The sequence below is a fragment of the Lipophrys pholis genome (assembly GCF_963383615.2).
Source record: "Lipophrys pholis genome assembly, chromosome: 1".
NCBI classification, from domain to species: domain Eukaryota; kingdom Metazoa; phylum Chordata; class Actinopteri; order Blenniiformes; family Blenniidae; genus Lipophrys; species Lipophrys pholis.
In genome coordinates, this window is record NC_137635.1 from 45,527,615 (window position 1) to 45,815,972 (window position 288,358).

Here is a 288,358-nt window from a genome sequence, read left to right on the forward strand (position 1 = left end):
GAAGAAGAAGAAGAAGAAGTTCCTGCTGCTGATGGAACAGAAAGAAAACACCCCGGACCGCTGGAGAGACTTTGAGGCTACATCGGAGGAAGGCAGTGAAAACCTAAAGAGCCTAATGTTCAGGGCGGCGGTACAAAATAATTTACTCTACATGGTTCTTAGCGTTCTAGTAGATTGTACTCTCTAGCTTAATAAATGTTGCTTTTAAGGAAGAAAAGAAAAACACACTTAAATAAAAAAAAAAAGAAAAAAAAAGAAAGTAATACGAGATGAAAAGCACCTTGTCCTCATATAAGTCGATATATATATATATATATATATATTTATATATATATATATATTTTTTTTTTGGAAGCGAATGGCTCACAGTCATCAAAACGCTTGTCCTGGAATCCAGAGACTGAACCCACCGAGCGCTCCGATCCTCGGACGTTTGTGCCGAAATCAGGAGATTTCCCCGATTTGATTTGCACCAAGGGTCGGCAAGAAGAGAGGCTTCCGTCAGAAACTGGGCGTGAAACGAGACGCTTCGGCCAGAACCTGCCGGTTCACTACAATACATCGATACTTTGGTGGTAAGGGAACTGTAAACTCTTGGGCTGATGAGGAGACGATTGGAAGTCGATAAAAAACCGTTTCAGACGGGATGATTTCATCTCAAATCTGCCCCACATGCAGGTGGAAGTGTCTTTCTGATGGACGTATGGCTTCTTGGAATCGTTCCGGTGAGATGAAACTGACTGAATTTGACGGGGGCGCTCAGTTCTGGACCTTTTTCCGGGTCATTTCACTCAAGTGTAAAAACATTATTTGGAGATCGGCACGAAGAAAAGCGGATGTGATGTTGACTTAGTGAAATGACACATTTCACTTTCAGAAACATATTTCTATGATTTAGGATCGAGCCGTTTGGCTTCGGTCCCCCGGTTCCGTGCGGCGTCTACCTTCATCTTCAAAACATCCAAATCCTGATCAAGGATGAAACACCGAAACATTTAACGCGTCATTTTGATTTGATCGAGCCTCCAACACTCTCATCAATCCTTGCGTTTGGTCACGATTGGACCATTTTAAATCTCTCATGATGACCAAAGTCGATTCACACCTGATCTGACGTTAATCTGACGGGTTTGAAGGTGTGCTCATGTGACGTCACTGTCGTGACGAGTCATTCACTAACCGGCACGTGTTTCACAGCGCTTTTTATAGTTTCAACGAACCAAATAAGTCAAAAAAAAGTCGATTTCCCTCTTCTGCACTCGTTTTTGTGTGTGAGACCGTTGGCGTGTGCGTGTGCGGAGCGCGAGCTAGAAGCTGGACGAAGTTCGTACGGATTCCTTGAGGCGGCTCTCGGGTTAAGAGGTTCCAGCTCGGTAAACAAACTTTGGGTGGAGGTTGCTACCTGGCGGTCGGACTTGTGACGTCTGTGCAGCGGGGGTGCTGGAGGTGGACCTCCGACGTCGACTCAGCATTTCTAGTGCAAATCAAAACAAAACAAACCAACAAAAAAAAAAGAAAACTGCCAACATTTGGTCTTCAAGTGCGACGACAGAGAGCCAGACGGCCGACGTGGAGCTTTAAGATAATAAAATCAGCACTTGAGATCCACTTCCGGGGGGGGAAAAAAAAAAAAAAAAAGAGTTGGAGAAAGCGAGATGCAGGAGAACTTGAGAAGACGGAGAAGGTGACACGGCGCCCTCTGGGCTCTCCGTGGGGAAAGTGTGGCGTGAAACCGGAAAGAGAAAGCGGCGATCTGAGTGGGTCCATGTAACAGAGACTCCAACGTGAACACAATCCGGGAGGAGGGTGGCGATGGCGGAGGCGGCGGCTGGTGTGGACGTGGCGTGATGGAGCAGAGGAGAGAGTCTGCGGGAGTGGAGGAGGAGGAGGAGGTGACGGAGGAGGAGGTGACGGGGGTCTAGTAGAGGAGGATGCGCCGCTCGATGGCCTTGCGGCAGATGGGACACTCGCTCATCCGGTCGCCGCACAGCTGACAGGTGCCGTGGCCGCACATGAAGATCATGTTCTTCAGCCGGTCCAGACACACCGGACACATGGTCTGAGGAGACGACAGGACAAGGGACGACACGGTTACCATCATGATAGCGAAGCAGGGAAAAGAGAGCCAGAGCGTCTATCGGCCTCATGCAGACGCAGTCGCATGCTGGAGGTGTGTGGAGGCGGTTCAGGCTTTCAGTATCGTTTGGCGTATAAATGAAGCTTCATGGCATTTATCATAGTACTCATATTGGTACTGGGTTAGTAGCTAAAGATTAGTACTTGTCTTTTAGAAACTGCCTAAAACTGTCAACTTGTGTAACTGTAAATAACTCACAAAAGTTTTTTTTGTTCAAACTTTATTTCTATTAAATTCTACAAATCACAAAACAGAGTTTTCAAAGGACATTTATGTAATTAAATTCAAAAATTCAAATGGTGTCGCCACAAAACATCTGTACACAATCACGTCAATGTTGGAGTCCCCAGATGTTTTATCGATTTGAATTTGTTTTTAATGTTTTGGTTTGTGTCCATTGAAAGGGCATTCCCCTTCATTTAACACCACATTGTTGCAGTTTTGTGCGAAAAAGGTGAATAATCAATTAAGTGTCACGACAGAAAATAAGACCTGAAGAAATAAATCTGACTGAAATATGGATCAGATTTGTTTCCGTTTCCTCTTGCTGGTTGGTTCTTCCAGTTAATCTTTCCAAGAGATCACGACCGAGTGGTGAAATGTCCGATAACAACAGGCGAGCCTGAACGCACCACAAGTCAAAACTGGTTTATTTCGTATCGACGTGACTTTTCACTTCATTACGCATCAATGACGCCTCAACTCTGCTGCTCGTCCTACGAATGCACGCTCCTCTGAAACGTGGGGGAAATGAGCTCGACGCCGCGGATGTTTACGTGTTTGTGGGAGCGTCCGTCGCCTGAGCTCACCTGCTCCTTGATGTCTTGGAGCTGCTGCTGGAGCTTCTGTACGTCAGCGTTGACGTTGGTGTTGTCTTTGTCTCTCTGCAGGGCCGGGATGTTTCCACTGGCTGTTTGAATAGAAGAGAACACGCACACACGCACACAGAAAGTTACCGACCTCAACATTTAACTAACCGCGATTCAAATGTAAACTTTCCTGGTTTGATGCTGCGATGAATGGAGGCATGGTCACAGTGAGTCAAACCGCTGGTTTCAGGCTGCGAGGCCCGGGAGAATTGTTTATCTACTGAGCATGTGCAGAAGAACTATTGACTGTGGCCGTGGTACACGTGCGCAGTAGCAGCGTTTCCACACTGGACATGGAGGCAGAGCCCGAGCGTTTTGCGATCTCACTTAAACTTCTTAACTTTTTGATCAGAAATCGTGATGGAACGAGAAAAAATGGAGCGTAAAACTCAATTGTACGATTTTTTGATATCAGGGGAATAAAAAATTTGCGATAATTAATCTCGAGTATAAACGACAAAACTACAAACACCTATGCAGATAATTTGACTGTTTTTATGCTTTAAGAGTTGTTTTTCAAAATAACGGTGCTCTTTCTCTTGCCTATTGATGTCACGTTAATGTTAAATCTGCTATGAATCATGCAGCAGTACTCCATTTACTGCAAGATAAAATACAAAACAAGCTTTAGTCCAATATATTGCAATTTCAATTACTTATGTCAATTGTAACTGGTTGACCGTCGTACTGTTGATTTGTTCATTATCTAGTTTTTATGCTGCTCCATTTCTGTGGTTGCCATGGAAACACACATTGTTTTCAAAATATTGCCACGTAAACACCAAACTTTTCTAAAGGAAAAAAACGTAAAAACCATGTAAGCGGGGCCCTGTGAAAAACCAGATTTCACTTTATTTTAGTTTCATGACACTTGATTTAAAACATTCTAAAATATAGCTAAAGTCAAAGCATGGTGGCGGCATCATCAGGCCGTGGGGGAAGCTTCTCAGCATTGAGCCTCGGGAGGTTTGTGATGCCTGTGAAGGTGAAATGAGGAGGAAATCAAAGTGGAATCCTGGACTCTGTGCAGGAAAGTATTTCTTCCTTAAGCCCCTGAAGCAGACGGTGAATATCCTGGAGAGGCTGACCATGACTCCATTTATAAAAGCGACACAATAAAGAAAGAAAAAAAAAAAAAAAAACCTTTTTTATCAGCCCTGTGGCCACAGCAGAGGTTCACCTCCATTCAGAGAATGGACACTAAACATTGAAAAACAAGCTGGACGCTTCATTCGAGACGACACTTCTGCGTCCGAACACATGCACTTTAAATGTTCCTGCTTGGCAGATCAAACCTGGCTCTCTGCACTCAGGAGCATCTGCAACACAAACCAGTCCGGGACAATATCCACTCGCTCTGCACATGACGGCTTTAACATTCTGCCTGTACGGACTATTAGGAGCGCTGGATTGCAGATTTCCTGGCCCGAGCCGGAGCCAGCCGGACTCTTGACTCCGTTCCATCCTAACATCTGCCAGGAATGGAGAGCGCTGCTGGGATTCCTGAGATAGGCTCTAAAACAAACAACCCCAATCCAAACGAGTTGTGCAAAATGAAAATGAAAAAAAATGAATGTAATATAAACAATTTAAACCAGATCCATTTTGGGATCAGAACAGAGAAATATAATATATTTTCTAAATTCACCGAGTTAAATTAAAGTGCAGTTTGAACCCGAGATCAAACACAAAACGAGTTTAATGGCAAAATGGTGACGTGGAGAGAAAGAGATTGTCTTTTAGGATCAATTAGCTTGAATTAAAACGGAACCTTTTCATTAACCTCAGCCGTTTTTATGCACAAATAGGAAAATATGTCGATTTAAAATGTCAGTAACTGATATTTCAGTTCAAAACACGCTCATGTTTATGACTTTAATAGGATGTATGTCTCATATTCTGTGTGGCGCATGCTCGATGAGCACATGTCACCACACACTTATCCTGAAATGTCAAAGTGTTTTTTTCCCACCTAGTCTTAAGTCATTTTTTTTACATCTATATATCTCTAACTCTTTTTTGCCAAGACAAACTGACAACAAAGTTAATTTTAATTGAAAATATAACATAAATGACACATCGGCTATAGAGTTTGACAAGAGTGATTTATTGTCTATTTTAAACATTATTAGCATTTTTAAACCCGTTTAAATATTTCAAAAATGTAAAAGTTGGGAGAGCGTTTTGTTGCTCAGTCATGGTGATGATTTTTGAAAAATCAGTTTGAGCATTTTAATGTACAATAATAGAACGTAAACTGAAGGAAAAGATCCATAAACTATTGAGTGTTTTCTGTAATGTTTCTTATAATAGAGGAAACATCCCAGACTTTGAGCAATTATCAACCATTTCCAGTTGCAGCACCTGATTAATGCAGAAATGAAAAAAAGAAAAAAGAGAAAAGTGATTGAACATCAGCAATGTCACCCGAAAAAAACAATCCAACTTGGTCGTCTGTCCACATTAATGTCTGTGTACTCGCCATCGTTAATGTTTATAGCAAATTATTATTATAGTGCTAAAACGATGCATTTTCACTCGAAATACTGTCGTTTAAGTATGAACTCATATTTGTGCATGCAGTGGTGAAGTGTGGGCTCAGAAAATGGACTTTATTTATTATTTATTCAAATATGACAATATAATGAGTTTTGTGTCATTTAACTTTTTGCTAACTTCTTCTTTAAAACATTTATAGTCTTTTTTTTTTTTTTTAATGTAATAATGTTACTGATCCGTTGTTGATTTTAGTTTTGACAGTTTTTCGGCATAAAAATTTTACGGGTAAATGTTGCTGCCAGTCGATGTAAACATTTGATGTGGCAAATTCAAACTTTTTATTTGCATTTTTCTTTCAATCATTTATGAATCAGAGATCATTTTCTGTTGTGGGGGAGAGAGAGAGAGAGAGAGAGAGAGAGAGAGAGAGAGAGAGAGAGAGAGAGAGAGAGAGAGAGAGAGAGAGAGAGAGAGAGAGAGAAGGCAGCACTTTGAGAGTATGTGTGTGTTTGTGTGTGTGTGAAGGGTCCTTACAATGTAAACAAAAAATACAATAGGAAGGCGGCTCTGATAAGGGAAGGGATCAATGGAGGTATACTTACACCAACTTAGTGCCAGATTGTTGGGCTGGAGAAGATCCTGCGATCCCCCTGCCATAGTGTTAGAGCTCCCTGCTGGGAATAACCAGTCACATTGTTATAGGCGGAGCCCTGGCCGGCTCCAACCGCTGGTCTGCTCACCAGAAACTACTCACTACGGCCTCCCAGGGAGGCTCAGAGCAAGAATTTGAAGAGGAAACTCACAGGTTGGAAAGGAAAAGCAAAGAGAGTAACTTCTAAGCACAACTTAAAGCGGCAAGTGATTTTCATTTTTTTTTTTTAAATATATATTTGAATCTATTTTTTTCTTTTTCGTTTTTTGCAGTCAGCCAATGCTAAAGCATGAGTCTAATGCCCGTGATCACAGCGGTGGTAAGGGAGTGAAACAATCAGACAGACAGGTGCAGTTTGTGCTCTAGATCTGCTGTATGAAGGGGGGGGAGAGATAAACAGGCAATAATGACCCTTGCATGAGTGCGTGTGTGTGTGTGTGTGTGTGTGTGTGTGTGTGTGTGTGTGTGTGTGTGTGTGTGTGTGTGTGTGTGTGTGTGTGTTACGTCTGCTGGTGGTGACTGCGAGGAGGGAGCTGCCGACACGTGGGCCAATTAAAGCAACCGACTCATGTGAAGACAAAGTGGTGAACTTACAGCAGTTTCCCTTTTAACTCAACATGACATGTAGAAAACACGGTACAGGTAACCGGCGTCACGCACCGCTAAAATAAGGAGGACACGAAAAGACGATGGACCGTGAATGCAACCCAAAATAAATGGATTCTACACACTGCGGCTCCCTCCTTTCTCCTGGTTCACTGCTTCTATTGTGGGACTCCGGGCAGACGAGACGCTGAATCCACTCGGAAACCTTTGTTACAATGTGTGGTATTTACTGATGGAAGATTTTCACAATCAGATAACTCCAATGGTAAATCTGTTTCATCTCACTCAATCAGTTTGTGTTGCAAAAGATCTATTGTGAAATGAGGACCGACTAGACAAGAGAGTAACCAACTAAATCAACCTGTGGAACAAAGATGCCTTTCAAAACGGGATTAAACTGAATCCAACACAACCTTGAACTTTTGAAGTTTCAGAAAAAACACTTTGCCGCACTGAGTTGTGATGGAGAGTCACTGTATCGTCCAGTTGGCCCCCCGTCCCGCTCTGTATTTGCAGTTTGCTGTGAAGTTGGTAGTTCCCGACAGCTCAATGTGAAATGACCCAATAATTCCACTTGTTGTACTGAGGGTCGATTAGATGCTAGGGGAGCTTGACTTACTTTTTTAAAAACATGAAACTTGCTTCAAGATTGATGTTGGTGATATTTCGATGCTCGGTAACTCTGTAATTTCGGTAAAGCCACTTGGGTACATTGAGATGAATCTGAGCAGGGAGACGAGTCACTGTTGCGTCCAGTCTGTCCCAAGGCCAGATCTCCATCATTTTTGTTGCTTTAAAGCTATTAAATGAAGCAGAGTCTCAGCATTGGCTTAATTTCCTGTTTGAACTCAGTGGCTCTTGATACCACCTTGTGGTACAAAGTAGTACTACAGCTTTGAGGCCAATAGGTTTTTTGTTGTTGCAATTTTAAGATTTTTCATATTTTAGGTATTTTATATGCATCAAACTATATTACATCCTGTACCTTTAAACATAGGTGATTCCACAGGTAAATAGTAGAATTTGTTTACAAGTAAGTTTTGAAATTTCAAGCTTGTGGAGGTTACAGTGACATGACAAAAGGTAATCACGGGAACATGGATACTCAGATGTTGTCGTAGTACTCAATGGAACTCAATTTGCACATATCATATCCAATTGTCACAGCTGTACAATAATAACATGCCCAATTCAGTTGTGGAAATGAGTTTAGAAAGTTATTCTTAACTGGAAGATCTAAGTTTCTAGCATGCTCACTAAGATGGAAAAAAAAAATACAAATAATCAACAAAACAGTGATGCAAACTTAATAGTAAAATGCACAAGCAAGCAGCAACTAAAGCAGAGGATTGAAGGAAAAGAGTGGAGAAAAAAAATGAGAAAAGAAAGAGAAAAGTACAAATAAGGAGAGGTGGATTAAAAGGGAACGTGTGGAAGATTCACTCACTAAGGTCATCATCATCATCATCATCATCATCATCATCATCAGCGGCATCATCCTCCATACCTTTCCCTCCACAGCAAAGGACGAAAGGGGTGCGGCGTTCCACCACAGCCCGGCACTGTACGCACTTCTTCATGAGGCTGGCACAGTCTGGAGGAGGGAAACACACACAACGCTGAGCACAGTGCTTCATGGTGTATACCAATATAAACCCCCACCACCACCACCCCCTCCTCTGCTTGCTCATGTGGAATTGTTGGTTTGTCTATGTAAAAGTGCCTTGAAATGACTGTGCTGTATTTGGCGCAATACAAATAAACTGAATTGATTTGCCGCATTTAAAACCCCATCAGAGTCGAAGTGGAAGAAAGTGATCCGGGTGAAACTTACTCTCACAAGCGCACATGTGGCCACAGGGCTGGAACAAGACGGCGGCCTTTTTGTCAGAACAGACCACGCACTCCTCGATCTGTCGGGGGGAGGGGGACAAATGAGACAGCGAGGGGATGAGCGCGCCCCCCGTCACCGGGTCATCGGCTTGCGTGCTGCGTTCAGGTACCTTGGTTCTGGACTGGACCTGCTCTTTGCAGATCAGACACTTCTTGACGCGCGGCGAGCACAGTGAGCAGGTGGCGATGTGTCCGCACGGCCCGAACAGCGTGTCCCGCTTCATGTCCGAACACACCATGCACTCCTCCAGAGACTCCATGTTGCTGTTCAGAGACGGGCTGCGGGTGCCCACCTGCCCACTGCGGAGGGAGGGACGGAAAAAAAACAGACCCTCAGACACCTCATGTCAACAAAGGAACAACACAAAACATCCTGAGAACGTAGAGATGATCTATAAGATAGTAAAAGAGCACAAGATTTCCTCCTTCACCTCGCCTTTCATCAGTAAAATATACTCAAGACAACATAGATTGTAGACTTCACCAGTATAAAGTTTTAATATATTCACAAAAAACTACAATTCATAACTGCTGATGTTTTATTATCGTATTTAACGGCCATTTTAGCTGGAAAAAAACTACTTACAAACCTCTAATGAAGTTTTACTATATTTACTAAAACAGGAAACAGAAAAAAAGAAAAAGAGAAAAGAGAAAAAAAACCTTGAAATAACTTCTATTATATCGTCTGTGTTTTTTGCTGTTGTTGGAAATAGTTAGAAATCACATCATATTTCCACTAATCTTACGGAAACATACAATCTACTACGAGGGAACAGTGATTTTTCATTACTTATATATAGTTTTGAATGAAAAGTTCCCCTTTACAAGTTAAATATAAATTCTGGAAATTCTATTGATAAAATGACAGATTCGGGGTAGTTTATACGACATTGTACATTGCGTTTTGGGGGCCTGTTTACACGACAATGAGCTCGAGCCGCTGAAAACTAAACTTTTTGAAAATGTTCCCGAGGTGGAGTGTTTTCGAAAAACACTGTCTCGGTGGAAACCGCAATTTTTCTGCTCATGCCATAATGGACAATAACAACAATGGCGGCCTCCGGAGCGGCATGACAGGTTTTATAGTCGAAAGTCACCAGTAATGGCGATACAACATCGTCGTCTGTTTGAACAAAGGTTCCTGTACTTTCCATTCTTAAGGTTTATTTATGATTATCCAGCAGCACCAACGTGTGGCCTGGCATGGTGCCTACATCATTCTCAGTGCTTCTGCCTCTTCCATGGAAATGCTTAACTTTTCTGAAACTCAAACGCAGAAACGATGCATTTTCTCTTGAATTGTTGCGTGAATGGATCTTTATTGCCCAACTTTCCTTCTCCTGTTACCTCTAGAAAAGCTGTGAATGCATACATCATTAGCTCATTGCCTTACATTAAACCTAAAAGCTTTGCAGTGTGAAATTGTTTGTGTTTTTCACATTTATTTTCAGGGAAACAAGCCTTTAAAGTAATTTTTGGTTTTCAAGACAGTGTGAAACTCTTTCACCTCAGATTTTGTACCGAACAAATAAAGGTTGCAACAGTAGAGAATTACAGTTAACAGACAGCTGGACTTTTACAGCGGTTTCCCTGTGATTTTGCGTCGTGACACTCAAGTTTCTCCCGTCCTCGGCTCCATATTTACCGGGTGGGAGCAGGAGTAGTATTGATGTTCTCCTCCAGCTCACTGTATGAAATGTCAAAAGGATTCCTGGAGTGTTTACCTGCTCTTCTCTTTGTGACATTTGGCCAGGGCCTTGCAGAGGCTGGGGTCAGGACACAGGTCCAGAGGGGACTGGCCCTTCTTGTTACGAATGGTCAGATCCGCTCCGTTGGCGGCCAGGAAGCAGGCGATGGATGCTGCGCTCTTCTTCTCTGCCCCCTGGGTGCCCAGGCCCATGATTAACTGCACAGAGCCAGACACACAAACAGATGAAGTCAGAGGAGGAGCAAGTTTTTGGCATTTCTTTTGCTTTGAGAAATATCTAATAAAAAATAACAGTAATAAAACATTTTTTTGTACATTCTGATCTGATTTTTAAAGCAACTTACTAAAAAAAGTCTCTTAATCTAAACAACTAATGTTGGTTTAATTAGTCCTGCAGTACCACATTCGACCACAAAGTTGCATAGTGAGTCATTACACATCTCCCCGTTGTCTTGTCAAACAGCGATAAGGTTGGTACAAATTTGCCATTTAAAGAAATCCTGTCACAGTGAAGATCCCAGATCCCATTACCTGCCCCGTCTATCTCCTCACTCAGTCTACCCCAGCTCACAGCTTGCCCCCCTAACAAGTTTGATCGTCTTCAACCAGCAGCTTTTACATCTCGGCTGATGCAGCCACCGTTCCGGCTAATTCTATCCTCGTCTAGACAAGAGGGGAGAGCGTCCAGTGCACAGATCTCAATTAGTCCCCGCTGTGTCCTGCACTCCTCCAGAGAGGGCAGGATCAGTGTTGTGCTGTGAGAAATTAAATAAGCAGGAGAATATAGAAGGTCGTCTAAACATGCTGAGTGGGGATAAAACACCCCCAGTGCCCACACAGTGGATGGACGGAGATCCACCACGTCACATTTGTATCTGCGTCACGCTTAACAACAATGTGTGTGTGAAATCATGTCATTCACACTCCACTCTGCGCACTAAACACTAACACGCTGTCATTTACATCATGTCGGGCAGTTTTAGTGTCGTTCCCGCTGCACTGCGAGAGCTACATCGTCCCTGATGTCACGTTCCTGGGACTCTGTGAATGAGTCGTTAACGTCACACTGAGCGACGGTGTGACATCATGTACTCTCTCTGCGTGTTTTAACTATCTGACATTTCAGCACATTCATCACAGCTATGATGACATATTTATATGAGGATTTCACGTGTTTTTGAAGGAGCTGAATCTTTAAAAAGTTCAAAAAGAAATTGTTGACTCCAATTGTTAAGTGCAGTTTTAACACCATGCTGCGTTTACACATGGTGAAACAAAGCGTTCTTGTTCACGTGTGTGAGTAGATGGACAATAAAAGCAATGGTGGTCTCCAGAGTGTCATGACTTCAAGTCCATATTCTCCTGGGACGAGGAAGTTTTATAGTTGGCAGTTACCGTAATAACAATGCACCTTGGTCTTCTGTCCATACGAATGTCTTTGAGCTCGCCATTGTTTATGTTTGTAGAGTATTCTTCTCTGTGTGCATGTTTATGTGGTTTCATTACAAAAACAAACAACAGCACCCACCCGTGGCTCATCACGCTAACTACACTCTCTCCAGCATTTCTGCCGTTTCCGAGTAAACAAAAAGTGGATGCATTTTCACGTGAAATGTTATCGTCTCAATGAGGCCTAATGTCAGCAGTTTGTCTTTGATGCTAATGCTACCTGGCTAGCATTAAGGTCTTAATTCGGTGTTGTGTATCGTCTGTTACTGACTCTTTAGATGTTTAACATCTCTGCTTTCAATCTTGGAAATAAAATGCGAGTCCTTCATAGGACTATAAGCATTGGTGGACCATCACTCTGTCGCAGGGTGACACTTTTTGATAATTATCTCAGCAAACTCGTTACACCGCACAACAGCTGCAGCTACAGATGTTATGTGACAGTTCGTACACTTGCCACCTCAGATGCCTTTCTAGGGAGAGTGTCATTCATTTTGCATGTCTGTGGTTTTTATGTTATGGCTGATAGCTTTGTGCAGCAGTACATGAAACACCTATTTAAAAAGGATTTATACTTTTATACTGCCAGGAGAGATTTATTGGCGTCCGATTACGCAAACAAATTGGAACATTACAGTATCCTTATCAAAAACCTGAAACATCTTATGAACTGCATCATAAGCGATGACTTCAACTATTGTGATCTGGTTCTTCTCTAATTCGTGCTTGATTACTAAATTATCGTGAGTGTTCGCCGCCAACATAAAGGCGCCTCTGGTAATAATATACCAAAGTGGCAGTCAGTAGTTAAATTAGATTATAGCAGTTAGTTTAATTCCCATGGCTGATTGTATATCTCTAATTTTAACCATCATCTTAATTAAGTAATGTACTTGAAATGATCACCAGAACATATCACACACATGCACAATATGTGGTAATTGGTAGCCAGTTGAGTACTTGGGCAGCCTTAGGTTCAAATCTTCACCTTCTGTCCCTCGGTACGCTGACACATGTAAAATAATGTCTTCTTCAAAGAGGCACAGTGAGATGAATAATAAATGTGCAGCTACCGTGTTCTTGGAGGGCTCCCAGGGCTCCACTTTGCTGACATCCTGCATGTCCTGGAGCTGCCTCAGCTGGGACAGCGTGTGGTGACGCAGCGCCTCGTGAAGCGGCGTGTCCCCGTCCTTGTCCTGCACGTCCAGCTTGGCCTCGGCCCGCACCAGCAGCTGTACAGAATCACAGACACGCTCAACAACCGCCGTCAAAACCACCTTCATTTTATGCTGCGGCGCAAATGCCAGTGGCGCTGATTTATTAGCCCTCCAACGGTTCAGCATTGTGCTCTCCCAATTATGGAGTGCATTTTTTCCTGGAGTCCACAAGATGGCAACGTGGCAATCCCAATGCTCTCTTCAGTCAGAGGCAGCAGCAGTCAACTGCAGGACATCCAGCCTTTTAATGAAGTGCTGCTCTGCATTGACGGTGGAAACGGGGATCCAAGAGGAGAAGGAAGAAGAGGATGGACTCACCCGAACTATCTGGGTGTGCTGGCGCTCCACCGCCAGGTGCAGCGCCGTCTGCTGGTTCACATTCTGGATGTCCAGGCTGGCGTTACCCTGGGTGGAGGAAATGCACACGCACACACAATCAACATCTAGAGTACATCTTGCAATTTTGCCTTTTGGAGGGCTTCATTAATTGTCGTATTCACTGTTAGATGCACAGATGGTGGGATTTTCTTTCTCATCTGAAGTGAGAAATGAACAGCAGCTTAATGTGACATCATTTACCCAGAGACGCTGTGATCCTGGAGCGCCTGAGAGATATGTGGAATGTGTTTTTTGAAGAAAAAGAAATTTTGAAATCAGTATCAATTAACAGCATCACAGAGCTAAATATTGATTATATAGCGTACGAAAGACTGCGGCAGCCTCTCTGGCGTTGTGCGTGACACATTTCTTTCTGCCAACCAAGTGTGGGGGGGGGGGGGGTAAAAAAAAGAAGCATGTGATTGTCATTTCCAATTGCAAACACCTCAGCTGAGGAGATGAGCAGGGTAGATAAGCATTGTGATCAGGTAGTGTGTGAAATCCCAAAGTAATAAGACTGAGTGGCTGGGAATCTGCAGTGCACCTTGTGGTGTGGTGCAGTTTCTGAATAGAAAGCTGAGCCATCACTGCGAACAAGCCCATTTCAGGAAGTTGGAGGTGGTGGTGGGGCTTGAAAAGCAACCCCCCTCCACCCCCCAATTCATGCGTTGTTGGAATGTTGCAGCAGCGTTACTGCCTTGCACCATATCCTAATTAACCCAGATCTTGCTCGATCAGGTGACTCTGCTGTAAACTGCTGTTAAGTCTTTGGGGAGCTAAACCTGCAATCTCGTAAGGGTGGGTATAAAAAGAAAAAAGAAAAAGGGAGCATGAACCTGTGATTGTTGGAGGAGGAGGAGGAGGAGGAGAAGGAGGAGGAGGAGGAGGAGGAGGAGGAGGAGGAGGAGGAGGAGGAGGAGGATGCCCCTCCGGAGGCCGTGTGGACCGTATGGATTCAATAAAATGAAAGTAGCAGTTACAGGAGCTTCAGCTGGTCCACAGCTTGGAGGCTGCGGGGAGTGCAGTGGAAGCTGCTTTTAATGCTGCGCATTCCAGTGCAGTCTGCATCGTAACTGTGCCCGCTTGGGGAAAAAAAAAAAAAGCGTTTTCTGTCTCTGGATGCATAGAAATGCATTTTTTCAGACGGCAATGTTTTGAAAACAATGTCCGTTTACACGGAAACAGTGGGAACACTGAAAACGATGTAGTTTTCATGTTGGGCCAATAGTGGTTGCTGTTGCTTGTTTTTGTAATGAAACCACACGCGTGTCCAGAGAACAATATGCTGTCGCAGCCGCAGCATTCTGGAAAGGTTGCGTTTTCCTGTTTCCACGGCGATGGAAAAGTTACACCTTGGGCAGCCATTTTAAAAATGTTGCTTTTTCAGTGGCTACAAGCAAACTGACAACCTCAAAATAACAAACGTTTTGCGGTTTCAATCTAAAATGTTGTCATGTAAACTGGACCTAAGGACATGGACGTTGTTCTCCTCTCTTAACTCCTAAAACTTTGCATCATGTAGAATCTACAACAAGTCAAATCACGGTAATCCCAATTTTCATCAATTTTAGGTGTTCCATCGACACTAAAGCAGTAAAACCTGCCAGAGCGGGGCGGTAGTGAGAGCAGCATGGTCGTGTCCGCCCAAAGGGAAGTTCTTTTAGATTCGAGCATCGACTGGAGAAAAATGAACTCAACATCCAAAAATGTGCCTCAGGTTGCAGTTTAAGTCTCCATCTTCATCTGTCAGAGTGGCAGTAGGCATTAAATGTTACCAATGATTGCATCTTTGGCATTTCATTTTGTAATGACGATTAGTTAATCTTTACTTGCATAATTTACTCTCTAATTCAGAGGTGTCAAACTCATTTTAGTTCAGGGGCCACATACAGCCTTATTTCATCTTGAGTAGACCGTACTAGTAAAATAGTGCCATAATAACCTTTAAATTTAAACTTAAAAGCTTTTCTTTATTGTTGGTGAATAGTATATGTGATGAAAATGTCTATATTTTCACAAAACCAAACAATAAATACTGAAAATGACCCCAAAATCATCATAAAGCCAATTTTATTGACACTTTCTGGTGCAAAATACAGTGAAATGTCTGTGAAACAAGTTGGGCTCGGAGAGTCAACTGTAATGTACAGATGAATGGATGTCAAAGGCAAAATGTTCTGTTGACAATTATGTGAACCATGGAAAAACACAAATAATATAATCGTGTGCAATACTGTATTAATTTGAAATACTGTAGTTTGGATTTTAAAAAGCTACAAATTAAAAACCTTTAAATAGATTTGATATTAATACAAGCTTCAAAGTAGGAAACACATTAAAGAAAAAAAAAGAACTTTTACTTTATATTTAACATTTTTTAAATGCACTAGTATGTAGAAAAGCTACAACGTCTCTATCGCCCCCTGGTGGCAAATTAAGAAGCTTTTATTATGCTCCTCGTTGTGGTTTAAACGTTCAGATTTGATCCAGAGAAGACCTCAGATTGAAGTTGTTGAATTTTTTGTTTTTTGTCTTTCCAAAAGTGTCTGCAGTGATTGTGTATTGTGGCTGTGAGCCTGAAGCCCTGCAGGGCTGAACACGGACGCTTGTATCGGTGGGTGATTTAAATGTCTGTCCTACCTGGTGCACCAGGAGCTCGGCCACCTCCACGTGGTTGTTGAGTGCAGCCAGGTGCAGCGCGGTGTAGCCGTCGTCCTTCTTCTCGTCCACGATCCAAGGCCTGGGCAGTTTGGACAGCAGCACGCGCATGGCACTGCGAAGGAAGGAGCGAGAGAGTGAGCACACACACTCACAACAACAAAGTATGCAATTGTGATGGGATTGAGTAAATTCACCCATCTGTGACCGGGTAGCTCAGGCGCGCTGCGTTGCTACACACACTTGTTTCTCTTTACAGCAGAGCATATCCCACTTTCCCACATGGCGACAAGAATACTAAATCAACTTAGGGAGGAGTTGCTTTACCAAGCAGAGTGTTATTTACATCAAGCTCTGAGCGACCCCCCCCCCCCTCCAAACCAGCCTTCCCCTGATGATGCGCAAAAGCTCCTATCATTCAGAGGCATAATAGTAATTACACAAGATTTTGCTGCATTAATTCAGGTCTCTTCCTGGGAGAGAAATGGACAAGGTTGGAAAAAGAGGAGGAGGAAGGGGTGTCCATTGTTTAAACAGAGCTCTTAAAGCAGGAGTGGTCTGGTGTGGTGGAAAGAGCCAGTTTTGTGCCACTGAAGGTCATTTGGAGGGTGCGTACTACGCGGCGGCTCCACTGCAAAGGCAAACGTGCAGAAGGAGTCGCGGAGTGAGTGGGCACGGAGAGGGGGGCAGCCGCAAACACACCACACTGGATAGAATACGCACAATTAGTGCCGTCATGCAAGTGAATCCACTGAAATCACAAACCGTTTGGCTCGACATGCTTTCAAAGGAAGAGCTCATTGCATGCTGACATTGACAACCCCCCCCCCAAACAAAACCTGGATAAAGCGAGAAATTGTTTTCTCTTTCAAGTTCTGGAAAATATTAAAATACCTAAAAAATGAACAGGTTTTACAAAATAGCTGGGATGTCACGTTAAAAATTTTTTTTCGACAACTCAAGTGAGCACGCTGCCGAAGTAGCTCATCTTGTCTTATAATATCTGGTGTTTATCTAGTCTGTCCTCATCGCAAAAGAGGGATAAAGTGATGGACGGAAACTTTTGGCAACTACTAAGAAAACAAGCTGCAAAAACACAGCTGGTGTAACATGGTCTCGTTGGTCCAAAAACATTGCATTTAAGGTTTATTGCCCCAAATCCAACTTTTTCTTAATTTGTCTTGATTTCAACCTCGGATCATAGGAGCTGCATTCAGAATCTGCTGTGTCTGTGTGAACTTGAGTGGCTCCGCCCACACATGCCCATCTTGGGAAGAGGAGGAAGTACTTCCTTTCATGGTGCCATGTGCCAGAGCAGAGCTGCCTGGTTGTGGGAGGGTCAAACGGAGGGCCTACCTTGATCAGGATTGGCTAAACCATTGATGACACTATTCACAGTTTGTTTTCTGATTCGCTCATTGGAGCGTACACTTTTTAAAAAATGGAAACAAGCCAGGAAGAGAGTTGACAGACTAAATTCACTTCTGGGGCATCATTGCCAGGTATAGGGACCCATATTACCGTTGGAAAACCATTAGAATATGACCTTTGCACAATATAACCCCTTTAAAACTTTACCAATATGTAAAAATAATTAATAAAAATTTAGGAACAGATAAGGAAAAGAACCCTCAGAATAAGATCTAAATTCAAATGTGACTTGTTAATTTAAACATTTTTTTTTTTGCAAAGCAGCTACACATCTTACTGTGTGATACCCGATTTCACCACAAGATGGTGTGGTGAGTCAATCCAGCTGGTCAAATGATAGCTGTAGAAACGCTAACTAAGCCAAACCTGCACCGACTAGACACCACAGTGGTTCCTCATCACCAGCTAACACACACACACACACACACACACACACACACACACACACACACACACACACACACACACACACACACACACACACACACACACACACACACACACACACACACACACACACACACACACACACACACACACACACACACACACACACACACACACACAAAAGCAGTAGAGAAATATAACACGTTTTTTTGTTCGAAATACAAGCTCTACCCGACTTTAGCCTCCAGGCATGCTTAATTAAACTTCTTACTATCATTATTCAGGTAACATAGAAAACATTAGATTCAAACAAGGAGATGAATTCTAAATTTTGTGAGAGTAAAAGATGAGATGAAGTCATTAAGGGGTGAATTAGAGAGAGAGAGATGTTGAACGCTGTCCCTGAGCTGGTCTTGTATCTCGTCTGTGGCTGGGTACACAATGTACCTTCAATAGGCATGAAAGCAGCAGTGCAGGAGGGAACGCTTGTGACCTTGTTTAACCCTGAATAATCTTTGAACTGCGACAAAAGGAGGCAGATAGTTTTTTTTTCTCTCTTCCCCTACTACTGACTTTGATATGGTCACAGCGTTTACACCCAACAGGAAGGTAACATGAGGGGTCGTGCTGGGGAGGTGGGCTGGGGCACGAGAGGCCACAGCCAAGGCAAGTCAATGGAAAAGACGGAGAGAAGAAGAAGAAAGGAATGCAAAGCAATGTGCCGGCGAGCTCTCAGAGTGAAGATAATGGGGACGGCTGGTACTCTGCAGGGTTTTGTTTTTTTTTCTTCTTCTTGGCTGAACGTACAGCTCGTCTCCCTCCTGCTGGAGTAATGAAAGAGAGCATCATCAGCACAGCCTCTTGAGGAAAGCAGAGAGGGGAGCAGGGGAGGCTCGGGGCAGCAGTCAGCACCTCTGTAACGGACCGAGCGTCTCTGCTGCTGCTGCTGCTGCAGTGATGAACAGCGCAGCACACTGATCCCGGCTCCCTCACCCTCTCTCTCCCCACACACACACACACATACACACAAACATACACCTGCATTGCTTGCAGCCATCTTCAACCACTTAATGCAGAGCAGCGCTGGTTAAAACGTGATCGCGGCCGCGCCCATGCCCGCCTGATCTCACATTCATAATATGTCGCCGCTGTTATCGGGGAGCGATTTGCTTACACGCTGTAGGTTTTACATCCCATCGGGGACCCGCCAGTAATTTCATCTGTGGCTCACTCCGCTGGGTAGGAGTTGGAACTTAAACAAGCAAATTATTGGGGAAAAGACCTTGCCACATCAGATTCTCGCCTGGAGCGGCAACATTAAACTTATTCCCAGTGGTTCGCCGCATCACACTGAGCCTTCCTTTATAGAAACAATACAGGGATGTGCTGAGTTTTTTTTTTTTTTTGCACCACAATCAAGGGCAACTCTTCCACATGAAGCTTTTGTTCGGGAAGTTTTCCCATTGGTGGGATAAGTTACATTTGTGAGAACTGGATTGGTGGAAGTATGGACCATCCACAGCAGCGCTGGCCAATGGGAGGAGCAGGTTGGCGCCTCCTAGTGTCAGTAGCATGCGGCTGAGTGGTGGGCAGGTGCAGGAAGCCCCCCTCCATTATACGTCTAGATTGACAGGCTCCCTGCCATGCTGGGGCGAAATGGGCGGGCATTAATATTAATGCCCCACACTGGCACTGCTGCAATGCAGTTAAGCTATTTGCTGTAATAGCACGTCAAAAAAAAAGGAGAATGAATTAAGAAGAATTCAATAAGTAGTTGGAAAATTGAATTGTATAGGAAGAATGTTGGGCCTTGACGTATGATGAGGAGAGAAGGACAGAGGGAGGGTTAGGTGGCTTGACCTGGGAGCAAACCCTTCATGAGTCAGGTTATCGGCGAAAAGGAGGAGGCAGACTTTGAAACGGTGTAAACGCAGGAGGACGAGATGGAAATGGGTCACACTGCAAGACGTCACAGGAGTATCAACCCCTAGATCAGACGTGTCAAACACGCTTCAATTCAGGGGTCACAAACAACCCAATTTCATTTTGAGAGGGCCGCACTGGTAAAATAATGCCACAATAAGCTTAAAATTTACACTAATTTAAAGACTAACACCAGTTATTTTTTATCAATCTTTGTTGTTTCCATCGACCCCAAAGTAGTAAAACCTGCCACAGCAGGGCGATGGTGAGAGCAGCATGATTGTGTCCGCTCAAAGGGAGTTCTTTTAGATTTGAGCATCGATTGGAGAAAAAAAATGAACTAAACCTCCAGAAATGTGCTTCAGGTTGCAGTTTAAGTTTTCACCTTCATCCGTCAGAGTGGCAGTAGGCATTACATTTTACCAGTGATCGCATCTTTGGCATTTTATTTGTAATGACCATCAAATTAATCTTCACTCTCTAAAGTCAGGGGTGTCAAATACATTTGAATTCAGGTGCCACATGCAGCCCAATTTCATCTCAAAGTGGGCCGGACTGGTAAAATAGTGCCAGAACAAACTTTAACTTTGAAGGTTTCTTTGTTGTGGCGCAGAGTATATGTGACGCAAAAATGTCGATTATTTGGAAAAAACCAAACATTTAAAACTAAAAATAATTACAATCTCTACATAAAGCCAATTTTAATGAAACCTTCTGGTGCAAAATACAGTGAAATGTTCAGAAAACTTCTCCTACAGCCGCTGCATTGAGCATGTTCTTACAGCACTCCTGACAGCGTGGCTTTTAAGCCAGTTTGACAGCAACGAGGTCGCCATCTTCTCATGGCAGCATCACTGATATCTCAGCTCGGGTATCAGTCTTGGCCACTGTTCAAAAATTTGTTGGAAAAAAAAAATCTACGTTTTCATTGACATTTTTTCCAATTTGCCTTGTGGCTTGGCCAGATTGGAGCCACTTGCTGGGTCGTTTTTTGTGCCACAGGCCTTATGTTTAACACCCCTTTCCTAGGGAGAGCCACATCAGGTCTTGTTGATGCTGTGTGATGCCCGTGAGCTCGTAGAGGGATGGAACTGGTGTCAAAAGGGTCAACGGCCCCCACCCCTCCCGACGCCGCCCTCGCCATGGCTGACAGCCATCTGCCGGGTGGTCAGCGGCTGTGAATACGAGCAGTGTCACAGGACGCTTACTTGGTGTTGGACGGGGGAAGGAAGCAGCCGGAGATTAATGGCTGCGCACAGACATATGGTTACGCTGAAGTGGGAGACGTGTGTGGCATACAGTCGTCCGGTAACTAAGGCGTCGGGCGGGGCAAAGGAGGTACCAATTCTGCATCGGGAAGTTTCGTCCAAGAAAGATGCCACCTGCCTCGGGCAAATAAAACACTTTGCAGACGTGATAATGGAAAAGGATCCGTCTTGCAAATGTTTCAGCCCGACATGATCCTTCACCAAAACACCGTCGAGAGATAATGAAGGGATGAATGATCTTTGACTCATTTTCTAGGCTTCTTACTGCCCCTTCAATTTCTTCTCTGAGAGAAAAAGATAAACATTGACACCCACCTCCACTAAAGGTGAACACTTAAGGGTAATTGCCATTTAAAAAAAAACGAAAGAATAAAGTTTGTGATCGTTTATCTAAGATAAGATTTACTGGACTGAACCGGAGCTAAGATCAAACTACAAGCTGCCTCATATAGGAGATAATAAGTACAGTTTTTTGCAATGAAAATCACCCTTGAAATGTTGTTCAATGTCAACGCAATAAAGTGAAAGCAATATAATAAATCAAATAAATTGATCTAAATATAACTTGTTAATTAATTCAAAATGCCAAAATGTTTATAGTTTCAAATCACTACTTAATTATGATCATTTTAACCTTGATAGAAATTCATGACCTTGGACAAGAGTCCCAAAAACCTAAATTAAAGTTATTAACTGTATTAGTAGTTCATAAAAATTATTTCATCTGGATTATTTTTCTTTTCTTTTACAAAAAAAGGAAACAATAACAGACGCGGGGTCCCAACGGAGCTGTTAACCAGTCATTGGGATGATAAATGATCCGTCTCCATAACAACTGAGCAAAACTGTAATCCCCAGTGTTGACCTTATTATCGAGCCACAGTAATGTTGTCTCAAATGTTTTGTACTTGCTTAACCTGATCTCACTGCACTGTGAAGTTTGTCTTTATACACATTACTAAGTACCAGTAGGGTTTTGTTTTATTTTTTTTGTTCCACCCTGGCCTCTGATGTCGGCTCCTTCTTGGAACGGCCGTTCCAGATGAGACGCCTTCAGACGATACACGAGGTGTCAGCTCATTGGGGAAGGCCGGATCGATACCTTCAGGTCCTTTTGAAATAGTGGGACCCTGTTCCCAACAAATCAGTCACAAATGCAACACGCTCCCACCAAATGAGCACCCTCTCATCCTGCACCTCCTCCCCAACCTCCCCCTTTCAGTCAGAGCAGGGGAGCGCTCTTCATCATATGTGAGAGGTTTGGAAGCCACCGAGTCTCTAATTCACTCGCAGCTGGGTGGAGTCGTAAACCTGTTTCTCTGATGATAAAACATGCTGCTTTGAATAGGAGAGCTTGGCCGCCGTTTCCCTTACTTTGTCTGAAACTCTCCCAGGGTGTGAAAAAGACAAACAACACTATTGAAGATTCAGGGCCACTAATGTAATTCCATTTTTGTACATTGGGTGACAGTAGTGAGTTGATTTTCTCAGAGGTTCGTCAATCTATTTACTGTTGACGTTTTACGTTTCATTCCTCAACAGTGTTGGGACTTGCCTTGTGTTCTCATTTTGTAGCTGCCTTACTCCACCATCTTGTGGTGCAAAGTGGTATTACAACCAGACGTGATGTCATGGTTAGCCTAACTCAATATCAATCGATTTCCGGAGCACAGAACTGATGACCTTGAAACAATGTTTTTCTTGTCATAGATCATTTTTAAATTGAAAATTCAAGCAATTGCAGATTCAATATTGAGAACAATATTTCAGTAACGGCCCTTTCGTACGCGGGGATGTTGTTGAGCCTTGGTTTAGTTTGATCACACGTCTACCATCGTTAGCGTCTGCTGATGCTGCTTTTTTACTTTGGCCAACTCTGTGAACTTCATGACTGAAAGTTTGTCTGTTTAACCTACAAAATGATAATAGCGCAGCTTATAAAGCCATGTACAGAGATTTGCTATGCATATAACAACTATAGCTTAGGTTGTACTTGCATGTTTCTTGCAGTTTCATTTTATGTAGAAGGTTTAGATAAATTGCTTTAGGTTGTTTTGGTCATTTTAGCTCTTTCAGGGGTCTGTTGCTCTTTTTTCATTTCTAGTAAGTTAAGCGGTTCTCTTGTTTCTCTTTGTACCAATTTTAGCCCTTGACAGCAGTTTTGCCTTCGTTTACCTTTCTGACTGCTTTTTCTTTTCCATTGGTTATTGATATTAACATAGTTTTTAGTCATTCAAGCAGTTTTTACAGCCCTTTTTATCTGGTTACGCTGTTCCAACTTTCTATAGCATTTCTATTATAGTTGTTTCAGAGCTTTCAACATAACCTTTTTGGTTATTTCTCTCCACTTATTGAACATACACATGAACCAGCTCCATCTCCATTTCTCTCAAATAATTTGATCTGCAAATTCAATCAAAAGCTTCATGGAACCAGGGAGAGAAGGCTAAAGAGTCAACTTCTGGATGAATAGTAGACTATACCTTCAGTCTTTTATGGTGCTTGGTGAAACTGTAAAATGCCCAATATATGTCTCTGAAGTAATACCACAACATTTGTAATTCTATCATTTTTGGTTATTCTTGAAAGCTTTCTAAGAAAATAAAGTGCACATTGCAGCTTTAACAGTCAGGTCCACCTCTGTCACATTACAAGTAGTCTGGAATCTACATGCAAATACTACTTCATCTGGGCCATCAGCTCTCTCCTAGATGCAATTAGCCACAAGTTCACTTTGCCTGGACCGTCCCAGGGGTATTAGCAATCCTGCTGTGGACGGAGTAAATACACACAGGTAGTGTCCAGGCCGGCAGTGCAGCACAGAGTTGAGGACAAGATCCTAACTGGCTGCGCTCGATAAAAAAAGCTTTCATTACCATTCCGTGAAGAGAATAATTTCCTCTTACAATGTGACCTTCCCTTGGCTGCCAGTACCTGAGGCCCCTGAGTGAGCATGCTTTTATTATGGACTATTTGCATAAACCAGGAAGGGGGGGTGGGGGTGGGGGGGTGGGGGCACATGTTTTGGTTATCACTATAGAATTGCTGCGGTCTTGAAGGTTGTCTCTGAGTCACCGGACGCATTCTCAAACAACTTGGGTGCAGTTCTCTGTCCATTTGGGGAGTAGGCGGGGCACATAAAGGCCTCGCTTTAATTAGACCTAAATCACCTGGTGGCATGGGGTGTCCTGATTCATAGCAATTTATGAAGAAGGCGGCAGTGAGACAGTCGGAGAGGCCCAATGGCGCGTTAATATCCCATTGGTTCGAGATGACCCAATTATTTTCCCATGCTGCTCTTCCTTTGCACTTTATTCTGCTCAGCACCTTGAAAAAGCCTCATTCTCATTTCAGCAGCAGCCATAAGAGTCATAATATACATCCTTTTACTCAAAAAGTGAACAATGACAGAAAAGAAGAGACAAGGACATGCAGATTATAAGAGAATGAAAAGGCGCTTAAATCATGGTGATGCTTATGGAGGCATTGCTCAGCAGCATCATTAGCTATAAAACAACAATGTAATTACTGAACGCTGCTTTTCACACACTTGGATGGGCAGATAGGTCCAACGCTAGTTTCTACTCTGTTACTAATGCAACTCTGGGGACAGCTCAGCAAAAATTGAAACATTTCGGTTAAATAAGTCTGCTGCATCCAAAATGACTTTGAGGTATTTGCCCTCCGAGTGACTCCAGGATGCAATCAACAATAGAACAACAATCAAAAAAGTGTGAAAATAACTGGAGGAACTGTGAAGCCATTATCTGAAGGATGTCTGTATGTTTTGGCAGCTTTTTTGACTTAAGTCGACAGACTTCGATCAGATCGTACGAGGTGCAGTGACTCCCTTCAGAAAGTCCTTGATCAATGCAGATGACCATAAGCTGAGGGTGAGAATCTAAGAAACATTGCAACTTGAAGTCTACAGGAACGGGGAGTGGCGTGGGGGTTAGCTCGACTGGCACCACAGTGAGGAGGACATGGATTTGGACCGAGTCCGATGTTTCTGGACTGGAAGGAATCTGCATGTTCTCCACGTGGGTTTTCTTGTTGACTTTCCTCGGGGTATCCCAATTTCCTCCGCGAGTCGAAAAATCATGCATGTGAGGTTGATTGATGACCCTAAATCTCATACGTGTGAGTGTGCGATGGACTGAAGACCTGTGCAGGGTTAACCCTGACTTTGCGTGACTTTCACTAGGCTAGGTTCGGTTCCAGTGAGGCTCAACTAAATCAAATCCCAAAATATTAAGGATTCTCTTTATGGAAGTTGCAAACACAGCTTTTGTCAATGCTTGAAACGTCCTTCAGTTGTGTCATTTCTGTCACTATCAACCAGGTTTGGGGACTTTTTGATCACACAACACCAGTGCGATGTTCCTTTCAGACTCATATTCAGAAACTTAACATTTAATAGTTATTTTAACATGTGTTATTTGGGGTTTGATCACATATCAACAGTAATTAAAGCGAATGTGGCTGAAGTAAGAATGTAATGGGAGAAATTTGACATTTAACTGTTGGTCGTTGATGCATAACCGATCTTCAACTATGCGTGTAAAGAGAAATCAGGGGGAAAAAAAGCGAGAGAACCCCCAAACCACTTGTTTATGGATATGAGGGGGAGTTCTGCTGGAAGAATGTAATTGGATTTGGTTTATCACTTGAGTGAAAATATTGAGTGTTGGGCGAGAGCGTGGATCTATAAAAGATAAGAGTCTGGAATTGCCCCACAAATAACTGAATTCTGAGAAACCATTTGAATAGCGAAAAGAATATGAAGATATTTCTGTTCTTTGTTTATGTAATTTAACTAATGATCCTTTGCATAAAAAGGATAAAGTGGGCTTAAATTATTAATGGGGGTTTGTAAATGGAACTGGAGCATGGCGGGAGTCGGGCCGCAGAGTGAAGAGGTGTGTGTGGGTGAGACTACAGGCTAATGGTGTCTCCAACGCTTCGTTTCTCTGATGGAAACCTGGCTTTGCTGTGTAGAATCACACACTCGTGTCATTATACCGCTTGCGATGGGTCCTGTTTAACGCAAATAAGCCAGTATCACTGAAACCCCACAGAAAGTTAAAAAAAAAAACTTTTTCTAAGTACTAGATTTTTACCCAAGGAGAGCAAAACTTGCTCAATTTCCCACTTGGTTAGAGCTCCCTCGTGGTTTGCAGCTTGATAGGTCATCAGGAGTCTGTGCCGAGCCACAGCGTCCTTGTTACATGAATCATATTCAGCTTTTCTACTCGCAAACGCGGCATCCCGACAGCATCTAAATGGCTTCTTATCTGCGAAGCCAGAAGTTTAATTTCTGACTGACAATGACTCCTTTAATTGTGACTGACATTCTCGACATTTCGTGATTACGAAGTTCCCTTCACAGGCACTCAGGAACAAAACTGGACTCGCCCCTTAGTTGGTGAAATTGACTGCAAATGTTTCCACACACAGAGGAATGAAGGGATGATTGGAACAAGAGGCAGAGCGCCGCGGAACGTGGCCGCTCTGAAGGTCCTTCGATCGACAGCCACTCAGCTGCCTGCCACCGTCTCCGAGCGGGGGAGAGAGGGTCTGAGGGGCGCCCGTGATCTACAGCCTCACGACAAATCCGCCACTTTAAATCACTCCTCAGCGGCTGGCCCACCTCCCACAAACGCATCCCCCTCACATTCCCTTTGAAACTCATCTCTGTGTGCTTGCTAACCTGTGAGGCAAAGTGATGAAAAATCGTCACCACGACACAAAAAACAATATTCATATCGTCAAGTGAAATGCCGACGCATACGACGCTGTGCTTTTGAATGGAGAGCCAAGTGGCATCGCACCATTGTGCAGCAATGTGAATTGCAACATAACATTTAGGAGTGCAGTATGTCTGACATCAAATCTCTGCAGAGTACAAAGTGAATGACGTATCACAGTTGTGGAGAACATAAATGGACATTTCATTGTTGCGGGGCGCTACCAGTAATCTTCTATTGCAGCTCAGAGCGTAAATCACATTGTGCAGGATTATGTGAACGGCAATGTGGTGCTGCACAGATTGGAGGAAGGAACATTTGACATAATTGTGTTTGCACCATTCACACTAAAGTGAAGCACCAAACAATACAATGGTCGGACGTTAATGACACACATTTGTGGGGGATGATAGAAATGGTATCACATCATTGTAGTGTAACAACAGCATCATACGACTGCAGGGCACCTCATCACATCACCGTGCAGAGTGACGCAAAGTGACACGGCACCATTAAGGCTAATTTAGAGTAGCTACGCACGACTTCCGCGACGCCCGACCCACACCTCCAAAAACTTTCCAACTACGCGTCGAAGCGGCAGAACGTTCTACTATGTCATAATGCATGTGAAGAAAGATGATGCAGTGTTCATCACACCAACAATCCTGTTAATGTTTATCAAGAACGTAAGTAGTTTTAATCATGGGTACTCGAAAGCGAAACGTCTCCTCTTACATCTAAATCTATATTGGTTATGGGCACTTTCTAATAAAAAGTAAAATATATTCTTATTCTTTTCCATTGTTATCAAAGCTACCCCCTATGTTTTATATGCGATGTAACTTCAACCTCACTTCAGCAAGGTTTCATATAAAGGGCTCCTTATAAGAAAAAGGATTCTCTCTCAAAATAATTGGCAGAGGAGCTTGAAAGAGGCAAAAACAAGGCGCCATATTGCAGCCAATGAGCTTGACTTCTCTGGCGGTTACAGTACTCAGCACATTTGTAGAGAAAGAGGCTTTGGCTGAAAAGAGCAGGGTGGTAATTACAATCTTTTGTTTGGGGTGGAAAATAATGGGGATCAAAAGGAGCTTGTATCAGCCACTGCCTCCCTGAAGTACCGAGACAACAGGCCATATGCCCCGGAGCCACACGGAAGGTGTTTACCAGCCGACTTGTTAATGGCGAGACAACTGAGCCTTTGTGGATGTACTGTACATCACACACAGGCCTTTCAACAGGTTCTCCACGGGGCCAGGTACAGAGACGCTGCAGTGAAGGTTTTCCAACATAACTTTTCACCCACATCCAATCCAAGTCATGTAAATATATTTTGTTTCAACAAAAAGGCTCATCTCTCCTTGTTCGCCATCCACAAAGCAACTGTGCCATAAAGACACCAACAAACACACATCTTTATCCTCCCTGACCTGTCAGAGTGCATTTACATGGGAGCCACTGACTTCAGTGTCCGCACAGGTTACCAAGGTAACACGGCCTGCATTATTCAACAGCGGAGCTCGGTTTAGATCTGAACACTGGCCTGGATGTGTCCCTCGGAGTACACTGGGCTTTACTAATACCAATTCCACTCACCAAAGATGCATACGACCGCACACAGACCGTGGAGGTAAAAGAAGAAACTGTTTGAGCAAGGCTCCCGGTTGTGCTTCACTCGACTGGTGTTTTTCCAACGAGAACGCACGACCACCACAAGGTTCACCGTGTGACCACGCATAGCCTCATTTTGTTGTCTTGATAGGAAAGAAACTTAGATTTTTCATTGTCTAGAACAGAAATATTGGTAAAGATCAAAGTCACTAGTAGGTGCAGTTTCGGTAATAACAACCACACACACATGCGCTAAGAGGACAATACGCTATAAACATTAACAACGGCGAGGAAGCGGACATTCACTTTGGTCGGTGCGTTTTTCAGTGGCTCCGAGCACCACTGTCGTGGAAACAGACGCCCAAAACAAAAGGAAGGTTTTCCATTTTCCATTTTCTGCAAAGCCTAAATAAATAAAACAGGACGTCAACTGGACGCAACTAAATTCAACTTTCACAATAAAAAACAAAACAAAAACAAAAACTAAACCTTTTGTACTGTTTTATTAAATATAGGTAACTTTAACAAGAGGGACTAGGCCTTGTATACATTTGAAGGTGGTATGAAAATAAGAATTTTCATCAGAAACAAGATGTTTTGATTTGAAATGTGGAGTTTCATTTTGACTAAGTTTGGCCATTAATTCTGCAATCTTGACCACTTGCAGTACAAGATCAAAATACAAGGACAATGTTGGATTAGAATAGAAAATATTACATTAATTCCAGGGGGAAATTTGTTATATTGACCAATGACCTTAAAGCACAATTGATGCCAGTGCAAAATCCAACTACATGCACAATGAGCTCAAATTAAATCCTACAACTAAGCCCAGTTTAAAGCTACACAATGCAGAGAAAACAAAAGTTTCCTTTTTTTTCTTTAGAGGATGTTAACTTGCAATTAGAGCTTACATTAAAAAATAAAAAATAAAAAAAAAAGAATATAACTACATTCAGTTTCATCATTTGTAAAACATGATCAAACAATAAGCACCACAACTCAAATAAATCTAGAACTTAACCTTGTAGAACCATGGGCATGTTTTGGGGGAAAAGCCCTTCATTTTGAGAAAGTGAAACAGGAAGTTCAGGCATCAATTCGGTAAGAACTGGTTAGTGGATGTTTCTTGGACGAAGTCGCCATTAATCCACTAAAAGTTATAAGTTGTATTAAATTAAAACAACTACACTCCAGACTTTGTCCTCACAGAACTGAAAACGCATTTTAGTGCCGCAACTGTTCAGTCATGTCAGACAAATGCAGCAAACCTTCTATTATCACATAAAAACACACGCCAAGGTGATGTCGATGATGTCTGAGTATCAGCCGACGCGCAAATAAATGCTATTATTTATTCCAATACATCAGGCGCGTAGATAAACTACAGTAGTTTTTAAATCGGGGGGGAGACGACATTAAAGATGCCTGACAGCTGTGCTGTGGACGTTCATCACCTTGCGCTGTCATATTTATTACCTGCATTGCTGAGGCACTTAAAGTCCTACAGATAAATCCTGCTCTTTCTAGGTTTGGCAAGTAGGTAAAAAACACCATCAGTGATTACAGCGGTCTCACACAATGCAAGCTTTTTTCCCCTCTTTGGATGCTATAGTCACTTTCCCAAAAGCTCTTTATGTCCTTGAGTCCCTTCGTTTAGGGCTGCACACCCCCCACCTTCCTCCCCTTCCCCCCCCCCCCCCCCCCCCCCCCCCTCTCTCTCCATCAATCCCTCATTTCTTCTTCCCCCTCCATCTCTCCACCTCTCCCCTCCCTCTCCCAGCAACATAGCAGCCAGGACTGGATGTTTCAGCGTGCCACGGGACAGGCGGAGCATTACGGTGCGGCCGAGCTTATCTATTGGCCGGGAGCCACGGCTGGGAGGGAGCGTGGGCGTCCTGATTGGCCGCGGGGGGATTGGGGGCTTGTATGAGCTTGTCCTCTGGCTGATCCGCTGGACTGAGGGGAGGTGGACGCTGGGAGGGCCTCCGCGCTCAAATCGGACGCTTTAACAAACCCGCCGGCGGAATGGCGAACGGCGCTCCGCTGTGTTTTAAGAAGGAATAACGAGGAAGAAGAAGTGAAGGGCGGCAGGATGAATCAGCCCAGAACACACAGCAGGAGCTGCGATGATTGTGTGCCTCTAATTGCGTATGCCAGAGAATACTTTGAAATATCTCTGTGATCACTTATCTTTTAATAAATTACAGATGAGCTGCGCTTTTTCTCAAGATTATCAGCATCACTACCCTGCCACCCCCTCCCCCACACCCCCCACACATAATATCACTCTGTGAAAATGGTGAGATCAAACACAAGCCGAAATACTCCTTCTCTCCAACTTTACTCCCAATATTTCACTCCGAGAAGTAAGAAGGAACTTGTGTATTATACCCAACACTTTCCCTGCTGACAGCACCATAAATCAGTCTGGTTAACTCAAAAATATTTGCTGTCCAGAATGATAAACTATCCAATCACTAAAGGTTTAAATGATTAAGCAATGCCAGTTAGAAGCAGTAGGGGGCAGTTTTGAGGTGCTGAAGCCGTCTCAGCTTGACGTTAGCTAGTAGATATTTTTATGAGTTTTAAAAGTGTGAGATGGGAGCAGAAGAGAGCTTTAAGGGAATGCTATAGCAAGGAATCGGGGCTGTAATTTAAAAAAGAAAAAGTACATTTGAAGTCAATGGTGAGTAAAAGCCTTTATCATTTCAACAATACGGATACAGAACTTTTAGAAAACACTCCAATTCTGTCTGTTGCTCTGAATACGGGGAAATTGCCACTTTTCTGAAATGCTGCTACTGCGCATGTGCACAAGGGCCGTACTAAATAGTTCTTCTGCACATGCTCAGTAGATGGACAATCACAACCACGGCAGCCTCCAGAGTGTCATGACTCCCAGTGCATATTCTCCTGGGACTTGGTAGTTTTAGAGTTGAGAGTCACCAGGAATAGAAATACAACTGAGTCGTCTGTCCATACGAATGCACTCCCATCATTAATGTTTATAGTGTATGTCGTTTCATTACAAACAAAACAACCAACAGCATCAGCTCGTGCATGGGCTTTCAGCTAAGCGGCTTGTGCAAACCTATAAACGAGTTTTGTTTTTGTTTTCTTTATAATATGGTAGAAAAACACAATAACCATTCACCGTTTGAGCTGTTAACGTTGTCAGTATCCCTCCACAATGTCAATGACATTTTCTAAGTTAAATGCAATTTCAATGTGCCTTTTTTTCTTTTGCTTTCTTTTTTTAAGTGCGTCTGCAATTTTCACTAACAGTATTTCAGAGGTGGTAAGGTTCTTTCTTTTTTCTGAATTCTGGATCTAGGTGATCTTGGAATAGTGAAGCGTAATACGAGTCGATCGTTGGCATAATCTAGTGCAGTTGGGCTCCATCTTATCTGGGTTTCTCAGAAAAGTCACAAGCTTCCACCAAAAAGAATAAAAACCTCTTTGATTTCATCCAGGGCACGCACATGCTCCTATAGTTCAAAAAAATCAGGTTTCCATCAGGGAAAGATATTTAGATGTGACAAATTGTAAAGGAGCTTCAGGTCCTGTATGAGACAGAGGAAGTCCCATTTTCTCTTCATCTTTAAAAGAGAAAAATACTCAAAATCTGCTTTGGTTTTGATCCTCGAGGAGCACAGCTGTGATGTTGAATGCGTCCTATATAAAGTGGTGGGAAAATGTTCCTGCACTTTTTCCTCGCTGCAGATGAAGATTTTGTGCCATTTGTCTGTTGAGACTCCTTTGTGTGCAGGCCTGACGAATACAACCTGTGCTGTTTGCATGCACTCACCTGAATGGCATGTAAATAAACACAAACCCAGGCTGTATACTGTGAGAAAACAGTCTACACACACACACACACACACACACACACACACACACACACACACACACACACACACACACACACACACACACACACACACACACACACACACACACACACACACACACACACACACACACACACACACACACACACACACACACACACACACACACACACACACACACACACACACACACACACAGGTGGTTGTGCAGTTTGTGAGTCACTTAATGGTGAAATGCGGCGGTGGCGAGGCGCTGTAAAAGATCAGAGGCAGAGGGAGGATGAGGAGCTTCCCCTGCAGTGAGGCTGGAGGGAACAATGGGCTGCTGGATCACAGAGCCTGGCTGCCACTGGCTTCCCCCTCCAGCACCCAGGTAGGCTGGCCCATTCATAAATCACTTTTATTCCTGCGAGCGCTCAGCAGCCTCACCTCTTCAAATGATGCACTGTGTAAAGGGATGAGGAGGCGACCCGGAGGGGGTGGAGGACGGGAGACAAGGGGGAGGATGGAAGCAGAGGTGTGTCCATATGGAGGGGATGGAGATTTGCCTATTTCATCACTTTTGCCATTGACATTTGTGCACTAATCAGTGTGCGCAAAAAAAAAAAAAAAAGAAACCCACCCTCATACCTTATGTATATATGTTGCTCTACAGCTGAATGACCTTCTACCTTTGATACACTAATGCAGCCGTATGCTCAGCCCAATTACGATCAATAACTGGGATTTGTGTTAATTTATACAATGACATGGTGATTACAACATGCAGCTGTTCAATGGCTCAATTCCTGAATTAAAAACCCAGAAAAATCAGACCATTCAAACAACATGTGGACAATTGGATAAACCGTGAATAAACCTGACATGAAGACATCTACAACGTTCTAAGCTCAGTTAAGGGAGTGACAAAATTCCACACTCTGGTGCATCTGGTAAAAATTAAGTTACGTCATTGTGAGTGACAGGGTCACACCTGCAAACGAGCCTTGATTAGACTTCCCCTTGAATTCTGTGTCGCTTCAGCGCAGGTTTTGAGATGTTTGGAGTTGGGCTGCGTAGAGGCTCTGTGGAGATGGTTCACAGCGACATATCGCCTTTGCTTATGGAGTATAAATCAATCTTTAGCGTCACACGTGGCAGCAAAGGCTAACCAACAGGTGACCGATTCAGGCTAGCAGGTTAAAAGCCAGCAACAGGCAATATAAACCGTTGTGTTTGCGCCAAGACTGCAAGCTGAATTAAACAGGTGGACTGAGAAAGATGGGAACTCATTCGATCCAAAACAGACAAAAAAATATATACTTTTTTTGGCGAATGGTTTCTAACTAGTTGTGTACTTGTTTGGAGAGAAAGAGAAATGTTTGACTGTGCTGGCTCTACCTCTTGAGTCGTCACTCATCGGGGTTTATAAACTGATTTCAGATTTAGTATTTACTGTTTTTTGGAAGTTTTTTGGATTGTGCTCAAGCTTGTTTGTACGCTGCATATAAACTACTGTATTTTCCAACTCGCATCAGTTTAAAAAAAATAATCATAATAATGGCATGAAGAGGGGAAAAAAAAAAAAGAAGACTTTTTGGACCGTTGCTGAATTAATCGCAATTATTTGTCCAGATAGAACGTTTGATAATACTGCTCTCGCAGCTGCTGTTCCAGAACATTCGGTGAATTTGTTTCTGGTGCTTTTAGCTCACGATTCTTTGTTTTCTTCATCAGTTTCACTGCTTTTCTCCTGTCCTTCACAAGTCGTCTTCAAACAGTGACATCTAGTGACCCCAGATGGTATGTACCTTATACACTGAAATCTAAAAAGTCACGTCTTGTTAATCAGCCAAACTTCTGGAAATGGTGGAACAAAGTCCCTGTCCAGATGCAACTGTTGACAATATTGATCCAGCAGCAGGACATTCTCTTGAAATCGTTCTTCGGTTAGTTTCTCACACATTTTAACGTCTTTCTGTTGTTCTTTGTTTTCCGATGCAAATTTTATAACTGTTGTCTGTACTGTAGCAGCATTCTGTCCTCATACAGTGACATCTAGTGGTCCTCGATGGTATGTCCTTGTATATTTTCATATTCAAATTAATTTTTATTATAAGTTGCATGATTAGGAAAACTAAAGAAAAATGCAACTTAAACTCCAGAAAATGCAGTAGGGTAAGGTTTTTATCACACTGTGTAGCAGATTCTTCACCATTTAATTTTTCCCTCAGCCTCAAATATCCCTTAAGAATTTTTTTAAGACTGCACACAGGCCCCGTTCAATACAGATTTGTTGCTTTGAGTGAAAGTGTGGTGAAAAAGACCAGACTAAAAGGATGCAAAATGTTGTGTATTTAGACAGCTTAACCCAGACGTACGGGTAAGTACAAGGCGAGGCTGATGGAGGAGAAGTGTGGAGATTTAGTCAAAAAGCCCAAACTGGACTCATTAAAAGCCCTCTAATCCCTTTGCGACGGGTGGACTGGTGGACAGGCACAGAAAGATGAAATCGAGACGGGCAGAAAAGAGTGAGCGGGACTTCAGCGGCAGTCTCCGAGCTCAAAGATGAAACAGATGTTTCCCCATTATAGGACGCTAACAAGAATTCCCAGTCCAAGACTTTCCAATACAAGAAGCCACCTGCCTCACACTTTAGTGAAATCAGAGTGCTCTCAGCAGGACGGCACAATATGTGAAACAACCGAAAAGACATTACCCTTGTTACCACATATACAAGCGTTTTACCACTCGAATTTCAAGGCAAATTACCGTAACTTATCAACTACGGTGGCCCAACAGTTTCCAAATGAGTCTAAAGTATTCATACACTTTCCATTATAATAACACTTGGGTTTTTCCCAAAAAGCAACTGCATCTCCACCACTGTGTCTCAGCGTGGGTGGGATTTTCTTTTCTCCAACACTTACCCAAACTGACCAAGACGAGCTACATGAGCAAGAGATCACTTACAAAGTCAACCTTTGGTCGCCTCGGGCTTTCTCTGAGGGTATACATTTTAAATGTCAATATGGCCAAATGCACAGCAGAGTTGCTGTCAATAAGCTGTATTTATGTTAATTTTGTGGGATGATGCAGTGATTACAAAATGAGGCTTTTGGCCCTGCATTGCAGCACGAGGGAATGGCTACTGGGTTGCTCGCTAACACTGATTCAACGATGTTCTTTCCAGAGAACATGGACTGGGAGCCATGACACCATGGAGGCTGCCACTGTTGTTATTGTCCATCTTCTCGCACGTGTGCAGAAACAATAGTTACTATAGCTGTGGTGCACATGTCGCAGTGTTTTCGTAAACTTCCATTTCCAGCAACTTTGGGCACTGTTGCTGCGTAAACACCCATAACACAACATTATCGTGTACACAGGGCTTAGATCTAAAAATCTAAAAAGAACAAAGTCATTAACATTATTGACGTGTTCCCATTTATCGCAATACTCCAAGATGATCGTACATTGGACACTCGCCCTCGTCTCATTTGGAACTTTAAGCAGCCTAGAATGATGGAAATAGTTTGGTTTTATCCAAAGCACCCATTGAATTTAGCACATTTATGCCTCTATTTAGGAAATCGGAATGATTATAAACCCATAATTTTACAAAATCTTGTGAAAAACACATAGATTAGTTGAATCCCTGAAGAAAAGTAAAAAAAAAAGAAAAGAAAAAAAGCTTTTTTCCCTTAAACAACTAATTAAATGTGGTCTTTTGTATTCATTCTGCATCCAGTGAACAAAAGTAAAGTGTGATTGAAACATGCAAATGCTCGATCCCTTGCTGATGAGTCTTCTGTACATTTTTGTTTAACGTGAATGGAGACGCGTTTTAAACGGTGGCCAATGGAGAGAACAACTGGCCCCGCCCCTTTCATCAAGCGAAACAAAGCACATCCATTAGTGGACCCTTTTCTTATTGATCGATTAACTGCTCAGCTAAACATTGGTGCCTGCGCTATTCATCATGGAGGGAAGATGTGAGCCATGCTGCCGAGTTTCGGGGTGGGTGGGGGGTGGAGGGGGGCGGCAGATGAGATGTCGGGATCTAATTGAGATTAAACTGGTGAGTTGTGTGGCTGAAAGAGGCAAAGACGAGACCCGGGGAGGGGCCTACAAAAAAAGTGGCAACACAAAATATAACTAACTGACAGTGAAGGATACAAACAAGTTTACACAAGTTCTACTACAGTTGGGACATCGTGAAAATGTAATGCAAAGTGCTAAGGGACAGAATGGGGTCTACTGAAGCAGCATTTAGCATCCAGCCACAGTCAATATATTCCCTCAACTGCCCGAAGCCTTTACCTTCAACTAAGTCATGTGGAAGCAGATCTAATAAGGTCATGGTTGTGATGAGCAATGTTATAGTCTCAGTCAGCGAGAGATAAGAATTTAAACCATGTCAAATTAGCCTCAACTGGCATTGCCAGCAGCAGCTGTCATTCTGTGCAGGTTAATATACAAATCCTTAGGTTGAAAGAAGGGTGTGCATTGCGCCGTTGGACTGATTTTATGTCCGTTGTGTTTTAAGGTGAACTATCTGACGAACAGCGCTGGTTTAATGAGACAACCTGTCCTTGTTTCCTCACAGTGCCATTTTAAAACTACCGTTTCCTCGGGTAGTGGGGTTTGGGAACCCTGTCTACACGTTGTCCTATAGATATGGTCTCAAATGAAAACGGAAAACTTTTGACGTGTTTTGGGTGTCCATTTACACAACAGCGGTGCTCGGAGCCACTGAAAACACAACTTTAAGAAAACGCTCCGTCCGTTTACTCAGCATTGTTTATGTCTGTAGCGTATTGTTCTCTGCGCTCGTGTGTGTGTGTGTGTGTGTGTGTGTGTGTGTGTGTGTGTGTGTGTGTGTGTGTGTGTGTGTGTGTGTGTGTGTGTGGTTTCATTAGAAAAACACACCAGGCCAACTCATGACCCGACATGCTATTTACATCGTTTTCAGTGTTTCTGCCGTTTCCGTGGAAGCGGACACCATTTTGAAAACATTGCCGTGTAAACGCAAAACTTATCTGAAACTAAAACACAGAACGGTTTTCACTTGAAATGTCATGTAAACATGCCCGAACATTTGTGATGAGGGGGGAGCTTTTTTTATTTATTTTTTATTTTTTTAATATCGCTCAGTACCATTCTGGAAGGTCAATTGCACCAAAGCGGCTTCATACTTGAGGTTGATGTGAGAATTTTCAATTTAAGTTCAATTTTTGCTCATATACTACAGTTTGAGTTCCAATTGTCTCTTTTCTTAACATTTTTTTAATATGGCTTTCTCCTGAACGGCTGTGTCTTGTGAACAGTGGTGTAGCGCCTGTGGAGCAGGTGGACTTTGGTCTTGCTGTGATCGGACACGTAAGGTCAGAGGCATTAGAGCTCGCAATCCATTTCACCTTGCAAAACGGTCATTCCCGTGTAACAGCCGTAAAGATAATGGAATCGAAAAGCTATAATTTGCGGCGACAATACATTAATTAAATTGCTCCGCTTGAATCCGTGTGGAATTATCTCCGCCACGAGATGTAACTGCCAGTGAAGGTGGGATGACTGCAAGCTTGTAAAAGGCTTATCGAATTAAGTAACGGAGAACTGCGTGACATTTTCCACGAGTGTTTGTGACTTTTCGGCGAGCTCGTTTAGATTTCTTAACACTGTGCAAAGGGCCTGCTGGCGAGACACCGACAAAGGCCGCGAGAGGTCTGAGGAGGACAGGAAGAGTGGAGGCTACAGAGGACGTCGCTTCGGTACGGTATAGATGTGTGCCATGATGAGAGCAACTAATTAAATAGATCCTTCAGTGGGCGCGCCTCGGGAAAGCTTGAAAAAAAAAAAAAAAAGACACTTGAAAATTAATGAGAGAAGAAAAAAAAAAAAGAGGAAAAGAGCAGTTCAAACTTTCTCCAGCCGGAGAGGAGAGGTTGCCACTCGCCTTCCTGCATCGCACGCAGATAAATAAATAAAGGAATAAAGACTTCCTTTTTATTACACAATAACATTTCCCGCTGTCTAATAGCCTCTGTGCTTCTCTCCAATCCCCGTCCGACACGCAGTCCTAAGTATAGCAGAGAAGATAGAAGCTCTACCTTAAGCAGTGAAAAGAAAAGAATGAGAGAGTTGGGGAGGGGTCAAAAGGACATAGAAAGTGTGTGTGTGTGTGTGTGTGTGTGTGTGTGTGTGTGTGTGTGTGTGTGTGTGTGTGTGTGTGTGTGTGTGTGTGTTGCAGGGTAGGTGCTATCAGGGGAGCCTGCCGAGCCGGTGGTGAGGACGTAAAGCAGGGGACTGGGAGGTGGTTTCAAGAAGATACAAGTGGAAGCACGAGAGACCACTTTATTTGGCGCTGCTAAAAATAGAACGCAGCAAATGGTAGCGGGGGCTCGCTGTGCCGGCCCTGACGCTCCACTCCGCACCTCTCCCTCCGGTCCAGCGCCGGTGGAATCGATAGGCAGGGAGCCGGAGGGGAGGCTTCCCAGAGCCGGCAGCCAACAGTTGCTGAGAGGAAAGTGGAGGGTGGGGAGGGGGTTAGGAGGGTGAGAGATATGGAGACGAGACGAGCAGAGACAGAGGGGGTTATTTTTTGCACTGCTTGACTAAATATGGTCAGGGAGGTGGTGAGACAAGACAGAGGAGCAGGCCAGGCCTGGAGAAAAAAAAAAAAAGAAAGAAAGAAAGAAAGTAGGAGGCGTGTTTCGAATGCTTTTGCTTCCCCGCAAAGTGAGGGAGCGCTTAGCGTAGCCACTCCTAACACCTCGCCGCCGCGATGTGGAAGACTGTGACGGTTTCTGTTGACCCCCTTAACCTGCCACCACTCCAGCTTCCCTGAACTCTCCGTCCTCTGAACTGCTGCAGCACATCCACACCAGAGGAAGAGACGAGCAACGATGTGAAGAAAGTCAAGTCAAACCAAGGGCAGGACTTTCTTTTTCTTAGGAGTCTGATCCTCTCAGGAATATAGGCCTTGATCTATATTCTCTATTGATATTTTGTAGAAATGTCACACAATCTATTACAGCTGCAAATGTGTACCAAAAGCACAAAGTTTGATGCTTCCTCTGCACCTTTTACATGGAATGTGGAGCAGATTGACTGGAGAAACAATCACACTGAGAATATCTGAATTTGGTTCACCAAGAAGGATTTCTCTTTTTCCCCTGAAATTCTGGAAGTTCATTTTCTGTTTTAATACAGTGATTTATGACTCCCACAACCTATCTTGCACACCTGGAAAAAAGGCTTGTAATCTCAGTGGGATTTTCCTCTGTATGACATGCCGAGATTAATATGCAACTATAGCACATTCAGACTTTTTATCCCTCTAAGGTCTCAGTACCCAGGCATATGTTTACTTCCGTTTGCTACAGGTATGAAGACAGAAAACCAACAACGGCTTTTAAAGCTGTTTTCACACTAACCTCTACTTGGTGGGTGTGGAGTTGAGTTGAGTTAGTGCGTGCGTGCAGAAAGCATCTCTTCATGAATCCCGAGCAAATCAAATTAAGTCTGGGGTTGTCACAACATTGTGTTCACAATTCAATGTCAAAAAGATTGCTTCAAAAACTCTCTCCGACGCTCCTCTCAGGATCTGTGCACCAATAAGGATCTTCTAAGAATGGGCAGGTCATTTTCCAAGAGATCTGATTGGTCAGGAGGCGGAGCTTTTATTCTGGTTGCTCTATTCCAGAACATAATCTGGTCCGGACAAGGTTCGACATTCAAGAGTAAGTTGCCAGGGTGATTGATCCCGGTAAGAAGTGAACGAGCGTCGCAGTACAGACAATTCAAGGTCAGGTTTAGGGTCTGCTCTAGAGAACTGCAACAGAGATCTGCCAAAATACATTGTACCACAAAGATGTGGTCTGTCAAAAAGTCCAAAAGACTCTTCTTCTTCCTCAAGGCCAGAAAGTGTCACTGTACATGGCAAGGTGAGGAGTTTGGACATTCAGTGGGATACGAGAATCGAACAGTTGTGTTGTTTTGTCATCCGATGAGGATGGATGTCTAGAGTAGAGTCCATGTTGGCGGAGGACCTGTTGGGGAGTCCTCTTGGTTGATGAAGGAGAGATTTGTGGTGCCCCACGATTTGTTGGAAGAAAATCATCTACACTACTCATCTACTCTCCATACTGCCACGATGACCATACGTGCCTAAACAATCAATTTATAGATAAAGATATCAGTGCTACATTGACTCTGATCAACTTTGGTATATTTGTTAACACTTTTGGAAACAGTGATATTAGTCTGGATTTGCTGCCACTCCTCCTTATTGCTCACTGGATTTGGAAATAAGACATTCCCCTCTTGACCTCTCCTTGTTCCATCAGGGGTTGTCTGATATTTGCAGCAATGGTTACAAAAATGTGTATTTGTGAATGATTCAGAATCAGATTTAATAGCCTTATAGTTGAATGCCTGATCAAGCAAAACAACCGTAAATCCATAGATCTCTATGTTGGATCAGATGCCTTTACTGATGGTTGCCGTGTGAACTAACTTCTGCACAGAACTCAATAAGACTCGCAAAAACTACAACTGTCTAAATGCACCGGACAAAAAATTACGATATGCTGCATTTCTGGGTGTGTGACAAAGGTAATCTAATTTGCATGGATCACGAGGGACTATTAAAAGTACAGCTGTCTCCTACCGCAGAGGCACGGCCGCCTCCTGCTCTCAAACATTGGGTAAACTCCCTCATCTGAGCTGCTGTGTAAAGTTGCACTGAATAATAAACGTGCATTTTAGGAGCTGGATAAAGCTCTGGGGTTGTGTGTGTGTGTGTGTGTGTGTGTGTGTGTGTGTGTGTGTGTGTGTGTGTGTGTGTGTGTGTGTGTGTGTGTGTGTGTGTGTGTGTGTGTGTGAGAAAGAGTGGAAGGGGGGAGAGAGAAAAGGAAGGGTAGGAATGCGTTTGGTACACTTTCTGCCTCCTCCTCTGGTCAGGGCATCCTCCCAGCACTCTCGTGATGGGCGAGGAGAGTGCTGCAGATTTTCCCTCCACCCCTCCATCCTCCTCCACCCCCCCCCCCGCCCCCAAACGGCAGCTCTTCATGTCAGCTCTTCCTCCTCTAAAGGTATGACTTGTATTTGTGTGGGAATGTGCTTGCTCCTTTTCCTCTCCTCCGCTCTCTCTCTCTCTCTCTTCCTCCTCCCTTTCCTGACTCTTGCACTCATCCCACCAGCCCGCCATCACCCCCCCCCCCCCCCCCCCCCAAATCATAGAAGCTGATTCAGCGAGTCAGGCGTGCACCCAGCGCACACGATGGCTGCAGCAGCTGGAGCAGCTCTCTAGGTCATTATGGCTCTCTTCACTACGGGAAGAGCAGCAGGAGCGAGAGGAGGAGGGAAGAGGAGGCAGGAGGAGGAGCGCCTGGAGATAAGAAACTGATCTGACAGGTAATATGTGCCCTTCCGTCGCTTTTTTGGACGGAGTTTTTGCCCCTGACGGGCCTTGACATCTCCCTCCCCGTCCCGTCTCTTTGCTCCCTCTCTGGCTTGCTCTCTCTCTCTCTCTCTCTCTCTCCCCCTCGGATGCGATCAGTTATTAACCGCATGGTTTGCCTGTGAGTCGCGTAGTCGAAAGAGGGGGGAGTGGAATGCACTGTGCTGCGGCGGTGGCGGCAGTAGCAGTACTGGGACAGAACTTAAGCAGGGTGCAGCTTTAGGTTTTTTTTTTTTTTTTATGACTTAAAAAGAAGAAAGATAAGAGAAGGGGGGGAAAAGTGTGGAAAAGAAGAGGATGCAGCAGGAGGTGAAAGCCAGGGGAGAAAAGGGAGGTTGGGGAGTTGGTCCACATGGATTTTAGCCCTCTTTTCTTTTTTTTTTTATTGTTCGCTCTCCACTCTATCTCTCTCATCTTGTTCTTCCTCCCTCCCTCCCCTCTCTTGTCTTGCTCTCTCTGCCTCTCTTGTGTTCCTGGCACTGGCCGGACATGCTGCAGCAGCAGCTGCAACTGCAACTGCAGCAACAACAGCAGCAGCAGCAGCAGCAGCAGCAGCAGCAGCAGCAGCAGCAGAAGAGGCGGCAGAAGCAGCATCAGCAGCAGCAGCAGCAGAAGCATCAGCAGCTCCTGTCTGACTCATTAGGCTTCATGGTTGCAGCCCTGCCTGCTATCTAATGACGGACTTGTTACCTCAGACCTGCACCGGCATGGAGAGACATCCCCCTCTCCACAATTCGCCCTCTGCATCCTGCAGTGCACACCAGCCTTTTTCCATCTCCAATGGATTCTACCATTTCTGGGAGTTTTGATGTGTTTTTTTTTTTGTTTTTTTTTTAAATTGTTTAAACTTTCTTTTGCTCTTTTCCTTGATGGGTGTCCATCGGACCACCTCGCTAACCAAATCGAGAGTGAGTGTTAGGTGGGTAGGGGGCGAGGGAAGGTGGTCGCTGGTGCGCTTAATTGATAGAGGGGAGGTAAGTTTTTTGGAGGACGCGTTGCGCTCACTTGGACGGAAATAACGGCGGGCGGGAGGAGTGACGAAGCATGGCAGACGACGGGACGGCGGAGGGGCAGGTCAGGAGGGGAGGGAAGGATTGACGGCACGCAGCTGGGAGAAGTGTATTAACACAGATGTAGGGGGTGGGGTGAAGGGTGGGGGTTTGGGCAGTGGCGGCTGGGCTGAGCGGATGTATGTCAACCAGCTGAACCGACGCCACTTAGGGTAGTAACCCAGTTTCTTCCTTTTCTCCCTCCCACTCTCTCTCTCTCTCTCTATGGAGCAGATTGCTACAAGCTAGGCAGGGCATGCAGGGCACACAGTACTGCAGTGCTATCACCCCACCACCACCACCACCACCACCAACCTCAAACCAGAAGAGACACAACAACACGCAGGGCTTAACACGACAAGAATGTTCCCCCTCTCTCGGGCAGCTGTGACATTTCCTAAACGGGACGTCACACCTTTAGGATCGGGGGTGGGGGGGGGTGGGGTCCATCCACCTGTCCGAGACGCCTCCTCCACTTTACGCCTCCTTCTTTTACCATTTCCTGTTCTGACAACAAACCACCCCTCTGACATCGACTTGTTCCCAAATGTTCGAAGTCCCAAAGCGTGCCCTTGGGTCAGCTTTAGCGCGGTCGGGAGACCGTGTGTGGACTTGTGGAATGTGCAGGTCCAGGGCAAAGATTCATTAGAGACTTGCTGAACAATCCCTCGCCACCGTGTAAACGGGTATCGATCAGCCACACTGGTTATCCCCAAGCCTCCACCCCATCAAAAATGCCAGCTACGGGACAGCCCATTTTTATCTGAGAGGTAACGTCATCTTAATGCTCACTTCAAATCCTAATATGTAAAGACTGAAAAAAATGTACAAAAAGAATAATATGTCAGGGAATATGAGAGAGACAGAGAGAGAGCGAGAGTGAGAGAGCGAGAGAGAGAGAGTGGCAGTGATAGTGCCGGGTGGGGTATCAACCAGGACCAATCCACGAGTGCTGAGTGGGCATTAGCGCCTTCATGTGACCTCTGGCCCTGCCTCTGCGCCTAAAGCCCAAATCCTGCCTCACAATAGCTTCCTGTTCAACTCGGATCACCCGCTCACACCGGCCAGCCACCACGGACAGTGCTGACACTACCGGGAGAGGGAGGGAGAGAGAGGGACGCATGCCGGTGTAAGGGAAAGAAAAGGAGATAGAGGAAAAGTTGGAAGGGGTGGGCTGGAGTGTGAAATCGGAGACGGAAATGATGGCGAGGAGAGCCGAAGTGGGCGGAGAGAAGCGGAAATGTTCAGTATGTCAGCGGGGGACCGCCGGGCTTATAGGTGCACCTCTGCTCTCCGGACACACACTCTCACACACACACACAGGAAGCTGAGGGCACCTTACTGTTGGACTTTTCTTCCACCAGCTAGGAAACTCTTTCCTTCCACCTCCTCGTCATTTTTCCTGGAAAACTTTTAACTTTTTTTTTTTTTAATTTAAAAGAGGGGAGCTGGAGCTGTAATCCCCCAAACAACCTACAACTAGCTGGAACCCCCGCCCCCCTCCCAAAAGGAGAAGGAGGAGGGGAACTGCGGGGGGGTCACTGGGACAGGCGGCTATGGTATGGACTGCGAACCTTGTGTTGTGTTCAGGGGCGGGGGGACTCGGCCGCTCAGCCTTACATGGCCAAGCAAAAGGAAAGCTCTGTGTGTTGAACTGAATTTACACTCAAAGTCACCTTACAGAGCAGACTACCATACTTGGGAGACACAGAGAGATAGAGAGAGAGAAAGAGAGAGGGGGGGGGGGGGGGGGGGGTGGAAGAACTTCCCGACCTTGGAGAAAGGTGAGAAAATTTCCTACCTATTACCTCCTTGGTGTACATACTTCTTTATGTACCCATATGAACATATGATAGCTATGGAATGTAAAGAAGTATGTATTCTTGGTGAGGTGTGAGTCTTCGCTGTGGGAGCAGCAACAAAAGGAAAAAAAAGATGCTTGTGCTTGTTAATATGTGTGTGATGGTTGGCGGTGGAGAGAGACGGAAGAGAGAGAGAGAGAGAGTGTGTGCGCGAGTGGTAAGGCTCATACATTAGCTATACTGTCTCTGGGCAGTCTCACTGCAGCAATAATCGCTGTAGGGGAACTTGCTGCTTTCTCAAAACCAACCGACTGGGCCAATGAGATGCTTCCGTCCACGACACGAAGGCATTTCATTGTCCAATTGCGTAAGTTCGCGTGAGGTTGTAGTAGCAGCGGTTTTTAGGGGAAAGCTTCGCCCGGTGACGTCATGTCGTGGGACAGGGACTCCTGTCACTATCAGGTGTTCTTTTGCTGCATTACGGCCTCAAATTCGGTCGGGCCTGCAAACTTAGCGTTAAAGCATGGGCGAACGACGTACCCGAGCCCTGCCTGACTGTTAATACCATAATCTCCCCCGCCCATACCGAGCGTTTGTACATGAACTCGGGACAGAGAGCAAAACTAGGTGACCAAAAGAACCCCCCCCCCCTCTATTGTTGCTACATATGCAGTTCAAAGAGGGGTAAAATGTTGCTGAGGAGGCAGAATGACTGCTGCTGCTGCATGCTGCAGGCCCGCTCTATGCTAGCCGCACATCACTTCCCAGTTAACGATCTTGTGTGTTTAACTACCCTTGCCTCTGTTTCCCCCCCCGACCTGGTTGCACCTCGCTCCCACTCCTCCCCTCTCTCGCATTGTTTCACGTTTGCTACGCTTGCCAAATGCTTTGGCGGCCCGCGTGGCAGCCAGATTAGGCCGTCAAAAAAAAGTGACAATGCAGGATCAGGGTCAGCTCTGGCCCGTCAGCTGATTCCAATTGTCCACCCAGCTTCAAACGCATAAAGGCGACAGGGTGCGGGGAGTTAGGGGGGGGGGGGGGGGGGTTGCATAGAGAAGTTACAGTGAGGGGCGGGTGAGCTATTCATATTTAGCCCTTTCACCTATTCTGACCCCCACTGTTTCTATGCACCAGATCTACTACTGGACCAGTTTAAGTATATTCTTTTAATATACCCTCTCTTTAAAGTAGAGCCCATTTCTAAAGGTGGATTTCTCTCCTGCTGCACCACCACAAGGTGAAAAGGTCCTTTACTTTAACATTGGAGCAATAAATCAGCTTAAAAAAAAGTTATTTTATTAAAATAGAGGCAGAAAAGCCAAACCGCATCTGCATATCAATATTAATAACCTGTTATTTCTTCAAAATGATTTTCTTTATTGGACAAATCATGTTGTTTCACCCCCATAGTATGACAGCTTTTGTCAAAAGTGCAACTTATATGTGTTATTTGACCAAAATCCTGCCTTAAATATCAAATATTTTATATTCTGTTGAGTTAAACGGGGGAAAAAAAAAAACCTTTAGAAAATGATTATTTCTAATCTATCCCATTGGAATCAGTGTAATCGTGTACACAGAGTACTGTAGGAGTGCAGCTGAAGGCACTTCATTCTGAGATGATTAATAAGCAATGTGTAGGCCTCGTTGGTTTGAATGCACTTCAAATCAACTCATATCAAAGCTGAGAAAAACATGACTCACGAGGCTGTGGCTCCTAATTTTAGGTTGACTAACGACAGTTAAAAACAATCAAGGTCGCACCATATAAAATCGGATCAGAACGGAAAAGCTGTCTGCAAATCAAATGCTTTTATGATTAGCTGAGTAGAGGAAAAAAAATTACTAAAAGTTCAACACCACTGTTGGTCTAAAAATGTTAGAAATTGAAGCTCAACATCAGATTTCCCCTCTCTGCCTGCGCTGCTCTTTTGGCTGCTGTGATTTCAGCCCGGGCCCCTCTACAGCAGCGACCTGCTGTCTGAGTGACAAACACAGCAGATGCTGACATTATCAAATGCTAAGTTCCTGTCACCCCCACCCCCCAACCCCACCCTCCCCCTTTTTTTTTTCAGCTTCTTTTTTCTTTTTTCTGATTGCCCTGTTATGGCGCTGGGACGAGGCGCGGCCACCTGACTACGCAGTGGATGATACAAATAGCCCTACCTCGGGTGGGCCATATCAAGCTGGCCCTGTGCTGACCTCCGTCCTCGTCTACGAGCAGCGCCGTATATCCCTCAGCTGTCGCCGCACGCTCAGAGAACCCGATTCGGGCCTTGGTAGGGGAAGGGTGGGGGGGGGCGGGCAGCAAGTCAATAATTATAACAGCTGACTGGGTGTCAGAGTCGCCTTACAAGTGAATGTCAAAGGAACACTCATTAGGAGTATTAAAAACTCCAGGCTGAAAAAAGGCCAAATACACGGCGCTTTAAGCTGCCGGCCACTTCGTGTGGACTTAGGTAGCAGCGGGAAATCACTGTAGTGTTTCCTCTGCACACTTTTTTTCCCCTCACAACTTTGTGACTTTACTAGGTTGAGGTAAAGTTTGGCACTTCCAAGCATTTTGTTGATGGCTGTGGTGAGTTGCTGCATTGTCCCGTTTGTCTTCAGTCCAGTTCTTAAGAGTTTCAGAAGTTTGTGTATTCTGTAGGTTGTTGCTTTTTTCTTCTCAACTGACGTTTTTTTCCATCTCTATCTGCTTCTTTTCCTCCTTTTTAAGAGTATATGCAACAGTGACTCACTCCATTCTCTTCTGAGAGAAATGGCATTTTCAGCTTGTATTTTCTAAAAAGATATACTTCTTGTTTTGTCCATTATGCCATGTTTAAACACACATTTCTCTACCCTGTCCTTCATTTCATCGTGGGCTATTAGCTTTTTAGTGCATTATTGCCAGGAGCTTCATCTTTTTTTGTGTGTGCAAGCATAGGTAAACTAGACTAGCAGTGGTTTGAAGTTGGGTGCATATAAAAGTACGATGTGTTGTAAATGTGGTGCTGGTGGGTTGCTGTAGGACATTGTCTGTCCTCAGTTTAACTCAGATTTTAAAGAGTTTTGCCCAAACGATTTACCCCCACTGGAATCTGGCGTGTCTTCCATTCTTGTTGGGACTGATTACTAACTCAACCCGAAAGTTCCTCGCTGTACCATCTGGTGGCACAAATTGGTACTACAACCCCACAAAGGTAAGATAGAAAATGCAACCCAAAGGAGATTTAGTGGTATTTTGGTATGTTTGAAATGTTTGAAACACAATTGGTAGCATTGAGAAGGAAACAAGGCCAGAGTTTGAGCAAAGAAAGACAAACAGTCAAATCAAATATCTTTGTGCGGTTGCTGCTCTGATCATTTGTGCTTCTGAGGAAAAGGTTTGAACGCGGTACTCGAAAGCAGCCCTGAAAGAGCTGTGAAGTAATCTGCTCTGAGTCGCTGTTCGAACAGGACCCTCTCCACAGAAAATCAGTCCCTGGGCCTTAAATGACTGCTTGAAATTAATGTTGTGACTTGACGCCCCTGAGCGCTGCCGCGGGAGCTCGGCGTGCGCCGCTCTGCCTCTGCAGTTTGTCTGCCGGCCGTCTCGGTGACCGTGGACGGCGGCGTGCTTGCAGCGGAGGGGACCCATCTGTCAGAGGCTGTAATTGCTTCATGACTCCGGGACATTCGACTCAAGTACGGTGCCACAGATTATTATTATCCTTTTGCTGGGGGAACAATTTCTCTCACTAGCTGAGGAGAAGGCGGAGGGCGAGGGGGAGAACTTAAAAAGATAGCGAGGAGGATGAATAGACTTGCCCGGGGAGGAGGTGAAGAAGAGAGTTGGGGTAAGACTGTGGAAGTGTACCTGCGTGTTGGTGCTGTGGTTTGGGATGAGATGCCGGTATGAATGCAACATTGCTTTTTCATGTGAAATTTTCTTGCAGCATTCCCCTTTCACACCGGAAACCACAATGCTTTGCTAAAGCTGGTAAAATGGAACCAAATCACCTCTTGAATGGATTTGGTCCCCTTCAACCAGCTGTAGCTATGCTTTGATGACTACAGGAGTGGCCGCGATCTCTGGACGACACCCATGTCATCTCACTGCGCCAACTTGTCTCCACTTTATTTGATTTCTTTTGTGCAAATAAAAAGACAAAAACCCACCCTGGGAACTCTTGTATGGTGCCCCTTTACTGACTCGAGTGCTGCGTCTCTGCTAACAGAAGGCATTGATATTCTGACCAGGCTGTTTCAAAAATAGCAGGGAGGGAGGGGAGGGGCTGGGTAAGACGTGCAGAGTGCGCTAGTTCAGAAATACTGTGCTCACATGTCTGTGCGAGAATGTGCGGCTGTCTCGCTGTGACACTCTCCAAACCGACTGTCACTGGATGCTAATAGACAATTACACTGTGGGTGGGAACAGGCCGGAGAAGGGCTATGAAGGAGACGGATGCATGCGACTCAGCGGGGGGACTGTAAAGAGTTCTGAGGAGGAAACGCAACAATGAGAGAGCCAGAAAGACGAGAAGAGAAAAACTCCTCGGGCCTCTTGCTGGACGAGCCAGTGTCGATGAGAGCCACAAGCCCGGCTCGCAAATCACAGGAGCAGGAATGGTTAGAGTCTCTTTGCAGAGGCAAGGGGAGAGAAGCAGGCGGATCACACTCCCCTCCCTCCTTTTTCTACTCTCTCCGAGTCTTCTGCCTTCCTAATTTGGCACTTAATGCCGGGTCCAACGCTTTTTCAGCACGGCAAAGGCAAGACAGGAGCACAAAAGCCCCCCTGAAGCCTTTGTTCCACAGCTGATCCACAAAGTTACCACCGATCTAATTACTCAGACCAATTAGAGGATGCAGGTATAGCTCAGAGACGTTGAGGAAGTGTTTTCCATCAGACCAAAAACCATAAAAATCCACACACGCATTAAAACAAGGTGACTAGCCTGGTGTCATATTAAATCAATGCCAACCGGTCTGACAGCAAACATTACATGCAGGATGAAACCATTAGCCGAACGTTCCACTTTTGTTTGTCATTAAATCCGTTTGATTGCCACGCGGTGGAAAACTTCTCATAAACTCAAGTATCACAACAGACTGCAGGTGATTTGTGAGCCATTAAACACGGCTTGCCTTCCTTTTTAGTTAGGTTTTTTTTTTTGTAAAGTGAAAAGATGCAGAGGAAGCAGCTGCGTGACAGAAGCATGTTCACCGAGCAGCTGACGGATCCACAACCAGTCCACTTACATCTGCTTCAACACTGGAAACACTCCTCTCAATTCAACAGCCGTGGTTGAAGTTCAGCTTTCGCGGAAACGTTGAATTGACGTTAAAAGTGTTTCAATTGGGGATCTTTGAGCATCAGACGTGGAGCCACATTTGCTACATTAGCCTCCCTGTAGTGGATTTTATTAGATTACGCTACAGAAAGTTATCTTTCGACTGGAATTTAGCATGCAAGTGATAATAAAAGAAATGTTGCTTATGACGAGCTTTTAGCGGGAAATCATTTCTGACATCTTGGTGCAAAGTCTCCATATCGAGAAAAATTACTTGGACACACTCATCTGATTTGACTGTGTAGGATTTACCTGTATGTTCGATATGTGGAGAAAAATAAACAATAAGAAAGTGATAAATCAGGCAAGAGAAAGGGAAAAAAAGGCAATAAAATGTCTGAGTCATAAACTCAACAGCAGCTATCTTTGGTAAAAACGGCAACACTTTTTCTATATTCACTTTGAAAGTTAAACATGTTATTTAGCTCGAGAAAAAGAGTTTTTGATGATGATGTAGTTTCAAGTGCGGCTACGTTTTCATTTTTAGATCACTTTTGTACCTAGCGGTAAAAGACAAAACACAGATTACCCCGAATGATACGATTTATTTTCTAAAAAGTGTCATGTTTTCTTTTAAAAAAAAACTGCCAAGTGGGCTGTTCAGCTCTGACCTATCCTGTGTAAGTTGGATTATCTTCCAGCATTTAAGGCAAGAATTTGTACTGGTTTTAATGCCAGAAATGTTATTCTGATTGTAATATATACAACATGTCTTAACTCATGTATTAATACGTTTGGCGGAACTGTGTGTGATTGTACTTCTGGTTTTCAAATAAAAGTTTGTGAAATTAAATATTTGTGTGCGTCAGTACTTCTTCGATGTATTTCAATTCTTGAAACACCAATAATGAACATTTAGGGCCGCCATTGATTGTTACTGTCCATCTATTTACGCATGTGTACAAGACCTAATCACTACGGCTGTGGTGTGCATGCACAGGAGCAGCTTTTCAGAAAACCTGCATCCCATTTCCACGGAGAGGCAGTCAGAGCGTTATCCAAAAAGTTGCATTGTCCCCAATTCCACGTAGTTGGGAGTATTACGGAAAAGTTGTGTTTCCTCCGTTTTCCACAGAGATGGTGTCGTCGTGTAAACGGAACCCAAGTGAATGTTTATACTTTACAGCCAGATATGTAGTAGAACTGTGAGCCCAAAAGTATTTTCAATGTAATATTTAACACTTTTATAAGGACTATCAATATGAAACCGACTCAAGTTTTCTCTGCGTTGTCGTCTGTGTTTCAGAGAGCCGTGCGGCCCTTTTAATATACGAGAATTGCCATATTAAAGCAATGCTGAAACCTTGGCGAGAGGCGCGGGGGGGGGCAAATGTTCTAAGTAGGTGAGCGGGAAAAGGGGTAGAGGCAGCCGCTGCGGGGCTTGTTTAAAGCCCGTTTATGAGTCATGGGCTATTAATCGTATTGTTTACAGTATTGTAGCAGCTACTAGCTGGGAGCAGCTCGAGGGGGGGAAAGTCGGAGATGAGCCAGGCTCCCCGAGTGGGCCGAGGTTGGTGGGAAGGACAAGCAGGAAAAAAAAAAGCCCGCACCTCCAACACACCACTGCTGGTTACACCAGCGCTCCCAATTTACTAGCAATTGTAAAAGTTAACAACGAGGCTTAATTTATGGGGGGGAAAGGCCTCAGCACTCGGCAGCGGTGTGTGTGTGAATGTGTGTGAGTAATGAACGAGGTGAAACATGGTAAAGCTCCCCGGCTCCTGCCGCTCCCCCGTTGGTTAGGGTTGATTTGTCTCGGTGTTTGGGACTGCGCGTTGAAAGATTCATCCGTCACCCACAGGGTTCTTCCTGTGTGTCTTCCTCAATCTTGTTCCCACTGCTGGAAGAGCCGCCCACGCTCCGAAAACACCGGGACACACAACACATTACACACTCACCGGGGACCCTGCGGCACTCTCCGACTGGACCCGAAAGCTGCCGTTCGACGGTGATAACTAACGCCACTTAAGATAAGCTGAAGGAACACAAAAGGGGGAAGCCGCGCGCTCGACGGGAGGCGTACCGTAATGGTGAGTTGTGTTTCGGACGTCGTACCAGTAAAATGCTCGTCGCCTTATCAATATGGTGCATTTTTTATTTATTTTTTTTACTACATGTATAATGAACCCGCTCTTTTCTTAGAAAGCCCAGCGCGTATCAACCGGTTCTCAAAGCATTTCTGCACAAACTAACCTCTGCTCCCTCCCACATAAAGTCATTGAAACGCGTGGGACTTGCATTCAAACTCATACCAGATTTAGACTGAATCGGACGATCCGAGGTAAATACAAAACAACTTAACGAGATGATGTAGATGTCTTTGTGTCTCCCAAATAACAGTGCTCTTTCTCTTGCCCCCTGATCCACAGCGGATGTTTATTGACTTTAGAGCGTCCGCCCTGCGGCTACCAGGTACGAAACAATCCTGTTTCTGAAAGGTTGCCAGTGGAAAATACTAACTCGTGTTATAAAAATAAAATAAAATACAGTACAAGACGTCAACATCATGTACTTAAGTGTTTATTTATTTACTTATCACCACATTATACTACATCAGCCCTAATGTTACCTTCAGATTACTCATTTGATTTTCCTTACAGATCAAATAGAAATGTGTTGGGGGGGGGGGGGGGGGGGGGGCAGATTATTAATCCTTTTAAATCTTTGCAGCACAGTTCACCGAGTGTATTTTTACAGATACAATCCTCCGTTAGGAATCCTTCAAAGCATCAATCAAAGCGGCCGCCTCTCGGCTGGAAAACACACGCCGGACGAGGCGCTTTTCACTCCAACCTGGGGAGAGATTTTCCCGGGCTTTAGGACTTGCGGACCGTCTCCCCGATATTGCAGGAGCTCGAGCGTGAAATAAAAGTAAATGGGCAGAGTGGAGCAGGCGACATATATCTTCGTTTCTGTGAAGGCGAGGGGACGGCGCGTGGACTGGAGCGAGCAGGCACACACACACACACACTCACACACACGAGACGCGACACAACAGGGGACCAGCTACAGGAAAAGTCTGTACTCAAGCACTTTTCTGCTGTAAATCGATGGGTCGTACGGCGGCCCGGCTTTCCAGCTGCATGCCGGGAAGCCCGGTTTACATAGACGCATTACTCTGCCCGTGCTTTTTAATATTTATAAAGCAAATAATATTGTTTAAACCCTGCCATTCTGTGACCTTTCTTAAGTATGTTTACTGGTACTCATTAAAATTTAAAAGCCGGCCAATAAAAGACAAACAAAGAAGACCTGTAGTTTTTTTTCCTCTCTCACCCAGCAGGGACTGCTGACCGCACGCTTTTCTCTTTTCCGTCGCTGATTTTACATCTTTCAGTCATTTCTGAGCGACAATCTCAAAAACACAATCACACTTTTAATGATATAACTGAATTAAGTGAGAGAAATCTGAAAGCTTGGGAATCCTTTAATTAAATATCGCTTATGTATTTCAAACGCTCCATAAAGTAATGCTTCCATTGTACATTAGGTGGCAGTAGTGAGTCGCTACATTACCCAAGTTGTCTTCAAATCATATATTTTTGATATTGTGGCTGTGCTTAGGTTCAGTCTGCCTTTTTACACAGAATCCAACTGATTATATTTGAAAGCGCCGGGGGATAAGAATATAAATAGTCATTTTGGAGGAGATACAACTTCCTTAACGACGATTTCTTTGCTATTCCAAGATTTCAGCTAGAACATCCTTTGTGATCAAAAGAGCCATTTTTGCGTTTTTTTCCACCAAATGAAATCTGGAGCATCAAAACATGTTGATTTTCTGAAAGAAAGGAAAAAAGAACATCTAAAAATGTTTTCTTTCCAAACTAAAAAGTGATGCTGCCTTCATGAAGGGTCAAAGCTATCATGTAGATATATTCTGTTACATTATTTTGCTTTCATAGCCAATCTTTTTTTTTTGGTATTTTCCCCCTTTAGCCATTTATATTTTTCCGAATACAACTTTAACCTTTTTTGACTGATTTTAATGATTTGACCATTGCAATTTTAGCTGTTTTTCCCGTATTGTTTTCTTTCATTCTTTTACATTCATTATTTTTGTTCTTGTCCAAATCTTTAAAAGAAAAATTAAGAAAATCTGGAAAGAGGTGGGAAACGTATTATCAGAAAATTCTTCTATCACAATGTACCTTTGAATATTTCCTGAAAATCTGTGTTAAAGAGAATCACACCTTTAGACGATAATTGTCGTTGCAAGTAAAAACCAAAAAAAGCAAATGCTGCTACAAGAGGATGCACCCACCTTGAAAATTCTTAAACACAATATAAACTTGTACATTCTGACTTTTACAAAAGGAAGAAAAAAAGGAATCCTGTGAAAAATGGGATTACCACAAAGTATTCTAAGAACTGTGTATATTAGACTTTGAGTCATCCACTGTAACCTGTGCGTTATTCTGTATTATTATGTTACAATTATAATTCCTCCCATGTATAATGTTGGAAAATTCCCCAAAATGAAGTTTAAATAATACAATCTTTCTTTTACACTGAATGGACTGAGTACATACTATCTGTAACACTGGAGGGGCTGGGTCTACCTAGTTAGCATGCTCATTTCACACCAACAGCACAACAGAGACATAAATGCATGTTAAAGATCTAGGATTGTGAATTTGTGCGTTGGCAAGCAGTGTTTAATCACTGCGGCAGAAGAAATGCAGCTTCTCTTATGTTTACCAGGATATTTAAAAGTTGTGAAAACAGACTAAAGTGTGGTAAAGTGTTGTACAGACGTGTGATCGGAACGAGCGTCTGCATGGACTTGATCCAGCTTCATATCCAGCGACCTCCGATCGTGTGTTTGTGACGGGCTTTCTAGACGCTTCAGCCACTGTGCAAACAAAGCAACTAAGTAGGCGTTGTACCACGGTGCGTGTATTCTGCGGCGCAGCAGAGGCGGACTGCAGGGTGCGTCCAGGCTTGCGGCAGGTGACAGGTGTGTCCGCACGCTTCTGACCTCAATTCCGTTTGTCCTCATGCCAACGGAAGGAATGCCAGAGAGAGGGGAGTGACATTTATCCAGGGATGACCGCACTACCACACACGCACAACACCGCCAGAGCCCTCGGCCCAAAAAGCAGCTGTTCGCTTCTCTCCAGTACTTTACATCAATATCCATCACCTTAAAAGACCCTGGATCACCAACCTGATCCAGACAGCCATCTCTCCCGGCCGTCTTTAATATGCTCGTGGTTGAGCGACAGGAATAAACCAGTCAAAGAGTGGAAGTGCAACCTGCTGTCCAGAAATAGCAGCAGCCAAGGACAAAATGAACTGCTGCTGCTGCTGCTGCTGCTGCACAGGGCAGCCACTTCAGGCCGGCTCACACAGCACAACAGAGAGGAAACAACACATCCACTCTCAGGGCTGTTAGCTGTGCTCATGAAAAAATAGACTTAAGAGGCATCCATGAAAAGGAATCTCCACAGAGCCACTCACATACTTGGTTTTAAATTCAGATTCTGGAGCCTTTATATCTCCTTGTTTTAGTTTGTTCAAAATGGAAAACGCACAGCAGGTCCTCCGTTTCCAGACGGATTTATCCGCTGTCGTTAGAGTCGGCTCCGGGGCCACATGTGGCCCTTCGGCCCTTCTGTAGCGGCTCCCTGAAGCTTTCACTAAATTATACGTCAATGAACAACACTTAACTCTTGGCTAAAAAGGGCTCTAAAAAGAAAAGAAAGAAAGGCACAGTAACTTAATAAAACTACTAAAATAACTTAAAACGAATAGAAGCTCTAAAAGAAGAAAAGCTTAGAAAAAGAAAAAAAACTGCTTTAAAAAGAGCCACAGTGGTTAAAACAGCCGAAATGTAAAACTAGTCTAAACAATGCCGAAACAATAGGAAACACCAAAATCTGATACAAAACTTTATCAGAAAATGAAAATTAGGAAAATGTAATGAAATGTTTACCATACTAAATCGGAACTGAAACTTCACAAACGCAACATAAGATACCGTATTTGAGCATATATCAAACAATATATATGAAACATTATACGCTGTGCCTAATTCTAAAGGTCAGACATGTTTTTCAACTCTTTTGGTCATAAAGGTTCCAGAACTTCGGGCAAACTGATATAACAGCAAACTATAGATTATGAGTCAACTGTAATGTTCTTGTGAAAATCTGGGCTGCCAAAATGTTTGTCATTTCCCAAAAGACTGCAGGTCGTGTTTCAAACCCGGGACATAAGGCTATCCAGACATTTGCATTTTCACCATCGCGCACAAGCTGCTAGACTAAGGCCTGAAGCTGCTGCAGGTAAAGACGTTAATGCACGAAGCACAAAAACAGTTCTGTGTATTTTAATTGAAGAAAAATTCATGAAAACAAAACAAGTGAAGCTCCTGAAGTGGAGATGTTAAGCTGAGACATGTCCACTATTTTGCTTTGTTTCATAAGTTGGTGCGTTATGTTGAGCATAAGGCGGGCCTGACGCACATCTGGTATTAAATTCAGTCGGCTCCAGTCAGTGATCAAAAATATATATATTTATAAAAAAATACTTTTATTTGAAGACATTTGGTGGATTCTTTGGCAGATCTTGGCTCTTGTCATCTGTGACAGACATGTTTCACCACTGCCAACTGTTGGAGGTAAATCCGTCCGTATGCTGCCAATCTCTGATAATTCTACAGAAGTCAATTGAAAAAAAAAAAAAGGTTCTAAAGAATCCTGCTTTCACTTGGGAGTTTTGTCTGAAATGTAAATGTGCTCACTGACTCAGTTTAGTTGTGTTTGATCCCTCTTTCAGACGGCCCAGCTCTTTATATTTAATGTTTAAAAGTACTATAAAGCAGGAAAAATCTGTGGACATGATGTCGTGGGCTCCGTTTACACGACAACGCTTTAAGCGAAAACGCATCTTTTTTTTTTTTGTTATTGTTTCAGAAAAAGTTTGTGTTTACACTGCAGCATTTTGAAAATGATGCCCATTTGCAATGAAACGGCAAAAACACTGAAATCGATGTCGTTAGTATGCCAGGCAACGGGCTGGCCTTTTGTCTTTGTAATGAAGCCACACACACGTGCGAAAGCAGGGCCTTAGTTAAAGGAAAAGGCTTCAGGACGTTTATGGGAGCACGCTGAAAGGAAATATGTTTTCTGAGGCCACATCCCCATGAACCCAAATTATGTTTTTTCTCCCCGGGGTTCCCCAAAAAATTCCCGTCCAGAAGTCACTATGAACACGGCTCAACATGAGGCTCAAGGGCATGTAGTACATATGCCAGGCCTTTAGGGGTGCTGTGACTCACCAAATACAACAAGAAAGAAGACAGAGCACATAGAAATTTAGATGTAGACTCCAGCTCATAGACTTATATGTCATATTTAAAATTATAGCTTCATCCCTAATTAGCGTACCACAAAAAAACCTTGATATACAAAAAGTGTAACCTCAGTCTTGTGCTTATATGGCAGAGCCCCGAGTTACTCGCCTCACTGCATGAAAAGTCTGAAAGTGATTGAGTTCACCGTGTTAATTAAAGCATTACACACACACACACACACACACACACACACACACACACACACACACACACACACACACACACACACACACACACACACACACACACACACACACACACACACACACACACACACACACACACACACACACACACAAACAAACAAACAAACAAACAAACAGAATCACATCCTCTTTCTTTGTAGATACTCGTCTTCCCCTCATGCTGCCAGAACCTGTGGTACGATCAACAATTACAACAAACAACCGGTCTTCATCGCTTCATTCGCCAATGTACCAGCCAATCGTGTCTTCAGGGAAAGACGCAGCAGCGTTGTATAAGGTTGGAAAACCATGGAGTACAAATGTGCCCGTGGTTCTCAAACTGGAGCTTGCACTGAGAAATCTACACATGTTTGAAAACCAGGCGCACAATTCTCGCTCAAAAGTGGTGGGGAAATGGAATGACTGGTCAGACTCACCAGGAAAAGGTGAACAAACACTATAATATGCTGCATGTTGACACGTGTTGGAACCTGGCTACACAGACAGCATCAATCAGACGAATATTAAGGTCCTCCTGCACAGATTTGAACCTCCAACATTCCTCGCAGACTCGGCAGTAGAGCATGACGTACCTGGGGTTTCCTCGCAGGGCCGCGTGGTGCAGGGCGTTGAAGCCGTTGTTGTTGGTGATGGTGACGTCGGCGCCGGCTTCCAGCAGCACCGACAGCATGTCGTCTCTCTTCTTACTGATGGCGTCGTGCAAGGGCGTGTCCCCCTCGGAGTCCTGGTGGAGCGGGAAAGCATGCGTTACACGCCACTTAGAAAAGGTACAGTGGGTACGGGTTGCCAACAAGGGGCAGCGAGGAGGCACTGGCGCATCTACAACAATATTCTCAAGTGAAAGTGGAAAACTTTTGTTGCACTTTGAGGGACAATTGACACGACAACAATGCCCGGAGCCACTAAAAATTCAACTTTTTGAAAACACTCCGACCCCATCCCCATGAAAAAGGGGTAACTACAAATTTTTGAAAACGTCCTGACTCTACCTACAAGGAAAACGGGGGGAAACGCAACTTTTCAAAAATGCTCACTCTGTGGAAAAAACGGAAAACTTTTAGAAAAAGTTGACTTCACGTACAAGCAAAGTGGGAAAAACGCAACGTTTGGGAAATGCTCCAACTCCATCGTCTGTCCATACGAATGTCTGTGTACTCCCCATGGTTAATGTTTACAGCGTATTGTTCTCTGCATTCATGTGTATGCGGCTTTATTACAAAAGAAACAGCACCCACTAGTGGCCAAACATGAAAACTACATGGTTTTCAATGTTGATGCTGTTTCTATGTAAAAGGAAATCGTTTTCAAAGCGTTGCCATGTAAATGCGAAACCTTTCTGAAACAAAAACAACGAGTTTTCATTTGAAATGCTGTCGTATAAACAGGGCCTGAGTGGTTTGAATTCGACAAGAGAGAAGTAACAACGTTTAAAAAAGAAACACAACCACAGCCCGGCCTGTTTGTTTCTCTGGCTGGGATGCCATGGCGTCTAAGAGGGTGAATTATTGATGATTACCTGGAGGCTGGGGTGGCAGCCAAAGTCCAGCAGTGTTTTCACCACCTGTAGGTGGCCCTTATTGACAGCTATGTGCAAGGGAGTCTGCCTCCGCTTGTTCCTGGCATTCAGATCAGCCCCGCCCCTCTGCAGCACCTCGATGACGGAGCCCTCGTCCCCGAAAGCAGCGTGGTGCACCGCCCGGTCTCCATCTTTGTCCTGAGGACAATGACAGTGGTGAGAAGTGACATCAACGAGGCAAGTGAACGCTTTGTGACAGGAGGTCGTGCAAACCTCAGCTTCCAGGTCCACGTTGTGTTTGAGCAGCAGCTTCAGGACGTCCACGTGGCCGTTCTGACTGGCTGCCTGCATGGCGGTGTGTCCAGCACACTGCCCGTTCACCTGCAGACACAGTTCACGTTTAAAATTCTCATTCTGATTCAAGAGCCACGAGAACAGAGGTGTCAAACATTTTAGTTCAGAGGGCCACATACGGCACAATTTCAACGTTGAGTGGGCTGGATGGGTAAATTAGTGACATAATAAGTTTTACATTTAAACTTTTACGTTTTCCATTGTTGTGGTGCAGAGTATACCTGATGGAAATGTCAATATGTTCATAAAACCAAACAATTACTACCAAAAATCTCAACATAAAGTAAATTTTTATTAAATCTTCTGGTGTAAAATACAGTGAAATGTCCATAAAACTTCTCCTATAGTTGTTGCATTATGCACGTTTTTACAAACTCACCCTGACGTCATAGTTTTGAGGCTAATGTTAGTTTGCTGGCTTTCATGGCAGCATCACTGATATCTCAGTTAAAGTCTCAGTGTTGAGTTATGTCCACTACTCTTATGAAATTTGATAAAAAAATAAATAAAAAAATCTATTTTTACCTTGGCGGCCGGATTAGAGCCTCCTCCGGCCCAGTTTTGGTCCATGGACCTCATGCTTGACACCCCTGCTCTAATGTTATCTTTGCACCGATTGTACATAAAAACATGCCTTCATTGACATTTTACACTCCTGGGTAAAACTGTGATGTCAGGCAATAAGAAATTGAAGATGAGTGTGTCTTTAAGCATTTGTATGTGTAGACGTTATGGCCGTGTGTGTGCGTGTGTCATCACTAACTGCAGCACTGCAAAAGCTGCGAGCATAAATATTAATGCGGGGTCCTTTGGGAGTCTCGAGACGTCTCTTGTCCTGGCAGCCGGATCACTTGGCCGGGCTCAGTGTGCTCAGCTTTAAGCAAATAATTCCACTGAAAGGCAATAGGGCATCTGGCCAGCATTCGCCAATGACACACACACACACACACACACACCACACACACACATTCACTCTCCTCTGTTTCGCAGTGTTGCAGACTTGACGTAACCGTTTTTCACAATCTATACCAGCCACCGGCAGCTTCTGGCCTGTGGCTTTAACACCGTCTCCCATCGTGTGGGGATGATTCAGGGAAGTGTGCCGGGGTCTGTGCTGCAGTGCACACCACTGCTCCTCTGGGCCTCCTCCGGGCCCGGCCTAATGCTTTTCTGATGGAGAGAGGAGCAGGAGTGGGAGGATCTGCAGACCTTTCCTGGGCCACTCTCAGGATCCTTGATGTGCCGAGAGGGAGATTCGAGGACAGGCGCGGCGTCCCTTCCTCCCGTGCTAAAAGCGCAGAGATTATGCGAGTGGAGGAGCCCAGAAACAGAATACTGGAGCACTTACGTCCACGTCGGGCCTCTTCAGGATGTCCTCCACTTTGGCCAGGTCTCCGTTGGCGGCGGCCTTGACCAGCTCCTCGTTGATGTCTCCGGACTCCTGAGTCTCAAATAGCTTCTTAAGTAACTGGGACAGACGCTCTAGAAGCACAAAGAGGAATTACATGAGAGATCAAGCCTGGAGATGAAACCGGTTTAATACTAAACCACAAGTAACTCCAGCCTTTTAGTATCGAGCACCTAGTGAAGCTGACAACAGTCTCCCGAGTGTCTTTTTATTTTCTCACCAATGACAGAAAAATGAGAGGCCTGTGGCTCATTTAGAAGAATGGGATCTTTTAAAACATCTTCACATTGTGGCAGATGTTACTCCACACTAGAGAAATGTTCCATTAATAACTAATTTGTGCAGAAACACTCGTCGTTCCAGCTTGTACAGCTGTGATGTGTTATAATAGAGAAGATTCACGTTTTCTAGTCACACTGTCCTGACTGGATCGATTTTAAAATTATTTAATAGATCTTCTATCTTCAGCTGGACAATATATCTTGATATTAACACAACATAGAAATAGCAACAGACTGAGTGAACTGTCATCAATTCTGTTTCTGTGCACATTCAAAATGACAGATTTTCAAATTTACAATTGCATATATAAAATAATAAAAAGTTCCCACTGCAAGAGCATTTTTATTAGGAAGAACAAATCTCAAAGCACAAAGAAATTTAGATGGTTCATGATCATAAAATCTGGTTTCAAAAGATCTCAGGGTTTCTGCAGAAATCAGCCAGTTAAATGTAATGCTTTCTAATGCCATTTTAATGCTATCCTGAAAGATTTTTAATACCAAGAAACAGCAAACCGGTTTGGGGTTTTTTTGTTAAAGAGGATTTTTATATGAAAACTGCCAGAATCAATTATTGCAATGGTTCTGCATGTTGAAGCGAATGCACCTATCTGGACCTATAATATTATTAAATACTTCTTCTTGAAAACAAGAGAAAGCCTTTTTAACACCTGTGAGAATCCAATTTAATGATTTTTGATGTCATTTAAGGCTTTCATTTTCACAAAATCAACTTACTGACTATGAATGCTTTTCAATGAGGTGCAGAAACCCTGGATCTCATCGAGTGAACTTGTCCTGTAATAAACACTGCGACTCTCATAAATGTGATGCTTCACACAGAGAAGCTGCTCGTACCTCCGGAGGCGTTGCTCACTGCCGAGCCGGACGGGGCGATCTTGGTGACGGCGGCGGGGTTGTACGTCCACGAGGTGCCGCACACCTCCACCTTCAGGTCGCTGTCGGAGTAGATCTGCTGCACGCGGCCCACCTTGCCCAGGGTCTGTTTGGAGATGCGGAGGCAAACTCATTAGTGCGCGTGCTGGGGAGCGGCGTGTGCACAGCGGCAGAGGACAGACGGAGAGGGGACGAGGGGGCGAGGGACGACAAGAAGACGGATGTGAAAGAAACAGACTCTGCTCCTCACTTTAGTTCAGTGGAAACATTCAGATCTCAGGTGGTCCAGTAAAATGACAGTGTCATACACTAGTAAGACCAATAACTCCAAGGTTTTCTCTTAATTTTCCTTCAAAAAGACTAAAGTATGTTCCGATAATTTCTTTCTCGACTCATACAAACTATATGTAATCATTTCTCTTATCTTTTTAAATCGTGGAAGTTTATTGAAGAGATCCAGAGAGAATTTGAGTCTTTCTTCGCTATATTTCTTAATTACCATATCATTTTGATCAGTTTCTCACTTCAGAAAAAAAAATTCAATGAAATATCTAAGCAACATTTAGTTATATATATATATGTTATTTGAGACTAACTCTAAAAATTCAACACCAAAGTGTTATATCAATATCAGTATTCCATCTCCCAATATCTGCAGAGCGGGTCTGCCTTTTCAAACAGGAAGTGAAGCGAGAGGTCCAGTTTAATTCCAAGGAAAGGTGGAGAGTAAATGCACTTTTTTTATGTTAAACCTGTATGTATAAACACTAACATCCATCCATCCATCCATCCATCCATCCATCCATCCATCCATCCATCCATCCATCCATCCATCTTCTATCCCGCTTATCCAGTTCAGGGTCGCAGGGTGCTGGAACCGATACACGAGCATACAAAACAATATCATTTATTTTCAATAAACAGGAAAATCTGAATTAATCAGGTTGATTTTCAACTCTTTTGCCAATATAATGACATGTACTTGCCTACTATGAGACAGTTATAATATATTTATTTTAGAGGCTTTTTATGGAAGTATGAATTCTTATGTATTGAATCGTACAATATCATATTGTACCGTATCAAACAATATCATACTGTATTGAATGGTAAACAGTATCGCATCATTTTGTATTGTATTGAACAGAAGCTAACATTCGCGTACCATATGGCATAGTATCGAACAGTATAGTACAATATCATACCAGGCAGTATCGTACCGTATCCCATCGAACAGTATCGCATTGTACTATATCAAACAGTATTGCACCGTATCAAACAGTATTGTATTGTACAGCATTGAACAGTATCGTACGGTACCAAATGGTATGGGACCATATCATATTGAAGAGTCTCGAGACAGGTATTGCATCAAGGTACATATGGTATCATGACTCCCCTGATGATACCCAGCCCTACTATTTCATAATACTTTGAGTGTACAACATAAGTATAAGTAATTCAAATATTGTCGCCAAAATATATTGTATTAATTGAGAGCTTGTTATTGAAATGCATTCAGCATCCCAGCACTGTTTATTCAGCCTCAACGTGTCGCGTTACCTTCCCAAAACCAAAAAGTTTTTTATCGACTTATGATGTGGAAGCAGATCTGGTGGGTTCACTACCACAACGAGCTGCGTTATCGCCTCCAACTACAACATGCTTACACAATAATCACACTAGCTGGAGCTTGGCTCGCACGCACTACCAGGATATTATATAAATTGCTCAGTTGAATTGCTCTTGAGAAGTGATTTTGCCCATTTTTTTACTAAAACTGACTGGGTGCCATCTTGTCATCATAGTTCTAGGTCAAGTTTCTGCAATTTATTTCTAACTAGTGAGATTTCCCAACCATGCTTATTCAAATTTATCAAAGGTAAAGAGAGCAATAAGTGAGCGTTGGTCTTCGGAAAGCCTCTCACTTTTCATAGCACAGGATTTCATAGCACAGGATTTCATCAGGGTCGAGCATGCATCAGAAAGTCACCTCTGCAGATTAGCTCTGACGCTAATGCCAAAATGCTAAGAATTTGCTTCATAGCTGATTGCCGCCATCTGCAGTTCAGATCTGGATCTCAGTGTGGACGTATGACCTCTAACTGAAACGGTGCGACTCCGAGTGGAGGAATTAGAAAAACCGGGCACTTTAACGTCTCTTTCATTATTTCTACACTTTAGAAGGGCATCTCTTGTGGGTTTTATCTTTTACACCCCTGCACTGGACTACACACCTCAACCACACAGTCAGGACAAAGTGTACTGCCTGATTCTGAGTTATGTCATCTCGGTCCTGACTCTAAGGGACAGAGTTGCTGTGACTGAGTGTGCGGAGCTTCCTCCAGGACGCCATCAATAACGCAGACTGCTGCAGCAGAAGCAGCAGCGGGCAGCAGACAGCCGTGGTTAGTGATCAAAGCTACAAGCCATCTCTGGGTTTTTAAGGCTCATTAGCTACGAGAGAGGGGCTTGCTTTGGCAGGGGCATGCGGCATATTGGTGTATTCCGGCATTATGTAAACTTGAATAAGTAACTTTTGGATCTGGGAGCAAGTTAATGCTAATGGTGGAGTCTTAGGCTCTGTTTAAGTGAAAATGCAAAGTTTTAGTCACATTTCTGTTAACATGACATCGGTGCTCAGAGCCACTGAAAACAAAACTTTTTAAAACCGTTCCCAAGGTGGAACTTTTCATAAAATGCTTCAGCTACGTCATTGTGAAAACGGCCGATATAGCTACTTTACAGAAACACTCAGGTTCCCGTCTCTGTGTAGACAGCAGAAACGCTGTTAATGCACATGCACACCACGGCTGAAGTAAATAGTTCTCCTGCACCTGCACAAGCAAGATGGACAAAGACAGCCATGTTTATTCCAGAGTGTCATGACTCCTCGTCCATGTTCTCCTGGGACTTTGCAGTTTTATAGTTGAGAGTCACCAGGAATAGCAATAACTTTGCCTTCTCTCTGTACCAATGTCCGCGTACTCGCCATTGGTAATATTTATAGCGTATTGTGTGTGTGTGGTTTCATTACAAAAACAAACAACAGCACCAGCTCGTGGCGTGGCATGCCAACTACATTGTTTTCAGAGTTTCTGCCGTTTCCGGCATTTTTAAAACAGTGTAAGCACGAAACCTTTCTGAAAGAAAAACGTTGCGTTTTCTCTTGAAATGACGTGAAAACGGAGTCTTACAGGCAGCATGGCCTCGGCCCACTCTCCATGGCCTCGCTGCAGCAGCTTGATGCGGTCGATGTCGTAGCAGATCTGCACCAGGTCTCCCACCAGGAACTGGGAGCTGCCCCCCTCCGCTCCGGCTGCCACCTCGCCGCTGCGCACCACGTTAGCTTTGGTCAGCACTGCGGGGTTAAACGTCCACCTGAGGGCACAGGAGTGAGCCAACGTTCAGATCAAGACAGAACAATTAACCGCTTAGAATTGCAGTGCTTGATGAGAGCTGGAGCGGACGGTATCTGATGAATGGAGCTGACACGGAGGCGTTGCCGGGCAGAGTTTAATGCAGCTGAAATAGAAGCAATCCAAAAAGAGATTCCCTCCCAGAGTCTGCGGCAGCACTTCTCCCCTCAGTGGCAGCTGGGTGCCGCTTTGTGATCGTTTCCTGCCGCACGTGGGCGAGTATGAATGTGCGACACTGCTCCGACACGGCCACCGGCGAAATCTGCTCCTTTCAGGAACTTTAAAACACAGCACGTGGAGCGACGCTCGCCAGCGATTTGGAGTGCACGTGTTTAAATTTAGAAAGGCGAGGATCTGATTTGCTGAAAGTTTTGCGGGTTTGGAAAGTTGATTTTGCACGTAGAAACACGTGGAAGCAAAGAGGACTGTGAATGACGGCTACATCAAACATGAGAATGATCCAATGACTCAGTCAAGTCATAGTCTAAGTACATATAAATCAACAATGAGTGAAAAAGTGAGCATGTAAGCACAGCTGACGGTTTTTATTTGTTCATTCATTCATTTTCTTCCGCTTATCCGTTTCCGGGTTGCGGGGGTGACAGTCTGAGCACCGTCACCCAGATCACATCGCACCATTTAAGAACCTTCCTGCAGGTGGTGAGGCCACGGGAAGGTGGCGCCCGGCGTGGGACACGAACCCACTACCCTGAGATTGTGAGTCTCATGCTCTACCAACTGAGCTAGCCGGTTTTTATTTGTGTTTAAGACATTTAAAAGGGGAGTAGAAGCCAGCTCAGCCTTCCTCAGAGGCGGCAGTTACTGAAGGGTGAATCATTTTCTCAGCTGCCCTCTACCAGTTTTAATAGTGGAGGTTTTATTATAAGATATTTTCTCTATTGTTCTGGAGCCCGGTCATCTTCTTTTGTTTTTCCCACAGCATTGACTTTGTGACAAATCACACTCTAATATCGCAGGGTTTTTTTCTTCTTCTTTGTTTTTATGGCAGGAACTCTTCAGCCAGTTAACTTCCTCCACCGATGCACTTCTATGTTATTTGGGATCGTACAAAATAGGAACGTCAGAAAGCCTCTACAAGAGCATGAACGTACCGAGAGATGAGATGAGAATATCAAAGTGCTATTTGACTTGAGAAACCATGGAGAGATATTTATTTTACATTGGTGACATGATATGACTTGAGGTTAGTAGGTTTTATGATTGTTTTGGGATCTTAATGTCCATCAGTTAAGCAAAATTGGATAAAAAAGTAGAAACAAATATGAAGTTATCAAGTGAAATGCCAAACTTCCGCTGCAGTTTTGGGGTCCGTTTCGGTGGTCGGAGCCACTGAGAATGCAACTTTTTGGCAAACGCCCTCCCAAGTCGGAACCTTTCGTAAAAGCTCCGACTCTGTTTCCATAGAAATGGGGTGAAATGAAACTTTTCTGAAACGCTGCTACTGTGCATGAATGGGAACAAAAGGGAGTTTTTCAAAGTGGATCGACCTTGACGATGAAAAAAATAAATCAAGAACCTAAGGCCCCGTTAATACGACAACATGTCAATTGAAAACGCATCATTTCTGCACAGGTGTGCAGAGAACAATACGCTAGAAACATCAACAATGCGAATACACAGACATTGGTATGGACAGACGACCAAGTTGGAATGCGATTCCGAGCGACTATAAAACTACCAAGTCTCAGTAGAGTGCACATGTGCAGTGGCAGTGTTCTCAGAAAAGTTGTTTTCCCCCTATTTAAATGGGGACGGAGTTGAAGCGTTTATGAAAAGTTGTGTTTTCAGTAGTGCCGTTGTTGTGTAAAAGGGCATGAAGCTAAAAAGAAGTCGATTGACACATTTCTGAGCAGCGTAGTGAGAACACCGGGAGAAGTGTTAAGAGACACTTACATTCCCAGGACATACACCTCATCATACCTGCTACAGCAAATTGCCCCTTCATGTTTAGTCTCTTCTCTCAAGGGTGACAAACTCCCGAGTGTTGTGAGACTCCACACAGTCGAACGTCTCACCTGTTCCCGCTGGGGTACTGGACCACGATGTCGTGGTCCTCGTCGATGCCGCACACCGTGCCCGTGGTGGTGAGGGTCTCGAACATGCCGTCGGTCCAGCCTCCGTGGCCGTGCTGAAGCGACTGGACGATCTCCAGGTCCAGATCGATGTTGACCAGGTCTCCGATCTGAAGGCCGCCGGGGTTTCTGTTCCCGTTCTGTTCACCTGAAAGACAAACGCAGTGTCAGACCCTCCAGTCACATATTTACTCTATTATATATGAAATTATCTGTCTTTATGGTCCGTTTAATCACAGGTTATACTTTCACATAAATGTTTATTGAGATATAAAACACATACTAAGAATCCTTGACGATGTGTGATCTGGAGCCATGTGGTTATCTGCTGATCTGATGATTACTCATTTCTCATAATAGGGACGTTTTATTTAATGCGCTATGCTAGGGGTGTCAAACATAAGGCTGGTGGGCCAAAACTGGCTCGCAAGAGGCTCAAATCTGGCCAAACTACCAAGCAAATTGGAACAATTTCAAAGAAAGCATTGATTTTATTTATTTTTTTAACATAATTTCTTAAGCGCAGAGGACACGGCACAACAGGGTTAGGGATATGGTGATGCTGCCATGAAAGTCTTTTTTCCCCCCCAAAGCTACATTGGTTGTAGTTATTAGTTATTATTCATCCTGGAGAGGTTTAAATTTAAACAGCATGTTTAGAAAGATTCCTTATATCATTGTGTAAAGAAGATGCAAGCTTTAAAATGTCCACTGTGGTTATCTGGCTTGAACTGCTAAATTAGAGCTAAACGTTTTTCTTTGTTGTGGTGCCGAGTATATGCGGTGAAAATGTCTATATTTTCACAAAAATCAAACAATTACAACTGAAAATGATTACAATCTCAAGATAAAGCCAATTTTACTCAAACCTTCAGGTGCAAAATACAGTCAAATGTCCAAAAATCTTCTGCTATAACTGTTGCATTATACATGTTTTTACAAACTCACCCTGACAGCGTGCCTTGGAGGCAAATGCTAGTTGGGCATCATGCATGGCAGCGTTACCGATATCTCAGCTCAGGTCTCAGTGTTGAGTTGTATCCAGTACTACTTCAAAATAAATAGATAAATATTTGTTTCCTTAGTGGTTTGGCCGAATTGGAGCCTCTTTGGGGCCGGTTTTGGCCTATGGGCTTTATGTGTGACGTCCCTGCCTTAAACAGAAGTACCGTGACTGCAATAAACCAGGTGGAGGAACTGCCAGAATTCCTGCTTCACATAATAACAATAACTGGACGATGACAGATGAGGGGCTCCTGCTGCAGTCTGAATCACAGTGTATTAGCGGATTATGTGGAACACTGACTGCTCATCCTGGGCCTGCACCTGCTTTTAGTCGCCAGGTGACTATGTAGTGCTGACATCTAGTGGCCAGACCGCCTGCACTGCAAGCCAATCTCCCCTCATGCCCTTGAATTCACTGCACCAGAACAGTAGGTGATAGGAGTGGTGCAATAATGACGACGGACGCACATCGCCGGCTTTACTTACCCAAGACGGGACAGTGGTCTCTGTAAAACGAGCCTCCTTTGGCATCCTGCACACATTTCAGGTCCGACTTAAGAGGGACAGGAAGAGAGGGGACGGGGTTAGGGTGATTACACGCTTCATCGCTGGCTGCATGATTGGGAATAATAAAAAGTGGGAGTGCACACACACACCTGGAATACCAACAATATGAGCGCCCCGAGGGGAAGGCAGGACAGTGAAAGTCTGCGCTGGCGCGCGTCAGGTCGTTTGTGATGACTCAGCTGTGCAGCCGCCATGGCGGAGTTCGAGGGCAGAGCTAACACTCAAGTCCTGACTACAACAAGTTTCTGCGCCTTAATAACTGGGATGGCGCCTGCAGGATGTGTGTGATGACACGGTGATCGGGGAGCTTTGTATCTGCTTCGAGACGTGCACACTTTCACAATTTTCGAAGAAACGGTCAAACTGGGGGGTCTAATCCTTGATTTACTTAATCCAGAGGGACATGCGCTTTCCTTTCAACCAATTGGAACAAAAAAAGACAAATGCGTTATTCGTCTAAGGAACCCCATTGGCCATTTTCGTAAAGAAGGCAGGGGCTTTCTCCACCAATCAACACAATGCCTTTTTTGATGTGATGCGCGTGTGTGGCAGCCTCCCCTCTTCTCTAAAACTGACCCCTGTGTACACCCACACACTCCTCCTCCCCCTTAAAAAGGCAGAAAGAGCAGACGTCCTTTATCATGCAGATGCCTTCCCCTTCCAGCTGCCGTACTCCTGCAGGCTGCGTGGCTCACACAAAAGCCTGGCAGCCCCCGCGGTGAGACACCACAGCCCGCAGACAGCTGATCTTTTGTCAAGACTTTTTGTGTGTGTGTGTGTGTGTGTGTGTGCGTGTGTAAGTGAGCGAGCGAGGGCGAAGGGGTCGGGCGGGAAGTCTGCTCACCATCCCCTCGAAGCCGACTCGGTAAAGGTTCTTGGCCCCGTTGTCCCACAGAACGTAGGCGGCGCTGTGAGGGCTGGCGGCACTCCAGTCCTGGATCTCCGTCACCTGTGGAGGAGAAACAAGACGTCAAGAGTCACGTGACGATAAAAGGTTCGTCATGGCACGTGTATGGCAACTCTGGAGGCACAAAAAGTGTTTGGGCCCCATTTACAGGACAGTGCTTCAGAGACGGTTTTGTGTTTACGGGGCAACGTTTTGAAAACTTAAACGGAACAGCAGAAATGGTGAAAACAATGTGGTTTGCATGTTCGGTGCCGTTTGTGTTTGTAATGAAACCACACGCACACACACAAAAGAGAGAATAACCCACTATTAACATTAACATGAGTACACGGACATTCCGGGTGACTCAACTATAAAACCACAAAGTCCCAGAAGAACATGGACTAGGAGTCATGACACTACCGTTGTTGTTATTGTCCATCCACTCGCTCACGTGCAGAAGAACTATTTACTGCAGCCGTGGTGCACGTGTGTGGTGGCCGCGTTTTTTTCAGGCGACACGGAGACGGAGCCCCGTTGTTTTCAAAAAGTTGTGTTTTCGGTGGCTCCAACCACTTTTGTCGGGTAAACGGACACCAAAAAACGCAAGGCCTTTTCACTTGGAAGCGTTGGTCACGTAAACGAGGCCTTAGGCTTTCATTGGTTTTTAGATGATTTATTACGTCGATGCATGAATTCCAAAAGATCTACTGTATTTTTAAAAGGTAATAAACTTTCTGAGATCTACTATTTCATATATTGCCTTTATGGTACTCAATTCCAACTGACTGTAGGTTTTCAGTCGGGTTTTTCTCCGTAACAGGGTCGTTGTTGGTGCAATATGAATAAAACTGGAGAATTGCAAACTGAATTGACATGCCAGTTCAGTTTTTATTTGGCCGTTTCGGCCTGATCCTTCTGAAATTGAGCTCGTAGAAAAGCGTTGCCGTCTCAGTGAGCGGTTCGGTTATGGCGCTAAAAAATAAAGTACTCTTATCGATCTATGGCTGCTCTCAAACAGAAGGTCAGACTGAAGGTTAAACGACCCGACAGCATACCGGAGCCATGAACGTCAGTCATATAAATTGACAGAGGTTGGATGCAAGTCTTCATATCACACGTGGAGACGACAATCATCACTGTGCAGGTGAATAAATCACCACAGTGTTTATTGGTTTTTACTTAGTGTTCATTTATTGGGTCACAGAAAGATATTTGTCTTAGTCTGCCCTCTATTGAGTTTGAAAAGTCGATACTAACACTTTTATAGTAAACACACACAAGAGCCAAAGATTCTTTCATTAGACTTTTTGAATAATTTATACCATTCAGCCCAGGTTAGCATGCCAGGTCATGAGCTGGCACAGTTCGTTGTTTTTGTAATGAAACCACACACAAATGCGTGCAGAGAACAATATCTTACAAACATCAACAACAGCGAGACCACAGTGACTCTCAACTATGAAATCGTTTCAGAAAAGTTGTGTCTTCCAACGTTTAAAAAAAATTGCACTTTCCCTTATTTACAGGGAGACAGAGTCAGGGAGTCTCCCCCAGTTTCCACAGAGACGAAGTCAGAGCGTGTTCCTGCTTTTCCAAGGAGCCGGAGCGTTTTCAAAAAGTTGCTCATCCCTCATTTCCACAGAAACCGAGTCAGAGCCCCCCCCCCCATTTTCAAAAAGTTGGGTTTTCAGTGGCTCCGAGCACCGTTGTCATTTATATGTACACCCAAAATGCAATGAAAGCTTTCCGTTTTCACTTAAAACCATTTTTGTGCAAACAGGGGCTTGGAGAGATTAAAAAGACGTTGCGGTAACTGATGTTTTACTCACCACCTAATTACAAAACTGAGAGACATGAATTTCTTGAAGAGCAGAGATGGAATTTTTATCCATTTCATTCAAAAACCTATTCAAAAAACTGGCTCACTTTTATATTATTATTTCTAACTAACCAAACTTAAAAATCCCACAAATATCTTGAGTTTTATTCTGAATGAATGCGTCATTTTATACAGTACACATTTTTCCATGCAACACGTTGTCGCACAATGACAAACTGAGCAGTTTACAATGAACTTACAGGTACTTCTCAAAAAATTTGCATATTGTGATAAAGTTCATTATTTTCCATAATGTAATGATAAAAATTAGACTTTCATATATGTTAGATTCATTACACACAACTGAAGTAGTTCAAGCCTTTTATTGATTTAATATAGATGATTTTGGCAAAAAAGTAAAGAAAAACCAAAAATCCCCATCTCAAAAAATTAGCATATCAAGAAAAGGTACTCTAAATGAGATATTAACCTAATCATCTGGAGCACCACACCCACCCTTGAATCAACGAATTAACTCTAAACACCTGCAAACGATCCCTGAGGCTTTTAAAACCTCCCAGCTGTTTCATTACTCAAAACCGCAATCATGGGTAAGACTGCCGACCTGACTGCTGTCCAGAAGGCCATCATTGACACCCTCAAGCAAGAGGGTAAGACACAAAAAGAAATTTCTGAGCGAATAGGCTGTTCCCAGAGTTCTGTATCAAGGCACCTCAGTGGGAAGTCTGTGGGAAGAGAAAAGTGTGGCAGAAAACGCTGCACAACCAGTAGAGGTGACCGGACCCTGAGGAAGATTGTGGAGAAGGACCGATTCCAGACCTTGGGGGACCTGCGGAAGCAGTGGACTGAGTCTGGAGTGGAAACATCCAGAGCCACCGTGCACAGGCGTGTGCAGGAAATGGGCTACAGGTGCCGCATTCCCCAGGTCAAGCCACTTTTGAACAAGAAACAGCGGCAGAAGCGCCTGACCTGGGCTACAGAGAAGCAGCACTGGACTGTTGCTCAGTGGTCCAAAGTACTTTTTTCGGATGAAAGCAAATTTTGCATGTCATTCGGAAATAAAGGTTCCAGAGTCTGGAGGAAGACTGGGGAGAAGGACATGCCAAAATGCCTGAAGTCCGGTGTCAAGTACCCACAGTCAGTGATGGTCTGGGGTGCCATGTCAGCTGCTGGTGTTGGTCCACTTTGTTTTATCAAGGGCAGGGTCAATGCAGCTAGCTATCAGGAGATTTTGGAGCACTTCATGCTTCCATCTGCTGAAAACCTTTATGGAGATGAAGATTTCCTTTTTCAGCATGACCTGGCACCTGCTCACAGTGCCAAAACCACTGGCAAATGGTTTACTGACCATGGAATTACTGTGCTCGATTGGCCCGCCAACTCTCCTGACCTGAACCCCATTGAGAATATGTGGGATATTGTGAAGAGGAAGTTGAGAGACACCAGACCCAGCACTGTGGATGAGCTTAAGGCCGCTATCAAAGCATCCTGGGCCTCCAGAACACCTGAGCAGTGCCACCGGCTGATTGACTCCATGCCACGCCGCATTGAAGCAGTCATTTCTACAAAAGGATTTCCGACCAAGTATTGAATGCATAACTGAACATAATTATTTGAAGGTTGACTTTTTTTTGTATTAAAAACACTTTTCTTTTATTGGTCAGATGAAATATGCAAATTTTTTGAGATGGGGATTTTTGGTTTTTCTTTACTTTTTTGCCAAAATCATCTATATTAAATCAATAAAAGGCTTGAACTACTTCAGTTGTGTGTAATGAATCTAAAATATATGAAAGTCTAATTTTTATCATTACATTATGGAAAATAATGAACTTTATCACAATATGCTAATTTTTTGAGAAGTACCTGTAGATCGAAAACAGTCTTGAGGCAAAAGTTTCACATTTATATAGAAAAATCAATAAAATGTATTAAAAAAAACATTGGGTATTGCAAAGTGGGTCAAACTAGAATGCAGTGCAGAGAAGCAGACACGGATACTGACGGAAATGAGTTCTTTAACTAAAGCTATTGTTGAAGTAAATACAGAAATCAAAGCGTTAAGTTACATTGAGACCCCTTCCAGAGCTAATTGATTAATGGGCCTTAAGAGGTAACATTCATGCTAACCTAATAGCACATCTAAGCTGCAGTACACAGAATGGAGGTTTTCTTGAGAGCATATTGCTTAGAGCATCATAAAACAGTAATGAGATATGCCATTAAATAACACAGCAAAATGAAGTCTTAAGCTGCCTGGAGGGACTCTTGAATGGAATACTCTGGGGCTTGGACCCCGGTCAGAATTAAAGCACTTTATGGTACATATGCGGCATAAATCTAAACAGACTTAGAGCATAATGCGATGTCTGATGAGGTTGCGGTTCTAAGCCTAACGATGTACTTGAGCCTGGAAAGACCTGCAGTGGCACGTCTGTTTAAGGCCTCGGTGAGGATAACAGGAATCAACAGCACAGAGCTGAGAGAAATAGAATTTCTGTACTGTATTACAGGTCAGCAATTCCTCGCAGCTTTTATTGACTCACTTCACTATTTTGAGGCAAATAACGCAACTTCTACAGAAGCCAGTGAAAGAAAAGGTTTATAGTTTTCAGGGCACACTATGTAAGGAATCCCAGTTTTGCACATGAGTGACTGGAGCATCAAGCATAACTCTTTAAGTAGAGTCTGCCTTTAACCTCGCCGTTGCCAAGAACTTCCAACAAGTTCTGTCTTTACCATTTGGCAGCTCCTCCTTCTTCTTCTGCGTCGAGAGACAAAGTAGATGCCACAGTGGCTCACAACGCCATCATGCACGGAAAGATACACAACACTGGACACGTCAGGGCGTGTTGGTCGGCTTGGTAACTTGAAATGTTTACGGAGCAAAGGGTGTAGTCTGTTGCTCAGGCCCCCTGGGTCTGTTTTCAAGATGGGGAAAATAAGTGGAAACTTTTGGCTGACAAAACCTTCAAGAGCAAATGGAGACGGAATCCTAGAGATTCAAGACCTCCAAACCAACAAGACAGGAAGAGGCTGCAGGTATGAAGCCGAACCAGGCTTTGAATCCTTCCTCTCAATCTGTCTGTCCTGTTCTTTCCTTCTATTATCCCCAAACCCCAACCGGAACTGCATAAACTCTCCACCTTCGAGACTGGTTCTGCATTAAGACAGGCCTTGTATTTACACATAAACGCAGCTACGAGTCAGCGATGATTCCTGAAAACTCGGGCCACCGTAGAGATCTGGAAAACTCCACTGTGTATGTTTGCATCTTAAGGGGGGGTAACGGGGAAATTTCCGTCCCAATTAGTGACGTCTGATTTTGATTGGCGATCATGGCTTCATGCTTCTCGTCACACTGCCCCCTACAGGTTTGGCATGCTCATAAGTAGCGTTGAACCAGGGGTATATGCGGAGCAGTGTAAATGAAGATTTCTTTTGTAAACCTAGAGGGAAAAAATACAATTGTTTGTAAAAAAAAAAAAAAAAAAAACCCAGATACATGTAATCGTGGCCCGAGTCTGGTTCTGCAGGTTTCTTCTTGTTAAAATTGAGGTTTTTCTAGCTCTAGTGGAACTGTTGCTTTTTCTGGTCTTGGTCTTGAAATGGACGTGCTGTATTTTGTGCAATAAAAAATAAAATAGAATTGCAGTGTATCTTATTTAGTATTTGCAACTTCTAAGAACTGCTTTTAGGTCAGTCTGCAGGCTACACAGCACTCACTGTAGCTTAACCTGGATCATATCTACTGTAATAACTCAAAAAACGTCAATGACTTGTGCTACAAAAAGCTAGGACGAGTCTGTTAACTTGTCGACTTGAACTTCCTGCCAAACCAAGACTTCAGATCGAGACTAAAATTAAAACCTAGAATGGCTGTCTTACTGTTTTGGTGGAGACCGATGGAGGTTTTAGACAAAAACATGTTTACAGCTGATGTTGCTGCCTCACTATACATGCGTTGCCTTCAAAGATTTACTATCCATTTAATTGCAGCGCTTTCAAATGAAACGGAGACACGTCTGCTCTTATTTCTCAACAGGCCCCTTTAGTAACCTTGTTTATCTGTCAGAACGCTGAAAGCCCACTTGTTACAACAGGTTTAGTAGAAATACATTTTCTGTCTTTTTTTTTTTTAATTACCATCGATCTTTACATCAAGAGGCATTTACTTTTACGCAACACCTGGATGCCCTGTCTGTCGCAGACATTTCTTAGAAACCAAGAACCAGGTGAGCTTCCTGGAGAGGGTTGTTTTCATTCTTCATTATTTCAGTGTTTCATATTAAATGCAGAGAATGTAAAGGCTTCTCACATTGTGATAAAGACAGTTCAGTTTATGAACCACATACTTGCATACATACTTAGTAACTCCTCCCCGCTAATAAATAATAAACTATATATACCAGCAACCCTTTCGATTCTTCTTGGTTTCAGTGCAAAAAATATGCACACATCATGAAAAATGTCACATTTATTGCTTATTGTATGAGACCTTATAAAACCAGAGCAAACCGGTATCCTACCTATCATAGTTTCTCTTCAGTCTATAGTCTCAGAACACTTCCCAAAGCAAAAAGCACTTCGTTAAAATTAAGTAAAATCTGAAGCATTTCCCAGACTTAAGGCAGTGCGACTTAGACATTCTAAAAAAACAAACAAAAGAACAAAAGAACAATTTCTTCTAGAATCCTGTTTAGAAACCTTAAAGTGACCAATCGAAGTAACATGCTTCTTTTAAGCTTAGGGTTCAGGAACTGGGGAGAAATAAAGGATTTGCAGGACCACGCTACGTTTACATCGACATTTCTGGCCGGTGACCTACCTTTCCTCTTCTTCCATTGCCTCCATCCTGGTCTTCCCACTGCCAGTCCACTCCTCTCACCACCCGGCCGCCAGTGAAGATCCCTCTGGCTGTGATTTTCTTGGACTTGCGGCGGGACTCCAGAAGCACTCTGGTCAGGAAAAAAGTCCACAGACAAGATACTTTTTCATTGGATGTTTGTGTTACGGCGTAAGACTGTAGTTGCGTCGATCACATAGATGTTCTTTTTACTTTTGGGAAACTACCGGGTATGAAGTACAGAAAGAGCTGAATGAACTAAATCAGAAATGATCCCCTGCTTTCATGGTGCCCATGATTTTCAATAATAGGACTTCAATACTGATGAAATCTCTTATCCATGTTGTTATTAGTCCACTAATGTTTGATCCACGCAGAACAAATCAGAGCTGGCACCTTTTTGTGGATCTACCTTACAGTTCTTTGAAATCACAAACAGCTGCTGGAGCACCGAGATCAACCCTCTAAAGCGCAAAAGAAGTTGGACCTTCTTCCTCCTGTACCAGTGCAGGGTTTGCCCTCAGTGTAACCGCATCCTGGCATGTTTTTACTGAATCCCTACCAAACTGATGCTACACTTCATGGATATAGCTCCGTCCAAACTGGTGGCACCCTCTGTTGTTAACAGAAGTTGCATCTGTTTCCATCTGGCAATGAAGACATCTAAAATACTCAAGACAGTTAAACAGATTTTATCCCTGTTTTTTTTTTTTTTCTCCATTCTGATCCTTCAGTGCAGATGCTCAGAAGAAAGGTCTTCTACTGACAGGCTTCATACGTTTTTCTGGTCAGTGCACAATTAACATACAGCAGAATTCGAGAGGCTTTTCAAGAGCATGAGGCGCCAACACTTTTGTGGACACTTAGGCCCCATTTGCATTTCAGAAAGGTTTTTTTCATTTGCACAGCAATGTTCTGAACACGATGTCTGTTGACACAGAAACAGCGGAACTCTTAAAGAAATGTCGTTGGCATGACAGGCCACGACCTGGCGTTGTTTTTATAATGAGACCAGACATACATGTGCACACAGAACAATAGGCAATTATCTTTGGGTTGTGTATGAATCTTTCATAAATTGGGGGAATTCTACACCTGCAACATTTAGAGCAAAGCAACTAGTAAGCCATGTCCCAGACAATTCAAACGCATGTTTTTATTATTTACACATGCTCAAATGATGGGAAACGCTTTCTGGTTCTTCTTCTTCTACTTTTGGGTTCAACGGCAGTTTCCGTACCGCATTACCGCCATCTGCTGGTTCTATCTATCGATATTGTTTACACCACTCTCTTCCAACGCTTTCTGGTTGTAACATTGAAAATGACATTGGAGCCTGATCACTTTTTTTTTCTTTTCTTTTCATATGAAACAAGAGGCCAATCAAAAATCAGGCCTTAAGGTTAAACTCTTTCTGACATTGTATTTCGAAAACCTTTAAAGGCCTATTTCATTCAGACAGACTCACAGCAGCAGGTGCCATGTCACAACATTATGAATCACAATTATTTTTGTTGTAGCACAGCTTCGCGCCACATTGACAGCTCCTCTCTCTTTTCACCCAGACCCCACTATTATGGCACTGCAAGCACATTTAAAAAGGCCGTGACTCAGCAGTCAAACGCACATTTTTAAAAAGCAGTGCCACGAGCCGCAGTCGAAGCTCCATTACAGTCATAATCCAACACATTAAACAGATAACAGCACATAAAACATCCAGCTGAGTTCGACCCATGGAGCATGAATGTGAGCCGTGGTAGACGCGGCAGCTGGACGGTGCACATCCAACCAGCGCAAACAGCTTGTGGCCTCTAACCACTCCCTCTTCAGCAGTTAGTCAAAAGAACCTAATGTGGTGGAACAAAACACCTCACCCAGCGCAGGAGAAGTGTGAGCTGGGGAGACCTCTGGCACCCATTGTGCATTATGCAACGCCCGTCTCAGGGGAAATGAAGTCTTGCTCGCTTGAAAAGGCTCCCAGCTGTTGGGCCATGTGTTCGTTTTGCTAAACTCTGGTAGTTATCAGGAACGAGCCTGAAATGGATGAGTTATCGTCCTGGTACCGACAGCTTCAGTGAAATCCCAATCAAACCCAACTTGTGCCATTTAGTGAGAAGCAGCTCCAGCTCCAGATGATGCAGGCCCAGCCTGTAGCGACCGATACGACTGGCTGCTTTTCCTACAGCACGAGCTTCTCTGCTCTCCATCTGAAGCCATGCACTGAGTGAAACCGTTTTCTGAAATTTAACAAGCTTATTTGCTCGGATATGAACTTCACGGGAAGCAATGTTTCTACTTCCCTGAAAACCTTGTCTTCAGTAAAATTACAGAAACCAGCCCAAACTTACTTTACCTGACTACAATACCGCAGAAAAAAAGGTAGCAGAATATTTTCAATCGGAGTAACTTTTACAGAAAGTTTTTGTAGAGTTTCGAGAGTTTAGAGCACTAATTCAAGCTCAGTGTTCACAGTTAAGGGCTTGTACAATAAAGGTGTGTTCACTCTTGTCAGGTGTTATAATTTCAACAAAATCTTGTCTGAGATTTGCCTTTTGGTCCAAAACGCAGGTTGACGACGAAACGTAGACAAAAGATGCAGTCTTTCGTCCACATCTCTTGGTCTGACCTTTATGTTTCTTTAACCTCCCCTGGTCCTATGTTTCCTGATCCGACTGTTGCCCTTCGTCTCTGTCACCTGGTTCACTAGTACTCCTTGTCCGACCTGTGTCGCTGGTCCCGACTGTGCCTTTTGGTGACCTCTTCTGGTCTGACCTACACTTCCGTCTATGTTTTCCGATCTGACCGTTGCCATTTGTCTATGTTACCTAATTCACTACATCATCTGATCTGACCTTTGCTGTGCGTTTTACATCTCCTGGTGTACCCTTTGCCTTTTGTCTACGCCTCCTGGTCCCACCTGTGCCTCTGGCCTGTTTCCTGGCCCGACCTTTGTGTTTCGCTCATATATTCTGGTCCAATATTTGCTTGTTTCCTTTATGTTTCTTGCACTTAACATTCGCCACGGCAGCACAATAAACACTGTAGTGGATGTTGTGTCATGTCTACTGATTGGTCTGCATCCTGGTTTGCACTTGCCGTTGGTTTCTTAGTCTGGAATCAGACCTGTTGCGTTAGAATGTGGCTATCTTGTATTTACTGTGAAAGCACCTATAGAAGATGGTAGTGCATGAGGACCCTAAGAGAATAAAATGAAGAGTTCAAATGTAATTACGAATTTAGTCTACAGACTCAGACTCTTTACATCCTTAAGCCTCAAAACAGACTTAACCAAGCTGGTCAACAGAGCCTGCGCTATGTGATGCATGTCACCCTCCAAATGGAGCATTAGAAGGCAAATCTGCACAAAAAAAAAACCTCCAGAGGAGGGAAATACTGCATTAGTATCATTTTTAAAAAGGTCTGACTGAACCGTAAAGCCAGGCTGCGTAGTTGCCTGGCAACTGAGGGCTAGGAGCACAGAGATAGATTGTGTCTGCCTGCGAGGCAGAGTCCACAAATGACTTCTCAAATATCACACACACAGTCGAATGAGGCAGGTGGAACGCGGCGTTTGAAAAAAAAAAAAAAAAGGAGGGGGGGGGGGGGGGGTCAATCAGGATGATCGGTGGGGATTTTACACATCCGCAGGCCTAAGCTAAGGCGGCCTCACGGCACGCGTAGATCAGGTTGACCAACCTTTCACTGCCTGGGGTGGTGATCCTGTAGAAGCGGTGTCTCAGGTGATGCTTGTCTCCATGGTAACAGGTTGTGCACAGGTCGTAATTGGTGCACTCGGCACATTTCCAGCGAATGCCGATAATGGGCTGCTGGCGGCAGGTGTCGCACATGGTCCCGTCATGCTTGATGCCTGGGGGCACAGACCGAAACGGGAAAAGTTGGCATTAACAGGCCGTTACACTAAGTGATGATTCAGGTCGTAACGATTTAGTTAAGCAGGTGACATGCAATCATGTTGTTGAGTCACACAACACAACTTGGCCACAAATATACAAACACAACTCTAGATATATATACCTCCCCAAGGACAATCTTTGGCCCTCAATTATCGAGTATCTGTCGATACTTGCATTAGTCAGATTTACAGAAATATTACAGATATACCTTCATTCACCAAACCCTGCTACAAGTTCACTTTATGCTCACCACTTGAAATCTTCATATTGTAGATATTACAAGATGAATTGGACTCTTTTCAGCTTCTACCTTAAAATATATCCACTTCAGCGTTTAAAAAAGCTGAGCTTATCAGATCAATTTGCAAAATTGCTGAACTATTTAAAAAAAACACACAAATCAGCATTGCAGGACATGACAAATTGGCATATTTTGTTTCAAGCTGTGCCTGAAACTTGGCCTTTTAGCAACATTTTAGTTATCCTGCAGAACGTATCTCGCCTGTCAGACTTTTGCAGTCCGCTGTTCTTGCTTGCAAAAATGAACACAAATACATTAAAAGTGCAGGAATATCTGAAGCAGCTTGCTTTATCTTTTAATTCCATTCATACTGATAAGAAGTTGCCATGCTTCCGCAATCATTTCAGCTGACTGTGTTCAATTTAAAGCAATGCTGTCATCTGTGAAGAAAAATATAGAGCATGACAGTTCTCTAATGTTTCGCAGAGAGGATGACGATGAGAAAGAACATCAGAAGAAGACTCATTATGAGAGCAGTGGTAAGCAGACAGGAAACAAGTCCACTTTAATATTGCAGATATTCACATCATGGGAGAGTTGGTAGATCAGTCAAAACCAAGAGAGACAGAAGGGTGTGTGAAGTTAATTTTACGCTGCATGTTAAAGACGAAGCTGCACGCTTGAAGCTGATCAGAATGAAGATAAACATTTTCAGCTACTCACAACATTTTTAAAGTGTAACAGCCTCCATACCCTCATTCCCTTCATCATTTTTTTAAAAATTATACAATATTTCTACATGTTGTACCTTTCACCTTGTAAACACATGAAATAAAAAGATGACATGCTGAGAGCTGACAAGTCCTTATAATGTAAATAGTGGTGTGTAAATTAAAGACAATGCTTCTGATGCTTGCTGCAATAGATTATAAGTTTCCACGCACTGTGCATTATCTATTCAACATGCCTGACCAGTCAGAACGAGTCCTACTGCCCTAGATTGTGTTAACAGTGGCTCCTATTTCACCATTACATCAAACCCGGCATCTATAAGGTCTAAGCACAAAACCGCGAAAATCAAGAAAAGTTGACTGAAAACAACAAATATGAAACACTGCTCATAAAAACAAAGACATAAAAACATCTGAACTGCGGCTGTCTTGTTAAATTTGAGGTACAAGTCCGAAAGCACAAACGCACGTTGTCTATATAACGATTTAACTGTTGCAAATCACACTGTGATCGTAAAACTCAACAATATCATCATAATTTTAGTTCATATTGTGTAACAGCAGATCACATTATACCAATAAAGGGAGAAGTAATGTTTCTTTCAAAGCTGTTTTTTGATCAGAGTTCAAACTAAAGAGATGGGACACTTGTGGCGCAGCGTATACGTGATGAAAATGTTTATATTTTCACAAAAAAACAAACAACCACGACTGAAAATGCCTACAATCGCAACATGAAGTCACTTTTACTGCTTTCTGGTGCAAAATACAACGAAATATCCAAAAACTTCTCCTATAGCTGTTGCGTTATGCATGTTTTTACAAACTAACACGGACAGCATGGCTTTGAGGCCAGTTTTAGAGTTTGCTGTCTTTCATGGCAGCATCACTGATATTTCAGCTTCAGTGTGGCGTGTTGGCCACTACTCTTAAGAATTTTGTTAAAATAAATTGATGTATTCTTTGAAATGTTTTCAATTTACTAGGTGGTTTGGCTGGTTGTTTCTAGACAAAACCGTCGCTGATGTTTACACATAAAATTTGGCAATCCTTCACACAGTTGGCTTTTTCTTCATATGCAAATATCGGTGGTCAGAAATGAGGGTCCATACTGTGCACATCAACTTTGTGTTAACTAATCAAATATATGCAAAAAGTTAATATTTTATTTATTACGATCTTTTCATTTGCACATGCATGTACAGCTTCTCCATAAACTCTGCCTTAGTTAAATAAAGTTACAACGGTTTAGAAGCAGTGTTGATCTGGACTGGAAAGTGTTTTTAATGCTGTTTTTAATGCAAATAGGAGCAATATTAGGAATGCAACATGTGGTTAGTAAAAGCTTTTAAGAACTTATGGACTGGAGCATGATAGTAACCCAAGACACATCCAAACACGTCGGAAAAGTTCACGATCGTGCCTAAAGTGTGCAGCTTTTGTGGTGTAAAAGTGTTGTGAAAAGAGAGAAAAGTTACCTGTTGGAGCACTGTCCAGTATCCTCACGTCGTAAGCTCCGGAGCAGCGGTAGTTGGCGGCCGTTCCGTTATCCCAGACAACCACCACCTCCTCCGGGCTCTCGAAGCTCCGCACCGTGCCGACGTGCCCCTCTCCGCCGTCCTGCTTCCCCCACTTCCAGTCGGGTCCGCGGACCACTCTGGCTCCGACTCCTTCCATCATCGCCCGGTTATTCCTGCCGGTGGTCATTTAAGATAAGGGTGGGGGGAGAGGGGAGCCACACAAAAACAATCCGTACGAGTTAGCGACGTCCGCAGTCGTGGCGGCAGCAGCAGCAGCAGCCTCGGCCGGGGGCGGCAGTCGGAGCCCCGGTGGAGACGTTCCACAAGGCGGCTGGAAGAAGCGACGATCCACGCAGCGAGCCAGCTAGCCAAGCGGCTAAAGTTAGCTACCCGAGGAGGCTGCTGGGTCCCAGAAACTACCGCTGCCTGCGAGCCAGAGCCGGGCAAAAACCCCTTCACCCAAGAAGCATGCGAAGCAGCCACATTACAAGCCTCCAGCGGAGCTCGGCACTTGGCGGAGCGGCGGCTCCCTCTCCTCGGGTCCACTTCGCCCGGTGGCGGCTAGCAGGGGGCGCAGCTCGCGAGATGAAGCGTCTCCCGGCTCTTTGTCGCGGAGGTAAACCTTACTCCGTGTCGGGGTTGCTCGGCCTTGTTATGATCGCCCTCCGCGGTGCTAGGAGAGCCCGTCCGAGACGCTGTGGTGGCGGGCCGGGGACTGTTGCATTAGCTCAGGAGGAACGGTTCGCCATTACAGTCGCTGGGACCTCGGACAGCAACAACAAGCGGCCAGGGAGAGAAGACACGGAGGGAGACGATGAGGCACGAAGCCGCGGCGCCTGGGAAAACAAGCCTGTTCCCGGGAACCAGTGCGCATGCGCGGCTGGACCGGGCCAGACCCTTCCTGTGTGGACTGAAGTGCAGACATGGAAATGTTTCAGTCTGGTTATCTGTCATCTAACAAAACAATATTCCGTGTATTTTTTTTTATCCATCCAACAAATGTATCGGTCTATCAACAGATACACTGCTATATGTAGAGATTCTTACAATCTGTATCTATAGATCTACTTATATAGTCAGCTACCTCTAATCTATATATAAACATATATGTACAGTAAATAGATAGATAGGCTGTCAGGAAGGTAGCTCTTTAAGTAGATCTATCTATCTATCATCCATCTTCCATACTGTTCCATCCAATTCACCATTGCGGGATACATCCTGAACATGAAGATACAGTCTACAGTGGGTAATTTAGGTTCACCAACTAACTTCAAACAAATGTTTTTAGGCTGTGTGAGGAAACCATAGTACCTGGACAAAACCCACACGTACAGGGACAACATGCAAGCGTCCTTCTCCGATTCAAGCCCAGGACTCTGAACTGTAATAGAATTGAGAGTACTGACTGCTACAACATGATTTATAATAGTAATGAGGACAGCAACTGTTCCATTTGATGGTACTTTAATGTCCTCTCAGAGGTTGTTTTTGAATGTTATTCTTTTTAGATAAAAAAATTCTATCCTTAGATGCTACACATTTTTACTTACGGCCTTTTCACCAACTTTGCTGTCTCATCAATAAATGATCTGATGATTGTTCAAACATAAACATGAATCAGAAGAAATAGCCGCAGCATGAATGTGATCACAATAGTTAGGTGAGACGCAGAGGAGAAATTTGTTATTATGCTCATTTTGAATGTGGTATTAGTATAACGTTCGGTAGAAACTGAGACAGCAGCATGTTTACGGAAGTGCTTTACCAGTTGTTTTTTATTTGACAAGAATTTTCATTTCTTTTGGAACTCAAGAGTCCAACTTATCTTATCTTTTTTTCCCTCTAGTTGAGCGTCACACCTAAAATGTACATGTTTCAACACTTTGTCCCCCCCTGGTGACACATCAGGTTAAAGCTTGACCTGAACTTTCAATGTTATTTATATATCACATATAAAAACTAAATGCCTCCTGACAATGTGTTATTTAAAAGTCTTCTTCTAATGTGTATATACCTTAAAAATACACATATGATCTGTCAGTTTGAACTGGAACTTTATAATTGTTTTTTTCTTTTTTGTCTCATAACAATCAGTACTCTGCACATGGTAACGCTAAACCAAAGTTTCCCAAAATGTTGGAGAATTACACAGAGGGAACCACATTGCTCTTGCCCAGGCAGATTTCCTAATGCTTGTCAAATAATATATATTATAAGATATGATAATAGTCAATGTTTGAGGGGCTCTGTAACTGATTAAACAGACAATAAAAAGCAAAACTTGAATTGTGCTGGTTCGAGGCCTTTAATTTTTAAATCTGGTGTGTTTTATTTATAGTTTTACTGATTTTAGTTTTGCACTAAAGCCTCATTACACATAAACACGTTATGTCAAACATAAGATCTGTGGGCCAAAACGGCCCGCAAGAGACTCCAATCAAGCCCAGGAAAGGACTAAGCAAATTGTAAGAATGAAACCATAGATTTTTAATAGAGTTTTCTTGAGAGAAACAGACACAACACAACACTGAGACCAAAGCTGCGATATCAGTGATGCTGCCATGAAAGCTCACTAATTCCTTATTATCAAATTAATCTCAAAGCCATGCTGTCAGTGTGAGTTTGTAAAAGCATACATAATGCAATAATAGCTCGAGGAGATGTTTTTGGGACATTTTATACAATTTTGCACCAGAAAGTATCATTGAAATTGGTATTATGCTGAGATTGTAGTCATTTTTGGTCCTTATTGCAAAACATGTTGAAAAAGCGTAGACTTCTGCTCAACGCTACAACAGAAAAAAAAACAAAAGTTTAAATCTAAAGGTCATTAAAGCACTATTTTATCTGTCCAGCACACTGAAGATTATATTGAGTTGTATGTGGCACCTGAGCTAAAATCATTTTGGCACTAAGCACTGTATTAAATATGTGTTTTATTAGAATTTCTTCTCAGGAATTAGAAGTGGAAAAAACATTGAGCTTGGAAAGGCATCCCTTTCAGCTCCCAGGTTTCCTCTAAATCCCTCTTGTACTCAAAACTATGAGAACAATTGCTGTATTTTGGGATACTTCATAAACTACACTCCTCAACCTTCTAATGGACCTGGGTTGATTTAAACTATTTTTCCCCCCTCTCATTGTGTGCATTGTGTGAAATGCAAACGGTACCTCTGTTAAAACACACTCCATAAACCAAAATACAAGGATTTCAGCACCATTGTACAAGATGTGGTCACATGACGGGGTCACAGTGTCACCTTTAAGCCTCCACAAAAGCATACTTCATAACATTATCAGTTAATTTAATTACTGTACTTTTCCACATGGTAAACGCAGAGCATTGGTGCCCCTCGTGGCGTCAGAGGACTCTGGGGCATTTGCCTGCTTTGCCTGGTTGTAATTAATTTTCTTTGTTAAGTGCCTCTGCAGCATATCCATGATCATATTTCCAGAGTGAACAGGCAAATGTCCTGCTGTCCATGCAAATTCCTTTTTGGTTTATGATTCATTTGAGTTTTGGCCGAGCCTTGCCTTGTGACATACAGTACACCATGGTCAGTGCTCCTCAGCATCAGTCATTATGTGTGAGTATTTCCAACAAGGACTTCAGCAATAATTTTCATAGTTCATACCTAGATTGAATGACATACAAACAAATCCAAATACAATACAATACAATACAATACAATACAATACAATACAATACAAGACAGGTTGCCTGAATGACTTTTGGTTATGAATCTATATGACCACATGACTTTAAAGAACAGAGTAGCACAGTGGTATAACGGTTAGTATTTGAGTGCCTTCTTGGAGTTTGTGTGTAGATTCTGTCGAGATACAGTATTCCAGTTCCAAAATCCAGAAGCATGTATGTGAAGTGAAGTGGTGACTCAAAATTGACTGTTTCCATGAATGAATGTTATTATTTATCTCTCTGTGATTACTTTTTTTTCAGTTTCATTTTATTAGTGGACTGATAACAGCCCCAAAACATGTATTTGTGGCTGTTCTATTTTTTTTGCGACTTTAAAAAAAAATGTGTGTGACTGAGTGTGTGTGACTGTTCACACAGCATCAGTCCAGGCCAGGGGTTAAATTTGATTTGGTGTAAAGCTGTAAAAACGGCTCTTTTGGTCATGCAGGTAGCGGACCCCTGGTCCAGGTAACCTGCTTTCACACTGGATCAGGAGAGAACTGCAGAGGCTGCTCCTCCCTTCTGCCGCCTGCAGGGGGCGCACTCCTGACTCAGCAGATCCGCTGATAGCTGGTCAAAGAGCGCCACCGCATGCTGGACACACACATTCACACACACACACACACACTCTCACATTCACATCTATGCGCCCTGAGCAGGTCCCCTTGACTGTCTCCTTCACCGCGGGCTGGCAGGCGGACGCAGCGGCAGCAGCAGCAGCAGCAGCAGCAGCTTTTCCTCGGAGCTGGCCGGGACGCCACAGGGACGCTTTGCAATGATCTCGCTGGACTTGAATTTCCACATTCTGACCCGGGACCTGTCGCATTACCTGGAGAACCAAGTCAAAGTTGGGCTGTTCGGCTCCGGCGTCGGGCTGTCTCTGGTGCTGGGCTTCAGCGCGGCGTACACCTGCTACTACCTGCTCTCTGTGGCGAAGGTCAGACGCGTTTATATGTTTTTTTTATTTTTATTTTTATTTTTTTTTTAAATAGCTGGATGTGCGCGTGAGCGTGTGTCCGAAGCCCTCCGCGCGTTCCTTCCCCGAGGACGAGCATCCTCTCCCGGCTGCCGCCCCGCGACTTCTCCCCGGCGTCCTAACCTAACCGACCTCCTCACGTATGGCCGCGTTCAGACTTAATACACGACATTTATTATTTTTTTAACGACATTATGATTCCTGCGCGAGTGCGGCACATGTGCGAGAAAAAAGCCGTGTCAGTCAGAATGCTAAGCTAACTCGGCTAACGGTACTGTTAGCTTGAAAAGCCGGTACCGGCAGTTTGTCACAAGGAGCTGCAGAAACTCCACCAAATCATCCCGTTATTAACGATCATACACGCGCGTGTTGCTCTGAATGCATTAGATTCATCCTGTCACAGTGTCAGTTTTATAAGGTGGGAGAGGAAATTAAACCAAAACGATCTAATCCTGCAAATAAGAGGAGCCGCAAAGAGGAGCGCTGATCTTTAAGGTTCATTTTATATGTTTATAACAAACAAATCAACAAACAGGAGGGAGAAGCATGCACTTCTTATTCCTCCTTGACTAACACGCCATTATTATTGTGTAAAAACTCACATCACTATACAATCCATTATAATTGTCCATATTTAACCCCGTTATGTTGAATTCGATATGTGTGTTTGTGTACTTGCATGTTTATATTATATATTTATATAGAATATTTACAAGGGGTTAAATATGTGTCTGTGTATGTGCATGTAATTATATGTGTACGTGTGTGCATTATTCCATTTCATTAAAGGTGTTTATTATGCTGTTTTTACAAATATGTTTGACATGTTTTCACGTTGTATCACAGGTTTACTCCTGTCATGGATGCACAGTGCAGAAATTCCTCTTAAAACATATTTAGTTTCCCTCATTGCATGCTGGGAGGCTTCTGCTTGTTATTTCTTTTTATATATACATGATTTGAATACCAGTGAAATTGACCAGATTATTGAATTTTGAGTTTTTTATTTGGTAAATTACATAATGGTCTCGGTGTGTTAGATTTGGTAGTCTTTTGGAGAGTTAGGTTTAGGTACATTTATTTATACTTCTATTGTCCATGAGTAGAAAAAACCTAAAATGGAGGTTAGTTTTGTCATATATGTGTAAAAAGACTATAATGTCAATAGACAATAACTAAATTGTGACCTTTAAACATGTCTGCTCAAGGGCACAATCTGCCAGTAACCTATTGATCTCCAGCCAGCTCGGATTAGAGTTAGCCCACATTTTACCATGTAAATAGTCAACAAATCACATAATGAATCAATCAAACAGTACAAACAAGTTTATGATGTTGATCGCTGTGAGAGCTTTTGTTTTTTTGTCCCCCCCATTGAGCAGTGTTTCAGAAATGAATCAGTTTCTTGACATTTGTAAACTGTGCATCAAATCTTTAAATTCACAAGTATATCACACATATTTTTTTTTTGTGAGTTCATGAAGAGAATGAATGCATAGTACATGGAAACATGATTAATGGTGGTTCAGTCAGTCGTTTACATAATTGCATGACTGGATATAGTGATGGCGCTCGTGAATATCCTTGGTTTGAGGATCACCATGTATACCTAGGTATCTCTCTGTGGGTACTCTATAGAAAACTGAAATTCAGCTCGAACTGAAACATAGTTTCTTTAGTTTTTTTTACATATTTCTTAGGTGTAGCGGACACAACACAACACTGAGACCCGAGCTGAGGTATCAGCATAAAGCTGCCTACCTTGTTGCTGTCAAACTATGCTGTCAGGGTCATTTTGTAAAAACGTGCATGATGCAACAGCTATAAGAGATTTTTTCTTTTTTCTTTTGGGACATTTCATTCTATTTTGCACCAAAATATTTCATTAAAATTAGTTTTATATTGAGATTGTAATAATTTTCCATAATAACTATTTGGTCTGGTGAAAATATCGACATTTTCATCACGTATACTCTGCAGCTCAACAAAGAAAACACTTTAAAGTTTGAATTTAAAGGTTATTATGGTTTTACCAATCCGGCCCACTCAGGATGAAATTGGGTTGTATGTGTCGCCCCTGTTTGTGTTTGACAGCCCCTGATGTAAAACTGAAATGTGTGTGTGTGTTTGTCTCTGTGATGGACTGACGACCTGTCCAGGGTGCATCCTGCCTTCACTCATATAGTCAGCTGGGATCGGCTCCAGCACCCCGTGACCTTACGTTGAATACAGCAGTAAAGAAGATGGATGGATGTAGTTTATGTTCCGAAGGATCTCCACAGCTTGTAAAATGTGTTGGTAGTGCATGACAAATAGGGTTTACATTTCTCATAACATGAACATTATTTACCCAGAGGTAAGAATGGATCCATTGAGCTTATAAATATGTGAAATGTTAAACATAGTGAAGCAATATTTGATGATGTTTATAGAAGTGACAGTGACTTCAGTTCGTCAAAGATGCACCCATTCAGAGCTTCAGTCAGGAAATATGTGCAGTGTAATTGGAGGAAGTCTGAGGCTACTTGAATGACCAGTGTGTAGATTTTGGATTTTCTAGATTGTATTTTATGGGTATAGGGAAGTGAAGGGAGTGATGATTTAGAAGTAAACGTATTTGTAAAAACAGATTTTGTATGTCAGACCCCGTTTACACAACGTTTCAAGTGAAAACGCATCATTTTTGTTGTTTATGTTTCAGAACACTTTAGCGTTTGCCCGGCAACGGAATGAAAACGAGGTCTGTTTGCAGAAGAACTATTTATTACGGCTGCGGTGCGCGTGCGCAGCAGCGTTTCAAAAAAGATGCGTTTTCCCCCGTTTATGCGACAACGCTGTTAGAACGCCGTTTGCATTTGAAAACACGTAAACAGAGCCTGTGTGTCGCGTGGTTTCAGTAAAAAATTTTTTTAAATGGCCATAAAGTCGATAAGTATTTAAGTAGAATGATTTTTTATTTTTTCTATGCTGACGACACATTACTTTTGTTTTTCTTGGTGTTTTTCAGAAGCCACAGCTGATCTCCGGGGGTAAGAAGTTCTACCAGTTTCTGAGGGAACAATGTCCGGTGGTGTCCGAGACCTACTACCCCACCTTCTGGTGCTGGGAGAGTCGTATCCAGACCCTGCTGAGACCCTTCGTCACAGCCAAACCTGGAGTCGTCTACAGAAAGTAAGCCCTCCAACGCATCAGCGACACAGCGAGTGATGTGACGAGAACAGCTAAGCTGTTTAAACATCTCAGATTTCTCTCAGGGAGAGTCCGCTGACTTTTGCTTTGTCAGCTGTGCACAGCCTCGATGGAGAAACCCTCCGAACTCCCCGACTCCCCCGAGCGACTGCTGTTGGCCCGTTTCTTCATTTCTTTCTTTCCCAGTGTCACAACTGGTTACAATTCCCAGTCTTGTTCTCAGCCACACTGAACAGCTCAGAGGAGAAAGGGATCTTTTGTGCCACGACGCTGGCTTGCAGCACCCAGCCTGCGCCTTGATAACATTCTGCTGGAGATTAATTGGCACTGCATTCCTCGCGCCCCCCCCTCCGAGTATTCAGAGGAGATTAAGGTGTATTAATACAGATCTGCTAGCATTATTTCACTTGTAGCACGTATTCATTCCCATTGTGTCATTTTTAAAAATGTGTTATTAGATCAAAAGTTCTCCGTGTGATTAATTCATGTGAGTAAAATGTCATGTGTTTGAGTGCATTGATATAAAGAGAGAAGCACTTGGAGCTACAGCATGTTATAGATTGTATTAAGAAATGAAACAACAGTTCGGATGTCATTCTATTGATGCCAGTGTGTCATTTAGATGAGTGTTAAGCTTAAAACAAAACGAAACGGACTCTGGTCTGTTTGAAATTGAGTAAATTGCTGCAGTGAGAGCAAAAGTGCAATGTAAAATAGCTAATACTGTTGCTAAGGGCAGCGTAAACGTCGATCTGGGCCTGGTTACGATGTGTTTCAGGTGATCCCATCACATGGGTCGAGTCCTGACGCGGACTGCTTAACACTTGCGTTTTAGGCTAACCACTTGAGATCAGGTTGTGGTAATACCTCTACGTCACTTCTGCTAAACAGATTCAATTCTGGACACAATTGACAGTCCACTCCACTGTGGAGCCAGAACATCATTTTTTGACAAAGTTCAGCATAAATGACAGACGTTCAGTGAAGTGTATACTGTGTGCAGCAAAAAAACTAAAAAAAGAAACAGTTGAGGACTTGTTGGAGTTTTGAAAATGAAGATCTAACAGATTTTGTGTAATTTCTTTAAGAATTTTGGAAGGAAAATGTTTGTATTTTGTCACACTTGTGTTTCTGGAATTCTTCTTACTTTACTAAACTTACTGGATTTTGATAAACTGTCTATCATATAGGTACAAAGACTCTCAAAGTGGACCCCAACCCACCTGATTCTGATATATGATATTGATATTGTTGATACCCGAGGTTATATTATTAGTGAAATCATATGTCCGTCCCAAGGACACTCTGCCCCTGCTTTTCATCCTGTCATTTTGTCAAGGAGACAAATATTCCTATAATGCACCGGGGCCGTATCCATCCCAGAGCACATCTCAATTTATCAAAAGTGATAATCATATTCACCTCCGGGGACACCTGGACGCTCCACACACCCGACACCTGTAATGAAGTTACCCAAGGTCGACCCAAGGACGGACACGGTGAACACCGTCCTATTTACCGAGGGCCGTCCAGGTGAAGTTCCGGACGGATTAGCGCCCCTCCTCCCTCCTCTCTTTGGTCACTGGAGGGACAACAAAAAAAATCCCGCCTCGTGTGCATATTTCATGGCGGTTCTGTAATTCCATGCTGATGTCTTCACCACTGAGCCGAAGCCGAGTCGGCTGGCACAGCGGGTGTGGCTGTGAGCCGTGCAGGCTCTTAAAATGTGCTGGTTGTGGTACTGAATCACCTCGTCTGCCAGGCTGGGGCTGAATAGCCCTGGAATTGATCGACCATAAGGAGCCACTGGCACAAACATCTTAAAAGTTGCTCTACAAAACGATCAGAAAGGGAATAGGGCCGCCGGCCGTCAGCGCTCCAACTCACATATCCAGTTCCTCTTTGGCAGAGTGCGTTTGCGCGTCACATGAGAGAGACGGAGAGGCGGGAGGTCATATTTACGTGTCCCACCCCTTTTCCGCAGCGAGCTCATTAAAGCGGCCGACGGAGGCCAGATTTCTCTGGACTGGTTCGACAACGACGACAGCATCTCCCACCCGGATGCCTCCACCAGGCCCACCGTCCTGCTGCTGCCCGGCCTGACCGGCACCAGCCGGGAGTCTTACATCCTGCACATGGTCCAGCAGAGCCGCGATCTGGGGTACAGGTGGGTGGTCCCAGCCAAGCACACGGCCAGATCAGACCTTTGGGCTTTCATGGGGGAGACTTTATGCGAAATGGCCCTTGGGGGGGGTTATTTCAGGCAAAATTGGTTTGCTAAGCTCTGCTTTTTTAAATATCCAAACGTAGCAGAAGCTTGTGGAGTTGCAGACGGAGGCAGTTTCAGCTGGGCTGTTCTGTGTTCCCTGCACTCATTCTTTCATCCAGATTTGGGAAGGCAATGGGAGGAGAGCCGGCACACTCAGCATCTTCCACCCCTCACCCTTGTCTGCGCATGGCTTCATTAATTACAGCTTATCCTCGGTACAAGCTCTGCAGCTTAGCCCCGGACCGGCTTCTGAGTCCGCACCGCCACCGCAGCGTGCATCCTCCCCCCCCCCCCAACCTGCACCGCAGCCCTCCTCTTCCTCCTGCTCCTCCTCCTCCTCCTCCTCCTCCTCCTCCTGACACTGACGCGTCTGCTTTAACAGTAGAAACAGAATGCTCTGCTCACAGCTGCATCTCTCTGCACATGTCATCTAATTCCCTCCTCTTTTTTTCTTCTGTGAATTGAAAACATTATTTTAAAAGAAAGTAGGCCACCATGTACCTTTCCACTTCGTGGTCTCCAACAAAGTCATTGTTGTCCTTATAGATAAAGACAGAAAATGACCTGTTAAGAGGATAACTGCAAATAGAAGTGAGATTCGATGATAAGCGACAGACGACAATAACTGTGTTAAAAATGATCAACTTTAATGGATTTGAGACCATTGTGTGTCATTAAAATGTGACATGTTGCTTAAACAAGTTTAAACAGAGACAAACAAGACTGGGGATATGGTTTAATGCTTGAATAAACAGCGAAACAACATTCTACAACATGCATTTTATTTTATTTTCTTTACTGTGAATTAGACTAGTTTTGTCTAATTACAGTAATTTAGAATCATTTCAATTGTGCTTTGAATGACCCTTGAGACCAATGGCGGATTCATTTTGAGATTTGAGAAGACGTGATGAAAATGTCACAAAAACCGTACAACTACTCCCTGAAGTGACAACAATCTCAACATGAAGCCAATTTTAATGAAACGTTCTGGTGCAAAATCCTGCGAATTTTCCCCAAATCCTCTCCTATACCTGTTGCTTTATGCATGTTTTTACAAATTCACGCCGACAGCATGGCTTTGAGGCTAATGTCAGTTTGCTATCTTCCATGGCAGCATCCCTGATATCTCAGCTCGGGCTTTATTGGTGGTTTGGCCGGATTAGAGCCTCTTGCAGGCCGGTTTTGGCCCACGAGCCTTAATGTGTGACACCCCTGATTCAGAAAAACATGATTTTGCTAAAAACACTATATACAACAAAATTAACAACGAAAATCAATGTGGGTCGTTTCCTACAATAAAGCCCTCAGACATTGACGTGCAGAGGAAAGACCGACAGTCAGTCAATGCTCTTTCACATTCTTTGGTAGCTGAGCTTTACAATTCGCAGACGGACGAGTGACTTTGGTGTGTTTTGTGGATTTCAGGTGTGTGGTATTCAACAACAGAGGAGTTTCTGGTGAAACACTACTGGTAAGTTCACAACAGCCTCTTCATTTGCTTTATGGGGCAATGTCAGAGACCGTCGGTGTCGCTCCTGAGCAGAGAGGTCGTTTCCCGCGCCGCAGCCTCTCAGAGCGTTTCTGTGGCACACGTGTCACAGGAAAGCTAAGTGGACGCTGCACAGACATTGTTGTGGGCACAGCGGGGATTAAGTTGTGTGCAGATACTGCTTTTTAATGCCCATCCACTGAAATATGACCTCTCCGCACACGTGTCGTTCTGACACCTGGCTTAATCTGTCCCCTCACACCCGGGTACGTATATTTAGCCAACAAAAATGGGAGCAAACTCTCGCCCTTTCTCTGTGTACGTCTGTTTCACAACAGGGACACGTCCTTTAGAGGCAAGCGTTTCACCCCTGTCTTATCGTACTGCCAGAGATTTCATCACGTCCTCAAGCGGGATGGCGCACAGTCACTCTTCATGCTCTGCATTGTGGCTACACATTGGACTCTGTGGCTAATATGTATCCTGCTACTCTGAAGAGCGGGTCATGGAAATGAGCTCGCTCAGCTGTATGGAGCGCACGTGCTGAGTTTCCAGGGTGCAGTTTGCTTGATGGGGGATGAGAAGAACACATTTCTATTTAAACTGGATGAAAATGATCTTCTCATCATTGTGTGTAAAGCTACTCCATCAGCACAGAACCTTACTGGGTTAGGTAGAAACGGTTTCCAAGGTTCCAACGTTTCAATTGAAAAACATGTTTAGTTTTGCGGCAACATTTTGAAAATGATGCCTGTTTACACGGAAATGCCCCCAAAAATGATGTAGTTAGCATGTAGGGCCATAAGTGGGTGCTGTTGTTTGTTTTTGTAATGAAACCACACACACGCGTGCAGAGAACAATACACTAGGAACATTAACAATGGATACTACACGGACATTCATATGGACAGATGACCAAGTCTGATTGCTATGACGGGGGACTTTCAATGATAAAACTACCAAACATTCACACAAAAATTGAAAAAAAGGTTTCCGTTTTTAACTTGAAAATGCTGTTGTGTTCTTGTTTTTTATTTTTTGCTTTGATGCACCTACACCATTTTTACGGTGTTCAGTTCCAACTGATTCACTAACCACGAGGCCGTTAACGTCCTCGCCCAATGCATGACAGAGCAGTCCTGCCAATATAAAAGACATAGTGCTGTTGGAATGTAACGGTCGGTGCGGCGTTGCAGAGTTTGAATAATATAAATGACCGAAGCGGCGTGAGCGCCGTGTAAATGGCCGCGCTGTTGTGTCACACTGCTGCACCACCTTATTAAGATCACATAGGTTGAAGAGTGTCATGAGACGTCACGCCCTGGTAGACCCGATGTTGGATCACACTGTCACACTGCACAAGGTAAATACTCACGTGGTATTAACATAGTTGTTAGAGCGTGATGGCGACGGAGCCGTAACATCTGACATGACAATCTGTCATTTTAAAGCCGCATCAATAAGATGGTGACGTTCACCTCTCAGATCTGCCTCCCCCTCCCACCCACACCGTCCCTCCAGCCTCCACCGTCACCACAACCTTTTACCTAAAAGTGGAACGCAACAAGCTTAACTTTTTAATGTTGCTGCTGTGGAGCTAAATGTGTTTTCATATTTCATTATGATCACGGACCTTGAGTATCGATGCTTATAAATAAAGTATATGATTATTATAATGTAATAAATGTGTTATTCCTGCATGTAAATATCCATATATTAGAGACCTCTCCCCATAAAGAATTAAACCCAATGACCTTGGTATTGAAAGGAATTTGGGGAGTTGTGCACCACTGTATGCAAACTGTTTAGCATTTGTTCTGCCTCTGTTTTCTCTGCGTCTAGTTAGTGTGAACGTCCTCCATTGTTAAAATAGGCCATCGCTTTGGAGCGACCCGCTGTGTGAGAAATGTTCTACGCCCTACTTCCAGCCCCGGTAAAACACCTATTACGTGAACCCTTTGCTGTGGAGTGAGGAAGTTTAAATCTGCCGAGGATGCCTGCCGACCCACTGGGGTTTGATTCTTTCTAGTCTATATCACACTGAGTGGATTTCCTTCAGTTGGCCCCGCTGTCCCCGTGCAGCTCCTCACTTGTGCGGGCCTATTAGAGGAAGCCAGAGAGGAAAAGAAAAACAGGAATTTACTTTTGCCCGAGTTCCTGCTGGAATCTTAATGAGCACTCCTGAAGAGCCGGGGACTCGACAGCATCCTGAGAAAGTGGACTTCTTAAATAGACTCTTTTTTTTTTTTTTAAGTGAGAGCTGACTTGTTTTAAATGTTAATCAACGTGCTCTTACTTATTGAAGTGGAAATAGGCTTTAACCCTTCTCCAAAACTTTGAACACTATAAGTTGTGCAGCAGCCATAAAAAGACAGAATAAATATACATGTACTGATATATATTGACTCAACTTTTTGGAGGGGAGGCCGGCTGGCACTACTTCTAACCCCCCCCCCCCCCAAAAAAAAAGCACTCTTTACATTTTGACAGTTGATGAATGAGCTGTGTAATTGCCTCAGCTGTGGCCTGATTGGCCCCGTGCATTTTACTAAAGAGCGTCCCGCTTTCATTTACCGCCCAAAGCGATAAGACTCAAGTGATCCTCCCTGAAGGATTGAAGTACAATGAGGGCACGTGTGCGGCCTCAGTGATACGATCTGTTAGTCCGCTTTCTCTCCCGCTATCGCTCCTTGTAAATAACTCAGCTCTTGTGCAGAGGCTGTGTGTTGTGTGATCACGTGCGAGCTCTCCATGACCACGAGGGGAGGCCCGTTCTTCAGCTCACTAGGATCCAGCGGAAAGCGCACTGAATTGCACGCTCATGGTTTTGTGAGGGATGAACTGCATCTTGAGTGAGATCGTGCACAAACAAAAACTACCGTAAATTCCGGATTGTAAGCGGCTACTTTTTTCAAACTCTTTTTCACACAAAAACATTCTCTTGGTGTGAGTTAGCTTTTCGCATCCACCGTGACATTTCCCTCCACATTCAGCTCCGTCCAGTCCCTGCGGCTGAAACAACGAAGCGGCTAATTTATGGATTTTTTCAACGGATTAACCAGCTTCACGTCGCCAATACATGGCCGATGCGTTCTCTCTCCAACTCTTTGGCGGAGCTGGTCGTGGTCCCCCTTCCCTCTGTAATCCCTTAATAAAGCGCGTTGCTTTGAAATGCCTCAAGCCCACTTCATTCGCAACATTTTGCACAGAGATTAAAAAACAGTATTATGCCGCTGTCTCACGCAGACGCCGAGGACGTACTGCGCGGCCAACACGGAGGATCTGGAGACCGTCGTCGAACACATCCAGAGGACCCATGGAGCCGCTCCAATCATGGCCGCCGGAGTCTCCATGGGCGGGTAAGGAAGCCTCTTACTCACATGCTGAATGGACACTTAAATATCACTTAAGGACGGCTTCTACATGTTTGCCAAGGCTGGACTGTACTTACCAGTAAGACCTTGAGGATGGGAATACCACAGCAGTAAACTTGAAGATATCCACTGCAGGCAGCAGCAGTGTTACTGTGGACATGTCAGAGCTCTCAGTTCGGCTTTTTTCATCACACTAATCCTCTGAATTGAGCGCTTGGTCAGAAATGGAATCCCTTCTTTTTCCCCCCCCTCATCCCTCTCTATCTTTCAGGATGATGTTGGCTAACTACTTGGGCCGAAAGGGCCGGGAGACCTGCCTGAGGGGGGTGGTGGTCTTCTCAGCGGGCTGGGATGTGTTCGAGTGCACGGCCTCGCTGGAAAAACCTTTAGACCGATTCCTCTTCAACTCCTACCTCACCAGCTGCCTCCAAGCCTCTGTGCACAGGTCAGCCGGGGCCAGAGCCGGATTAACTCGGCCACTAACTCTCTGGCTCCACGTTGCACAAGCTCAGATAACTCGGATTTACATATTCAGATTTGATACTCTGATTTAAAGTTGTGTGTTTTGTGCTTTCTTGAACTGCGAGCAGGAAGAATACCTACAATACATTCCTAATTGTGACATTTCCATCTCCAAATCAGTCAGTGTAACAGCAGCCAGTCAGTTTTATCTATTTATTTATATCTTTTTTTTTGTTAATCCCCCCCCCTCAGACACAGGCCAGTGCTGGAAAAGTGTTACGACATCGATCATGTCATGAAGGTGAGGATTACTTTCAGCACCGCTGAGCCTCGCTAATTTAATCAAACCGAGCGCACACAGAGCATTTCCCCGCTTTCTCCCCAACCCGTCGACAGGCCAAGACCATCCGGCAGTTTGACGAGAGGTTCACCTCCATCATGTTCGGCTACCCCACCAACGACGACTACTACCACGACGCCAGCCCCATCCACCGGCTCAAATCTGTGCAGGTGCCAATGCTGTGTCTGAACGCTGCCGACGACGTCTTCTCCCCGTCTCACGGTGAGTCTCCAGGTGCTGATCTGCAACATTATCCAGTTCCGTGATTCTCAACCAGAAAGGTTCATGGGGGGGGGTCGCGAAGCCCTCTTGATTTTAAGGGGTTTAGAAATGTTTTTAATGTCTAAAAAAATTGGCGAGTCAGCATTTAATTCACTTATTTCACAATTGAACTCCGTTTTAGTGTTTAGTTTTACCCTGGCATTACAATCTAGGAGCTATATGTCTCTAATGTGTCTAATGCAGAGCGACCAGCCATAACATTATTGCCCCATATGCCTGATGTTATACACAGTAGTTCTGATCTGGTGGAGGTTCAAAAAAAATCATCATAGTTATGAGCTAAAGTCTTCATACTTAAGACCAGTTTTAAAACAATAGTGACCACTGAAGGGGCAGTGGTCGCCAAGAAACTAGAGGAGTGAGTGTGTGGAGGTATATGCACTATCCAATACAATATACCCCTGTAATGTGCAATATTGGATACAATATAAATGTGTAATATCCAATACGGTGTTGCCTCACAACAACTTGTGATTGGCCACAGAAATGGACTGTGCATAAGACCTGAGCTGCTCTGCATGTCGACATACTTGCTGTTATATTAGACCTTGGCCACGTTTCCACCTGGAGCAGCTCACTCTTCTGTTCTACAATGTCTCTATTGGCCCAGGCAGGAAGTTGCCACACAAAATGCCTTGTGAATCGGGCCATTTTCACAATCGAACATTGTGTTAAAAACTGAATTGAAGTATAACTTCGTCCCGTGTGGCCACATCACAGACGTCAGGAGCACAAGAGCACAAAAAAAAAAAATCAAAGAAGGGACGACCAAAAACAACAAAGTTAAGAAACTGTTCCGCTTCTGAAGCACTTCTGGTGGGACCGACAGACGCAGCCAAGCATGCGTCGGCCTCGGTGAGGTTTGTATTTAGTTAATAATTAACCCGAGTAGATTGAACCCTATACGTTGAGGTGAAGAAACACTGCTAATCGACTCCTTTGTTCTCGCAGCCATTCCAGTGGAGGCGGTGAAGCAGAATCCCAACCTGGCGCTGCTCATCACCTGCCACGGCGGCCACATCGGCTTCCTGGAGGGCCTGTGGCCACGGCAGAGCACGTACATGGACCGGGTCTTCAAGCAGTTCGCCCAGGCGGTCATCGAACAAGGCGGCGGGCTGCAGGACCTCTCCTGATAAGAGAGCGCAGCCCTTCCTCTAGATTCTTCTCTTCAGTCTCTCATCTTTCTCCCTTTGCCACATTCCTTTCATCTCTGTTTTTTCCCCTCATTGTTCTGCCTTTGGACCACTTACTGCACCGCATCCGTCCTGTTTCCTTCCCTCTCCATTCCACCTTCTAACGCTTCCTTTCCATCCCTTTCTTCCCGCCTCTCTCCTATTGAATGCGCCGGCTGTGTTGCGTTCAGCACTCGTTCATTCATTCCATGTGGTTCAAGAGTCCATATTCATGTACTCGGCTGCAAACATCGCCGTCCACGTCACTGCTGAAGATCTGCGTCCACGCGGTCTGATTGCATTAGCTATCTGAAGAACTCCGTTATTACCCCAGGCAATCATTTACTTTTAAGGTCAATGCAAGGACTGCACATGCAAATCATTTTCACTTGTCAGTAGGAATTTAGCCCTCAGGGATTTTTGTTATTCTCCATCTCATTCTAACGTTAATAACCTGTTTACATACCCAGACATATTCTCTTCAGTGTTATAGCTCTTTATCAGCAAACGTTTGCTTTCTTTCCACATAAAGTTCAGAAGCGTGACTCCACACGTGCAGTTAAAGGTTTAGTACATAATGCTTTTAAAACCTGAGAGACTCATTTTGAAGGCGCTTTAAGTCGGAACTCAGCAATGCTGCTTTCATGCACTGGAGGCGCTGTTTAGTCAACTGGCTCCTGAGTGACACTAAAGACATTTACAACAGCGTCTTGTGGCAAAAAGTGGTAGAGGAGGCTTTGGCTTGTTGATCAGCACTAAACTGTTGAGTATCTTCACATTATGATGATTATTGTCGGCACGTTTTCATTGAATATCACATTATGTCTGAAATAATCCTTAAAAAAGGAAAAACAACAGTAACCAAACAAACCAACCACTAACAGAATGTTTGTTCAGATAGAAAAACTCCCCTTGTTTTGGGTCACATACATTCTTTGGTTTGTGATTTTTTTAAAGAAAACACCCGACGGAATAAAAAAATAAATAAATAAGGAAACAACAGCCTAGAATAATCTCAGACGTTTGTCGATTGTATTACCATTACAGAGATATTTACTTAAGTTTGCAAGTGAAACCAGAAACTAGCTTGCTAACAAGCCTGTAATTCTACTTTGTACCACAAGACGGCATGACTGACTCTGGAATGAAGCTCTTAGCTACCGAAAAAATGTCTTTTCCGGACTTTTAACTCACACCTTTATTTTATTTTTTTATTCTATTGGCTGGTCATGCTACTTATATTAAGAAGTGACTTATATGTCAAAAATGTACCAGGACATACCGTCTGGGACCACAAGATGTCACCGTATGACAACAGAACACTGCTGCAGTACCACTGATAAAAAAAAAAAAATATATGTTCGCAGTGAGAGGACTGAGCAGACGTGGACACTACAGGACTTTCAAGACGTGCACTGAACACAAGTTACTTTAGCTACTTATGCACATGTGCTGCTGTTAAAAAAACAAACAAAAAAAAAAGGCATTAACGTGACTCACGACAACATCTGGTGGGGAAAAGCAGTATTACAGGAGTGGAGAAGATAGCACTAGTTAAGTTTTCTGTCTGCAGCACGATGCACAGAGATGACGTTCTGACTGTTGTTTTGTCACTTTTTTCTGAATGATTTAAGGTTCAGGAAGAGTAAATAGAAACCGAACCACTGAGTGGACAAGAGTGGCATTACTTAAATCTCATGTACTGTGCATTTGAACCTTCGGTTTGCAAAAAAAGCTTCTGGCTCTGGCTTCGCAGGAACGCATACCAGTCTGCATGCTCTTTCACTTTACCCCAGCTCACTCCAGTTTGACAAAGGTATAATATGGAGGATAATTCAATGACAAAGAATGTAAAATCGCACTATTTTAGTTGATACAAACACACCTCTTCTTCCTTAATGCACTTCATGTCGCTCCAGATGTGAACGTATATTAGAAGGGCTGAGCGGAGCAGGCCGTAACCCCAGGCGTTCCTCGTCAGGATGTTCTGGGTTATTCCTCCGGGGGGGGGGGTTAAGGCACGTTGAGGCGTCCCCGAAGTTGGTTGATGTTGCTCTTCCGAGACGTGTAGCTAACTCAAACCCGGTGTCCAGTCGTTCCTGTCTTCTTTTCGCCAACAATGACCAAGAGGGCTGGCTACCACGTAGGAGTTGGCGCCAGTGAAAGGAGCGGATCCGACCAACGCACTGCATGAAGGAGCTCACGTCCCCGTGACGTTTTTTTTTTAAATCTTTTATTTATTCCATTCTTTTCATGTCTGCTCGTCCTCGCCAAGCGACCATCAAGTAGCATGTGTCTCCTCAGCGTCCTCACCGGCCCAGATGTTTAACATCAACGTTGCAATCTGTAGCACAAAGAAACGCTTTTCTTTTCCTTTTTGTTTTGTTTTTTTTTTAATTTCATGGGATGCTGCAACTAATTTTGTACATCATGACATGGCCAGGTGAAAAAGAAGCATTGTGTTCTAACATGTGCAGCAATAAGATTTTAAATGTAAAAAAAAAAAAAAGTCTCTATAGTGTAAGAGCTAGTATATTCACATTATCGACATGAGTGTAATGTGCTGTATTTAATAAATTATTAAACAAATTCTCGCTCCATTCGTCTGCTGTCTCCACTGCTTGTGCTTGTGAGGCACTTTTCTCCGCCGGGTAATTCTGCACTCGGAGTTAGAATAATTGACTGCAGTTGCAATTTGTCAGCCGTCCTTCCTTTGTTTACTTACAAAGTAGGGAAATACTGATAAAATGCAGGTCTAATAATTCCCTGTCAGTACAGAAATTTGGAATGCCGTCAAGTTAAACTACAAAATCTGCCCGGTCATCGGCAAAGTTCCTGAAATATGTTTGGAGAGCTTAACATACGTGACGTGGAATAATCCGGTAGGCAAATTATAATCTGCAACAGACAATACACCAAAACCAAGCAGGTTAAGGCCGAGAGAAGTAACACTGTGTCTGGGATCATGTTAAACCGACACATAAAAGTGGAAATACAATGCATCAGTCGGGAATAGCTGTAAAACACGGTGGAGGTATCATCATGCTGTGGGGCTGCCTCTGGTCCCGGAGATACAAAGCGTAACAGAGCACGATCGCCAAGAGGTTTCAGGAAGAAATAAGTCTGCAGCAGAAATCCGCCACTGGTGGGGTGACGACTCCTGTCAAATGACAAGAGCAAACATCACAGTGGAAAACAGCTGGAAAGTAGAAGAATTTATTCAAACCGGGTCAAGCCTTCAGGTCAGAGGTCTTTGCCTGGAATTTGACATGTAAGTTTCATTATGTTCACAATAAAAAAAGGAAGTGTTGAATGAAAGTATGAAGTTCAAAATAGATCCCTGATTCATTCAGTGATGCTAATGCTATTTTGTTAGCAGTAAGGTAGCTACTTTGAGCTGAACTCTCCACTTTGAGCATTGTTGCCGACTGTTCAGTTCTGGTTCTCGGAGTTGTGTTATAGACCCCCGTTTGTACAAAAGATGTTTCAAATATTCATCTCGGAAAAATTTTGCGTTTGAAACGACTGGTCATCGACCAGAAATGATGCAGTTAGCAGGATGGTCCCCTAGTGGGTGCTGTTGGGTTTTTGTTTGGTATTGAAACCACACACATGCGCGCAGAGAATAATATGTTCTAAACATTCGCGTGGCGGAGCATTTTATATTATTTTTTTAAGTAGTTAGCACTTTAAAGATGTGTCTCCTTGGGAAGCGTCTTCAAAAAGTTGCATTCTCAGTATGCCCCCCCCCCGAGCATTGTCATCTATCGTGTAAACAGACTCTCAAAACAAAAGTCCATTTTCACTTGAAGACGTTGTGGTGTAAACGAGGCCTCACTGAAACTGAACAATTCCCAGTGGACAAATGAGGAACTGCAGTTTATCGCATGAGAAGGTTTTAACCGAAAGTCTGAAATGCTATTTTCACACTTGCAAGTGAATCTCACAGGCCCTTTAAAAACTTCCCGCCGGCGGAATCTGACCCACGATCGGCATGTTTGGCACCGCTGAGCTCCAAGAAACATTCAGATGCCTTCGCTGCTGCCAAAGCTCCAGATGTGAGCGGCGGGTTTCTCTGCCCGGCAGCAAAGGGGACATTTTCAGTCTGGATTTTTCCAAAGAACATGAGGGGATCTCGTAAATCTGAGCAGCTCGCGCAGGAGGACTCTCCCCTCCGACTCATAATCACCCCCCCCCGGCAAGCGGGACTTTTGGCCGCTCACCATTTGATCTTGCTTAGAGCTCGCTCTGTCCCTCGTCTCACGTCGCACGGGTCCGGTTTTTTCGCTCGGCGGCTGGAGTCGGCGGGCTTAGCCGCTGATAGGATATGCGTCGCTGCAGTGGATGTGATCCACCCAAAGGCAAACCGTAATCCCCCTGCACTCCACTTACCTCCAGTCCACCGCCACAGTAAGCCTGCAGACAGATGAGCAGGGGGCTTTAGCTCCATGTTTGATGGAGGCCAGAGAGTAATTAGAGTGCACCGCCCGGAGGAATCAGTCATTTACTGACAACAATTTGATATGATGTGGCAGGAATCCCACTGGAGTAGGGGTCTCAGACTCCCGGACCCACAACATCGTGGTGAAAACAATATAGCAACACAAACCGGTTATAGATTTATTGTTTTCATCAATGTAAGAAATGTGTTTTTCCATATAGTCTTCAGCAACACAAGTTATTTACAGTCAAATAGTTAAAAAATCATTTCACACACTGAAAAAAACTGTTAAAAAAAACAGGTTGGCCACTCCTGGTCTAAATGAACGGAGCTCTTTGAACTCAATTAACTTCATTAACTTAATCAATTAGTTTAAGTTCACAGAACCAGAACCAACTGAACAATACTGCTGAGTCGGTCCAACTATTTAGCTCTTTTTCAGTACAAGACACAACGGCGAGAACAAGCTGTGAAGTTTTGAAGCAAGTGTTTCTTGACGGCACGCCGTATCTGTCCCTGGAACTTTATTCATTCTGAGGATTCGATACACAAAAGAGCTTTTGTATCAAACCAGAGGGACGAGTCATGATGCGTTCACGTGTGACAAAGAGTCTTCTTAACCTCATTTATGGATTATTATATGTTGTTAGGATAGAATAGAATTTATTCATATAGCACCTTTCCCAGACACGAGTCACGAGGTGCTTAACGGCACTAAAAACAGAAAAAAAATTAAATGATCATTAAAAGTGTAGAAGCAATAAAAAAGGAAAACGTACATGGTTATACAGAAAAGTAGCAGTAACGTTGAGCAGCTACAAGACAAAGGCCTGCCTAGATAAAAAAAAAATGTCTTTGGGTGCTTTATAAAAAACACCACAGGAGTCGACACATCATCTGATGTGATATCAGAGACGACAGGTCATTTAGGGTTAAGGTTGCAGTCGTATGTCCAGTAAAATGTAAAACCATGTGACAGATGAAACTTTGTTAAAACAACATCGAAGTCGAAGGTCTCCTTCATTCACTTTGTATTCTATCAACTGATAACAACAAAAATACACTCGACACTTTTACAATCTTTCTTTTTCAAACTGAAACATCCACACAACTCTGGACATGTTTAAATACGTCTTCGAAATTCATTGTTTTGCTGTTATTCCACGACCATTATCGATTAACTTTTGAATGAGATTGTGATTGGTACGACCCGGCTCTGCTAAGACAAGGATGCAGGAAGTAACAATAAGCAGCCGAGTTTGGGTAAAGGGAAGGTTTTATTAGTAGTTCTCACATTTTCGATAATCAAACAGAACCCCAAAGGGGATATCTGAAGGTTTAGAGTGGAGCTGACTTCAAGCCGCCCTCGGGGGTCCTGCTGGAGCTGCTTAAATAGTCTCAGCTGGTGGGCGGAGCTGAGCCAATCAGCAGTCAGTTTCCAATCATAGTGCTCCAGAACAGGACAGGAGGAGGAGTGAAGCTGGTGAGGACACCTCCTGTCAATCAGCACACTGTAACACACACACACACACACACACACACACACACACACACACACACACACACACACACACACACACACACACACACACAGAGGCGGAGGCCATACAGCCTGAGGGCTGTGACAGTGATAATTAAGACTTTTGAATTACAAAAGATTAAACATCTGATCTTCTAAAGTCACTTAAAGTTTGAGCTACAGTGAAGTTGGTTTTCAGATAAGCGCTTATTTATATCTATAAACATTTTACTGGTTGAACTAAAATATGTTTCACGTCACACATGCACATCCTAATGCAGTAATATTACAATTTAGGCTGTATAGTGAATATTTTTGTGGACTCTGTGAAATCAAACTGTATTTTTTTTGTGTGTGTGGGGGGGGGGGGGTGAACAGTACTGTGAATGTGTCCCAGTATTGTGGTGATGAGTTAATTATCAGAAAGAAAGATTCACACTGGCTGTTAATTAACCCTTTGGAGTCTTCCAAGCATTACGATTCTCTCCTTTTGCTTTAATTGAACCACTGTGGGACACGTGAAATCTTTAGAGCTCAACCTCTCGCGGGACTTATGTCTCGCTTCCCCCAGAAGAACAATTACGAGGCGTGAGAATCCGCATGCCAACCTCCCTCTCTCTCTCTCTCTCTGCCCTCTCTTTCTTTATCCTGTCCTGACAGCAGCAGGCTGAAAATAGCATTGTCTTCTCTCACACAGGGGTTGCAGGTTGATGGAAAGTGTGCGCTGATATTACTTCCAGGATCTGAAATAGCACTTGTCCCCGGACCGCCAATGCCCCTGTGCCCTCGGTGTGATGACAGAGAAGCTCCGAACATTCATTATGAAGCCATCTCGCCTCTGGAAAGTCAGGAGGGTCATCGCGGGTAGTAACCGTGTGAAAATCTACACATTGAAAAGCACAAGGGTGCAATTTAATAGGAGGCTTTTTTTTTTATTCACATCTGACATGGACTCGGAGGACCCGCATGCCAAAGCAGGTTCGAAATGACAAAAGCTCCTGTTTGATTGATAAGAAAATCCCAAATCGAAAGACGGACAAAATATCCCAGTGAAGCATGGTGGCGGGAGCATCAGGCTCCTGGAGGCTTTGGAAGGTTTTCAAAAAGTGATCAGTTAGGTAAAAACACCAAATTATAGATAAACCTCATAAGAGCGGAGTCATCTTCAAGATGCCAGTGCTTGGCAAAATGCTGAACTGTTAGTGTCTCCCAACAAAGCGGAAGCAGCTTGGAGCCATAACCAGTAGTGTGTCACTAACATGATGGAATGCGACTCATCATAAAGAACATTGAAACTGGGACAATAATAAGATGCTCTATCCAAGTAAAACATGACGCCAGTGAGGGAGTGCAAACAGTTAATAAAGAGTTTTCTTTACAGACTTCAGAAGTTTCCCCCACATATAAAATCAGACAACGCAAACGAGAGCAAGGAAATGTGTTTAGAAGTCATTTTTTATTACATTCATACATTTCCAACAGCAATAGCATGGCTCTAATGTTCAAATATTCACAGCCTGCAACCACACTGGTAAACATGAGGTAGATCAAGCAGGCGCCAAGGCTACCACTGGGCTGCACATGGTCATCAAACACATTTCAGTGAAGATTGTGAGAGCAAGTTGCATATTAAGTATTAAATTATCAAGAAGAAATACACATTCTATGGCCCAATGGAGTAAGAGTAAAAAAAAAGAAAAGAAAGAAAAAGGGTTTGATCACTAGTCTTACATTTGGACTAATTCTGGAGGGTTCAATCATTGATGCACAGATCATCGTTTTCAGCCGGCAACTTGTATAGTGCAAGTTCACGTTTCCTACCGCCAATGACATTCAGTAGATCCAACCATCACTCGCTTGAGTCCTGTGCAAAGCCTCAGAGAGGGCGCAGTCAGTTGGTTGAGCGTGCCATGAAATATTAACACTGTGATTATCAGTCCAAAATGCTTTTCGAATAAATAAAAAAAAAAAAAAAATCCCTTTTGGATTCGCTCTTCAATAAAAATCCAACACACAAACTGGGGGTAGCGGGGGGGGGGGGGGGGGGGGGGGGGGGTTGGGGTACAGACACATTTGTAAAGATATATCTAGGTAGACTCTTCTTGGCTTTGCAACATAAAATGCAGCAAGACATGACCAAAATATTACTGGTTACACGAGACGTTAAAAAGAGAAACAAAAACACGCCAGCAACCCTCAGTGGTTAAAGGGGACGATAATATATTAATAATGTAAACAAAGCTTGAAACAGTACAGTAGTCCACAGTCCAATCAATTCGTCCTGCTTCACTCAGACAAACGACACTTCATCGCCAACCTACGCTGGCGTGGTTTCTTTATTGTCATCTGGTCTGGAAAAACTAAACTAAACATCAAAACAACAGTGACCTAAGCAGTGGAACGTGGCTTAAGGCATAATCGCTGGACGACCCTGTGGGGAACCAGAGAAAAAACATTCCACTTTCAAGTAAATGCGTCCGTCCGGTCAGCTGCTGTCGACACTTTCCTCTCAGGTCGCCTTCAAAGACACGCGCATAATCGTTTTTTTCCAATCACGCGACGCTAAGTCACAACTGGCGGTGAAGCAGCCGGCTGATTACACCCGATTTGATTCCAATGTGATTCAAAAGTACAGTGCGGAAGGTTTCGCTAATGCCACATTTGTACACTAGGTGGCAGTGGTGAGACACCGAATTGTAGCTCTCATATCTGGAGCTTTGCTAGTTTGCTTTTCATGAGACCCCGCAATACCATTTGGTAACACAAGGTGGTGTCAAGAGTGAATATGAAGTTTGTTCTCAAGTAGATGGACAACACTGTGGGAGAAGGAACCATGAATTATGGCATTGTAAATGATAGATTTTTTTTTTTTTTATTGGGAATGCTTTTGTTTTTGTTTTTTTAAATATTGATGGAAAAAGTTAATTTCATCCAAAGACTGAGATATTTTTATTCTCATAGTCACAAGATCAAAGACAAAAAGCGCAAAAAAAGAGATCAGTATCACATTATAACACTCTGAATGTAAGTAATTATCCAGTTAGGATTTATGGTATAACGGGATCTTCCCAAAATGTAGAGGAAATTATATTCATGTTTGAATTTTTCATCTGATTGCAGTTTCTTTTTATGTACTTCAGGAACCTCAAAACAATAGCTTGATATGGAGCTACAATATTCTAACAAACGTTTAAAGATGCATTGGGATAGCTCTTCTTGATTCAATGTGAAACGTTGCAATGATGCATTTGTTTTGTAAAGAGGGATGTTCTCATGTATAATGTGCTGGTATACTTTGTTTTCATGAACAAATTCCGATAATGCTTTACAATGTAGTACGAAAGAATGGTAGTATAGGTTATGACAATGGTAGAATAGTATTAAAATGTGACACTAATCTACTTTTGTCCATTATCACCATTTAATCTGCCAAAACTGACAGTAACTCGGCAGCACCATCTAGTGTGTGGCAGTGGGAATACACAAGTCTGAAACACTGTACCTTTAAATTCAACATTTAAATCAGCAAACGCTACAAATGGGAACAGTTCTGACGTTGATTGGCATTTCACCAGAAGAAACGCGAGTTGTACAAATAAAACCCTGTGGAAAGTCACTTAAAGTCTTAAAAAGTCTCAGTCGGCTTTATAAATAAAGTCTGACATTCTTGAAAAAGAATGTGTTGGGTTCAAATCTTTGGATCATTTAAATACAACCATCGAACCAGAAGCGCTCTCCGACGCCGCCTTGTCCAAAAGATTATCGATGCCACGTAAGGATTTCAGAGGCAGGCCCCCATTTGGAGTTGAAATGTGCGGAATCAAGGGCTCTCCTGCGGATCGCACCACTAAAATTCAAGCAGACCTTTGGGGTTGTGTCTATTCAGAGACATTTCCGGAGCTTCATGGAGTCAGAGAGGCAGAAGAGGTGGAGGAAAAGCCAAGTTGTGGCCGAGGGACATCTTTGGTGCCACAATAAGTCAATGCCAAAAGGGTACAGTGTGAACAGGGTGAAGGAGTCGACCCTCTTGAAGCAGCTCACTTGGACCTCCCTTTTAAAACCCTGAGATCAAAACAATAAAGACATCTGGGGGTTCGGACACACTGGATTCAAAGTCCACGTACACATACAATCGTCACGTACTCACATTATATACTGGTGAGCGTCTGTTTTGGGTTTTCTTTTTTGCACAACAACAACAACAACAACAAAAAGTTCAGCTGTGCTTTCTTTCCAACTAGCATTGTCTGTATTTGGTAACTCTAGCTCAGCAAGAGTTCAAAATGTGCCCCGGCCCCGAGCAGAGCCGGGCGAGAGATACTGACGTCAGGAGAGGTGCTGATCTTCTTCCGGAGCTCCAGAATCGGCCGCAGAAACTGTGAAAATCTGTGTTTTGGAGTAAAGAGAAGTCTACCCGGGTCCTCCGAACTCGGGGTTGACCCGGTCAAACGTGGCGGCCTGTCAGAAAGTAGAGGGGCCGGTCCTCGCTGCAGTTGGCCGTCTGGAACTCGTCGCGCAGGCGGAACTGCCACTCGTCCTCCAGCTCCAGCCGGACGATGGTCTGACGCAGGGAGCTTCGGTCCTGGCAGATCACGCACAGGGTGGCGCCTGTGGAAACAATCAATTCGACATTACGTCCCCTGAAATGAACACAACACATTTCACATATTCATCCATCCGACCACAGGATTGTCCCGACGGGGACAGCAGCATCTCTGCATATGGTTTCTATTGGCGTCCAAACTGTTTTTTGGGGTACTTTGACGATTACTCTGACTGGTCACCTTTGAGGAAGCAGAATTTCTTGAGGAGTCCGGAGACGACGAAGGAGTCGCAGAGGTACAGCAGCAGGCCGCTGAACACCAGCCCCTCGTGGTTCAAGTTGGTGGAGTGTGGACGAGAGTTGATGTAGCACAAGGAAATCTGTCACAGAGGAAACAACAGCACAAAGTTTAGCACGTCCTCCAGGTTTCAAACATAAGACCCGTGGGCCAAAAACCAGCCCGCAAGAGGCTCCAGTCCGACAGCCCTGGTGTGGAGGCAGTTTTGTGGGTTTTGTTCTCTCTGAACCGCCCACGCTCAGTCGTACAGTAAATGCACTGTTAGCATGAACAGTCTGCACGTGCGTGTATGCAGGGCAGAATGTCCTCAGCCCAAACAGATGGTAGAAATCATGCAACATGCTGAAGTGTGAAACGTCGGCAAGATTCCGCCGGTGGAGTCTGCTCTGCACGTCCTGGGAACAAAAGTGCTGCGACCCCAAGAGAAGTTTGACACACTCATTTGTTAAGAGTTGTCTCTCCAGCCTGCACCTCCAGGAACATGGCGTCGCTCTGCCGCGGCGTGCCCAGAGCTCTTACCTCCGGGCTGAGGTTGAGGTAGCTGTCGATGGACAGAACAGGGTTGTTTCTGTTCTGAACAGCCTTCGGAAACAGTCGGTGGCTGCAGCTCTGCAGGAATCTCTCCAGCAGGAACTGGGCCGGGGCGTCCAGCAGGGTCTGCTTGCTGTCCGGAGCGCAAACGTACTGCGACGGGCTGATTGACGCAGAGGTTTCGATTTCCTACAGAGGAGAGTCAAGAGGCTTGGCGTTAGGTCTTCCACGAAGAGGGAAGCTGGTGGAACGACGGGCCGAGGTTTTGCCGCGGGCGTATACGACCCAACCCACTCACCACGAGTTTGGGCTTCACCAGGAACTCTTTGTTTCCTCCAACTGGAATGTGTTTCTTCATCAGGTAGAAGTTGTTGAAGCGACACAGCAGCAGCCCGCTGCTGTTCACCCTCAGGTTGAAATCCACCTCGTCGCAGTCATACCTGCACCAGAAAAGTGTCAAACCAGGACGACCCCGTGCTCTCTCCGTCCACCCCGCGACTGCTGTCCAACTCACCGGTTCAGGTCGTACTGGACGTTCTGCGTCAGGTCCACGTTGAGCATGACGAAGTCGTGGAGGTGACACCGACTGAAGGGGCTGCTGGGAGGCCGGCGGGCGAGGCCGCTGCTCCACTTGCGCGTGCCGCACATTGCGTACAGCGAGATCTTGGGCGTGTTCTCCAAGTGCTGCAGCACCGTTTTCAGAGAGACGTCGGTGAGACTCAGGCTCCCATCCGATGAGTCGCTGTGAAGTAAAAATAAGAGTCCGAAGAGTTTCCATTGTATTAGTAGTACTATTCAACGATACTTTTTTTTATAAAAGCAAGGTAGAAGTCAGAATGTGTGGACAGAGTCAATTCAGAGACCAGTTTTACTAGACGGTTGAAACCAGTAAAGCTTAAGATTTCGATTAAATTCTTCTCTGAACACAAGCCCGTCATCCATTTGAGACATTCCTTTATTTGTTAAAGTGCCGAGTTTTACCCTGACAGTACAGAAACCCGGTATGAAGAGCTGCTACCTTCCGTCTGTGGCCTGGTGGGCGTTCCACAGCACGCAGGAGTCGTCCATCATGACGATGAAAGGCCATACGTCTTGTCTCTTGATGCCTTGCTCCTCCAGTCGGTTCCTCTCCAGCTCCAGGTTGTGGTACGACAGCTCTTTGATCATGAAGCGGGCGGCGCCTTGAACAGACGGGAGGGGATTTCTCAATTTGTCATTCAGGCCTGATAAAGCCATCATGACCAAAACACAGAGTCAGGGGAGGTGATCGGCAGCGACAATCACATGTGAGGCTCAAAACGACACTACGAAGGTGATAAGTGAGCCATGGCATCTTAGAGAAGGTTGAAAGTTGCCATCTTTAAGGTACTGTGTGTACACGGTCTGTGTCCAACGGTGTGGGCGGACACTTTAATCAAAGGGGTCATGGTGAGACCACCGCAATCCGTCAGGACGCAATTGAGTTTAGTGACACCGAGATGGACCACGCGCCTGATTGGTTGATCTACAAGTCAGACTGTCGTACTGAAGCTGCTTCCCAACACACTGGCTCTCCCATATTGGCTGAGACAAGACCGAACCTTTCACCCACAATAAACAGACTGTCAAATGTGAGTGTAGTAAACACATGGGCTCTTCACTGTAAATCGCAGCTTCACAACACCTTGTGGACTTTAAACAACAAGCAGTGCCGTGAAGAAGAGTTGACATGAACTCAAGTATCCACAATATTTGGATCATTTCTGTTGTTTTACTATGGCTCAAATCAGAATAATAACTTTTGTTTAATTGTTTTGTTGTACATTTTAATGTAACACATTCATTCGCCATTTACATCGGACTGCGACAGTGGGAGGTCATTCATGTGTCACAGCGTCATCATGATGTCATTCCATCTCACTGCAACTGTACAATGTCATTAAGTCTCACTGCAGCAGGATGTTGTCATGTCTCACTGCAACATGATGTCATTACATCTTACTACAACATGATGATGTCATTATGTCTCACTGCAACATGATGATGGCATTATGTCTCACTGCAAGATGATGATGTCATTATGTGTCACTGCAACATGTCATTATGTCTCACTGCAACATGTCATTATGTCTCACTGCAAGATGATGATGTCATTACGTCTCACTGCAACATGATGTAATTACGTCACACTGCAACATGATGATGTCATTACGTCTCACTGCAACATGATGTAATTACGTCACACTGCAACATGATGATGTCATTATGTCTCACTGCAACATGATGATGTCATTATGTGTCACTGCAACATGTCCTTTACATGTCACTACACAATAATAAGTATTTTTCACACTATGCAGCTGTACGGCGTACTTTTTGCTGCAGTGGGCAACAGTAAAATGTAAGTGACATCATTTTGTTCAAAGCATGTTTTGAAAATTGTTATACAGAGTGGAGCGATGAGAAACACATTGTTGTTCCCAACAGAGCAATGTCGCCTGTCACGCTACGAAACAGTGTTATATATGTCAGTGCAGTGGTGGAATGTCAATGAAGCACTGCAACATAATTGGTGCTATAAGTTGGCTGTTTTTTTTTTTTTCTAAGCTATGCCATGGTGCAATCTCAAGTGTATAGACAATATACTGTCTGTGTTTGCAGAATCATAAAAAACTACTATATTAATTTGAACTGCAAGACATGGCGGAGCTGTTTGGTTTGAATTCCACACTAATGAGCAGGCAACAGGAATCAAGCGCCTCAAATTCTCTGAACAGTGTGCAAACCGGCTGCTCACCGACTCCACTGTTGTTGAACATGGCTGGCAGGACGAGCAGGATGTGGTTGGGCCAGTACTTTCTGTAGAGGGGCATCTCGAACTGCTTGACCACCAGGACGTGCAGATGGCTGGCGCCCTCCATGGCGTGGTGGAGGTTGAGCAGGCCGTGCTCCTGGCGTCCAGTAGTCGGGGTGAAGATGGGGCTCTTGGGGAGATCGGGGTCCTGCAGACAGGTGTCCGGACAGAAACTGTGAGTGATCTGCAGTGCACGTTTGTTTATGGTGTGAGGCCTCGCTCACACTTCTCCACTGTCAGCCAATCACGGGCCAGCTCGCTCGAGGTGCGTTCAGGTGACACAAGAGAATCGGAACTAACAAACATAATCAATAATCCTTGTCATTGCAACAATAACACAACTGCAGAGATGTTACACGATCTTTGTCATTTTCCTGAGTAAAAAGATATATTGGCAGGAAGCCCCCGCTTTTTTCAATCAATCAATCAATGAAAGACTTAATTTGTCTCTGGGGGGCATTTAAATGGTAGCTTAGAGCAGGCAGTGCAAATAAATAAATAGATAAATGATGCAACAACAGACAACAACTACATCACGGGGTAAATAAATACCAGCAATAGTAAAAATCGGATAATAAAACCATGAGTCAGATATAAATACAACAAAGAATGAAGGTCAAAGGTTAAATATGTAGAAACATGGAGCAGGAGGCAGATAATTTTCATGTTGAGCCGATGGGGGGGTGTTGTCGGCAGCTGCTGAAAGTAACTAAAGAAGTAATCAGTAAAGTAACTATGTTACTTTTTAAAGGGGTAACTAGTAATCAGTAATCAAGTTACTTTTTCGAGGAAACTGTGGCAACACTGCCCCAGACCCAGGCCTTGAGCCTCGAGCCTTGAGGTGTGTGAGTTTTACGTTGTTCGGGCTGGAAACGGTGAGTCACATCTGGCAACCCTGGTGCCGACCGCGTAAATAGCGTAAATCACGTCGTCTTCTGCGCGTGCACCCTGGGGCCCAAAAAACCTCCTGTCCCATCACGTTCACACGGCAGGTCGCGTTTAAAACGATGCGGTGTGAACGTAGCCTGAACGCTCCCGTGGTGGAAACCGACCTTGCTGGACACCAGAGGCAGACGCATGCTCTCCAGGTGGCTGCCCTGCTGGCTGAACACAAAGTGCTGCTCCTTCGCTTTGGGGATGACGAACTGGAGCTGGACCTCCTCCCCCAGCATGGACGAGCAGAAGGTGAAAGCGTGGAAGGTGCACTCTGAGAGCTGCAACGCACACAACAACACATTCGTTCTTCACCCAGCGACGACAACGGGGGGGCGGCTGTCAGGCCGCGTGGCGGGGAATTCTCACCTGTGTGGCGGGGCCTGCTTCACAGTAGTGGTGACACTGCTCACAGTGATGAAATGCATTGTGGGAGGCAAACCTACTCAGCCGTATGGACTTGGTCACCCGTTTGGTTCGGGGCTGGCGCGCGTCACGGTGTTTAGAATCTGCAGGGACGTGGAGGGACGTGTGTTTTAGTAAAAAAAACAAAAAACAAAGGCTGTACAGTGAAGAATGTTCAGATAGTGGGGACGTTAAGCAAATACATAAAACTCAAGCACAACATATCAAATGTTGTGACAATTTCAATTTCGACTGATATATATATATATAAAAACAAGCAAAACACCCTCTGAATTAAACAATGTGGACAAATCCATGTTTTCCTTTGTTTTTAGTGCAAAGATCGAATTGGACATGTCTCTGTAAAATGTTAAAGCTTAATTTTAAACATCATGCAATCCAAATGAAAAGCTTCCTCACAGAGAATACAGCTAAATGTTTATTTGGAATATATATTCTGAAAGCTTCAGGGAGCTGATGCCAGGGCAGTGGATTTCAATACAGTCGTTTCACATGTTCATGCGGCGCTTCACTGGCCTTCTTAAGTATTGTTTGGACGTATTCATGATGTACAGTACAATTTATACAACATAGTGACGGGAAATTCAATCCTATTATTGACCTCATGTTGATTAAAATAATTAGTTCTGTGGAATTCTATTGGGAGTCTTGTGAAGCACTTTGCTGGGATAACATTAAAAATAAGAAGTACAAAGAGAGCAGATCTCTAAACCTGGTGGGACAGTCGACCCCCCCAGTGCTGTCCCATCCACATCATATATATGTACACTAATCATATATTATCAATCTTCACACTTTCTCATGGGACTAGTATCCAGAATGTGACCTGGATCCATCTATAAATTAAATTTATTATGCCTCAGCACATGGCAGAAAAGAAGTCATTCATAATTTCTGTATCATATTAAAAGGGGACATTTTCTCTGGAGCCGAAATCTAGATCATGATTTGGATCGCACTCAAAATTGAATCACTTCGTTCTTTGAAATGTTTTCCAAACAAACTTGTAGATCTTGGGAGAGGTCAGTTAATCGTTTAGAAATCAAGAAATATTTCATCAGCTTGAGTTGATGATCTGGAAACATTCTGAACGTAAGAAATCATTGTTGAGTTTCTACATGGGCGGTTGTGTTGTGTGTTTCCATGTTTCAGCTGACCTCTGAAGCTCCTGCTCACGTCGTCGCAGTAGACCGGGCTGGCCTCCTTGAACTTGGGGTCTCTGGGGCTGGAGTCAAAGGTCAGCTTTCGAAACTCCTCCACGTCCGGCCACTGTGTCTTCACCGGAGCCGTCACCTCTGAGTTCTCTGCAAAACACGACGGTTACCCTCGGAGAAATACGCAGAACAGGTTGGAGTCGGGGGTCTGTCGTGATCCTGACCTTCCTCCTCCCGCTCCTCTTCCTCCTCGTCCTCGTCGTACACGTCCACCTCCAGCAGCCTGATCAGCATGCGGAAGAGGATCCGCAGGAACTGCAGGTAGGCGCCGGTCTTCCCAACCTGTGGGGGTCCGCTGAGGAGCAAGCGCCGCTGGTGAGGCGCCGCGGGGGATTCGTAGTCGGCGTGATGCTGCCTGGTGGTGGTCCACTGGCGGTAGTACGCGCTCTGCTCCGCCCCCTGCAGGTTGGGGGTGACGAGGGGCCTCAGTGGGCTGCTCCACGCCACGTCTGCGTGCGGCAGCAGCGAGGAGGAGCTCAGCTGGCTCCCCGACTCCCCCGCCAGCAGGTCGTAGGCCGCCCGCGACATGATGACGGTCCGCGGGGACACGCGGGTGTGCTTGTGCTCCCGGCTGCACTGCGTGGACTGGCTGGGCCTCTGGGTGGAGGAGGACGAGGAGGACGAGGGCGAGGACAGGGAGGAGGAGTACAGGGACGGAGGGGCGTTGGGGGCTTTGGAGGGGTTGGAGGGGAGTTGGCTCTCCGCCGAGTCGCACTCCTGCTTGAATCCCTGCGTCACCGTCCCAACGTCCGACGTGGTGGGAGCTTCAGGCTGAGAGGTGGAGGTGGAGGTGGAGGTGGACGGCTTCTGGAAGGAGTCGATGACGTCCGAGGAGCTGACGCCGTTCTCCGCCAAAGAGCCTGAGTGGACCAAGAACGAGACACAGGAAGTAGAATGTCAATACATTGCTCTTCAATAACTGGAGCGCAGACGGAGACATTTGGAGTATTTCAGAGACTCACCGGAGGTCCTGGTCGCCACGCTGCCGTTGCTCTGAGGTCTTTCTATCTCCTCTGCGTCGTTCAGGCTGGCGGCGGCCTTCTCGCCGTCCGACTCTCGAAGCGTCTCGGCCTTTTTGGGCTCCTGGATCAGGCTGCGGGACACGTACGTGCAGGCCAGCCCCACCTCCTGCTCCAGGGCGGTGCGGGTCAGGTAGCTGGAGTCGATCAGCCGCAGGTCGCTGTACTTTAAAGACCTGAAGAGAGGCATGCGTGAAGACTGAGATCGTCTAAAGCCAAAGTTTTTCAAATGTACTTTATTTAGATATAATGCAAATATCTCTACATCAAAAAGCTCCTCCAGGGTAACGAGCTGCACCACATTTTCAGGAAAGAATCTGACGCATTTTCACTGAAGACTACCTGGGGAAGGTCTCTCCGAGGGGGTCTTTCCCCGTGAGGATGACGATGCAGGAGAGCCCCTCCAGATCCTCGTACGTGTGAGGAACCCAGTCTTCATTCTCACAGCCTCTCCAGGCCTGCAGCACAGGTATCACGTCATACTCATGTTGGACCGAGACATGAACAAGAAACTAAATAAATTTTTTTTTTTTTTTTAACCTTTACTGATTATGTTTTGAGTTATTTGTATTGGCTTCAGTGACATTTTGGGATTTTTAACCAAGAAACAACAGCTAACATGAAGATATGTGTGTTGCACAGCACAGATACTTACTTAAAACAAAAAGCTGGCAAACTACTACCTCATCTGCTTGGAGACAGCTGGTTACAAATATGTAATTCCACTTTTCACCACCAGATGGTGTTGAGATTCTTCATAGTTTCTGTATCTTTCCAGTACAATTGTTATGTGGCCTGATAGAAGGGTGATTGCTGGATCTCAGCCTCTAATCTGTTTCTAGTCCAAAAGTAAAGAAACACTTTCTGACTCAAGAAACTGGAATAAAATCATCTTGACCATAGTCTGTCTTCTCTTTGGGTCAGTTTTGTCAATGCCACAGTTACTGTATACTATATTTCTTTTCAGAGAAGTATGGTGTTTCTTCACATGATTGTTTAACCGCCCCGTGAAGCAAAAGGCCTCTCCTGCGTCTGGTGTTGCGTGCCGCTCACCCTGAGGAGGCTGGTGAAGTTCTTGGGCAGGCTGAGCTCGGAGGCGGGGCTTCCCAGCAGCACGGCGAAGCACAGCTGCAGGCCCAGTTTGTCTCTGACGTCCTCCAGCCGCTCGCGGGCCAGCATGGCCAGCTGCAGCGAGGGGACGCGCACCAGTAGCATGTGACCGCGGCCCTGCGAGCCCTCCCGGCCGGGCGCGTTGATCAGATCCTCCACCATGGCCAGGGTCTCCGGGGTGATGTGGTCCCTCAGGGACGGGGACGAGGTCAGGGCCATCATGGCCTCGGTGTACTGCTGGATCAGCAGGTAGCTGCGGATCACCATGCTGTGCAGGTGGGGGTGCCTGGAGGGGTGGGGGGACACTTGTTTGTGTGTGGACTTTAAACCCCCCCCGGAGACCCTGTTCGAACTCGTCACTCACTTCTCCAGCAGAGTGTGCACCATCTTCTCGAAGGCGTCGTCACAGCGCAGGATGGGGCTGGCCACGCCCCACTGCAGGGACCTGCTGTAGTCCCTCAGCCCAAAGTACACCAGCTCCTGAGGAGACTGCTCCCCCTGCTGGAGAAGACACACACAGGCAGGACTTTACACTCAGTGGAAGACAGAACGAGACAACTTAAAGCTGCAATACTGCAATAGAAACCTCTGCTGCATCGTCTGGACCATGCGGCAACCAGTAAGATCAGGATAACGTAATAATAAAGTGATAAAGTGATTTATCATTGTAACAACAATACATATTATCTATAATCAACTACTTTGCTATCAACTCTGCTCATTTTTGATCATTTAACTGCACAAAAACTGCAATAAAATAAGTTATTTTCACAAAAGACTAAATGCTTTTACTATTATTACATTATTGGATCACACTGATTTACATTTTCAAAGGATGTTAAATGTTACCTAAATAATAGAAAATTATATATCTAGAAAATATAGAATATAGAAAAACTTACAAAATTAATTTTACAATATTATACAGCAAGGTATAAAATTATTGGTTTTATTAAATCTCAAATTTCTAAAATTATTACGTTAATGGCAGATATTATATTGTTGGCTGTGAATATGGTTTGTTACAGATCAGCAAAATAAAGTTAATTATAATGTGAGAAATGTTAAAAATTTGACTGCTGCTCGATGGAGCCAAACGTGTGGTGTGAGTGTTAAAACTGATTGCAATGAGGTTTTAGAGTACATGAAATAATTTACCTCTGTGACTTTCTGTAGCTACAGTGATATTACAACAGGTCTTATGTGTTTTTGGTTTATTGCATATTCACATAATACAAAGATCTCTACCAGTGTAAAACACTGAGGACTGAAAAGCTGGTTTTCGGAGGTGTAATGTCAGTATGAGTCCAGCAGGTGGAGTAGCTCCACTACACTCTGTGTGCTGCAGTAAAGTGTCATTCTGAACCAAAATATAATAAATATAAAAAAGAAGTTTGAAAGTGCTTTTCTGCAACGTTTTAACTCAGTTTTGTCTTCTTCAGACTCCTGAAGCTGCTGTTTGGTTTGATGCTGTCCAGAAATCATCGTTTGTACTATTTTATTCATAGTCTAAAATCGCCTGAATCGCCTCTTTAGACTATTTGTAGAAATCTTACAATCGTTATATTGTATGACAGAAACAAATGGGATTTGATCAAGGTAGTATTTACTAAAAACGGTCTAACCCTGTAAAACAACCAGCTTTTTGTAGTTTTTGCTGTTTAGACCAGGGTGTCAAAATTCAGCCCAATTTCATCCAAAATAGGGCAAAAATAACCCTTAAATTTAAATTTTAAAGTTTTTCATTGTTGTGGTGCAGAGCAGACATAACGATTATATCTATATTTTCACATAAAACAAATGGTTACCACGGAAAATGACTACAATCTCAACCTAAAGCCAGTTCTATAGAGATCTTATGGTGCACGATAATGTGAAATGGCTCCGTGTTGTGTTGTGACCACTACTCTGTTGTTGGGATTTATTTTCGACGCCTGCTGCAGCCGATAGTCAGGAGATGTTGTCAGGACTGCTCATGAGGCTGAACGCGCACTCACCAGGCTCTCGCTGGGCGGCCAGTGGACTTCGTTGTGCACGCTGATGCGCGACTGGCGGCTCTGCAGCGTGTACGGGAAGCAGCTGACCTGCAGCACCAGCAGGTTCATGGCCTCCAGGACCTCCTGGCAGTTCACCACCCGGTCAGCCAGACCCTGCAGCTCCCCGTGGCACACAGAGCCCGACAGCGCACTGAGGAGGGCGGGGGTGGGGGAGAGCAAAGAGTTTGGAAGATATTTACACAAAGTTAGTGAATACTGCAGCTCAATCTCAAAAATCTGAAAAAAAAACAAAACAGGAAGGCGAACAACAATTTGTCTCTTATCGCTTTGACCCGAGAATGGCGAAAAATAAAAAACAGACTTGTGTCGTCTGGTCTAAATTCAGCCATTATTTCGGTCAAGGTTTGAGATTATCTGGCAGCTGTTGTCCACAGAGAGGACGCGGACGCGTCTGCAGTCTAAACAAGACGTCTTCTCACGCAACAACCCCTGGCGGAGATTATCGGCCGGACTCCCTCGCCGCTCACCTCGTGAGGTCGACGTGCGAGTTGTCGTGGATGAGCACGAACAGCGTGTAGGGGTTCTGCTTGACTTTCCTCATGAAGGCCTCCATCTTGGCGTGAACGTCGGTGTCCAGACGCACCACGTACTTATCCGACTTCTGGTGGGCCGTGGCGGCGTCCTCGGTCCCCAGATCCAGGAGAACCCCTGAAGAGAGAGCATGGCGGTGAACGGTGGTGAAGAGGGAGAACAGTCTGGGTGTGTGTGTGTGTGTGTGTGTGTGTGTGTGTGTGTGTGTGTGTGTGTGTGTGTGTGTGTGTGTGTGTGTGTGTGTGTGTGTGTGTATGTCCATCTACCTGATTGCCGGATGCGTTGAGCCGTCTGGTGCACCAGGACGTGAGAGGGCGGGACCAGAACCAGGAAGTCCACCTTGCAGAAGCGCCCCAGGTCCAGGTTCTGGGTCCCTGAGTCGGCGATGGAGCACACCTGAGAGAGGAGGCTTCGAGCCACGTTGAGCTGGGACGGGTGGATCTGGAAGACCTTAGCGAAGACCTCTGCGGTGGAAAACACGGACCATACCACCGTCAATGTACAGGAAAAAAACCAACCACCACCAACCACTCACTCTCACACTTCATTCACCCTGTTTGATGTCTGTTTACATGGAAACGGCAGAAACCCAGAAAATTATGCTGATTGCTGTTAACTGTAACGGTTCTGAGCACCGTTGTTGTGTAAACAGACACTCAAAAACATGTATAAATGGGGCCTGTTAGGGCCCGATATGTAACAACGACCAAAAATTGTGATAAAATAAAAGGCAGTAAAACCTGAAATGTAATAACTGGTCGATAATGTAACAAAAGTGCCCAAAACGTAAAAACCTTTAATACATTTTAGACTCCTGTTTTACACAGACTAATTCCAAAAAAGACACAACACACCACCTGCTGGTAAAAAGTGGTATTACATGATTAGTTACATTTTATCTGGCTGCAAACCTCAGTGTATCTGGAGTTTCTTCACTTCCGTGAAATAATTTTAGTGTGAGCCCAAGTAATTTAAGCGCTAAAATTCCACATCTTTTTTTGAGTGTCTTCTGAAATAAAAGTTTAATTGGGTTTACTCTGAAGGAAGATCCACGTGTGTCTGTTTGAGAGGCCTTTCACCTGAAAAAATAAAGTCTGTTCTGCAAACAAACAGAGGAGTCAGACGGTTCAGTTTGTCCAGCGAGCCGCCTCGGGGGGGGGGGGGGGGGTCTAACCTGTGTCTGAGGGTTGTGACATGCTGGCGGCCTCCTGCGAGTGGATGTGGTCAGTGACATCGACCTGGAAGGGCTGGATGACCTGTCCTTTCCGTCTGCGCTGGTACCGCATCAGCTGCTTGTCCAGATTGTCCCCTGGAAATCACCGGTTAGTCGTCACACAGAGACACAGAGACAAGCAGCAGCAGCTGAGCACGGACCGGATCTCAACATGCCTCATTTTAAATCCCAAACTGGGTTATTACACTTCGGACCTGGACGTCATCCAGTTGATCTGTTTTCAACAGAATGTGTTGGACTAGTTCAGATCTTGGCGAGATGAAAAATAATGTTGAAATTGAACGTAACGTGGGATTTGATACATTTGTCAAAAGAGTTTGGGACGGCAGCAGTCCACTCCTGTGATGCTTCAGCTCTTCTTTTAACAATGACTGTAGCACAGTGTGTTCAGACATTGGAGTCTATTAACGTCCTGAAGCTTTAAATTTTCAAAGTTAAATTGAAACTTCATGATCTGCCATATACTCTGGGATTGAGCGAGATCATAGTTTCTCTGGGTAAATTATGTCAGATTGGCCCCAGGCCCTTCATATAAATGTGGTTGTATATTGTTACAGTAGAGTGACTACCTGCCTGTATAGTATTTCATGTCACTGTATTTCTGTATCATTAAAATTGGCTTTATGATTAGATTGATTTGATATATTCTAAGTGGATTATTAGTTTATTTCATGATTCTATTGAGTCACTGCTACTGATGTTGTTTCAGCACGCTGTAGTAGCCCTCCATTTTTGTAGATTCTTTGTTTCATACTCGAAATAAAATAATCCTCTTTAATGACGGATTCTGTTTTAACTGACTTTAACTCACTGCATTTGTTATTATAGCAGCATTCCGATCGCTTTTGAAGCACAGTCACTGTGTCTTTGAAGCCAGTTTAGCTCCAATACATCAGAAGAGCAGAAAAAACCCAGTGGACCTACCCAGAGAGGTGGTTTTGAAGTGAGATGCCAAAACGCTGACTTTCCCTGTGATCAGCTCGTAGCTGATCTCCTTCAGGAACTCGTTGGTGGTCAGCATGCCTTCAGCTAAAGCCCTGGCTTGGTATTTTCCTGCATCGGACAGGGAGGTTCAGCTCATTACTCTCAATGCGGCGCATATTTGGCACACTTTGATCAGAGATGCGTTTATCATATCAGAGTGCACCACCCACCCAAAACCAGCACGCAGAACTCGTTGCCGCTCATTTTGGAGGCACATATGATGAGCACGTAGGTGGGCAGGCACTGCTGGTGCTGAGGACCCTCGCTGAGAGAGCGCAGCGAGTCGAAGATGCCCTCGCCCAGCGTGTTGTGGGTGACCACCACTTGCACGCTGCCCCCGGAGACGCTGGCCTCCAGGCGGGCCAGCCAGGGCAGCTGGGAGGGGGTGATGGCGGGACCGCCGGGGCAGCACAGCATGGCCTTCAGAACTATCTGCTCCAGCTCCTCCCTCAAGGGTATCTGCACCGAACCTGCAGGAGACACCAAAACCTCAAACGCTCTTCCAAATAAACAGAGCAGATAAGTTCTACTCCTGTCACGGAGACCATACACATGTTTGTTTGGTTTTTTTTTTCCAGGGAGGGCTCTGTGTTTGAACTGCCTCACGGTCATCCACCCCACTATTATGATAACAACACGCAACATCGCCGTGGAAACACAAACAGCGGCTGCTCACCCAGACGTGCGAGATACTGCAGCGTGAGCAGGATCATGGTCTCCACGCTCAGCAGCTGGCTGCCGCTCAGGCCGAGGCTCTCCAGAGTCTTGTCGGTCAGCTGGCCGCTCTTATAGCAGCTGACCAGCAGGGGGCTCACCACGATGTCGCCCACGTTTCCGTAGAAGTACGGTAAAGTGCCATGCCCTAAAAAGGACAGAGGGAGAGGTTAGTATTACATTCGCTTTTAAATGTACACTTTTTCTTTATTGTGGCGCACACATGGTGAAAATGTCGACATTTTTACAAAACCAAACAATTCCGACTGAAAATAACCACAATCTCAACATAAAGCCCATTTTAATGAAACCCTCTGGCGCTAAATACAGTGAAATGTCAAGAAACCTTTTGCATTATGGGTGTTTTTAGGAATACATAATGATAACATGACTTTGATGCTAACGCTAGGTAGCGCACTGTCCTGACACCATCACTGATATCGCAGCGTTCTGTTCGCTACCCTTGAGAAATTTGTTAAAACTATTTATTTTCTTTGATATTTTTACCATTTCTTGATGGTTTGGTCGGATTGCAGCCACTTGCGGGCCGGTTTTGGCCCACGTGGCAAAATCTCTGGTCGAGAGTATAGAACAGTGTTTTAATTATCTCAACTCTATTCCCAACTCAAAACTATGTCATCTCCTCTCAAAAAAAAACAACCTGAAGTGATCACAGTGCGACTTCAGTCAGTCTTTGCAGCATAAAAACAACATAAAAACATAATCTTCTACGTCGGCGGTTCTGAAAGCACATGAGGAAGACCCAAAAATCAAGGAAAAATTACAACAATGTCCAGAAACTGCTCTGAACAAACGGAAAAACAAGGAATTTGCAAGCTACTTTCTAATGCTACAGTGTTATAACGCTACAATGCTTCAATGCTACGACCTTCCAGAATAAAGTGAACAGAGACGATAAAACCTCTGAATGTCCAAGATTGTAAAAGAAGAGAGTGAGGTGGTTGTACCGATGAGGATGACGGGACGGATGCCAGCAGAGGCGAGCAAGTTGTCGGGGACGATGACCGTCTCCCCGGGGGTGACGGGCTGAGGCTGGATGACGCCCCCTGTTGGTGGCTGAGGGGACGAGACCAACACGGACCCTGCAGAGATTAGTCAGTCAGTCATGTAAACATGTAAAGAGAAGGGACAAGTTATTTGTCTTCTGCCACCATCCAATTAAAAAAACAACAACATTTGTGCACTGCTGTGTCTGTCTCCATGGAGACGCTGGGTGAATCATCCCTAACAACCATCAGGGATGGAGGCGGGGGGTAAACAATGTGAGACACAAACCTGGCGAGCACACGATGGGACGGATGGCAGGCACGGGGACGGCGGTGGGAGGGACGGGCACCATAGAGTTGGGGTGCCAGCTCCGGTGACGCTTCTTCGGAGGCCCCGAGTTCATCACGGAGGACACTGATGAGGACACACACCGTCACGATGGGAGGACAAGAAAAGATAAGAAAAGCGTGTGCTGCCTGTCGGTGGAGACTCTTACCCGGGCTGTCTCCTAACTCTGCAGAGCGAAACCCCGGAGCCTGAGGTCCTAACGACATGTGAGACGGGCTCAGTAACGGAGGACAGCCGTCAACAACCAGGCCGTTCGCTGGTCCGTTCACTCTGAGAGCCATGGGCACTGAAACACACACACACACACACACACACACACACACACACACGGTTACATTTTACAGGTAATAGCAATTCAGATTAGTCATCTGTCCATATGAATGTCCGTGTAATAACCATTCTTTGGCTTCAAAGTTATTGTTCTCTGCGGGTATGTGTGGTTTTAATACATAAAAACAGCACCCACTAGTGGCCCTACATGAAAATGCATTTTCACTTGAAACGTGGTTGTTGTTGTGGAAACGGGGTCATTGTGGTCACAAAGCTACCAGATGTGTAACCTCCTACCTAATTAATACGCCACAATACAGAATGGATCACAGATAAATATATGAAAATACTGCGGCTTTTATTTATTTTTTGCTTTTCCAGTATTACACTGTCCAATATTTCAAAAATTAGCATTCATTTTACACATAAAACACACATAGCTTTAACAAGTTTATTCATTTGAGTCTGCATTCAAATTTCCCGAATCATGTGGAATGACGTGCAAATAATGATTGCTTAATTCGGCTCCGACATTTTAGTTTCTCTCAACAAATCACAGCCGCTGCTGTTCGTCCGGCTGCTGTGTCAATCCTTACCGAGGGATCAGATTAGTGAGGAATGAAAACATTTCCACGATAACTTACGACGTGTAGCTGATCGATCCCCCGCTGGCGTGTGATTGGATATTTCCCTAACTCGGAGCGTCTGCAATACACTAAACTATCGACTGTTATGTGTAGCCTCTGCTTGTCAATATGGCAACCTTGTAAAGAAGCTAATGGATGGCGAGGCCTTAAAAAGTCATTACAGCCATTCTTCTTTGGGTATTGATCGCTCTGTGTGTGTGTGTGTGTGTGTGTGTGTGTGTGTGTGTGTGTGTGTGTGTGGTAGCAGATGTTAATCTTAGCTGCATGGTCAGCTGCCTCATTCTGAATCATACGCACACAAAATCAACTGTAGCTAAGCAACCTCATCCAGCATCGGGTCAAGGCCGCTTAAGTGTCACTTGTAAAAGTGTGGAGGCCTCGGTGTCGGAGCGCAGCTCATTTCTCCCCTGCTGGGAGCCGGTTTCAAAAAGCGACGGTCTCAGTGGCTCGGAGCCACGTTGTTGAGTTGAAAATGCCCTTCACCTATTGGTAGAGTCTTGTTTCCGGGGGTGGAGGCCAGAGGTTTGAGGAAGCTGGAGTCTCTGCCGAGGTCCTGACTCCCGAAGAAGACGCCGGACGCCTGCGTCGACCTGATGGGCGGAGAATCTGAAGGTGGAGCCAAACCAACCGAAGTTAGTGAACCACTCTTTCACCTTTCCTGTGCAGATATGCAGTTTTATCTTCTGCAACTCTTTGGATCAGCCAGGTTCAGGTTGAGGTGACCGAGAGGTTAGAGAAGCAGACTTGGGATTGGGAGTTTGTAAGTTTGAAACAAAATTTTAGCAGAAAAGAACCTAAAACCTTCAATATGAGTATTATATCCTTGTAGCTTTATGACAGTCGTGTCAAACACATTTTAGTTTAGGGATCACATGTAATCCATTTTCATCTTGAGTTTGCCGGACTGGAAAATTAGTGCCATAATCTGTTTTTCATGGTTGTTGAGCAGGGAATGCATGATGAAAATGTTTATGTAAAAAAACAAAGAATTACTACTAAAAATGACCACAATCTCAACATGAAGCCAATTTGAACTAAAATCTTCCGGAGCAAAATACAATAAAATGTCCAAAAAAGCTGTTGCATTATGGGTGTTTTTTACAAACTCACCATGGCAGGGTAGCTTTGAGGCTAATTTTAAATTGACATGTCATATTGTCTCTCTCAATTTTGTTGTAACCCCCCCCCCCCCCCAAAAAAGAAAATTTTAGATTTCTTAAATCATGACTGTTGAAGTGTTCAAATCTTTTCTTTTCATTCTGCACAATTTGTTTTCACACAGTTAGCTTCGATGCTAACGAGTCGTAGCATGGCTACTCTCAGTTTTATTGAAAAATTAAGTGACTCAAAATTTAATTTTGACCCTATGAGAGGTCGTCCTAGGGGCTGGTTTTGACCCCCGGGACTTATGTTTGACATCCACAGCCCTAAACCATGTGAGAGCACTAGCACAAGGACTGGATTATTTAATCAGAGAAAGATTTGACAGAAAAACTTCTAATAAAAGAAAAACTATCTGTCTCATCTGATCCTAGTTTATTGGTTTGTATCGACTTTAATAAATCGCAGGTTCAGTTTGTTAAAATGACAGCGGGAGTTTCAATATTCCCGTCTCTTCTCATCATGAATCTGTGCATAAAGAGCTGAACGGTCGCGGTTCAAGTATCGGTCCATACTCACACATCACCAAGAGAGACAACCAGTCGCTATGGCAACATAAGACATGAGCTGAGGCCTCTGCGGTGGGATAAATAAAGTGGTTTCCTTTAACTAGATTTACTGCAGCTATACAATCCATCTGACGTTCAAAATAAGAGTTTTGGAACAAACTTCTTTCCTCTGAGGGAGAGATAGCATCTTAAATGACATTAAATGAGATAGCATCATAAATGGGTCGGGGCAGATTAATGGCAGCAGGATAAACAATAAATAACTCCATAATTACCTTTTCTGTCTAAACACAAAAAGTACATTTTGAAATTTTACATGTGACTGTGTATTGTTTTAGCCATGTCCAGAACACAGAAATGTCACAACACATCCTCCAGCTGGATTCATCCAAACAAGCACTGAATTGTTTGCTTCTATCTGTAAAAACAAAAACAGATCTTGTCTTGTGCTTTCTCCACAGAGAACTCCTCACAGTGCTCATGCTGATTCACCATTGCGTCTCGGTGTGTTTTTCTGTGTGTCTGCCTCTTTAAGAGGCGCAAAGATTACCATCATAGGCATTTATTTTTCTTATTATTGTTATTTTTTCTTCTGCCGGATTTTCAACGTGTAACTCGTCAAAAAGCACATCAAAGTACAGAAATTTGGGTGTAAAATTCAGGAATAGAGTGCTGTGGCTTTTGTAAAACCATTTGGCAAAACGTTTCCGAAAAAAATTGCAAAGAACTGCAAAAAGACTCTTCAACCAAGCCTGCTCCCAGTAGACCACTGCACACCACAACCGGACAATATCACTCCACTCCAACTGTGCAATAACTATAATAATCTATAAAAACGTATACTATGTGTAATACATCCACCCCCATATTCTGTACATGTCCACACTTATAGGCACCGTGTGCATATTTTTATTATATTGTATTTTATCTGCTTTTTTTTTGTTTCTGCTATGTGTGCTTCTTTCTCTTTACTATCCTGTTGTACCACTGCACATTTCTCCACATGTGAGATAAAAAAAAAGGGATATGTTATCAAAAAGATTCACTGGTCAAAGCGAATGAGCAGTAAATGGAGGCGGTACCAGTCGGCAGCGAGCGGCAGGAACACAAGTATGGGTTGATTTTCCAGCAGCGGATTGAAAGAGGCAGGTGAGAGTGTGACGGGAGTCACCTGAGAGGGCGAAGGTGGAGGAGTTGTGTCCGCTGGCGCCTCCGTTCTCCTTGCTGTTCAGGGAGGAGAAGGAGCTGGGTTTGGAGGTGGACGCGCCGCTGGAGAACGGCCGCGTTTTACCGTCTGATGACGCCGACAGACGAGAGAGAGAGAGAGAGAGAGAGAGAGAGAGAGAGAGAGAGAGAGGTAAACTCGACACACCAGCACACGGGAGAGGAAGCGAGGGAGCTCTTAACCTCACCTTTCCAGCAGATGAGGGGTCCTTTGCACAGAGCACCCTGAGGATTCTTCACCAGGTAGTATTTTAAGTGCTTCTGCTTCTTGGGCTGGGTGGATAACTTCAGGTTGATGTGGTTGGAGAACTCGGTGAAGTATCTGAAACCCTTCTCACCGCAGCCCACGCAGTTTCCTGAAAAACCTGCGCCAGAAGCAGAGCTCTGTTTAACGGTTGGGGATCTTTGAGGAGGGAGAGCTGGCGAGCAGCTGCTGTCCTCCGCCGGAACACACTGACCTAAAAGTGCATTCTTCCCGTTCTCGTCAGGCAAAAAGCGGCGGTCCACGGCGCACACCAGGATGTGCTCGGGGACGCTCGGGGACTTGGCGCCGACCAGCTCGAAGCCCGCGGGGACTTCGAGGCTCTCTGTTGCTACGGAGACCAGACGCAGGTCCTTTCCGGCCTGACAAAACCCTGAGCGAGGACGAAGACGGAAGAGAAAAAAAAATGGATTCAAACGCTAATAAACGGCAGATTAACAAACTGAAATATTTACATTTTAGTGTGTCCCCCCCCCCCCCCCCCCCCCCCCCCATCAAGCAGCATTATGTGGCCAGAATAGAAGCAGATATATTCTCTCTCAATATTTTTGTGGATTACGAACCAGTGAAGAACAAAAAAACAAAACAAAAAAAAAAACCTTTCAATGAGTTTGTAACCTCGGGAATCCTCTGATAAACCATTTCTCACTCAGTGTGCCAGACCGATGCGTTTGGATTTGAATACAGAACGATCGGTCCTCGTACCGTCCAGCGTGCAGCAGCCGTCCGGGGCGGGCGCCTGCAGGTAGGGGAGCGGGGGGCTGCTGCTGTCCAGCTCGTCTTCATCCTCCAGCTCCTCCGGGTCGTTGGAGGAGTGGCCGTTGGTGAGCTCGTGTCCCGGGTGCTCGGCGCCGTGGAGCGCCACGTCAGTCTTCGGCTTCACGTCTACCAGAAACCATCGCAATGAGCAAACCAGAGTTCAAACTCGGTATTAAGTTTTAACTGATTCCGAATCCAACTGGATTTCAAACACGGGTGTTTTCAAGAGACGGCATGGTGGAACAGCGGTTAGCACTGTTGCCTCACAGCAGAAGTGCCTGAGCTCAATTCCAGACCCGTTTTCAAGGCTTTTTCATTTTTAAGTGGAATCACAAAACTTTTATTACATTTTGGGTGTCCGTTTACACTAAAACGGTGCTCGGAGCCGCTGAAAATGCAACTTTTGGAAAATGGATCCCACGGTGGAAGTTTTTGAAAAGCTCTGAGACAGAGGAAAAGGCTACTTTTCGAAAATGCCTCGACTCCAACCCGGTGGATATGGGAAAGATCAAAGTTTTTCCGAAATTCTCTGACTGCATGTTAACAAAGGAAAGCGTAACGTTTCTGAAAAAGTGCTACTGCACACGTGCACTACAGCTGTAGTAAACAGTTCTTCTGCACATGCGCGAGAAGATGGACAAAAGCATACAAATATCAGTGCACTCGCCATTATTAATGATTATAGCGTATTGTTCTCTGTGCCCATGTGTGTGGTTTCATTACAAAAACTAACAACAGCGCCAACTTGTGGCCCAGCATGCTAACTACATCATTTTCAGCGATTCTGCCATTTCCGTATAAGCGCTAAATGCGAAACTTTTCTGAGACGAAAAAAAAAAAAATGTTCCACTTGAAACATTGTCGTGCTTGAGTTAACCATTGGGATTCGAGATAAGTTCAAAAAGGGCCAGGTGACGAATCTTCTCGACAAGTTTGAGGTTTCATGTTCCCATTAAGATGGCCGATTATGGAAAATACTAACACAAGGAGGTCATTTGTCTTACTTGTCCATTTCCTTCCTCAGTATTTAACTTTACTAGTTTGATCTCAACCTGTTCCGGTTCTAATAAATAAACCAGGAGTTGGAGTTGACCCACCTTCCATGTTCCCGGGGTAGGAGTCGGGCTCCAGGTAGAGCTGGGTGAAGATGGGCTGAGGGTCTCCGCTGCTGGAGCGCAGCGACGCCTCAATGGAGTTATGGAGAGCCTCCTCGAATCGAGCAGACTTCAGCTGACCGGCGTAGGAATTCCCCATTTTCTGCTGGAGAGAAGAAAAGAAATGGAAGGAACAGATTTGTTATCATCCTTAATAATCTTCATTTATTAAAGTGGACAGGCTGCGCCTAAAAGATTTGGTTTTATATGATACCTTTCCTGCCATTACCCATTAAAAATGTTTATCTGTTAAAATTGGCTTGATGCATCAGGTTTCGTCTTGGTCCGTGGTTCGATTCCCAGTTGCAGCAGTAGCAGTAACAGTGTGAGTTGTTTTAATTTACTGCATGTAATGCACTGTTTTGATATGAAAAGGGAGCAGCCGACGAAACATTACTATACTGGATTCAGATTTATGACCATACATTGAGTTACACTGTGATACCGTGAACAGACAGTCCCAGTAGTGACATGGGTGTGCTTTGCTGGGGTACAAACATGCAGTAAAGTAGTTTATTTCTACATCAGGAAGGATCCAGGCCCCGTGTTTTCAAGAGAAAAAAAACAAAATTTTTGCGCTTTCGTTTCACAGAGGTTTCACATTTACGTTACATTTTGAAAACGAAGTCCGTTTACAAGGAAAAGGCAGACACGCTGAAAACGATGCAGCTTCCATGTTCGGCCATGTTGTTTGTATTTGTAATGAAACCACACACATGCGCTCAGACAACAATACGCTATATCCAAACACTGAACAGACTATTAAGTTGGACTGCTAATATGTTTGAATTTAAAGGGGCATTAACCCCGTTTCCATGGACGAGTCAGCAGACGAGTCACAGATTTATAAGCTGATAAAAAAATTCTAAAGCTGATTTACTGCCAGATCTCAAGTAGAATTTTAATCATCTGAGGAGAAGACTTGTGGCTGTCAATGCCACTGAGTACAGGAGGAATTCGACCCCCCCCGCCCCCACACACACACTTAAGAGTGTTTTTCTAACAAAATGATCTGTGAACGTAAACATTTAATCCAGGTTTTCCTCACCTTCCTCACTCTTTCAGTGCCACTTTTTGCAGAATAGCGAATGTTCGTCGAGGAAGTGTCAGACACTGTGTCAGTGAATTGAAGTTATATTAATTTGAAGCTCATTTTATGTTTGAGTTTCAGTATAAAAGTTGGTACGATAATCAACATGTGGATATTCAACATACATTTGAACCGTTTTAAAATGTTTCCAACTCGTCAAAATAAAACAATAAAAATCTGAGGGGTTTTTTTAGGCCCCATTTACACGACAACGTCTGAAGTGAAAAAAACTTGTTTTTCTGTGTTTTCGTTAAATAGGACCTTAATGTTGCATCGCGAGTTACGTCCGCTTTGAACGGAAGTATAAAAAACTGATGAGCAGAACTTTTTGTGGCAGTGAACGTAACATGTTTGAGTGATTAAATCTGTCTTTTTAAACCGGAGCATGCTTTCTCTCATATCAACTAATTCCTCCAGGTGAACGCTGGAATTTAAATGTTTTTAGATTACTGCTGAGGGCTGCTGGAGCAGCATGATAATCACTGAGGTGTGTGATATTAACGTGACGCCATAAGCGAAATCTGCTGAACATTTTCTTGTTTCTGAAACGTTCAAATAAATTCTATTGTTTTTCTTCTACAAAATTTCAAGAAACAAACATTCATGCTGGAAAAAGACCCAAAGATCCCAAGTTTTTTGTTTTTTATTCTCCTCTAGATGCTCTGTAGCGCCCCCCATAGGAAGAAAATCCTCACATCTACTGATAGCGAAAAAATGTGAGAGCAGTAAACACACATGTTGACTTTGGTAACGTCTGTTGTGTTAATATAATCATGTAAATGTTTGGTTTACACACACACACACACACACACACACACACACACACACACACACACACACACACACACACACACCCACACCCACACCCACACCCACACCCACCCACCCACCCACCCACACACACACACACACAGTCATAACATACGGGCCAAGGCCAGTCACTCTTTCCACACTCATCTTTTCTTCTCTCTGTTGTGAGTCTTGGCTTTGTCCTCTCTCTCTCTCTCTCTCTCTCTCTCTCTCTCTCTCTCTCTCTCTCTCTCTCTCACCCGTCCTCACTCTCCCAATTGCCCCTCTTCTCTCTCTCTATCGCCCCCTCCTCTCTCGATTGACATCCTCTCTCTCTATTGCCCCCCCATCACCTCCTCTCTCTCTATCGCCCCCCGTCTCTATCACCCTCTCCTCTCTCTATTGCCCCCTCCTCTCTCTCTCTCTCTATCGCCACCTCCTCTCTCTTTATCACCCCCTCAGCCCCCCGCCGTTCATTCGGGGACATCTGCTGATGTCGGCCTGTGCTCTGGTGGCAGGTGGCAGCTAGATTGTGGGGGGGGGGTAAGGCATGTGTTCTTAATGGAGCGTTTAAAAAAAAAAAAAAAAAAACATCTCTGTCCAACGGCTGATGTCTGCATTCATTCCTCAGAGAAGAGACACACTTCCACTCCCTTTCCATCAGCCTGACACCACATCAGTGTTCAAAGCCGAGCCGGCGCTGGTGAAAACAAAGGAGGAGCGGGCCGCTCTGCCGACGCTGCTCCGGCCTCAAACGCTGCCTCGCCATTTGTCCTTGGACGACTTGCTGACCGGCGTTGTGGTCAACGCGACTGCAGCCGGGTTAAAGGCCTCAGCTGTGTGGGAACCGCCTCGGCTCACAGCTGCTAACGTGACGGCCAGATATGCTGAGACCGCATGTTTTTTCTCAACAGTTAACCTTAAGTGACATGAAGTTTAATAATGATTCAACTGACTGCATGCTTGCCTTTTCTTTATTCAACTCCACAAACCAACATAAGAGTTAATTGTTAAGAGCACCGAGGGAAAGAAAAGGTGATTTACGCAAATCTTTAAGAAAATATTTATTGAGACAGATGACAAAGTTAAATGTAAAGTATGTCATGCATAGAATCTTTAATTTTTAACTTTAGATGTAGTCTTTTAGAAAATAATTTAGTAAGAGACTGGAGAACCAACTGGCACAGGGACCTGCAGCCTTTTCGGTGTTTCACTCATTTTTCACAAAATTAAAATTGGAGTGAATTAACTGAAATAAAAAAATATATATATATTTTATTTATACACACAAAAACCAAGGTTCATGATGTTATAGTTCCGAGTTAAATATATCCCCCCCTCCCCCTCCCCCCCATTTTTTGTGTTTGTAACGATTTTTACAGATTTCATGGATTTTCCCATGATTACATCCATCTTGGATATTTTACCCTTGTTAGGTATTTAGACGTTTATAGCCGCACATTTTCTAATGGTTAAAGCAATTTTAGCTATTCGAGCTGAATTTGGAGTTTATTTTCCTTCACTAGCAAATTGAATCATCTTAGTTTGAGTACTTTTCTTTTATTATTACATTTTTTTAGTAGTTTTAGCTATTTAAAATTTTTTCTTAAAATCAGTTCCAGCTATCTTGTTTTTTTTTTTTTGCTATCTTACCTTATTTAGCCAATTTCATCCCGGAGATAAGAACATTTTTGAAAATAAGTGTGGAATGCAAATTAAATAAAAAATTTTAAATGATTTTTGCAAATACTTTTCTGAAAGCTTCAAAGAGCCACTGCAGAGGGGCAGATGAGCCACATGTGGCTCCAGACCCCTGAACTCGCACCAAGCCTACAATCTAGTCATGCCACTTTTTTCCACAAGGTGGTGTATTGAGTCGGAAGAGATGTGTTGACGTTTCGAATTCAGGGGCCACAAATGACCCGGTTTCACCTCAAAAGTGTTGAAAATTAAAATGAGAGCATAGTAACCTTTAAACATTAATATAATTGCTTTATTGCAAAAATATTTCTTAAGAAAAGTACATTCAGTTATCCAAGAAACTTTTTGCGAAGTTGGTATGAATTGAAACTTTATTTTCAGAAATGGCTTTTGGTGCGAAATACAGTCAATTGCCCAAAGATCATTACAGTTAGAATCTTGTTGTGTCCAAAAATTTAACAAATAACATGACTTTGAGTTTTATTACGCAAATCTGCTAAAAAGCTGAAATTTTAAAAGATCAAACTATCGTTGAGTACATAGAACTGATCACTCTGGCTATGTTTAGCATGGTACTTGACCTAGCTTTGTCATATTCAAGAATAAATAAACTCCGTTTATCATTATTGTGTTTCCTGAGCTTTTATCGCACATTTATTTAGCTTCGTCTCTGTGACGTCTGCTATGCTAATTAGCATTCTGAATGAAACTGAGAAAGACATTAGGCGCTAGAGCAAGATTGAAAATGAAATATCTAAAATACCCAAGTAGGCAGTGACACACTATTTAATTCTTCTGAGGTTAAACTGGTGCTGCACAATATATAGAAAAGTTATCGTCATCGCGATATCGACATATGCAGGATACGTATCGTAAAAGACGAAACAAACTGGGACGAATTCTGTTTCCGTGTACTGTGGATTCATGCTTTGCCAATTAAAAATGACAGAATTTTAGAGTAAAAATAAAAACTCGAACAATTTAAAGCCCTAATTATATCATCGCAATACGGATGTAGCGTGTTTTGCTAGCTAAGCACTCTTTTAAATGACACCAGAAACACAACGACGGATAAAACTACAACTGCAATTAAAACTGAACAACTATGCAACGATGACTCTTAACACAACGTGCAGATGCGACATCACTTGCGTCTTCCATACTGTATATTCAAAGGTTTACACTGGTTAATAACAGAAATTGTTAGCACATTTGATGAACCAAACTTATCTTTTTCTAACAAATGGAGCAGAATTCATTGTTTCCACTCATCTCTTTTGGTGGTGGCACTTGTTCTGGATCACGGATTTCCCAGACAGACAGTTTCAATCTTTCATTTTGTACTAGTTAGCCAGAAGCTGCTGCTTTCTTGCCTCGCAGGGCTCCTTTTGCCCCCGCCTGGACAGGTTCCAGCCCCCGTGTTTACTTAACAACCTTCCTGGGTGAAGAATCTGACCAGCCCAGACAAAAGACAAGATTAACAGCGCCTGACTTTGCTGTCGCAGAGATAAGCAGCTTAGGAGAACCAAGCTACAGTATTTCTCGGTTAACTAATGGAGGAAAAGTGGCTCCGGAGGCAAACAAAGAGCGCCCCGGGGCATCTGTACGGAGCGGCTGCCCGTTTCCTCTGGGAAGAGAAAAGGAGGCTCCGGAGGCCTCCGACAAGGCGCAACACATCCGTCATCAAACCGACAGTGACCTCTTATCACCCGCGTAACTAAAAACAAAGCGCAGCCGTGGCAGAGGTCAGCTAACGGATGTTTCTCAGGTGTGGCTCAGGTGAGGTCGGCCGCGGTGTTGCGGGCGAGGTGTTTCAGGTCGGTTTGACAAATGGTTGAACGTGATGAAATGACACCGCTAGGAAGAAACAGTTTAGCCTTCAAACACCAATGAGGTTTAAAAAAGAAAGGGGGTGGGGGTGGGTTGGGGGGGGGGGGGTTAGTGTCGGCCTGTCAGCTCCTGGGTGGCATCAACAGATTGCATGAATGTGACCCCCGGGTCAGAATAAGCTCGTGGCAGAAAGATACCAGAAGCACAGCGGCTGGATCTCAATTCTTTACCAGACACGTCAGTACTCCAGTTGCAATTTGGCGACTTACATTGTTGAACTGTTCCCAGGCGTGAAGGGACTTGTTGACCACTGCTACATACTGGGTCGCTACCACGCGGCGGAAACTTTGAGCCAAGACATGTCACTCTGTGGCTTCAACACCTGGGAAGACGGGGACAGAAAAACCTCTCGTTAGCTCAGTGCGCACCAGTTGTGAGCAGGAATAAATCTGTCCGAGGTGATCGAAGTACCCTCCCGGTCCAGTCAGTCGTTCAAAACGCATCCCGCTTTGGAAAGCTAGCACAGTCGTTAACGTTTCTACTTGGTTAGCTTTAAACAATTGGGTTCAATTTAGGTACCAAAGCTACTGGATTAGACCTTGACATTATAAACACTTTCCTAGTTTTGCTAAGAAATTCGGTTCCCTGAACCGATTTGCGAATACCTGCTTAGATTTAGAGACCAAATAACTTCATTTGCTCAGCCACCAGAATGATCAAATAACCAATTTTGAGATCTTTAGGTGCCAAAACTATTGGATCGGATTTTCAAACTATAATAACTTTATGAGTTTTGCTGCTTCGGCCCGGCCAAGAACTTTGTTTGTTTAAATCTACGCGCCAACGTGCATAAACCAAGTGACTTGGTTGAATTTCAGCATTAAAACGGTTCTGTTTAAATTATCATCATCACAACATGAACTTGGACGATAGACACGTCACAACAAAACTGACGAAACCTTGATAAACTACAAATATTCCACACAATCTGCATTTATCCTTGAAATCAAGTAATTTTAAATATGAAACAAAGTGCAATTGCTCGGTAATGATTCAAAATAATTGAGCAGTTAAAGAAGTCTCCAAATATTCAAAGTAACCAAGCTTTCCTGAATGATGTGCAAACTTTCTGAAAATTGAACTGTCAAACTCATTTTTAGTTCATACAGCTCAATTTAATTGTTAATTATGGCATTAAAACTACATATAACTTGAACGTTTTCTTTAAATCGCAAAGCACAATAATACCAACATGCTGTTAATTCTGACAACTTTTTCCAAAAAGCTAAAAAATCCGACCTGCCGCCGTCTTTCTCCTTAGACTTTTGTTGTTTTCCTTCCTTTACTGAAACAATGTGACCCCTAGTGGACAAATAATGAACTACTCTGTGTTCAAAATAAATAAATTCTGTTGTCTTTTTAAGACTTTTACACTTTGCAAAGTCATACTGCGGGTGGCATTAAACCTTCCAGGAAGGTAGAAATGTTGAGAGAAATGTGAAACAGCTGCAAATGAATGAAATAAAATCTGCTCAAACATCTAAAAAGTTCTATTTGTTTTTAAATAAGCTAAAAATGTTAAAACCACGAGCAAATTAAAAGAAAAACACCCCAAATAAATAAAAATGGCTAAAAATCATCACAATTACTGGGGGGAAACAGACACTTCAAAATCATTAAATATTTTAAAATCTAAATGGTTAAAACAGCAAAATCCACCAAAAAATGGCTCCAGAAAAAGAAAACTGCTAAAATGGCTAGAGCAGCATGAATGAATGAATGAATGAATGAATGAATGAATGAATGAATGAATAAAAAATGTGAACTGTCTAAAATTGTTTCTACACTTTTTGCATTTGCAAAATCCACTAAAAATGGCAAAACAATTTGAACTAAACTCAAACATTAATAAAAATGTCTACAAGTCTAAATTGTAGTTATGAAACTATGATTGCAATCTAAGATGCAGTTTATGTACATAAGAGCGCATAAGCAATTTGAATGTCTCTTTGGGAAATAAAGGCTGGAGACCCTGACAGTAATGTTTACAATAGTGGGTGTCATGTTCGTTGGAGTTTTAATCTGCTGTTGAAGTTACAAGAATATTAGACGCTTATATCCAAACATGTCTTCATGTGACTCGCGGCTCAAGGCTGCTTCACTGAGCCACTGGAGCGTTGATATAACAGAAGCAAAGTCCCCCTCGCCTCAAAAAAAAACACAGAGGGCCAACAATCCCGTCACTATGTCTGCACTGCGCGGCCGATCTAGGGTCCAAGTCCTCCGGAGAGCCAGTGTACATAAGAACAGGTCAACCCGAATTCAGTGATCAGAGGAGACTCACACTGTGAATCATTAGCAGAGACCAAAAAAAAAACGAAAAAAAAAAACATCAATGTGGGGCACAAAGGTGTGCTCCCTCACTTCCAGGGGGATTTCTTTCTCTCTTAAAAAGTCAATCACATCCAACAATTTGTGAAATAAGTCAGCTGGACCTAAATAAATTAGGTTGTGGTGAAACTACTTCAACCTATACACAGTACTTCATTTTATTGAGTTCTGACCACCGCTCGCCCCCCCCACAGCCGCTTTTCTCCTCCAATATCTGTAGCGAGGCTCTCCCAGGCCGCTAATTAGCCAGAGAGCAGAGGCCTGAAATATTTTGATGGTTATCTGGTGGCGGAGGGGCGACGACACAGAAGGAGAGGCAGATGGCTCTGGAGATGAAGATGAAGGAGCCATAAATCTAGACGGCAATGCAAGCCGAGCCCGAGGTGCTTAATGAGGTGCTGTTTTTCCAGGGTGGGGGGGCTGGTGGGGGGGGGGGGGGTCTCTGAAGGGGAACTTCACCTCACTGGAGGTGAAGATTAAAGACATTTCATGCAAGTGCTGCAATTTTACTCAATACTGCACGATATCACAGATTTAATTGGGAAAATAAATGTTGCCTTCGACTCTCATTGAAAGATTGAACATTGAAAGATTCTCATTGAAGAGCACTTTGAGTTATCAATTAAAAAAAAAGGTTTATTTACGGTAGACCCAATAAAAATCTGTCTGAAGGTGCAAAACTGATCAAAATCACCACATTTATCAACTTAAAATAAGAAAATATCTCTAAACAGGCTAAAATATGTCGTGAAAAAGACAAGAATTTATGTTTTCTGTAACTATAATAACCATATAAAAGTGACCATACATACTAATCTGCACTATAAAGTGTTCAATTAAGCAAGGAAGTACTTTACATTAAATCAGATTTACCCAAAACCAACATCTGTGCCAAGTATCCAGTGAAGAAATCCACTGTTTGCAATAGTTAACAGAAGAGCGCTCAGTTTTAGAGCACAAAGCAAACTGTTAGATAGACATATGCTAAAATACAGGGATGAGATTCACTGTGTTTTCACCAGGAAATATTGTTTAAATGGTCTTTTTTACTTGGACTGGAATCATTGTTCTTGACAATCCTCATTTGTTTCAAAATGTACCTGTTTCTTCTTTACATTAAATCAAAAAGAAACTTGTAGATGTTGAAACCAGGTGAATGTATTGGTTAGAAATGAGCTAGAAATGACCATTTTGAGTTAAGCAGTAAATGAAAACCTGAATCAAAATAAATCAGCTTTGGGCTTATATTTTGCATCGTTAACACTCATTCTCTCAAAGGAATAAACCTTCAAGACAATAATTAGTTGTTGGTTCTCAGAAATGTTTAATAAAGTCTAATTTAAATCCCTTTGGGTGCTCATCTGGATTTGAGAGACGTATTTACTGAAACATCTGCATTGATCAGATCTGCAGCCTTGTGCTTGCCGCCTATTTCCTTCTTTGAGTGAGATAATGAGAGATTTGGAGCCGGCCTCCCCTTTGTTTCTGCATAATTACATTACAGGGTTTACAATAGAGGGGCAGAGGCAGGATTTTGGGCTAATCTGCAACCTGAGGCTTGGTCACATTGTCATTCAGCAGATGCTTCATATCAAAGTCAAATCAGTGGGAAAAAGGGGAATTCTTTTGACTTCTGGGTAAACCTGACATGTTGCAATGAAGCAATCCAACTTAACAACAAGTAAATAAAAGTGTCTGTTTATTTATCCATTGTTTTGAATTTTGATGGCGTTTTTTTTTCCCTCAATATCTTTCCCCCCTCATGGGGCGAGTACTTAGATTTATTTAGTAACTTCGGTATTCTTTTCTTTCAAACCTGATTAAACCATTTTATCAAACACAGAAAAAGGTACGGTTGCTCATGTTTCCCTCCCCTTTGCTCAACTAAAATACACTTTCCTTCCTTTCTTTAACTTGAATATATGTCAAGCTAGAAATATCCAGGCCCCAGTGCACAAAAAAGTGGCACAGGTTTTCAAATATGCAGTTAGAAAACACAAATTGGGCAATGAAAAAAAAAAAAAAAAAAAGATATTACATAGTAGGACAGTGGTGCTAAATGACCTACATTTAGAGGCTTTTCACATTAAAAATGAAGAAATCTGTTTGATTTTACTTGAATCCAGTGAGAAAATCTTTACATTTTGAGCATTTTTACAATAAAAAAGAAAAAATGTGTCTGATTTCAGTCAGTATAATGTTTCCAAACACTTTAAAGTATATCTTTAATGAATGCCCTATAAAGGGTTAATTCGAATTTCTTTTTTTCCCCCCTTTTAACTGATGCCAGTGAAAATACATTTAAAACTTGAAAGAAACCAAAAAGACACCAATGCAAACTTCTTAAGGCAGATATCTCAAACTCATATCACAGTTTAAACGTAAATGTTTAATCAGGTCAGAACAGAGGAAACGGTCAACTGGAAATAAAGCCAATCCCTTATTATTCCAAGTTTACTGAACTTAAATACGCCATTATTGTAGCTGCAGAGTCAAATAATTCAAAACATCTGAGTATTTTAGTACTTTTTGATCATCCTTGATTATGATCTAAACTAATTAAAAGTAATTAAAATAGAATATTAGGCCAGAAATTAAAGCATGAGCTGGAGACTACTTTGTCTTTTTTCACTCCAAATCATCAATATCAGTCTGATGAACTAAAAAGCAGTTTGCACAAATTACTATTTTAATGGATTAAAGTTCGTATTAATCACACAGAAGACTGGCAGGATGATAAGTTTGATACAAATAAGATTTTAAAGGACATTTCATCAATCAAGTCAGCTCAACTGCCAACATTCAAAGATCATGTGTGAAACACTTGAACATTTTGTTTATAAGGCGATCGGGTCGTGTGCTGAATCAGCACTTTTCGTATTGACAGAGTGCCTGAATTGTCTGAAAGTGCTTGAAAATGGTCATTTTCAGGGTCTTAAAGGTCAATATCAGAGCCTGAAGATGCAGGAAAAGGGGCCGGGCACACTCCTTAACATTAGGAAACATACTGCCTCATCACACATGCAAGGGAAAGAAAAGGAGGCGGTGGAGGGGGGGGGGTAAATGAAGGAAACGCAGACAAACATCTCTGTAAATGAGGTGCTAAAAGCCTGTATCATTAAAGCTACAGTGGAGGGGGGGGGGGGCATTAGTGACGTCCTCCTGTACCTTCATGACTCCTCCAGCAGCTGATGGGAAGCTTCAAATCCCCAAAAATTGAAAATAAAAATAATCCAAATAAATCCCAGTTCTCACACCAAGCCCATGTTTCCAAAAACACAAAACAAAAAACGTTTAAATCCTTTCTCATGAGGAAACGGAGGCTGGTTATCCAGGCTGGAGCGTACGTGGTTTCAATCCTCACTGGTCGTCATGATCCTCCACGGAGAAGGAGTGGGAATCCCACTGTTTGCCCCCTCAGCTCAGCAGAAACCCTCCCTCTCTCTCTCTCTCTCTCTCTCTCTCTCTCTCTCTCTCTCTCTCTCTCTCTCTCTCACTCACATGCAAACAAACACACACCCAGACCCCTCCCCCTGTGCCATTTGCCAAGGAGGAGGGAGGGAATCCACCGGGGGCTCATTCATCTCGGCCCTGCTGACCCCCTGTGGTGACAGATGCTCTTGGAGGCCTGCATAGCTGCGAGGAGGAGGGGGGGGGGGACGACGAAGAAGAAGAGCCCACATCTTCCCCTGCTGCCACGCGTGACCTTCGATGGCACGTCAAAGACGCCCCGCCGAGCACACAGTGCCGCATGGAAGTTTTCCATTTCTCCCAAATCAGAGGAGGAAGAATGACGAGGAGCAGGAGGAGGAGGAGGAATTTAAACTTTCTCTCTCTTTCTCTTGGCCACACCCAACTTTTTATTGGGGGGCCAATTCAGAGAATCAGGCAAAATGGGGACAAGAATGTCAGGTCAGCTCCAGCATTTTGTCTTTGTAGCTTTACTCAGGGTTGACCCTGCTCTCTGCTTCTGCTTCTTTTTTTTTCTTTCTTTTTTTTTAACTCCCGCTATAAATACCAGGGGCTCATCTGGTCAAAATAAATAAACGGAAATGCACCGCAAATCAACAGGAGCCGGCAGATGTTGGGGATTATGTGCCATGATGGGCCGGTGATCAGTGCCGGCACCTCGGCCGAGTTTTTTTTACTGCCGGACGAAGAAGGAATCGGCAGTAATGGAGATAATGAAGGCAATAGAAGACAAATCAACTCACTTTTGATCAACAGTATTTAAACCCTGACACAGATTGCAAAAAAAAAAAATGGTTCATCTTTGTGCACCTAAATGTTTCATGTTAAAAACAATTCAGGTTTTTAACAACTGACAAGGACAATTTATCATTGAACACTATTTTTTTTTTTAAATTGTGATTGGAATAATCGCAGCTTCCGGTGGAAAAAATAGGGAAAACATTTGATCTTTTCATCCTCCAACAGTTTCTTTCTGTCGAGCTCAATATGATAAAAAATAAACCCCCCCAAAAAAACCATGCTTAAATAATACATCTAAATCAATTTGAATTAACTTATGGCAACAAAAAAAAAAAAAGAAGTAATTTTCCATGATATTCCACTTAAAGATTACAACTTTTACATATTGAGTTTTACAACACAATATGCCGTTGCATTGATTTGCGGGAAGTGGTTAACACTGTCGCCTCACAGTGAGACGTCAGGTGATATGTTTTCCCTCAGCATTCACGTTTTGTTGTTTTGTTTTTAAAGTCTCAAAACATATATGTAAGGACCGCATTGTTAAACTGATGAGTTAGTTCAACTCAAATGATTGGAGGGCACCGATTGTCTCGACTGAAAATATTTGACAATAAAACGTGTCAGACCTTTCGGAAATAACAGATTACAACATGATATCATGGTTAAGTTCCACGTTTTTTATATATATATATATATATATATATATTTACATGGTTTTAACGCAACTGCCTGCCCACAGGCAATTAATTACCTTTGACCTCCCGCTGGTTATATATTCCGATGCCCCATTAGGACTTTTACGTCTGTTTTCCTGCAAACTCATTAAAGTGAGGAAACGCTACCAAGAATTTGTCAAGCAAACACCAGCTCCGAGCAAACAAAGAGAGAAGAGACACTCCGTGTTTACCACCAGTTTCTAATGGCTCGGGATCGATTCCCGAAGTCCCCTTCTTATACGTTGAGGATGTGTCGTCTTTGTAATATGTGCCACTATCCAGATGTAGTTAGGCAACATTATCTTACAAAAAAGCTGTAAATATTCTGAAAAAACAGGTCAATTTTGGCCTAAATCAGGAGTAATCCAATGATCCACCCCCCCCCCCCCCCCCCCCCCCCCCCCCCAAATGAGGAAATTGTGTGTGATAACTATTTTATTTTTACCTTCACCGACAGAAAAATACTGGGGTTTGCGGAAGATACGATGAACTTTGTCATAAGAGACAGCGTGATTCGGATGAGCATTTCAATTTTTTTGGTTTGCTTGTTTTTTGTGTTTTTTTTTAAAAGTCAAATGGTGGCACAAAGTGGATGTTTCCAAGAAAAGTCTAACCGTCTAAACTGTGGCGGAGCGTGTTGCTCCAGCGAGCCGTGTGACTGGCGTTCCAGTTCATTACCACAGACAGTTGTTTTAATCGGGCTGTGTGCAGCTCCTTCGCACCTCCTCTCCAATGGTTATACGGCGGCACAATCAGCACCGCCGCTGCAGTAAAAAAAATAAAATAAAAAAACAACCAAAAAAACCCACAATCGAGCCAATCGGAGCCCTCACGGAGTCATTTCTCTCCGTCAGGGGCATTTGTCTAAACATTGGGCTTTGAGTTTGACTGTGAAGCTGTTCTCAGTTTGAGCCCACGTGAAGTGAATATCATCCGGTGGCTCCGAAGATTAGGTTTGGCTAAATCTTTACAATGATCTGTTTGATAGCCACAAGTTCAACTGGAGGGAATAAAGAGCCGGCGTGATTTATGTGTCGGCCCCTGACTTTGACGAGGCCCGTCTTAAATAGCCCATTTAAAGAAAATGCAGATAATGAGTAAACCCGGGATTTTCTTAGGCCTCGAAAGACACTAAGCAGAAAAACAAAAGGAGCGGGGACTGAATACTCGCCCGCCCCTCAGCCCATCCTTCACCGCTGCATTGAGCCGGAGTGGGGACAAAGGGGAAGTATCCCTGCCACTGCCACCTGAGGAAAGACGGGGTCACGTGACCAGGCAGGGGCGGAGGGGGGGATCTTGGGCTTGAAGGGTGGCTTGGTGGCGTTGGGTGGGGGAAGTTCTTCAGGAGTCCCAGAGGAGATCCACAGCTTTGTCTTAGCTGACTCAGCAGCTGACGACCACATGATGGTTTTCTTTCAGAGCCGCTTTGAGTGACCTGAACCTGCCTCGATCCTTCCACTGGTCAACCGACGGCGCTCGCGTCGCTTCTCGTTCGCTCCTAAATTAAAATGACAGCACTTCCCCGGAGAAAACAGGTTGAAGCATCCAGTTTATCACAATGTTGGAAGTCAGTTGCATTTAATTAAGTTGGGTTTATGCATTTCTTCTACAAGAACAGGATTAGGCAACACTGTAGCAAAGATTTAGATTCAAATTGTTGCATTTTAACCGTTTGAGTATAAAAAAAAAAAAAAAAATTCTGAAAGCAGAGAGGTGCCCCCGTTTAATTCTTCTTGAACACAGAGTATTAAGTTTACTATGGCGGCAGTCAACAGTCTTTCCACACATTTGTGTTAATAAACAACAATGACAAGGGATGATTCGGGAGTGTCAAGTGTACATTCACTAAAGTTTACTACACCATCGTCAGCATAAAGGGAGAACCTTTTCTTTATGTGCAAAGAGGGGGTATGCATATGGAGTTGAATTACAAAGAATTAAAGCGCCAAACTCGTGGCCTGATATGCAAACTCCAGCGTTTAATAAGGTAATCATTATCAAAATATCACCGTGTGCAATTTTTGTGGTTAAAAACTGAAAATTATAAAAAGAAATTTCAGAGAAAACAGCCTGAAAAAGACCAAAAGAACCTTGCGAGATGATTTTATTGTGTCCTGCTTGTCCTGGTATACTTTGTACAAGGGCTAAATATTTCTTTTTTCAACTCCTATCATTATCCGCCTCAGTTTGGAGGCATCATAATGACGTCGTACAGGGCTACTCTCTCCTGTTTTACGACATCAAATATGTCAGGTTATTGTTAGATGAAGGTCTGGATTAAAGACAGATCAGTTTAGCACCTGGGCTCTTTCACTACTAAGCCATGCTGCAGTAATATACACAAACCGTGGCTAAAATATTCAACAACTTATGTGAAACAGTCTTCATATGTTGTTTCAAATATTGTAATTGTTCAGCATTAATGGAGCATCCATAGATGATTTTCTACTGAACTTCAATTGCATTTGAGCGGCAAATCCAATTTTCTTTGTCAAATGTGGCTTGTTATTTGCGTTTTAAACCGTTTTCAGAAATGTTAACATGTTATCACAGGAATATATCAGATGCAATCGTTTCAAGTATTGACATGCTAATATGTTTTGCAAGACATACAAACACTTTTTTGTGAATTAATCACCATTCATCAAATTGTTTTTCTATATTTAAAGCTATTTAACTGTTGAATTTGCAGAGCATTAATGCACAGTGTGAGGAAACATAATTCATCATAGCTGAATCGGTATTTTGCCACATTTATATTGTGTGTTTTCATGAATTTGTGATATACTGTGCAGCTCGACTTCTCTTCAAAGACATTTTAGTCGAAGAACCGCATGCAGCCCAATCTCCTCTTGAGTGGTCCGGACCAGTAAAATAGTTTCATAATAATCTTTGAATTTAAACTTTAAAGTTTTGTTGTTGTGGCAAACAATTACTATAGAAAATTACAACGACCTCAACATGAAGCCAATTTGAATGAAACCTTCTGGTGCAAAATATAATGAAATGTCCAAAGAACTTCTCCTATTGCTGTTGCATTATGGGTGTTTTTACAAACTCACCCCGACAGCGTGGCTCTGAGGCAAATGCTAGTTTGCTAGCGGGTCTCAGTGTTGTGTTGTGTCCTCTGCTCTTAATACATTTGTTAAAAAGTCAATGTTTTCTTTGAAATGCTTCACATTTTCTTGGTGGTTTGGCCAGATTGGAGCCTCTCGCCGGCTAGTTTTGGCCCACGGCACCTTATGTTTGACACCCCTGGTCTACATAAGTCATGTCTCCTTCAACATGTTGCCTGACGGTTGACAAGCTATCCAGTATAACGCTTTTTTAATATGTTTTTTTCTAGTTTTGATTTAATTTTCATTGTGTGTGTGTGACGAGTACCGGATGGGAAGGAAGTGCAGCGACTGAGGTACTAATCAGCATGTTGTATTAAAACTACACACTCACAAAAAAAAACAACCAAGAACTTGCCAGCAGGTCAACTATCAAAAACAAAAACAAAAAGACAAAAAATCACTCCCGTGTGAAAATTCCCGTATTTCCCACGGGAAACACGTGGCCCATCCGACGCCGGCGGTGTGACGATCGGCGCTCTCGTTCACTGTCGTTCACTGTCAGCTCTAATTTCCTTATTAAAGCCCCCGGCAGCCTTCTCCCGAGTCCCCTCCTCCAGCGGCCCGGGGGAGGAGGGAGGAGAGGGGGGGGGGGGGGGGGGGGGGGGACTACCTGCTGGGCCCTGAAGTGCAAATCGCTGCTAGTGAGGATAGCAGATGAGCTAAGGTCATTCGTGGCTTTCCAGTGAGCCAAACAAACAAAGGCAAACATTCCAGTTGAATGCCATTGCTGAAGTCAGCAGCAACAGAGAGAAAGAGACAGAGCGGAGCTCAGTGGAGATAATAGCCCCAAGGTAGCTCCGTGTGTGTGTGTGTGTGTGTGTGTGTGTGTGTGTGTGTGTGTGTGTGTGTGTGTGTCCGCGCTGCAGAAGATTATCTGCAGAACTATAAACCAGGGTGAACCAGGGTTTAAAACCTGGTGTGACCAGAGGGGACGGGGGCAGGGTCTGCGCTCTGAGGAGAGGTGGACAAAAGGGGCATTTGGGCAGATGAAGAAGTCATCATCATTAAGCCACTGGAGGTTTACTGTCTTCAAAATTAGGGGCGAGAGAGCAAGGGAGAGGAGGTGGGGGGGTAAGGACATGTGAAAGGCCTGTGAAGGGTTTCAGGGGAGATGGGGGAACCCTGTGAGGAACTGAGGAGCTAATTCATTAAGGACGGGGGTTGGAGGGGTAGGGGTGGGGGTGGGGGGTGGCCTTTGTGTTAACGCTGACTTGATTGGAGCGGTGACCTTGCCCACACACTGCAGCCAGGAGGATGAGTTTAAGGGCAAGGCATTTAACCTTAAACTGGATCCGAGCCACGGACAAAGGCCGCCGTCGTTTAGCGGCAAAGGGCCGGCCGGACAGAGAAGTGATGCGGCACAAATGGAAAACAAGCTCGGTTAAAAGGAGCCGCTTCACCACAACAGCTGCTGCTGCTGCCGTAGGCAAAAAGGGAAATATCTCAAATATGGTGACTGTTAATTATTCACGTTAATTATTCACTCAAGTCATCAATAAAAGAGAAAATCCTCTGCAAACACTCAGAACTGAACTGGAAATTTGAAAATGTAGTGGAAAATGTTCACTTAATTAACAGTGATCCAAGTAGATATTTCAATTGCAGGCAACACGTAACTTACCAGTTTGGGCAATTGGCTTCATTTAAGTCCAAATGTTCAGGTAATTAAAAAAAATTAGGATTAAAAATTGTAATAATGCTGGTGCAAAAAAAAAAATCTTTGATAAAATTTGATTGTGATAACGCTGAAGAAAGAGAATCAGATTTTTTGAAATATAACACTTTGTTTACGATCAGGGATTTTGTTTAGTTGGCCCCTGTGAAAACGTTTTTGCATTTTCGCTTCAGAAACAATTTGCATTTACGCATTTTAAAAGGGATGTTTATTTCCATGGGATTAGCAGAGACGCTGAAAACGATGTAGTCAGCACGCAAGGCCACGGAGACTGAGTCAAAGTATTTTCAAAAAGTTGTGTTTTCTCCCCCCGTTTCCATGGAGCCAGAGTCGGTGCGTTTCCAAAAATCGTGTTGTGTTGTGTTGTGTTTTCAGTGGCTCCGAGCACCGTTGTCATTATTTATAAGGGGTTTATATATGCGTGTGATGTTATATATATATATATATATATATATATATATATATATATATATATATGAAATAGTAAAAGTTATGTGTAGTTTTAAAAACGTATCCCATCATTTCTAATCTATTGTTTAAGTTACAGGAACAAAAGTAATGTCAAAATACTAATTGCATGATCACAGCCAGTACCAGGGCCTGTTAGTACTGCATTCATCTCAACACAAGCCCAAATCTGAACGTCACATTTTAGATGATGACCTCACTTTAACCCACGTCACCAGGATTAAAAAATAAATAAAGAATCCCCACATCTTGAATACCGTGGCAACACACAGTGTTACCAACTGACAGGATGAATGAATGAAAGTGAAGGACAACTGACACTTTACAATGCCGTTCATGGCTGTGTCATAAAGCCGGAGGCCTGTCAGTGAGCCCCATCTGCATTTTACAACGCCGCCTGGGTTGAACGCCAGTTCAGCCGAACCGGGACAACGGTGGGGGAGACTGCGGACCTTAATACATTTATGGACGTATTGAAGGGAAGCCATTTTCAATGAGACAACAATGAGTTCTATTTCATACTGTAAAGCTGTCACCGGCGCTGGTCAAACCTCGGTCAATGCTAAAGGGCGAGAGGAGGGGCGCAAGAACTTTAAAAAGGTCAAAAGTTTCTCTGGAAGTGGGGACTTCTGCCCAAAATGGTGTAAGTCATTCATAAATACTGGAGATCCTACTACGCTGATGGAGCCTCCACCTCTTAACATCTGGTCCACACCTCATGGCTCATCCCTGAGCAGATCTTTCATGCTGCTTGACCAGGCCTTGTCCCGGCCATAAACTGTTGTTTAGACAGCCCTATTTGTTATGGGGTGTAAAAGGAGAGCCATGGATCATGCTGAAAGGGCCAGCGCTATCAAAACATTTGCTCTTATCAGATGACAAAGCCAGCAAAAGGGGAGTCAGGTTCCAGTCCCAGGAGCTGGCCCAGGCCGGCCGCCTCTCGCCCTCCCCGCCTGCCTCCGCTCCACATCAGGCTGGGGATGGGACTGGGAGTCGAAAACATCTCAAGTGTTGGGTGGGATTGAAATTGTTTTTTGGAAGTTTAAATCCCAGGTTTTCTCTGTGTGTGAGCACGAAATCCATTTAATGAGTCAAGATTTTGCTCTTTTTAAGCACTCGATATAAATAGTGGTGGACAACAGCCATTCAAATTCTAGTGAACATGCTCACTGGTCAGGAGCAAAATATTTTCATGCAAGCTTTGCAAATTGTACTTATATAGGTTTATGGTCATTTCAATAATTGATGAATTCCTGGTGGAGCATAGCATGTTTTTAGGATAGCTTTAGCTTTAGCTCAGGGACTAATTACAGTTTATCTACATTCTAAAAGGCAGGACTGAGAACTATAATGGAGACATTATATCCAATATATTGCCAAAAGATAGGTGATTCCTATTATTATAAAACTATACGTTTCCTTGTGTGTTTCCTTTTATTTCTCATTTAGCCGGCGCCTTGATTTCTTCTCATTTTAAATACTCTTGTTCCTTTTTTATGTTTAAATCTATATGTCATCTTTTCCCCCCCATCACTTGGGGATTTTTGTTGAAATGTGACACAGAAATGATCATGAATGTGCAAAACGATGCCAAGTAGCTTTTTATTTAAGGAGGCATAGTGATGTTAAGTTCCTACAAAAGAATCCCCATCGAACAAACGGCGTAATAACAAATGTAAAAACAAAGCTTACCCTAATATTTACACAAATACCAAAGGAAATAACTGTACAATGTAAATTCTTAACTAAAACAAACAAACTTATTCGCTTTTATTATGTTAATCTGTGGGAATACATTCACCACCAATTCTGTGTTTACATTTATCCAAGATACGTCACAATTAATTTTTGCATTTTTTACATTTGGTGTCTGATGATTTCATCATTTCGAATCCCACTGAAAAGGTGGATTCAATATTTGAGCGCGTGCAGCAGTGAATGAAGTCGTTCTGGTCTAAATGGGATGTTTTGACACTGTAGCATCCGTTCCCGCTGCCGGGTCACACTGACCTGAACAGTGTGTGTGCAGCAGAAACATTCAGGGCGCCAAGCAAACACACTTTTCATTTGCATGCTCATTACACTGAATGAACACATCTTCATTCTCCAAAGGTCTTTGGATTGGGCTAAGTTGAGGGGCAAGAACAGGAGAGGTAATTCAGACTTAATTCTAAATATGAGGAGAAGCTTATTAAAATTTTCCAAAACTATTTGTGAGTGACTTTAAGCATCTGTATGTATCTGGAGAAACAGTGTGTGTACTCAGGCATTTATTTTGAATTACACATTTACAGCGTTTTTTGTTTTTTTTAACATAATCAGAATCCTCTTGAATAAAAGTCGACTTAAACTGAGCAAAAACAATTTAAGTCTTTATATCCATAGAGTAGCCTTGGTCGGATTTATCCACCAGCTGTTAGTTATCTATGTGCGCCCATGTAAGAAGCAGTTTCCACTAACTTCTTCTCTGGAGCGATTTGCTGTTGGTGAAGGACAACACTGCCAGCTAGTGTCTGGAGAAAGTAAACACTTGTATTTATTAGATGAATACTGTACTGATGTTTTCCTCTGAGTTGCACAAGATCAAACACGTAGACCTCAAGATTTCCTATAGGAAATCTTGAGGTCTACGTGTTTGATCTTGTTATGTATACATAATTTGATCAAAGGAAATAGACAAAACTATTAAGTTAGTGAATGTACACCACTTTGCTGGTCGGCACAGGAAATTGTAGCACGTTAACCCACTCGTGTTGAACCAATTACTGTTTCATTTCTGTATAAGGCTTTCTTACTTAGTTTAATTAGTTTTGACGACAAAGTCTCAAGACTGCAGTTTCACAACAACATCCTCTCATAAAAACAGCACTTTTTTTTAATCATTAATCAGCAATCCGATGGAGACACTAAGGTCCCATTTACGCGACAACATTTAAAGTCAAAACCTATAATCTTTGTGTTTTCTGTGGCTCTGAGCAGTGTTGTCGAATACACGGACACCCAAGACGCAATGTAAGTTTTCTGTTCTCCCTTGAAAACATTGTTGTAGAAATGGAGCCTTAAAGGAAAAGGCTTCAGGATGTTAATGAGACTACATCAAGTCTGAATATTACGTTCTAATGGTTTTCTGAGCATAGTCAAATTAAACATCTTTAATTAAAGTACCACAAAACATATTTATACTAAACCTTTGTCCTGCTATATAATATATTTGAAGAGTCTTGTCCCTGTGCCAACTTGATTTGGACCAGTAATTTAACACCAGGTTTTTCTATTTAACCTCAGTTAATCTTGCTGAGACACAATGAGTAGCTCTACAACTGAAACAGAAGTCACACATTAACCAACAGCACATCAATCTTCAGCTATTGTAGTTAACGTTTCCTTTCTCTGAAAACTCAAGAGCTGTACATGACATGATTCTGCTTTTCAGTAGTAGGGTATTTAACCTTTTTTTTTTGGTAAATGTTCTCAAGATAACTGAAAGTTTCATTGAGAAGGATCAGAGCTGAGGTGATGTAACTTTAAAGCATAAAGAGACAAGCGATCTGCTCAGTTTTTCCCTTCCTGAAAAAGTCCATGCTGACTTAATTTCTGCCACGCGAGGGTCCCGAGCACTCATGGAGAGGAGCTGACAAAGGGCGCTGTTGTGTTTATCGGGTGTCCGCAGAGAGATCCACCTTCCACAATGGGGCCCTCTCCTTTCTTTTCCTCCCTGAAAAAGACCTCAGCCACCTTGAATCCATTTGAGTGACAGCGTGACAAAGAGGCTTCTTAATGTTCTGACGAAGGGGCCTCCTCCTCTTTCCCCTCCAAACTTCCTCGCCGGGCGATCAGCTGTATCCATCATGCCCCTCTTCCTGACCTCAGGCGGCACTGCTGCATCAGGAATACCCCCCCCGAGCAGCAATACCCCCCACCCTCCAGATTATTATTAAGCGGCGGGTTGCCCTCGGTGACAGGGCCCACACTTAAATCCCATCAGTCGCCCTTACAGCAGCAGCATCAGCAGAACTCTTTTTGTCTTAACGGGACAAAGGAGATGCAGAGGCAGGCTTTGTTCGGGGCTTGACCCCACACACAAACCTCACCGAGGAGAACAAGTGACAGTAAACCTATTCAGGGTTGTCACCACTTCATCCTACACTGATCCTGGCCGGCAATGAAACACTCCACTGAGTAACAGATGTGCCGCCTTGAGGAGCCCTCGGACAATGACGAGTGCCGGGCGCCACCGGGAGGGAAAGAAGCCAATCGGGGGGCATCAGGAGAGTTAATACTGAAGAAATTATCCCACAAAGGCCATGATACAGTGAAATCAGTAGAAAAACTGGTGAAAGGCAATACATTTTACACTGAAACTGAAAAACTTCAAACACACAATTGAAACAGTTGCCAAAGATAAGAGGTCACTAACCTGACAAAACAATGTCAAACTCTGGAATGCGTCGCCACATTCAACTCAAGCCTTTGGATATTAACCTGCGCAGAAAGCTGGCTGCCGGCCGTGTTAGCCACACTTGAACCATTTGACATCGTTCAACACAGAGAAGCTTACCCGGACAAGAAAAGAAAAATTGGCTGATCGCAATAAGGACTTTGTGATTAAAACGAAAGCAATAGGAAGGAAGTTTAGCCTCAATTCACCATGCATTATCCATTTTTCTCAGGGGTCTAGGTAAAGATGGTGGATTTGACATCAATTCTGACATACAAATCGGTGGTCTAAGGCACAAGTGAAAATGCATGTGTTTTTGTTTGAGTAACGTTTTGAAAACGAAGTCCGTTTAGATATGCTGAAAATTATGTAGTTAGCATGCCAGGCCACTAGTGGGTGCTGTTGGTTGCGCAGAGAACAATATATTAAGATAACAATAACATTGTGAGGATACGGACATTAGTATGGACAGAGGACGACGTTGGATTGTTATTACAGTGACTCTCAACTATAAAACTACTATAAAACATTCACTTTTGAGACCGAACCAAACAACCTGGAAAATGTCACGCAATTATAACAACTGCTCGTTTGGGGGCCTGAAACAAACACTGACCAGAGAGGAAGTGAAGAAGAAACAAGGCTCATTCATTGGTCCCGACCAAAAATGGAAGTCCCGCCGTTTTATCCCGTTTTGGGTAGGCAAGTTAGTTCGTGGGTAATGGGTAGCCACAAACAACCGCGTGACATAGTCTTTAGACCAGATATCAATTAGCGCCTTTTTTACTACGTCTTCCTCAGTACTCCACATCTGGCCGCAAGATATTTTCCAACTTTTTCTTTCTGAGTCCAATTCTTCTGATTTGTGCGGTTAGCTGTGTTCGTTTACTACCAAGAATGCATTGTGCACTATGTCATGTCCTCTAACCCGTCCTGTCACCACTTGAAAAGGAAGTGAGACTAAGGTTTTCAAGGGGACCAGAGAGCTCTTGTTTGCTCTGGTTCAGACACCGTGGGTGTGTTTTCGTCGCGCAAACGAAATGGTTTTTCCCTGAAGACAACTGCGGTCTGGACCAAACAGGGGAATGTGAACATGCCCTCAGTCCTAAGAATTGTGGTGATAGACTGAAAAGACTGCAATGTGAAGAGATTTAAAGAAAGGAAACACAACTACTAGTATATCAGAGTATAGATGAAATATTACAGAGACGGGGAGGACATGGCTGCTGTTATTTTGTAATTGAAACACGACGCAGAGATTCTCCTGCCAGACGGAATGAGAAGTGCTGGACCACCAAAAACTCCAGAGCACAGAGTCGATTTAATGACTCTTAAAAAGGAGGGATACAATTTACGGTCAGGCTTAAACTTTCCCGTTTGATATGTTCAGAGCTCAGACGGACCGGTGGGAGAGCTCGTTTCAGACCCCGAGTTCCTCTCTATATATATGTCCATACCACACTGTCGCATGCCAACGACTTTATGTGTGTCTGACAGTCTGACAGTTGAAGGTTGTATGATTTGCAGAAAGGTAACTGAATTAGATATTGTCTTGTTTGATCTGATAATACTGATGGTTAAAAAAAAACACTGCTGCTCGTAAAGTAATTACCTATATCTCATTGTGAGAACAGTGATAAAAACTTTCTTTGATTGCGTTGCCATTTACTGATTCCCCATTTTATTTCTGACAGTACTTGAATTGTGAATGGGCAAAGAAAATTGAGCAAGAGAGAGAGAGAGAGAGAGAGACAGAAAAAAAGAGATTGACCTCTCCTGCAACAAAGGAACGCCGAGTACTCTCAGGGCAGACTGGGGTTTTGGTCACCGTAGCCTTGGACGAGCCGTGTCAGCCCATGGAAGAGGCTCAGGCTACCTTCGACCCTCTTCCCCCACAGTCCTGGCAGCGTCCAAGCACTCTGACCTTGTCTCTCAATACGGAGAAAAAGAGAGTGAATGTCCTGTTTGTGCATCTGAGCTCACGCGAGAGGGGGAGGAGGATGCTTTTGATGGCTGATTAATACAAAAGGTCTGGACAAATACCGGACAATCTCTTCTTTTATCCATTAAACTGTCCGAGAAGTCAGAGATGGATCAAAAACTGTTATTCCAGACATGAACAGATGCTGAAATAAATAAATGAAAAAATGGAGGGAACAACCACATTTTATCATATCATGACTAACAGAGTGGTTGATTACTTATTAACCGGTTAATTATGTTCGCCGTGGATTGGCATCAAAGAAACATTTTATACGACGTTTACACAGCTTGTTCAAGGTGGGGACGCTGCGTTCCTCCTTGTTCTGGGTAAAAGTACAAACACTGAAAGCAAGGCATTATCGCTCTGCCACTGACATAGCAGGCCGAGTCGACTCCAGTGTCAAGCATCCGATTCCATAAAACTACCGCACAATCCAAAGTCTCATGCCATGTCAGGATTCTGGAGGTTCATGTGGGTTTAAGAATATAGTCTTTCCGCCGTGGGTGGGATCTCTAGATACAAGGAAGTGCTACTGTGCAGACATGTTTATTGGTGGCCACTTTATTGTTACGCCTTGCTAGTACCAGGTCAGAAACTCTTCTGCAGTCAAAACTGTCTTAATACTTCTGGGCAAAGATTCAACAAGGTGCGAGGAAAGTATGTCAGAGATTGTTGGTCCCTGTTGACATGATAAGATCAGTTTCTGCTGTTGTGGTCTATTGGATTGAGATCTGGTGATTGTGGAGGTCACTGGAGTGCAGTGAACTCATCGTTTGTGAACTGGTGTGTTGCGCTGCTGGAGGGACCCACCAGACAGTACACCGAGTCATGAGTTAAAGTTTTCTTTATTATTTCTTCTTTCTCTTCATTTAAACCATATTTTTCATAATTTTACTTAACCCTGCCCAGGGGACTGATGGGGCGGGTCAAGGTCTTGCTCGGGGATCCACAGTGGTGAACCTGTCAGCTGTGGGATTTGAACCGTCAATCCGCTGATCCCAAGACCACCTCTACAATCTTGAGGCCACCATACATACACATACAGGCCGATGATATTTCCCTCACCAGTAAATATATGTACTGCACACATATACACAAAAAACACATATACTACATGTATACAATCACTACACGCACACACACAAACACACACACACACTATGTATAGACTACTGACATGCACACACATGCACTCACGCATGCACACACATACACTACTTTACATGCGCACCACACACACATACACACACACACATGCACACTTTTGTTGATGTTGTTTTTACGGTGCAGCACAAGTGTTTCCATGAGGAGGGTAATCAAAAATCATAGCAACTAAGGAAAAAACAAAGAACAACAACACTCAATTCAGCATGCAAGACCATCAAGTTGCCTCCAGACAGTTATTAGCATTGTGCAGTCTGTGGCACAGCACACACTGTCCTCTTTAAAAAAGCACACGTTAAGCTGCAGACAGACATTTCTGGCTGCAGGTACTGTTCCACTGGAATTGGCATCCGTGCACAAGGGGTGGGGGGGGTTCAGCGGTACACCCTGTGAGAACACACTGTTCCATAACAGTGCTGCGCACGACGGGAATCTCAGCTGGATCCTCTCCAGGTTTCAATGGCAAGAATGAGGATATATCATGACTAAGTGCTCTCCACGGAGCCACGTACACACTTTACCCTTTATGAGCTCATATCACTGTAATGGACTCCATAAAAATCCAATGGATTGATTTGGGTAGAAAAAAAAAAAAAAAAGAGCGTACACATCATGCCACCATCCCGTCGCGATAAGGCTCCAGATGTGACCTCATTTGTTTACCGAGAGTTCACCTCAGGGGAAGTGGAAGGCTGAAATGCCTCCTTCACCTTGACATGTTGTCACTCCCCCGCAGAGAGTCCCACCGCGACCCCTTAACGCTGCTCTGGACACGCTTCCTGACGAACAACTTGAGGACTTCGCCAGATAACTTCAATCCGTTTCTGTCAGGGAGCCTTTTCAAATTTGATCTGGTGTTGGTGGTGGTGATGGAGGTCGGGGGCGGTGGGGCGCAGTGGAGATCAGAAATGTACCGTCTTATCACTGACGCCCCTATAGAACAAAATATTTCCTCACAGTGCCATTGAGACAGAGGGACCGGGTTCAGAGATTTGTTTGGTCAGAGATCCAGTGGTCACAGATAAGGAGCACGGGCCTGCGAGTCAGAATCACAGATAACAAGACACGAGGAAGTGCCATCGACTGAGTGGGAGTACCACACACACACACACACACACACACACACACACACACACACACACACACACACACACACACACACACACACACACACACACACACACACACACACACACACACACACACCACACACACACAAAATTAGCATCTCAAGCCTGCATCGTAACAAAGAGCAGGATGTTCAGAGCTGTCTTCTTGGCTGTACTCCTACGGGCTGCAAGTCCGACCTTCCTGACGGCAAGTTCCTTTCATCCATCACAAAAACGCCACATTCTAGGACCGAGAGAAAGAAAACGCATTCCTTGGCTTGAAGGACTCCCATCCTCAAGGTTTCAACTTTTCCACTCACTCCTGAGCAAAGTGCAAACGCCTAAATGTGAAGCACACAATCTTAAAAAACACATTTGATGCCTCACAATCAAGTGATGGAATTAATCACCTCGGACGTCTTGATAAAATGAGACGATATAAAGTAGATTTTTTTGTTAACTTGCAAGGATTAGCTCGTTAGCTGCCTAGCTAGTCCAGAGATGCCACAAAACCCAATAATTAAGCCAATATTTAATGAACTGGAGCCTGGAAACTTTGGCTACTTTCACTTTAAACAATTACTGCCATTGCTTGTGGCGCTGACCGGCATAAATATTGCAATATTTGGTGATTGTGTATCCACTCCTAAAGACAATGGCCATTTGTCAATATACTTCTTCTGTGGAAGACATGGTTGATTGTGGATTGCAACGCTGTCACCGAGTGGCTAAGAGAAAAAGTACATTTATTTGTAAGTTGCAGAAATAATGGAATTGAGCAACGTTGATTTCGATAAACTTAGAAAGCACTCACTTTTATGAGCAAAAAAGTTACTGAATTGTTCACAATGTTATTTCAATGAACAGAAATCTAAAGCTAATTAGCCTAATTATCTCTGACTGCATAAAGACGAGAATAAGAAGGCACTGTGTAAAAAAACAACTCCATATACTGAAAACACATGAAATTACTACGCATCCATCACATACAAGAAAATACTGGAATCCTTACTTGTGAAGGTCCAATTCAGAAGTAGCAATCAAACTTGACCACAGCTTAAACAAGATCTTACATTGTCTTTGAGTTTTTAAAAAAAAATATCATTCACTTTAAAACCATATTTTTCTTGCAGTAACCCAGCTGCCCTTTACCTTTTCTTACAATGCCACTGTGTAAATGTGAAAACTGACTGTGTGAACACCATTTAATTAAAAGTTTAGAGTTAGGCCTCGATTACAATTTTGTAAAGTGAAAACGCATCGGTTTTGCTTTTTTTGTTTCACAAAAGTTTCACCTTTACGTGACAATTTTCTGAAAAACGATGTCCATTTACATAGCAATGACACGAACGCTGAAAACAATGTAGTTAGCATGTCAGGCCACGAGTCGGCGCTGATGGGTGTTTTTGTAATGAAAGCTCACATATGTGTGAAGAGAAAAACACGCTATAAACATTAACAATGGCGAGTATGCCGATATTCACATGGACAGACGTTTGCCATATAACTACCAGGTCCAAGGAGAATATAGAGTCATGTTTCGTAAAAGTTGCGTTTCCCCCCGTTTCCATGGAGACGGAATCTGCGCATTTTGTAAAATTCCCACCCTGGGAGGCAATTTCAAAAAGTTGCATTTTCAGTGGCTCCAAGCACGGTTGTCATGTAAACGGAAAACATGCATTTTAACTTGAAATCGTATGTGCGGGCCCTTAAACTCAAGATTCAAACTAACATCAGTACAGAAAAAAATAAATGCTGACAACTTATTTTTGACACATTGCCCATTTTAAGACTTCTAATCTTGACATTATTCACTAAAACCGATGCAGCGATGCAACCAAATGAAATCCACACAAGTACAATAACGGCTCTCTTTGCTGCAGGTGAAACTAAGACATAACAGCTGATGGTGGGGGGCTTTAAGGAAGAAGCCCCTCCTCCAGCAAAGGGATCAATGCACATAAATGGAAGAGGTCACGGACCTTTGACATCTCCTTTCAGCCGGGGGAGGGGCACGGCCCTTTGTGAGATTGCCTTTAATGATCCCATTGTTGAGCGTGCCATACGCCTTCATACAGTACTTACAGTTTAGCAAAACACTTCTCCTCGGTGTCCGTCCACTAATCCCAGCACGCTCGAGTTTGGATTTTTAAAATGAAGATGGAAATCACCGACCGGCATCTCTCTCGCAAGTAGCTGCCTCGTCTTGCTCTTCATCACTGCCACATGTGTGTAAACCCTTCTCTCCCATCTCTTCCCCTTCTCTAGCCCACCTTCCTCCTCCTCCTCCTCCTTCTCAGACCTTATCTGGGATTTCCCTCCCTCTTATTTTAATGCAACATTTTCTAGCACACAGAGATTCAGTCATTAGAGGGAAAAAGTGGATATCTTCCACATGGAAACTGTAACAGCTAAGCAGCGAGACGGGAGATAACAGACCGTCAGATCACCCTGTCTAGTGATTACACACACACACACACACACACACACACACACACACACACACACACACACACACACACACACACACACACTAAACCCTGTGAATATTCTCTTTCATTTTTACATTCGGTTACTCCCGGTGAACACTGTGTTCTGGCCTTTCTGACCCCTCGGTGAAAAAAAAAGGCAGTTTTAAAGTTTCTGAGCTGGGACGTTTTGGCTGATATACAATAATCAGGGAGACAGATTATAAAATTTCCCCCCACTTTAGTGAAAAACAGATCCTACAGCTTAGGCGGAATACTTTAGTTTCTCAACGTCTTCATAATTAACCGGACTACAATCTGAGGCAAAACCAGAAAGGAGAACCTTTCCCAAGTGAATAAAATGATGCGTTGTCTCATCAAAGCACATGATTTAGAACCAAATCTCATCAATAAGTAATGAAAACCAGTTGAAATGATGAAATGAGCTTGAGTACAGAGTGTACCGGGTTCAATGAGGGCTCATATAAAAACATATTCAGAGTGAAAGCCTCTCACGGTCCTTTTATGACTTGTTTACATGAGAGTGATCTGCTGGAAACTGTATCATTTTTCATTGTTATTTTTCTACAAGACTTCCAAATGCACACAGCAACAATTTGGTTGTAATCAAAGATAGTTTGCACGCCTGGCCACTAGTTGGGGCTGTGTTTCTTTGAATGCAAACAGAAACATAGGCCCGGTTCACACGACAACGTTTTCCAGTTAAAACGGAAAACTCACATTGCGTTCTTGGTATCTGTTTACACAACAACTGTGCTCAGAGCCGTTTTTTGAAAACGGCTCCCAAGGTGGAGCTTTTTGAAAATGCTTCAACTCTATTGAAAAGGGGTTGAAAATGCAACTATTCTTGAATGGCTGCTTCGTCGCATGCGCACCACGACCCTAGTAAATAGTTCATCTGCACAACGTGTGTGTGATTTTATTACAACAACAACCAACAGCGCAAACTTGGGGCCTGGCATGCTCACAACATAGTTTTCAGTGTTTCTGTCGTTTCCATTTGAACGGACATCGTTTTCAAAAAGTTGCCATGTAAACGTGAAACTTTTCTGAAATGAAACATTGTGTAAACAGGGCTTTAAACTAAAGGCGTCATTATTTGAATTGAATTGAATACACATAAGTTTGATTAATTTAAGAGGTTTAAGGAAATTTGTCTATAACTGAATTCTTTTTCATTTGGATTCTATTACTAAATTAGCATGTGGAGAATATTCATTATATGTCATATTACAAATATTTAAGTATAAAATTAAAAAAGAACTCCAGTCATAAAAAGAAAATCTTTTTAACTTACATACTGAAAGAAGATACGTCTGAACGCATCAATGAATCAAAAATTCAGATTAAACGTTGCTGTTTGGACGAGTAAAAGAAGAGTAATAACCTCTAAAAACAAGATAAAGGAAACTTATGTTATTCAAACAGATACCAGCACATTGTGAAAACGTTTAATGTATTTTTACAAAAACTGAAATGTAATTCTAATATAACAGTTCTATTGATGCTTCCTGATACAAAATACAGTCAAATGTCTAAAAAAAACTTACTGCATCCAAAAATCTGCTGAAAGTTGTGAGATCATAAAAGCTCCACTGTCTCTCATCAGGAGTCCTGATTCCTGAGGCCTTCATCGTGTTCCTCATCACAAACTCCCTCCCACAGTATTGGTTTCCCCCGATGTCTGGGTCCACTGCTCCAATCTCAGTGTTCAGCCCAGCAAATGAGAAGAACTTCTAACAATCATTCAATATTTTCCAAGGCCAATCTGCATGCCACAATGTACCCTCTCGCCGGCTTTGGCGGATCAATACGTAAATATCACCTTTTCAGCTGGTTGAAGACAAAACACAAACTGAACCCGACTCCATCGGCAATCAATCGCTACGTGTGCCTTTCTGTTATGACACCAAATACGACAAACACGTGATCTTCGCACACCCCGGTTTGCCCCTACAGAGGGCAACAAAGACAAAGATCAACTACCTCACTGGTTCAAAACATGGGAGTCGCTTCCCCTTTGACCCCCCCAAGAGTTCCATTACTCTAATTCTTGCTCTTGTTGGCAAAGTTAATTCTCTTTGTAAAAAGAGAGCGTAAAACTTCCATGCTTTCAACTGTCCTCAAAAAACAAATCCACTAGGTTACGTCACTCCTTAAAAAATCTGATTCTTCGGTGGAGTTATACTTATACTGTTAACCAATTAGTTAAAGTTAGGTAAAGCTTAGTCAATCACATCCGATTTTTTTTTTTCATTCTAGTCGATTGTCACATAATATTTATTTCAGTGTTTTCACTGTGACAAACAGTTCCCATCAAAAGAAAATCCAGCAGATAGAAAGTAAATCTGACGTTTGGTGTATCCGAGATGAAGGTAAATGACATCTTTTCATTGTACAACTTTGTTTATCAGCCTGTGGTTTGACTTCAGCCAAAATCGATCAGTTATTGTGTAGTACCCTAGGGCCCGACTGATTGATCGGTCAGCCAATTTAATCTGTCGATTATAGCCATTAGAGGATAACAGGTAAACGGCCGATTGATGTTGACATTCATGCCTATTTTTCACAAATAAAATGCAGGGAATATGGTATGTTTCTGATGTCCTTGAGTTGCGTATCTAGTAGAGGACGGTCAGACTCACTGTTTCACTGAACCGACTAGTTTGTGAAATAAACAACTCAAATCTCCCATTTCTCATGACGTGCCTCGACGTGTCGTTCACGCGTGATTGATATGTTAGCTCGTTCTCCGTCCACGCTTTTATCACTGCTGCCACATCGACCGGACGTCGCCATCTTTGATGTGACGCGTCGACGTACGTCATTACTAATTGACCTGTTTATGTTGATTTATCCCCTCGGCTTAAATGTAGCAAAATTTTTCATTCTCCAATATCAGAATCGGCCCCCAAACAAAAATCTATATCGGTCCGGCCCTAGTGTTAATCCATCCATGCATTTTGATCTTTCTTCTATAGATTGACATCAATATTGAACCTAAGTTTAGACACCGTTGGTGAAAACCTTTCAATAAAGTTCATCAAGAAATGTACTGGTCCACATGAAACCACCAAAAATGCTTCACTGTTTCTATCAGGACTAGATAAATACCACAAACATAGGACCAATGGCCCTGGAGCTCACCGGAGTTTTGATTATTTATACGTTAAAGTTTATACGTATGGGAATTGAAATTAAATTATCCAAGCATTCTCCTGATCATAATGCACTTGTTATACATGCGCTTTCCAAATCAATGCCAGTGTAACTGTATAATATAGCAGTGTGTTTGGATCAAGATGTGGTGGGACTGATTAAATTCTATCCTAACTACATGGAAGAAAAATTTGCATCTGTCAGGAATGATAGCAATGACCCATATTATGCCCTTTACCGAATTAGAATAAAGTTATTTGATAGTTTTCGTGAAAATTGCCTTTAATTGCTGAAAATGGCTATTTTTTTTAGCATTAACATGGCTGCCATTTCCAAACAAAAAAATCTCCCAAAACATTTTTTTGACAGTCCCACTGTCAATGACACATATTATGCCCTTGCCAAATTAGAAAAACATTATCAGACCATTTTTGAGGGATAGCAATAAAAATGAAATTGCTAACGACAACAACGCCGCATCATACCAATAGCTCACGGGCCTATCGGCCGGTGGACTAAAAACAGAGATGGCGACTTGCGAAAGCCAAAACACATTGGGAACCAATGAGAGAGCAAAACAGTCACTTTTGAGTGTTAATGCCACCCACATGCTTCTCTGTTGATGCAACGCAAAGGGCAGCCCGTTGCCTCGATGACATTAGAGTTCTAGGTCAAAGTTGTATGTGCCCCCGAGGCAACTCAGCGCCATTGCGCTCGGGAGCGTCGAGTTTCTGGAAGATCTGTCCTGAAATCGCATGTTTGGCGGCGCTAGGTGGTCGTACTTTATGGCCTTTTCTTTTAGACACTACTGATCGTGGTTCATTTTCAGTAGAAACCAGCAAACGCTATGGAACAAACCAGAAAAACGGATTTCTGCAAAGTGATGTGGTAGAGCGGAACCAATCACAGGCCTTGCGGTCTTTGTTGCTTCGACTAAAGATGAAGCAGAAGCTTCTGTTGGATTCTAGACGCCATAAGGAACTCATCAGCTTCTGTAGCACCAACCCGACACAGCAATTCTCCATTGTGTTTTAGGTTGGCATGGTTACCGCAATGCAGGTTAAGGGAGAGGGGGCGCTGGGATGTCAGCATTTGTCAGATGTAAGAGTGTTTTTAAGTTCATCCAATCGGGGAACTGCTTTAAAAAAATTTGCTCTCCGAAACCTCTGCATTTTGTGGAAAATTAAAAAATAGCCAATTAATTTGCAGAGGTCGTGATCCCCCCTCATACAAGCATTGAAGCTCCGCCCCTGGTTTAAGATTTTGCCTCGCCAGTGAAATTCACCATAAAAGACTTTGTGGAATCGAGAGCCGAGCCGGTGAACTGTCCCGCTCGGAGAGACTGGGTGTGTCTGGAAGTTCTAAAAATCTTACATTGGGTGTTCACCCTTTCTGAAATGGTTAAAATGGTTGGTAACCACCGTACTAGCTTTCCCTTGGGGGAAAAAAAACCCCAAAAAACATAGAGCAGCAACAGCAGAGTCCTCATGTGCTCCAAATTACAGGCAGAGAACAAGCGGAGAAAATAAATCCGCCTGGTGAAAATCACCTCAAGCGGGATGTGAAACAGTCATCCAGTCACAGCCCCGCCAAGCATTTTCATGACTCAAATGTCATGCTGCATTTTTAGAGGACCTCTCTGCCTCCCAGCAGGCCTTCTACACAATAATGAAGAAAAAAAAAAAAAAAAGAAACAGCAGCGAGGCAGGAGAGGGAGCTGTAATGATAACAAGATGAGAGGTTGACAAAATAGTGCCCAAAAAAGCAGATTATTACTGTAATTGGGTCATCTTTTGAGGGTGAGGGGGAAATGTGCCTCAGCTAACCAAGTTTCACACCGTGAAGAGCTGAAATGGGCATTTCTGTGTTGGAAAAACAACACAACTCAACACACAGATGCTAAATGTGAGCACAGGCTGAGGCCTCCAGTGTACTGGTGCCACCTGTCCTATGTAGCCAAATGGAAGACATAAAAGACAAGGGGAGTGGGGGTGGGGGGTGGGGGGGGGGGGGGGGGGGGGGTGGGGGGGGGGGGTCTTTGCTCGGCTGTGTGGGGAAAACAAATCTAAGGGGACATCGCAGACGGAGAGCAACTGCATGAATCTCTCCTTTAATGTCATGGAACAAATCGCCGACCCTGTACGACTCCAAAGAGAACGAAGGAAAACATGATGTGTGTTTTTGGAATGGAAGAGACCAATCCTGAATATTATTCTGTGAAACATTGACGTTGAGACAAAAAACCCTATTAGCCGTATCATATCCGGCCAGTAGAAGTGCCGTAACGACACAGCAGAAATACACCACAAACAGAAGACAATAAAACGCGCACAAAATTCAAAACGCATACAATGGGAACGATGGACGTGCCAAACTGGATTATAAAACCAACAAATTACGAGATAACATTATATAAAACCATACTCCAAAAGCTTGGGGGAAGGACATCAGCGTTTAAACATTTTCGGCGCTGGACAGAGGTCGCTCCAGTCTTGGAGTCAGCTTGAAAAATTCAACTATCTGTCTGAAAACCTGTCTACATGTGGACTGAACACTTATTTAATTAAACAACTATAAAGTATTCAGATAGGCCTAAACCCATATCTGTGTGGGTCTGAAGGCTCAAACAGGCTCAACGCTAAATACGCAGACGGGAATGCATGTGAATTTGTTCCGTCTTCTGCCGTCGATACATGTGTCATTTGGTACGTTTCCAAGGAGCTTATGATGTGCCGCAATACTACCGATGACCTGAGGTGGCAGTGTTGAGCAGTATAGTTCATGTCCGGCCAGGAAAAGGCACAAAGAAGACAACAGGAATAACGATCCCTTCAAGAAAAGACTGTATGTATGGTGTGGCTATAAGTGTCGCAGTCAGGACCACTTAACCCCTGCATCGAGTCCAGACCAAGACCAGAGTGTTCCAAGACCAAGACGAGGCCAAGACTTTAGGAGTCCTCCCCGAACCAACTTTAAGTGACTTAAGATTTTAAGAGATTCGAACTTGTTTCTTCACTGTTAAGATTCGACTGCCCTCTAGTGGATGTATTGATTAACAACTACGCAACGTAAAGGACGCATGATAACGTTTAAAAAAGCATGGAGCAAATTTTCGTCCCCAAGATACTGTAACCTACATGAGATTCGCTTTGTTTCTAATATGTGAAACATAAAACTGAACTCACAAGTTGGCAGAAGTGAAACAGGTTTGGGGGGCTCTCAGAGAAGCTTGGTGGTGGTGGTGGGGGTGGGGGGTTGAGAGAGACGTCACCTTCAAGGCTACAGGGAGCAAACCTGTCCAAGGGTGCTAAGGGCAGCCTGACGGGGTCTTTACTTATCTCCTCCCACATTAGCTCCCAATTGTTCACCAGGAACAAAGGCAGACAGTGAGGAAACCAGCCCCACCACCTCCTCCACAGGCCAGATGGTCAGCAAGCAGTGACCCCCTCCACCCCCACCCCCGACCCCTCCAGCCCTCAACCTCTCCAACAGGGCTGCGCATGTCTGTAAGCGAGACAAGCCACCCAGCGAATACACAATCTACCATAGTCGCATGAAACCTGTCCTCATGTTTGAGACACCAATATGGGAGTCGTCTTCAGGGACATGGAGTAATGTACAGTATTCACTCTGACTTCTGTTTTAGAGTATTATTAGTTTTAGAGTGTAAACTGAGTAGGTTCTTTTTTGTTAAAACAAGAGATTTCTGTTCATTACTTAAATTTACTCAAGGGAAATTAAAGGTATGTGACTTTATGGTATTGTGTATATACAATATTAAGCTATTTTTTAAAAATCATTAAAATTAATTATATATTTGAAAACAAAAATTCTAAAAATAATTATTTTTAAGTATTTTTTCCCCTCATGAAATTTATTATAATTTTTGTTTAAAAAAATGCAATTTTTTTTTACACAATGAAATTATATATCTTTTAAAAATCTGTTTTTTTCTTCGTGAAATTAATACATTTTAGAAATCTCTTTTTCCCCTGATAGAGTTAATGATTTTTTTTTTTAAATAATTAGAAAAAAAATAACACTAAATTCCGTGATTTTTCTTTTCTTTTTTTTTTTTTTCTCTCAGTTTTCTATATTTGGAGTGAAGCAAACTTCACTTTGACAACTCACTTGTGTCAACCACATGTTTATTCATTTCTCCTTTATTCCGTATGAAAGTGGATCACTTAAATCGTAGCAATACTTTTTTTTTCTTTTTTTTCTTGATTTACAGTTTTCTCTTGAAAAATCCGAACGCATTCCACCTTTTTAAGATTTTTCAGACTGTTTCGCCGTGCAAAACAACATTTTCAACATGACAGCATTCCAAGACCCAAAATGGTTAACGCATAGCCCAGAAAAGATTGTATTTCCTCCTAAATTAAACGTGCGAGACCACCATGGAGAGCACTGCTGAGCATCTGGTGAAACGCTCGGGGAGTTTGCGATGTGCATGCAAACCTCATCAGCACTAACGGCATTTTGGAAGTTACAGGAAAGTGTTAGCGGAGACACGAGGAATGCAACCTTTGGGGCGTGGATCAAGAGGAAAGGGTTAGTTAGGTCAGGTATTCCAGACGGGCTGGTTTGTAATTATACGATGACAAACCAGCGAATAACATCTCCTGCATCTCTCTTATCTGATACGACTCTATCTGGGCTGCCGTAGCCTGTTTGGACAGCAGGCCTGAGGCGGCAGCTGTGGAGCCTTCGACAGGGACACTGGTAGATTACGTCCGCACACACACACACACACACACACACACACACACACACACACACACACACACACACACACACACACACACACACACACACACACACACACACACACACACACACACACACACACACACACGCACACACACAGATACACATGGACACACACACACAGAATCATTAAAACTTTAAAAACACTGGACAGCGAAAGTGAAAGTAAAAAAAAAAAGACCACACTCAAAATAACTGATTTAAGCATCATTTCTGGTTCTTTTCTAGACAGATTTTTCTTTTAATCCACAAATATGGTTACACTATACCAGCTACACATGAGGTAATGGCAAGTACTGTGATTGTGACGAGTCGTAGTAAACAGACAAGCACTTGAGTATTTGACGTCGTTGTCTTTGTGCTTTCTTGGGAAACTAATTGGACATTTGTTGAGTTATAAGGAGTGAATTTAATCATTTAGGATTTAGAAGGTGGATTTAGAAACTGTACATTTAAAAAGTGTTTTAATGTAAAAATAAATAAATGGGTTATGTTTTTCATGTGATTATTTAATTAAAAACAACACATTAAAAGGCCTACTCAAGAAATGCTAGTTCAATTTAATCAAGATTCATGTTACATTAAAAGTCACAAGAAGTTAAAATATGAAGGTTTTTTTTCCCATTTAGTATGAATAGGATCCAAATAAATAATTTCCTCCTGAAAGATCCATAAAATATATTTAAAAAAGAACATAAATAGACACAAGAGTATTTTGAGTCAAAAAGTCAAAAGCTAAATTACCTTTATGGTCTGTGATAAAAGACCATAAATCTTTATAATGCTTAATATCATGAGTGTTAATTAACAGTAATTACACCCACTGAATGTCTTAGAAATCTAGTGAAGCTTGTGCTTATTACTTGTGATAACCATCCTTTAAAAACACCTTGTGTCATTTAAAAAACAGTTATATTAACGGCGCCTAATCAAATTATGTTGTCGGATTCCATTCATTCAATTTTATGTTAAGACTACCAAGTATAGGGATTTTTAGGTTTACTTTGTAAAACAGTGAGAGATAATCTAACGAGGAGGGTAAAACAAATATGTCTTGTGAGGTTCGATTTTAAATGAAATTCTGTGTTTTACTGAACGTATCCAAGTACTGCAGGAGCCCCATCATTAGACCAGGCTTGTTTATTAGCCGAGGTGCACTGGAGCAAACAAAGGAGGCCATATAAACATTTTGTGATGTCAGATGACATGATTAGATGAATATTTCACCAGAAAATCATGTTTCACTGGCACAAGTCCAAGAAAATAATCAGAATAGCTATAAACAATTAAGTTGTAAGATATTTGCTCTTTTTAATCCAGGTTTACGTGAATTCATGTGATTATTCTGACTCATTATCAGCATGTTCAAGATACATACAATAAAGAACCAATAAATAATGTTTCCATGCCCTGCAAATTCAAAATGACTTGAAATTTGAGAGGAATGTGATGTTGGTTACAAGTAATTCACTAGAACTGTGCAGTTTGAATTATTTCATACCTGGTAACGACACTGAAATAAACTAAATATAGTGTTTTTCACATTAACTTAATTGCAACGTGTAACTTCTGTCAAAATAAATTCACGTTTTATGATTATGAATACTTTTCAAATCACATTGCTGTAGCACGGCATGCAACAAACTCAGAGTTTCTCGAAAAAACTTGTTACCACAAATTGTGTGTGCTGTTGTATTTATACGAATAATGGCATGTGGGAACCTCAAATGCAATAACGAAAAGGAAACGAAAACTTAAAATACGTGACAGGGTCCAGTCAAAAGCTTTTGTACTTTCGGGGCAAGAGAAAGAACACTGTTATTTGGAGGAAAACAAATTTGTTTATATTCCACATACTTTTTTTTTTTTTTTTTTCACGCATTTTTGCCATTGTAGCCACAAAGCATCTATCTGGGATTAGCGCCCGCGTTGTGCTGATCATCATTCAAACTGCATTTCTATTGGTTAGTTACTTGATCACCCACAATTTGTAACACCGTTATGCCCGCTACACGCTGTACCATGTTCGGCCGTCCCAGACGAAAGATAGTCCTACGTGGCACTGTCTTACCATTTCAAGGATGGCGGTTGTCATGGTGACGTGACCAAAAGACAACCTGCGATCAAATTCAGACAGTGTCAGAAATTTGGGCTGATCATGACTGCTGCTGCTGCGACCTACAGCAACTAACCAGCCAATAGAAATACATGCAGTATGGTCGGCGCTAAACCCAAAGAGATGCTTTGCGGCTACAATGGCAAAACGTGTTAACAAAGGTATGTGGGATGTGAACAAGAACTTTTTGAGCATTTCTCTCCAAACACACAAATGCCACAAGCTTCGTGCTTCACCAGTTTCTTTTTTACGGACGGACGGCACGCTTACGTTGTTTTATTCTTGCACAATCGCGTTGAGTCGCGCACGTCACAGGCTTTAATCCAGCTTGTGTTTTCATCGTACAATCCCGCACACGGCAAACTTCACGTCTTCATGTCAGCTTATTAGATTCACGTCATACAGTGTGAATGGCTGTGAACTTATAAGATTATAAAAAGAAACAAAAAAAAAAAAAAAAACTGCAGTTTTCAGAATTTTATCGCAGGTTGTCTTTGACCGCAAGACCATGACAACGGCCGTCCTCACTGTGCGACGTAGGATCATCGGTTCAGAACCAAGATCAGAAACATCGCCAGGATTCTCTCACGATTGTTATCTTTCATCTGGGACAGCTGAAAATCTCAGCGTGAGGCAGGCAAAACACAGATGATGGTTATTATTACTGCTTATTTACCAGATAATGCTCAACCCTCATTCTGGTTGAAACAATTAACAGGAGAACAGCTGACTTAAAAGATTATTTCAGTTGCAAAAAAGGTGCCCAAACATTAGTATCCTGACAGCAGGCCCGTTAAATACTCCACATATTGTGATGTAAACAACTCTTTGGACGTTGTTATTCACCAGTCAGTCCTATTTCTGACCCTTGTGCTTTTCTTTCTCACTCCGGAGGTGGTTTGATCGGGATATCTGGAGGTTTTACTCACCTGTGGAGCGGAGCCGCAGCAGTTGTGGCGTCCTGACAGCCGGCTGTGCATGACCCCTGTAGGCTGAACCGAACTGAGCCGAACTCAACCGAACTGAGCCGAAGTGAACCGAGTGGCGGCGGCGGCGCGTCGAGCGCGTCAGCCGCGCTGTTCACCGGCGAAACGTCAGCCGGCAACCTCGCTTTGATCAGCACCGGCACGTGACGGACACCGAGACGCACGAGGAGGCGAGGTTATCAGACATGGCCACGACGTCCGCGAGCGACACTTTGAATGTGGAGCTGGAGTCCCTTCCTCCTCCTCCTCCTCCTCCTCCTCCTCCTCCTCCACTTCCCCCTCCTCCTCTTCCTCCTCCGGTGATGCCGCGCCAGCTGATGAGGCTGTGACGTCACACGGTGACGCTGCGTCCCGTTTGTTTAGCAGAAGTTCACAGTATACACACACACGCACGCACACACACACACACGCACGCACACACACACGAACATGCACTCACAAACACACATAAAAAACACATGAACAGACACAACACACACACACACACACACACACACACACACACACACACACACACACACACACACACACACACACACACATGCACATGCTTGTGAAACACACTATCTGACCATGAGTTTCTTGTAGGACTTCCACTCTCGAGAGAAGTGAGGAGAATTCCCGGATGGAAGGCAGCAGCAGTAAAACGACACTGTAAGTCAGATAATCCCTGTGGAAATAGCAACAGGCTGAACTGCGGTCCAACTGGATGTACAAGTCATTAAAACGGGCCTAGAACCCTCTAAATGCTGTATAAACAACAGTAAAACACTGTTTCAGTCCACATTTCACATCGATGTTTGACGACTGAACTCGGGGTAGTGGAAGCTGCTCCCAGTTTACTTTGGGATACCGACCAAGGAGAAGCTGCTCTTTTATTGAGAGGCGGCAGCAGAGCAGGCCCAAGGCAGAACCCCCCAAGAGCATTTATCAAAATATATATATATATATATTACTTTTTATTTTTTGCATGTATGCCTGATGATTTCGACATGATCAAAAATCTATTATTGTACAAAAACACAATTTTAGGTCAACAGAGTGCTGCTGCTGATGGAGGCCCAGTGGTTCTTCCTGCCTCTCTTCACATGTCAAAGCTCTGCTGCTGATGTAGGCCTCCTGCCGTGCAGTGAGCTCAGGTAGAGGCAAAACAATGTCACCAAAAAAAGGACATGTCCTTCAGGTGCAGAGAAAAGAAAGAGGGAGAAAGTGGAAGAGGAGAAAAAAAAAAAAAGCCAAGATAATCTCAAAATGGGATCTGTGAGTTGTACCCATGTCTTTGGGGAGCTCTACGGAGAGCCTGCACTCTCCCTGTGGCGGTTGCATCTGCGGAGTGGCGCTTTTCCAAGCTCAAATTAATAAAAAAAAACAAAAAAAAAAACGACTTGAGATCTTTCATGGCACAAGAAAGACTGAGATCTTACTGTGATGTCAGAAATGACTTTGCCTCCAGAAAAGCCAGGAAGCACAGGTTTTAAGGAGTGGGTGGAGTATTGAGGAAGAACAGAGGAGCCAAAATGGGACTGTCACATGTGTGCATTCAGGTAGGTTTTTCTTTTACTAAACCTTTTGCACATAGTTACTTACATTTACACAGTTTTAATACCAACATTTATATTTGTTTTTAAACCATTTTTGTTACCTTGTTTCTGGTAACTCTCTTCATTAACATTATTGAAGTATTTGCTTGATATTTGATTTAATTCTGTCTGTTTTTGTACAATTGAATTTGTGACTTTTTTTTAATATGTCGAGCTGATTTTATTTGTTGTTGCACTTAATTGTTGTTCTTGTATGACAAATAATTTTTGCACATTGCTTTATCACTTGTAATGTTAACCCCCAGGCTGCTCTTATAACGGAACGTTCTACATTTTGAGATTAAGAACCATATGTGGCACCCTGGACATCATTCATCATTCATTCATTGGTTTTATTTGTATTATTATTGCATTGGTATTAGTTATGTTCTTAACTGGGCTTTATGAATGACATGTCATAAGTAAAGACATGTCAGGCTGACAATAGGAAAACTGCCAGAGCCGCAATGAGTATATAGTAGGTGTGTGAATGATCAACAATCAATATTAGTGGCAGAAATAGAGTGCCCCAAAATCTAATTTTACTTAGGGCCCCACCGGAGCGGCAGCACTGACAGCGATTGTTCATATGGACTCCACAAGCAGCATTTCAAGTGAGACGGCGTAATGTGAAGCCTTCCAACTGGGAAACTTGAAACTTTCCGAGTTCCCAACAACTGGATCGACAATGGGCGAGGTACCTTGAGAAAGTCCACATGCGGCGCAGGGAGAACATTCAATCCCCGTAGAGAAAGGCCCCGTTTCTGGACTCCGAGCAGGGATTATATGTGAATATTAATTTACAAACATTTGATGATCATGAGGCAACAATAAAAGACTTTTGTGTAATGTGAGTCCTGCAAAGTCCGCTGTGTATGTTTGATACTATTTGTGTGGGTAGAAATGAGATTTGTGCCATATTGAGCTTTAGATATGGACATGTGTGAGGGAAAAGTCTATATTTTCACACAAAAGAAACTAACAATTACTATTAAAAATTACGACAATATCAACATTAAGTCAATTTTAATGAAACCTCCTGGTGCACAATACAGTGAAATGTAAAAAAAAAAACTCGCCCTGACAGCATGGCTTTGAGGCGAGTATTACTTCGCCATCTTTCCTGGCAGCGTCACCAGATCTCAACTGGATTAACCCTCGACTCTGAAGAAGTTTGTAAACCGATTTGCAAAAAGAGAACGTGACTATAACTTAAAAGGAATAGAGATCAAGGACCAAATTAATGGAAAGGTGCATCTCTGTAAAAGGGGTGGATTTCTGGAGCAATCTAGACAAGGAATCAAAAGAATCGCAAGATTCAAACATGCAATTAAAACCAGCATGTTAATGTATATAACATCCAAAGAAATGAAGTAAGAGATTGTTCCTTCTGAGCAAAAACTCTGAAATGAGTGAGAGTGGCTGTGCACGCCTCTCACACAGACTTTACTCATTTTGTTTGTTGTCTATTAAAGGCAAAAGAAATATACAAAATCTATTTCTTTGTTTTCCCTACAGGGGTCACCACTGTCCCTCCTTCATTACACTCCTGAATGTTCTCTTATGTCCTCCTCTTCTCCTCCTTCTCCAACCTTAATTTTTCTATCACATATTCACTCCCTCTCTTCAGCACATGTCCAAACCGTCTCCACCTGGAAAAATCTATCTCTAAACCCTGATGAAAGTGGGAAAACCCATCTGTTTAAGGGTGAGTTAGGAGAAAAATGCAAAATGCCACAAATTCAAGAATTGATTCTGCAACATTTCTGTAGGTTTTTATCTGTATTTGTTTATTTTTGCTGGAATTTGTCTTATTTCACTTGGTGCATTTCAACTTGTTCAGGAATTAAACCCTAAACGTTATTTCCAGGCTTATGCCGTGAAAAACCTCGCAATAAATTGTGAAGTAGCGCCCTCTGTTGGAAAAAGATTGCCACTTCATTTTAGTTCTATTGTGTTTTTTAATGTCCAGCTAAAAAGAACTAAAAATCTAAATAACGGCATGGGCAGGAAATATTCAATTGCTCTTTTTTTTTTTTTTTACAACTGCAACTGACTTTTAAAAAGTGCCATGTGGAAAGTTCGCACTACTATTGAGGGCCGACACTTGCCCTATACGAATTATTGCTTGTTAAAAAGCTTTTTTTGGATTATTTTTCAGCTTTATTTTTACTCTCTTTTCTTTTCTTCCTTTCCCGGTCTTTTGTCTGGAAATAATGATAATTTGTTTCTATTTTTCAAGTTCAATAAATAAGTAAATAATTCTGTCATTTTTTATTATTAACCTTCTTTTTCTAGCCAAGGTGCTAGACCAGGGGTCTTCAACCTTTATGTCCTAAAGGGCCATTTGTTTTGATTTCCCACCAAATCCAATTTACCTGGAGCCCCAAAACACATCGAACCTTTAAAATGAGGCGAAACCCAACTTCTAAAGTTTCATAAATGTATACAGTAGTTTTGAAACATGTACGGAGACTGTATGTTGTCTTGCATTTGTGACATTTCAATTACAATTTGGGATGATGAACGTTTCAATACATTTTCAGGGGATTTGTACATGGTTTTAGCAGTTTCTTCCTTCTTTGTCTGCATTATTCAGACAATTGTGACATTTTTGAATAGAATAGAATAGGTAATTTTTTTTAATTATTCAGTAGAGTGATATAATAGTTAAAGTCATTAAATGAGAGCAACCTTAATAAAAAAAATGTATAGAATAGAATAGAATAGAAATATTATATTAATCTCAGACAGAAATTATTTTCATCATTGCTTTACACAGAATTAATTAATTAAAGAAAGTTGAATATTGAATAAGATAGGATAAAAAGTAAATAACAAATTTTAAATATTTGATTTGAATTTATTTAAGTAAAATAATAATAATAATAATAATATTAAAAAAATGAATGTGTGCGAGGCTAAACAGGGGACTAATATAAGCACAGAAATGATGAAATTAACTGAAACATATAATACTACATGCAATACTACTTACAGAGAAGCGTTATAGAGGGAAGACCATTTTAACCATTTTATTGCTTTTCTACGTAGCTTTGCTTGTTTGGTAGTTGTTGTTTTTTCATTTTTACGATTTGTTTTCTTTTTAGAAATCCAAGTCATTGTTGCAATTTTCCCCCCATTTAATTTATTGTAATATTGTTTATTACAGCTTTTCTCATCCAAGAGATATAAGTAATTTTGAAAATGACTCTGTAGTGTAAATAAAATAGAAATAAGGCAAAATGTTTATTTCGGTATAAATGAGTGAACGCTTCAGGGAGTCACAGAGCTGCAGGTGCAGACCCCTGAGTTAGACCCAACCACTAATGGCCTGTAACATTTAAAATGGGACCATTTAGATGAAATATGGCCAATATTAACAGTAATTTTCATTTGACTCAGTGACAACTTGTTTACCACTTAGTGGACTGATGCAATAACTGTAAACTCTAACTTATAACTAGTAATTGTGGGAGAAGAAGACATGACTTGATAGAATAGAATAGAATAAAACTGAAAAAAATAATTTTTTTTGTTTAGTGAGGCAAATGATATATTGATTTTAGACAATAACCCATTTATAGACCAACAGAAATGACTAATGCCACATTTCTTTATATGTGGGTTTTTTTTTATTACTCAATAAGGGGTATAAAAATAAAAATAACTGACATAGAGAAATGACAATGAAAAAAGAATCTAATATCTTATAGTGTAGTAGAATGAAGTACAGTAGAATAGAATAAATTGAAGACAATAAGTTTTTTTTTGTTAATTACTCAGTAGAGTGACATGGTGACTTTGAGCAATATCACAAAAATCACGTTTTTTATAAAATAAACGAGAGTAAAATAGAGTAGAATAAAATAGTTACGAATTAGTCGAATGATATAAAAATTACAGTCATTAAGTCAGAGCAACAGTAATTTGAAAATGTATTTCCCAGTGTAGGCTAATATTGGGGAGTTTTAGTTTATTACTGTAGTGTGATATAATAGTGTTATGATAAGACATTACCTTTAGAGCAACGATAGATAAGTGCAATTTGATAATAGAATAGAATAGAATGTGTTGTAGAGCTGCAGCAGCAAAGTCCAGCTTCTGTAACGTTTTTCGGGAGTAACGTGCAGCTTCAGTAACGAGCTGCTCAGTTGCGGGGGGCCAATAGAGGGCGCCATAGCGCCCTCTTGAGAAAGAAGCAGGGGAACTAAAGATAAAATAAATTTAAAAAACTGTGATAATGTCGAAATCTGTTTATGCCAACAAACTAACAATGGACCCTGAACTGCATGTGCTTCATTTTCTGTAGATAATCTTCAATAAAAGAGAAATTGACTTGATTTTTCTCTTTCTAGTGTGTGCAGAGCAGCCTTGGGCACTTCAGGGATCGTCCAGAGGAGGCGGGGTTTAGTCGCCGTTTCAACAATTACTGATCAAAAATATAAATGATTGACAAAATTAAACAAATCAATTTAATTTCCGAGACATGGGGCGCCGTTTAAATCGATCATCGCCAAGACCTGCTCTGTGATTGGATAAAGTTTGATCTGGTTTGTTCTGCCAAGTTTCTACAAGATGTGGCGATGAAGAGAACTCGATCAGTAACGTGCGGCCTCAGTAACGTGCGGCTTCGGTAACGCGCTCCTTCACTGACATGCGGCCTCCTCTACAGGCTTGCCTGCGCCGCGTTGGCGCATGCGCCGTGCCGAGCAGCCTCTCCGGGGTGTTTGAACAGGAAGGCGGACATGTTGGCCAGGCTGTGGGAGAAAACCAGGCTCCGTCTGCGACTGTTTTCCGAGAACTGAAGCCCGCGTCGACGAGCCCCGAGCCGAAAGCACCCAGGCCGGCAGCCGCAGCGGCAGGGGAGCGGGAGGACCGTCCACGGTGGATGACAGCGGCCGGGACGCAGCGGGTGGAGCGCCGTTTTTTTACGCCGCACACCCTCCGCGGTCAGACGCACCGTAATTTGGAAGAAGCAGAAGTTTTTCCCCCCTCCTCTCCACTTCTACTTTTTTTTTTTTTTCTTCTTCTTCGAGCTGTCAGATTCGTTTTGTCGTCCTCCGGCACGGACATGGGAGCGGGCCTGGACTAACTCCATCCGGGCCGCCATCCGCGCTTTTAGAACCGAGCCGTTGTGGCGTTTTTAACTTGTCTTTTGTTCGGATGCAGACACAGTTTTAAGCCGTGATCCTCGGCGGCATCCCACGGAGGCTCTCTTTTTAATCTGCCCGCCGCGTCTGTTCTCTGCCCCGCAACTTCTCCTCCGCTCCGCCCGCGGGGGTGAAACGAGCCCCCCGAGAATGCGGCCGTGCGGTGTTGGCTGCTGTTCGAACCCCTCCGTGGCCCGCGGGAGCTCCGGGAGAAGGATGAGTTTGGTTTGAAGCGGCGGAAAGTTTCTCCAGAAGAAAAGGGACCGTGCGGCTAAGCTGGCTAGCTAGCGGCTATCGGCTCGCTAGCTGTTTTTGTTCATTTAAAAACAACCTCCGGACTGAGTTTGACAGCCAAAAAAAATGACCGCCAGGGAAAGTATGGAGGCTCGATTTGAGAAAATCGATGCCATGCTCAAGGATCCGAAGTCGGAAGTAAACACGGATTGTCTCCTGGTAAGTTTTCTTTCTTTCTTTCTTTTTTTTTTTTTTTTTATTAGCATGCTAATGCTAGTCGAGCTAACGCAGCGAGAGGCAGCCATTCGGGCTCGTTCTGCTCCTCCTCGGACCTGGAAGTCTTTCTCACGCTGTGGGCTCAGCTCACACTGAAGCTGTTGACGCTGTCAGGCCACTATTCACCTGAAGTTTCTTCGGTTTTTTAAACTGCAGTGTGAAACTTCGCTTGCTTCGCGACACGTCAGGGCGAAACTTCACTCCAAAACAATGAAAAGTGCAAGGTGGGAAAGTTTCAGCACAAGTTCGAGACAATGCTGCTGCAGAGTCAAGACGGACTGATGGCAGCCGCCGTGCACCTTACAATCACACACGATCTATTCACGTGTAATAACTGAAGTCTGATCGGTTTATGAGTCGTATTGCCAAATCCAATGCACAATCATTGCTCTTGTGGAATCATTGGGAAGTGTTACTGTGCTGTTTTGTCTAGATTTACTTATCTACTCCTCACATGAAGCCACACTCCTCCTCCTCCTCCTATTCCCCCAGCCTGTTGTAACCTGCAGGCCTCCTGCATCCCTACACCTGTTGGCATAACTCCCCCAAGCCGCTGCTCCCCAGATGGGGAGCGACTGGCAATGTGACTCTTCTGACGGAAAAGGGAGAAAGCAACTGTTGCTGCCACGTGCTCAAACCCTCCAGCAACACCTTTGCTGGAGGGAGCTATTCCACAGCAGCCGTCCCAGGAACTGACTCACCATGCCCGCAGCGATGGTGTTGTTGCTGTTGTTGTGGTGTCACAGGGTTTGTTGACATCTGGATCATTGACAGGCACCATTGAGAAGGACATTGTGGATGGTTATGGCATGAATGCCGTATTGGAAGAGGCAACCGCGCGGCAGAATGTGCCCAGGATTATTCCAGGTGCCCACCTTGGTGATCTTGGTTTGTGTTTACACGTTTTATTGAGAAAAGAGTGGATCTTTGTCATGGAATCTCCAACCCCCAAGGAATTTGTTACATATTGGTGGACCTCAAACCTCACAAATCTCTAATGCTGTGTGTCAACAAACAATCAGTGTGTAAAATTATCATTTTGTGTTTAAATCAATTGTGTAGCTGTTCTATTCTCAAAAATTCTCTTAATGTTTTTATGAGCCCGACGTCGTCTGTCTTTTTCTGTTCCGTATCATCTTGCAGCTCACGAGAAGAACTGTGGTGGTTCCTTTTGACTTGTGCGAGAGATGTTCAAACATTTCTCAGAAATCTGAAACCAGTCATTCTGCTGCGAGGACAGAACGCTCTGCGAGCGGTGTGGATTTCAAGCAACTGCCAATTGGTGCAGAACCCATCATATTTAGAGTGTTGGAAACAAATTGAAGTCTCTGAGAAACCCTCAGTGTTGGTGATCAGAGAGAGATTGCACTCATTTGACCTGCATCCAGAAACCCAGCAGTGGCTGAACGGTTGTTGAATTCATTGCCCAGTCATGTGGCCGTCAACCGAAGAATTGATTCATTTTGCAGAACTGCAGATCTACATGCTAGCTCATCCTGGTGTTGTGATCTAGGAAATAGCTTCAGACTTATTGGTGTATTCGTCTTTGCACGCGAGTCTTTACCTGACCCGTTTGTTTGAGGAGGCTGTTTGAAAGAGGCCAAGTGGAAAGCTCTGTATCTTTGTTGTAATGGGCGGTTTGCACTTAAAACTACATCAACACGCCAGCTTGCAAACTTAGTTTACATGACAACGTGTCAAGTGAAAGCGCATTTTGCGTTTCGGTTTCAGAAAAGTCTTGTTGTTACACAGCAACGTTTTGAAAACGACGTCTGTTTGCACTGAAATGAAAACGATGTAGTCGCGATGCAAGGCCACAAATTGGTGCTGTTAGTTGTTTTTGTAATGAAACCACACGCACATATGTGCAGAACACAATACACTTTAAACATTAACAATGGGAGTACACGTCTATGGGCAGACGAAGACGTTGGATTGCTGTTCTGGGTGACTTAAGTCTAAAACTACCAAGTCCCAAGAGAATAATGACTCAGAGTCATGACACTCTGGAGGCTGCCATTGTTGTTATGGTCCGTCTATTTGTGCATGTGCAGAAGATCTATTTCCTGCACAGTAGCAGCTATTCTCCTTCGACAGCATTTTTTTAAACGTCATTCTCAAAAAGATTCCCATCCACACAACGCCCAAAACAATGACTCAAAACAATGTAGTACATATGCCAGCCTTAGAGGTGGCACTATAACTCTGCCACGGAACTACACCAAAAACAGAACACGCCAAAGTCCTTGCATTCGAGAAATCCAACTTCTCGCCTTATTAAACCAACTAGCGTCAGTAACTTCTGCAGGACGATCTGGAGCATGTAGTCCGTCCTCGTTGTTATAAGTGACTTCTCAGGGTTATAGAATCTAGAGGTGGAGCAATGACACCATTTTTTCAGAAACTGTGTGTCTTTCCCATCCGCATATCAAAACCGTTTTGAAATTCCTCTTGAACCCGTTGTCAAAAAATACAGTTGTTTAAATGGACATCCAAAATGCAATGGAAGTTTTCCCGTTTTCATTTAAAAACGTAGTTGTGCATGTGGGACTTCATTGTCCGTTCAATATCGACATTTGCTACATAGAGATGGCTTTCTTGTCCTAATGTGATTGTCCTGTGCTCATACCAAAACATACAAAAGTAAGAAATGACGTTGACCATTCACGATACCTTTATGTTTTGAACCCGATGCACACGCCAAACTCTTACGGTGCATTCACATTCCCCTGTTTGATGCGGACCAGAGTTCGCTTTAGGGACTTTCTGGGAAAGTCAGTTTTGTTTGAGGAAATGTGAACGCACCACAAACTCGGTTCAGGATTTTTGCTCTTTCAAACAGAGTTTGTGGTTACCCATTAGCTATGAGTTAACTAGCCTAGCCACCACGGGCTGGCTAAGCTTGCACCTAAAACTACTGTTTTTGGCTTTAATCTTCATCAGCCAACTATGACATTGTTTGGTAAAAGCACAAGATTTAAACATCCCATCTGTATTAATTATCTGCCACATTCTGGCTTTTGCTTTGTGGACCTCAAGGGATTAAATAATTTAGGACTGTAAATTGATTAAAAATTTTCAGATGCTTTCTTGTGAATTGATAAAGTTTTGATATACTGTGCTCCCACAGTATTCTGGATGTGTGAAGAACTTTGTCCTTTTAAGAAGTAAAAAAAAAAAAAAAAAAGTGACATTGGTCTGTATGACCTCGACAAGTTTCACAGAAGGAGCCTATTAAACCTACCTAAAAAAAGAAAAGGTGCACGCACTCTGCATGTTAATGGCAGAAAGCTGCGGGAATCGTTCCTCCTGGCTGCAAGCAGCAACACACAAGGGTGTTGTTCTTTTTTTTTTTTTTTTTTCCTCTTCTCCCCCCTTCCCTCGCTCTCTCTCCTGCAATTTTTTTTCCCCCCTCAGATCAATGAATGGAGGCTTTTTTTTTTTTTTTTGCCGGGACTTTCTGCGCACACCAATGCAGCTCCACCCACAGCTTAATAAAATTCCGCGCTAATCAAATAACCTCTTGTGTTCGGGCCGGCCCGCAGCGTTGCCGGATCGCGTCCTGCCCTGGGCGAAGAGAGAGCGCTGCGCAGGGGCAGCCCGGCGGCTCTGAGGGAGCTGGGTGTGGGCTCCCGCTCTCTACCCATAAACCAAAATTATGCGGACTGGAGACTCATGTTTCTGAGCGCTGTGAATCAGGACATTTAACTCATAAAGCAGCCGGCGGCACGCTTGGCTATGACTAATGGCTTCCATCAGAATGCACAATGCCAGCCTTTCTGTACCTGGAGCTGCCCTCTGTTAGGGTCCCACTCTTTTTTCTTTTTTTTTTTTTTTGACTGTGACACAGCTCCAGACCTCGACCTACATATCTACTCATGGTTCTCCCAACCTTATCTTCACCCCTCGAAATAAACCCTGCTCTGTGTAAAGAGGGTCCTATCAGAATGGACCGTCCCCTCGTCCCCACGCACGATTCCTGACATGGCCCAGCAGACGCTCGGTGCCATTAAAGCTTTGAGAGTTGCCATCATGTGTACGTCTGCTGGCGACTGGGGATCAAGTCATCGGTGCACATTGACCGCCTCTAAAGTCCTCTGACTTTAAAGCGGTTGAGTCTCTTCATCTCGTGGTTAATGCCGATGCTTTGATCCATAGGTTGGGACTTGTTGTTTTGCGAGCTGCGCCTCTATTCGTGATGTGTGAAGGCTTCCATGACCAGTCTTTGTTCTTCCATCGCTTTCATCGCTTGTTTGGACTGTAATAAGAGTAATTAAAGGCAACAACGAGGCCAATAATTCGAATTTGTGGAGCTGCTGGTACACGTTTGGATGGCTCTTTCTTAAGACATTAGTAACAGTTTGTTTCAACCTGTGGCCCAAGACCCACTATGGGGGGGAAGTCCGACATATAAAGAGGGGAGCTAAGCGCCGACCAAATTAGATGACTTTCTAGAATCAACAGTATACCTGAGAAACTACCCAGTGATTTAATTTTGGACACCAGTGTTTGTCTTCACTGTTAAATTGAATATTTTAAAAAGTTTCGAATAATTTCAAACAATACGAAAATTTACCATAGAATAAAATGGATTGTAATAGATTAGACTAGAAAACATATAACAGCATGACTATTACATTTTTTAATTGAATGTTGTAAAATATCAAGTAATAATTTTAATTCAATATAAAAGCTCAAAATGATATATAATCACCTAAAATGGAAGAGAAGAGTTTAGAATATAACTATAAAATAACACAAAATAGTTTTAAATGGAACAGAATAGAATAAAAGTTTATGATGGAATGGAACAATATAAAATGTTTCATAATAGTTTGGAATGGAGGCATAAAGTCTTAATTGAAATGTTGGAAATGGAAAAGCAACATTTAGAACACAATACAGTGAAGTAGTAGGGAAACGTTTTGAATAAAATGTTATTAGTGTAAAATAAAACGCCATCAAATGAAATAGAATAGCTTGAAATAGAATGATATCATGAAATAGTATGAATTTACTTGTGGAGAAGTGCTTTTTGTGTCCTTGCTCCCAAAGACGCAGGACTAGTTATTCACAGAAAAATAATAATATTAAATGGCTTCCAAGGATAGTAATCGTTGTGCCTTGCCACTAAGGCACAAGAAAAAATAAATTCAAGTAAATGATCTTCGTAGCTTTGTTCATTAAGACTTGTTGTTAGTTATAATGGTGTTCTTTCTCCTGCCCTAACTTTAAACCACCTGTGACTGAAGCCTGGAATAATTCCAATTGACTACATTTATTTTCAATAGTTCCTTCACTGTTGATATTGTGATAAAAATAACATTGCTATATGTTGGGAAGACTTGAATCACAATCCTAACCTTTGTATTGATCTTTCAGTGCTGCTCAAGTACAAGGACCTTTATGCTGCAGAGTATATGCTGCATTTCACGGCTCACGAAATTCCTTTAACTTCCTTAGTTTTAGTGGAAGCAGATCTTGTGGCGTCATTGTTGTTAGGAGCTGTTATTTTCTCGGGTCAGGAGCACAGCGTCTCCCAGCAAACAATATTAAACAGCAGCTGCTGTTCTGTGCAGGTCTAGATCAGAATATTTCACTTTATAAGACATACAAAAGGTAAATTCCTTCCTATTCACTGCACAGCTGATAAGCCACGGCCCGGCTTGAAGAAGTTGACTGAGTTGTCTTTGCCTGTGTTGAGTGCCTGCTCTCGACTCAGTGACCTTTGCCTTCAGTGGAAAAACAATACCTGCGAGGTGGTGTCTTTGCTGATAAAGCAGCTTTTGTTTGTCCATTTGTCGACGCATCTTGACGAATCTGCAGTTTCATGACTTTGGTTATGATTGCTAATTATTTACCCGAGACTTTTTGCACTCAAGATATAGTCAACACTATTGGCTGATACTACAGGTTAAACAGTGCCTGGTACCTTGTAGAATTTGCAAAGTCACAACTATTGAAGCATTTTTAGTTCATGTTTTTAGATTTTTCTAGTCCACAAACCTTCTTCATTTAGCTTTGTAGTGAAACTCCTTGCTCAACTGAAACAAAGTGGAACACGTGACAAACATAAGCTTTTCACGAACCAATAATACCTACACAATTGAAAGGTACTTGTCATTTTGTATTCAGTGACGCAGACATCTTTTGACGTTAAGTGAAGGTAACCAGCTAGCCCTAGCATTTTCAGTCAGGATACCCAAACCCATGTTACACAAAGTGGAGTCTCACAATGTCAATGTAGCATCAAGGCTATCCTCAATCTAACAAAAGGAAGAGGTAGAAGATTCTGGTCAAGGTTCGCTTATATTGAGCATTTAAATGTGGTTGTATCACTATATCATGACAGGTTTTTCTGAAGCACAAACATCGTCATTCATGGACTTATTGGTCATGCAAATTGGTGAAATTGCTGTCATTGTAACTAATCCTGGTAAACGGTGGAAAAACACAATCGTTGAAACTTGGCGGCTACTAGATATAAAGTAGATATCTAATACTCAACTAATAAGCCTCCCATGTGGCTTGTTCAGGCTTAGTCTGACTGGGATATGAGAGCTATCATGCTTAGCTCAAGAATATGACCTGGTGACCCTGGTCTGGGCAGGAGAAATGACTTTTTGCTCTACTGTTGAGTTTTCTGGACGTGTCTTTCTGGGTCTTGAATCCAGACCTGTCCATCTTTGATGACCCTACCCTGAGCATATTGTTCTAAAGCTTTCTCTGCAGCAGGGTGGATCTAAATCTTTGTGATCGAATGAGGAACACAACCATCAGGTTCCACTTTGAGAGGAAACGGTTGACGTGGTTTGGGCATTTAATTGGGACGCCATCGTCATTTCATCAGATAGGTCTCACCTGCACAGTAGTATTAACTAGTAATGCCATCCTAGCACACAGCTACAGTATAGTTAATAGAGGTGATTCACAAGATGCATTTAACGTCTATTTAATATCATTTGAAACTGGACAATAAATAGTTGAATTACCAGAAAGACAATTTAAAAAGCAAACAAAGCACCAACAGACAAACCTAAATAGAACAGCTGCAGTACATATGAGGGTTCATTTCAGCTGCTCCATTCTCGGTGAGCCAAAGCGCATTAAGTTTTATGCAACCTGATAAAGTAGAATATCCTCTTCAGGAATAGGATGGTGTTTAAATAATAGTAATAAAAGATCTGCCCCCTTTCCCTTGGAAGTGAACCCATTTGAAGATAAAAATTGTGAACACTGAAGGCCAATGGAAAGCATTAAATGAGCTTATATGTTGAGAAAACTTGACTATTCTGTTCCAGGTGGTCTGACGAGTCTAGGGGCTTCATAACATAACAAGTAAATTGGAGATTTGTTTTGGCTCAAGGTTGTTTAATTCTGCAGTGTCAAACTCATCATAATTCAGGGGCCAATAGAGCCCAATTAAATCTTGAGCTGGGTGTATTATTAAAATGTTAGTGTGGATTTATGATGACTCCAAATGGTTCCATTCCATTGCTGTGATATCTTTTCTTTAATTTCAAAAGGCTCTTCAGCCTCACAGTGTGGTCTGGACGCTAAAGCTAATTAGCTGGCAGTAAAATCATCACCATCTTGCATTTACTGTCTTATTTGGTTTATGTACGCTTCACATTGTCATCCTGACTCGACACTCGGGTCTGGTTTTGGCCCGTGGGCTGTATGTTTGACACCCCCGATTGAGTGCCAGATAGATAAGCACTATGTGGATAAGTAAGAAGCTTTAAATATCCAGGAAGTCAGTGCAGAGACTAAAACATGAGTGTGTTGTGCTCCGTGCTCTTGGTGTTGGTCAGGACTGGATATTTGACTCAGACCTGTGAAAACACCATTTCAGTCATCTAACCCAATAAAAAATCGAAGGATAATAAGTGTTTCTGTAAAAGCTGAAACCCTTTATAATTTTGTTCTTTCGGTGTTTGTATGGTTTGTAACATGAAACATGTCAACTTCTAGAAACATAGTATCAGGGGCAAAGGTTCTGGTCAGCATTTGATCCATCATGAACGTCAGCAGGGTTCAGGCCTGTCAGTTGTAAACTGCACCCCTCAGCTATTCAGTTAAGGGAACAACAGTCGGCCCGGGCTGTTTGTAGCCCCCGCATTCCCTCCACCAGCTGACTCTGTGCAGGAATGCAACGCATACTGAAATGATCCCACCTTTTAATTATGAAACTTTTCTCCCCAACTCCTTCTACAGGATGACCATCACCTTTACTTTCTTTTTTTCAAACTAAAAAAACAAGTTTCAAGCAGAACATTAACTAAAAAATTGTAAACAATAAACAACCAAAAATAAATATATAAATAATAAAGAAACGGAGCCTGTAGGAAAGAACTAATGTTGCCGGGGGGAAAAAGCATCTAACAGACACAAAACACAACAAAACTTTAGCGTTTTCACTTGAAGAAGTTGTGTGAATGGAGCCTTAACCTGTTCTTCTTTCAAACAGGATCTGGTTTACCTTTGCAATCTACTTTCATATTTGGCACACCTACAGTAGGACTGTACAATATAAGGCAAATGTGTTGCTATCACAATATGAACATGTGGGACAATCAACAGGAACTGCAATCCCTTATGTTTCCATGCAGTACTTAATGTTATTGCATGTTGTTATCATGCATCCCTAATTCAGAGAATTACACTGTCAGCAAAACATGTTGTTTATGGGTAAATATCGTGATTCCATCTACTATTTTCTGCATGTAGGAAATCATACAGTCCCAATATATTGGTCTGTTCTTCCCTATTACTGTGTGATTTTGATGGTTGTCAGTTCATTTTAGAAATGTGTGACGTATTGTTGAATCCTCTCTAATAGAACGGCCCTACTGTGGAAGTAGTAGTAACTGTAATAAATAGTGTGACCAGTCAAACTCCAGTTCTCTCCGTCGTTGCAGTTTAAAATGATCTAGATATCGTCATACAGTCATGGGCATGAGAAGTAGGCATGGCCAATCCTGTCAGCAGTGGCAGGATGGGAATGAAACACTTTTAAAAAGGGAAAAATCTTAAATGTCGAGGTTCTTCTGCTTGAGAATCCTGTGGAAGCATGTGAGCACTCTCCTCTGTTGGGAGTATCCCAATTATATTTTCACATGAAAGCGTTTGTGACAGTGATTTCCACTCACTGGGACCTGGTAAGAAAGTGTCCTGCCCCTGTTTTCCCACCTTCTGGGCTCACTGTCACTGCAGTTTAGCCAGCAGAGCAGTTAGATCTGCACACTTTCTAGGTAAGTGGCATCTCCTGTCAGCGGATATTAACGTGAAGCGAAAAAAAACAAAAAAAAAAAACTTGAGTGAAAGTCTCGGCGCTGACTTTGGGGAGGGAACACTTGGAGATTTGTTTCTTTGAACAAGCTTTGTCCGATCACATGCTGTGTTGGCGGCCTGCACTGGGACCTGCCTTTATTTGCCATCCGCCAAGCAGCTGCTCTCATGTGCAAAGCATACTTGAGTCGACGAGGTGGCAGAGGGCAAAAAAGGAAAAGAACAAGCAAGCGAGAAGCGAGGTTAGTCCGCATGTCCCGCACCGGCATGCAGAAGGGGGATGATGTGGCCGAGTCTCTCATGGAAATTGTAACTCAGGCTTTTAATGTCTGGAAAAGAGCTTGCACCGTGTGCGGATTTCTCTCCCCCGAAGCGTAATTCAGAGGAAAGGGGAGAAATAATTGCCGTATGTAATGTCAACCACCAGCTTTGTGCGTCTTCTGCGACTTGTACCGCATTTCTTTTCATTAATATGGTGATCAGATGTTTTTTTTTAGATGGTAATATTTCGTAATCACAGGGATGTGTCGCCCTCTGGCTAGAGCAGCATCAGCAGAAATGGGATAACAGGGAGCTCTGTGTGTCTCTCTTCTTCTTTCTCACTATATCGCTCTGTTTTTAAGATGTTTTTTTTTATTTTTTTTATCTGTTTTTACCGTGAAGTGCAAGTCACTCAGTACATAATGCACCTTCACACTGTCACAGTTGTCAACCCTCGTCTTCAGCTTAGAAAACACATTTATAATTTGCACAAAGAATTTCACATGCTGATCCATCAGTCCATAAAGTGTTTGTCTACTTTACTTCAGTCCATGTTTAATTCAAGGATTTAATGTGTTAACAGTGGCTTTCAGAAGTGAAAATAAATGTTAAATACTGTGCTGCCTGTGACCACGACAATCTGAGACACCTTTTACACAAGGTTTCAAGTGAAAACGCATATTTTTTTACATTTTCGTTTCACAAAAGTTTGGTGTTTACACAGCAATGTGCTCAACACGATGGAGTGAGCATGCCAAGGCCACGAGTTTGCACTGTTGGTTGTTTTTGTGAACCACACACACATGAAAAAACGCTATAAACATCAACAATCGCAAGAACGCGGAGATTCGTTTGGGCAGATGATCAAGTTGGTTTGCTTTTCCAGGTGACTCCAAACTAAAAAGAAATACCAAGTCCCAGGTGAACATGGACTGGGAGCCATGACACTCTGTTATTGTCCATCTACTCGTGCATTGTGCAGAAGAACTATTTACTACGGCTGTGGTGTGCAAGCGCAGTAACATTAGCGAATTGGCGCATTTTCAAGCAGTTCCACCTTGAGAGCCATTTTCAAAAAGTTGAGTTTTCAGTGGCTCTGAGCACTGTTGTCGTGTTATCGGACACCAATAACGCAACAAACACTTGAAAACGCTGTATAAACGGGGCCTTATCGTGCTGTAAAAAAATGTGTCATGTTCAGAGAGTCGCCCTAATTTTTAACACATGATAACAATTTACTACTTTAGAATTAGGAGTCATTGTTGCAGTGTTGGCCTGCAAAATCTTGTAGCGTTACAATACTTTTGAAAGCATCAGTCTGCCTTGCTAAATCTCTTTTTATTCTCATTCATGCTTCTGATCTGTTGGTTAACCCCAGTAGATGTCAGATGTCCAAGCAGCTGTTTTTTTTTTTTTTCTTTCCACAAAAACACACAATCTGATGCGACTTTCGAATGTCTTTCCTGACTGAAATTCAAATGCATATAGCTTTCAGATGCCTATGTTGTGTCAGTCTAAACAGGTGGTATGCGTGCCTTTTATTGATAGAAATGTTTCAGCTTTTCTGGAAAGTCCTCCGACTTGAAACTGATGAACTCTTGGAAATTTCAGAGCTTTGGGACATGTGGTGAAAAGGCTAATCTAGGCAATGGCTGTGAATTAGGAGCTAAGAAAAGGCTTTGTCAGTGGTCTTGTTTCATCAGCCATAATATCTGTGAGCACAGTCTGGTTCTTCAGTGATCCACCGTGGTGCTTCTGCCTGATCCGGTTTTATCATGACTCACCATCTGTTTCACCACAGATTTCTCATCAGCTGTCATTGTGTTCTAGCCAAACCAAAATTTCCGTTATGTCAATAAACAAGACTCGCTTCAAGTTTACTTTACTGCATGTAAATATTTTTTGCAGTGGTTTTTTTTTCTTCTCCCCCTACTTATCTGTCCCATTCATGTCATTCGAAATGACATTTAAGCAGTTTTGTAACAGAGTGACTACAGAATGTACTAGGAAATGTTGTATAGTGTACCTTTAAAGCCTGAAAATATGAACAGCTATTAGAAATGTGGCTTTAAACGCACTTCTATTAAAATTGCAACGTCAAAGAAACGGTGTGATCAGGAGAAAGCAAGTAAGGATATTTTAAAACATTTTTGGGGGGATATGGCATTATCAGACGGTGACGTTAAGTAATAGCAGTCAGGATCTTTTGACTCTAGAGAGCCGGAATTGGAATTGGAATGGACCATAACAGATAAAACTTCTCTGATAATTTTTACACGCTGGTCAGGCTTTTATTCACATTATTTGTGTCCATGTAAACCAGAGGTGTCAAACACAGTCCAGCGGCTACATACAGCCCCATTTCATCTTGAGTGGGTCAGACCGGGGAAAAAAACGGTCATATTAATCTTAAAATTCTAACTTTGAAGTTTTTCTTTTTTGCAGCGCAGAGTATGTGTTGAAATTGTGTATATTTTCACGGAACCTAAACGATGCCGCTCAGAATAAAGCAATCTCAGAAACCTTTTGGTTCAAAATACAGTGAAATGTCCAAAAAAACCGTCTCCTATAGTTGTTGCATTGTTTTAGTTTACAAACCAACCCTGACGGCATAGCTTTAAGGCTCGTGTGTTAGCAGTGAGGTAGCTATCTTACATGGCAGCATCACTGATGACTCAGCTTTGCTTTCATTGTTGTGTTTAAAAAAATAAAAAATAAAAAAAATCAACGTTTTCTATAGCATTTTTCACAATTTGCTTGGTGGTTAGGCGGGCTGGATTGAGGCCTCTTACAGGGCCAGTGTTGACCCTCTGGCCTTATTTTTGACAGCCACAATGTGAATACAGCTTTTGTAGCCTGTGTGATTTCAGCACTTTCAACAGATTTGAAGAATTAAAGATGAAAGTCAAAGTTATTTGTTTTCCATTTGTGAAGAAAACTGAAACTCCAAACCACAAATAGAGGAGATGACTGTCATGTTACACCAGGAGGCTGTACTGAAATGATAAAGTAGAAATTAAACTTGTTTTCTAAGGAAATACTTGTTTCAAGTTTGTTTCTTTGTTAGACTTAGACTTAGCTTTATTAATCCCTTGGGATGACTATCACGCTATCTTGTCATCTGTCTGGCCCGTTCCAGATCATAATGGACATATTTGATTCTCGTCTGACAAGTTCACTCGGTTCATTATTTGGCTGAAATCGGTTCCGTTTCATTTAGCAATTAGGATTGTGTCATCTTGGGATTGTTCCCTTCTCGTACCTGCCTCGTTTTGTTATGTCTCCGCACACAGGCTGACATGCACTCTGGCTTTGCTTTTTGTTTTTTTCCTCTATTTGTTCTCCTTATTGGCCGGCCCAGCCTTCCAACACGCCGGCCCCAACTGCTGAGTGCTGATTGAAAATAAAGCTTACTCTGTCACTCTCCACTCAGGGATAGATTTTTTTTTCTCTAACCCTGTCCCCCCCCCCTCTCCCTTCCTTCACTTTTTGTTGAGAACTTGTTTGGCCACATACCTAAAATAGCTCTCTGACGTGTACAGTCCTGTTAAGGAATGTTACTGTGGCTGTCCAGAGCTCTCTGTGGCAGGAAGTTATGCAAACGTGCATTGCTGAGCACAGAGCCTTGTGATTAGGGTCCTGAAGGACTCGGCTCTTTGGCTCCCCCCCCACCCCCCCCCTTTTTTTTTTTTCCACTGTAGGCTGGGGCTGGATACGCGATGGCCAACAAGGCTCCCTTTTTTCTCACAGCCTCTCACAGTCAGGCTTGTGTAAATATTCCCTCATGAAGTTTTTAAACCTTTTCCAATGACGGCTCTGCGTTTCAATCCCGGCCCTCCTTGCAATCATTTCCAATGTTCTGCTCCCGGCGAACAGCTTGGTCTTCCTACTGACTGTCCTCCACCTCGCCCCCCCCCCCCCCCCCCCCTTTACCCCACATCCTTCTTGGTTTCAGTCTCATGGAGGAGTAATGGCCTGACCTCCACTGAAGCAGAAGAGTAATTTAAGAGGATTCGTCGCCTCTTGTCTGATCCGCTGATTCACTGCTTACCTTGGAGATGCAAAAAAGAACTTTGTAAGGCATCACTTGCGATACCAAAGAGATGGTATTAATATTGCCATTTCCTAGGCCACTTGGCTGATACAAACTAGAAAAGCTTTTTTTTTTTATTTTTTTATTTCAACATCTGATCTTTTTGAGTAGTGAATTGGAGCGTTGTTTTTTTTTTTCCAAAAACAGCAGCTCGAGATGCTCATGTTTAACATCTGGGTCACACCTGCCGAAAGGGGCCACGCAACCAACGAGGCTGTTCAAGTGTTTGTGTGCCCAACTAGTTTCAGACCGTCAGGATTATGGAAGATTAGATTAAAGCTGGGCAGTGGCACTTCTGCTCAAGGCTAGCTTGACGCAGCCTGGCTGCTGTACACGCTGCCGCTCCTGTAATTCCACTACTGGAGCTGAATTTCAAAAGGATCATGATTCCTTAAGCTTCTTAGAAAAGTGGACACAATTGTTCTCTGCCTTGTTTTCACAACAGCAGTTCAAGTTATTTAACCTTCGAGCAGCAAAGTCGTAAAACTGTCAAAAAAAGGATTTTTGTTGCATACAGTTGATGTTACTAGAAATTTCTCTGTTGACTCGACTAAGGCTCCGTTTCACGTTTACTCTGCAATGTTTTGAAAACGATGTCCATTTACGTGAGCGGCGGACATGCTGAAAACTATCTTGTTAGCGTACCAGGCACCGAGTTTTTACACTTGATCTCACGAGATCGCGATTCGCACCGGATATACTCTTGCTGAGAGAAAGTGTTTTTTGTTTTTTTTGGGTTTTTTTTCAGGCTGAATCGAATGTTGATATTTTTGCTTGAGTCGCCGTGACGCCATGTTTGATATCCCAGAAACCCACGTGGCAGGTTTCCAAAGATGACATCAGTTTGCGAAACATTTTTGTTTGATGACCACAAATTCCAGTTTGTCTGTAAACCTAGCGACTTTGGTGTGATCGATTTGGGGAACTGCGGGTTGGAAATTTGTGGAAATGAGTGGTAATGGTCTTGTTTTCGTGTGTCGGTTTATTCTCTGTTCAGAAGTGATACCTCTTATGGGAAGTATATAGTATAAGACAGAGAGAGACTGTGTATTAATTTGTGTGTGCAATAAATAAATCTGTCTTTGTCTGAGACAAGGAGTTTGTAAGTCTACATGTGTATGATGTAGCTCTTTGTAGTACAACGGTAATTTTTGTGGCTCTTGGTCTCTGATTGGTTGGCCACCCCTGGTGCAGAGGGACGTCCAAAATGCAAGCAAAGTTTTTGGTTTTCACCTGAATACATTGTGTAAACAGTGCCTATTAGTCAACTATTCTCTGAAAGGAATTAATCAGACAATGGTGTGTATCAAGAGCTATTTAAAGCCTTTATTACCCACAATCTTCAAGAACCTGCTGAAGTACAGTACTTTGAAGGTTAGGCTTTTGTGTCTCAGTGTATTTAAACTCTTATGTAAATTTTGGTTCCAACTAGTGAGGGCGTGGATGTTTAATCACTTTGCGAGCTAGTTGTACGCCTCCCTTTTGCATGCTTGTGGATTAATTTCTGTCAAATTAAAGCCATCGTCGTAACCAACAAGTAGCTCAATTTAAAGCATGTATCTTTTACACTTCCTGCCAACACTATCAGATATGAAGTTAAACCTGTGCCCTTCATTAGTTTCACCACAAAAAAAGTGTTACTTGCCTTTGTCTTTCTGTTGTTTTTATAGCTTTTTTTAAGACCTGCTCAAAAAGTTAAATGGGTTGAAAACTTTTGCAGAATTGCAAACCTCAAATTTTCTATGAAAGTGGGGCGGTCTGTGGCATCATTGATGTAATACCAACCGTACATGTGGAATTTAATGGACCGTATCTTAGACTTCTACGTATACAAAATAAAGTATTCTGTACTCACCAGTTTCTCATTGACCTGCATTTGGTTTTCTAAATGTAGAAATGCAAGTTAAAAATCATGTGATTGCCATTCACTAGTAAGTAGTTAGTAAGCAGCATTTTTGCACATGGCAAGTGGTCACAGTTGTTTCAGATCTACATTGTGTATGTTGTTGAACTTGTTTGCTATGAAAACTGTCAAGGTAATATTTCATTAAATGTAAAGTTTGTTTGGATTTTTTTCCAAACATTGAATGACATACTTTGTTGATGGCCTGCAGTAACCCTTCTGTAACATGTCGGCAGTGGGATTTAAATATGTGAACCTCCAACCACAAGCTTCCTTCTCTAATCTAAACTGGTGATACTGGGGACTTTGAGTTTGACCAAAAGGGCTGATATCCATCCCACAATCTAGTGCAAGTTAGGTGGTTCTAGTTTTTTTTTTTTTTTTTTTTTTAAATCAGGCTCAAACTCAAACCTTTAAGTGCTAACCTCTCAGAAAGTTTCAGTTTAGAGTGAAATGTCCCTTTTATAGTTGCACTGACAGTAACTTCTTCTGATTCTCATGTGCTGGCGAAAAAGTTGATGATTCAGAGAAAGCGGTGCACTTCTTCGTTTGCAATTGTTGGCAAAATGTGATGGGGAAAAAACTCAAACTAATAATTCAGGACTTTGCAACAGATTTACAACAGTTAATCACATTTCAGTTGCATCTCAAGAATAAACAATTTTTGATGCTGATTTTGATAGACGAATACCAGCATGAACATGAGGATTAGCCTTAAAGTTCGTTTGGGAGTTTGTGCTCATGGCTTCATATTTAGTATTGAGGTGATACCAAAGTTTTGAATCATGTGCCATGTCAAAAATAATGAGCTGTTCTTAGCTTCTTTTTACACATCGGTTTGTCATCTGAAGTGTGTGCTGGAACAGTATTTGAGTATCAGAAACATGGATGATGAATTGTCTTGCAAACTGTTGCTTTATTAGAGTAAGCAAACGGTTATGTCTGGAGTAACCGGGCCAGAACAAAACAAGAGGACAATAAGGCCGCTAAAGGCTGATTCATACTCCATAAGTACAAGATGAAAGTCCGGCACTCCAGGGTCTTGTCGAACAAAATAGCGGCATTTTCTTCGACAACCTCCCTCTGGTTGAAGACTTTGGCTCGGATGGTTGGCGCTGCTGAAACTTTGGCACTGCCATGTGCTGCGCACACACACACACGTTACAGCTTGCTAATATCAGTCATATTTTAATCATGGTTAGCATGTAGTCTCGCTACTGTATGATCCCTGAAGCACGTTAGCATGTAGCACATAGAACATTTCGGAGTCGCGTGATGCACCTGAACACATCACTCAGGGCCGTAGTTGAAACCTGTGGTTAAAACCTGACCAACATCGCAGCCCGGACACAAACCCTCTCTTTCACTAATGAAACACTTCTGGAAACATTTGACGCGAGAAATAAGCTGTGAAGTTGAAAAGGCGAATCGCTACTTTACAGATGTGTGGCTGCTGTGAGGGCGCGTGACCTGCGAGTTTGACAGCTTGTTCTCGGAGTATGAACTCTTCTGCCAAACAAGCATTTTTAATTTTTTTTTTTGGGCTGCTGGCTGACGTCACAGCCTTAACTCCCAGCGTGTTCTCCAGATCCGCTTTCTCACTCCACTCAGCTCCCTGAAACACAACGCCTCCACTGAATCATTGTTTGGGCCCAGCACAGATACTGGGAACAACATTGAATGTATGGGATATTATAAGATCGCTACAGTGTGATCGGTATTCTGGGAAGTGAAAGAGATTTTCTCAGTCGCACGAGGAAATGAACCACTTGAGTTTGAATTATAGCATGATTAAATTAGGTAATATTTGTCCAGTAATTAATTGAAATGAATGTATTAAAGTTCCAATTTTACACCTGTGCAAACATCCTAGCATCCCAGCCTCATTCCATGATAATGAGTATCATTTTGTCCGATTGTTGCTAATCCACAGGCATATTTAAAACGGTTCTCAAATGAAGTTTTGTAATCAATTCTCAAAGCCCGGTTCAAGCTCTGCGCTTCTCTTGTGTGCCCGTCGTTTTGTTTCCTTCTTGACAAGCATTCTTCTCTCCCTCCAGGATGGCTTGGATGCCCTGGTGTACGACCTTGACTTCCCTGCCCTGAGGAAAAACAAGAGCATTGACAACTTTTTGAACAGATGTAAGTACCTCCGTCTCCTGGATGCTCTCCTTCAGCAGCGCCCGCCCGCCTGGTGTCTTTCACGTGAACCATTTGCAGAACCCCGTTCAGTGTGGGCACGATGAGCCCCGGCTCAGAAGAGAGGGTTGTTTTTGGGTCAGCGCCTCGATGCGGGCCCGGACACACAATAGGTGTCTGCTGCTCAGTGTCCCCAACAAAGGGGCTTTCATAAATGGCTGGTGACCCACATGATGCTTATCAGGGTTGGCTTTTCTCTCTATTTTTTTATTTTTTTTACCAGACTGTGCAACCCCCACAACATACATCAGGCATAACAAAGACGTATCAATCCAATCCTTATAGTGAGGGTGAATCCATCTCCTCTTCAACAGATCCAAGTGAAAACATCCGATTCTGTGCAAGGACATTTCTGGAGAATACCAACTCATGTTATCTTGTTCATTGGTAGGACAATGTAATTTAACTTCTGGCTCACAAAATGGTGAATATCTGTTTGCTCAGGGCAGAGGTTACTAAAATGACTACTAAATAGCAACTATACTTTATTGACAGCAGTTTTTTGGATCATAGGACTTGTAATAGGACCTGATGAGATTACTTTTGTTGAATCAGGCTTTAGGATTTAAACCTGTTTTATAATCTGAAGTCGTATGCACCCTCTGTTACATGACTTGGATCACAACAGTTAATTGAGATTTTAGAGTTTTGGTTTAAAAGTAGCTTTTCTGCTGACATGAATTGTTTGCACTGCTCCAAATGCAGCATGAATCATTGAATTCTTGAATTAGTTGCCTGGAGCAGATTTTGAAGGACCGTTAAGACATTTTGTACTTGAGATACAGTTACACACATGCATACACACACGTACACAAATTTATACTTTGCTCAGACCCTCAAGGCAGATCCAAAAGCAGGCTTCTTTAAAGCGAAAGGCATAAATTTGCTGTATTTTGAGAGCAAAATCGGAGAAAGAACTTTGAGTTGGCCCTGAGACATTTAATGACATTGGACTGTGAATCCCTGCGGGCAAACTCGGCACTCTAACTTTAAACTTTGTTGTTTCAACGGGGCCCAAATTCAGAGCCCTTCATTGCATTTTGGGTGTCCGTTTACATGACAACGGCGCTCGGAGCGACTGAAAACGCAACTTTTGAAAATAGTTCGTCTTTGAGTAAACAAGGGGGAATGCAACTTTTCAGAATTGCTGCTACTGCGCATTGTTTTCTGCTGTTTCCGTGTAAGTGAGCGGCGCTGTGTAAACACAAAACCTTTCTGAAACGAAAACGCAAAAACAATGCCTTTTCCACTTGAAAGTTTTTCCATGTCAACAGGGCCTTAGGTACTTTATTATTATTATTTATTGTTTTGGGCTTAAAAGAGTACATTTTGTTCTATCGATGAAGATCTAACAACAGTTCGTCAAATTAAAATGAAAATAATTTTGACTATACATGTAGCGTCTAACGGATTGGATTAAACTTTACTGATTACAGTTTGGTGCTCAAGGGTTAGTTATCAAAACATTGCAAAAGAGGTGAAAATATTTCTAACAATGTCTAGCTTCATGTTGTTCGTGAAAGCTTTGAACTAAATAGTTGACATTGACTGAACCTTTTGCTCACAGCACGGTGGGAAGTACTGAACAAAAAGGACTTCCCTTTTTTTTTTTACACAAGGCTGGAGCATTGTGCATAGACTGTTCATAAACTCATGCATACAGAGATGAGCTCCAATTCATGAGTTAATGGTTTGGACAATATATTGCAATTTTAATATAATTTAATCCATCTCAAATTTCAATCTATAGTTAAATGTTTTCTATTTTCTTTTTTCTTCTTCATAATGGCAGTTTAGAACAGGGTGGCGTCAGTTTGATTTAATTACTTGGATGAACACAAACTGGATTTCCACAAAGCTGACTTAATGATCTAATGACAGCAGTTTAGCGTTTGCTGATGATCATATATATCGATTGTAAAAGTCTCAAACGGACTCTCCTTACATTCTCAACAGGAGGCAAAGACGCAACAAAACTCCAGTGTTTCCATTTTGAATAGGAGCTCAAGCTACTAAAAGCCCTCAGGCAAAAACTGCCATTAGGCATCTCCTCAATTACTCTTGGTGCTGGACTTTTGTGTGAAACACTGACCGATATGGACTAATGGACCTGCTATCTACTGAGACTCTGGTCCTCAGTGGCGTGCTCTGCCTTCGGGGTTCTTTCCTCACAATTCCCTCCTTGCATTTTGTGCTTTGCATCACTATCGAATCAGCTGATCGCTGTGCGTCATGTATGGCGGCACCCAATGGAAACAGTCCTCCAAACACGCCCAGACACACTCGCACAGCACGGCCTCTGTAAGAGCGACACAAAATCATGTTATGTCTTTATGGAGAGCCGTGATCATGATCCCATGCTCTCAGTGTTGGATGAGTCACTCATGAACTTTTATATATTTTAGGTAGTGCTTTTTCTTTTCTTTTTTAAACGTCTAATTATTTGAACTCAGATGCTCCCTGCCTTTTGTGACCCATGTGATTTGAAAACAATCTCCCCCAGTAGTGCAAATATGAACAAATGTGGCTGAATAGTGGGATTGTGTTTCCCCCAAGGGCAGTTACACTTATTACATCAGCGGGAGGACTTTTCTCAATAAGCAACCAAGTTTCCCTCGATCTTCCCCCACTACTCAGGCCCAGTTTACACGAGGTTTTCAAGTGATCACGGAACACTTTCTTTGTGCTTTGGATGTCCGTTTACACCACAACGATGTGCGAGTAGATGGATAATAACATTCTCCTGGGACTTGGTAGTTTTATAGTTGCGAATCACTTGTTAAGGTTTATAGCGTAGATCTTTCACTGCAGTGTAAGTGCAAGCCAAGGAATTGTTTTTGATAAAAATAACTTGCACATATCAGCTGCAACAGAAGAGTTCTAAATAGATGGTGTGAATCTAAATTAATTACCTGAATTCCTTTATTTAAAAACAAAACAAAGGCTGGTTTAAATTTGAAATGTACAGGAAACTATCTTGCGTAGAACGACACATCTGAGATTTCTAATACAATGGACTGTATGTCGAATATAGAATATGTTGTTTAAAGTGTGATATGGATACTTTTTCCAGATCTGGATGTTCTCATAAATAAGCTCCATCAAATATTTAATATAGTGTCAACATGGTAATGTCTTCTGGCACAAACGGCATATTGCACAATTGAAGAAAATGACACAAACTTGTGTGGAGATCTGACTGAACTCACACACCTACTTAAAGAAGAGAAAACCTGAGTCTTCAAAGCAGCGCACTTTTCAAACGGAGGCGCAAAGGCAACACAACTTTGTATTTGTTCAGCACATTTCAACAAGGAGCCTTTCCATGAACAAACATGAGCATGGCGACAAATGCAGAATAAGCAGAGAGAACAGGAAAGGTTAATGAAACAAAGAAAACACAGACGCTTTATTAAAAACATTAAAATGGAACTTTTTAAAAGAGCTCAGATCTCGTGGGTTTCTGGGATTGTTCCAGATATTTAATGACTAAAAACTAAAAGCAGCTTTTCATCCAGATGACCCGAGACGTCCGGATGGTTCAGTAACATACCAGAAGATCAGAAACGTGCTGAAACCATTCAGAACTTTCTAGGCCAGTTGTCGTGTTTTGAAGTTGATTTTCTGAATGACAGGAAGTTGCAAACACATACAAACTGAAATGATGTGGTTGTTTTCTTTAAGGATTCAAGCAACAGCGTTCTGAGGCCCCGCCTACACCCACTACTCCACTACTTTACACAGAAACGCTGAAAACGTTGGAGTTAGAATGTTAGGCCACGAGTTGATGCTTTTGGTTGTTTTTGTTATTGTCAATTCACTCGTGCATGTGCAGAAGAAGTCTTGCCATATATATAAAAATATTTGTATTTTTATTTCATTTTGTAAACGTGTCCCCGAAAAGAGACACCGACGGCTCAGCGCGTTCAGACCACAGGTTGTGATTCTTGACGATGCCTGGACGCGTTGTGCAGCTGTTCGCTGTTAACACCCGCCTTCCTTTCCTCCCCAGATAAAGAAACAATCAGCAAAATCCGTGACCTACGGATGAAAGCGGAGGACTATGAGGTGGTCAAAGTCATTGGGAGGGGAGCGTTCGGAGAGGTGCAGTTGGTAAGCGTGTGATTTCTGTCTTTTGAACGGCACAGAGTTCTTAAAGTTTGAAGCAAACGTTTGACAATAAAAAAAAAAAAAGGACTTGATCAAGACTGTGTGAGTAATCTGGCGCCATCTTTCTCCAGGTGAGGCACAGAGCCACATGCAAAGTATACGCCATGAAGCTGCTGAGCAAGTTCGAGATGATCAAGAGGTCCGACTCGGCTTTCTTCTGGGAGGAGAGGGACATCATGGCGTTTGCCAACAGCTCGTGGGTGGTGCAGGTACTGCGTCTCATCTACGAGCCCGACCCACTCACCCGACTTGGTATAATATTCAAAATACGCCCCCCCCTTCTCTTCCGCAGCTTTTTTTTGCATTCCAAGACGACCGCTACCTCTACATGGTGATGGAGTACATGCCAGGCGGCGACTTGGTGAACTTGATGAGCAACTACGACGTCCCAGAGAAGTGGGCCCGGTTTTACACAGCGGAGGTGGTGCTGGCTCTGGACGGCATCCACTCCATGGGATTTATTCACAGGTGACTTCTCGTCCATTTACAATTTACCACCAGCGATATAGAAGACCATCGTGGAGATCATTTTTTTTCTGATCATTAATGTATTTTTGGTTCTTAAACAGTGAGGATCAGCAGAAATGTTCCCCGCCTTCATATTTACATCTTAAAACACCTTTCTCTCATAAATATTGAGTTAAATCATAGTCTGTGTGAAGCAGAAGTTCACAACGTGGAATAAATGGCATTGGATACCTACATTAGCAGTCTGCAACCTTCACAAGCAAAACAGATTCTTTAGTCACATTCCACCAAATACATTTTAAACACTTTTAAATATTGATCTTACAGCGCATAAATTATATATATATATATATATATATATATATATATATATATATATATATATATATATATACAGGACTACAATTTTTAAATAATTTAACTGTTAAACTTTAGTACTTTTTGATTAGCCTATTTTAACTGCTTCAGCGAGTTGAAGTGTTTTAGACATAATTTTTTTTTCTCCTTTATAAATGATTTAAGGCGTTATACTCATGTTATCCAGTATGGCCATTTTATCAGTTTGAACTGTTTTTGCTCCATTCTTTACAGTTACACACATTTTGTCTCAGGTCAGGGTTAGGTTTTTTTAATGTCCTATTTTAAAGCTGATTCGGGTGATTTTTTGTTAGTTTATATAAATCTTAGCAGTTTGTTTGAAGTGACACCACTTCATTAAAGGCGGAGTGAGACTGCAAGTACCATCTATGAGTACTTTACTTGATAAATTGTGCCCCCCCCCCATTTGACGTTAATTATTGACGCCAACATTTTTCCCCCCCTGCCTGTTGAGCATTGACTGTGCGTTTCTCGAACATGACATGACTTCTCTATCATATAACCACGGTCAGACGGTGCTTTTGTTCCTCTGACATCTGTTCTGTTGGAGCCACGTCATGGTGTCATGTTTAATGAATGAAGTGAAACACGATCTGTTGACACGTAAAACAATATTTCTTTAAGCTTTAAGCGTACCTCCTGTCTGTCTTGATTTTCCTCTGAACAACTTGACAAGTTGAAAAAAAAAAGACTTCAGTGCATCTTAAAACACCGTATGTTTGATTTTCATACTAAGATTGTGAATAATTGGAGCTTTTGGCGCCAACTCTTTTCAATCTATTTATGATTTTTGAAGCATTCTAACCTTTACACAAGCCGACAGTTAAAAAATCCATAATTTCCCTTTATTTTTCTGGAAATGATTTTAAAATGAATGGAAGTCGACCCACTTCCACTCTTCTGCCCTTCCCCTGATATCCTCCCCGCTGTGTGCTTCATTTGGATGTATATTTGTGCTAATGCTGACATGTTGTTTCCTCAGGGACGTGAAGCCTGATAACATGTTGCTTGACAAAGCAGGCCACCTAAAACTGGCGGATTTTGGGACCTGTATGAAAATGAACAAGGTATCGCATCCACTTTGTGTCAGTGTTCACGTGTTCTCACCATGGCGACTGAAATATGTGCGCGTGAGTGACGTCTGTGGAACGTTTCCAGGACGGCATGGTACGATGCGACACGGCTGTAGGAACTCCGGACTATATTTCGCCCGAGGTACTGAAATCTCAAGGAGGAGATGGATATTACGGCAGAGAGTGCGACTGGTGGTCGGTGGGAGTGTTCCTGTACGAGATGCTCGTCGGTGAGTGTCAATCCCAACATTTCCAGAAAGTTTAATTGCTGCAGATTGAACATCTCACACATCAACGTTTGTTGTTTTTTCTTCTTGTCCCGCATGCAGGCGACACTCCTTTCTATGCAGACTCACTTGTGGGAACCTACAGCAAGATCATGAACCACAAGAACGCCCTGATGTTCCCCGACGACAGTGACATCTCCAATGACGCCAAGAATCTCATCTGCGCTTTCCTGACAGACAGGTGAGCGGAAAACAGACGGGGCAATGGACCCAAATCAACAACAAAAAAAACAACATGCAACTTTTTAATTATCATTGTATAAATGATGCTCGGGTGGTAGTGTGGTCGTCTCTCAATCGGAAGGTTGCCGGTTCGATTGAGGAGTTTCTTTTGTTTTTTTTCTTCTTAAGTTTTTAAAGAAATTAAGTGAGGTCCCGTTTAAAAAAAACCCCGATGTTTTCAAATGAAAACGGAAACTGGTCTTACTCTTGAAGAGTCACTATTTATTAGTGGAGGAAATCTTAAAAGGTGGAAATTTCACAACGAGCTGCTTCTGACTGTAATTTAAGTTGTATGAACCAGTTGAGTCGTACGTTGAGTCACTGACTCGTCAATAGAGTCAAAAGGCGTAGTTTGTATTTAGAAGGTTAGTGAGTGTCGATGGCGTTTTGTGCGACGTAAAGAGAACCTGTGTTTAGTAGTTTAATTTTGCTCCTGTTCTGAGTGCTGTGGTGACTGTGTACTGGCAAGCTCACTCAGTTTTATTTCTTCCATTCATCACAGTTAGAAACTACAGGTCAAATAAATGAGTGCTTCTCATTTTCTTTGAAAATCTATATTTGTTTAATGCAACAGTGATTGGGATGCTTTCAAATTAATCGCGGGAAAATACTGAAATCTTTCCCTTTTTTTAAGCAATTACATGATTATAGAATAGAATCCAATAGAAATTCTTTAAAAGTGGTATTGATGTAAAACTGAGCTGATTGCTGGTAAAAAGGTGATTACCAACAACTGGTAACAACTTCTGAACCTCCTCGTCTTTAACAGTGGATCGAAGTAGTTAAAGGACTATTTATGATAGAAAAGAAGATTTTCTCTGTAAGAAATAGAATTGACCTTTTTCGAAAAATGGATCGCTTATCCTTAATTAAATCTGTGTGGGTTGAATAGAATTAGCATCATTATGTTGTATTTACTTCTTTAAATAAGGCACATTCTTGCATTTTATCCAGAAATGGAACTGTAGTCCAAATTGTTTCTCCACAGAGAAAGGTTTAGTTTGTCTTCTTTAAAGAATTGTATGTAAAGTATCATCCTCCCGCCTTCTACAGGGAAGTTCGACTCGGCCGTAACGGCGTGGATGAAATCAAGAGGCATCCTTTCTTCAAAAACGACCAGTGGACCTGGGAGAACATCAGAGACAGTAAGAAGCTTCTCACTCTTCCCGTCTGCTCGCTGCTGCTGCTGCTCGCTGCTGCTGCGACCACGCAGCCACTGATCCTGTTTTCCATTTGACCTACTGCGGACAGTTGCAGGAAATTCTTGTAGACGAGCCATTCATTCGGCATCCTCTCCAAGACTGAACGTGATTCCTGCCCCGGAGTAATAACTGGGCCAACAATGGGATGTAGTTCCAGTGCTAATGCACCGAGACGGAGATTTAGAAATGTGTGGAGGAATCCAGTCGCTCCACTCAGGTCTCCAATGTCTCTCCTCTTAATGCTCCACCAGGCCCGAGTCAGCGCTTCTGTGTTGGCCGCCCCGCGTGGTTTCACAGGCGGATCAACTGTGCAAGCTGGCTGCTTTCCCTCCTTTTAAAATAGAGCCGTCATCCAGATCAACTCCAGGTCCTCAGTGTGAGACCTCTCCTAAAGTAATCTTCCTCCAAATACTGCCTGGACAGATGAAATCAAATGTTCAAAACGATACGAGTGCTGAAAAAAAACTACAAGGGGCCACATACAGCACATTTGGATTAAAAGTGGACTTGAACTATTACATTATAAGATAGAAATAACTAGATCTCTATGTTTTACTTTGACAACCTATTAATATATCATAAAGAAGTTCACATTTAATTACCTGTCTTTTTACAACACACCTGAAATTTGATGAAAAGAACTGCAATTTCAACAATATTCTGCCTCAGTTCATCGTGTGCTTTACAACTTACAGATCACAGTGGGTTTTTATTAAACTATTTACATCTTCAAAGGTAGAAAACATTTGTCCACATGTAGCTGGAACTCAAAAATATAGCAGGGTAATTCATATTATGATCAGAATAACTTCAAATTCTAGAAAATATCTTCAACGCTGAGACACTACTACATTTGTGTAGTAATCCTGATCACTTGAACTGATTTGTCACCTGATACAGACTAAAGTGCGCCCCCTGTGGTCAAATGAATAGATTGCAGCTAATGTCATACTCTCTCACTGCTGGAAATAAAATTTAATCTCGCAGGCGGATTGGAAATGTGACATGTGAAGGATTGCTGTTGATCTGTCAACTTTTCCAACCATAGAGACATTTTTGAACCTCTTCCTCTCAATAAAACATATTTAACTTTACACAGCTGATAAACTTTTTGGAGTTTTGCCACTTTTCCCAGAGCTGTAGTTTCTATTGCATTTATTCACTTTAAGAAGTGACCAGCTCACATTTTATCAACATTTATAGCTGTTCAATCATTCAAAATGTTCTATTATTTGCTAAAAACATACAAGTAAAACGGCATAGTTAATAGTGAAGGTGAATGAGTTTCTTCATGTTAACTGAAGCTGTATATTTTATCTCTGAAGCGTTTCTTTATTTGCAGTAATCTCTTTTAAGTGTACGTAGAGGTGTGGCCGGATTCTTGAGCTGCAGTGAATAGCAGCCATCAGGTGACATGCTGGGATGTAACATACATCGACTAGTGAAGCATTCTCTTATTCACATGTCACATTTCTCACTTCAGTCCCACAGTCTGCAGTACAATCGCTTTCTCAGTTGTTTTTTTTTTAGCTCTTTTTTTCAGCTATTCTAGTGTCACGTTTGGCCTATATTCATGGAGCCGGTACGACGGGCACTCGGTTTATCAGTTCTTAATAAGAAAGTGTAAAGACGCTAGAACAGGGGTAATGTGACCGTGTTGGTTGAATTTTAACCGCCTGGCAGAGACATTTTGCACCAGCTGGGCGCGATCCAGGGATGTTTTGTTCAGAAATGTGAAAGGGAATTGCAAAAATCCGGCGTGATTATATGCATTTCCCCTTCAGTATGTAGCGCAACACATCTGACATTTGCAATATTTCTAATGTGAAAAAAGCATGAATTGCTCAAGGCACACACATATATATATATATATATATATATATATATATATATATATATATACCTTGTGTATACTGTTTCAAATAAGTATGTGTATTGGACTTGAGGGTTCCAAAACTGCTGGAGATGATTCTAAGACCCCATTTTGAAAAACAATGTCGTTTTCATGTAGGGCCAAGAGTTGGCGCTGTTTTTTTAATGAAACCACACACAGGCATGCAGAGAACAATACACTATAAAGATTAGCAATGGTGAGTACACGTACGTTGGTATGGACAGACAAGAAATTGTACTGCTATTACAGGTGTGCAATAATGAGTTTGCACAGGTCAGTAGCCTCCTTTTTAAAAAAGTAACCTACCACTGAAAATCAGCCCACGTAAATGGGCACAGCAGAACTGCTCCCCAAAGTAAAAGTTTTGTGTGTGAGTGTGCATACAATGATCCCATGTTCCCAAGGCATACAGAAAGTAACATCTGCAGTATGATATAATATAGTGCATCTCTGTGCCTCGTGCAGCGGCTGCCCCCGTCGTGCCCGAGCTGAGCAGCGACATCGACACGAGCAACTTCGATGACATCGAAGAAGACCGGGGAGAGGAGGAGACCTTCCCCATCCCGAAGGCCTTCGTGGGAAACCAGCTTCCCTTTGTGGGATTCACCTACTACAGCAACCAGCAGTAAGCCCGCCGCACTCTGATTCACACTTAATTCACACAAACTGATGCCGAATCCGTTGATGAAGACCACGTTTCTATCAGTTTTGTCGCTCGGTTTTAGCTGCTGTGCCTCAGAGTTGAAATGTTGTTTTTTTTGCAGCCTCATTCGCGGCTCCTCCACAAAGACCAGCGACAAGCGCAGCAGCTCCACGAAAGAAGACAAGAGTCATGTGAGTAGAAATCTTTGCGATTGGCGAGAGTGTCTGCCAAGCTTCCATCTCATCTGATTAAATCAAATGTGTGCTCAGCTGGAGAACATGCAGAAACGAATCTACCAGCTGGAGGAGCAGCTCCACAGCGAAATGCAGCTGAAGGATGAGTTGGAACAGAAATGCAGGTATGGTATCGGACCCTTCTGAGAATGCAGCCCATGATTAGTCGGACTAAATAGCCGCGATCTAATTTAAGAAAAAAAAACACACAAACCATGACAGAGTCCGCCCAGTCAGTAAACCAACCTTAATCACTATGACACTGAACTCCACTCACAGAGCTACCCCCCCCCCCCCCCCCCCCCCACCCCCACCCCCACCCGAAACACCGCCATGATCTAACCTCTGATGATTTGAAACTGAAGTGGTCAAGCTAACTTACCAGGAATCTAATGAGTACGTCTGTGTTTCTGTTTTCTCCAGGACGTCCAACACCAAAATCGAAAAGATTTTGAAAGAACTGGATGAAGAGGTTTGAGTCTTTTTGCTTCTTCTCGTTCTTTCAGCAGCGTTTAGGTTTGGTTAACACTGCGCGACGTTACCGAGAAGCAAAAAGAGAGTCAAATGAATGAGCGCTGAACGTAAGCGGTTGGATTGTGGCGGAGTTTGTTCCACATCACAGCTGCTCTGTTGCTTCTCGCCACAGGCGAACCTAAGGAAAAGTGCCGAGGCCAGCATGTCTCTGCTGGAGAAAGACAAGATCATGCTGCAGCACAGATTCACCGAGTACCAAAGAAAAGCCGACCAGGAGGCGGAGAAGAGGCGCAATCTGGAGAACGAGGGTAATGAAGTGCCGCCGACGTTCGATTTAGACACTTAGCAATTAAACTGCAATTGCGGGAGTGAGGTTGCAGATGCCGCCAGCAGACGAGCGCAGCGGCGATGCACGGCAACGTGCTCCTCCTGTCGGCATCATTAGATCTGGCCGGGTCATGTGCTTTCCAAATGGATTACTCGCTATCCTGGCGGGAGCTTCAGCTTCCTGCACCATGAGTTCACCATGACAGTCACACACTGTCTCTTTGACGTTTTTAATGGCTTACTGTAGGATTCGGCTGCACATGACTTCAGCATGGTGCTCCAAATCAGTGATTCTCAACCTTTCGCTTGAGGAGCTCGAGGCGATCCGTAACCACGCCCTGTACATTTATAGAGGAGAAAAAAAACGAAAAGGTAGAAGGAACCTCATAAACACACGATATGTGAAATACAGTTTCTTTGTTATATTCTGTGTCCTGCTTTTTCTCTCTTTGGGTTTACACACTGTCTTGGTGTGTTAGGTTGTCTGGTCGCTAGTTTTTCAACACAAAAGATGCATTCAGCTCTTAATTTTGTCCAATGAAGCCACATTCTGTCCAACTCTCTTGGTACTCTTTTTTTTTTTCTTTTCTTTTCTTTTTGACTGATTCATCTTTAATGTGCCACCATTTTTTGTCTCGCTGATTACTTTGCAGGCTTATATCTTTATGTATATTATAGACGATTTTAAATACATTTTAAAATTATTAATGAATTTTTTTTAATGTAAAAGCTCGAGCTTAGTAGTTTTGTGTCATAAATGAGTTAAATTCTTAATCAATTATTATTAAAACATAAAAAAATGCTTTACCCTTTAAAATCAGATGTGCTTCGCAACTCCCCCATGAATCTTTGGTTGGGAATCACTGAAATGGTCACTGCAATACAAACAAACAAATAAATAAATAAATAAATAAAGCCCCAACATGACTGCAAAAGCCAAGTTCTCATAATTCTCACTGGATTCAGCATAGTATTGTCCCCGCTGTCGTTTTAAATGTTTGTCTTTTAGATGATGCAAACCTTATTCCTTGAATCAGAAATGTGAGAAATTGTCCCACTAATACCTTTTTTTGTGTGTGTTTAGTGTCGACTTTGAAGGAGCAGCAAGAAGATATGAAGAAAATCAGCCAGAATTCGCAGGCTTCCAATGATAAGATCACCCAGCTACAGAATCAGGTACATCTCCGTCCGATCCTCCGTCCGTCCAGTGAAGGGACCACGATCTGAACCTCCCTCTCCCTCCCTTCTCTCCCTCAACTAGCTGGAGGAGGCCAACGACCTGCTGCGGGCCGAGTCGGACACGGCCGCCAGGCTGCGCAAAAGCCACACGGAGATGTCGAAGTCCATGAGCCAGCTGGAGAGCCTGAACCGCGAGCTGCAGGAGAGGAGCCGGGCGGCCGACGCGGAGAAGGCGCAGCTGGAGAAGGAGCTGGTGCATCTGCAGAGCAGCCTGGACTCGGAGCGCCGGAACTACAGCCAGGGCTCGGAGGAGATCAGGGAGCTGCAAGGTGAGACGCAAAGGACGACCAAGGTGGAGCTCGTTTCACAATTGATGCCAGAAATGACTACAATCTCAACATAAAGCCAAGTTTAAAGAATCTCTCTTGTGCAAAATACGGTGAAATGTCCACAAATCTTCTCCTATAACTGTTGCATTACGCAGCATTATGCCTGGGCTAGTGCTAGTGTGCTAGCAGTGAGGTAGCCAGCTTTACTCTTTATGTTGAGTTGTGTCCACTACCCTTTAGAAAACTGTTTAAAAAAGCAATGTTTTCTTTGCAATCTTTACAATTTTCTCGGTTTAAATGGTGCTTAATTAATTCTTTGGAGCAAAAATAAGGAGAAAAAAAATCATTCTTGCCTGTAAATGTTGTCCTTAACAAGAAGCACAGGTGCAGATTTCCTGGGAAAGCCTCATCGGATTGGTTATTAGCCACCTCCACTACAATAGAAGAAGCGTGACTTCACTTGTTGATCCGTATTAAAATGATCCTAATATGAGTGATTCTGACGGGTCTTCTTTTCTTCTCAGCGAGAATGGCCGGGCTACAAGAGGACAACAAAAACTTGAAGCTCAGCCTCTCCAAGGTGGAGGCAGAGCGAAAGCAGTCGCAGGAGAGGAGCAACAACCTGGAGAAGGTACAGTCAGATTCACAGAATGTAACCTTCCAAGAGTGTGAAAAATGAGCTAATTTTGCCTGTTTCAGTTGCATAAATTCACGCTTCCGCGTCGTGTGATTTCCACAGGAGAAGAACAACCTGGAGATCGACCTGAACTACAAGCTGAAGACGCTGCAGCAGCGTCTGGAGCAGGAACACACCGAGCACAGAGTGACGCGGGCGCAGCTCACCGACAAATACGAGTCCATCGAAGAAGCCAAATCGGCTGCCATGACTGGTATGTCTGCGCCGTGTCGGAGCACGCCCTGCCCTCAAATCGCAATATCAGCGCTTTGCAAAGTGTGTGTGTGTGTGTGTGTGTGTGGTGGGTTTCTCCTGCCAGGAGCCTCGTGGGAAGCACATCAGAAGAAATCTGGGGGTCATGGTCAGATTCTTTCCTCCTCTGCGTTGTTTTATCCAAACACATTTTTCAAACAGAGTTCATTGGCAGTGCAAAAGTTACATCATTTTCTTCAGTTTCTTTCACATGAATCATTATCTTCCTGCCAGTTTAGATATTTTATTAGAAGTCACCTCCAGGTGCTGCGAAGAATTCAGAGACTGTGAGCCAGCCGGCCAGCGTGTCGGGACATTTCCTTTCCTTTAATTTGCATATTAAAGCTGCACCATGTGGCAGATTCTTTCAGAGTGATTGACTGCCCAGGTGATATCTTACCTCCAACAGCCTCTCAGGCAAAATGAGTTAGTTTCCTTTAAAAGGTGTCTGGCGTCTATTTTAAGAAAAGACGAGACATTTGAATACATCATATTCATATTGATGTTATTGATGGTGTTTATAGTTTTGTTTCAAGTCTGCAGAATAATGTGGGGTTAGACGAATACATTATAGTCACTATCGGGCATGGAGGCGGCACCATCATGATGAATGGATGTTTTTAATGTTGTTAAAGGAATGTTGAAATGTAAAATATAGTCCCATTTGATTTCCACCTTTCATGCAGGTTAATAAACTTAAAAGTGTTTCAGAACCGATTTACAATTTCAGTTAAAACCAACAGGACAAGAAAAACTTGCCGATAAGATATTTGATCCATTATTGTAAGAACATTTTGCGAATAATCTAAAAGGTTATTAGATGAAGTCGCTATTTCTTCAGGTTTTGTGCAGTTTGCTTAACGAAAATCGGTATAGTGGCTGTCACAGTTGGCTTATTACTTCATTCAGGATACACACTATGCAGTATTCTCTGTCAGTCATGGTTTAACTATTTTATTACATTATTGGCTTTATTATATTTAAAATACCCAAAATGTTTACATTATTGGTGGCTACACCCCCTGAAAAACACACACACACAAAGAAAAAACAAGACAGTCATGATAAACGGGGGAAAAGGTACTGTATATTAGTATTAAAATGACAAGTTAAAGGAAAAAACGATGTTAAAAACACCAAATCATATTTATTAAGATACATATTTAGATTGAAAAGAAACAATATAGGCATACATTGATACCACTTTCAAAAAGATGAGTACTAACATTTAGCGACTTGCTGCTGACGTTGCTGAAGCGGGACATCCTCTAATACTCGTCAGGTTGTATCTGGGATTTTTACTCCGTGAAGTATCGGACCTGGTACCGGTATTGGTGCATCCCTAGAATTATGTATCATGAACAAAGTTGTTACAAACTTTGGTTACAGGAATAAGACGACTAAAAAGCAAAAACAAAAGCTTACGTCTAACCAGAAGGACTTGATTGAATATGCAATGCATCCGTCTTCTAAACGACTTGATCAAGCTCAGCGTCGTCAGACACATGGCAAACACACTCTGGCCGGTAACTTCCGACGCTTCACGACTTCCTCCCCATGACTGAGTTTTTGTTCCTGCAGCGGTCCAGCAGAAGATGTCTGAGGAGAACGGAGCGAGGATGAGAGCGGAGAGCCGGGTGGTGGAAGTGGAGAAGCAGTGCTCCATGTTGGAGTTTGACCTCAAGCAGTCGGTGCAGAAAATGGAGCAGCTGATGAAGCAGAAGGAGCGGCTGGAGGATGAGGTACGTGCACGACACGCAGAAGTTCAATTCCCCCCCCCCCCCTCCAAAACTTGAGTCTCCCAGCTCCTAAAAGTCACGCGCCATCCATCCGCAGGTGAAGAATCTGCGGATACAGATCGAACAGGAGTCAAGCAAGCGCGTCCTGGCTCAGAACGACCTGAAGAGCCGCACACAGGACGTGGACCGCCTCAGGTGTTCGGAGAAGCAGCTCAAGCAGGAGATCAACACGGCGCTGGAGAGTAAACGTTCGCTGGAGTTCCAGTTGGCACAACTGACCAAGTAAGTCCTTCACAAGATCGAGCCAGGTCATTTTGGACCTGCTGTTTGGAGTTATTTCATACCTATAATACCCAAACATTCAAGTCATGGTTGCTCATGGTTTTAAAAAGTGAATATTGAAATGCTTCATTTGTTCAGTAGTTGTTTTTTTTAAGTGTGGGGAAAATAAAATGGGAAATATCTGGAAGTTTAGGGTATTTTTTAAATACCAGAGGGTTTCATAAAAATTGAATTTATGTTGAGGTTGTAGTCATTTTCTGTGGCATTTCTTTGTTTTTTGTGAAAAATAGATATTTTTAATCATGTATACTGCGCCACAACAAAGAAAGTTTAAATTTCAAGGTTATTATGGCACTATTTTACCGGCCTGTCTCACTCTGGGCCATATGTCGCCGCTGAGCTAAAATGAGTTTCACACCTTTGTTTTATACCATTGAAATACCAGATTACCTCCCTGAAGAAGTGCATTTGTAGGATGTATCAGTAGAACTGAGTATCTCTTTTCAATCAGGTGATTAAATTCTGAAGAAATGAGACATACTACCACCTCCTCCTACTGTGGATGAATCTTACTGTCATAAAGCATCACTTCACCAACACAAATGATCTTTTGTTCTAGATTTGGTTCCTTTGTATTTGTACTCGTGTTCAACTCGCACTAACTCTGTTATTATTTCCCAGGCTGTTAACTCTCTTTAAAAAGTCAAGGCATGAATTGCTCTTTAATAGGCTGCTTTTTTCCAACATTATTCCAGATTAGTGTTACTTCTCCAAATCTGCTCTGAGACAGTGTTTACACCACAGGATTAGGATTTATTCTCAGTCCAGCGCCAGCCACTTGAATGCTAATCCTGCAGCCGGCTCAGTCTGGGAGCTGACTCAGACGCACGCCCGTTGTTTTGCTTGTTGTGTTTAAGTACTTCAGCGCCGTGTGGTGTAAAGTTTGCTGGATTTGAAGGAAGAAAATCAAGAAAAGGATCTAATGCCGACTTGTTGTGTTCACAGACAATACAGAGGCAATGAGGGACAGATGAGGGAACTTCAAGACCAGCTTGAGGCCGAACAGTATTTTTCTGTAAGTATGAGCGCTGCAAGTCTGAATGCTGTGAAAATCACCCGCTGATCCGTTTGCTTCTGCTTCCTCAGACGCTTTACAAAACTCAGGTCAAGGAGCTAAAAGAGGAGATTGAGGAAAAGAACCGGCAGCATCAAGAAGCTCATAAAAAGGTGCAGGATTTGTGCAGTGAAAGGTGAGAAATTATGTTTTTTGTTTCTATGTGAACTAAACCATTGTTGCTCATAATTACAACTCGAAAACTGCATTCGGTCTGGGAGTTACGTCTCCTCTTCTCCATCCACACTGAATCTACCTAGTCAATTACGCCTCTTAGTCTTTTTTGTAGCTTTTGTGGCTTTATTAGGTTCTGAGTCGAGTCTATTTCTTTTCATTTCTCTTCAAATTGTGCTTCATATATATTTTTTCTACAATCTCTATCCAATGATCCTGACAAGGCAACCACCCCATTTGTTCAGCTATCAACAGTATTTTTCTTTTAACAAATATCAATTTTCTGTACATTCTCTTTGATAGTATTGAAAGTAAACCGATATAGTACCGTATAACTCATGGGTTTGTCACAGCCTGTCAGCTTTTCCATGCTGTCATGTACGTTTTCCCCACAATGATTTTATTTTACAACATTTCCAAAATATATGAGTAATCTGCTTCAACTGTTCCACAATCTCTAAACCGTGGACGATTCGATGTGGATCTTTCTCATATGTTTTGGGGGAAATGACATTGTTTTGACGTGTGAGTGAAGAATTAAGAGAAATATTTGGATTTTAACTTTCCAAGAGCTGTTTTGTGCTATATCTTTTTAAAATCCTCGAAGAATTTGTCCCAGAGAATGACAGTTATTTGATAGAAGTGTTGTGAGTCACAAGTAAGAAAGCGATCAGGAGAAATGGGGGTGAAGAAGAAAAAACCAACAAAAGATCCGTGGCTAAAGATGATCGAAGGAACGGAAAAGCTAACGCATGTATTCGGTCTCCAAGAAGCACAACTGGGAAAGAAAAGTAGAGTGAAAAGGACAATACTGGTTTAAATACGATGATCAAAGTATGAACCTGTCTTTAAGGCTAAAAAAAACATGAAGGCAAATCCCAAAGTGGCATTACTTCTTAGGTTTGTACATGAACGTTTTTTTTCCTAGTCAACATTTAAATGGAGAAAAACCATAACACTTTGTTCCTCCTGTCCGAAGGGACTCGCTGTCTGCCCAGCTGGATCTCACTGTAACCAAGGCTGAGTCAGAGCAGCTCGCTCGGGCGCTTCAGGAGGAGCAATACTTTGAGCTCAGCCAGGAGAACAAGAAGGCGGTGACCAGACATAAGCAGGAGGTGGGAGAAAAGGAGGCCATTATTGCACGAGTGAGTACTACCGAAAATATCCTCCACCCGGGGCAGTCACACAAACCTAGTTTCAAACACCCTGGTCTGTATTTTTGTTGGAGAGTAAAGCAGCGAGGTCGCTACGGCGATAACAACTTTCACATTTTTCACTCTCAATCCTATTCAGATGCTTTAAGAACAAAATATGAGAAACATCCTGATAAAAAAGCAATAATGATGTAGAGATTCCTCGGCTCAGTCTTGTCATTTCTCTCCAGCTCGAGGAGTCCAATAAAACTTTGACCAAAGACGTGGAGACCCTCAGCAAAGACCACACCGAGTTAAATGAGAAGCTCCAAACTCAGGAGGACGGTATGCTCCTTTTCCTCACCTTGACGCCACACAGATGTTTTTAAAGGAACGCACTGAGACCGGTTTGTCTTTCAGAGTACGCAGCTCAGAAGGAGGAGATTGCGAATACAATCAAAGCCAACTACGAGAAAGTCCTCAACACAGAGCGCACGTTAAAGACTCAGGTAAAGACCGAGGCGATCCCATCGCGCTGCGCCTCCCGAGTCGGTGGTGGATGATTTAAAAACCCATCTTCCAATCTCACTCCCATCAGGCGGTGAACAAGCTGGCGGAGATCATGAACCGCAAAGACATGAAGCTGGACCAGAAGAAGAAGGGCAGCACAGCCGACCTGCGCAAGAAGGAGAAGGAGAACCGCAAGCTCCAGCTGGAGCTCAACCAGGAGAAGGACAAGTTCAACCACATGGCCATCAAGTACCAGAACCAGCTGAGCGAGATGCAGGCGGTGGGTTTAATGGATTTATCATCAGGAGTTTTCTCAGGTTTTTGGCTTGCGGCCAGCCTGTAGTCTGTCAGGTATTGAGTGTTAATAGCTGGACATTCCCGCCCCACAGCAACTGGCCGAGGAGTGCACGTACCGCAACGAGCTGCAGATGCAGCTGGACAGCAAAGAGAGCGACATCGAGCAGCTGCGGGAGAAGCTGAACGACCTGCAGCAGCGCATGGACAACTCCAGCCTGACCAGCTTACAGACGGACGAGACGGACAGCAACATCGCAGGTATGAGCACAGCTGGAAACAACTGCTGGCGGCTTGTAGAGTTCCAGGACGCCTGTTGGTGCATATCGTCTGGTTCCTGTAGGTGGAACACTGATAGAACTCCTAAAACTCAACATATGTCAGGGTATTTATTCATTTATTATTATTTATTTTTTTTAATCTTTTTATTTATTCTATAAATTTTTTTAAGGAGTATTTTTAGGTGAAAGCAGGAATTAATGTATATTTTAATTTGTATATTTTACCTGGCGAAAGCGTCTTCTTTCTCAAGTAGAATCTGAGTTAGCCGAAGCCAGAGTCCCGCAACCTGCGGCTCTGCAGCCACATGTGGCTCTTCAGCTCCTCTGTAGCGACTCTATGAAGCTTTCAGAAAATGTCATGTAAATGTTTTCATTTTTCTAGTATTTGCATTCTGCACTGATTATTTTTTAAAATGGTCTAATCTCCAGGATAAAAACATATAGATAAGTTAAAACAGTATGAAGAGCTCGAATTTAAATTTAAATTAAATATCAAAACTAGTCAAAAAAGGAAAATATACGAAACATTTTCAAACTAAATAAAGACTAATTTTGAGAACCGTTTTTTGTGGAGGAAAGGAAAAACAAAAAAATCTGAAAAAAGTGGGCAAAAATTAAGAAAAAAAGAGAAAAGAACAGAAGGCCAAAAGGGGGAAAAGGATAAAGTGAGTGGGGGTGAAATAACAAGTATAGCTAAACCTGCTCTAACAAGAAAACACACTGTGGCTATAAATGGCTCAGGAGGCTAAAATAGCCCAGATGTACAAAATGGCTAAAGCGGGAAAATCCATGAAAACAAATCTCTAAAAATTGCTCCTTTTAAAGGAGTTAAAGTGTATGGATTAAAATAAATCTAAATTGTAGTTATGACACTTCATGAATGAAATCTCAGTTTTTGTATGTATAGCAATTTAAAAGCCGTTTTTTTCTTAATTTGAGACCTAAACCCGAAGAAAAATATCTGGATTTTATGCCGCCAAGAAGCATCTTAGTCAAACTCAAGTTACATTCAATTTTAACACTAAAATCCTCCACGGTGAGTTTGAAAGATGAACTCCATTCTAAGGTGTTCCTGCTGTAACACACATTCTCACTCGAAAGCAGATAAAACTTTGTTGTTCCTTCTGCTGAGACTTGCTTCTGTGTTTCGGTGCCTTTCACTGCGAACCCTAAGCAGCAGAAGTGACGACTGGAGTCGTGCACAAACAACAGGAAAAGAACAGACCTGCTGCTTTGGGCTGCGGTTCGGGTCTCCAGAAAACCCAGGAATTCAGAACAAACAGCCACATTTAGATCTCCGCTCCGATTGTTGAATTCTCTTACTCAGATGTGTTTCTTCATAGTAAAGACTGCTGAGGATCCACAGGTAATAAGAAGCACAGCTCTAGATAGATTCACATAATCAGGTACAATATTATGTTCAATACTCCCAAACAATGGGGAAATACAACATAATGTAGATCAAATAAGACTTATGTCCAAAACCCTATATAATCTGTTGTAATCCAAGTGATCACAGTGAAAAACTGATAACTGAGAGAAGCTCTGGTGTTGTTAACATGTGTAACAGCGATTCCTACAGGTGGAAGAGTTCGGCCCCTTTTACTCAACATTTCATGTCAAAGCGCTTCATTTTTGCATTTTTCTTTCTGAAAAGTTTTGGGTTTCAACTTTTCAAAACAATGTCAACAACGAAGCGTTTTCAGAAAGTTGTTGTTCCATTTCCACGGAGACAGAGTCAGTGTTTTCAAAAAAAGTGTGTTTTCAAAAAAATGTAGCACTGATGCAGGGATATGAGTCCTACTGACAAAACAAACTGGCTGAAAAGTGTAAAAAAAAAAAAATCTTTTTTCTTTTCAAACAAGTTTAAATATTCCGTTATTCCGGGAAAAATGGATGCATCTGTGTATATTTGGAACATAATCTGTGTTTTTGGAACATGTTTTTTTTTTTTTTCCGTTACGATCTTAAAGTCCTGAAACTGGAATAGACTTATTGGTTCAGTTCAGGTCGCCTGTTTGATTTTCTGGTTCTTGTTCTGGGAGTGTTTTTCATGTGTCCATGGTTAAAAGGTTGTTTCTCTATCTCCCTCATGTCCAGCTGCCCTTCTTATCTTTGTAACTTCCATTCCCTTTCCTCTGTGAGTAACTGAGCAGACCAGCCCCCCCCCCCCCTCTCTCTCTTGCCCGGCCTGCGCTGCTGCAGCTGTTGTGTGTTTGTGGGATTTGGGTTTTTCTTGTGGTTTGACCCTCTGATTTCTTTCCTTTAGCCAGTGGTGTGACAGCCATCTGGGTTTGGAGCGTTCTAGAATGCACTTTGAAACTGGTCAAAACGGCTGAAATGACTCACCATAAATGACAGTTCTGGTAGTAAACTAACATAATGTCACACACACAAAAAAGACCAAACCGAAGCAGATTTAGAGGGAAAATACAGAAAGCCAGAAGGGTCGCTACAACAGAATACAGTCACATCAACATATATTCGCAAATGCAAAATCTACAGTGTGAATATACAAAAAATAACAGAACTGCAAACGCTACAGCATGCATAATGAGTAAAAATAAAAAATACAATGTGAATACCAAAAACTACAACGTGCATATCAAGGATACTAAGCAAATACAAAAGCTACAAGGTGAATAAAAAATCAACAAGACTATTACAAAAGCCACAATATGACGACAAAAATTGTTCAATTGAATCCAAAAATTACCATTTGAATACAAATGCGACAATGTGAATACAACATATATAAGCTACATTGTGAATACAAAAGCTAATGCACAAACAATCTGAATACAAAAGGTACTACACAAATACAAGAGCTACAGCACGAAAACACTGCAATGAGATGATATAAGTTACAATCTGAATACCAACGCTACTACGCAAATACAGAAGCTACTACACAAATACAAACGCTCTAATGTGAATACAGAAGCTACTACACGAATACAAATATTCTAATGTGAATACAAAAGCTACTACACAAATGAAAAAGATACTGCACAAATATAAATGCCACAATGTGAATGTAAAAGCTACTTCTGGAAAACAAAAGCTACTACACAAATATAAAAGCTACTGCATGAATACAAAGGCTCTAGTATTACATCAATACAAAAGCTACAATGCATAGACAGAAATTCCAACACCATTACAAAAGCCACAGCGCACACACAGTACCGACACAAACCACCAACATGTTTCCAAAATGTTAACATGAACACGAGCGCGACGACATGATTGTCAGTGTGCAGCAGTTGTTGCTCGGCGTGGCTCTTCTGGGCCTCCGTAACAAACACCGTCACTCTCAACACCCCAGAATGTGGCGCGTTCACATGGAACTGACCCCGGACCCTTCAAACTGACCACTGACTTCCTCACACTCAATTTTTTTAGTGTCTTTGTTGGCATGTTCACCAGAAGTTGTGCTGCTTGGACACGGAGACCCTTCTTCACAATGACCCCGTTAGCCCCCCCCCCACCGTTTGTTTGTTGTTGGGTTTTTTTTTTAGCTCACTGACCCTCGATAGCTTGTGTTGTTGCAGCTGCATGTATTTGCATTGAGAGTTGTGACACCTAATGACCAACGCTGCCCTGCAATGCACACCTTTGTTTCTGTGGAAGGAGTGAGTGATCAAACTAATTGATTTACCGGCTGCAAAGGTAAAGACAAACGTCCATACAGCTCCACGGACTCTCTTAGAAATATCCTGCCAGAATGAGTTTCCCATGCCTCAATGTTTTGCTGGTGCATGGGATCCTCGCTGTCACCTACTCCACTACACTTACCCAACACTGGTTGATCTCTGAGGAGCTCGTCTGGTGTTTGGAATCTGTTTCACTATTTAGGTTGTTTTTTTGTTTCCCCCCCCCCCCCCTCCCCGAGTTGAGTTTAAATGCTGCATGGCCTTTTCCAAGTGACATTAAAGCTCTGTACAGATCTTAACTGGATTTCTTTCCCCCCATTTCTGCGTTTCAGAGTCTCGATTGGAGGGATGGCTGTCTATTCCTAATCGTGCCAATATCAAGAGATACGGATGGAAGAAGCAGGTAAGACTCATTCTCGGCAAAACGTGAAAATACTGCAATGAGATAAAGTAAAATAATGATTTCAACTATTAGTGGGACTCGATTATATTATTTTGAAAGCGATGCTTGTTTACTCGGCAACGGCAAAAAAATGCTGAACAGTATATAGTTTGTATCCCAGGCCATGAGTTGTTGATGTTGGTTGTTTTTGTAATGAAACCACACATGCACACAGAGAACCACACGCTATAAACGTCAACAATAAAACACTCTGTAGGCAAACATCGCTGTTATTGTCCGTCTTCTCGCACGTGTGCGAGAACTAAAGAACTAATCACTGTGGGCGTGGCGGTCAGGGACAGCAGCAGCATTCTGAAAGATTTGCTCTCTCCTCATTTCCATGGAGATGGGGCATTTTCAAAAAGTTCCACCTTGAGAGCAGTTTTTAAAAAGTAGTGTTTTCAGTGACTCCGAGCACCACGGTCGTGCAAACAGAAGCCCAAACATCATCGTGTGAAAAATTACATTTTTTTTTTTTTTTTTTTCCTACTGAAGAATGAGTTGGAACAACAACTGTCCTATTCAGGTTTTCATCACATGAACTCTCTTTATGGAAAGTTGTTGGTTCGAATATGCTACAGTTGTTTGTGCAGAATAACTAGTTTCTTTATTCGAATGGAAAACGAACGAAATAGAGTCAAGTAGAGGCGTGGCGAGCCGAGTCGATTCAGGCCGAGGAGGTACTCGTGGAAAAGGGCCCTTTGTTTCAGCCCCGGGTAACCTCAAGCACTGACATTCTGCCTTCTTGTACTCCGTGTCCAGTATGTGGTGGTGAGCAGTAAGAAGATTCTCTTCTACAACGACGAGCAGGATAAGGAGCAATCAAACCCGTCAATGGTACTAGATATCGAGTAAGTATCCTCTGGACTTCCTGAGCGCTCGTCCTGCTTACGTGGCTAAACAGGAAGCTGAGCTGATGCCCGTCGTTGTGTTGCAGTAAACTGTTTCACGTGAGACCAGTCACGCAGGGAGACGTGTACCGAGCCGAGACGGAGGAGATTCCTCGGATATTCCAGGTAGGACGTTCTCCTCGCTCCTCCAGTGTTCTTTGTTTGTTTTTTCTTTTTCTTTTCTCGGTGGAGAATTCCTTTTGGTCTTTTCTCTCGCTCAGATTCTGTACGCCAACGAGGGAGAGTGCAGGAAGGAGGTTGACATGGAGAGCGTCCCGCAGGGCGACAAGACCAACTGCCTCCCGCACAAAGGCCACGAGTTCATCCCCACGCTCTACCACTTCCCCTCCAACTGCGAGGCCTGCTCCAAGCCGCTGTGGCACGTCTTCAAGCCGCCTCCGGCCCTCGAGTGCCGCCGCTGCCACTTCAAGTGCCACAAGGACCACCTCGACAAGAAGGAGGAATTTATCACTCCTTGCAAAAGTGAGGATTCAAACTGTGTGTATGGTGTGGTATGTATTACGGGGTATAACCCCCCCCCCTTTCCTCCCGCAGTAAACTACGACGTGACCTCCGCTCGCGACATGCTCCTGCTGGCCCTCACCCAGGATGAGCAGAAGAAGTGGATCGGACACCTCGGGAAGAAGATCCCCAAGACCCCGCCGTCGACGTTCTCCAGAGCCTCGCCGCGCTCCATGTCCACCCGCTCCGGCCCCAACCAGTCCTTCCGGAAAAACCCCAAAAGCAGCACGGGAAAGCTGAGGTAACGACGCGTCTCAAATCCCGATGGCATGCAGGTTGACTCGATTCTCGTAGGAACATTTCACCGTCTGGTCTCATGGCGCAATTTCTCATCTTTTTCACATGATAAAGTAATAACAGCGAAAAGCAAGAATCTTTTCATGTCAATTGAAATTTTGTTGGTTTTAAGAGATAATCTGTAACTGTTGTTCTGATTTAAAGCTTATTTGATTTATTTTTTTACATTTCGCCATTACATTCTATTTGAATCTCTCTGGTGCCCCCTAGAGGAGTCTCTTACCATTGAGAGCAGCTGCATTATAATAAGATTGTGAAATTTTGTTTAATGGAAAATCCTCAAGATGTTTTTTCTAAAACTGTATCTACTTCTCTCCTGGAAATTATACCCAGTTAAATTAGAAAAATTTGCAAATGTTTTAAAGCAGAGCCACTTATTTTGAAAAGGGGAGTTTAAAAAAAAGAGAGAAAATGTATCTTAATTTAACAAAACAAAACAGAATTTTCTCAAGGGAAAATATTTATTCGTTAATGTAAAAAAGAAGAATTTTGTAAAACAGAATACCCAACCCGAACCCTAACGATAAATTTTTTAACCGTAATAATTTTCAGGATTGTTTTAATGTTTGTTGTTCATTTAAAAAAATATGCATCTTCAAAATATGTCTTAATAAAACTGCATTCCTATTTTAGGAAAATATGCAGTTTTTACCTTACATATTACTTGTTGATAATATTTCAGATTTAGAAAAATGTTTCTTGTTAATTAAAAACAAGAAACATGGTAGATATAATAGTATATATATTTTTTTTAAATATCACAATTTTCCCTTTTAAATTTATCCTCCAAAATGTGTTTTGATTTCAAAAAAAAAAAAAAAGACTTTTCATAAAAAAAAATTCTTTATTCAAAACATCACTTTTTTCCCCCCTATATAAATATTCTTGCAAATTTTCTAATTAGGTGTTTTACAAAAAAAAAAGTTTGATTACAGAGTATTTTTTTTTCATTGTTTGATTTTAAAATGTTAATTTAATGAAAATACAACTTGTTAATTTCTCGACAGTCCTTATGTCAATCCAAAGTGTTAAAATCATAATTCTACTCGCTGACAGGATATCAAGTATATTGGCGAAGGGGGCATGATCAGGACTGTCCCCTCCCCCGGTGCGGTGCAGTGTAGTGTCGCCCAGGCTGAGTGAGGCGGTTTGATTCCCAGCCCGTCACGTGACCTGCTGTCTGTCTCCTGTCTCATTGTTGTTGTAGCCGAGCGCAGTCCAGCCTCCAGGCAGCAGACACAACATCCAGCACTTGTTGACAGGAACGTCTTCAGACTTTTCTCTCCTCGTCTATTTATTGATGTGTAACCGGGTGTTTCTAACGCGGAGACATTTCCTGTTGGCTTGGTCGTTGTTTGGTTCTTGGTTTTCTTCTCTCCAGCTGGGGTTTTTTTTGTGTGTTTTTCCTCCCCTAATCGGCACTAATGTGTTGTGACTAATTGGAGACTTTAAAGAACGTCACGTTGAGGTTTATCCCCCCACCCCCCACCCACACCTCCACCCACGCCACGAAGCCGTGCAGCCGCTCTCCTGTGTTACTAACCAGGTAAAGATGTCTCTTTTCACTGGACACTGTCTTCTGCTCTTTCTTTCAGCTAACCATCTGAACCAATGGGGATTTTTTTTTTTTTTTATGTATTTTGTATTCTTTCCTCCTTCTTCAACCTCAAAAAAAAAAAAATAAAAAAAAGATAAAAAGGAAAGCCTGTATTGCAAATAAAAATGACAGATGTAAACATTGAACCAGCCGGGACGATTACAGGTGTCATGGACATTTGCGATATATATAAGAAATAAAACAAAAAACACAGCATGACGTTCCCTCATCTCGCTCCATCGTCCTTCAACCCGGGCGGACTTCGCAGCTCGACGGACAGCAGAGGAAGAGGAGGGCTGATGAAGGGGCGAGGGGGGTGAAAGTGGACAAAGACAACCCGATGCCTTCGTGTCATATCCTCCGGCCTGTTTGCCTTCGTTCTTCTCACTCTGCGGGTCACTTATCAGGTTTCGGGATGAAAGTATTACCGCGTTTGTTTTTGTTTTTTTTTTCTTCCTCTTGCGTTATCGAGCGAGGAGCATGCAGGATCATCATTTAAATCTATGCATTATTTTTATTCTAATTATTTTTATTGCTCCAAGCCATAAGGAGAAAGGTTCCATTGTAATGGCATATAGGAGTTCTAATGGATCATTTTGTTTTCTGTTTATTTGGTACATTGTCTCTGTATTGTTGTTGTTGTTTTTGTTTTTTTTTGTAATGTATTGCCTTACATTGATTCATAGAGAAATGGTTCAAAAAAGGAAAACATTAAGTTAACAAATGTAAAACTGCACTGTTTGACTTGACTGTAAATTATTTGTTAGAAGACTAAACAGGTGTAGCATTTGGCCCACCTAGTGCCTTAACGTTTGGATCTTGATTTTACTGCCATATCTGCTTCTTCTTCTCTTTTCCTTCCAGAAACCAGACAAATCTTAACTCTTCCATTTGTTTTCTCTTTCTCTCTCTGTCTCTCTTTTATTTTTTAAAGAAATCGCCACCTGTCGTGGTTTTATCTGAACTATTCTCTGGTTTGAGTATATAAAATATATATTAGATTACCTCTTTACGGACACATTGCAATCGAGAGTGTGTCAAACTGAAAGTGGCCCCCCTCCCGACACTTTGCTTCATATCGTATTGTCCCGTTAAAGCAAAGCCCTCCTCACAGTGTACATAAAGAGAGAGACATGAGGATTATGGATTACCTCCACGGTCTTTTTTTTTTTTTTTTTTTATTTGTGACTTTTGTTTTTTTGTTCAGTTAAAAACAAAAAAGAGAAAAAAAAAAAAGCACTGGAACTACGATCTACTCTTGTCTTGGATAATTTGCATGGTAAAAATTGCATTGGAGTCCGCACTGATGGATATGTCAATAAACATATCTTTATCATTCATCGTACGCCCGGTGAAGCGTGTCCTTACTGCCTCCGTGGGTTCGTCCTCGACAGGAAAGCAGACTTCTTATCCCTCCACTGGAATCTTTAAACATTTTCTTGTCTCATTTGGATTTGATCATTAGAGTTCAACAAAGCTTTTTTGTTTAATGCGTTCATGAGTATCCAGGACCTTCGAGAATCTACGTGGGGGGTGGAGGGGGGTGTCTATCATGAGGCTCGTGGTACTGGAGGTTAAACTAATACCATCCCGTCTTTATATATGTTTAGGTATTTCAGGTATTTGGCTAAAATATCAAAATGTCAGGTTTTTTTCTGAGCTCAGATGCAGAAAATGACAGCTCATCCAGGCTTTTATGCCTCAAGACAAGTTTCTGATTTGACAAGTTGATCATTATCACCTGGTTTAATATAGATATATCTGCATAACAATAGAAGTTAATGTTGTGTTTCCTGATAATATTCCCGACAGCGAGCATATATAATGTAAAAAGTATGGGTCTTAATGCAGAAGCCTGTGGAACTCCATAATGAACTTAAGTGGCCCAAAACCAGTCAGTAAGACTTGGGAGTAGCAGACACAACACAGAGACATCATTGCTGTCGAACTCTCTTCAAAGCCAGGCTGTCAGGGTGACTGTAAAAACATGGATATACTATAGATAGTTTTTTTGATATTTCACTGTATTTTGCACCAGAAAGTATCATTCAAATTGGCTTTATGTTGACATTGTTGTCATTTCTCATAGTAATTGTTAGTTTTTTGTGAAAATATCCACATTTTCATCACGTGTACTCTGCGCCACAACAAAGAAAAACTTTTGAAGTTTGAATTTCAAATGTTGTTATGCCATTATTTACCGGTTATTTACTCAAGATGAAATTGGGTTGTATGTGACCCCTGTGACAGCCATTAATGCCAAGCTGATAACCAAAATAAACCCAAATAAAATTTCCGGAGCAGCAAAACATATCAAGAAAATAAAAATAAAACGCAGCTTATAAACTTTTGTCTAAGTAAGTTTTAACTGTATTCTCCAAAACTGTTTAATATTACATTTATGCATTTTAAGAACTATAAAGAGTTTGAGGCTGGTGACTTATCTTCTTGGCAAAAATTCTCATTGGAGTTCTGATCGGAACACTTTTCAGGTGATACCATGGTGGCTAAAGCAGGTCCTGATAGTTCTATTGACTTTGGACCAACACCAGCAGATCCTATGGCCTCCCAAACCATCACTGACTGTGGGGACTTCACATAGTTTGGATTCCGGGACCAAGATTTACTCTCATCTGAAAAGAGGGCTTTTGGACCACTGAGCACCAGTCCAGGATTTTCTCTCCTGAGATCAGGTAACAAGCTTCTGACTCTGTCTCTGGACTTTATGTCACAATCTGCGGTTGCCCTTCTTGTGTGGGATAAATCTAAAAAATAGATAAACTTTCCTTTTTTTAATTGAATCACTCAAATATATATTTTTTAATGATATTCTACTTCAATGAGATATACCTGTTTAGGCAGGTGGGTCTACTCATATATACAGTATATCTTTCCACCCGTGTTCTACTGATGTTTATCTATGATTTTATGTCAATCTAATTCAAATGATTATATGTGTGTATGTCTGGCTGCAGGCAACGGCAAATGAATTTGGTTCTATGTGTGTAGATCTCTGTTTCCATGTGTGTAAGTGCTTTGTTTTTGTATATGGTGCTTTCTGTCTCAGTTCTTGTGTGTACGTTTGTAGTTCTATGTGTGTACGTCTATGAATTTACATTTCTGGTTCTGTGTCTTTAATTCTATGTATATCTGGTTCGATGTGTTTATATCTGATTCTGTGTGTGTGTAGGTTTGGTTTTGTGTGTATGTTAGATTCTATGTGTGTATGTCTGGTTCTCTGTGCGTATGTTTGCCTCTAGTGTGTATGTCTATATCCATACGTGTAGGTTTGATGCTGTGTGTGTTTGTGGTTCAATGTGTATGATGCTGAGGTTCTATGTGTGTATGTTTATGATTAGGTGCGTCATTGGTTTTGCGTATATTTTGTTAGTTCTATGCATGTACGTCTACGTATGCGTATAGCACTAGTTGCATAGAACTACAACATAGAAGTACACATAACTATGCAACTAGTGCTATACGCATACGTAGACGTATGCGTATAGCAGACGGAGCTCCATGTCTGCAGTTCTGTGTCTATAGCTCGATGGGTAACGTTCTATGCGTGTACTTCAATTAATAGACTCTATATTTATAGCTCTATGTCCTTATTGCTATGCGTGTAGTTCTATGAGTTTAGTTCTATGTGTGTAGCTCTATAACTGCAGGCCGGCTGCTGGATGTCAGAGAGCTCGTGTTGTTGCAGCGTCATTCTGTTTGAATGAAGTTTAGCCCGAAGCTAACTGAAGAAGCTAACTCTGAAAACTGGACGAAACACGGAGTTGAGAAGCCAAACGGTCTCCAGACATGCCGGTGTTTACAGGTAACGTCTAGTTTTAGCACACCAGATCCACTCATGTTCAAGGGAAATTATATAACCGTGTTTTAGTGCTGCAGGAAACATTACTTTAGCTTGTTAGCTTAGCTGCATTACCGTGACATGCTGTTAGCTCCATCACAGTGGAAGTTAGATTGCTTTATGTTTGGGCTGATGCAGCAGCTTTTTTTAAGGTACAGAAAATTTAAAACGGTAAAGTAGACTTTGGTTATTGTGCTGTAAGAGTGTCGCTGTTTGTCAGAGGTGTTTACAGGAAGTGTTGGTCGAAGCCGGCTATGCTAACAGCAGCTGGCGAGGAGCTAGGTCAGCAATGTTACGAGTTGGTAAGGTTTCGGTTAAATCTAGAAAGAATCCCGACACACTTTCTGCTTTTCAGTTACATATCTGCCAATTTAAATGTATTTTTACTATTATCCACTCATATTAGCATACTTTCTCTTTCCAGCTCAGGTAGCATTGCTAACACCGCTATCCAGATCGCCTGTTTCCACATGTTCTCGGTAAATCTAAACAACTGGATGATGTAAACTCTGCAGTAATCATTCAGGATATTCCCATTCAGGGCAGAAACATGATCTCTTGAGTTTCCTATAAGAGGGATTTTTTAATGTATGCGCTTGTTGTAGTTCAGCTTCTTCTCCTGTTGCTAGCGAGATGCTGTGTCATCCACACTGGGAGCTGAGGTGGGTGTGGGGTGGTGGTGGTGGTGGGGGGGTCTAGAGAAAAAACATGGGGGGGGTCTAAAACTGCTCTCTGTTCCAGTCAACGTGAAATGGGGCAAAGAGAAGTTTGATGCAGTGGAGCTGAACACTGAGGAGCCCCCCATGGTGTTCAAGGCTCAGCTGTTCGCCCTGACAGGAGTGCAGCCGGACAGACAGAAGGTCATGGTGAAGGGAGGCACTCTCAAGGTAAACACATCATCTGTTACTTATGTCCGTGTTGGTTTTTCTCCAGGTACCACCGTGTAAGAACATGGCACGTGAGCCGAATGTGAGTGTGTGGCTGCTATGTGATGGCCCGGTGACTCGGGAGTGCCTGATGGATAAATTCATGCAGAAGATGGATAAACACACACCCGGAAAGTCAGGATAAGCATAGAGCTGGGGCCTGAGTGGGTGCGTTTGGTCCGCAGATTTAGTTTGACACATCGACATTATAGGCGGTTTCACTGATTCATGCAGTTTTGGAAAAGATCCCACTGCTGAAAAACTGATGAGTGATCACTCTTAAGCTATGTTCACCTCCATCAGACTGCAGTGCGAATGTTATCTGACCCCAAACTGACATGCATGAGCAGAAGAAGGCACGCCTGATACACTGTTTAATACAGTAAATATGGCCGCCACACTGGTCAGTGCCACGGTTGCCCGATCTGACTCACTGTTTCCGGCACAAACACAATGTAAAAACCAGCCCAAGTTGCAATATCTGTAGAAAGTAGTGGTAAAACCGTAAACCTATTATGTGGAATAAAGAACACGTCATAAACCCACAACTGCAGAAAATAAAAGTAAAAAGGTGTGAGAATTTGGCTCCCCGATTTGGATTGGACTTGCCAAATCTAGCAACACTGGTCATTTTGAAATGGAGATGACAAAATCTAGACAAAATGACAGTGCAGCTTTTTACATTTTGGGCGTGCCGCTTCTTCTGCCGCAGATTTCTGACCTCAGTCTCGCACATGCCACTTGACCATTCTGAAAGATATCAGATCCATATCAGATTTGGTGCCACATATAATCGAGGTCTGGGTCCGGTGTGCAGAAATCGCAATGCCATAAATAGACTAGGTATGGGTCACTTGTGAGCAGAAAATGGAATTGGGTGATATTTGCCTGCAGTGTGAACGTAGCCTTACTGACATGCTGCATTATCAAGTGACCGCCAGTCAGCATGCCACCATTAGAAGCTTTACTACTTCCTGTTACTAATTCCATGTTTAAATATCGTTACTGAATTTGTTGTTGTGATCAAAGCTAAGAAAAATAATGACCAAATAATAAATCAGAGATGAGGGTTATTTAAAAAAAAAAAAAGGGGGGGGGGGGGGGGGGGGGCTTTAACACTGAAGCTCTTGCTGCTTCCTCTGCAGGCTGTTTGAATGAATGTGGAGTTTCTTCTCTTTTTAAATGTGATTGCAATGGCTCTCGTGTCCTCAAGCTATAATAATCAGAACTCACTTGAATTTCCAGCACATTTTCACCTGGTTTGTTAAAAATGTCAAAACAAAAAGGTAGTTTTTATCCAGGAGGCTTATTTCATGCTTCAGACATCTATACTTCAAGATTGGAGCAGTACTGGTTTTCTTTACTCTTCGGGGCTCACAGAAGCTATTCTAAAATCCACTTTTTACATTTTAAATTTGTATTTTCTGAAAAATCTGCTCTACCAATGAGGAGTCTACTTTTATAAGTCTGTTTGACTTCAGTGATGCAGGAGTGACAGAGAATTATGGGAAATGAGGACAAGGACAGGTCGGCTCAAACAATAACTTGTCGAATCCTGAACAGCTGTTTACAGGTTTTCATGTGAAGTTTGTTTACATGAAAACACTTCGAGGGAAACGGTTTTCATCAGAAGGAAACTGAAAGATTTCTGAAAGAGTCCATATTGAATTCAACAGCACCTCCATAACAAAGTATAAGGTCCCGTTTACACAAAAGGATGTTCGTTTGCATGGAAACATCGGAAACCCTAAAGATGATGTAGTAGCATGCCAGGCCAGGAGATGAAGCTGTTGTTTGAAATTGTAATGAAATCACACATGGGTGCATGCAGAGAAAAACTATGAACATCAACAATGGAAGTACCGAGACATTCATGTGGACAGACGATGAAGTTGGATTGGTATTACCATGATTCTCAGCTATTTAACTACCAAGTCCCAGGACAATATGGACTGAGAGTCGTGACACTCTGGAGGCAAACGTTGTTGTTATTGTCCATCTATTCACACGGGTGCAGTTCAGTTTTTTCCCTGGTCCCGCGGAGACGTGGAGTGGTCTGGAAAAGTTGTGTTTAAGTGGCTCCGAGCACTGTTGTCGTGGGAACGGAAAACTCAATGAAAGTTTTCCCACTTGAAAACCTTGTGTCGGGGCCCCGAACACATTTAAAGAAAAAAGAAGCTTAAACCTTATTTTGATTTCTTGACTTTAACTTGTGATCATCTGCTGACGACGCCTCATGTTTTAGGATTTCTGATTGGTTCAGCTGTGGTTGTTTTTAAAGTGCTCTAGAAATGAAGGGGAGTTGTTAGAGGCTTTGAGCGATTCCCAAACTGAAGAAAGCAGAAGAAAACAACGGCCACAATATTTCCTCCTCCTCCTCCTTTTCTTCGAGTGTTTGAGAACCTGATGAGTGTTTGTTCTCTTTCCAGGATGACGAGTGGGGAAACATCAAGCTGAAGAACGTGAGTATGAGGCGGACGGCGAGCTGCAGTGTCTGGTCAGTGATCGATCATCCAGATCTCAAAGTGAGCTCTTCTCCTCCTCCTCTTCCTCGTAGGGAATGACCCTGCTGATGATGGGCTCCGCAGAGGCTCTGCCCGAGGAGCCGGCCATGCGGCCCATGTTTGTGGAGGACATGACGGAGGAGCAGCTGGCCTCCGCGGTGAGAAACCTCAAGCTGTAGGAGGCCGTTTTAAAGACTCCAGAAATATTTGACTTCCCTCCATTTATCTAATTATTTTAAAGATATAAAGGAGGTGTGTTCCAATTTACTCTGGCTGTGTTTTTGTGCAGTTTCTGTCTTTTCTAAAACTAATATGGTTAAAATTTAGATTTTGTTTGAGGAATCTGCTTAAAAATGCTCATACATTTCAAAAGACAGTCCAGGAGTCATCCCACATGTGACAATGAAGAGCATGTTTCTCTTCAAACTGATTGTAGGTGAATGAATCATTAAATAATCGTTGTGAAATGCAGTTAGCGTTAGCTCGTGGCTACACTTTAGCCTGCTGCTGATGTGCACAGAGGACTTTAACCGAGCCCGTCCTCTCAGATGGAGCTGCCGTGCGGTTTGACGAACTTGGGGAACACCTGCTACATGAACGCCACCGTGCAGTGTCTACGCTCCGTACCCGAGCTCAAGACGGCTCTCAGGAGGTCAGTACGTGCTGGAGAGTCACCGTGAGCACCAAGAGTTTACTTCACTGTGACCCCATGGTTCAACCCCGGTCCTCTGACCCTGTGTCTCCCTCTGCAGGTATTCAGGCGCTCTGCGCTCTTCAGGAGCGAACGCCCCGTCTCAGTACATCACAGCAGGTCAGAAACGGTCGATTCTCCTCACTGCGGATGAAAACCTCCTCGTCTCTCAGTGCTGTCGACGATCACCGCTCAGTGTTTAATAATCTGTTTTCATCTCAATAAATCAGCTCTGAGGGATTTATACGAGACGATGGAGAAGACGTCGTCCAGCCTGCCTCCCATCATCCTGCTGCAGTTCCTCCACATGGCCTTCCCACAGTTTGCTGAGAAGGGGGAGCAGGGCCAGTACCTGCAGCAGGTCAGACATCTTCCTCCTCCTCCTCCTCCTCTTCATCACCAGAGGAAGCTTCTCCTTTAACCTGTTCCTCCTCTCAGGATGCCAATGAGTGCTGGCTGCAGATGATGAGAGTTCTTCAGCAGAAGTTGGAGCCTTTAGAGCCGGAGGCGGCCATGGAGGTACACGAGTAACAAACTGTTTTCCTTTAGGGGCTTTTGTCTTCAAGACTGAAACCCGTTTAACACAATGTGTGTGTCTGTCTCTGTCTGTCTCTGCAGACCGGCTCTGAAGGCGGTGCCTCCGCCGCCTCCAAGAAGAACTTCATTGATCAGTATTTCGGTGTAGAATTTGAGACTTCGTATCCTTTGCACCTTGCCTTCGAGGACACGGTCTTACATTTATTTATTTATTTGTTTTCCATCGCTGTTCATTCATTCTCTGCAAATTCAAAACCACCGAAATTTAAATCTGAAGAAGAAGTCTGATTAATTTACCGTATTTACCAGACTATAAGTCACACGTGAGTAATTCACATGTGCAAACATGACTCATAAATAGGAAAAATAACATTGATATGTCCAGACTTCAGTTTCTGACACTCTGAACTCTTTGTCTCTTACTGCACATTTAATAATTTTTACTTTGAATTCTGCTCTGTAGCTTATCTTCAGAAATAGAAATTTTCATTCATTCATTTCCAAATTTATTTCGAGCTACACAACACAGGCATAAAAGCCAGAAAAAAATACAATAAAAGAAAAAATAATATCAACACTCTAGCTCGAAAAGGAGTGGGAAGAAGACAAGCTTATTAACTCCCACCCCTGTTCATAAACTTAAACAATAATGATAATGTGGCTGCTACAATAACACTGTTAAAATAAAACAGAAAATAAAACAACAAAAACAGCCAAGACATATAGTCTATTAGATAATGTAAGATATTACTAATACAATATAATCACTTAGTTATTTCTTGTTAACTGAATTACATGTTATATCCTCTTACAATAATAACAACCATAATGATAAAAATAATGATACCAATAACAATAATAACAATAATAACAACTGCAATAGTATAATAGTAATAACAACAATAGACTTCATCATTAGCTAGATCTGACCATTAAAGTATTAAAGTATACATCACTTTGTAACACCCATTAGTAATCAAGTGCCCATTTCCTCCTCCTGGTATTTTGACCATACTATTTTTTTATAGCTTGATTTGAACTGATGAATATTTGGACATTGATTGTGCTCTACTCCCAATTTGTTCCAGAGAAATAATTTATTAGACTACAGTGTACAACTAAATTGGAGAGCTGCTCCTCTCACAGTGCAAATAAACAAAATGGAAAACAAAAATACGCTTCACGGTTGTTTCTCGGACGATAATTGAGTCATTTGTGTCGGCTCTGTGTGTAAATTTAAGGTGGTTGTGACTCCGAAAAAGAAACTCCGTTATTTTTCAGGGATGACAAAAGGTATTTGTTAATCGCATCATTTTAATCTTTTCAAAAACATTTCTGGACGAGTCACCGTAACGTGCTTGTTGAAAGTGCATCTTTTCTAGCGACTCGTTCCACCACCCTGTGGTCCGCACTGGTATTACAAGCTGGCGTCTTTGCACGCCGACTCGGCAGATCTGTGTGTTTTCCCTCAACTCCGCCGTGTCCAGCATGAAATGCTCAGAGTCCGAGGAAGAGGAGCCGATCAAAGGCAAGGAGAGCCAGCTGCAGCTCAGCTGCTTCATCAGCCAGGAGGTGAAATACCTGGCGACGGGCCTGAGGCTGGTACGTACGGCTCATTTCTACCAGAAATACACAGTGAAACAAAGGAGGTACCGATCTGACAGGGTCTTGCTCCGCAGAGACTGCAAGAAGAAATCACAAAGATGTCTCCGACGCTGGAGAGAAACGCCCTCTACATCAAATCTGTGAGTAACACTCCTCCTCTTTTTTTTTTTTTTTTTTTTTTAAACACGTTTGTCCTGACTGAAGCTTCTCCTCCCTCCAGTCGAAGCTGAGCCGGCTGCCCGCCTACCTGACCGTTCAGATGGTCCGATTCTTCTACAAGGAGAAAGAGTCCGTCAACGCCAAAGTCCTAAAGGTCAGAACGTGGAGCGGATTCACTGAAGAATGATTCTTCATCTCGGCTCCACTCAGTTAGTTATTTATTTATTTTCTTTCCTTGACAGGACGTGAAGTTCCCGCTCATGCTGGACGTGTACGAGCTGTGCACGGCCGAGCTGCAGGAGAAGATGCTCCCCGTCAGGTCCAAGTTCAAAGAGATGGAGGACAACAAGCTGGAGAAGCAGCAGCAGAAGGTTCCGACACATCAGATCTGTTACTCACACAAGAGGTTTTTTTTAATCCGACTTCCTCTTGAGTTGATTTATTTTTATTTTTTTTCCTGTTTCAGTTGGTGAAGAAGCCGGACGCAGCTAAAGAAGTGAACCATGAGCCCTTCTCATTCCCAGATGGTACGATCCCAAACGTCTAAAGATTCAGTTAACCAGCAGAACTGTGCTAATTCATTTATTATAATTTGAAAATCTTATAGAGTAAAGGATTTGCTTTGTCTTAGTGTTAATTCTTTTACTTGTAAGAGGAAATCCCCATCAAACTGTTAATTCCTTATACAGAGAGTTTACATTTAAAAGATTATTATGGCACTATTTTACTGGTCCCCTGAGCTGAAAGGAGTTTGACACCCCCGGTTTAAAATGTCTTTACTCATTTTAATTAACTGTAAAAAATAACAAAAAAAACGGACAAGAATGAATTGTGTTACTTGTCCTGTTTGTTTCTATTATAAAACATTTTGAATAAAATGGTACTTTTTTAGTTTTCTTTTTAAAAAAAAATCAAGTGTTCATATTTGTTTTTAAAGTGCAAAATGATTCAGTAATTAAATTCCTCCCAAGAGATAAAAGTGACTTTATAGGATGATGTGCAGCTGAGAGATGTCAGGTTATTTTTTGTTTGTTTTGATGATGAAATCCACAACGATTTATTTAGCCGCACTGTATTTCACAGTTTACTGAACCGAAGCTTTATTTCTGTAAACGCTGTTCCTGCATCAGGACTCGGGGGTTTTTACAGTCCCTCACTTTATTTATTTATTTTTTTTTTTTGAAAGGCCTCAGACTGAGTTCTTGGCTCTTCGGTAGGATTGTGAAGCTTTCTCTTCTCTCTCCTCAGACCTCGGCTCCAACAACAGCGGTTACTACGAGCTGCAGGGGGTGCTCACACACCAGGGCCGCTCCAGCTCGTCCGGACACTACGTGGGATGGGTCAAGAGGAAAGAAGGTCAGGCTGAAAATCCCCCCCCCCCTCATTTACATTTTCCGTACCGAGAACAACACTTCAGTTGAAATGTTGGTGAACAAAATACTATTATGCATTATGACGCAGAGTCTCTGGACGTCTGTGGTTTGATTTCTTTGCAGGTGTAAATCTGGTTAAAATGTCACCTTGAGGCATAATAAGAAAATAAAGAGGCGTTCAATACTTACTATACACTAAAGTTCACGGCTCATCTTGACTACGTGTCATCTGAAAAATATGGCGAGAATCAAAGTACAGCAGAGAAGCTGGTCACTGCTTTATGTTTGAGCAGATTATTATGGTAACGGCGTGTTTACAAGTCTCGGTAAAAAGACGTGTTGGACAGCTGCAGCTCATCCAGAGCGTCAAAGGATCCAGATTCCAAATCTGACTTCTGGTCTATAAAGCTCTAAATGGTCTCGGGCCGAAACACATTTCAGATTACAAGTAGAATCTGAAACCAAGTGTCCCCGGAGTCCGAAGAAACGAGGTGAAGCAGCTTTTAGTTCCTACGCTCCTCACCTGTGGAGGAGTGTTTCTGCTGACGCACTCACTTCCTTTAAATCAGGACTTAAAACATTATTATCTGCTCAGGCTTTGCAATAAACTAAAGATTTTCTTTTTAATGCCTCTTAATCAGTTTTATTATATTTTCTTTATTTCTTATGAAGCTCTGTGAATTACCTCGTGTCTGAATTCTGCGAGAGAAAAACATTTGCTTTGACATAAATCTAAAACTAGCAAGTTCACAATTAAACAGGTTAGTCCCATAACTAGAAATGTCTCTTAAGATCAATCTAAGTAAATTAATTCTAAAGAGAATAATTTTCAGACTGCTTTGGTCTTCAGTAATACAGGAACAATCATTTTTTTAACACTTGTGTTTTTAGCACGGAAAACAAAACAGATCTCCTTTTTTTTAAGATGTGAAAGACTTTGAATTTACAATTCAATTAAGGTTTAGTTTCAATTTAATAAAAAAATTTTAATGCCAGTGAAATTACAAAAACCATGAAAGATTGAAATGACTTGAACTGGATCGGACCGTCCGGCGAGCTTTATGTTGAAACCGTGTCGACTCTCCTCTCCTCCAGACGAGTGGGTGAAGTTCGACGACGACAAGGTGAGCCTGGTGTCCCCGGACGACATCCTGCGGCTGTCCGGAGGAGGAGACTGGCACATAGCGTACGTCCTGCTGTACGGCCCCCGACGGCTGGAAATCCTCCAAGAGGACCAGTAACTCCGGGCGGGGGAGGGGGAGGGGCAACAGCATCCAACACACATGTACAAACGGCCATTTCCAAGCACTGTCTGCATACACGTGCAATATAACCGGTGTCTTTAAAGATTTGTTCATTTGTTTTTGTTTTTTGTAAAACGGTGTTAAGTCCTGGGGTGTGGGGGAGGGGTAGGGGAGCGTCACTGGACTGGACCGGACCCTCGGAGAGCTTTCTACACATTGTATATTTTTAAAATCCTTCTGAGGTGCTCATATCATCACCATTAAACCGCTGTTTCCCCCAAATCACGTAACCGTGAGTTAAGGAGGAGGGCGAGGCGGGGGGAGGGGCTCACTCTCAGGTCTTTGAAGTGCTTTTCGACGAGGATCCTTCACTTAATGTTCTTCTTCGGGGGGGGGCGGGACGGACGTGTTAAATAAAGACTTGAGATTCAATCGAGACCAGAATAAAAAAAAAGACCTCATGCTTTTATTTTGTATTCAAACAAACATTTATTGGAACTTCTACAGTGAAAAAGTGAAATCTAAACTACAAAAACACAGTCTGTGCATGTTGATGGTGTGTAAACAGGAGGTGGGGGTTGTTACGCCTCGCTGAGGCCGTCCGCGATGTGCGAGAAGCCGGCGGCGTTGAGCACGGTGACCAGGCTCTCCACGGTGGCCTGCGAGGCCTCGCGGTCCTGCCAGGCCACCAGCAGCAGCTTGGCCTGCATGTCGGGGTCCTCGCTGTCCGTCTCGATCTCTCGGACCTCCGCCGCCTTCATCTCCAGGTGGGACGCCAGCGTCTTCCACTGCGCGCCCAGCTTGGACGCCACGTCGTCCATCTGCTGGTTGTTGACCGGTTTGCTCTGGATGCTCGGACCTGGGAGGGGGAGGGGCGACACGCAGAGGTCAAATAACTCGTTTTCATGGAAACTCTGCTCAAGACGGAACCAGTAGAATCTATGAAGAACCACAACTCCACATTTCACTTTGTTTGAGTGGGGGAAAATTTACTTGATGCCTTTTTGGGTAATGTATCATGAAATCTCCGAAAACAATCCCCCGTTTTGTTTTGCTGAACTAAAACTTAACGATCCTTTTCCCCTCCTCCTGAATCTTCAGTTTAATATTGGAAAAGGGTCTGACGCCTCTCAAGAGATTTGATGACTTGTGCAAAAAGTCAGGCTCAAAGGTTTTAAAGTACATCAAACATCGTGGATCATTTTGTAATACTGTGCTGTGACTTTTAACGATTTGGCAAACCGTTTCTGAAAAATTGGCCAGTCAAAGCAGACGGACGCGACACTAGTCGGCAACGAGGGGGAAGCAAACACTATTTTCTCAGATGAAACACCAATCGCTGTTTGATAAGAACAGATAACCTGTGTTTACAGCTTTACTGAAACAAAACGGCAAATATTCTAGAAAAGGTCTGCACACAGCTTTTTCAATGTTAAACAATGAAACCACAAGAGCTCGCCATGGCAACCAATAATATAAAAGGTAACAGGTCTTACAAGTAAAAAAACATGTAACCATAGTTGAGAGTGCAGTATAATGTCTTTTCAATGACTGAACGTGAGAATTATCTCACTACTGCTACTTTTGATAAAAATGTAGAAACTAGACAATAATACATTAAAGAATTTTGAAATGAGAAAATATCTTGTTTAAATTGTCAAAGTTCTGTTATTGGACAGTTATTGTCTTCATCACATTTAGAACGACTAAAATGAAGACATTGTGTTTCATCAATTATTGGTCGAGTTTTTGAACTCTATGTCGACCCTCTGTGGAAGTTTCCTGGTACTTCAATCCTTTCATCCAGTGTGTTTGATTTCATTTCCCTCCTTTCTGGAGTTACGTAGAGTTTAGCTTATGAGCAGTACGCGTACAGGATCCTGTCTGTCACGAGGTGAACTCAGAGCCGTCAGACGGTCTGAAGGACGAAGGGGGAAAATGTGGTTATTGACCTTGTTTCTAGTACGCAGAGATCTGTGGGTTTCCTTTACATGTTGATTTTACTTCAGGGGACACACTCGGTGCAATTTCATCTCAAGTGGGCCAATTCTATCAATACCTCTAAAGCTCTCTTAGTTTTTGTACACCAAGAAGTTCACAGTTAATCAACTATTCGTTTACAACACACCACAAGCCTGAATAAAGTAACTGCAATTTCAACAAAGTTCTGCCTCAGTTCATCATGTGCTTTAACAACTTACAGGTCAACGTGGACGATTATTACACGGTATATATCTTCAAAGGCAAAACTTCAGGTCACACGTAGCTGAACTCTAGAATAAAGCCAGTTAGTTCATGTGATTGGAATAACTCGTCACAATTCTACATCAGTGTCGTGTGACTGGAGGACGGCGGACTCACTGTCGTTGCTGTCTTTGAGCAGATTGTCCCCGTTATCGTCGTCGTCTTCCTCTCCGGTCTTGATCTCCTCGGACGGGATGTCCTTCTGCACACACACACACACACACACACAGTCACCGTCACTTTGTACTCTTATTTATTCCAACCGCGTTGGTTTAGCGGTGAATGATTTCCTCACCGGCAGCTCCTTGGCCAGCTTGCTGACCATGGTGTCCAGGTAGTCGGCCAGGCTCTTGAACTTCTGGTTGGTGGGCTGGAAGAAGTGTGGACTCCTCCTGGAGAGCAGCCTCAGCGCCCGCCAGCCGTAGTTCGGGTTCCGCACCACCCTGCAAACGTTCCATCGGGATTTCACACACACGCGTCGGGGGAAGAGCCGGCGATCGAAACGCTGCGGTGTGTGTATTGTTTTCTCACTTGTACTCGTCCTCCACCATGTTGGTGGGGTCGGCCTGCTCGATGGCCTCGGCGAAGAACTCGTCCAGCGACGGCATGAACTCCCTGGAAAAGTGAGTAAATCTGAAACGTGAGTCTTCGCGCGATTTTTAATCTGGATCGATTTGTTTGATTCAGTTTAATGAGAAAACTAAATGAATTCCCATTTTCACGCAAACGGACGCCCAATATACAACGAAAGTTTTCCGTTTTCTATTTGAAAATGTTGCTTAATTGTAAAAATCTGTTATCTGTTGATATAAATTAAGCTTGAAGGCGGCTGCGCTCCGTCTGTGGATGTGAATCTTTGGTGTGTTTGGGCTCCACTGACCGGCTGTCGGACTTGCAGGCCTCCATGTTGTCCTGGTTCAGGTTCCACAGGCGAGTCAACTCGTCACTGACGGAAGAGAAAAAACCCTCAGTTAGGAAATGATCAACAGCTTTGCTGTTTAGGAAAATGCTACCAATATGCAGTTGGATGAAGAAACACCGTCTGCTGAGGAAGTGTGTCATTTTTCTGCTTCTAACAAACCCGCTTGTGGGCAGCAGCTGCAAGACGATCATCGTCTGCTTCCAACAAAATGCTTCACGTAGTCCACCGATTATCAGTGGTCATAATGTAATGGCTGATCTGTGCAGATTAAAGTTCCTATTCCAACACCTACTTTCCCATAAAGATCTTGCGGTCGGGTCCTTTTCCCAGGAAGTCCTCAGGAGCTTGTCGTTTCCTGGAGAGTCTTTTCGGTTTGTCGTCCACCGTCCTGTTGAAGAAGAAGAAGAAGAAGAATGAAAACACAAAGTTCTCGTACTGTGGCTGTAAAAAGTGACTGTCGGAACCAGAACTCTACCGTTCTTTCACGAAGCTCGGACAGCCCTCGTTCTTCCAGGAGTTCCAGTTCTCTTCTGTGGTGAGGATGTGCTGCCAACCAGAATCAACAGGTCAGGAGTTATTGGAGAGAACGCCAACTGGAGGATCAATGAAGAACATTCCAGGACTCACCTCCACCATGGTGGCAAACTTGTCTCCTTCAGGCGGAGTTTCCCTCAGCAGCTGTGAGAGAAGAGTGAAGTTATGGCAGGAAAGCTTCACCGCCATGTTTCTAAACCACATTCTGCACTGAGAACCAAAAGTGAGCGGTTTAGAGACGGGAGGTGGTTTTTCCACCGACCTGATACACCAGTTTGGTGGTCTCTTCGATCCAGACGGTCTGGTCGTCGTTCAGGGCGCTGCTGGAGCTGAAACAGGAGCCACAGTGAGCGTCTCTCCATGTCAGAAGTTTCCCCGACGACTCGGCGTCTCGCCCTCACCTTTTGAACTTGACCTGGCCCTTCAGGTACTGGAACAGGATGAGGTACTGCAGCAGGATGTGCCGCCTGAAGTTACTGTCGCTGAGCTGCAGGTCCATGAGCTGCAGAGAGAGAAGAGATGGAGAGAGGTCACAACACGCGCTCCACTGCTCGTACACTCACAACTCACTGACAGTTTGGGATAACGGGCTTTCAGGATGAACTTCAAGTGACCTTCTCTAAACTTTGAATGTCCAACTGTTCAAGGTTTCAGTACTTTTTGAACAACTTCTCAAACAAGGAGATAACCGCAACAATTCACAACAGATGTTTGATCCATGAATGGATCAAGAAATGTCCTGGTTCAATGAGAATTGGTAGTTAAACAGTCCTTCTCATCAGGCCGTTCACATTTTGACATGAGACCTGCACTTTCTCCTGAGCCTGAATCTATAGAAAAAAAAACCTGGGATCAGCTGAGTCGCCGTGTAAGAGGCTTGTAACGCCAAGGGTCACGGCCCAACAGAAAATCAGTCCACTTGTCACCAGAAGGAGACGTCGTCAAGTCATGGAGACACTGGCGTTGTGTGTCATAAATTTCAACCAAAAGCCCCAAAATCTTTTTATGAGTCTCATATAAAAAAAACAACAACAACACCTTTTCGCTGGTGAGGAACTTTGCAAAGTAAACATGTTCTCCAGAGGACGCTCGCAGCTCCTCCAGCTTCCTCTTGGAGGCCTGCATGTCGTCCAGCTTGAAGCTCTTGAACACTGCCAGGGTCTCATCCGAGAACTGAGGGAGAGGGAGAGAGAGAGAGAATAGGTGGAAGTTTAAAACCGATCCTAAAAACTGTCCATGTTATTTGGAGAGCACTCACCTTGAGGAACGTCATCCATGAGAACTTGTCGTAACACTGCACCGGGTTTCTGAAGTAGTCCTGCAGGGTCCAGAACTTTCTGTACAGGTTGTAGTCGATGGGAATGGAACTGAAAGGAAATGAGACGATTCAGATCTTTTCTCATTTATCTTCTGCATGCTCTAAAACAAACTGGAGTGACTGTTGAACCTACCACGGTGCGGGAGCTTCCTCCTCCCCCATCTCTCCTTCCTCCACCTCCATCCCATCCTCCTTCTCTTCAGAGTGCTGTGAACACAACAGTTAACTCAATGTTCCAAACCGAGGATCAAAGAGGACTCTCATCAGGGTCTGTGTGTTTTACCTTCTGGCCCAGCGTGCTCTCCTGTTCGTTTTTGTTGAACACTGTTATGTTGTCCAGATTAAACTGGCTCTGTAGATTAAGGCCTGGACAAAGAAAAAACAAGACCAATCAACAAGACCAATCAACCAAACCTGCAGAGAAACGCTCCGCCAGACTACAAACGACCACAAAGAAGATAAAAACCCACCTGATTTTTCAGACAGAGGGAAGAGGCGGGCCAGGAACAGCTGGATTCTCCCACAGAAGACTGTGTTCTGAGATTTGGAAAGTCTCCTCAGGAGATCTGCAGACAGAAGAATGAATAAACCACAAACTGCAACCGAGACGGCTTCTGCGCCAAAAGAACAGGGGGAAGTCTTTACCGTTACACATCCTCAGCAAGTAGTTCTTCCCCGCGGTGTAAAAGGAGCTCTGGAACAAAAAACAAAAACAAAAAAAGAGCGCACCGTGATGAAACTGTTAGAAACTGATAGATTCACTAACAACTGAGGCTAATTTACCGATTTCCAGGTGGAAACATTTTCCTCCACGAAAGAGAAGATTCTGTCGCATTGGTCGAGAGGGAGACAGTCCAGGACGTCTCCCAGCAGCACGAAGGGGATGGTGGCAGAGCAGATACCTGCAACAGGTCAGAGAGTTCACAATCAGGTTGTAAACTAGGTGGATGTACAGGTAGAGAGAAGGAAAAACACTTTATTACTATGTTATAACTAAAAACAGAAGGAAAAGTCGATCAACAAATCTGTGAAAAAACTGCTTCTGTTTGTGGGAATTGTGGATTTTAATATCATGAAAATGAAGAAACGCGTCTTGAAATTAAGTTAAAATAAATCAAAATGTCCGGCAATGAAGGCAGTGAAATGAGGAATAACTGTTCCTCGGACGGAGATACACACCGTCTGTGACTGCATCGATGCTCAGGTAGATAAGAGACAGGAAGTCATCACAGCTGGCTCTCTGCTCCACCTGCACACACAGTTCAAGTCAGTGTCGAAGAGTCGGGTTATAAAAAAAAAAACTCCACGATGGACCGAAGCTGAGATTTCTTACGATCTGATCGCCGAGGAATCCTCTTAGAGCCTGATCCAGTGTGCCCTTCTTCTCCAGCTCACTGCGAAAACACAGAGGACATCACTACACACCTCTACATGTTCACTACACAACACTACACACGACTACACTTTCATTCCACACTGCTACAAAACGGTAGTCAGTCAATATACACCACTACACATTCACAGCACATTACCATACACAACTCTACACTAAATACCACTGCATTTTACGACGCACATCTACACAGCACTCCACTTTTATTACACACACTTAAACACAACCACACTTTACTACACATTTGCAGAAACACACACCACACGCAGCTGACTTACTTTCCAGGGATCTGGTTGAAAGCATCAACGAGAGGTCTGCTGGTTTTAGAGGAGAAGGCATGTTTGGCAGAAGCCTGAAGAGAAAAAGAAACTGTTATGTTAGCTTGTTAGCTTAGCATCGTTCGTTAACCGCTACACGATTCACAAACACAACGAGCTCTAACTTCCACCAAAAAACTTAGTTTTAACCACCGAGACTAAAACTACTTCATATTAACACATGCGTTTCAGATAAAGGGAGACAAATTGGGATTTTCTCACCGTAAATTTATCTTTAGCGTCAATAAAATTAAATAAAGACAACGACATCTTTACGCTCTCACAAGGGGGACCGAATTCAGGATCGCACTGGTCCGTCAAAGAAATACATCCCCGCTGCAAGAAACTCCGACGTTGTTTAAAATGTGTTTTTTTCCCCTTTACAAATATAATTAAGTTAAATATTCAAAATTCGAGTTACGACTTAGTCTGCATATGTTTCAGTTAATTTATTTCATGCTGTTAAATTTTTTACATCAAAAAAAGATTTTATATATATATTAGATTTGATATGATTCTCTCTCTCTATCTATTTTTAACCCCCCCCCCCATCTGTCGAAGTGTCTTTGAGCAAGACACTGAAACCCACACTCCTCCCAGTGGATGGACTGAATGTGATTAACAGCGTAAAGTGCTTTGGGTACTGCTTGTGTGTAGCAGAAGCGCTATATAAGTGAAATCCATTTACTATAAAAATCTGTACATGTAAACAGTAAAGTATTTCATATATTCATTAATATCTTCTTCCAGGTTAACATCATGGTGCATCGGTGGCAAAGGCAAATTAATTTCTTTGGCACAATTCAGACGCAAGGTAATTCACAGTAAATTACAAATAAATATATGAAATACATTTAAAGAATGTGATGAAGAATGACATAAAGAAGAGAATAAGCAAAGTAAAAATTACATTGTTTAAAGAAAAGCCTGAACAAATAACAGTGTTTCAAGTCCTGTGTCAGGAGCGAGTTAGTAAACGTCCTCACGAAGACCTCAGGGGTCAGGATCAATCCAAACAAGGACATCCACACATTAGAAAATATATATTAAGTCAAAATACATACTGATGTTGTACTGTTGTTTGTTGGCGGTAAAGCTGATGTGCACACAAATTATTTTGGTCTCCTTCGGTCAACAGTTGTTATTAAACTCAGAGTTCAGGTCATGTACAGCAGTCACGGGGTTAAAGGAGCATCTCAGGACCGGTGAGGTCTGCAGCTGGAGATAACAGGTCCCGCAGGAGAATAAAGATAACGCCACAATCTGAGGCCACACAGAACACAATCTGACCTCAGGTGGGCCGGACCGATAAACAAAAGGCTTAAAAACCTTTTAAATACCCACAAATCTAAATGCTTCCCTTTGTGTGTGTGTGTGTGTCATAGTGTCCATGTGCAGGACACACGTTAAAACATGTGGTATCTAACATGTTTTTCACAAAGGAGATAAATATTATTGTAGCAGATTTTGAGCTTTGGGAATCTGAACAACCAGAGAGTGGCAGTGCAGCACTTTTTAAGTTCCCTAAATGCAGCTGTGGATGTTCTGCACACAAAAGCTGTGGTTTTACTTTCTACTAGTTAAAGGTGCAACTTGGGAATGCATTATAACGAACCTTTAAAATACTTTTTGATAAAATACCAAAGAACCCTGAAGGATATTCAAGACTTTAGACTTTGTTTTGTTAGATTTTATTTGACTTTTCTCACTAGAGTTACACAGCCCATCCCTCATAAAATCAATGAAATGTTACTCTTATTATAATACTTCCTGCACATTTACTGTGTCACAATATTGATTTTGCTTTTACTATTGGGTCTAATATTTATGTTTCTTGTTTCATAGTGAATAGTGACTCATTGCACATTTCAGTTCAGGGGCCACACGCAACCCAACTTCATCTTAAGTGGGCTGGCTCGCTCAAATTTTCACATAATAACCTGTAAGTTTAAACTTAAATGTTTGTCTTTGTTGTGACACAGAGTATATAGATGACGTAATCGTTGATATTTTCACAAAAACCAAACAATTATTATAGAAAATGATGACAATCTCAACACAAAGTCAATTTCAATGAAACTTTCTGGTGCAAAATACAGTGAAAAGTCTAAAACACCCGTCCTATCGCTGTTGCATTCTGCATGTTTTTACAAACTCCCCCTGACAGCTTGTCTTTGAGGCTCATGTTTGCTATCTTTCACAGCAGCATCACTGATAGCTCAGCTCCTGTGTGCGTGAGTGTGAGTGTGTGTGTGACAGGATAAAATATGAAATCCACCTTTTCCTTGTGATAATCCCTGAAGCACTTTTATGTCTACCTGACACAACATTTCAAAGCATTCAGTAGTTCTCACTCCGTAGATTCACGGTCAAAACTCGACTTAAAATGGTGTCTGCTTTGTTTATTTTTTAAACCTGGTGATGTTTGTTTCCCGTGTCCTTGCTCGGGTTGGGGACGAGCTGGGCTAAGGTCGCTCTCCTTGTTTATGAGTGGACCTCACAGAGGTCAGGGCAGTGTGTGTGTGTGTGTGTGTGTGTGTGTGTGTGTGTGTGTGTGTGTGTGTGTGTGTGTGTGTGTGTGTGTGTGTGTGTGTGTGTGTGTGTGGGCACATTTCCGTGTGTTGACAGGATACAATTGAAGCTCCAGCCCCTGGATTCTTTCTTTGATCGGATCTCCTGTTTAACAATGTCGCATTAGAGCCGGTTGCAACCTGACGTCAATCATTAAAGGTGGAATCTCAAAAATATTACACACAACTCCATGATCACACAACTTATCACTAAAGATATAAACAAAGTTTTTAATTAAAAAAAACGAACCTGTAACAACAGTGTAAAACTTTCAGTTTAGAGGTCAAATATGAAAGATTTTTATTTCCAGTTATTATAGAGGATTAATATGTGAGCGTTTCAATATATGTTGTAAAATGACATTTTTGTTCCAGACATGTCAAAACAAAATACAGATGTATTCAAAAAAAGAAAAGAAAAGAAATATCTCAATAATATACATATAATGTACACAAAATGAATAAATCTATGTACATAATACCCAAACACAAGACATACATATTTATATACAGTACATACACATATAACACCTTTGTCTATTTCAGCATGTCTGAAAAGTGTTAGGGAGAAGTAACAAAAGAAGTAAACATATTTAATGCTGCCTCTTCTTCAATATTCATCCCATTTTAGAACCATCCTGCTTCCAGAATCTTAAGTTTAAAAAAAGGATAGTGGATAACAGTCTTCATATTTATTACAATGCAGCAATTTTTCTATTGCGGTTGAAATTTCTTTTAATAATTATTATATCACTAGTCCAAATGATTACTAGTGTTAAAGTTTAAAAAAAAAATTGCGCTTGAAATAAAAAAAAACTTGATGTATTTCGTACCACAAGATGGTGTAATGATACTAAAGAACACGTCCTTTATGGGCTGAAAAATAAATACTTATTATTAGAGTCTTCTAAAGCCACATTGTACCACAAGATGGTGTAGCGAGTCAGCATTTAACTGTATCCTGTAGTATGAACTACTATATCAAGATATAGTGTTTCTTAGGTTAGTTTGGAAAATGGTAACAAATGTTATAGCTCAGCACTGCAGCGCCGCACATCCCCTCCAAACACATTAAATAACCCAAATATAAGGAAATTCTAGTTTTTCAGCTTTATTTCTGCAGTGTAAGTTTGAAAGCTTGAATTCTGGGGAGTCGCTGCCCAAACCCAGAGCGATGACAAGCTGCACTTTTAAATAAATGCCCATATATCTCCGAGGGATCGCGGGCTGACGTGAGGAATTCGTCCTTAACTTTTACGGGGGTTCACGTGCGTACCGCGGCTCGCCACGGAGTGTGTTTACGTGCAGGTCGTGACCGCCGAGGCACTCTGAGCGGTGACCCGGCTCACCCGTCGTTTACGACCGCCCCCCTCGTCTGGTCTGCGAGCCCCGAGGCTGCTGATGTCGGTGGAAACCTGCGAAGAAGAACTGGGCCAGCGGCGTCGCTCGGTAAGAGCCGAGGGAGCGGGTCCACCGCCGCCGTTAAACGCGGGACGTCAGAAGTGTCTGGCTGCAGACGTTTTAAAAAACGACACCTCTCGTAGTCGCGCGCCCACGCTGCCGACCTCACATACATCACCACACACACACACACACACACACACATGTCTTCCTTTGACGAATCGCCCGCTGGAGGTTTGCCACGAACCGACGAGAAGCAGAGAAGGGAGTGAGAAACACTCGAGTGGTAGATAAGACGTGAGCCGGGGAAGGTTAACGTTCAGGTTAAAGACACGTGACCTTCAGGAAAGTGTCAAATGCATGAATCCTGTTCCACTTAAAAAACTGCAGCTCAGTCAGAGGTGAGTCTAAATCATGTGACTGTCATGAAACCGCAACACAAAGAAGCACCGTGAGAAAACATTAGAGGATCTAGTGAACTTTTCTGTTTCGCAAACAGAATCAGAATCACCTTATTGATTCCCGGGGGGGGACATTTTTCTTACGAAAAACAAAAACACTCTGAATCATAAGATAACTGGGCGTCAAAATAGTTTGTGAAATCGATCTTAAATGATTTTATTTGTATTCACATTTTCTGAGATGTCAAACTTTTGTTTAATACTTTACAGTTTTATAATTTATCAATAAGTCATGAAAATCCAATATACAGTATATAAGATATTTCCGTACTTGATAAGATCAGATGTTTGTCCCATGTTTTTAATTGGAAGACACAATTATCCCAAATAAAATTTTAACTTTTTAATTCATCTCTTATGACTAGAAATGATAATATTGTTTTTAGTAGGGACGTCCCTCTGGTCACACTTTTGCACCAGACACCGATGAGATTTTCCAGATTTGAGTATTGGCTGATTCCGACACTTTCCAGATCCCATACTTCCATTGCCATTGCTATATTGTGATTATACTTATAGTATATTATAGTAGCAACTAAGGTGTTTAAAGCTAAAAGCTTCATTGGGAGAGGCTTTGCTTAGTTAGAATTGATGTAAAACTCACTCATAGAATCAAAATTCTTCTCAGAACGATGCAAGAATTTAAATTTCCACTCTGAAATTCTATTTATTTGGAATCTCTGATCCGCCTCAACTGGCATAAATAACTTCAACTGAACTGTGACAAGAAATTAAAATTCAAAACATGAATCCAACTTAAAGGTGAAAAACGTTGACCTTTGAAATATAAACTATAATCAACTATAAACACAGAGAGTATTCAGTGAAACCGTTCAGAAGGACCCAATTTCACTTCAGAGTGTCTTAAACAGGTTGAAAACAAAAGTCCTTAAAAAAGTAAAAGTGCCGATACAACAAACGGAGTGCTGCGCTGTGACAGCGGTCGTGTCATGAACAGCCAGGCTGGAGTGTGTGTGGACACACACATTTCTTCCATTGCCTTCTTCATATTCTTTGTGTTTTGTCACGCAACATGACTTTTTATTTCAACTGCTCATTGAACTGTTTTCATCGTCAGGCTGAAAATACTTCGAGACTGCTGACATGTTAGCCACTGGATTGCTAATGCTGCTTACGGCATAGTTGCTAGAAACTCCTCTTAAAAAACTTCTTTAAAAATAATAATAATTTTTATTTTGTTTGACATTTTTACAATTTGCTTGGCGGTTTGGCCGGATTGGAGACTCTTGCGGGCCTGTTTTTGGCCCACGGGCCTTATGTTTGACTTATAGGCTTAAATCCTAAACAATCAAATATTTGTGAAACTTAAACTGAAAGGAAAACAAGAGACCTTATTCATTTGTATTCTATATTCCTGGATTATTAACCTGTACGTGTTGTGCTACATGGATATTAATTTAACTGGAAAATGTTACACAGTCATTTTTCATTGAAGGAATCAAGATGGCTGGTTTCATACCAGGTACATGTGGGAACTACTAATATATGAATTGTTCATACATTTATTAGAAGGTAAGTCTTTTTTTAATTTTTTTTATATTAAACTAGTAGTGCAGTTTTCATTGTATCTGTTCGTTATCATGCTTCCAGTGAGAAATAGTGGCGTAATGGTAACGCGGAGGGATCTTTGGGGGTGATAGGTTATATTTATCCCATTGAAATGAAATGAAACTGGGTCTGGTCTCACTTCCCATTGATTTATTCTGCCTAAACACTCCCCGGTGCCAGCTTCTGGAAACGGGCGAGCACAAGACGGGAGCCAAAATAATTTGATGAACGCTCGGACAAAAAGACGGCCGAGGGGCAACAAAAAGAGCATTGTCTGTGTGGAAGGGAACCGAGTCCAAAACAAGAGGCCCAACACAATGCGCTGACCCTGGAGGTTAAACACACAAAGGAAGGAGCGCTCAGATGACCGCCCTGCAAGATCTCACCATTAAAGAAGAAGCGTAAATCCATCATCCTCCTTCTTAATTTCAAAGTGCCCAAATGTTTTATGATCGAACACACGGGCAGAGGTGTGGTCACACACCAGAGAGATGGAGTACTCTTCGAGGGAGAAACCTCGTCCAGCCTTTTACTTGCGGTATTTCGAACAATAACGTGAATGAGCGCCTTCTTTTTTTAATTATTCGTGCGGTGTGAGTGAGTTTACACACACTGTGGCTTTAGAAACATGGGAACTTAATACATGAAATGTGCTATTATTAATTTACATATGGAAACATGTTTAAAGTCAATGATGATTTTTTTTTTGGCGGGCTGATCATATCCATTACTTCGCAAAAAGTAATTCCCACATGTAATTCAGAAGCACAATTCTCAATTCTAACCAATATATACTTCTTTGTAATTTTCCTTTAAACACTATTGATTTGGTAACTCTCTCAACACTTGTCTGACTCTCACATGTTTTCACCAAAACTCCAGCAAAAGTTCAAGTGCCGCGATCCAAGGGAATTAACTTACTTACCGTTCTCGTCTCGAAAAAAGCCTGAAAAAAAAAGAGACATTTTCTTAACTTCTTTCTTTAACTTTCGGGATGCACGATTGGATATGTGCCAATATTCTGATATTTCTAAAGCAAAATATTACAGATTACCGACACAATCCGGAGTCGACAGATACGTTGGTGCGTTAAACTCACATGTCCACAGGAGCCGTCAATTTCCCGCTTCCCATTCATTGTCGATGTGAAACTGGCCGCGGTGCACGCTGGGATGCAGTGCGGTGCTTTACCAGCCGGTCTGTGTCGCCCCGGAGCCGCCCAAATGTGCACACGGTTGAATCCAGCAAACTTTCTGAAATGAAGTGCGGGAAGCGGTTTGGTTTGAACTCCGGGAGCAGACGGCCCCAAGACGACGCGTTCAGGTGCGTTACCCTGACGGCCAAGCGTGCTCATGGCGTGCTCACGCTGGTTGCGCCGAAAGAAAGAAATGAATCAGCATACGACCATCTGAAAAGATTTGCGTTTACATGGCAACGTTTGGAAAATTATATCCATTTCCATGGAAATGGCCAAAATGAGTTGGAATGTTTTCAAAAAGTTGCTTTTTCCTCTGTTTCCATGGAGATATAGCATTTTCAAAAAAGTTGCTGTTTCCCTCATTGCCATAAAGATGGAGCCTTTTCAAAAAGTTGTGTTTTCAGTGACTCTGAGCACCATTGTTGTTTCAACAGACATCCAAAATGCAACAAAGGTTTTGCATTTTCACTTGAAAACGTTGTCGTGTGAACATGGTCTTAAACTCTCATTTCACTCTGAATTCTTTAACGCCAAACAGGCTCTTTTCACACTGAGCAGCGGTTTTTAAATTCATAGTTTTAGAAGATTGGAATGGAAGATTTTAATTTGAAATCGAGTCATTTGTATTTCTGTCCTGCAATTGTCACACCACACCATCATCCACATACATGGAACTATTATAACTAAATACTCAAGATTCAAAGCAACATGTTTTATTGGAAGTAAATAGGAGTTCCACCCTGCAAGGTTTCTTTCCAAAACATACATTGCGATTCGGATGTTTTTAAAATACAACTTCCCTTTGACATCTCCCACCATCAACTGTGTGTGACAATATTGCAAAACGTAAAGGAACCGCAGCTAAAATGCCAGGAAACATAAAGTGACGGCCAAGTATCAGCGGTGGAGGTGCAGAGTGTGTCCTGCTGAGTCAGCAACTGCAGAGGTGAAACCTCTCGCACAGACATCAGCAGTAAAACTGACAAAACAAGCTTTAAGGCCTCGTTTGTTTTAATGGCCCAACAACTGCAGACGGTTTCAACAAATCCCGGTAAAAAACACATCGTTACTGAGCTTCGAGGCTGTGGGGCGAGCGTTCACGTTTGGCTGTCTGAACTGATCGGGGCTTGGTGAATACCAGGAGGACGTTGACAACCGTAAGGTCAGCTCGGGGAGGGATGTTGGTAATAACTCGGTTTCCTGGCTTCGGCATCCCAGTTCGATTGGAAGGAAATCTCACTGCTGTAGTTACTAAAACATCTTGGACTGCGTCCAGCTTTCAGGGAACAGTTTAGGACCTTTTTTTTTAATTTTAAATTTTTTTTTACTTCCAGTGTGAACAAAGACGGCGAGTCACAGCAGTGACCTGTCAGGAGCTTTGACTTCGACTGACCTCTGAATACGTAGCGGTACGTTGGTACCTGGTATGAAGGAGTCAGCAGATCCGTTCTGTGGATTTGAAATGGATTTCCATGGCCAAGTAGCAGCAAGTACAACAGCGAACATCTGAGAGATGACCTTCACTCTTGTCTATCTAGGGGATTCAACCTGCAACCTTCCAACTGAGAAACAACCTATCTGTACTTGTGCAAGATCTTGAACGCTAAACTACACCCAATGGACAGACTGAGTGCCCGGCATGGCCGCTGTCACCACTGGTGTGGGTGGAAAGCGTTTTATAATGAACTCCATTTATCTACCAATGGGCTCTTCCATTACACAGCCTGAGCATTAATCTCCTCCACTCGGTTTGGGGTCTGTCCATAACAACCGGGTGACGAAAATGGTAATGGAATGGAAAGAAGGCTGAATCAATAGTATCAGAGAATATGGGAATCCATACAGCAGGATCACTCCGAAGACGAGAAGACACCAACTGGACGGCGTTGGCCACCTTCTCGCCCCACCTCAACTACGTAGGCGCCGTTTACACGACACAGTTTCAGGTGAAAACAACAGGGCCTCACTGGCTGAGTGTCATGATATGTCATCTGAGTTTTATTTCCGTTGGCTCTTTTGTCGCCAAATTATAGCGCAGAACAATCTGTGAGGTCGATCCCTTGAGCCTCCGAGTGGCGGGATGTTGAACCGGTCGAACACAGCGGATGTAGAAGAATCTTAGTGCAGGCTGAAAAGAAGGCGGCGTCGGCTTCTGGATAGAAATGATTGTGGGAGCCAACTGATGAAATCTACAGGGCGACTCATAATCTCTGTCAAAATCACAGAACGTCATCACGCAAGTACTTTTGGCGTGTCAGTATGAGCTTGTTTTCTAAGACTTCTTTTTTACTACTGAACAGTTCAGTGCTTGTTTGGAGTGTTTATGTCGAGGGAGGACCCTTCTTCTATTCCTGCATGGCCGCGCCTCATTAACGACCCGATGAAGGAACGACTGTTTGAGTTCTGGTGTGAGAGAACTTCGCTGACCTGCTCTGAATCCTCCAACACCATCCTGATGAGCCGCAACAGAACCTGAGAGACAGGTGCTCTCATGCTACATCAGTGTTTCAATTTTATTTTATTTCCATCGAACCAAACACAACACAATAGCTTTCGTTATTTTTTCCCTTACTTTCCATCTGCCCTCCAAATCACTGCCACCCTTCAGTATATTTCCATGGTACCTGGCTATGTCACACTCAGAACAAATTGTTCACCTTCACTGCCTGACAATGTAAAATTATTTGAGACATCTCGTTAATGATCAGCTCGCGGCAGAGCAGAAAGGAGCGACGCAGTGAGCCTGGCTGGGGTTTGCTTTCTGTCGAGTCTGAAGTCATTTGATGGTTAGTCAATGAATAGCCCGAGGTGTCACATATTTATGTGCCGTAAAAATGTGAGACGGTCACAAGCGTATATGGAGAAAGGGACATTCTTGTGACATGGCCAAACAGGAAATCTCCACTCCTGCTACATCTCACCTCTTCCCCCCCCCCGACAGAGAATTTAATGCAATTACCTGATCCGCATCCTTGTGTTATTTTCACCGCAGTACAAAGAGAACTTTGGGACTGTGGCCAAAGAACTCGGGAAGAATAATGTATACAGTTTGGTGTATATTAGGAAAAAATTAAAGTCAAGGTCATGTTGGTTTAATTATATTCTGCAGAATGGAAGGACATAAACAAGGATATGGTGACCCCACAGTGACCTTATAGGATGAAAACACAAAGGAATGGGAAAAGAGTACATTCACTCTCAGTTATCCAATACATGGCGAGTTAAAAAAACAAAATCCATAAAAATCAAAATACAAGAACTTTATTTGTATAGTACCACAACAAAAACCTATATATCAAATATAAGCAGGAAACCAAAGAATAAGAGCAAGACAGGATTCAAAGTCTATGTAGTAAAATCAAAGAAGGAAAGTGGCTAAAATGGTAAAAAACTATATTTTTGATTCAAACGCAGATTTATGATTTCATTTTCTCATAAGAATGAATGTCATGCGAGTAATGATGTCACAACATGCAAGACTAAAGTAAAAGTTGGAGGTTGTTTGTTTGCAGAGACTAACGAGGCTTTAGTTCAGTCATTTATAACCTGTGGGTCAACTGTTGAGAACATATCTCAGTTTGAAGATGCGGGAACTTTACTACTCAGTGTGAGTGAGTGTGTATTTAGAGTTACATGACAACGTTTCAAACGAAAACACAACCTTTGTGTGTTTTCATTTTGCATTTGCATGGCAACATTTTGAAAACATCCATTTACACTAAAACACCAAAAATGATGGAGTTAGAATTCCACTAATCGCTGTTGGTTGGATTTGTAATGAAACCACATTCACACGCAGCAGAGATCAAGACACTATAAAGATTAACAATGGGAGGACATTTGTATGGACAGATGACCAAATTGGATTGTTAATCCGAGTGACTCTCAATTCTAAAACTACCAAGAGCAAGGAGATCATGGACAGGGAGTCACGACACTCTGGAGGCCACTGTTGTTATTGTGCAGCTACTGAGCATGTGCAGAAGATCTCTTGTCTACGGTTTTGGTGCGCATGCACAGTACCAGCGTTTCAGAAATGTTGCGTTTACCCCCGTTTCCACGGCAATGGACTGGGAGCATTTTCGAAAAGTTGCACATTCGGCTGTTTTCACCGAGACGTTGTCTTTGCAGAAGGGGTTGTGGTATTGGTGTCTTTTTTAACTGAGTGCTTTTCTGGGTCTTCTCAGGTTAATTAATAACCAAATTGCCCGTACTGTTAATCTTTTTGTTTCGACAGCATAGTTTACTGTTGATGTAGGAATAACATCATCAAAACTCTCATAAACTTTGGATTGGAGCACAAAGTATAACAGTGTGTCATCTGCGTAATGCAAATGCTGAATATCTTGTAAAAATGGAACAAAAAAATTGAAAATAAAACAGGGTATGTACTTAAACCTTGTGCAACACCACAGGTAATGTGGCTTGTATCGGTTAGATATTATTACATATGACTGAGATAACTATTTATTGATTCTAATGTGTTGTTAAAACAGATCAATCATTCACTGTTTTGGCCAGTGGCTCGGCCCCACTGAGGAGGATGCTATTGCAGGAGCGGAGGTTACGAGCTTGTGGAAACAGCAGGAAATCGTAGATGAGAGACGCCGCCATGCCTCCATACATCGGCGCCAGCCAGTACACCTGGAAGGAAGTCCGATACGATCAGATGTGTCTTGGTGTCTTAAAAGGACAGAGTTGGTGTCCGATCGTACCCAGTGGTCCTTCATTTGGCCTTGGATCACAGCTGGTCCTAAGGAGTGCGCAGGGTCGATGCCACAGCCAGCGGAACTGATCTGAAAGTGGTCACACGTTGGTGAATTCAAACCTCCTATCCAGGGAAATTTATTGTACATATACATTTGATCTAAAGCTTTCAGAGAGATTTCAAACACAGTTTAGTTGAGGCGCCACATACAAGCCAATTTCATCTTGAGTGGGCCGGACTGACAGAAATGTCCAAAAAACTCGCTCTGACAGCGTGGCTTTGAGGCTAATACGAGTTTACTATCTTTCATGGCGGCGTCACCGATATCTCAGCTCGGGTCTCAGTGTTGTGTTGTGGCCACTACTTTTAAGAAATTTGAGAAAAATCTGTTTTCTTTGAAATTTTCATGATTTGTTTGGTGGTTTGGCCAGGTTGACCAGTTTTTGCCCACGGGCCTTATGTTTGACCCCCCTGATCTAAACTAACCGATTACTGTAGAATACATAAAAACAATATCTGACGATTACATCATTACAGGGAGTTTCATAGAGCAGGAAACAACCTCAGATTTATTCTGGATTTACAAAATAGTGGCGTAAAAGGAAATATCAGGATGCGAAGTGACCGAGTCCCACCGAGAGCCCGATGGCGAGCGGTGCGGACCCCGTCACGTCTCTGCGTCGCTTGTCGGTCACCGCGATCACGCACAGCACCAGCTGGAGCGTGGTGAGGAACTCGATGACGAGGCCCGGTCCCACTTCGACGTTCAGCTGCAAACGACAGGAAGGATTTGAGAATGTGGGCCTCATTGGTTCAGTGTGACACCGTCTTTGTTTCCTGTCAGAACTCTTGCCTGGTTGACGCCGAGAGATTCTCCGGGTTTATATGACTTCACGACCACGCTGGCTGTGACTGCTCCCACCATCTGAGCCAGGATGTAGCAGACACCTCTCACTGCGCTGATCCGGCAGTTGAACATGAGGCCCAGCGTGACCGCCAGGTTCAGGTGGGCGCCGCTGACGTGCCCCAGGCTCTGCGCCAGCGCTGCGATGGCCAGTGCGAAGGCCAGCGACACCTTCAGCTCCTGAGCCGCCCCGGCTCTCCCGTCGATGGCAGACAGACCGGCAAAGATGAAGAGCAGCATGCCCACGAACTCAGCAGCCACCGCCCTCCAGAAGAGCAGAGTCCTCACCTCTGTAATCTTCAAAACGCAGCTGATGTGTGAAAACCAAGATGTGGGTGTGTCGCTATTTATGGCGAGGAGGGGTTAGCGTGCAAGGAGGGAGGAGGGAGAAGACCACACAGGATAAGGGTCTCGAGAGGAGATGAAGATATTTCATTGGAAACAGAAGAAGAAGCTGAGTTTAGCACTGAGCTGCTCCTCACTGGCACTCATCAGTCCTGAACTCCTGAAGTACAAAGAACCAAAGTGGGAACACCACAGGACGTGTTTGTAACGTTTAAACTGTGGCTTTATAAAAAACCTCGACCCAGGGAGTAAAAACATGACGACTGCATACCAAGGATGGATTTGTAACTGAAGCTCTACCAGTGGAGGAGTTTGATAATGAAGGACAGTTGACCAGAGAGAACAGTGATGTGTGAGAGGTTTGGACCTCTGAATCTAAAATGCTCCATGAAAAAAAGCGTCAATCACCTGTCATGAGCTGGGAAACGTTATCTCAGGCCCTGTTTGCATTCCCAGGTGAAAATGGAAAACGTTTGATGTGTGTTGAGTTTCTGTTACCACGACAACGGTGCTCGGAGCCACTGAAAACAGAACTTTTGAAAACGGCTCCCAAGGTGCAATTCTTTCATAGACGCTCTGACTCTGTGGAAGATATCCTTTAAAGCTTTATCGTTGCAAACAGCGAGTCTGTTTTTGTCTTTTTTTTAAAACAACAACAAAAGAAACCTTCATTAACTTTAACTCGCACTTTCCAGCAGGTTTTCCATTTTCGACTGCATTCAGAAGCATTTCTTACAAACGGAAGGCGCCATGAAACATGAAGGACTTTAACCTCTCTGGACTCTGAGTGGAAAACTCTACATAATCACAATGTACAATTTTATCATCAAGATCTAAAACACTTATATAATGTGTGTGTGTGTGTGTGTGTGTGTGTGTGTGTGTGTGTGTGTGTGTGTGTGTGTGTGTGTGTGTGTGTGTGTGTGTGTGTGTGTGTGGGTGTGTGAGTGTGTAAGTATGTGTACACACACACTGTGAGGACCAGCTGTGAGCACAGTAGCAGGAAAACTCCTGGGACATTTTTTTAACCTTTACATTTCTGGAGACTGTGGCTCACCGCCACCATATATTCTGGGATTGTTCCAAATTAAGTGTTTTCTGGAAGATTATCTCTGAACTTTCTGATTGGAAACTTTAATAAAAAAAGCCAGTGGAGGGTGAAACGTCACATTTTTCCGGCACAAAATTATAGAGCCGAATTTATTGTAAGTGAATTGATGTAAATAATACAGAGTAATTTTTAATAATCTATTCACTTTAAAACCTCAAGAACAACAGGTACGACAGTCGCAGACGAATTATAAAGATTAACAGGACTTCTCTCGAGCTCATGTAAGGATTATACTTGTTGTGTTTGGATCTCATTACCAGTAATATGTGTTTACAAAGTCTAGCTTTCAACTTAATAACATCACGTCTCATGAGAAAGTAGGACGATGATTCAAACCCTATAATAAACTCCTAATCTACTTCTGATCTAATCTCTATCACAATAATCTGCTTAAACAGCAGGCCAGAGGGATGGAGCAGGATTCTCACCCAGTCCTGTGTTGCTCACCATACGAAAGGAATATCTCCCTCACCTTTCTGGCTGCATGTCGGCATTCTACAATACCAATGTTGATTTATTGCTCATTCCTCCTAAATCCATTGTATCATGCGAAGATGGAGAAACCATCTGGTAAATTAATTATTGGGGAAATAGAGGAAACTTTTGGTGGACTCTCCCGAGCGAGGTGCCTGTCAGCTACCGACAGTCTAACTGCCGGGGGCGGGAATCCAAATCCACTGCCAGAACTTCCAGTTACAGAAGAGAAAAGACTTCCTTGAAACTCAGGTGATGCTGACGAGGGGGATTTTTTTGTTATTGTGCTTCTGAGTTAGCTGGAAACAGGGCATGAGCTATAAAGGGGGAGGGGGGGGGGGGGGGGGGGGGGGGGGGGGACGACAAATTAAAAATACATTTAAGTAATTTAGTAGAATTTTGAGTGGTTTTTCTTTCAAGTACCTAATTATCCTGTTTCTTAAGTTCAATTTAAACCATGGAATCTGCTTTGGTACTCCTGAATACAAGTCGCTATTGAGTAGGCCCACATTTTTTAGATTATTATATTATTATTATTCACATCCACCACAGTGTGAGTAAAACACATTGCCATTGTGTCACTTTGATTTATTTACGCTTTCAAGTGAAAACTAAAAACTTTCGCTTCGTTTTGACTGTCCGTTGAAAGAGCTCTGACTCAAAACACCACTTTTCTAAAACGACTCCCACTTCATATTCTCCTCGGACTTAGTACTTTGGGGCTGGACAAAGGCACTTGGGACAACAATAATACACAATCAGTGTATTATAACAATGGCCTCCCTATAATAATCTACCAGAATGAAAAGAATCGGAGGTTTGTCCTCTTGTTATGATATGAGAGAGCATGGTTGTTAGGAGCTTTATATGTTGAAGGAAGTGTTTTCCATTCAAGGCAGAGAAGAGAAACTATAGAGCCCTTGCCAACCCGAACTCTTTTGATGGTTATACTCATGATTTTAGGTATTGTGTTCAGTTGAGACCCATTTTCACTAATTGTGCCTGTCCGGAGGACTGACCTTACACTAAGGTCACCACAAATGGTTTTCCTGTCTTTCAGTGCCACGGGGGGCTTGAAAATAACATCAGCCAGTTTGTCACTGTTGAGGAAACAGGACCCTTTGAATCCACTAAAAGGAAACCAGCCTCCCTTTCTGAGTGTCTGAAAGGTTGAAAAGGTCGCGATGCTTCTCCACATCTTTTAGATGTTAGGATGAAAAATCTGTCCATATCCCTCCACATCCATGCGTTTTTGTTTTGTTTATAGCGTATTGTTTTCTGTGCGCGTGTGTGTGGTTTCGTTACGAAAACAACCAACAGTGCCAACTCACTTGACGAGCTCACTTCATGGTTTTCATGGGTTTTGCCATTTTCATGTAAATGCACGTTTTAAAAAAAACATTTTGTAAACGTCAAAGTTCCTGTAAAAAAAACCCAGATACATTTTCACTTGAAATGTTGCCGTGTAAACAGAACTAAATCTTAGGGTTCGTGCATTTTAATAAGAGGTTACCAAAAGCTTCACATTTACATTGCTTCTTGAAACTTTAATCGACACATACTTAGTTTAAAATTGACTGAGATTCACATATTGTGCAGTTTGTATTTTTAATAATTTTTGTACTTTCATAACCACCGATGATTTGTCGTGTTGTTGCTTCTTTTTTTTCCAGAATGACATCAGGCGTGTAAAAACTTCAAGTTAGGAGCCTCAAGTGGGCCGGACCAATAATAATAATAATCTGTAAATCATATAAAAACAAAAATCTGCAAATGTTTTCCTTTTGTTTTGGGACAAGTTACTGTGAGTAAATTCTTTTTTTTTTTTTATTTATTTATTTTTTTTAATACATTTAGACTAGTGCTGTCAAAAATAGCGCGTTAATTTCATTAATTGATTTAAAACGTTTCATTCGTTAAAATTTTCTTTTACGTAAGTAACGTAGTTTTGTTTACTTCCGGGCTTATTTTTTTGTTTTTTTTAACTCCCTTACCGGAGCAGCAGCAGCTGCAGCGTCTCTGGGTGCAGCACCGTGACAACAGAGCAGCACAATATCCAGTGGAATAATATTAAGGCAGAAAGTTTCACTTTAAAAAGTTACCTGACAACTAATTGAAAAAGGGAAAGTCATTAGCTTTACTTTGTAAAGCTGAATTTATCGACCACAGAAGTAATTCTGCAGCAAAACAGCAGGTTGCCATGTTGGCTGACCAGGAGCCACCAAACTGCTAAAACTGGAGGAAAGACTTGCAGGTAAAATATTAATTTCTCCTCTTTCTCTCTTTCCCTGGCTCTCCTGTATACTGTGCGTGTGTGTCTGAATATTACAGTATATTATATACACTTTGTTCTTAATTTTCTTTAATCGATTGACGGCACTATTTTATACACAACAGAAAAATGTAGAACTTTTACTTAAAATTCAACAAAAAAAAAAAAAATGCAAAAAATATTGATAATTTGTCTTTTTTTTTTTTTTTTTAAGATAATTTATGTAATCTTTACGTTGGTTATCCACTGGTGTGCTGGGTTTGGGCCACTGGCTGTATATTTGATGCCAGTGGATTAGATGTAGAATGACTTACGACACCATGTTGTGGTACAAATTGGTATTACAATCCTAAATGGGCTATGTCTTTACGATTATAGTTGTTTTTTCACATTCTGCTGATAACCTTGAATTAACTTTGGAAGTTTTAAAGTGAAAAGGTTTTTGTCTGTGCTGTTATTGTTCCTGCTTATCTACCCACAAGCTGTTTCTTCATCTTTTGCTTTATTGAAGCCCGTCTACATGGCTCACTGACTCAATCAAGTGTCTCATTGTAAAAAAAAATGTATTACTTAAAAAAAAAAGAAGCAAATTGAACACTTTTTAAAATGTGAGATTGGTTGATATTGAAATAATACAGTTAAAAGATTTAGATTCTATCCCCAGGATAGAGATTGTAACATAAATAGAAGGATATATTTCATGCCAACAGGATGTAACGAGTGGAAGATAATGAGAAATGTGAAAGAAAAGTGTAGCTGATAGGAGGGACAGAGGCCAGTAAGAGTCTGCCAGCTGTCAGACCGCCGCTCATATATCATTTGTTTCAGATCACTTTTTAATCTTTTGGCACACACATATCTCAGACCGTACTTCCACTTCACGAACTGCACCTCAGGACGTTGAGGTTGTCTTGTGGGGAGTTTAAGAGCATAAAAACTGAAAGTCAATTTTGTGAGATGGAAACTTTTTTAAGAGCTGTCTGCTTCAGTCTGTATGTTGACAGTTTATAGCAGCTGTTTTATTGCACCATCTTCTCTTTCTTATTCATTAATGAATTTGTTTCTTTGTAAAACATCCACATTTTAGTCGTTTTCCTCGCATGAACTTATGTAACCACATCAGAATGGAACGAGCAGCTATGTGCACGTTAAATGAAAATATTAATCTTCATGAAACCAGGCGGATAAGATTCAGGCTCCATTTACACCGCAATGATTTCAGCTGAAAAAACCAAAACTTTTGTTGCGTTTTTGGTGTCCATTACCATGACAACGGTGCTCGGAGCCACTGGAAATGCAACTTTTTGAAAACAGCGCCCAAGGTGGAACGCTCTGAAAATGCTTCAACTCAGTCTACAATGGAAATGGGGGAAACAGCAACTTTTTGAAAATGCTCCGATCCATCTCCAAGGAACTTTATGAAAACACTCCCGTCTCCGTCTCCAAAGAAACAGGATAAAAATGCAGATTTTTGAAAATGCTTTAACATCGTTGCAGATTCTGTGTAAACGGACATTGTTTTCAAAACGTTGTCATGTATATGCGAAACATTTCTGAAAACTTTCCCTCAAAAGCAATGCGTAAGTTAAAAAAAGGCCTAAGTTTAAAAAAAAAAAAAGTTATCCCGGTAACCCTCAAAAGAAACGTTGATTCAACTTTTTTCAAAACAGTCGAAGCTATTTAGATTTTTCTCAGTTCCCTCAATTCAGAAAAATGTCTTGGCTCATCTGATTGGAGAGCAGCATTTTAAAACCAGACTGCAGTTGGATCGTCCATCTCCAATCCAGGTTTTTTTTTATTCCTTTTCGGGTCATCAGGGACTGCAGCTGAATCCCTCCGGACAGATTACCAGTCCGTCACATTACAAAGACATGAAGAAAGAATAGAGTCGAACCAGGGACCTTCTTGCTGTGAGGCTGGAGTGTTAACCACTGCAGCCCCCTGCTGTGTGTGTGTGTGTGTGTGTGTGTGTGTGTGTGTGTGTGTGTGTGTGTGTGTGTGTGTGTGTGTGTGTGTGTGTGTGTGTGTGTGTGTGTGTGTGTGTGTGTGTGTGTGTGTGTGTGTGGGGCGCCTTGTCATGTGAGGATCCTCCATTCTGCTCTTGAACGTCCGCCTCACGGCTTTCAGATATAAATAGTGTAAAAGAAGAACTTCCAGAGTGGAGATGTTTTGATGACAGGCGGAGGATTCACTCTGCTGACCGACGGGCGAGACGGACCTCAACCGATCCGGGAGATTAAAGGATGAACACAAACTATTTAATCAGGCAGAAATAGAAGCAAGTCACGTATATGATGGATGTTCAGCGGAATTAAGTGCTGCTTTCAGACATCAAAGACCTTTTGACTGCAGCAGATTAAAACCGGTGGAAACATGAAATAATGATACGGTGTGTAAACAGCAACTAAGAAAAATGCTCAAGAGAAAAGACTATATCAAAAAATAAAATCAGATATAAGTACAGCTACCGCATGATTCAATTCAGGCTGAGTATAAAGAACTGGATATGAAAACTCGCCAGGTCCACAACATATAATGAGTTTCTGAGGTGAGCGGAGCTGAAAGAATGAAAGACTTTATTAAAAACATATTTAATTCAACGTATTACTTTGTGGATGTATAAATTAATAGAACAGTTGCATTTTAATGGAAAAGGGTATACTGTTAAAACTTGACTTAAAGAGATATGAAATCTAATCAGTAGCAATTAAATGGCCAAATTAGGCTCTTCTATGATCTTCATATATTTCTGGGTATGACTTAAAGAATTTCTTTATGAACAAATATTCAAGCAAGGAAATAAAGAATCTTAATGTTAAAAGATTAAGATGATACTGTAATGTTTCTTGTACTATATCTTTTCTGGGCATTTGCATCCCCCCCGTCCAAAAGAAAAGCAGCCCTATAACATGATGCTGCCTCCACCGTGCTGCATGGCTCGATTGACGTTCTTAAATTTGCAACCTTTTTTTTTTTTATTCTCCAAAGATGTTCATGTTTATCATAACAAAACAGTCTCAATCTGTTTAATGGAGTCGTAGTGAAAGTCAAATCATTATTTCTGTGTCAGATATTGGTTATCATCACAGATAATGACAGAATATAACAATATTGTTATGTTTATGAAAAATGTCATATTAGTTGATTTCATCATTTTGGGTAATTTTTGAACACAATGATCAACAAATAAACTGTAAAAGCTTTGGTAAAAGATACATTCTTTAAATATTTTAAAGAATGAAAACACCAACAGCATTTTGCACTTCCTATCTATCTGAATGAGTTCATCTTGAAGACTGGAGGTTTCTTTTCCTCATTAATGATGACAATCACTACAAACACAGAGAAGGTTGGCTCTGGAGCATCACTCCTACTTATGAGCGGCCTCCCGTAACAGCTGAGAGGAGACTGACACCACAACAGGCAGCACATTGTCGGGAACTCCAAACAATTTTCCCTGAAATTGCCGATAGCGTTTGAGCTCAATTGTGAAATCCTGGAGACAGAAGCATCAGTCCGACTCACGGTGGAGTGAAATCAGGTGCGTAGGAGTCGTGCGGGAGCGGGGTCGTGTGAATGGAAGTGGCGGGAAGGGCCGAGGTGACTGCAGGGTCGGAGGGAGTGACAGGATGTGGACTGACAGGAGAATCGGTGAATAGAAAAACAGGTTGCTTCCTATGCGACTGTGGCTTTCAGAAAAAAAAAAAAAAAAAAAAACACACACAAGGAAGCCCGGCCCGTTTTCAGAGGTTGGGGCAGCTCGTAAAATTCACTAGCCGTTGGCACTGTGAAATGCAAAGTTTAGAAATCCTGTACATAAGTGAATAATGTTCTAAACCAGGGGGCGGCAACCTTCAACACTCAAAGAGCCATTTGGACTCGTTTCCCACTGAACTCTGCCGTCTCCACAAAGCCTGCAATATTAAAATATCTAACCGGGTTCAGGCTCTAATCTCAGTAACAGGAGAGGAGGAGATCCAGCAGGAGATGGACGCTGCAATTCGGATTGAGAAAGCTTCGGACGGCCGCGCACCTGCAGCTGCCTTGAGCTGCCTTGAGCTGCCTTGAGCTGCCTTGAGCTGTGACCGCAACTCCTGCGCTCGTCGCGCCACTGTTGTCGCGCAATGACGTTACATCCCCTGTTCTAAACTTTCCTAATGTCGCCACTTGTGATGCTGCTGCCTCCTCTTATCTCATGTAAGATGGACTGGAGGTAGAATCCGGCGGCATGAAAGCTCAACATGGGGAATTCTTTCTATGTGCATCAGTGCAATTAATGCTGAACAATATTTACAGGAATAAGTTGTAATTCACTGAGGGCTGGATAGAAGCGGTGGACACGGGGATGATCACCACTTCCTCATGGCCTCACTCAGAATCTTTTTCTGAAGGAGGTCAGTGGGAGATTTTCCGGCAAAGTCTGGTCTGTGTCTGGCAAATAATCTGGTCCAGAGTCCTGGCGTGGAGTTGGTGGTGCGCGTGAGGATCTGCGGTGCGTTCAGTGATCTCTTCAAAAGTCTGTCTTAAAAATGGCTTTCACAAAACCGTCATTTCTGGACTATTGAGTGCACCAGGATATAAAGCCGCAACCACTAAAAAAAAAAAAAAAGAATAAAAAAAAAGGTTGGAGTTACATGACACACCTGAACCCATGTATCATCGGCATGCAGCTCTTTAACCCCTAAAAATCCATAAATTAGCCCCATCATTGTTTAAGCCGCAAGTGTGCGAAATAAATTGCGGCCTATAGTCTGGAAAATACGGTAAATCTACAATCAAATACCTTTCTTCTCCTACTTCCGCCATTGTAGGTTGGCAAAACCGCTATTTAAAAAAAATTTAGTTCTTCCATTTAACCCCCCCATGCTTCTTATTAATGTGTTTGTGATGTTCAATATTTCATCAATGTCCTAAATTCCAAACTTTGAGTTGTTCAATAAAAGTTGATAATTTATGAGATCCAAAATATAGACTTTTTTTTTTTTTTTTTTAAGTCACAATAGGTGACATTCCAAACATCAACGTGTAAACTGTAATCATAAAAACACAAAGTACAAAGCAACTTGATTTAACACCAAGTGTTTTATTTTATTTAAAAAAAGAGTGTGCACACAGTACATTATCCTTCTGAAATATAAAGTGATAGAGGTACATAGAAATTTGTATACAAAACAAAATGGCTCAACATAGAATACTGATAAGGAAGGGAAAAAAAAACATTTCAGCTCACTGCTCTGTCAAGTCTTTCACACTCAGTCCAAACACTTGATCAGCATTTTAAAAATAAAAAGTTTGTCCCTGGTCAAACAAACGGAGTGAATCAGAATGAAAAACGACTAAAGTGCCCCCGACGACCATAATCCTTTAAAAAAAGCAGCACAAGAAATGCTAACAACCTAAAACAAACATAAGAGATTCATATATTTCTTTAATCTTGAGTAGTTTTTTTTTGTTGTTGTTTTTTTTTTTTTTTTTTACAGAGTATTGATATGTACAATGGCGTTGAGGCGGTAGGCTCTATTTCGATGTCATCTCCACAGTCGCCGCCTCGTTGCCGCCGTTGACCTCGTAGTCGCCCACCGGGCCGCTCACCAGCACCTTCATGCGCTCGGGGAAGTCGTCAAACTTTGGGGAGAGCAGGAAGTCGTACACGAGGGCCGCCGCCACGCCGCCGCACATGGGACCGACCCAGTAAACCTGCGGAGGATCAATCAATCCACAAAGAGAGGAATGTGATCAGTGATTAACTGCAGGGGGAGGGGAGGCGGTCTGGAGGAGTTATTGAATTATTTAAGCTTGACATATGATATGGGTGGGGGGGGGGGGGGGGGCAATGTGAGGTATGTGTAGAGCGCTGCTCCGTATCACTTACCCAGTGGTTCGTAAAATCCTTCAGGATCAAAGCGGGGCCGAAGGAGCGGGCGGGATTGATGCCGCAGCCCGTGTAGCTGATCTATAGAGCCAAAGCAACAGATTATCTTCAGCTGCAGATGTGTAATCCCTTTAAAACTCTTGTTTAGGTCGAGATAAACATAATGCTGATGGTTTAAAAAAAAAAAAAAAAAAGAAAAGTGCAACTTACAGCTGCTAAATGTCCCAGGCAGACCGACAAGCCAATCGCCAATGGCGCCGAGCCGGTGACATCACGCCGCCTTTTATCAGTGACTGCAATGACACACAGCACCAGCTGGAAGGTGGCCAGCAGCTCGATGCCCACGCCTTGGCTGGGGGTGACGCCGTTGAGCTGAATCCAAGAAAACAACAAGAAGAAGTTAGGTCAAGTGAAGACGCAGAGCTTCCCTCGCTGGCGGCCACTTCCCTGCGGAGGCGAGCGCTGGCACAGCCCCGGGAAGTGTTGACAAGCAATTCAGCTGAGATAAGAAGGGCCACAACTGCTTGCCTGTTCTTTTTTTTTTTTTTGAAACTGTGGAAGCCCTTGCAGCTTTTCAGTCGTGGACGGTTATCAGATCCTACCAGTGTGTGACACTCCGGCAGAGATAGCCGGGGTCACCCTGGGATACGTTCAAGAAAACCGCCGCAAAACACTTTACAACAAAGCAGATGCTGATGCATGCAATTTTTTCTTTTTTTTCCTTTTCTTTCTGCAGACTCCTGCAGCAGAATGCTCCGATCACATTTCATCACTATTTAATCATAACCAGTGACAGAATGTCCAGAGAACGAGCGAGGCGGAGCGGCTCTCGCTCTCCCTTCTTTTAAACGACCCGCCGCATCACGTCCCAGTGAAACGTCCCCCCTCACGCTCACGGTCAAACAGCCCCGGCGGAGTTGTACTCACAGCGTTGAGCCCCAGCGCGTCTCTGGCTTCCGGCCGCGTGCCGTAAACGATGCCGCTGGCCAGCGCCGAGCCCAGCATCTGGGCCACGATGTACATGACGGCCTTGAAGAGGCTGATCTGGCAGCTGGCGAGCATCCCCAGGGTGACGGCGGGGTTCAGGTGGGCCCCGCTGATGTGGCCCAAGCTCTGAGCCAGCGTGGCGATGGACAGTCCGAAGGCCAGAGACACCTTCACCTCCTGGTCGGGGTCGGTGTTGTTGGGGTTCCCGATGGCCGTGGAGATGCTGAGGAAGATGAAGAGGGTCATTCCCACCAGCTCGGCCAGGACGGCCCTCCAGAAGTCTTTGCTCTTGAACTCCCTCATGGTGATGTTTTCTGGTTCTCTGTCTGTGCGGAGTTGCCCGGGGCCGCGGGTCTGAGCCGATTCCTCAACAGAAAGCCTGCCTCAGTGTGTATCTTTGTGTGTGTGTGTGTGCGTGTGAGTGTGTGTGTGTGTGCGGGTGTATGTGTGCGTGTGTATGTGTGTGCGTACTCTCAAAAACAACAGCAACAGGCTGCATATATAAGGCCCTGGCTGATAATGGTCAGTGGGCGGGCTCAAGAGAAGAACTGAAAGAGAGAGGGCCACACTGAATTAATGAGAAATCCCAAAGACTGGTCTCTCACCCAGCACCCCCCACCCCTCCTCCTCCTCCTCCTCCTCCTCTTCCTCTTCCTCCTCCTCTCGGGCTCCAGCCTCTCTCCTATTGCCTCCCACTTTCTGCTCTTTGGACTTTGGCGAGTAACAGAGCAGGGTGCTGAAACACTGTATTCATATGACCACCACACAAACAGCCGCATAACATTTCCCTCTGTTTAAAATAAAACCCTGGTGGTTTTGAAGCTTTAAAAAAAAAAAAAAAAAGATTTATCACAGGAGCTGTTAATGCTGTGAAATGACAGATCCTGAGTCAGTGTACCAGGGGAATCCAGACGACTCTCCATTTATTTAGGGTGCCCCCCACCACCCACCACCACCACCACCAGACCAGCTTTTCAATCTTTTACAAGACCACCCAAAGCACGTCTCACGTGCCAGCTATGAGACGGGCCAATGAAAAGGGAGAGACAAAGCCCTTCAAATTAGAAAGTAACTCTTTGATCGACAATTGTTGACTTTTATTACATAAATGAAGGTTATAACTGCAGTAATGTAAGATATTAGCATGGAAATGGAGGAAAAGTGTAATTCATTAACTGAAAGTATGCCCTCTTGACTATTATTGGATATGCTGTTGAGTGAAACATCAACTCTGTGAACTGCGCTGCCGGCTGCACCTGGTCCTGGATTCAGGGACACGCAGCTTCTGGAAACTCCAGAGCTTTAAACGGGGGGGGGGGGGGGGGGGGGGGGGGGGGGGGGGCTTCAAAAACATGGAGGCTGCACAAAATAAATGCAGACTTATAGAGTACACTTTTCTAATCGATCGGTTGAGTGGCAAAGTGAAGTCATACTGTTTGTAAAGAGAGTGCAAACATATGGCCACGTTTTGAATCCACACATAAAGACATTAAAAGAATGAGCTGAAGTGTGTGTGTGTGTGTGTGTGTGTGTGTGTGTGTGTGTGTGTGTGTGTGTGTGTGTGTGTTTTAGATAACCCGTTCAGTTAAAGCTCCTTGCGTTTTAAATAACACAATAAGTAAGCCCTCAGATTTAATGGAAACACACAAATCCCATATTCTTATTTGATAATTTAATAAAAATCCTTCAATGATTTGACATGTTGTCACATTTGTTTCAGCTTATTTCATGATTTCAAAAAAACAAAAAACATTTCTGAAACAAAAATGGAGAAACAATGTGTTTTCACCTGAAGCGTTGTCGTGACAACGGGGCCCAATACTAAACCCTTGTTAAGACTTTCAAACTTTTTTTTCGTCTCCGAGTTGAGAAAAAGTTTGGATCATGTGTAAACGCACTTAATAAAACATTCTATCGGTTAAAGCTGAAATCTAAATGGAATAACACAAAACATCACATGGAGAAATCGAGAGGGGGGGGGGGGGGGTTTGGTCTGAATCAGTTTCGCACCAGGACTCTTTCGAGGGTCTAGGAAATGATTTTAATACATTAATATATATTAATATGTGACTCCTTTCTCCTATGATTAATCCTATTTTCAGTGGATTACAGGAAATAAAAGCTGGAAGGTTATTTTAGTGTGAAATAAACCTCAAATAATGACAAAAATTTGCAAAGCAACATGTTTGAAAAAGACTGATAATAAACAAGTTTTCAGTCTTTCTGTTTTCTTGTGATTATTTTTTTTTTTTTCCTAACTTCCTTTTCTTTTTTCTTTTTTTTTCTCACTGGCTGGCAGGAAGTGGAAGCACTCATGCAGTCAGAGTGTTTTCTACTGTAAAATGTGCACGTCCTAACTTTTCAAACATTGGTTTGAAATGTTCTGGCGGACGGGTCAATCCGGTCAATCCTGGAGTCTTTAACGACGGACGCGCGTTATAGTGAAATATGCAGAAGAACCCAAACGGCAGTTTAGTAGACAAAACCACAAATGGTCAGTTTACACTAAAACACTCCAACAAATGTTACACTTGCGTACTTCACACATATTACTCCACTCCGACACTATTGTAATGTACACTCCATATTCAAATACCTGAGAAACAACCAAACTGAGTAACGTTCCACTTCATCCGACCTCAAATCGTTTTATGATGTTTTGTATAGATTCTGTTGTACTGTTGCTAATGTTTGACAGATGATCTGCTTTTATTGATACACAGTTTTATTGTTGTCCTGAATGACCGTTTCTTTTAAGTCCACGCGCAAAGTACATTTCTAATGAGTGTGTTTCACCTGACGGGAGGATAAAGGAGCGGTACATTGTGTATAATGATGTTTGATTGAGGATGTATTTGCCTTTATTCAATTATAAAAAAGGATTTGGATTTTTTTTGGGGGCGGGATGAATTGTAATCCATTTGTGCCTCAGTCATTTAATTTGAAGTTGTTTATAATGAATTTATATTTCCATTTGTTGAAAATGACCAAATATGATTACCTTAGTTTCAGCTATCTATGTTCATTACACACAGGAGCCAAAACACACCAGATTAAAATCGTTTCGTCTGGACGGTTTTCATTGTTTTTGAAAATTTACATGCATTAGTAATATAGGGGATGAATATCAGTGGTCCCAAAACAGAGCCATGTGGAACCCCACACTCAAATTCAGGATCTTTGATTTTACATTATTGATCTTGGTGTTATTATTTATATAATATATATATATATATATGTTGAGTTTTCTTTTTTTTTTAAACTACCTAGCCAAGAAATTCCTTTTATGCGACTTGATTGGACTTTTTCTAACAGTAACTCATGGTCCACCGTGTCAAAAGCCTTTTTTTTTTTTTTTGTTTCTTTTCTTGGCAATTATTAGTTTGAAATCAATTAATACTTATGAAGCGATCCCGCTTGTTCTGAATCATGAATAGAATGTTTTCCCCAGTATTTTTTAAAAACTTATGAGAGTCGACAAACAAGGATGTGACAATAACTGGCTTTAAATATCACGTCTGTTGTTTAATTCTTGTCGTGAATTGTGACTGTACTCAGCGACGGGTTGACTATATGATTAGTAGGTTTTACCACACAGTCTGCTGTTGATGCCAACATGAGTCCAGTGTGAGAATTTGTAACAATATTAGTGTGACTTAGTGGATGTGCCTGTTCTCCCCGAGGCTTTCTTGATGCCTATTTGGAAAAAGTGAGGAAACTACTGACGTACAAAAATGAACAAAAACAACAGAGTCTGTCTGAAAATCTGCCTCGCTCAGTTCGATTTAGTTTAGTCACTTTAGTTTTCGCTGGAAATGTTTCGTAACATTTCATCCGATGATTCAGTTGTGACATTAGACAGGAACTGGTGATCACATCTTGAATATCAGAGGAGTACGTTAACTTTTCACAAAAACGTCACTGGCAAATGGAAAGAAATTCGTCACTATGTACCTTAAGTTCAGATTGTTGCACCTACGTCCCTTTAGTGTGCTTTGCTTCCGAATAACAAAAGAACAGGATGTAGATAAGAGGCATTTGTCAGCAATAAATGATGCCACATCCCTTGGAGTCCCGTACTGTTTGACTTGGATGGATGGAGATATATTGTAGTAGGCATACGCCTAGATTCATGTCTCGATGCATGATGACAGAAGTTGTTCATACAGAGCCTCCTATACATCATAAGCTCTGGATACCAGTCGCTCTAACAATGCAGCTCAAGGCTTTCTTCTTATGCGTCAACTTAGAAGTCACCTTAACATTTTGCTCCGTCGTGGGTTTGTCTCAATGTGAACGATTGGTAAAAATATTCATAATCTAAACGTGTTGTTTTTGGTTTAATGACGTCTTGTGACTCCGTTATCCAATATTATTGTATAATCCTACAGCAGTGTATTTTACGTTACACATCGCGTTTGCATTTTGGTTTTGATGGCAACTTTTTGAATAGAACGGCCGTTTACACAGAAACAGCAGTCCTGACGTGGTGCGCATGAGCAGTCGCAGTGTTTCCCCTTGTTGACACAAAAGTTCCTCCTTGGGAGCCGTTTTCAAAAAGTTTTCAGTGGCTCCAACCATGATTGTTTGGATAAACGGACACGCAAAGTGCAAGAAAGGTTTTCTGTTTTCATCACAAAGGCTTTCCTGGAGCTCATCTGGAAAGAGTGTTTGCAAACCAACGACGTATAAAAATGAACGGAAGGAGGTAATTTGATTTGGTTTAGTTCAGTTTTTGCTGGAAATGTTACAGACCATTTTGTTTGATGATGCAGTTGTGATAATAAACAGGAAGTGATAATCGCACCTGCACAATAAGTGAATATTATAGAAGTACAAGAACTTTTCACAAAAACGTCACGATCGAAGGGAAAGAAATTCAGAACAATGTAACTCCAGTTCAGAGTTTTGTACCTACGTCCCTTCAGTGGTTTCAGCCTTTTCAAAAAGTTGCGCTTTCAGTGGCTCCGAGCACCAAAACACAACGATAGTTTTTCCTTTTCTCTTGAAAACGTTGCCGCGTAGACGGGGCCTGAGTTAAGGACCGACTAGTTCAGTTGTGTTTTAACGTAATAGAACAAAGTTTTCTTCTCATAAGAGCGGTTTGCTGCATGTTGGTCGGTTTTCAAATGTTTATTTTTTTTGGTTCTTCTCATTAACATTTTACAAAAAATCTGACTTCCACACAAAAAAACAAAAAACAAAATCAACATCTTTGCACTAACTAATGTAACCTAATTACCTCGAACGAAGTCTTAAAGCTAAGTTTGTCTGAAGCAACACTTGTTCCAGGTCACATTCCAAATGTACCATATTTTGTATATTAATGGCTTTTTTATTGCACGTATGAGCAATAAGTCCTATAACGGGTGTGGCCTGAAGACGAGGTTGAGAAACAGGAGTTCTAAATGATGAATGAAGTGAAGACGAGATAGAGTGTTCATGTGCAATAGAAGCAGTATAATAATCTTATATGACAAATCTGCTCAATCGTTTTGAAAGCAGTTTGCTGGTCTGACCTTTTGCCTTGGAACATTTGACGATTTACCTCGACACTATTTGGCTTCTTTAAAATGAAAATAGGACAAATGGAGGGACGTTGTACATCATTAAAAACATCTTTGCTCTGTGATGGATTGTGACCCGTCCAACGAAGTGCACGCCTTCGCTCGTTGTTTGCTGGGATTGTGAAATAGGTAAAGTGCCACTGAAGATGGATGAATGGGAAATACCGAAACGCCAAAACATTTCCCCAAATCATTGTTTTTGGGCTCGAGGTTGGACACTGCTGCAGAGTGGTTGTGGATTTGACGTTCACACTTTCTTACAAAACTTTCCTGAAGACACAATCTAATAGCGATCCAACCGTTGATATCAATGGCACTCTGACAGAGGAAAACCCTCGCCAGCTCACAACGTGACGTTTCAGAATAAACCTTTGCAGAACCAGACACGGAGGTTTGGACTCTTTCCTGCACCAGCTGGGAGTAATGAGCCACAAACCTCCGTGGAGTTCACCACAGTTTGCAATGCGCTTCATGAAACATGAAGCAACAGTGAAGAAAAGTATTTCTGTGGTTCACTGAGCCTCATAAGGTACTTAAAAGCGCTCAAGGCAAGAGCATGGCCACGGCTCACTAAGTGGTAGGAACATTCCCCCAGCTGGTGCATGCTTGTTGGTGTTGGTCGAATTTAACTTTATGTTTAACCCAAAAGCACATTTGAGGAAAGCATGTCGGCTGAATAAAGCGTTTTTTATAAAATTACTGTTATTTCAACACATATCTGTCATTTTCAAATAAACATTGAGGGAAGTGTTACTGTAGTAGTGTCCCTGTTGTAGTAAAAAAAAGAACTTATAATGCCGGCTTGTGAGTCCAAACCTCTGAAGCTTTCCTTTCAGGCAACAATGTGAATGAGTATAAATGGTAAATGGAAATCTTACTCACATTCATCCATTCACATACACACTGCCATGCGAGGGGCAGTTAATCCATTGGGGGCATATTGGGGTTCTTGCCCAAGGACAGGTGGGCATGTGGACAGGCGGAGATGGGAATGGAACCTGCAACCTTCCAGTTGGGAGAGCAACCGAGCCATGCTTCCCGTATAACGTAGAGCTTATGACATATCACGCCTGTATAACGTCATATCAATTTTATCATTGGTGTTTGTGTATGTGTAAGTAAAGGCAAGTTATCAGCACAATATTGTTCATCTCTAATGGGCAATGTCAGCGTAAACAGATAATATCAAAGCTTTTCAGCTGAGAAGACGTTTGTCACCACGACTAATACTAAAGATTAGTGAAAACTAATAAAGTGCCTCAATGCCATGTTGAATTGGAATAAACCTGCGTCAGTATGTAGCTCTACCTGGTTGTTTATTGGACCTCAGACCTATGAAGCATCAGCCTCGTTATCCTCCCACTGTTTTCTCGGCGGCTAACCACGAAAAAGCGAGAGACCAGGAACATTCTCTGCGGGTTTGTGAGGAAGAAGGCATGCTGGTGGTTGAACAAACAGACCGAGGGGTCAAAGGTCGGGAGAGCGGAGACAACAGAGCAATCCAGTGACCCGCGAAACCGCCTGTGACAGATAGGAACTCATTTTACTAATTGCTCAAACTTATCTAATTACGGCTTGGTCACAAGGTATTTTTCATCAAAAGGAGAGAGTGCGAAGAGGAGAACAAGCACAACACTCTTGTGTCATGGTTTCCCCTCAAAAAGGCACAAAGGTTCAGTGACGCCGGTAAAACAGAAAAGTTTTCCTAAAATGACAGCTTCCTTCAGAGACCTCTCTATAGAATCCATTCAACAACAAACATTGAAATCAGAATCATGTGAGGGCAGCTGCTGCGTGGCACCGACAGTTCAGCGCTCAGTTAAAAGAAAAATAAACACAAAGCTGCTGTATTAAGTATCAAAACAATCCAGAGATTCTTCACTCACATAAATAAGTTCCTCCTCATTCTTTCAACACACTGATTTCACGACTTCTTTCAACTACTGCCACAAAAAAAAAAAAATAAAAAAAATTCCCAAAATGTCCCGATATTGTTTGAGAGGACAGGTGAATTATGACATTCCAGACATTTCCTCCTTCCTGTGCGTCACTTTTATTTGTTTATAAGATATCCAAGGTGTAATGTTTGGTGCGGTTGCTCAGGAATAGAATCATTAGGGGATCTGATGGAGCTTTAATGGTTTTTGGCTTATCTGACTTCCCCAGTGGAGGTTTAATTAGCGAGTTATAAGGAGAAACTGTTTATTTTTGCTCCATCGTAGGATATCCTCTAATTCTACACGTGTCTCATTGCAGAAGAACGGCAGCAGCTTTTTGCGTCCCTCTGCGTCATTTATCGTTTTGGCACCGTTCCAGTGCTCGACGCTCTTCGGCACCGCCGTGCAGAGGTGGTTTTAAAGTTCAGTTAGCACAGATTAGGATTAAATCACACCCACTCTATAAGACTTTGATGTGAAGAACCGTTGCAGTGGTGTGGAAAAAAACGAAAGTAAAGAAAATTACTAAAAGATTTTAACGTTAAATTTAGTTGTAGTGGAGGCAAAATGAAGTGCGTGAACACGACAATGTTTTTAAGTGAAAACTTGCATTTTGTGTATCTGTTTACAAAACATTGATGCTCGGAGCCACCGACAACACGGCTATCTAAATACGCTCCGACTCCGTCCCCATGGAAACGGGGGAAAAACACAACTTTTTGAGAACGCTGCAACTGTGCATGCGCACCACGGTCATAGTAAACAGTTGTTCTGCACATGCGTGAGGAGATGGACAATAACAACAATGGGATGCTGGTCACGCGTTACAGTTCAGATTAAATCAGTAAATTAAATCGATTAAACTAGTTGTCTGTTTTATGGTGGGGCGTCGTCGACAGCTGCTGAAAGTAAAAAAAAAGGAACATGTAGTTTACCTTAGTTACTTTTAAAAGGAAGTTATCAGTTAAGTAATTAAGTTACTTTTTTAAGGAGCAACTAATTATCGGTAATCGGATTACTTTTTGAAGGTAACTATGGCAACACTGGTCATGACTTCGAGCCCATATTCTCCTGGGACTTGGTGTTTTTTTTTTTTTTTGTAACTCTTTAGGTTATGTTGAGCATTTTTACATTGTATACAACAAAAACACAACATAGAACAAGCAAAACAACACGGGAAGAACAAAACAAACAGAAGATAGTAGGGATACACGTGTATCATATCAAATTAAAAGTGTTACACACAGTTTTACTACATTGTCTTTTGTTCCACCCAGACAGAGGAATCTGACATCGAGGGGGATGTCGTAGCCTCAGATCTGTTTCCCAGTGGCCCAGAATTTCCCCCAGAACAGATTCATTGTAGGACAGGGACTTGGTGGTTTTACAGTTGAGAGTCACTGCAACAGCCGTCTAATTTCAACTTCTGTCCATATGAATGTCCGTGTGCTCCCATTGTTAATGTTTATAGTGTATTGTTCTCTGCCAGCATGTGTGTGTGTGTGTGTGGTTCCATTACAAAAACAACCAAAAGGCTGAAGCCTTGGCTTACGGCATCGTTTTCAGCGTTTTGGACGTTTCTTTGTAAATGGAGAAAGTTTTCAAAACCTTGCGGTGTAAACGGGAAACTTTCCTGAAACGAAAACACCAAAAACGAAGCGTTTTCACAGGGCCCGAGGAGAGCAATTCCTCCAATGGCTCTCATAACAAAACAAGGGTTTAAAAGGGGGATTTCAAATTTATAGGCAAAGAAGAAAGCAAAAACAAATTAGATGTTGAGATGCTATGGTCTCCTCCAGGCCAGGGCTCATTTAAGATGGACAGAGGCGAAGTAGAAAAGTGTCCTTTGGTCCGATGGATCAACATGTGGAAGTCTCTTTGGGCATCATGAATGCAGCGTCCTCTAGGCTAATGAGGTTTTTGTCAGTGGAACAGGTCATAGACCAGCATCTGTAACGATATGGAGGTGCATCAGTATGCCACTGGTACGATTATGTAACTGTAATTATGGAGGCTGTTTTGTAATCTTACCATGAAGCAGGACGGCGGATACATTTATATTCAAGTTGGACATTCTTACAACATTGTTCAGTAATTTGATCCTACAAAATAAGATACTCGTAGAGTCCAGGAGCTACACTGAGCGACATGCAGTTCACACGTCCTGAAAAGCTGAGCGCCTCCAAAAATAGTTACATTTTCCTCTAAAAATTCAAACAGTCAGTACATTTTATTCGCAAATGTTTTCATATGGTGGTTAGAAAAATAGCTGAGTGAGCACAATTGCAAAAATGCTGCCATCCAAGCATTTTTGAAACATTTCAATGGAGTCAAGACCAAGACCAGAGCATCCCAAGACCACGACGAGACCAAAACTTAAAGGGGCCGAGACCCAGTCAAGACCAAGACCTTGAAAAAGACCAAGACCACTTTCTAGTACTACGCAACTACCTCTTACTAAACATGAACTAACCTTATATTTTTGCATGTATTTTGCATGTAGTCCACCACTCTGCCTCCTCACAACCACACAGCAGTTTATTCAGAAATGACCCCACTGCTGAGCTTGTGAAGACAAATACCAAACAACAGGAACTGACTTTCTTCACCGCTTAAAATACTTTTGAAATGTTTGTAACCCCGGTTCTCAGATGTTACACGTGGTACTTTATCCCATTAAAGTGCATCCGGTCAATGCATTAAAGCCAATGAAGAACATCTTTTTCTTTTTCACTTGTTAAAACATGTGTAAAAGCAATAAACTGCACAATCACACATATTTAACCTTTTTGGGGTAAAAAAAACCTCTTAATTGGATACGATCTACATTAAATGTCTATGAAAGATTGGCCACATATCAATAATAACTTTCCACCTACTATTTCAGTTGTCATATCATTGAAATCTTGCAAAAACTTTTTATGCAAAATTCTTTCCTGAACCAGTTTTCAAGTTAAATGAACTGATTGGGGGGGGGGGGTCTTCACAATAGCAATAAGTGCAAAGTATACGAGCGCCACTTATCTCAGTGTTTTACACAACTGCTCAATCGTGTATTATCTGATCCTCATCATTGTAAAATCATTAGTTTGTAAGAAAGCTCAAGATACCAAAGACCATCACTTTCTCGGTAAAGATGGCGAGTGTCCCGCTCTAACTTTTGTCAGTCTTTATAACTTCTCTGAACTTGTGGAAGTTTTGCAAGAATAGAAAGACGGACGGTTCCTTTTTGTGTTATTTCTCTCAAAGGACGGCATCTAAACTACTTTTCTCGCACCCTGAGATTGTTTTACAACGGTTGCAAAAGCATCCAAGTATCTTATCTGCGGCCGAGCTTCATAAAAGTTTAAGCATTAACTAATCGGCCTTCTACAGAGGTTTTTTGGAAACAAGATAGACACCGAGCGTCTCCTGCTCTCGCCGATATGTATTCCTGTCTGCATGTTGGGGTACGATGAATCATCTTTTCTATGTGCGCTCTTTCTCTCTCTCTCTCTCTCTCTCTCTCTCTCTGGGGGGAAAGATTTCCAAAGACGCAGGGAGGCTTTTATTAGGCGGATGAGCTCCCTCCAATTGTTCATCGTGGCCTATTTATTACTTTTGTAAAAACCTCGCCTATGCGCCCCTTATTGAGAAAAACTACACAAAAACCTGTCTGAAAGGCTTGGTCGGGGGTCTGCGACGCCATGGCAACGGCTCCTACATCATAGACCTCTTCCCGCTCCAGAGACCGGATCATGTTTTACGCATCTTTGCGGTGGGATCACCAAGGAGACCTTCCTGACTCACAGTAGATGAGCTTCACTGGATGTGAGGGAATCAAGGGTCTTTTTAAAACTCATCTTAAGATTTTCAACAAAAAAAAAAAGAGAGAGAGCACATCTAAAAGCTCATTTTGTGGCAGAATTTACAAGGACTTGGTAGAAAAACAATGTCCTCTTGACTGAATCTCTGTCCCAGTTAAACCGTCTTCTACCTTCAGATAACAGTGTCCTTTACGAGGTCTTTATGGTCCAAACCCATCCTGGAGACCCGACTGGAGCTCGGGCCGGTGTGAAAAGAAGTTTATAATATCATAAAATGTGAAGTGCCGCCTTAAAAGGGACGGACTTCGCTCTGTCAACAGGCTCATCCCTGGCTTCTTGCTAGGTTCTTTCCACTTTCCACTGCGCGCGCCTCGGCGTCAGAGCGGTACTTTCTCCAGCGCGCTGGATGGGGAGCGTTTGTGCTTCTTTACGTCACTTGTGGGGATTCCTTTTGAAACCGTTGCAAATACTATGAGTTTAAAAGGAAATCCTTTTCATTCTCTCGCTTCCTCTGTTTCCTGCATCCATCCCCGCGCCGCTCGGCCTTCCCCTTCCTTGGATGCTCTCTGCCGGTGTCGGTTCACGCAGGCGTGACTGTACCACCGTCAGGGCAGCCCGTCACAGTCCTGGCGAGGCTGTGGACTTTCCTGTGCTTGTCTTCCTTTCTTCGTCGTTTGCTTTAATGAAAACGACGACACGCAGTTCGGATCAGAATTTCCTCCAAAAATCAGACGCCTCATTGGTTCTGCAGTGGAATGGTCTGGTAGTAATTGTCACTGTGTTGGTGTGTGGCTGAGGTGTTGGTTTTAGTTTTGTCCCAGCCTCCTCTGTGGCGGCCTCGGGTTCATCTCTTGGGGTGTGCGTTGACGCGATCCAATGTTATGCGAGCTTTTATAACATTTTTATGTTGGCAAACGTCCCGACAATCGGTATGTGTAAATATGGACGTTTCAGGAATTGGAAGCACTCACAAAGTTAAATTGCGTCGCTCACAATGTTCTGATTGTACTGACCGATATGTGGAAAATACGGTGAACCACATTTATTTGGTGAAATGACCAAAACTCTCTGAAGAGTTTTGTGCTGCCGGATGTTCAAACACCAAAATTGTATGACTTTACATTCTTTCTAAAATGTTCTTGGTGGTGTGATATCATCATGTTTTGTTTTTTTTCCAGAGGTAGTAAAGCAACCGTACAGCATGATGGTTCTTCCACCATGTTTCACAGTAGCGAAAACTTATTCGCTTTAATGGCTTTTTAGAGTATTATCTTGTTTGTTTTTTAAATACATTTGAACTGTCCACATTATAAATAAATGTGTGCTTTACACTCCTGTTCCTATTCTATTGGTCTCTTTAGTAATTCCTCAAGTAATTTCAGAGATGACCGGCAGAGGAAGGTGATTATTGTTTGTATCCAATAGTTACTTTATTACTACATGCAGTTTAAAGAGAAAAATATTTGAAGTACTGATTTAAAGAAAATTTAAAAAGCATATACTCTTTTTTTAGTGGAATAATTAGCAATCATTTCCAGATATTTTTATGTTTTTGGTGCTTTCATGATAACGAAATAATAATAATAATGGCCAATCTGGCCAAACCACCAAGAAAATTGTACAAATTTCAAAGAAAACATACATTTATTTTATTAAATTTTTTTAAGAAACAGCCATGCTAGAAGTTTCCTTTGGACACTTCACTGTATTTTGCAGCAGAGCGTTTCATTAAAATTAGGTTTATGTCGAGATTGTAGTCATTTTCTGAAGTTATCGTTTGGTTTTTGTGAAAATATCATCATTTCCATCAGGTATAGTCAGCAGCACCACAGCAAAGAAAAACCCAAAGTTTAAATTTAGAGGTTATTATGGCACAATTTGGCTCCTCAACTGAAATGTGTTCGACATGCCTGACTTACATGTTTTCCTCAGAGAGTTTCCTACTATTGCAGTTACATCCAAGAGGTATCTGGACACTTTGGCAACTGTAAAAGTTAGTGAGAACAAACTGTTGGAATAGTTATGGGATTCTTACTGAACACTGTGTACCCTTTGGAGCTGTTTTATTTAACAGATAACAGCATTTCTGATTATTTCAGACAGATTCGAATGACTCCAAATAAAAATACAAATTTTTCAGGTTAAAAAAATAAAAACACCTCTTCATGCCTGTGTTTTGGTGATTTTGATTAAACAGTCTGATCATATAAATTTGGTGGAGAAATGTTTCTGATAGCAGTTCATACTTTGTACTTAAATGTCAGTGATGTGAGTCAGTGTTGCTTTTACTGCCGGTGAATGACTCATTTTATCGCAATGAAAAATAAAAATGCAATCAGGATGGTCCTTCTGCTCCAAACACAGCAGCACTTACTGTTATTTATTAGGACGTGACGAAATCCTTTAAACCACCGCGAGACGGTTCAGCACGGTTCACCAAGAGGCAAAATATGCACTGATTTGTTTATATAGAGTTATTACATTGTAAATTGTAGGGAGGCCTCCCTGTGTCCACCGTGCATTTTCCTTATACGATGTGCAGTAAATTGTAGTACTAATATAAAGCATTGCGGTTTATTTATCTAATCCATGACAGCAACTCTCAAGTGCTCAAGATAAGAAGAAGGAGTTCCAGGTTGTAACGCTGGAGTGAGTGAGTCAAGATGAAAACAAACACCCTAGCAATTTTCTATTCAGGCCAAAAAAAACAAAAAAAAACCCCACAATTTACAATGATCGTATCAAGGCTGATTCTGTGTGGAATTTGCATGATCTCCCTGTGTATGAGGTGAATTGGTGTCTCTTAATGAATCACAGATTGATGTGATGTTTGTGACAGCCTGGTGACCCGGCCCTGGTGGAGGCTGCCTCTCATCGCAGGCCGGGACTGGATCCACTCTGCGACTTGAACAAAGCTGGAGAAGATGGATGGCTGAATAGATATCTACTTAATTTAGGCAGTGAACCAGTTGTTACCATGACAGCCTGTCTTGTAAAACCATTTGGTACCACAAGGTGGGGTACTGAATCACTCTTGATCAAATAATGGCTCAAACAGCTGGTTAGAACCTACAATCTGAATCTACATTGCTTTATCCAGCGACGAGGAAGGACGAGGTGTTTACGTGGCAATATTTTCTAAACCACATCTGTTTACACGGGAACGGCAGAAACACTGAAACCAATGCAGTTTGCATTCCAGGCCATGAGTTGGTGAATCCAGACACACGTGCACACAGAAAACAACGCGCTATGAACATTAACGATGGGAGTACACGGACATCTGGACAGATGGCAAAGTTGGATTGGTATAACAGCGATTCTCAACTATAAAACTATCAAGTCCCAGGAGAAGATGTACTGAGAGTCTTGACACTGTAAAGGCAAACATTGTTATTGTCCATCTACTCACACGTGTGCAGAAGAACTACCGCTGTACTTCTTCTGCTATCGAATTCTACAACTTTGCATTGCTACAACAATGCACAGTTGTCACATGTCGACCGTATACGCAGGGATGGAGCCCAAGCGTTTTCAAAACGTTGTGTTTTTAGTGCCTCCCAGTGTGGACGTTGACTAAACGAACACCGAAAGCCCAACGAAAGTTTTGCGTTTGGGAAAACTTTGTGTAAACTGGGTCGAAGGTGAAGAAGGTAAATGAAGGTGCAGCAGTAGTTGTCGGCAGTTTGGCATTACAGTGAGAAGAATTGATTTGTATGTTCTCCCTTTGTCTTTGTAAGCTGTGTGGGTAGAAATTGTGTGTGTGTGTGAGTGTGTGTGTGTGTGAGAGAGAGAATCTGTGTTGACATTGTGACCTGTGAGATGTTTCCTGTACTTCACTCAGAGTTAGCGGCGATAGACTTGAGGACCTTCAGGACCATAACCTGGTTAACATAGGCATAGAAGATGGAAGAACAGATGAATATTACATAACCGTCTATATCAGTGGCATCAGACACAGTGTAGTTCAGGCCACATACAGCCCAAATTTTATTTATTTAGCCAAGAGAACCACATTGAGATAAATAATCTTTTTTACAAGTGAGTCCTGTGAAACCCACACACACACGGGGAGAACATGCAGATTTGAACCCACGAACCTTCTTGCTGTGAGGCCAGAGCGCTTACCACTGCGCCACCTAGTTTCATCTTGAGTGGGCCAAACCCGTGAAATAATGCCATAATAACCTTTGAATTAAAACTTCACAGTGTTTCTTTGTTGTGGAAACGAGTATATGTGATGGAAATGACTATATTGTTGCAAAAACCAAAGAATTCCAAAGGAAAATAACTACAATCCCAACATAAAGTCAATTCTAATGAAACCTTCAAAACACAGTGAAAAGTCCCCAAACACTTCTTCTATTGCTGTTACATTATGGATGTCTTTACACACTGACGGTGACGCCATTTCACTTAAAAATAAATAAATAAATCGATGCTTTCTTTGAAATTTTGGGGATTGTAGCTTTTTTCGGGCTGGTTTTGTCCCACGGGTCTCATGTTTAACACCCCTGGTCAATAGTTACACTCAGCAGATAGTCTGTACTTGTACTGAAACGTCTCTCTGGCTTGTCGTCGATTCACCTCTGGGTTTCACACCGTGTTCCAGTGACGATGATGTTATGTGGGGGAGTTTGGGACTCCACACGAAGTTCTTGTAATCAGAGAAGGGAGGCTGACATTTCAGGCGTTGTGGTGAAGATTCCTCATCATGCTCACAGTGCCAGTCATCAACGGTATCCTTCCAGAAACTCATTTCGTCCTTTATTAGTCAGAAGTTACTCAATCTAAAGTGAAGAAATTGTTTGTGATTGACTCCCAGAACGATGTGTTTACACATGACTGAGATGTCAGATGACAGTTTGAAGGAGCGAGGTTAGCGACTAAAGAAGGGTCACCCAGTCCAACTTTACAGTCCACTGCAGTGTGTGGACGCACAGGAGAAGAAGGTGTGGGTCGTGTCGATGGGGATGCGGGACCATCTGTTTTCATACTGAGAGGGGAAACAATGAAACCAAATTAGACTGTGTCCTAGGAGACAACTGCACTGGGACCCAGAAATAATGACAATTAAACCGACTTCCTTATCATATAGTGGGCCTCCATATGCCACACGTGCTGGTGGGCGAGGCATTGCGTGCGACTCTGTCTTTACGTAATCCAGATACGAATAACTGCACAAATAACTCCGCGTACAGCCTCTGTGTACATGTGCAAACGGAGTTTTCAAGCTTGAGGACGATGGAGACGGCTATTGCAGACGTGTTGAGCAATAACCTGGGAGGTGTCCTCACATATGTATTATTTCAGGGAGGGTGTGAGACTCCCACCAAATTTTAACAGTCCATTGTTGTCTTGTATTGTTGTTGTGGGTTTTTTTTTTGCACTGGATACTTCCTAAACTAAAAAAAACACACATTATCATCTCATCAGAGTTTGATCACAATGAGACTTGTGCAACAATCCCGGCGTCCATTTTCTGCTAAAACAGGAGTTTTCCTTCTTAGCAAATTTCAAGATGAGTTTTAAACGTGAGGAAAACCCACCAAACAAACTCTTTTGAAATTTTGAAGTCTATAAATGATCATCTCATTGAAAAACACAACGTGTCTTGTCCACATTTACCAGAGCGGAGCTCTCGTCAGGTGTCAGTTGTTGAATCCGTCTCGCTCCTGTCAACATGTCCCACCCTTCTGCTGAATTGTTCTTTCAATGCAGAAAGCGATCAAATCTATCTATGTGCTTTGCTTAAAGACGTCAGAAAACAGGCCACAGAACCATATTTTAAATCAAAGTAAAGCAGCAGTGCCAATTCTTTACAAATATACTTTAATATCACAAGCCCAGCAGCAAATTCAGTTTGATATGAGACTTCCTAAAGAAGATTTTAGAACAAATTTTCTAGGATCCTGTGTAAAGATAAATACTCAAACAAACAGATTCCCTCAGTTTGCCTCCGTTCTGCAACTAAGAATACCAAAAGAAGCAACATCCATTGCAAATACAAGAAATTAAATGAAAATTTTGCACATATCAGTTCTTGTTTGGATTGTTTAGGTGTTTGTTTGCTTGAGATTGCAACAGAAAGGTGGAATGGAGCAAAAATAAAAGGAAATGTGTTTCCATTGAGTTGGAGTTTCATCTTGTGTGTGCCAGACCGTTAAATTTAAACTTTAAAGTTATTCTTTGTCATGACGCTCAGTATACATGATGAAATTGTCTATTTTTTCCACAAAAACTAAAACAATTACTACTGAAAATGTCTACAATCTCAACTTCAAGCCGATTTTAGTGATACTTGCTGGTATAAAACAAAGTGACATGTCCAAAAAAAAAAAAACGTATATAGTTGTTGCACTATGGCAGTTTTCACAAACTCACCCTGAAAACATGACGTTGATGCTGGTTCAAAAGCAACGAGGTCAGTAGTTTTCATGGCAGCAGCATCGATTCTCGGCAGGTCTCAGTGTTGTCTTGTGTCCACTTCTCTCAAAAAATGTGTTTTAAAAAAAACCAAAAAAACTGTTTTCATTTAAATTTTGTAATTTTCTTGGTGGTTTGGTGGCCGGATTGGACACTCCTGCGGGCCGGTTTTGGCCCATGAGCCTTATGTTTGACACCGCTGATGTAACTATTCCTTTAAATTTTCAGTGTATCATTTGCGGTTGCCCTTCATAACTTCGGCCCATTCTTCTCTGAGAGGGTTTCACTTCTCTCTTGTTTGTGCCCATCCAGCTTTCCTTCATCGGGCCAGAACAGACTGATACGATCAGAGCTGCTGTTGGACATTTTCCTTCCTTCACTGCAATGACAGTTACTTCACCAGCAGATCCTGTCTTCTCACAATGCAAATATATTGCTGACATCTATTGGGACCAATGAGAAGAGAAGAAAAAAGACTGGAGGAAGAAATATGTCTTCATATCAACGTTGAGGATTTGCACTCATTAATATAATTTATGACATTACAGCTATAATTTGTGCTTTTTTACTGTCAAGCGCTTCTCCATACATAGATTGTATGTATTCACTGTTAAGCAGTGTACATACTAATATGTATTTATCTAATATTTTATTCTCTCTACTTATGTGATATTTTATTATGGTATTAAAATACTAATGCTGTAAAGAATTCCCTACAGGTCAGAAAAATTATTCCTAATCAATTCTATACATTTATTCTGTCATGATATCAAAGTTTTATCTATCTACACTTCTACTGTGAAAAAAAAAAAAAAAAGAGCAAGAAGCGTAAGTATTGCCAGAAAGTAGTCATGACATTGAAAATAGGAAATTGAGTTTTCGTAAAACAACATGAGTAATACTGGGGATTTAACATATATCTGTTAATAATCTTAAACGATATGCCAACAGCAGCTTGAGAACGAGCAGAAGGACCTGCGGCTGGACGGCGATCACTTTCACCTCACAAGACGTGCATGAAAACGCCAGTTGAGGAGAAAACACCGAGCCACGCCAGACAGCACTGAGCACAGAGTGTATGGGAGTGTGTGGTCGCCCGCTGGGAGGTGCCTTCTCTTCTCAGAAGAGAGGACAAAAAGGTACGTCACTCAGAGTCTGGCAGCAGACACAGAGGAAGCGACGAGCAGCGCGGGCAGGAAGTAATGGCAAACCCAATACCTCTCACATGTCGCGGAGCCATTTCAGTACATTCGCAGTCTTTTAGAGGCACAAGCCTTCAAGGGAAAAGTGAAACACATTGATGAATTTAATCCAAGTTAATGAATATTTTTAATCTGTGGAGATAAACTAGTGCAAATAAGATTTAGATAACATAAACCAAAAGTTAGAAAAAGTCCAAATATTGGATTTATATAATTTATTATATAAAGTATTTGTGGCAGAATATGATTGTTTTATTATTAGTACTTTCTCTCAGTATTGACTAAATTAAAATTTGGCACTTGGTCTTAGGTTTTGAATAAAACGGTATGTAAAAATCGATTTAGTCACTCTTCAGTTCAGCAGGAGGCGGTAACGTACTAGTATTTGTAGTTGTCAACAGATAAACTAACTGAAAGAAGAAGAAGAAATACCTCACAACAGCTGTAATTTCTCAGAGGCCCCGTCTAACCTTGGTTTGGGTGTCTGTTTACACGACAATGGCGCTCGGGATCACCGAAAATGCAACTTTTTTTCAAAAAAGGCTCCAAAGGTGGAACTTTTTGAAAATGCTCCATCTCCATGTAAACGGGGGACAAACTGAACTTTTTCCAAATGCTGCCACTGCACATGTGCACCCGGCCGTAGTGAGTAGTTCTTCTGCACATGGAATACAAGTTGAATAAGAACAATGTTTCCTCCTGAGTGTCATGACTCCCAGTCCACGTTCTCCTGGGACTTGATAGTTTTAATGTTGAAAGTCACCCCGGAATGGCAATATCATAAAAGTGAAATCACTGAGTGAGTGACAGGTTCAGATGTGGGGTCAAAAGGACATCGACGTTGTACTTTTCTTCTAGAAATGGCTTGGAGACCTCACCCTAATGGGCCCGCTGAGGAGACAAAAGAATGCTTGGAGGAGGGAGGGTTTGGACTGATACTAAAAGTGTCAGCCAGGGTTCAGAATACAGACCGTTAATGTTTTGAACAGGGCCGTAGTTTTTCTTTTGGACTGACAAATATGAATCAGGGTCATGCGTGTTGAGTACTGACCACATGAAAACAGAGAGGCGCACCACAGCTTGACCTCTGTGGGCTGGAGTTTTCCTTCTCCGATAGAAAGCGCCATCGTTTGCATTTTACATGTTTATAAATTAAATCTGTGGTAAAGATTTGGGCTCAGTTTGACCTTTGTCATTTCACTTTAGCTGCTTGTGGCTCTGGAAATGAGAAAGCACCATTCTTTCCCTTCCCAGACGCACCAGCCTTTTAGAGAAATCCTGTCTCTGCTCGGGCCCTCGGCGATGAACATCATGGTCTTTGATGTGGTAAAAAAAAAAAATCAAAAGCTAGAACAATGTAGAGGAATGCTGGGTAACCGCGGGTTTGGACATTATCCCATGTTGTCTTAGCCGTGCCTTGGTAATGATCAATGGCGACATTTTGAGCTGTCGCCCCCTGGGCGAGGAAGAGAGTCGCAGCGGAGTGTCAGGTCCCCGTGAGGAAGTGCCTGTGTTGGGATAATGGCCGAAGCATCCGTGTTATCAGGCGCCTCATGTGCTCCAATGAGCTGTTGTGTTCGGAGACTCATTGTGTGTTTTGATTGTAAAGCAGATAATAGCTCAAGGGTCCACAACACCATGTACACAGTCACATGTGTACTTTACCTGTAGCAGAGACATGGTGGGAAGTTGGTGGCAGGTGAAACGTTTTTCAGAGTGAAAAGAGGTCAGTTTAAAACGTATATATTATTTTTCTAATTGTGTTAATGTGGGATTTATTTACATGATACACATAGGACACATGGAACCCCCACAAGATCAGCACTGTCCAAATTGGACCAAGTGCCTCATAATAATTCATATACATTTTTTAAATACCTGAAATGTATTTATGACTAAACCACACACACGTGCCTGCAGAGAACAAAAGGCTTTACACATTGACAATAGAGAGTACACGGACATTTCTATGAACAGATGACAAACCTTTTCTATTGCCGTTATTGTCTCTC

General features: G+C 42.7%; 8 protein-coding genes across 13 annotated transcripts; 3 read left to right on the plus strand and 5 right to left on the minus strand.

Annotated features, from left to right (window-relative positions):
• Positions 1 to 350: 350 nt before the first annotated feature.
• Positions 351 to 83,853, minus strand: mib1 (MIB E3 ubiquitin protein ligase 1). Of its 3 annotated transcripts, XM_080461170.1 has the most exons (23): positions 83,613 to 83,853; positions 82,944 to 83,158; positions 80,276 to 80,447; positions 76,562 to 76,691; positions 69,849 to 69,953; positions 68,924 to 68,990; positions 67,376 to 67,580; positions 65,118 to 65,301; positions 61,882 to 62,026; positions 60,683 to 60,816; positions 59,254 to 59,361; positions 58,981 to 59,178; positions 58,037 to 58,188; positions 16,052 to 16,184; positions 13,352 to 13,438; positions 12,890 to 13,048; positions 10,384 to 10,565; positions 8,767 to 8,956; positions 8,598 to 8,676; positions 8,211 to 8,357; positions 6,108 to 6,179; positions 2,947 to 3,047; positions 351 to 2,059 (listed from the first exon to the last, which is right to left on the minus strand). In XM_080461170.1, exons 2-23 carry the CDS (start codon positions 83,143 to 83,145, stop codon positions 1,919 to 1,921), a joined length of 3,093 nt encoding a protein of 1,030 aa, XP_080317296.1. In that variant the 5' UTR covers positions 83,146 to 83,158; positions 83,613 to 83,853; the 3' UTR covers positions 351 to 1,918. The 3 variants fall into 3 exon arrangements, with proteins under 3 accessions (XP_080317296.1, XP_080317295.1, XP_080317294.1); XM_080461169.1 differs by lacking the exon at positions 83,613 to 83,853 and having other exon boundaries at positions 82,944 to 83,307; XM_080461168.1 differs by lacking the exon at positions 83,613 to 83,853 and having other exon boundaries at positions 58,981 to 59,361; positions 82,944 to 83,307.
• A 3,459-nt stretch (positions 83,854 to 87,312) lies between these two features.
• On the plus strand, positions 87,313 to 102,843 carry abhd3 (abhydrolase domain containing 3, phospholipase). The gene is made up of 9 exons (XM_080459601.1): positions 87,313 to 87,625; positions 90,672 to 90,835; positions 92,838 to 93,020; positions 94,551 to 94,596; positions 97,861 to 97,973; positions 98,260 to 98,433; positions 98,703 to 98,751; positions 98,847 to 99,012; positions 100,024 to 102,843. The coding sequence occupies exons 1-9, from the start codon at positions 87,464 to 87,466 to the stop codon at positions 100,203 to 100,205; spliced, it is 1,239 nt and encodes a 412-aa protein (XP_080315727.1). The 5' UTR covers positions 87,313 to 87,463; the 3' UTR covers positions 100,206 to 102,843.
• Positions 102,844 to 109,113: 6,270 nt separating this feature from the next.
• On the minus strand, positions 109,114 to 132,073 carry greb1l (GREB1 like retinoic acid receptor coactivator; the record flags this gene model as incomplete). Its single annotated transcript, XM_080469864.1, has 31 exons — positions 109,114 to 110,812; positions 110,989 to 111,127; positions 111,565 to 111,765; positions 111,875 to 112,016; positions 112,091 to 112,318; positions 112,595 to 112,757; positions 114,353 to 114,557; positions 115,462 to 115,623; positions 115,712 to 115,851; positions 116,926 to 117,072; positions 117,147 to 117,842; positions 117,945 to 118,177; positions 118,344 to 118,459; positions 119,055 to 119,397; positions 119,476 to 119,609; positions 121,109 to 121,298; positions 121,636 to 121,816; positions 121,966 to 122,163; positions 122,874 to 123,008; positions 123,858 to 123,986; positions 124,088 to 124,387; positions 124,594 to 124,779; positions 125,600 to 125,734; positions 125,928 to 126,053; positions 126,136 to 126,273; positions 127,388 to 127,510; positions 129,746 to 129,868; positions 129,987 to 130,163; positions 130,257 to 130,433; positions 130,766 to 130,945; positions 131,917 to 132,073. 31 exons carry the CDS (start codon positions 132,071 to 132,073, stop codon positions 110,649 to 110,651), a joined length of 5,868 nt encoding a protein of 1,955 aa, XP_080325990.1. The 3' UTR covers positions 109,114 to 110,648.
• A 46,406-nt stretch (positions 132,074 to 178,479) lies between these two features.
• Positions 178,480 to 224,016, plus strand: rock1 (Rho-associated, coiled-coil containing protein kinase 1). Of its 2 annotated transcripts, none has more exons than XM_080468930.1 (33): positions 178,480 to 179,368; positions 197,034 to 197,115; positions 201,185 to 201,285; positions 201,414 to 201,551; positions 201,635 to 201,810; positions 203,171 to 203,255; positions 203,347 to 203,491; positions 203,591 to 203,729; positions 204,824 to 204,915; positions 207,332 to 207,491; positions 207,631 to 207,700; positions 207,779 to 207,867; positions 208,166 to 208,214; positions 208,389 to 208,524; positions 209,628 to 209,719; positions 209,805 to 210,051; positions 210,576 to 210,682; positions 210,791 to 210,941; positions 212,561 to 212,721; positions 212,816 to 213,000; positions 214,006 to 214,075; positions 214,147 to 214,250; positions 215,268 to 215,433; positions 215,673 to 215,766; positions 215,842 to 215,930; positions 216,020 to 216,211; positions 216,321 to 216,486; positions 220,495 to 220,565; positions 221,367 to 221,455; positions 221,542 to 221,620; positions 221,716 to 221,977; positions 222,050 to 222,257; positions 223,521 to 224,016. In XM_080468930.1, exons 1-33 carry the CDS (start codon positions 179,276 to 179,278, stop codon positions 223,570 to 223,572), a joined length of 4,140 nt encoding a protein of 1,379 aa, XP_080325056.1. In that variant the 5' UTR covers positions 178,480 to 179,275; the 3' UTR covers positions 223,573 to 224,016. The 2 variants fall into 2 exon arrangements, with proteins under 2 accessions (XP_080325056.1, XP_080325057.1); XM_080468931.1 differs by having other exon boundaries at positions 223,909 to 224,016.
• Positions 224,017 to 227,548: 3,532 nt separating this feature from the next.
• Positions 227,549 to 237,320, plus strand: usp14 (ubiquitin specific peptidase 14 (tRNA-guanine transglycosylase)). 3 transcript variants are annotated; one of them, XM_080464673.1, is made up of 17 exons: positions 227,589 to 227,733; positions 228,194 to 228,248; positions 228,511 to 228,656; positions 231,125 to 231,157; positions 231,253 to 231,357; positions 231,748 to 231,851; positions 231,952 to 232,010; positions 232,121 to 232,251; positions 232,329 to 232,409; positions 232,509 to 232,588; positions 233,915 to 234,029; positions 234,107 to 234,172; positions 234,253 to 234,345; positions 234,434 to 234,562; positions 234,658 to 234,718; positions 235,440 to 235,547; positions 236,660 to 237,279. In XM_080464673.1, the coding sequence occupies exons 3-17, from the start codon at positions 228,573 to 228,575 to the stop codon at positions 236,803 to 236,805; spliced, it is 1,395 nt and encodes a 464-aa protein (XP_080320799.1). In that variant the 5' UTR covers positions 227,589 to 227,733; positions 228,194 to 228,248; positions 228,511 to 228,572; the 3' UTR covers positions 236,806 to 237,279. The 3 variants fall into 3 exon arrangements, with proteins under 3 accessions (XP_080320798.1, XP_080320799.1, XP_080320800.1); XM_080464672.1 differs by lacking the exon at positions 228,194 to 228,248 and having other exon boundaries at positions 227,549 to 227,733; positions 236,660 to 237,320; XM_080464674.1 differs by lacking the exons at positions 227,589 to 227,733; positions 228,194 to 228,248 and adding an exon at positions 228,375 to 228,431.
• Positions 237,254 to 243,846, minus strand: thoc1 (THO complex 1). The gene is made up of 21 exons (XM_080464662.1): positions 243,759 to 243,846; positions 243,498 to 243,571; positions 243,160 to 243,220; positions 243,006 to 243,075; positions 242,610 to 242,728; positions 242,472 to 242,520; positions 242,297 to 242,392; positions 242,110 to 242,192; positions 241,960 to 242,033; positions 241,767 to 241,875; positions 241,547 to 241,681; positions 240,910 to 241,010; positions 240,771 to 240,837; positions 240,602 to 240,652; positions 240,450 to 240,520; positions 240,267 to 240,362; positions 239,933 to 239,998; positions 239,584 to 239,667; positions 239,348 to 239,495; positions 239,170 to 239,254; positions 237,254 to 237,667 (listed from the first exon to the last, which is right to left on the minus strand). The coding sequence occupies exons 1-21, from the start codon at positions 243,804 to 243,806 to the stop codon at positions 237,390 to 237,392; spliced, it is 1,965 nt and encodes a 654-aa protein (XP_080320788.1). The 5' UTR covers positions 243,807 to 243,846; the 3' UTR covers positions 237,254 to 237,389.
• An 11,386-nt stretch (positions 243,847 to 255,232) lies between these two features.
• Positions 255,233 to 258,289, minus strand: LOC308113592 (aquaporin-1-like; the record flags this gene model as incomplete). Its single annotated transcript, XM_080469986.1, has 5 exons — positions 255,233 to 255,379; positions 255,451 to 255,531; positions 256,055 to 256,213; positions 256,297 to 256,657; positions 258,276 to 258,289. 5 exons carry the CDS (start codon positions 258,287 to 258,289, stop codon positions 255,233 to 255,235), a joined length of 762 nt encoding a protein of 253 aa, XP_080326112.1.
• Positions 258,290 to 265,951: 7,662 nt separating this feature from the next.
• Positions 265,952 to 268,003, minus strand: LOC308107187 (aquaporin FA-CHIP-like). Its single transcript, XM_080459362.1, has 4 exons — positions 267,349 to 268,003; positions 266,632 to 266,793; positions 266,422 to 266,502; positions 265,952 to 266,246 (listed from the first exon to the last, which is right to left on the minus strand). The coding sequence occupies exons 1-4, from the start codon at positions 267,709 to 267,711 to the stop codon at positions 266,067 to 266,069; spliced, it is 786 nt and encodes a 261-aa protein (XP_080315488.1). The 5' UTR covers positions 267,712 to 268,003; the 3' UTR covers positions 265,952 to 266,066.
• Positions 268,004 to 288,358: the final 20,355 nt, after the last annotated feature.

Coding starts and splice junctions, on each gene's coding strand:
- mib1 (XM_080461168.1), bottom strand. CDS start 83,172: ATGACCACCGGCAGGAATAACCGGGCGATGATGGAAGGAGTCGGAGCC. Junction 10,566..12,889: donor GGGAGCCCTCCAAGAACACG/GTAGCTGCACAT, acceptor GGCTCTGTGCAG/TTAATCATGGGCCTGGGCAC. Junction 8,358..8,597: donor CCACATGTGCGCTTGTGAGA/GTAAGTTTCACC, acceptor TCCCTCCTCCAG/ACTGTGCCAGCCTCATGAAG.
- usp14 (XM_080464672.1), top strand. Junction 232,011..232,120: donor GTCTCAGTACATCACAGCAG/GTCAGAAACGGT, acceptor TCAATAAATCAG/CTCTGAGGGATTTATACGAG. Junction 234,346..234,433: donor TCAACGCCAAAGTCCTAAAG/GTCAGAACGTGG, acceptor TTTCCTTGACAG/GACGTGAAGTTCCCGCTCAT.
- LOC308107187 (XM_080459362.1), bottom strand. CDS start 267,711: ATGAGGGAGTTCAAGAGCAAAGACTTCTGGAGGGCCGTCCTGGCCGAG. Junction 266,503..266,631: donor GCCTGGGACATTTAGCAGCT/GTAAGTTGCACT, acceptor TTGGCTCTATAG/ATCAGCTACACGGGCTGCGG. Junction 266,247..266,421: donor AGGATTTTACGAACCACTGG/GTAAGTGATACG, acceptor GATCCTCCGCAG/GTTTACTGGGTCGGTCCCAT.
- thoc1 (XM_080464662.1), bottom strand. CDS start 243,806: ATGTCGTTGTCTTTATTTAATTTTATTGACGCTAAAGATAAATTTACG. Junction 240,363..240,449: donor CCGAGCTTCGTGAAAGAACG/GTAGAGTTCTGG, acceptor CTTCTTCAACAG/GACGGTGGACGACAAACCGA. Junction 239,255..239,347: donor AGCTGGCCAAGGAGCTGCCG/GTGAGGAAATCA, acceptor GTGTGTGTGCAG/AAGGACATCCCGTCCGAGGA.
- rock1 (XM_080468930.1), top strand. CDS start 179,276: ATGACCGCCAGGGAAAGTATGGAGGCTCGATTTGAGAAAATCGATGCC. Junction 207,868..208,165: donor GAGTTGGAACAGAAATGCAG/GTATGGTATCGG, acceptor TGTTTTCTCCAG/GACGTCCAACACCAAAATCG. Junction 216,487..220,494: donor GACGGACAGCAACATCGCAG/GTATGAGCACAG, acceptor TCTGCGTTTCAG/AGTCTCGATTGGAGGGATGG.
- abhd3 (XM_080459601.1), top strand. CDS start 87,464: ATGATCTCGCTGGACTTGAATTTCCACATTCTGACCCGGGACCTGTCG. Junction 98,752..98,846: donor ACATCGATCATGTCATGAAG/GTGAGGATTACT, acceptor ACCCGTCGACAG/GCCAAGACCATCCGGCAGTT. Junction 99,013..100,023: donor CGTCTTCTCCCCGTCTCACG/GTGAGTCTCCAG, acceptor TTGTTCTCGCAG/CCATTCCAGTGGAGGCGGTG.